Below are 288,358 nucleotides of genomic sequence, written 5' to 3' on the forward strand. Positions count from 1 at the left end.
GGAAATCAGTAGATGTAGTATACTGGGATTTCCAAAAGGCTTTCGACAAGGTGCCACGCAAACGACTAATACACAAGATAAGGGCTCATGAGTTGGGGGTAATATATTAGCACAGATAAAGGGTTGGTTAATGGATGGAAGCAGACAGTAGACATAAATGGGCATTTTCAAGTTGGCAGGCTGTGACTAGTGGAGTGCCATCAGGATCAGTGCTGGGGCCTCAGCTATTTACAACCTCATTAATGACTTAGATGAAGAGACCAAGAGTAATGTATCCAAGTTTGCTGATGATACATAGCTAGATGGGAATGTAAGCCGTGAGGAGGACACAAAGAGGCTGCAAAGAAATATAGACAGGTTAAATGAGTGGGCAACAAGGTGGAAGATGGATTATAATGTGGTAAAATGTGAGGTTATTTACTTTGGTAGTAAGAATAGAAAAGCAGAATATTCTCTAAAAGGCGTGAAACTTGTAAATGTTGATGTTCAGAGAGGCTTGGCTATACTCGTACAAGGAACACAAAAAGTCAGCTTGCAGATACAGCAAGCAATTAGGAAGGCAAGTGGAATGTTGGTTCAAAGGTACATGAATAAGGGAGTATTGCTATAATTGTAGAGGGCTTTGGTGAGACCACACCTGGAGTACTGTGTGCAGTTTTGGTCTCCATATTTAAGGAAGGATATGATTGCATGTAGGCAGTTCAGCGAAGATTCACTGAATTGGTTCCAGAGATGAGTGGCTGAGTAAATTGGGCCTATACTCGCTGGATTTTAGAAGAATGAGAGATGATCTAATTGAAACATACAAGATTCTGAAGGAGCTTGACAGGGTAGACACTGAGAGGTTGTTTTCCCTGGCTGGGGAATCTAGAACACAGGATAAGAGGTCGATCATTAAGCATGGAGATAAGGAGATGGGCGGCACAGCGGTGCAGTGGTTAGCACCGCAGCCTCACAGCTCCAGGGACCCGGGTTCGATTCTGGGTACTGCCTGTGCGGAGTTTGCAAGTCCTCCCTGTGACCGCGTGGGTTTTCGCCGGGTGCTCCGGTTTCCTCCCACAGCCAAAGACTTGCAGGTGATAGGTAAATTGGCCATTGTAAATTGCCCCTAGTGTAGGTGGGTGGTAGGGAATATGGGATTACTGTAGGGTTAGTATAAATGGGTGGTTGTTGGTCGGCACAGACTTGGTGGGCCGAAGGGCCTGTTTCAGTGCTGTATCTCTAAATAAAATAAAAATTAAAAAAAAATAAATTCCTTTACTCAAAGGGCTGTGAATCTTTAGAATTCTGTACCCAGAGGGCTGTAGATGCTCCATCGTTGAATATATTTAAGGCTGAGATAGATTTTTGATCTCTCAGGGAATCAAGGGATATGCAGAGTGGGTAGAAAAGTGGAGTTGAGGCAGAAGATCGGCCATGGTTATTTTGAATGGTGGGGTAGGTTTGAGGGGCCGAATGATCTGCTCCTGGTTGTATTTCTTATGCTCTTAATATAGACGTGGGCATGTTATTTAACCAGAAATGGAGCAGAGAACTGGACAACACAGATCTAAAATGAACAGGCCTCAAGCAAGATGAGAAATACAAAGGATTTTTTTTCTATTCACAGAGTGGTTGAAATGTGGAGTCGGAAGCCATAATGATACAGTCAGCACCTTGTCAATTAATAAAAACCAGAAAATGCTGGAAATACTCAGCAGGTTGGGGAGCATCAATGGAGAGAGAAACAGAGTTAATGTTTCAGATTGATGACCCTTCCTCAGAATTGTAACCTCATTAATTAACATCTTTTACAGAAAGGTTGGATGAACATTCAGAGTTAAAAAAAAATCAAACTGCAAATTCTAGAAATCTGAAATAAAAATCAAAAACACACAGCAGGTATGCTGGTAACTGAAAGAGAAAAATAGGTTAAAGTTTCAGATAGAGGTTCCTCATCAGAACACTAAGCCTAAGATTGACTGAAGTTATGTCAGGGATGGAAGATGTCAATTATGAAACAAGACAGGGTCTTTTCACTGGAACCGAAAATGTTAAGAAGTGCTCAAATTGTGAAGGGATTTGCAATTTGCGAAAAACTGTTTCCATTGGTCTGTAGGTCAGTAATTAGCAGAAATAAATTTGAAGACATCACCAAATGGACAAGGGGAGGAGTTAGCAGATTTTTTTATTATGCAGAGGAAGATGAAGCTCGATCAGAATTAATGCAGGAAGAAGAATTCAGAACAGCTTTAAATAGGGAAATGGAGAACTGTTTGAAAAATAAACATTCTAAAAGGTATGGGGATAGCTTTTACAGAGACCCAGCACTGGCTTGATGGGCTGAATGGACTTATGAAAGGAAATGAAAGACTTGTATTTATATAGCTCCTTTCCTGACCTCAGGATATGCCAAAGAAGTACAGTCACTGTTGTAACATAGGAAATGCAACAGACAATTTGCATACAGCAAGCTCCCACAAACTGCAACGTGACAATGAGCAAGTAATGTTATTGTGATATTGATTGAGGGATAAACATTGGGCAGGACACCAGGGATATCTACTCTCTTCCTCAAAATAATGCTATGAGATCACTTATGTCATTTGATGGTATTCTGATTTAATGCTATCCAAATGAAAGCACCTCTGAACATGCAGCACACCCTCAGTACTACATTAGATTATCAGCCTAGATTGTACACTCAAATCCTGGAGTTGGACTTGAACTCATAAACTTCTGACTCAGAGGCAAGAGCACACAGTGCAACAGCTGACACTTCTAGAACTCCACCCAAGCATGTCAACCTCAAGAGAGAGGGAGTGGAGGAAAAACTGGAAAAGATAAACAAAAATGTCTTGCTCTCTTCCTCCCCTTGTTTTCCATTTCCCACACGTGTCCTGGTTACTGACATCAGATCGCAGTTATTGGTGCCGTTAGCAATGCAATGGGTAGTGAGGCTATGGCTCTGATTGTTGTTGCATGGGGGTGGGAAGTTTACTGGCATTTTCTCTTGCAGTGAGGGGGCTGGTGGCTGAGGAGGTTGGGAAGGACGGAGAGACTTGCCTCCTACTAACACTGCCCTAGTGTGAACTACAGTGAGGCCTGTTTGTGGATCAAACATTCATCATTTACTTCCTGCCTCCATGAAACTAATGGGTAGTGAAGAAAGAAAATGTAAAGACCAGCCTGTATTTAACATATCTCTGAATAATTTCACTGCACCTCACGGATTATTAATTACAATGGCTATTATGTTGGCAAACACGCCACCAGTTAATTTGCAGCAAGATTTCCCAAGCTCCAGTGATGTGGATGACCAATTAATGCATTTTTGCAATGCTCAAGCAGTGCCATGGGAATTTCTTTAACATCCCATTGAACAGCCCTCTATTCAACATCACAGCGGACAATGGAGTATCCGCTGCCTCAGTGCTGCAGAAAGGATGATCCCAGATTGTGTGCTCAAGTCCTGGATTGGGGATTAAACCCACAAGAAACGATTGGGCTATTAGCCAAACAGACTGCTGGGGGTAAGAAATGAGCCCGTCACCTGGCACTCGGTTGCTTCAGAAAATTGACATAGTGCGTCAACAAATCACCCGAGAAGGGATTTCTCTCTCTTTGCTGCAAAACAGGATGAAAGGCAAACGCCAACTGAATATCAATGAGGCAGGCATGGCTGTCACACAAGCAGTAGGAGGCTAAGAAACTACTAGCTCTCATTTATAACCTGGTTTAGATCCAGCAAGCTAACCAGCTTTCTGCTGCTACTGGGCTTCCCTAAGGAGCTGAGTCGATGGGTTGGACATATGTAGGAGAAAAAGCCTGAAGTCTTTCCCTTCTAGCACAATCAAATCAATTCACTGCACTGAGCTGGAAGCGATTGCACTGTGTTCAAGTGTCTGTTTAGAAACATAAGCATTAGGCATAAAATCAGGATGTAATTCCACATTAATATTCAGCTGGAATTTCATTATTATTTTATTTATTTAGAATAAGGCTTGCTTCCTCCAGAATATGTTAGAATTCTTACCTCTACATGAGCTTCCTCTGTGACTCTGGACCTCCTGTTGTCATAATTTTGCAATGGCTTTTGCCTCAATATTTTTCATTCTATATTCTAATGACCTATTTATTCTGGGCTTTTCCTCTAATTCTGATTCTGTAATTTGCCCATATGCTTTTCTAAATTAATCTTGGAGAAAAAATATTCCTCAGTGACTAAAATTTCAAACATCCAAAATAAGAGTACAACTCAAATGGAAAAGAGCCAAGAAAATTCACAGTTACATCATTACATTTATCCATTTAACTGTCCTCTTTGTCTTTCATTAAAGTCTTTACTCCAAGGCTTCAGCCTTTCTCAGCAGCTTGAACTGATGTAATGATGTTGCCCAGATCTGTGGCTCTGTGAGATGAACGCAGATCATGCTGTTTGACACCGTGCATTGTATATAATTTTCCAAGGGGTGTCAGTAACGTTCAGCCAGGCTAACAGGGGTCGGGGGTGACAGGTTATGGGGGTAGGTGGGAATGTGGAGTTGACGTTACAATCAGATCAGCGGTGATCTTGTTGAATGGCGGAGCAGGCTCGAGGGGCCGAGTGGCCTACTCCTGCTCCTAATTCGTACGTTTGTATGATTAATACTTTCCATCCGGTCCTTCAATGTTCTGTTTAATGATGTTACCATTTCTCAAATAATTAAATAAAACACATCTCAAGATGTTAATTGAGGTAAAATTTATATCGAGTTTTTTAAGGAGAGTGTGACAGTGTTTGTGTGACAGTGACAAAAAAAATGACAATTATAATTCCACTGTTTCAGCTTTTATTTTGTTCCGTCAATCTAGAAAATGTATTAAGTTGATAGAGAGAGTGACGTAAGTGACCGAGATGGGAAGTAAAGAGAAAGAGGAATGCTTTTACTCATGCTAACGTCCAATTTTCAAACTAATTATCTCCATCTGCTTTTGTTGATAGAGTAAGGTCAATTCAAAAAAATTATACACCTGAGAGACACAAGGAAAAAGAGAGAGGAAGGCAGACAGGGAGTTTAATTCATCATTCTAATTTGAATTGTTTTAACTGAAATTTTAAAAGTAAGCAAAGCTTCTTAAGGGAAAAAGATAGTGAGGCAGGGTAGAAGGGGAGAAGAGTGGGAGCTGGAAGAGTTTGAAGGAGAGAGAGAGAGAGAGAGAGAGAGAATGATTTAATAGTAATGCATTTCCAATCTTACTTCTGTGTGTACGCCCTGTCAGCTTTTAATGTTGTAAATTCCTCTATTGGTATTTAAAATGGAAACTCCCTATGTAAACTTGCCCAGCTGCAATTACACTCTCCTGCCAGTGGAGATGCTGCAGCGAGAGGGATCTATCTTTATGTCCATTGCTTTCCCTCTGTCTCTTCCATTTTCCTTTTGTTATTCTGCTTTCCAAACGCTCATTTTATATTTCTCCTCCTGTACTTGTTTATTTTATCCCCTTCCTTCCTTGAACAGACTATGAGAAAAAGTACTTCTGTGACACTTGACACATTAAAAAGGAACTGGATCAATACCTGTCAACAATGAATGAATAAACTCGCATTTATAGAGCAACTTTTACGACCTCAGGACGTCCCAAAGCGCTTTAGAGCTAATAAAGCTCTTTTGAAGTGTAGTCACTGTTGCAACATAGGAAATTCAAACAGCCAATTTGGGAAAACTCCCATGCTCTTCTTCAAATAGTGGCACTGATTCTTTTTAATCCACCTGAGAGGGCAGATGGGGTCTCGGTTTACCTTCTGATCTGAAAGATGGCGGTCTGATTTTGACTGTGAGGCAGTGGCCCCCGCCCAGTGGCTGGAAAGCCAGGGGTGAGCCCACCTCCACCTGCCTGAAAGCCAGGCAGCTATTTTGCATGGCTCAGTCCCTTAATTGGCTGCAGTCGGGGCTTCTGCCCCAATGAGGCAGGAAGTCCCACCTCCAAGAGCTGCCGGACAATCAGAGAGGCCAGAAGCTCTTCAGTCCCAGCAGCTCCACTAGGAGCATTGGGCACTGCTGGTACTGCACCTAGCAAGAAGAGGACCATGGACTCTGACCTCCACAATGGTAAGTGGGAGTCAGGCCTCACTGCGGTCAATTGGCTAGACCATGGCGAGGGAGGTGGGTGGTCAGGGTGTCGGGCAGGGGGTGTTGTTTTAGCAGAGGTGGACCTAAAAGAGATAGCTGTAAAGATAATGGATGCACAAGCTATGATTTTTCAAAATTCCTTAGATTCGGGAATGGTCCCATCAAATTGGAAGTTGGCAAATGTTACACCACTTTTCAAGAAAGCAGGGAGAGAGAAAACAGGGAACTACAGGCCAGTTAGCCTGACATCAGTCATTGAGAAAATGCTGGAATCTATTAATAAGGAAGTCTTAACACTGTACTTAGTATAGCACAGTACGATTAGCACAAGTCGACATGGTTTTACTAAAGAGAAATTAAAGCAAAATACTGCAGATGTTGGAAATCTGAAATAAAAACAAGAAATGCTGGAAATACTCAGCAGGTCTGGCAGCATCTGTGGAGAGAGAAGCAGAGTTAACGTTTCAGATCAGTGACCCTTCTTCAGAACTGGCAAATATTAGAAATATGAAAGGTTATAAGCAAGTAAAGCGGGGGTGCGGCAAGAGATAACAAAGGAGGTGTAGATAGGACAAGGTCACAGAATAGCTGATCAGAAGGTCGTGGAGCAAAGGCAAACAATATGTTAATGGTGTGTTGAAAGACAAAGCACTAGTACAGATAGGGTGCCATTTACTTAAGGGAAATCCTGTTTGACAAATTTATTAGATTTTTTTGAGGATATAACCAGTAGCATAGATAAAGGGAAACCAGTAAATGTAGTATACCTGGATTTCCAAAAGGCATTCGATAAGGTGCCACACAAAAGGTTAATTGGCAAGACAAAGGGCTCATGGAGTTGGGGATAATATACTAGCAAGGATAGATGATTGGTTAACATACAGGAAACAAAGAGTGGGCATAAACAGGGCATTTTCAAGTTGGTAGTGGAGTGCCACGAGGATCAGTGCTGGGGCCTCAGCTATTTACAATCTATATCAATGACTTAGATAAAGAGACAGAGAGTAATGTATCTAAGTTTGCTGATGATACAAAGCTCGGTGGAAAGGTAAGCTGTGAGGAGGACATAGAGCGGCTGCAAAGAGATATAGACAGGTTAAATGAATGGGCAACAAGATGGCAGATGCAGTATAATGTGGGGAAGTGTGAAGTTATGCACTTTGGTCGTAAGAATAGGAAAGCAAAATATTTTTTAAAAGGTGTGCAACTTGTAAGTGTTGATTTTCAATGAGACTTGGGTGTACTTGTACAAGGAATACAGAAAGTGAATATGCATGTACAACAAAATTAGGAAGGCAAATGGCATGTTGACCTTTATTGCAAGGGGATTGGAGTACAAGAATAAGGAAATATTGCTACAATTGTACAGGGTTTTGGTGAGAGCACACCTGAAATACTGTGTGCAGTTTTGCTTTCCACGTTTAAGAAAGGATATACTCGCATTGGAGGCAGTGCAGTGAAGGTTCACTAGATTTGTCCCTGGGATGAGGGGGTTGTCCTAGGATAAGAGACTAAGTAAATAGGGTCTGTATTCTCTGGAGTTTAGAAGAATGAGAGGTGATCTCATTGGAACATTTAAGATTCTGAAGGGGCTGGATAGGGTAGTTACTAAGTGGTTGTTTCCGCTGGTGGGGGAATTTAAAACACGAGGGCACAGTCTCAGGATAAGGGACCGATCATTTAGAATTGAGATGAGGAGAAATTACTTCACTCAGAGGGTTGTGGATCTTTGAAATTCTCTTCCCCAGAGAGTTGTGGATGTTCCATCATTGAATACATTTAAGGCTGGGATAAACAGATTATTGGTCTCTCAGGGAATCAAGGGATATGGCGAGCGAGCAGGCGGGAAAGTGCAGTTGAATTCCAAGATCAGTCATGATCATATTGAATGGCGGAGCAAGCTCGCTGGGCCATATGGTCTACTCCTGCTCCTATTTCTTGTGTTCTTGTGTTGGCAGTGCTCTCCATGGAGTACAGGGTGCCAGATCAGGAAGGCCCCCACAATCCCGCAAGGAGGCTGCCAAGTATTACTAGGAAGCCTCCTAGGTGCCGAAATGCCCATCTGCCACTGGTAAAGTACCAATGGTGACGGGAAGAGGTCCCTAAGTGGCAATTAATTGGCCACTTAAGGGCCTCAATTGGCTTAAGGGTGGGTGGGCCATTTGCCACAGCCCCCGCCATTGGTAAAACAGCAGCAGGGGAAGGTAGGTGACAGGCACAGCAACCCCTGTCTCCCATATGATTTACACCCCACCCCTTAGCCCACTCCCAGAGGCAGCGGGGGTGAAATTCCAGCCGGTATGTCTGACAATGCAGCACTTCCTCAGTCCTGAACTGGGAGCATCAGACTGGATTATGTGCTTAGTCTATGGAGTGGGACATGAACCCACAACATTTGAACTAAGTGGTGAGAGTGTTATCCACTAAGCCAGAGCTGATGAGGAATAGTGTGGGTTATAGTGACATTCCATCTTCGCTGCCTCCGGAGAATACTTGGCATCAGGTGGCAGGACCGTATCTCCAACACAGAAGTCCTCGAGGTGGCCAACACCCCCAGCTTATACACCCTACTGAGTCAGCGGCGCTTGAGATGGCTTGGCCATGTGAGGCGCATGGAAGATGGCAGGATCCCCAAAGACACATTGTACAGCGAGCTCGCCACTGGTATCAGACCCATCGGCCATCCATGTCTCCGCTTTAAAGACGTCTGCAAACGCGACATGAAATCCTGTGACATTGATCACAAGTCGTGGGAGTCAGTTGCCAGCGTTCGCCAGAGCTGGCGGGCAGCCATAAAGACGGGGCTAAAGTGTGGCAAGTCGAAGAGACTTAGTAGTTGGCAGGAAAAAAGACAGAGGCGCAAGGGGAGAGCCAACTGTGCAACAGCCCCGACAAACAAATTTCTCTGCAGCACCTGTGGAACAGCCTGTCACTCTAGAATTGGCCTTTATAGCCACTCCAGGTGCTGCTTCACAAACCACTGACCACCTCCAGGCGCTTACCCATTGTCTCTCGAGATAAGGAGGCCAAAGAAGAGTGACATTAGTAGGCCTGTTGGTTTTTGAAAGAATCAAAGAGCAGATCCTGGAGGGAGCGGGGGGTGCTGATGCAAGTCCATGATTGAGGTAGTGATGTTTTGATTGTAAGTTGGAAAAAATGGCCTTAGCTTATTCCTTGTGTGTTTTGTTCCCATCTCTTGTCTGTCTCAGTGAAAACAGTCTGCTGCATATATCCATTCCCTTGTTCCATTTCCACAATCTGAAATATTGAGTCCATTTAAAGCAAGGCTTTGCATGACTTTGATCAATAAACTTGTAAAATTGAGCCTCCCTTGCGTGCAGTCTTGTTGCTGGTTTGTGCTGCTCAAACAGTCAAAAATGTTAGTTTATTGCTGAGCCATGAAAACCAAGCATGGCCCAGCTCTGTCTCTTGTCAATAACAAGAAGCTGATGTTGAGGATGTTTAACTTGATTGGAGAGTCAAGAAATAGGGGTCACAGTCTCAGGATAATGGGTTGGGCTTTTAGGACTGAGATGAGGAGAAATTTCTTCATTCAGAGGGTTGTGAAACAGAGAAAATAGGAGCAGGAGTAGGCCATTCGGCCCTTCAGACCTGCTCCTCCATTCAAAAAAGATCGTGGCTGATCGTCTAATTCAGTACCCTGTTCCCACTTTCTCCCCATATCCCTTGATCCCTTTGGCATTAAGAAATATATCTATCTCCTTCTTGGATATATTTAATGACTTAACCTCTACTGCCATTTATTTATTTATTTTTATGTAGCGCCTTTCATGCCCATCAGACATCTTAAAACACTTTAGCCAATTAAGTACTTTTGAAGTGTAGTCACTGTTTTAATGCAGGAAACACAGCAACCAATTGTGCACAAGCTCCCACAGACATCAATCTGATAATTATCAGGCAATTGGTTCTGTGATGTTGCTTGATGGATAAATATTGGCCCCACGTTTAACTCTCCTGCTCTTCTTTGAAATCGTGGCCATGGAATCTTTTAAGCGCACCAAAGAAGGCAGACACGACCTCAGCTTAACACCTGATCTGAAAGGCAGCACCTCCAAGAATGCAGCACTCCCTGAGTACTGCACTGGTGCATCAGGCTTGACCTTTGTGCTCAAGTCCTGGAGTGGAATTTAAACCCAGAATTTGCTGATTTGGGGGCAAGAATTCTACAAACGGAGCTGCAGCTGCTATATCAGAGGGTTGTGGATGATCAGTTGTTGAATGCATTCAAGGCTGGGCTCAATAGATTTTTGGACACTAAGGAAATCAAAGGATATGGGGATAGTGCAAGAAAGGGGAGTGGAGGTAGAAGAACAGCCATGATCTCATTGAATGGCAGAGCAGGCTCGAGGAGCTGAACGGCCTACTGTTGCTCCTATTTCTGTGTTCTTATGTGATTGAAATCACAAAAGTTGGTTTCAGGGCTTCTTGGGCTATGGGGAGGGGAGGGGAGCCATGGTTCCCAGACCTGATCACTGGTGAAAAGACATCCTGAGTGGATATCAGGTGAGGACAACTTTACCTGTGATACACTGACAGTCAAAACACATGAAGAACAAGCTTTTTGATGAGGTAACAGGACAGCAGTGGCTATGGAAGCTGAGCCTAGCATGAATCAGTGTTTTAGTTTTTTTTTTAGTTTTAGAGATACAACACTGAAACAGGCCCTTCAGCCCACCAAGTCTGTGCCGACCATCAACCACCTATTTATACTAATCCTACACTAAGTCCATATTCCTACCACATCCCCACCTGTCCCTATATTTCCCTACCACCTACCTATACTAGGGGCAATTTATAAAGGCCAATTAACCTATCAACCAGCAAGTCTTTGGCATGTGGGAGGAAACCGGAGCACCCGGAGGAAACCCACGCAGACACAGGGAGAACTTGTAAACTCCACACAGGCAGTACCCAGAATTGAACCCGGGTCGCTGGAACTGTGAGGCTGTGGTGCTAACCACTGCGCCACTGTGCTGCCCAGTGCTTTCAGGAGAGGGGAGAAAATATAATCAAAACTGCTGCTAATTCTTTCTAACATATTACTGTAAGGGAAACAATTCAGCTTTGAAATTCACGCCAAATTAGACTGCAATGCACGGTACAATAAAAGGTTTCACAACTTATTCGGGACTGCTGAGTGGTCACAACTAACTATTTTTGTTTTTCCAAAATGTCATTTGAATTCAAAGAATGTGCTTTGACTGGTTGTGTGAAGCTCCCACTCTCTGTTAATGAGGTCACTTTCATGTGTAAATTGGAGAGGATTAAACATAAGAAGTAAAATTACTAAAGCTGATTATGTAATATAAATCGAACGATAGCAGCCTCTAATTACTGACTATTCACAGGGGAATTCAGATTTGACCAACTTCATTACTCAAAGGTTCAAAGTCAGAATTATTGATAGCAATGTTGCTTTGAGAAGATAGAGACTTGAGTTAAAAGGTGCCTGGTGCATGTATTATGCCAGTGTATTTTAGATTTGTTTTAAAAATAATTACTTCACTGTGTGACTCCTTACTTAAAGAGCTCCTGGGAGAGAAGGCTGAGCCATGTGATGGCACAGCAAGACTGGAGCAAGGCACTGATGATTCCCAAGACTGCTTCCCACAGCAAGACAAGAAATGTCTAGCTCAGGTCCTACAGCTTTGATACAGTTGTGTCGTGGCTGTAAAATCAAAGAATATTGGAAATACTCAGCAGGTCAGGCAGCATCTGCGGAGAGAGAAACAGAATCAATGTTTCAGGCCGATAACCCTTCATCAGAGCCTTTTGTCAGATCTCACTTGTGCAGTGCTGGTACTACTAGATTATTATTCCAGAGAACATGTGTTTCAAACCCTCCACGGCACTTGGGAATTTCAATTCAGTTTTGCTTTTAAAAAAACTGGTGACCATGAAGTTGTTGGATTGTTGTAAAAGCTCATCTGGTTCACTAATGTCCTTTAGGGAAAGGAATCTGCTGTCCTCACCAGGTCTGGGCCTATATGTGACTCCAGATCCACACCACCAACGTGGTTGACTCTTAACTGCCCTCTGAAGTGGCCTAGCAAGGTATTCAGTTGTATCAAATCATGAGCAATTTGCGAAGGCTCCCCCACCGTCTTCTCAGAACAACTACGGTTCGGCAATAGCCAACCTCACCAGCGACGCACACATCCCAAAAAAAGGCATCACCCACATAAACTCTGAGATTGCAAACGGATGAAGGCTACCAGATCTGATGCAGTCAATCTGGTAATGTCACATCTTCCATCCCCTCTGAATGGAGGTCCAGAGGAATGCTGCAACAATTAGACATGCAGCCTTAAAGCAATCCACAAGTTACACACAGCTGCACCTCAGGCTGTGAACCATTGTGAACCACCTCCTGTAACACCCTATCCTCAGAAAGCAGTGTAACTTCTGAATGCACTTTTGGAATGTGCAGAGTTAAAGTATCTTCAATGACTATGGAGGTCATTTCAAACTTTAGCAAAGATGGAAAACTGGCGATGAGGGATCAACTTCCCATTATTATTCCCAGCCTGATTTTCCTGTTCATTAAAGTGAAAATTGCTGGTTTCTGGTTCCCACTAAAGGTGAAAATGAACCCCCACATGTTCTGTTTTATACCGTGAGCCAGAAGTGACACCTGCTGGGCTACGGCACATGTGCACTGTCCCCCAGTACCTCACCCAATCACCATGTATGAGTCTAGCTGATGAGTGTTGACAGAACATGTGGTGATGGCAGAGTTTGGGACAATGATCACTGCTTCATTTCATTCTCCCTAAACCAGTTTTTATTCTAAAATATTGACATTGTCTGTTTTTTAATCAAAGTATTTCAGCAAATTAGTTATCACTAATTTCCAAAATTGGCCAGAGATACTGACAGACTCCCTGACCTTGTTAAATCAGTATAAGCAGCCATTGTCTTCACACAGAGTAATCTCAGTGACACAGTCATTCAAACAAGACAAAACAATTAATGAACTCTTTAGCTCCAAATTTGTCCACCTAATGATTTTCTGTGAATTGCCTCAATGCGAATCATTGAAAAATCAATCAAAAGAAATCACAATATTAATGAAAAGTGGAGATTGGGAGTCGCAGTGGTTTGGAAGAGTGAATTTCAGTCCTTCCGGGTTGATGGGTTGGAGGGTTTCCTTTACTCGCTGTCCATAGGGCTCTTGTATGAAGTGAGACTGAAGTCTTAATCAAGTCACTTTGGATGCAAGTGACAAGCTCGAAACTATTCACAGCATAGCATGAATTGGCATTAAAGAGGCTGGTGATGAGAGGGACTGTGGGAATCTTAGTTGGAAGTGGAAATGTCACAGTGGTTGAGTCAGGGGAACTATTCCAAGGTTGGATGTAGTGATTGAGAATGATCCCACCGCAGTATTGTAAGTGAAGCAGGGAGGTTTCTTGGAATCCTGGTCAACACTGACCCCTCAGCCAACACCATCAAAAACAGATTAACTGGTCATTTATCTCATTACTGTTTGTGGTATCTTGCTGTGCATGAATTGGCTGCCATGTTTGCTCACAGAACGATAGTGACTACATTTCAGGAGTAATTCATTGGCTGTGAAGTGCTTTGGATTATCCTGAAGATGTGAAAGGTGCTATATGAATGCAAGTTCTTCCTTGATCGTGGCTTTTCCAAGGCTGTGCCATCACTGTTAAGTGATTTGAATACGATTTGCCCCATTCATAGCTGGATGACACTGAATAATGTGATATTGTCATGCCAGACATTTCCTCCAACATAAAGTCGGATGATATTTGAGTCTTTGAAGATTCCTACTCTTGAATGGTATGTAGTACTGGGAAATGTTTTGTTCAGAGATACAGCACTGAAACAGGCCCTTCAGCCCACCGAGCCTGTGCCGACCATCAACCACCTATTTATACTAATCCTACACTAATTCCATATTCCTACCACATCCCCACCTGTCCCTATATTTCCCTACCACCTACCTATACTAGGGGCAATTTATAATGGCCAATTAACCTATCAACCAGCAAGTCTTTGGCATGTGGGAGGAAACCGGAGCACCCGGAGGAAACCCACGCAGACACAGGGAGAACTTGCAAACTCCACACAGACAGTACCCAGTATTGAACCCGGGTCGCTGGAGCTGTGAGGCCGCGGTGCTAACCACTGCGCCACTGTGCCGCAGTGTGGATGTGGGAGAGCATTGGCCCAGACTCCACTGTAGTGCTTCCCAAGATAGAATTGCCTGCTGACAATTTCTCAACAACCAGAGGAGGGAACTTGCATTTCTACAGATGGCACCATGCCCTAGAAACTCTTCAGCATCTATTTTTAGGTGCTTCACCCGCAGAATGCTGACAGCCCATGCTCAAATCTGGAGCTCTGGGGAGCACGGGGCCCCATACCTCATTATCATGTGGAAGGGTCTACGGTAGCAGTCCGCACATGTTAGTGCGGTAATGTTCAGGGAAGATGGCGGGGGTCTGGAGGAGGAACGGCTGGATCTCGGAGTGTGATCAGCAGGAGGGGAGCTTGGAGGCCGAGAAAGAACATTGCAGGGTTTTACAGTGTTGTTGGTGGCCTTTAGGTTAAATGTCCTAAAGACCAGGGGAACTCCCATGGTCTTGTTCAAATAATTTGATGGGGTGATGCAAATGGGGTGGGGTCACTGTGAGGTCGGGACTAGGGCCACGGGGATATCGGGGAATGGGGTCAGGAGGTTGGAGTTGGTAGTGAGGGTGGACATCTCAGGACCAGGCGGTTATTAAGGTGAGTTTTAACCTTTTTTCCATTCTTCTCTGTTTATGGATGGTTTTCCCAGAGGCAATCAGCACTGGTCCTGCCTCAGGTGCAAACCAAAGTTGTGAGAGGGAGCAGAAACAGGCATTAGGCCTCTTATTTGCATGTTAATAGCCTAATGGCTGCTTCCTCCAGACCCCCATGACTGTAACCAATCACTTCCGTGAACGCTGGCACTTGAACTTGTGTGTGTGCTCCTATCGCTGATCTTTCTACGTGATAACGAGGTCTGAGGCCAAAGATCCTGGGCTCCTCGGATTCCACATATGAGCACAGGCTGTCAGCACTCTGCAGGTGATGTGTCTAAAAATGGACGCTGCCAGATTTCTCGGCCACAATCATTTATGTTAATTTGAACAGGTTTACTGTCTCATCCTCATTGCCTCCGCCTGCAGTGCAGGACTGATCTGTAGTGTGCTCAGATATTAGCGAAGACAATATGTTGAACCCACAACCTTCTGACTCTGAGGTAAGTTTCATTATCAAGTCAAAGCTGGTCACTTAGGCAAAGCTCCAGATGGTACCTGGCATCTGTGAAGTCCTATTGTGGCATCAGGAGCAAGCACTTGTCAAGTAGGGCAAAGCATGGGTCTGATGTGAAGTGAATTGCGCAACAATTCTGTACATTTCAGGAGAGCAGTGGAAAAGCAGAATGGTTCTGACTGCCTTTGATGTTCTGTAGAGATTGGCTTGTCTGCCTGAAACCTTGGCACTAATTGGTAATGCTTTATCCAACAGAAAGTCACTCCAACAAGGACTTTGTTTGTTTTCAAAGTTGAACATCATGCTATAAATGAACAATTAATTATTTATTGTGTTCTTGGTAAGCTTAGAATTGATGGCTAAAATTGGTGCCTGATAAACTTGTGTCAGCAATTTCATTCCATTTTCATTATTTGCAGTGTTTTAAAAATGTTGAAAGTGTTCTCACTGCATATATTTCAATGTCAGTAGTTTAATCAAATTCATTAATTTTATGTAAAAATACCTTCTCAACAGGATATAAATCAATTCCACAAAGTAATCTAAACTACACTTTAGAGAGCTGAAAACCTCAAGCTTTCATTCATTGTAAACGTTTGAAATCGACTACTCCATTCTAGCCTGTTCAGAACTATTTACTTCCTGGAGTTACATTTCCTCCTTCTCTCTTCGAAAAGCACTGGTGTTTCCTGAGATGTGATTGCAGCCATCTTATACCTTGTTCATGCAACAACAATGTGTATTTATATAGTGTCTTAAAAATAGTAAAACCTCCCAAGGAGTGCTTATCAAATAACATTTGACATCGCATGCAAGAGATATTAGGACAGGCGACGAAAAGCCTGGTCAAGGAGTTAGTTTTTAAGGAGCGTCTTAAAGGAGGAGAAAGAGGTGGAGTGGCAGAGAGGTTTAGGAAGGGAATTCCAGAGTTTGAGGCCCTGATAGGTGAAGGCATGGCAGCCAATGATGGAGGATGCTCAAGAGGCCAGAATTGAAGGAGCACAGAGATCTCGGACGTTTGTGGTACTGGAGGAGGTTACACACTTTCAGCTTTTCCAATTTTAGTCTATGGTGAGCCCTCCATTCGTTCTGATAAAGGGCCATCAATTTGAAATGTTAACTCTATTTCTCTCTCCACAGATGCTGCCAAACCTGCTGAGTATTTCCAGCACATTCTGTTTTTATTCCTCCATTCGCTCTGTTCTGCTATTCGTGGCAGAACCTCCAGCCATCCAGTCCCTACACTTTGTCATTCCCTCGCTTCCCACCTAGAAAACCCTCCTCAAATCTGAACTCTTCATGCTCTGGGTCACTTCCTGTTAGGGTTTCATCACATGACCTCCAACAGCCTCACCCAAACAGCCATTTTCACCCATCTCCAATATTTTTATAACTAAAAAGTGTAAAAAGTTGCTCAATTTTTTGAATGCTTCTATGACTTTTCTCCAATGTTAGCAATGAGCCACAGCTAACACATTTAAATGATCAAAGCCCAAACCCTTTAGTACCCTCGAACTACCATGTATCATCCAGCTCCAGTTTAAATGTCTCCAGTGGTTTTGTCTTTACCACCTTAATTGGCAGATCATGCCAAACATTTTGTAATATCTGCCTTTAATTTCCATTTCACTCATCTAAAGTCTGACCTGTGGCCCTACTTAACTTGTAGTAATAGTCTCGGTTTACCAAATTTACATAGGAACATAGGAAGATAGGAACAAGAGTAGGCCATTCAGCCCCTCGAGCCTGTCCTGCCATTCAATGAGATCATGGCTGATCCGCGGCTTAACTCCATATACCTGCCATTGGCCCATATCCCTTAATATCTTTGCTTAACAAAAATCTATCTATCTCAGACTTAAAATTAACAACTGTTCCACTTCAACTGCTGTTTGTGGGAGAGAATTCCAAACCTTTGCGTGAAGAAGTGCTTCCTAACATCTCTCCAGAACGGTCTGCTCCTAATTTTTAGACTATGCCCCCTGGTTTTAGAAATCTCTGCCGTATATACACAGTTGAAGGGTGATTTAATTGAGGTCTAGAAAATGATAAAGGTGCTTTATAGTGTAGATACAGAGAAACTATTTCCTATGGTGGGGGCATCCAGAACAAGGGGACATAATCTTAAAATTAGAGCTAAGCAGTTGAAGTGTGAAATCAGGAAGCACTTTTTCACACAAAGGATAATGAAAATCTGGAACTCTCTCCTCAAAAAGGCTGCAAATGTTGGTGGTCAATTGAAAATTTTCAAAGCTGAGACTGGTAAAGGATATCATGGGACATGGAGCAAAAGTGGGTAAATGGAGTTCAGGTGCAGATCAGCCATGATCTAATTGAATGTTAGAACAGGCTTGAGGGGCTGAATGGCCTCCTATTTCTATGCATGGATGTTCCAGTGCTCAGAAATGTAAGTGTGTTAATTTCAAGATTAAGAATGGTTGAACTGAAAGCAAGCAAGACTGTTTAACTCAAGGAGACAGAAATTAGTTCTGTCAACACTCTGAGATTTAATCTCATTATATATTTTGGGACACAGATAGCAAAGGAGCACCTGAATTAATAATTACTTGGATGACTATGCTTGTGGATTAGGAACTGACAGTAAAACAATGTAAGGCTCCCCATTATTGAAAGTGATACAGGCGGGGCAATTCATTAATGTTGACATCTTTCACATAATTTACTCTGTAAAATTTGCAGAAGAAAAATTTCCATTGACCTTTCAGGAGAATGCCTTCTTCTACCCCACCACATTTTACTTGTGTTTCACAAAGGAAAATCTATTAAGCGGCAATGCATTATGCATCAATAAAAACTGCTGCTCTTCATTAGAATGACGACCTCACGGAACAAACAGAAAGCAAAGATAGCTTGCCTTTTCTTCCACCTGATTTTTCCATTTTATTTCTAAGAATGACAGAATCGCACTTCACTCTGTCTGATGTACATCTTCGGATGTAGAAAAGCCAATACTTGAAAAGAAATGAAATGAAGACATAATCAAGCTATTTAATTTGAACCAGGAGCCCAGGACTAGAGAAGACAAGGAAAAAAATTCACAAACCATGAGCAAATTTAGAGATTGTAGTATAAAGAACTGAAAGGGTTAATGTTGGAGACAGTGAGAGCAACCCCTCCCACTGTAGTGATGATAATGTAATAGTCACGTGATAATGGGCTTTTTGGAAGAAGAGAGTAGCAGCATGAAGGACGCTAGCTGGAGAGGATTGTGGAGAGTGTAAATGGAAATGTATAAATAATAAGTTATTAGTTGACCTTATCCAGAATCTAAAACTTTATCAACAATGCCCACACTATGCTACAACTACAACAACACACAATATGGTGGCACTGGTTAAAACAACCAGAAAGTACTGAAAACACCTTACCTTGTGAAGTAGCACCAAGAGAACAGTAGATCAGGTCGAGGGACTGCAAAGAGCTCCAGAGCTACTCTGTAGCTGAAGAAGATGCAGACAGTCATTGAGTCAGCTTTGCAGATGTTCAGACTGCACCACAGAAGTGTGGTGGTCTGCAATGAAACATCTAGGTCCAGCGATCGTGTTCTGAGTCACAGTGCCAGGCGATGGTCCAGGATCGGGTGAGAGACTTTTAAAAGGAGACATTGTTGGATAACGATGCATTGGATTAGGAAAACGGGGAGAGGGGTCAATTGCTAGCGAAAAGGCGTCTCGGGAGTTGGGAGGAGTCGGCAGCCATTACTCGACCAGATCGCGGAGAGAAAGCACAGAAACTCCTGGAAAACAAGGGAAACCCCCAGAAAGAGCACAAACACCTCCATTAAAGCCAAAATAATTTAAAAAGAAAGGTGAACACCCTAAAAAGCCCAACAAAGCCTAGGAAAACAAAATGGATTCAAAATTTAGAATGCCTGAAAGCTTCCAGAACCAGGAAGGACTCAATCAGGTACAATATTGGTCCTTATGGAGAAAAAGATTCCTGTGATTTAGGATAGCTTCCCAGCTGCATACTAAATCAGAAACAGAACAAATAAATACCCTTTTATACTCGATAGGTGCAAATACCGATGATGTGATTGTGAGGCAAGAGATAAACAAGGCTTCTGATAAATTTGAGGATGTGGTACAAGCCTTCGACAAATATTTTCAACTTAAGCAGTAACAACATTCTGGAAAGAGCAAAATTTAATAAGCTTGTCCAGAAAATAGGCGAATCCCGTAGATTCTTTTATAAAATGATCTGTACAGATTGGCTGAGGGATGTGACTATGGAGAATTGAAGGCGAACTGATAAGGGACCGAATAGTTGTTGGAATAGCTGATGAGTTTTTATCAGATCTCTGACAGTCAAAAGATGACCTTTCACTCGCGAAGGCAATTCAGATAATCCAACAGCAGAATTCCGAAGACAAAATAGAGCCATTCTGCAGGCTGAGGAGAAGCCTTGGATTAGAAGAAATCCAATGACTGTACAGTTCTTGAAGTCAAGGACAGAGATGAAATCTGTAGGTGAGAAGGTACATGACACCAGGAAACCATGCCAGTGCTGTGGAGCCAAGAAGACCCACAGTTGGGAGCAGAGTCTTGCTAGTAGAGTGGAATGTTTCCACTGTAAAGAAACTGGGCATTAGGGGAAAATGTGCCAGAGCGAAACCTCTTCGCTCAAAATCGCAAAGCAAAAGGCTTTCACACAAAGAGCAGTGAATGAAGTGCATCAACTTTTAGCAGAAAAAGAACCAGGAGAATTCCTAGGATAAAATTAATAACACAGATCAAGGATTTGGGATGGCGAACATTTCTGTAAACGGACATCTAATGAATTTCAAATTGGACACAGGTGCTAGTGTCACAGTTCAGCCAGACCAGGAGCCACGGTTGATGAGACATTGCCTACAACCAGCAGACACACAGTTGCATGGTCCAGGTGAAATCTAACTGAAAGTGAAGGGTAAGCTTCAAGCAACTCGCCAATATAGAGGGAGACAAATTATGGAAACCCTATACATCTCGCAAAACCAATAATTTTCCCTCTTAAGCAGAAAAGCATGCTTAGACTTGCATCTGATCAAGAAGATTGATGAAGTCAAACAGCCAAAGGTAAACAGTCACTTTCATGCAGACTATCCAAAACGTTTCTCAGGACTAGGAAGACTGAAGACAGAGAAGACCAGTGTGTATCATTACACCCAGAAAGATAGCACACCCATTGATGAACCAAGCTGAAGACCAGTTGGAAGAGATGACCAGAATGGGAGTCAGTTCTCCTGTTACGCAACCAACAGAGTGTTGTTTGGCTGTGGTTCCATTCCCAAAACAAAATGGTATTCTTCATATCTGTGTGGACTTACTGCAGTTTAACAAAGCAGGGGTACGGGAAATTCACCCAATGTCCACAGTGGATGACAGCTTGGCAAAATTGTCTCAGAGCATCATGTTTACCAAACTCAACGCCAATAGTGGGTTTTGGCAGCTTCCCTTAGATGAGACCTCAAGATTACTAACCACATTTATAGCACAATTTGTTTCAATCAGTTACCAGCTGGCATAACTTCTGCACCAGAGATCTTCCAAAGATCTATGTCTAACATCTTAGAAGGGCTCAAGGGAGGTATTTGTCACATGATGAAAGGTCACTGACCTGAAACGCTAACTCTGCTTCTCCACGGATGCTGCCTGACCTGCTGAGTATTTCCAGCACTTCCAGTTTTTATTTCAGATTTCCAACATCAGCAGTATTTTGCTTTTATATTTGTCACATGATCGTGGTACATGGGCAGTCAGCAGAGGGGCGGCACAGTGGCGCAGTGGTTAGCACCGCAGCCTCACAGCTCCAGGGACCCAGGTTCGATTCTGGGTACTGCCTGTGTGGAGTTTGCAAGTTCTCCCTGTGTCTGCGTGGGTTTTCCCCGGGTGCTCCGGTTTCCTCCCAGAGCCAAAGACTTGCAGGTGATAGGTAAATTGGCCATTGTAAATTGCCCCTAGTGTAGGTAGGTGATAGGGAATATGGGATTACTGTAGGGTTAGTATAAATGGGTGGTTGTTGGTCGGCACAGACTCGGTGGGCCGAAGGGCCTGTTTCAGTGCTGTATCTCTAAATAAAAAAAAGAGGAACATAACCAAAGAGTTCAATTAGTTTTACAACGGCTTCAAGAAGCAGGGCTAACACTGAACCAGAAGTGCAAATTCTCCAAGGCATTGAATAGTTTCTTGGGACACATAGTAAGCAGTAAAGGTATAATGATAGAGCCACAGAAGACATGAGCTATTACAGAATTCCCTACTCCAATTTCCGTTCAACAACTCCAAAGATTCCTTGAATGGTGAATCAATTAGCCAATTTTCTACCTCATTTAGCACAGGTAACAGAACTGCTAAGAAAACTTCTTAAAAAAGATTAAGCATGGTGTTGGAGTTCACATCAAGAGCAACCATTCCAGAAGATTAAAGAAAGACTCATATCGCTAGGCATCTTGACACGCTATAACCCTACACCACCAACAACAATAGCTGCAGACGCCTCCTCCACAGGGTTAGGGGCAGTCCTTTTCCAGGAGCAACCTGTTGGTTCTTGCAGACCAATATACTACACATCTGGAGCTTTGTCCGAGATAGAGACAAGGTATGCGGTAATTGAAAAAGAAGCACTTGCCGTCACATGGGCACGTGAGAAGTTTTCTGATTATATTGTTGGACTGAGAGTTGTCATCAGGACAGATCATAAACCTTTGGTATCTTTGTTGGAAGAGAAAGAGATCGCTAAATGCCTCCAAGAATCCAAAGATTTCTTTTTTCTTTTAAGATTAATGAGATATATCTCGCTGTATATGTCCAGGGAAAGATGCAAACGTCCACTGATGTGCTATCAAGAGCAACAGTAAACAATTCGACACAACAAGGTGTGAATTTTGTGGACGAGATAGAGTCATATTCATAATATACTGCACAACAATGGCCCGCAAGTATACAGAAACTACAAGAAATTCATCACGCCCAAAAAAGCGATGATGAATATATCCGTGTAAGGCAGTACTGCACACAAGGGTCCTAGTGGGAAGACAATGAAAATGTTCCATGAATATAGAAAATATTCGCAGTCATCGATGATTTACTAGTTTATAATGACAGACTAGTCATTCCCAGTTCACTTAGGATATCTTGGAACATCTACATCAAGGCCACATGGGAATAACAAAGTGCAGAGCAAGGGCACAATCATCAGTGTGGTGGCCAGGAATATCCAAATACATCAAAAATGTGGTCCAGAACTTCCACGTCTGCAATACAAAGAGCAGAACAGCATGAACCTCTGTTAACTACTCAATTTCCGATCAGATCATGATTTATTCATGTTCAACGGAAAGTCCTACATAATCATCATTGATTATTTCTCAGGATGGATAGAAGTGAGAAGGTTGTAATCAAAAACAACAGAAGCAGTTATCAGAGTTCTGCAAGATATCTTTGTGACACATGGTCACATGATGAAGTATTGTCAGACAACAGACCACAGTTTGTGAATGAATATTTCATACAGTTTGCAACAAGAATGGGATTTCAACATCTCACAAGTTCATCAGGTTATCCACAGTCGAAAGGTGAATTGGAAAGAGGTGTAAGAATCATAAAGTCCTTATTGAAGAAGAATGAAGATCTTCCAATCTCACTTCTAATTTATCAATCAGCACCATTGATGTGTGGAATATCACCTGCAGAGTGATTGATGGGCAAGAAGATAAGAATGCAATTTCCTATGTTACATAAAAAAATTGCTTCCAGGATTGGATGTCCAGGACTACGAGACAGTAGGAGACTGGGAAAACCCTTATAGAAGGCAACAAACTCGAAATTACAACAAAAAATGTCATGCCAGAGACTTACCAAAACTGAATGAAGGACAAAGAATAGGGATACAAGACCTAGAAAGGAAAGGTACTGTAATCCACAGAGATGAAAACTACCAGAGATCATATGTGGTACATGTTGTATGACCACCTTAAGAGTGATGTCGCTTTAAGAACTCAGTATGCTAATGAGGTAAATACCAGGATGTAGTCATTGTGACTAGAATCCATAGTCACTCTACAACTAACACTCTAAACAAAGGTTCTGCATATAGTTTGCTCTGTATTGTATGCATTAGTTTAGCTGTTAATAAACCTGTTAGAGATCTTCAAGAAAGTTAAAAGCACGTACCTCATTGTGTTGCTTAAGGTAACACAAAGAACACATGACAGTACACCAAGGGAATATACATAGAACTAGGAGAAACATTATCCCTATTCCCCAGAAGCAATAGTCAATCATTTATTTAGAACGACCAGATGATGATGAAGAAATCCAGAGCAAACAGAATACTACAATCCTTAAGAAAAATCAACCAAGTCAGCCCAGAGCCCAGTCAAACTAGAATAAGATCAAGAAGAGCTGTGAAACTTCCTAATAGTCTAAATCTGTGAAGTCAGAAACCTGGGGGGAGAAAGGGTAGTAGGTAAAGTCAAGAATGTATATATGTTAAAGAAAATGTATGGATAAAGACGTGGGGGAGATGTAGTATAAGGACTTGAAAGGGTTAATGTTGGAGACAGTGAGAGCAACCCCTCCCACTGTTGTGCTGATGATGTAATAGTCACATGGTAATGGGCTTTTGGGATGAAGAGAGTAGCAGCACAAAGAATGCTAGCTAGAGAGGTTTGCAGAGAGTGTAAATAGACATAATAAGAGTTATTAGTTGACCTTATCCAGACTCCAAGACTTTATCAACAACATCGTAGCTATGCTACAACAAGAAGAACACACACAGAGATTAGAAAGAAACATTATTTTCTCCACAAGATGGTTAACCATGCAACATATTCCCAGAACTCCTCGGCTCCAGAATTCCATCCCTAAACCTTTCCAACTCTCTATCCCTCTCTCTTCCTGTAAGGTACTTCCTAAAATCAACCTCTTTGACCGAGCTCTGGTCACCTGTCCTAATATATCTGTATGTGGTTCGGTGTCAAACTTAGTTGATTACATTCCTGTAAAGTACCTTCGGCCATTTTTACTATGGTAAAGGTGCTATATAAATGCAAATTGTTGTTGTTTCAAGTTCTGTTGACACCTTTAAAAGGAGCTGTGTCGATATCTGTGGTGAGGGATGATTGAGGGTTAGAAAGAGATTAACAGCATCAATTGATATTTGCTTTAAGTGAGGGAGGAGGGCAAAATTTAACTAACCTACACGTAGGTTTCCACTTTGTTGTGTAAAGTGATAGTCATTCCACATGGTGGGGGCAGTGACTGGTTCATGGAAGACACTGTGATACCACATCCTGCTCACTCGATGGATGTCACCACACTCTAGGTCTAGGACTTGTGGGCAAATTAGCAATTATGACTTCTCAAACAAAACATTCCTTTAATATATTCTTCAAAGTAACTTGATCTTGCAGGCATGGACTTGTAGCATTAACGTGTAGAGACGCACAACAAAAACAATCCCAAATCAAAGAGCTATGAAGAAAGATTGAAGACGCTCAAGTTTATTAGATGTTGAGGAGAGGCCTTAACAAGGGATATAAAACATTAAATAATGTAGATGAAGTGAAGCCAAACTGTACGACATGAGTGAAAAATGAATTTAAATCAGATATTCAAAGGAATGTAAAATAGAGACATGAAATGCTGGAAATATTTAGCAGGTCTAGCAACATCTGTGGATAGAAAAACAGAGTTAACAGGGTGAATTTTATCCTGGCACCAGGGGTCTCAACGTCGAGAGAAACTGTCAAGATCCCTGCGTCACCTCTTTTCCGGAAGGCCTGCCGGATTTAGTGCCAATCAGGCACTTAAGTGGACAGCGGAAGGCCTTCTATAGGGTCTAGGACCCCATCGCTGGACGTCCTGCCCTTGGAGAGCTGCCGGCCAATCAGAAGAGGCGGTGGCTGCTGCTGGAGATGACCATCTAGAGGCCGAGGAGAGTTGTTGGAGCCAGGCCTTAGATAGGTGAGGGCGGGAGAGGTCTCACGGGGTGACGGTCACGGGGCAGAGAGATCGACAGCAAGGGCAGGGGGATGTCCATCAGCGGACCTCCCTTCTTCCTGATGCCTGGTCCCTCATTCAGGCACTGTGCCCTTTAATGAGGACGCCCCCCCACCTCCCCCTCCCCCCCCCCCCACTCCCCACCCCCTGCCCCCCATGCCAGGAAGCAGCTTGCACAGTTTTACTGGAACGTGCTTCCTGTGTGGCATCAGGGCCGCCCATCACAGGGGTAATTGCGGATGCAGCAAGAACCCTCCTTTAACTGGGGGTTAATTTCCCAGTTGTGAGGTGAGAGTGACTGCCCTTGATATCAGGGGAGAGCATAAAATTCCACCCCAGAAACTGGAATGAGAACATTCGAAAAGAATGTTCTTTACTCAAAGAATTATATAAATATGGCAAGTATGGCGATGGGCACTGTTCTCACACCAACACTCATTCCAGTTTCAATGCTGTGTCACTTCAACGTGATGCTAACACATTGAGAACACATTGATTTTAGTCTCTACCCTAATGTTCGAAAATTGCTGCTTGTGATTAGGAACATTCAGATGACAGTTGGATGCCTAAATGGGATACCAGATGGAAGGGGTCAGCGGGGTAAATGGTCCTTTCTTGTTCTATTTTAATTAGTAAATCTTTAGTTCAGTTTCATGTTCCATATTCAAACTCCAATTACTCTTGAGAGCCATCATTTCCATTGCAGCTTAATTTTCCTTTGCCAGTTGAATTTTAAGTCCGAAAGCACAGTTGTGTTTCCTTCCTGTAGTTGGTGCGTGTTCTGTGCTGCAGTTGATGATGATGCAGAACTGTATGGTGTGGCAGTTATACACTGGGTAGTCTTGTACTGTCTGTGGAGGAGAGTCACTCTGTACCCTGTGAGTACTGAAACTGTAAACAGATTTACAATTTGGTACATGTGGCAGACAGGAATTATCCTTGAGTCTACGAGGCACAGCTGATAGATCACAGCTTTGTGCAACTGGTGAAAGACATGACAGATGTTTTAAGAGCTGATTAGAAGACTGAACCTTTGCTGAACGCAGGCATGAGTCCGCTGAAATTGGACTGTCCAAATATTAGTGTATAAATATGTAGCGCATTTATATCAAGTTCTTCTGTCTGCTGTTTTAACAAAGATGGTTCATCCCTTTATTTTAGGAGGGTTAGCATCACCATGACATCGATACAAACTCATTAAGGGTAAATATAGGAGGAAACCAATTTTCAGGCAAAGAAATGGAATTGTTTGTATACAGTCATAATGAGCAAAACTGTTGAAGCAATGAGCTGATTAGGGATCTGATTAAAGACTGGATTTGTATGAAAGGTGTAGAGGATACAAGGGTAATTTGGAAAAGAACTTTGACCTTTGCTGGGACATGCTCAAACAAGTGTTTTAGGTAGATTTAGGACATGAAAATCAGTGACAAAGAAGGTTCATGGTAAAACTCAGCCTCACCATTTGGTCATGGTTTACTGGCTAAGTAGCTTTAGCATAATCACCGTTCATCACAAAGGTTACTAAACCCATCTTTCACTTGCCACCAAGATCAATCATCAAAACTTTGATAGAATAAAACAGCTGCAAAGAGTTATTATTGTTTAAAATATTTTTTCAATGCTCTGCAGATCTTTTGTGTCTAAATTTCATGCTAATTGTGGAAAATATAATACAATGCATTTGGTGTCACAGTTGAGCACTCCTAGGTCAGGTAGAGACTGGATCTCCCTCTATCCTGCCCTGACAATGTGCCTCAGCTCTCACTGTCCCCATTACACCAGTTTCCATTATTCACACAGTCTACTCTAAGGCCTCTTTGACTGAGGTTGTTAAATTAATGCCGAATGCCGATTAATGAGAATTAGAAACAGCTGTGTGCTTTAGGCCTCTCCAACCTGGGAACTGCATTGGAATTTCCCAAACTCATTTTGTGTCGGACTCTTTTGTGGACAGCTGAAACTTTCTATCAGTTGTCAGGCATTAAGCACTCAGTTGGTTGTACCCTCACATCTGAGTCCGAAGGTTATGAGTTTAAGTCCCGCTCTGGACATTTGAGTCCATAATCCAGACTGACACTCATAGAACATAGAACATAGAACATACAGCACAGAACAGGCCCTTCGGCCCACAATGTTGTGCCGATCCTTTGTCCTCTGTCAAGGACAATTTAATCTATACCCCATCATTCTCCTTTATCCATATACCTATCCAAAAGCCTTTTGAAAGTCCCTAAAGTTTCTGACTCAACAACTTCCCCGGGCAAGGCATTCCATGCCTCGACCACTCTCTGGGTAAAGAACCTTCCCCTGACATCCCCCTTATATCTCCCACCCTTCACCTTAAATTTATGACCCCTTGTAACGCTTTGCTCCACCCGGGGAAAAAGTTTCTGACTGTCTACCCTATCTATTCCCCTGATCATCTTATAAACCTCTATCATGTCACCCCTCATCCTTCTCCTTTCTAATGAGAAGAGGCCTAGAATGTTCAGCCTTTCCTCGTAAGACTTATTCTCCATTCCAGGCAACATCCTGGTAAATCTCCTCTGCACCCTCTCCAAGGCTTCCACATCCTTCCTAAAATGAGGCGACCAGAACTGCACACAGTACTCCAAATGAGGCCTTACCAAGGTCCTGTACAGCTGCATCATCACCTCACGGCTCTTAAATTCAATCCCTCTGCTAATGAACGCTAACACCCCATATGCCTTCTTCACAGCCCTATCCACTTGAGTTGCAACTTTCAACGATCTATGCACATAGACCCCAAGGTCTCTCTGCTCCTCCACATGCCCAAGAACCCTACCGTTAACCCAGTATTTTGCATTCATGTTTGTCCTTCCAAAATGGACGACCTCACACTTTTCAGGGTTAAACTCCATCTGCCACTTTTCAGCCCAGCACTGCAACCTATCCAAGTCCCTTTGCAGACGACAATAGCCCTCCTCGGTATCCACAACTCCACCAACCTTTGTATCATCTGCAAATTTACTGACCCACCCTTCGACTTCCTCATCCAAGTCGTTAATAAAAATCACAAACAGGAGAGGACCCAGAACTGATCCCTGCGGCACGCCACTGGTAACTGGGCTCCAGGCTGAGTATTTACCATCTAAGACCACTCTCTGCCTTCTATCAGTTAGCCAATTCTTAATCCAACTGGCCACATTCCCCACTATCCCATGCCTCCTGACTTTCTCCATAAGTCTACCATGGGGGACCTTATCAAATGCCTTACTAAAATCCATGTACACCACATCCACTGGTTTACCCTCATCCACTTGCTTGGTCACCTGCTCAAAGAATTCAATCAGGCTTGTGAGGCAAGACCTACCCCTCACAAAACCGTGCTGACTGTCCCGAATCAAGCAGTGTCTTTCCAGATGCTCAGAAATCCTATCCCTCAGCACCTTTTCCATCAACTTGCCTACCACCGAAGTAAGACTAACTGGCCTGTAATTCCCAGGGTTGTTCCTATTCCCTTTCTTGAACAGGGGCACAACATTTGCCACCCTCCAATCACCTGGTACCACCCCCGTCAGCAGAGAAGATGAAAAGATCATTGCCAGCGGCTCTGCAATTTCATCCCTTGCTTCCCATAACATCCTTGGATATACCCCGTCAGGCCCGGGAGACTTGTCTATCTTCAAGTTATTCAAAAACCCCAACACATCTTCCCTCCTAACGAGCACTTCCTCGAGCTTACACTCCTAGTGTAGGACTGAGGGAGTGCTGCTCTGTCAGAGGTGCTGGCTTTTGAATGGGATGTTGAGCCAAGGCCCCATCTGCCTTCCCATGGATGTAAAAGAAAGACAGGGGAGTTCTTCCTAGTGTCTGATCGAATATTTATCCCTCAATAAACATCACTTTTAAAAGAAATTACTGTTCATTATCACATTGCTGTGGGATCTTGTTAGCATAAATGGCACAACAGGACAAATGTGACGACACTTCAAATTTACCTGATTGGCTGTAAAGCATTTTAGGAAGTCCTGAGGTCATGAAAGGTGCTAAATGAATACAGATCTTTCTTTTCAGTCTTTTATTATCACAGCTGTACCATGGGGCCCTACTTCATATTTATACCCTAATTCTCGTATCGTTCAAGTTGTTAATACTTGGATTGGGGTGTTTGGACTGAAAATTCGGTAAAAGCAACTCTTTGTGAATCTCCAGGTCTGCGCAGTTAAACAAGGCACACCAGTGAGATAGAAATAATTGTTTAAGTAAAAACTGTGGTGTCTGGAGTGTGTGGGTGGCAGGTTTGAAACACTGAAGTACCCATCAGCGCACTAGAAGAGGCTCATATGTGAAGAGTGGGTCCTGGTCCTCGTTCCACACAAGGTTGTATAACTTACCAACTGAGCCAAAGCAGAGGTAAAGCTACATAGACTGTGCTTCCCTGACAGAATGCATTATGCATGAACAGATTGAAGTGTAGAGAAATTACAGAGCATTAAGTCATAATTGATCACGACATTTACACCATTGTTCTTTATAACGATATTACTCTACAATATCAGGATGGTCTACGGCACTTCCCAAGCAATGAAATGTTACATCTTTATAATATAGGCAAACATGGCAGCCAATTCATGCACAGCAAGATCCCAAAATGACTAATTAATCAAGTTTTGTTAGGTTTATTGAGGAAGAAATATTAGTTCAGAAAATGGGAGAATTCTGCTGCCTTCAGGGCAGGCAGCTCCTCGGTTTAACATCGGAACCAAAAGACAGCATCTCAGACAATGCGGCTGTCCCTGATGTGTCAGCCGAGTTTATGTACTGAACCCATGACCCTCTGGCTCAGAGGTTATAAGTGCTACCTACTGACATACATAGCAGCAATTCTCGATAGTTTATACAAAACCTTGTATATTTTAAAGACCGTATTTAGGACTCAGAATTGAACCAGCTCTGCCCAGTCAACATGCAATAAACACCTGCCTAATTCAGTTGAGACTCTTGTACAAATATGAAACTTCAATGGGACCTAACCCTTTGCCATTCAGTTCCATCGTGTAACATTACTGATAGTCATAAATCCATTGTTAAATATTTGCGAGATATTTAATCCAATTCGTGTAAAATAGGGGCCGGAATTTTACGCCCCCCCCATCTCCCAGGAGTGGGCTACAAGGTGCGTCAAGTCAAGTGGATGGCTGGGGTACCATTCCTGTTACCTACCCGCTCCTGGTGCTATTTTACCAGCGGTGGGGAGATGGCAAATGGCCCTCCAGCCCCTGGCCAGTTGAGGCCCTTAAGTGGCCAATTAATTGCCACTTAAAGGCCTCCTCCCACCACTGCTGTAATACTTGCAGCCTCCTTGTGGGCTAGTGCAGGATGCTCCTGATCGGGCACCCTGTGCCCCACGGAGGGCCCACCCAGCAGCGTGGGCCACCCCCACTAAAACTACACCTCCCAGCCCTAGACTTTGATTCCCCCCACCCCCCACACCTCGCTGAGGCCCAAACCCCATTTACCTTTTGAACTGTGATATCCATCATTCTCCACTTGCTGGGCGCAATCCCAGCAGTGGCCACTGCTCCAAGTGGCACTAGTGGGACTGAGGAGCTGGCAGGCCCCTGATTGGCTGATAGCTCTTGGAGGCAGGATTTTCTGCCTCAGAGGGTTGGAACTCCTGACCGAGGCCGATGAAGGGCCTGAACCAGGCAAAATAGCAGCATGGTTTCCAGGCTTGGCCGAGGCAGGCTCTATTATTCCTAATCAAATGAAGGGGTGGAATAAACATCTAAATGTGACAGACTGACCTACAGACAGGGTGTTAATATCCTATAGAAACTTTAGTTGGAGGATGGAATGTCCTGGCAAATTAGCTGGAAATTTATTAAGCTATGGAGAGTTGCTGAGAGTACCACCTCTTATAAATCTGCCCATTTATTGTATATTTATGTCTTAGAAATTAGTTTTATATGTTGGTATAAATGTACTGGTTAATAATGTGACTCAAGTGGCTGTTTAATAGCTCAGCAACTGTTGGGAAAGGTAATAGCTGATTATATGGCTGAAGTAGTTAACTGCTACTCAAATGGCTGCACTTTATCACTGCACTGGGTTTCTTCTGCTTTACTCTTCCATTTTATTTTTCCCTTTATTTCTCCTTCCCTCTCCTGAAGACGCTGACTCTTGCTGGATGTTAATCCATTGGCAAACCCTTCCATGCTTCATGCAAGGAACCATACTTCTAGAAGTCAAAGCCTAGGCTACTGCCAGCAGGCTATGGAACTGTGGGCAGAATCACAGCTAACACCAAACCAACATCCAGAGACCAACACTTCCTGCCAATGGTCATTGCATAGTGAACAAGAAGGGAAATCAGGCTGATCTTCTGTTTCCAAGCCCAAGGGTACTGAAACCAATTGTACAACGATTGATAGCCTGACTCAGAAGAGATAACTCAGTTCATAGCAGGGCTTGATCCTGGGACTTTGTTTCTCTGTATACCTCACCAGGAAGGAGACTTAACCACATCTCTTTGGAGAACTCATATAATATTTCCCAATATTGCCTCCCGTTTAAGATTCTCAACCTTGAGTTTAAATCACTTCATAGCCTCACACTCTCCCTATATCTGTAGCTTTCTTCAAGTACAACCTTCCCATGAACTCTTCCTCTGTCTGGCCTTTTGTGCGTATTCCTCTTTTCTCCCCCACCATTGGAGGTTGTGTCTTCAGCTTCTAGGCCCCGTGCTCTGGAATTCTCTCTCTGAACATCTGCATCTCTCCACTACTGTCTCTCCCTTTAAAGCCCTCCCAATACTCAATTCTTTGCCCAAACTTTTGGTTCTTTGTGCTAATATCTCTTCCCTTAGGCTTGGCATCTATTTTTGTGTCTTGGGACTTTTTTTAAGGTTAATGATGCAGTATAAATGCAAGCTATTGTTGCTTGACTCTTTTTATTAAAAGTCAAACTCGCTATCCCAATGCAACCACTTCTTCAAGGTCATTGTGAGAGACAGGAGCTGTTTGCCACCATTTGTTCTCTGACAGTCTATTGTGCTGGCTCTGATGTTATAATGCTGGCTCAAAGACAATCTGTTCTTAATACCCAAAGGATGTGTTCTCTCTAGGACCCCTTCTAAATTCAACTCACCCGTATTACAGTATTGTTTCAGAAATAACAGTAGCTGAGTGGCATTGAAGACTAACGGGGTGCAGCTGGCTGTTATAAAGTGCTTGTGGTTCACTCAATTAGATTACAGCCTGTAAGCTCACTCTCAGGTATCTATTTATCTCTATATGACATGCAGCACTGTACCATCTGGTGTGTGCAAGTCAGGGAGATGAGATGTTCTCTGTTGGTGTACAATTACTATTAATTACTTCTGTGCATGTGTAATGCTCTCACAAATTTAATATGCTTGAAGTTCAAAAGATAAATTTATACACACCAAACTTTTAAAAAATTAATCATACAAACTAATTAATAATTAAAAGCAGTTAAGAAAGAAAATATACTCGCCAAAACAATGAGCAGCTTTACTGAGAATTTCCTTCAGGGCAACATTCGCATTTTCAATGGTAAGGATACAGAAGATCTGCAGAAGCTGAAATCTCAAGGGAAAGCACGAGGCAGCTACCATAATCAATACATGGTCTTGAGGGTAAAATTGGTTGTTGCTAATATTGGCACGTCGAGGACATTGTCCTGTTCTACTTAGTTGCTGATTTGCTTATTTTAAAATGCTGGACATAAAAAGAAGCATGGAACATTTCTTTGTGAATATCTCTGCTGATTTTGAATCTTTTCTCTTCAAAGTCCTATTGGTTCCCTGTGCTTTCCCACCACTTTCTCTTTGTGTTCCCAGTTTTCACTGAGGTGTACAGGAGAAAGCAGGCAGGAAGTTGAGATCAGGAATCTAAAAGGGAGAGATTGTATCAGGGTAGGGAGTGTGACGAGGGGCTGAGAACTAGGGGACACAATCCAAGGCAAGGGGTGGAATCAGGAGCAGGGAAGGGGATGGGATCCAGGGCACAGATGGGATTGGGGCAAAGTAGCGAATGAGAGTAGCAGCTAGTAAAGGGATGTGATCAGGATTGAAGTTCTGATGTTCGCTTTGGTCATGATCAAAATTTATTAAAAAGCTTATTAGCCAAAGTCTCCACAATATGAAAAGTAGCTGTAAGTAAAACAATTGGGCTTTTATTTCAAAAATCACAAATTTTTTTGTGTCTGACATAGTTCTTTGAAATTTGGACAGTGCCAACCATTGTGATTCACCATAGTCAACCCGTAATGCCCATCGTCACACACTGGCAGGTTGGCATGTAGAGGCTTGGCACTTTCACAGAGGCAGTGAATCAGCACCTCCAGTAAATCTGTAGGTTTTATAGTTTCAGCAGGGCTTTCTCTTACTGAATGGGAACTGGGATAATACTGCCTTCAATCAGCATTCCTTCGTGGGAAAAAGAGAGGGAACAGCACTGAATCCCAGCTCAGTTAATATCCCAACACCAGACAGGCTGTGGGTGACCTCCAGGCCTTGTCATCAGTGCCAGCGGAAGAGGCACTCATGCTGATTTTAGTCCACCCATTTCCCTTACACATTCAAACTCAAAAATTTGGCAGACAAAAGGATGGCACAGGTTTTTAATATAAAAACATGTTCATCACCAGCATCTTTAAAAAAATCATGGGTGGTACAACTCTTTACTATATATATAAATGTAGAATACAGATACATATATCCATATAAATATCTGTATATTTATATAAAGACAGATATATAGATATAATTCAATACACTTACACAGAAATGTATCCAGGCCAGCCAGATAGAACAAATATCAAACATGAAATCATTTTGAATTGGAAAGCTGTCCAATATATTTCAATCTTTGCTCCCCTGTCCTTCCATAAGTTTCTGCTTATGTACTTCTTATTTTCTGGTTCCAAAAAACATCAAAGCCTTGTCATCTTTGAGATGAGTGTTAATGACAGTAGTTGTTCCAGTGACTGATCCTCCCTGGTGTGACATGAAGTATCCAGAATGCACCATTATTGAACGCAAATCCCTTCATATTGCAAAAACTTGCAACACTGGAGGGAGAGATGAAATAATAACAACGAGAAAGCATCTAACTCCTTCTGTGAATGTGGTGATGGGCCTCTCCTTGGGCACACACATTGGCAGTGGTCAACCTTTCCATTCCATGGTCCCAGTATTGTGGCAGTTTAAGGCACCGCTGCAGATGCAAAGGGACACATCCCAAGGTTTCCTGCCCACTTGCTCCTTTGAAAGGTTTACCTCCATGCAAATGATTGCCCTGTGTTAATGACGGACTCTTGATGCTGTCCTGTGAGTGAGGTTAAACTCACACTGTGCTTTCCAACATCCATTCCGTGCTGCTGAATGTTGTTCTCTTGCTCTCCAGAGCAGTGTCATCACAGTTCAAATTCTGCCCACTGCCAGTCAGATTTGCCTTAGTCCGTGCTCTCCTTGGGTAACTGTGGCTCTGGAACAGAGAATAGTCTCCATCAAACGAATGTCTATGGTGTGCTCTCGAGATTTCGCAGGGCAGAACAGATACATTGCTTAGTTTAGTTTGTTTCTCCCTTCGAGGTAGAGTGCCCCTGTTTGGCCTAATCAAGCAAACTGACATGCTGGAGTCAGTTGTGCTCTCTTCTGTCTGTCCCTCTTCAGAAGACAAATGAGCTTCTTTCTGGAGGTCTATGCTTGGCTTTGTCCTCCTGCTTTTTGTGTGAGACAAAATGTCTGTTGTCATCACAGCGGTAGTTTGAGGAATATTGCCCTTTTCCCTAGACACGTTTAACAGCACAGTCACTGAGCCCTTGGAGGATTCACCAAAAATCTCTTGAATAGACTCACCTGAACCCTCAGCTAGCTTTGAGGTGGACCGCGTCATGCCTCCGTTCTGGCCCCCATTAGTCTGTGAGCACATGTTGCTCACGACAGTCTTGTGTTCTCCAGTGTTATTGTAGACCTTATACCTGATCATAAGGATGATGATAAAGACCAACACAGAGGCCACAATGATCCCACCAATGATGATGATCATGGTCCCACCAAGGAACTGGGTATGTACTGAATGACATTGGGTATATTCTTGCTCCGTAGTGAATTGGACACAACCCACCACTCTAGTACCAGTCATTGAAGTGATTCCATCATCATAGACTGCCAAAATGCACAGGTCATAGTCCCTCCCTGGTGCCAGATCATTCACCAAGAAGGTTTTGCTTGCAGATGGAATCATTCTAAAAGATACAAGACTTTCTGTTAGTAATAATACATCACTTACAAAATCGCATTTCCCATAATAATGCTATCAAGGCATTTTTAAAATCATTTTGTGTTTAGGGTTAATCTTAACAGAATTTCCTTGGGTTTCTCTTTCAATATTGAAAATTGTGGGGAGCTCCCAATTGGCTGGCTACATGAAACTGGACTAAGTTAGCTGATGTCAGTCAGGGTGGTGGCAGAGGGGTTACAACTGGTCTGAACACTCCCTGGGCTAGGAAAATGAAAAAAGCAAACAGGGTTCCCAACTGCTGGTCCCCATCCAACAATAACAGTGCATGTTGGGGGTTCATATCAGGTCAGTTCGCCTTTGCTGTGCTGCTCCCTATGATGAAGCAGTTTCCTGGAATGGTGACTTACACCTGATATTGGAGGCTATCTGGGGTCCACGAGGCTGTGTACGGATCAGTTTCTTCAGGAGGAAATGGGAAAATGGAGAAAAAGATCGATGTGGAAACTATTTTGTGCAACATGATAGAAGTAGAGAGGTCAAAATTATAGAGAGGGTCTTACTAATTCCTCATATCAAGAGGAAAGTTACAATAAATTACTGTCAGAATTTGTGGATTTACTGAATAATTGACTAATTGATGCTGGTGACATTGTCAGGGGAACTGTTTGGGAGAGTTAGGAACCCCAAGATGACATTGTGCAGTAGATGGAAAAGTTATAAACATATTATAATCTGTATGTTGCATTTAAATATGGTAGTTGGTAGCGATTTTCAAATTTATCTGCGTGGGAGATCCCTACAAATGCTGACACATTCCAGGAGCTCCTTACATTATCGACATAACCATTGGACATGTTGAAAATATTGACGCTCTGCTGGGATCCCTTATAAATAGTGGCACATTGTGGGATTCCCTGTGATAATTGTCACACTCCTGGGGAGAACCGATTGTAACATGATTAACCATTTAAAGGATACCAGCACCATTGTTACAGAAAACTAACTTCATCTGAGCTTGAGAACTGAAGAACTGTGCCAGCAAGTCAACAATCATTCTCACGACACTGTGCTTACATTGCATGCCATGCCTGCATCAGTTAGAAAGAAATCTGACCAAATGGACTACCCAGACACCCGTTTCCAAAATCTACATTAACTGTACAGGCCTTGGCTCTTGTATAGTACAAGCACATGGTTCTAACTTCATTGCTCTGGTGAGCGTAGTCTCATGATTGAAGTTTTGTATGTGATGGGTGTAAACTTCTTTAAGCTTCACTCAACATTTGCAATAGGGCCTGAACCCTTCTTTGAGCACATTGTTCTCACCAGGGGTTTAATATGAAACAGGGGTTCAAGGCAGTAAAATCAATGCTGAGGCTTCTCAATGGATCTCTTCATTGTCTGAGTTGAATTATTGTTTTGGAATTAATTCACTGCAAAATATCTGAGCATAGAATTTCTGATCGGCCCTTCCTTCCTTCCTCCTTTCCATTCTTCATCCCTTCCTCTCCTTCCTGCTTGCTTCAGATTGCTAGTATCTCAGTGAATGCAGGACAGCACAATAGTTCCATATTGCAGAAGATGCATTTGTCATTCGTCCCACTAAATCACTGGAGCCCAAGTTAGTGTATTGTCCCAGTACTGAAAACCATTCTAATTGATGTTATAAAATGATGTGTAGCTGCACCCTTGGCCTACTGGGTAATGGCACTTGCCAGTGTAATGGGGAGGTACACAAACCAGGAGCATCTCAGGATCAATCCCTGGTCTGATCTGAGCTAATGGATCTCAAACAAGGTGATTTCTGCTCACCCTGTCACCCCCACTGGTAAATATGTCTGAGTGAATTTTGTGTGAGCACAGGATCTAGCCTCACCTGGTCGAATGACATTCACTGCTGCGGTTTATCTTTGGCCACATGGTTGAGGTACAGGAGTGTGTCTGGCACAGTCAAACTGTGGTTTTTGATGTAGCTACAACATCCGCTCTTGTCCAATCACTCCTCATGGCTCACCTCTTTATGCAATCATTTCAGTCAGGAGCATTGCATGACTTACACATGTTAGCTTAACATTGTGACCATGTTGAAAACTGACTGGAGTTAGGCTGAAGTTGGTCAATTCTATAAATTAATTGGAAAATCACATCAACTACCTGAATCCATGCAACAGGCTAGAATACAATTAGGTTTAAAAAAAAATCTTGTTCCTCGTGATTGCACCTCTTTTGGGGATTATTTATTTCTCTGAGTTAGTCTGACAGTATTTTCCTAGATATTTCAAATTTTGATGAATGTGATGTTTATGTTATACAACCAAGACTGCAAACTCCCAAGCATCAAGCAACATAAGTAGGATTAAAGACTAGAGAAATGCACCGACAACCAACTGAAGATATAATTTGCATATCGCAAGAGAGCTGGTGCAAGGTGCACATATACAAAGTAATAAAAGCCAGACTATATTTAAATTACCAGGGCTTCAATGAGAGCCATTTTGCTTGTAAATCACTTGACTGCCATGTTATGGAACTGCTGGGAGAGAATAGCTGCCCAGAAATTGTGCAATTTATGCCATAAAGGGAGGCCGTTCAGCCCATTTTGCCTGTACCGGTGGTAGCCCTTCAATCGGAGCTGCCTGCTCAGTACTGACAGACCAAAAAAGGGGCATCACAAAGAAGCAAAGGCAAATGATTTTAATGCTGTCAGTTCAGGGCAAGTCCATGCTCCACCTAATATCTTTACTTTGCTTGTCATTTAATTTCTTTTTGCTGAATGTCACCTTAACTCAGCGACAGTGAGATGTATCAGCTTGTAAATGTAAGTGGGCTGTATGGGAGAAACACAGTTAGAAAATGCTGAAAGCATCATTCAGTCACGATGAGTCGCCATGAAATGATTTACCAGGATGATAACTGAATCGTCCGCGAGACAGAATCTGACATTCATGAAGGTAAGAAATGTTAACACTGGGGAATGGAATATTTTACACTTCAGACGCCCCAGCTGAATTTTAGTTTCAGGGTCTTGCTTCCGACACCGGAATGAATTCTGGCTCGGGACCTTGGAGGGGATTTTCAAGGAGGAGGTCAATTAAGATGCCACCTCCGGGAGCCCCATCCAATTATCGATGGTGAGAGGGTTCCCCAGCTGGGAGGGACAATGTGAGTTCCTGGGCATGTGGGCAGACGGCAGCCCCACCGGGAAAGGGGAGAGGGCGCTGGGAAAGGGGAGAGGGAGCTGGGAAAGGGGAGAGGGCGCCGGGAAAGGGGAGAGGGAGCTGGGAAAGGGGAGAGGGAGCCGGGAAAGGGGAGGGGGAGACGGGAAAGGGGAGAGGGCGCTGGGAAAGGGGAGAGCGCACTGGGAAAGGGGAGAGGGTGCTGGGAAAGGGGAGAGGGCGCTGGGAAAGGGGAGAGGGTGCTGGGAAAGGGGAGAGGGCGCTGGGAAAGGGGAGAGGGCGCTGGGAAAGGGGAGAGGGTGCTGGGAAAGGGGAGAGGGAGCTGGGAAAGGGTAGAGGGAGCTGGGAAAGGGGAGAGGGTGCTGGGAAAGGGGAGAGGGAGCTGGGAAAGGGGAGAGGGAGCTGGTAAAGGGGAGAGGGTGCTGGGAAAGGGGAGAGGGTGCTGGGAAAGGGGAGAGGGAGCTGGGAAAGGGTAGAGGGAGCTGGGAAAGGGGAGAGGGAGCTGGAAAAGGGTAGAGGGAGCAGGGAAAGGGGAGAGGGCACTGGGAAAGGGGAGAGGGAGCTGGGAAAGGGTAGAGGGAGCTGGGAAAGGGGAGAGGGTGCTGGGAAAGGGGAGAGGGTGCTGGGAAAGGGGAGAGGGTGCTGGGAAAGGGGAGAGGGAGCTGGGAAAGGGGAGAGGGAGCTGCTGCTGTAAGTGGGCGACCACTCGAGCACCTCACGATGGAAGACCTCTGAAGACTTGTAAATGGTTGAATACACTGTGGCTGCTGCTGCCAGGCTATCATATCAGGAGGGGAGAACCTCCACACAGCTGTGGCCATTGCAGCCCCGTGGATTCTTGCTGGCCTGCTTTGCAGGACATGCCTCTGGTGCCCCCACCCGTTGCCCCAGCTTGCCGCAGGCAGGGTCCAGCCACATTGAGGGGAAAACTCTAGATGGCATGTGAAGAGTGCCCTCGATTGGAAATTTAATTGGCCTAAACCACCTCCCAGAAACCACCTCCTGGGAATATCCCCGAGGAGGGAACATGTCGGAAGACCGGCAGAGCGGCTCGTAGTGAGAAACTGCCACCTCACCTGCCTCAGAATGAAAATTCAGCCCCCACTGACTGCATCAAACACTCCCAGGACAGGTATAGCACAGGGTTAGATATAGAGTAAAGCTCCCTCTACACTGTCCCCATCAAACTCTCCCAGGACAGGTACAGCACAGGGTTAGATACACAGCCCTGTCTATATTGAATTTGGACAGTTTTCTCCTGTGGGTCTATGTGCTTTGGGAATTGGTTTGGGAGTTGTACAAGTTAACTTCAAGTAGGACAGAGATGAAGTTTCTAAAGGAGAGTTAGGGCATCAGCAGTAATGCAGTGAATTCTGCTTCACTACACATCTGATCAATGCACCTTTCCATTTTATATCAAAAGCAAAATTGAAAATTCCAAATCACTATTTATCTTTCAATTGGAATCACTTTTTTGTGTTTGAATTTGCTCTCCTTCCCTTCAGGATGGCTCTCTCTCCCGTTGTTTGGGTAAAGGGTCGGTGACAGATCTCCAGTACCTCACCCAAGCTTTGTGTTTGAGGCTAGACGCCATGTGTTGGCAGGTTCATCATCCACTGGTTGCTTCCTACTGCAGCCCAGCTCTGACTCTACCCAGCAACCACGTACTGGACTTTCTAGTAAGGGATCACTAACTGATCAATGGTCAGAAGCAGGAACCCTGACTGATTTCTCTTTTCCCTAACCAAAAATGAGGTTGGTGGAAAGAGATGGCAATCAGTTAATGACTGAAGGAGACCTCAGTGGGTAACACCTTTGAGTCGGAAGGTTGTGGGGTCAAGTCCCACTCCAGAGGTTTGAGCACAAAGATCTAAGCTGACTTTCCCAGTCCAGTATTAAGGGAGGTGTTGCCCATTTGGATGAGACATTAAACTGAGGTCCTTTAATGGAGAGGCAGTACAGATGAATTGGTGCATTGTTAGATGATTTAACAGATTGTTTCTACAGGTCAGTGTGTAGATGGGATGATCCCTAGGTGACATAATACAAATAGATTGGTGTTACTTAAGAACATACGAAATAGGATCAGGAGTAGGCCATTCAGCCCCTCGAACCTATCCACTAAAGACCATGGCTGATTTTCGACCTCAACTCCACTTTTCCACCCGATCCCCACATTACAACTAAATAAATAACTTATATAACAGTAGATATATTTAAAGATAAATTCTCAGCTATATATAAATTCTATAGGAAATAAGACAGGCACAAGGCTCTTATAGACAAACACTACAGAACAACAGCTAAATACCTTCTGTTGATGGGGGAATGTTTTATGCAGACTGCATATCTATGTTGATAAATTGCTTGACAGAAACTAACAATGAGATGGACATGTAGATACTGTAAGCTCATTGTGTCTATAGGTGTGGTATAGAGTCATAGAGTCATAGAGAGATACAGCACTGAAACAGGCCCTTCGACCCACTGAGTCTGTGCCGGCCATCAACCACCCATTTATACTAATCCTACATTAATCCCATATTCCCTACCACATACCCTCCTACATTAATCCCATATTCCCTACCATTCTCCTACCACCTACCTACACTTGGGACAATTTAGTAATACTATAGCTGAATGCACTCTTGCTGCTGTTGCTGCACATAGTCTAAGCTGGTTGAAGGACTTTGTGAAAACATGTTGAGAGTCAGGACACTGGTAAAAGTCCCTGCTCTTCATTGGGAAGATACCATGGGACCTTTTGCACCCACTGAAACAGATAGATGCTGCTCCAGTTAGTGTGTCCACCAGAAGGTTTCTCTAATCCTGCAGCACTCCCCTGCTGGGTGTAAAAACCCAAAGACACTTCTCCAACAAAAAGCAGGGAACATTTCCTCATGTCCTGGTTGACAGTCATTCCCCAATCAACAACAATAAAAATTAACTGATCATTCAAGGGACTAGCGAGAATGGGGAACTGAAAGAAATTAGTATGAGTAAAAAAAAATGCTGGAGAAATGAATGAGACTAAAAGTTGGTAAATCCCCTGGACCTGATGATCTACATCCCAGAGTGTTGAAAGAGGTGGTTATAGAGCTAATGGATGCATTGGTGATCATCTTCCAAAATTCTATAGATTCTGGAACGTTTCCTGCAGATTGGAAGGTAGCAAATGTAACCCCACCATTTTAGAAAGGAGGGAGAGAGAAAACGGGGAACTACAGACCTGTTAGCCTGACATCAGTAGTAGGGAAAATGCTAAAATCTATTATAAAGGATGTGATAACTGGACACTTAGAAAATAATAGTAGGATTGGGCAGAGTCAACATGAATTTATTAAAGAGAAATCTGATTGACAAACCTTTTGAAGTTTTTTGAGGATGTAACGAGCAGAATAGATAAGGGGCAACTACTGGATGTGGTGTATTTGGATTTTCAGAAGGCTTTCGATAAGGTCCCGCACAAGAGGTTAGTAAACAAAATTAGAGTACATGGGATTGGGGGATAATGTACTGACATGGACTGAGAATTGGTTAACGGAAAGTAGGAATAAATGGGTCATTCTCAGGTTGGCGGGCTGTGACTAGTGGGGTACCGCAAGGATCAGTACTTGGGCCACAGCTGTTCACAATCTATATAAATAATTTGAATGTCGGGATTAAATGTAATATTTCTAAATTTGCTGATGACACAAAAGTAGGTGGGAATGTGAGTTGTGAGGAGGATGCAAAGAGGCTTCAAGGGGATTTAGACAGGCTAAGTGAGTGGGCAAGAATATGGCAGATGGAATATAATGTGGAAAAATATGAAGTTATTAACTTTGGTAGAAAAAACAAATGCAGAGTATTTCTTAAATGGTGAGAGATTGGGAAGTGTTGAAGTCCAAAGGGACCTGGGTGTCCTTGTTCATGAGTCACTGAAAGTTAGCAAACAGGTGCAGCAAGCAATCGGGAAGGCAAATGGTATGTTGGCCTTTATTGGAAGAGGATTTGAGGACAGGAGTAAAGATGTCTTGCTGCATTTGTATAGAGCCTTGGTGAGACCGCACCTGGAGTATTGTGTACAGTTTTGGTCTCCTTACCTGAGGAAGATATACTTTCCATAGAGGGAGTGCAACAAAGGTTCACCAGACTAATCCCTGGAAGGTGGGATTGTTCAATGAGCAGAGATTAAGGACACTGGGTCTGTATTCTCTAGAGATTCGAAGAATGAGAGGTGATCTCATTGAAGATTACAAAATTCTAACAGGGCTCGACAGGGTAGATGCAGGAAGGATGCTTCCCCTGGCTGGGGGGCCTAGAACCAGGGGACAGAGTCTCAGAATAAGGGGCAGGCCATTTAGGACTGAGATGAGGAGGAATTTCTTCACTCAGAGTGTGGTAAATCTTTGGAATTTTCTACCCCAGAGGGCTGTGGAAATTCAGTCATTGAGTAAATTCAAGACAAAGAACAGTAGATTTCTAGATATTAAAGGCATCAAGAGATATGCAGGAAAATGGTGTTGAGGTTGAAGATCGGCTATCATCTAGTTGAATGGCATTGCAGGCTCGAGGGGCCGAATGGCCTACTCCTGCTCCTATTTTCCATGCTCCTATGTTCAACATATTGTTGTTTGTGGGACCTTGTGTGCAAATTGGCTGCCAAATTTACAACATAACAACAGTGGCTCCCTTCAAAAGTACTTAATTTGTTAAAAGGTTTTAGGATGCCCAGAGAATGTGAAGGGTGCTATATAAATGCAAGTCCTTTCTTTGACCATCAGTCAGTCAACCCTTAGTTAGTTACAAACATGTGACCAGGTGTTATGTAGGAATATTGGGCTGGATTTTAAGAGCCGTCACGATCTCCTGCGCGTTGACACATTTAATCACATGGAGGGGGAGGGGCTGTCTGTCTCCAGCAATGGCGTCAGCTGCTTGTGCGCTGGTGCTGTCGCCTATTTTAAAGGGCAGCCAGCCCTGCTGGCATATTTAAATTTTAAAGATATACCCCCAAAATTTATCAAATAAATTTCTAATGCTCCTTTCCCACCGTCAGTAACAATTACATTAAGTATTTGCCCTATCCCCCGATCTGACCTTCCACCCCGCCACAGACTGCACAAAGTTTAACGTTCACCCCCTTCCCACCATCCTCTACACCCAGTACATTTATTTGACGCCCCCCCCCCCACCTGCACTAAAAATCTTAACTCCTCTCCCCTCCCCACCAGTGTCACGCCGGCTTTCACCGGACGGGGAATTGAAGGTATGGGAGTGACAGCCGTCGCACCAAACATCGCAGAGGGCCCAGAAGATTTCAGGTAAGTTTATTATTAAATCGGTGGGGGAGTGGGGGAGGGGGTGCCTGCCACGGTGCCTCGCAGCTGCCAGGAAGATCGGGCTGGCTCTCCCAGAATCGGGCCTCTGTGGCGGGCCGCTGTCAGACCCGTATTCCGGCCTCCCCTGCCACGGAGCCTGACGTTCATGGGCTTGGTCAAATCCAGCCCATTCATTCTGCGAGGGATATGAACTGGAGCAACCGAAGCACATTGTCAGCACTAAAAATAACAAAATCATTTAATCTGATAAATTTCCTTTGTTTATAATTTAAATGTTTATTCAAAAAGGGGGCACTTTTGTTAGATTAAATTTTATTTTGATTAATGGCACTGGGGCAGTCCGGAGCTATCCTGACTGGTTCAATCAGAGAGTAAAGGGATAATCCATAAATCACATCTATTTCAATGTTTGGATTCTCAAGAGCAAATTGGATTCTGGATTTGACTATTGACATTGATCATTCTCACTGGAATCACAACTAGGCCAAACTCAGACTGAAAGGTAGCTGATTGGTTGTTGCTCAGTTACCCATCAATCAGATGCAGTGCCCGATGTATGATAATTGATGGGGTGTGCAAGGGGGGGTTGCAAAGATCTATGTGTTCCGACGTTAGCTTTGGGCTATTAAATCCATTAAAAGTAGCATTGAATGTTTCCAACACAATTTCAATGTGGACAAAGCTTCCTCTGCTCTGTCTCCAATAATGAGTTTGCAGGTCACTACAGTGGTTGGATTCTGCTGTTAGTAACATCCAGGACTGAACCATGTTCATTGTGGATCTGGTTCTGCTCAAGTAAGAGAAAAAATTTGCAGAGTTTCAGGGAAAAGACGGAGAAGTGGAACTAGCTGACTTGCTCTTGCAGAGAGCTGGCACAGACATGATGGGCCAAATGGCCTCCTTCTGTGCTCGAACCATTCTATGATTCTATGAATATTGAAGCTTTAACATCATTTGACTAATCCATTAAATTTCCCACACACGGCTCTCTCTTTATGACTTCTCTACGTGAAGAAGCAATTGCATTGCAATTAGTGTTATATTGTAGGTAGATTTTACCTGAACACTCAATCTTTCTATGATCTGATGAAGAAAGATCCAAACTAGTTGCCCTTACTCACTTGTGCGAAAAGCAGTATGGAACCATTCATGGGGACACTCAGGAAATCTCTCAATTTCCTGCATGGATATTCCACCCCATCATGCTTGCATTTTCTAGGATTCTGCAATCTGTGCAGGAATTTGCTGCAAACATTCATATGATTTATTGCCTCTACAACCTGAAGTCATTATTTCCTTGTGTTATAATAGAAATTCTGTGTTTCTAAATGATATGAAGGTGTACTGAAGCATGATTTTTGCAAACATTTTTAAAGTAAATTTTCAGATTTTATTTATTACCAATTGCTTTACTTTGAGTGATTACAACATCTTACTTTAATTGTTTACACTGAGAATTCATTAAAAATTAACAGAAATGTATTTATTTTCCTCAGGACAGATGTTATGTCTTTGCTGAGAATAAAACAGTATTTCAGTTTGTCTTCCCAAATCATCTGAAAAATAAGCCAGCAGATATATTTAAGATTGTTTTTCTACTTAAGACTCCACCCAAAAATTATTTTCAGCTCACTTTATTTAAAACTTTAAATAAATCATCATGTAAACTGGAGTACTGTGTACAGTTCTTGGCACATCATGTTCGAAAGGATATACTGGCCTTTGAAGGAGTGCAGTGTAGATTCACCAGAATGATACCAGGGTTAGATGATAAGGAGAGATTATATAAACTCGGCTGGTATTCCCTGGAATATAGAAGGTTCAGGGGTGATTTGATCGACGTTTCTGGGATTTCGAAATACTTATTCTAGAATGAATTTTTTTTTAAGAAGATAGGAACAGAAGGAGACGATTTAGCCCCTCGGGCTGTTCCCTTCATTCAATGAGATCACGGCTGACTTGTGTCCCAACTCCATCCACCTGGCTTGGCTTCATTATCCCTTCATATGCTGGACTAGAAAAAAAACCCATCAATCTCTAATATTAAGTTATTAATTGAGTTAGTATCTACTGCTTTTTGTGGGAGAGAGTTCCACACGTCTAACACCCTTTGTGTGAAGAAGTGCTTCCTAACTTCCCTGAATTGCCTAGCTCTGATTTTAAGATTATGTCCCCTTATTCTAGACTCCCCCACCTGCGTAAAAAAGTTCTCTCCATCTACCCTATCAATTCTTTTCAAAATCCCCAAAATCTCAATCAAATCATCCCTTAACCTTCTATATTGCGGAGAATACAAGCTTAGTTTGTGTAATCTCTCCTCATAATCTAACCTTTGTGGCCCCGCTGACATTCTGGTGATCTGCGCTGCACTCCTTACGTGGCCAATATATCCTTTCTAGGGTGTGGTGCCCAGACCATTCACAGTTCTCCAGTTTATGGGAGGATTTAATTCTGCATCTGTGCTCCCAAACCCCAAAATCTATGATGTCATACCACTGGTAAACCCCAAATGTCAAAAACCTCATCTCATGTTGCCAAACCCTAGAATCTCTGGTCACATATATAGAGTCATAGAGTTTTACAGCACAGAAACAGGCCCTTCGGCCCAACGAGCCTGTGCTGACCATCAAGCACCTGTCCTAACTAATCCCATTTCCCCGCACTTAGCCCGTAGCCTTGTATGTTATGGCATTTCAAGTGCTCCTCTAAATATTTCTTAAATGTCGTGAGGGTTCCTGCCTCTACCACTTCTTCAGGCAGTGCGTTCCAGATTCCAACCACCCTCTGGGTGAAAAAATTCCTCCTCAAGTCCCCTCTAAACCTCCTGCCCCTTACCTTAAATCTATGCCCCCTGGTTATTGACCCCTCCGCTAAGGGAAAAAGTCTTTTCCTATCTATCCTATCAATGCCCCTCATAATTTTGTATACCTCAATTAGGTTCCCCCTCAGCCTTCTCCGCTCCAAGGAAAACAACCCCAGTCTATCTAGTCGGTCTTCATAACTGAAATGTTCCAGTCCAGGCAACATCCTGGTGAATCTCCTCTGCACCCTCTCCAGTGCAATCACATCCTTCCTATAGTGTGGTGACCAGAACTGTACACAGTACTCCAGCTGTGGCCTAACTAGCGTTTTATACAGCTCCATCATAACCTCCCTGCTCTTACATTCTATGCCTCGGCTAATAAAGGCAAGTATCCCATAAGCCTTCCTAACCACCTTATCTACCTGTGCTGCTGCCTTCAATGATCTATGGACAAGCACCCCAAGGTCTCTCTGACCCTCTGTACTCCCTAGGGTCCTACCATCCATTGTATATTCCATTGCTTTGTTAGACCTCCCAAAGTGCATCACCTCACACTTCTCAGGATTAAACTCCATTTGCCACTGCTCCGCCCATCTTACCAGCCCATCTATATCATCCTGTAGGCTTTCCTCCTCACTATTTACGACACCACCAATTTTCGTGTCGTCTGCGAACTTACTGATCATACCCCTTATATTCACGTCTAAATCATTAATGTACACTACAAACAGTAAGGGTTCCAGCACTGATCCCTGCGGTACACCACTGGTCACAGGCTTCCACTCGCAGAAACAACCCTCGACCATCACCCTCTGCCTCCTTCCACTAAGCCAATTTTGAATCCAATTTGCCAAATTACCCTGGATCCCATAGGCCTTTACTTTCTTAACCAATCTCCCATGGGGGACCTTATCAAAAGCCTTATTGAAGCCCATGTCGACTACATCAACTGCTTTACCCTCATCTACACCTCTAGACATATAGTGCTGCTAATTATCAAGATCTACCAATCCTAATATATCCTGGTATAGCACATCCCCCATCTCAACATGAGCAACACCATGGGAAAATCTATTAATATCCTACAATAATATTCCTATAGCTTTATTATATAACACAATCTTGGTGCTACATTCCAGTCTGTGATTCCTCTGGATATGTTATATCATTTGTCCTCTGTGTTTAAGTGATATATAACATTGTTTATGTTATGACCAGGTGAGAAAGGTGTCTCGGGGTCTTTTACTGTCTTCACCTGGTCTTACTGTAACAGGGTTTAATTTTAAACACACTGCGTTTTGAGCTCCCCCTTTGGTGAATCCTTGTTCACCATTTTCCAATTATAAGGCAAAGAAATGAGCATAACCAGGCTTTCTTAGGTTTAAAGAAGAAAAGTAAAATTTATTAAACCTTAAACTTTAACTCTAATACGGTTAATGCCTACGGATATACGTCGCGCCCACGCTAGCATGCAAACGCGATACACACATGCAAATAGGGACAGAAAAGAGCAGAAGAAAAATAAAATGGAGAGGTTTGAGGCAATATCAGAAGAGTTTCTTGTTTACTGTGCTTCAAGTTCACTGTAGTCCTTTTGTAAGTAGTCTTGCTTTTCGTTGGGGCCCAGTATTCTTCTTAAACCTTGTTCACTGTAGGAGACTTTTCTCTCTTGGGGTTCATGTATCTTCAATAGTTTCTGAAGCTGGTGAGAGTGAGATGAGTGTAGACAGGAGAGAGGTGTTCTCCGTTCAGGAGAATACAGCCTTCTGAGTTTCTTTCAGCAAGTTCAAATTAAAAAAACTCCGACAGTCAGTTATGTCATGTGACTAAAATTTGTCTGACCACTTCTTCTGTGTATTGGGGAAGCAGAGACTGGGTCCTTTGTTCCAACACTGTCTGCTAGCATGCAAATGTCTTTCCAGTCAGGGGCCTGGCAATTCCTTGTGATAGGCTCTCTTTTCTTCCCAGCTTTTAAGTTTTAATGTTTATGTGGCAAAATAATGTGTGCCTCAGTCTTAGCAGGTGGGGGCCTGCATGACACTTCGCTATTATACCTAGCACATGCTGTAGTAAAGGATAGAATGGCTGTGACTGCTGTATAAATAAGCTTGCTTCTGGGTTCAATAAACCTAACCCTTCTCTGAACCTGTACAATTAGTCTGAGGACATCTTCTAATGAGGCACACCAGTACTGGGAATTGGAAAAATATGGATTTCCACATCTATCATGTTTGGGATTCAGAGCCACACACCAGTTCCTGCAGGGGTTGGAGAAACAGAGAACAAATGAACCAGCAAGACTGATGAAAGGGATGACTGATTTTCCGGACATTAGGTCCTAGAAATGGGAACCATGGGAAGCCTGGAATGAAGCTGCAGTACAAAACAGCAGCAGGGTAGTTAGTGCTGGCTGTGATTACACCATGGGATTAACTGTCTGTTTTCTTCATTAACCCAATCTAGTTGCAGGCCCCAGTGTGTGAATAATCTGTATAGTGCACAGAGCAAGAGTTAACATTACTACAACATTCCGTGTATAGACGGCATCTTGGAGAAAGGGCTCAGAGGAGAAAGCGATGCACATTCAGGAATAGAGAATTCTCTTCCCCCACTCCTGTCCAGATTTCTTTCTTTGATACAATTACACGGCAGCCATTCTTCATGGGTTAGACTAAACAGTGAGGATTAGCAGGCCCCATAGGTTCCTGATCCTATCCTCATCCTGATTTTACAGGTGTGCTCTTCCCAGCAAATCATTTCATTTCATAAAAATATGATGCTGCAGGATATTTGTAACAAACATTCCCAACATGTCCCATTCCTCTTCCCCCTATTTAAACAAATATGTATTTTAGTCAGACCAAAGCCTTTTGTTAAAGTAGCAAGCAGGGGAATTGCACAAGAGTGTGTCAACACATTGAGTGAAATGTTGCACAGTAAGATCTCAAGCTATAAATCCAGCTATTTTTTAGTCACTTTAATATCAGTTTCTATTTCAGTCAATTGATACAGCTTTGAAAAAGAATGATGTCTATAGTATATACAGCATAGGAATGGGCCATTCACCCCATCTGCTCCATGCTGGTGTTTATTCTCCACACGAGCCTCCTCCCATCCTACTTCATCTCACCCTATCAGCATACCCTTCTATTCCTTTCTCCCTCATGTGTTTATCCAGCTTCCCATTAAATGTATCGATACTGTTCACCTCAACCACTCCCTGTGGTAGCGAGTCCCACATTCTCACCACTCTCTGGGTAAAGAACTTTCCCCCGAATTCCCAATTGGATTTATTCGTGACAATTGTATATTGATGGCTCCTAGTTCTGGTCTCCTCCAAAAGTGGAAACATCTTTGTTATGTCTAGCCTATCGAAACCTTTCAGAATTTTAAAGACCTTTATCAGGTCAGCATTCTCTGTTCTGGAATAACAAGCCCTTTCACACCACCAGAATGTTCCAATTAGCTTCAAAACCAATTAATTATTTTTGAAAGGCATCCTCCATTATTTTGTAGGCAAAAGCAGGGTCCTAAGAACAGCAGTGAGGTCGAGGATGAGGTGATCTATTTTAATGGTATTGGTTCAGGGATTAATATTGATAAGGACACCGGGAAGAACTCCACTGCTCTTCGAAATAGTGGCATGAGAGCTTTTACATTCACTTGAGAAGACAGATGGGGGCCTCAGTTTAACATCTCATTTAAGAGACAGCACCTCCAACAGTGCAGCACTCTCTCAGTGTTGCACTGGGATTGTCAGCCTACATTTTGCGCTCAAGTCTCTGGAGTGGGACTTCAACCCACAATCTTCTGACTTAGAGGTGAGAGTGTTAACATTTTAATAATAGATCTGTTTTTAGGGCATTAACAATTTCTTGTCTATGGTTTTGTAAAATACTAATTCTCTCTTTATTTACATTTTATATATAAAATATGAAAGAATAAACTCCTCACAATATTTTTTTGAGGTTACTAACCCATCTCAGGGTTCAGGTGACAGTGGACCTGAAGGTGCATTACATTCTTGTAACCGAATTGGAGGGTTCAAATGGTTAATAGACCAATAATAGAAACTGGGACTGGGATACAGATTAGAATCTAATAAAAAGGGCCGTATAAAGGGAATGGGAATTAGTGTGAAATTAATGCAGAATAAATAATAAAGGAATCTACATCATCCTGCCACTGATCATCCCCCATGAGAATTGCCTATCAGGATTTTGGGACACATCTTGTATATTATCTTCCTCAGAATATAGACTGCAGCATGTGGCCAAGTCTCAGATACAGGTGAGCAGGGTTACAGACTCCTCAGGAGTACAAAGTTGGCAAACCCTTTATGTCCAGATCCTATAGCGCTATTTCAAGATGACTTGGGAGTTGTGCTAGTTTTCTGGGTCAACGTTTATCCCTGAACCAACACTGACAAAAACAGATTAACACGTTGTTCCTCTTACTTCTGTTTGTAGATTGTCAGCTTAGATTTTTTGCTCAAGTCTCTGAAGTAGGTCTTGAACACATAACCTGCTGACTTAGTGGTGAGAGTGCTACAGCTGACAGTGTTAAAGAAAAATAGATTCTTCCCTAAGGTAGTATTTAAATTTCTATTTCTTTTTAAAGTCTTTTTAAAACTTTTTCCAACTTGCTGGGTGCCCATTTACTGTTTCACGTAAAGTTAATGAATTTAAGCATAAGAAATCTTGAAGGCCAGGATTTACCTGTAAACAAGTGTATCATCGGTGGAGCTGTTATACTGAATCTGGTACATGCGGATTCCAGGGATGGGGCGCTGAGAAGGCCAACGAATGAGGGCTGATGTTGTGCTCAGTTCTGTTGCCACGACCTTCTTATCTTGCAAACTCTTGGTGTCACTATTGTTGGAAGGAGATCCGGATTTGGTGGATGTGGTAATGTCTGAGGAACCCGGGGCAGGTTCCTTCACTTGGTTTGTAAGGTTGATGAGATGAGGGAGTGGAATGATCCCAATTGTGATGTTGGTAGTTGACTCTCCTGCTGCATTGGAAGCGATGCAAGTGAACATACCACTGTCTTTGAGTGTCGTGATCAGAATGTCCAAGGTTCCATTGTCATATATTATTGTCCTGGATGTGTTCGAAACTAGCTTCCCCTCTGGTGAGCTCCAGAGAATGGAGGGGTCTGGATCCCCAACTGCTTTGCATTTCAAGGTCACACCTTGCCCTTCCATGACAAATGCCTTGCTTGTTTGAAGCCGCGTTATGAGAGGAGGCTCACAGATAAACTCCTCCTCAGAGATTGACCAAAAATATTTTCCCATCAAGTGAGGTGGTGACGCACAGGTCTCCAAATCGTCTTTTATTGTCAGGCGCCTGAGCCAGAGCAGCTCACAGTTGCAGTGTAATGGGTTTCCACCAAAGCTGAGCACCAGTGAGAAGTAGTGAGAGCCTTTGGCGTTAACCAGTAGTTGAGTCCTTAAGAAAAGAGGATCAGGGGGAAGCTTATGCAGCCGATTGGATGTCATGTCCAATCGAGCCAACTTGTGAAGAACAGAAAACGTTCCTTCTTCAATGTTGTCAATCAGATTATGATCCAAAGTAAGTGTGTTCAAGTTGACCATTTTGGCAATAGCTTCCCAAGGGAATTGTTCTAAATTATTGTAGGACATGTCCAGATCTTCCAAGCATGTGATGAAGTCATTGAAGGAACCTTCAGTAATGTGGTTGAGCTGATTGTTGTTCAGGATTAAGTGGCGGAGGTTCACCAGACCTTTCAGGTGGTCATTTACAAGTTTAGTCAGCCTGTTACTGTCCAGGTGAAGGGCGCGAAGTCCACGTAGGTCACCAAATGTAAGAGGCATGATGTGGCTGATTGTATTCCTCGATAACGTGAGGTGGACAAGGCTCGTCATGTTGGCAAAGTCTTTCCTTCTGACCGTGGTAATGAAGTTGTCAGTCAGACGTAGCTCCACAGTCCTCCTGTCAATGAATGGAGGCACAAAGAGAAGTCCAGTTTTGGCACAGAGGATCGCGATGGAAGGGGACAGGTTTTGGCAGATGCAGCGCTTTGGGCAAAGCTGAGCCTTCACAGCCATGCTGAGCAGGAGCAGAGAGAAGAGAAGTCTTTCCATCATCAATCAGATTATCAGTTCTGGAGGAGGAAAAACAGTAAAGCCGTATTAGAAATATTTGAAGTAATTGAATTGTTTTTACAGAGAACAGTAATACTGTCCAACACCAGCTTATATTTTGATTGCTCATCTTGGTGTGTGTCACTAGGTTTTATAGTCTGACTCACACTTCTTTTCTTTGAGGATATATCAAACACTCTTTTCCTTCACATTGAACAGCTCTTCCTCTAAACCCTTAATCAGTTCCTTGTGCATTTTTATGTCTCGGACAAGGAAAATAGAACAGATTAAATTGTTCTGATGACTTTTCTGCTAAATAGAAATAAGTAATACAAGCTGATAAGCACCGTCCAATGATTTAAGCTATAACTTTATTGTTCACTTTCTTCTTCACCTTCCCTGAAGGTGTTGGCTCATTGCTTAGTTGCCACTTCATCAATGGTGTTTGCTCACAAAGCGTTTGCTCAAGTGACCAACCACAGTCAGACTCAGCAGGTTTTACAACGGAGGGGAATCACAGCCAAGTCCCATCCTGTCCTCCCATTCAATCACACACCCGCAGTTTCCAGCAAGAGTCAGTGAGTAGCAAACGGGACGAAGAAACCTAATTATTTTTCCCTCCTTCCTTAACCCAAGACCAGCAAGGCAAGTGTGGGATCAGATTTGGTTGTGATGTCAGTGACGAGCGGGTTGGATGCCCACATTCATTATCCGGATTGCCACAGGAAAAGGCCTCGGGAGAAATGTGGTAAATGGAGGAAAGCCAAATGTGGATCTCATCCTGACAGCAAGATTAGAAAGTTTACTTTACACGCTGCAAAGAAGGAGTGAGTCACAGTTAACTAACAACGGTCTTATAAGATACTGATATTTTTCACACCTTACTATTCCTGTCAAAGGGAAGTGTTAACCTTGGTGAAGAGACATGTGGTGTAAGAGTGTAAACAGACCTTTCAGCTCATTAATGCTGCTTTACTTTCTCACCTTCAGATTTAAGTGTCAGATTTTAAACAGGAGACTTGAACAAGTTATATTTTCTCATTTTCGTCTCATGCTTGTGCTATAGGTAATATGAAAAACTCATCAAACTTACCTTTGTTAATTTATTCATCTTCAGTATTAACTTCAGCTCATTCCATGACAATATGAAAGGCACAATTCAACATGGTGGCTCCTCATCAGAGCCCTTTCCTATCCTGAGTGGCGTGAAACAGGGCTGTGTTCTCGCACCCACACTTTTTGGGATTTTCTTCTCCCTGCTGCTTTCACATGCGTTCAAGTCCTCCACACAAGATCAGGGGGCAAGTTGTTCAACCTTGCCCGTCTAAGAGCGAAGTCCAAAGTACGGAAAGTCCTCATCAGGGAACTCCTCTTTGCTGACGATGCTGCTTTAACATCTCACACTGAAGAGTGCCTGCAGAGTCTCATCGACAGGTTTGCGGCTGCCTGCAATGAATTTGGCCTAACCATCAGCCTCAAGAAAACAAACATCATGGGGCAGGATGTCAGAAATGCTCCATCCATCAATATTGGCGACCACGCTCTGGAAGTGGTTCAAAAGTTCACCTACCTAGGCTCAACTATCACCAGTAACCTGTCTCTAGATGCAGAAATCAACAAGCGCATGGGAAAGGCTTCCACTGCTATGTCCAGACTGGCCAAGAGAGTGTGGGAAAATGGCGCACTGACACAGAACACAAAAGTCCGAGTGTATCAGGCCTGTGTCCTCAGTACCTTGCTCTATGGCAGCGAGGCCTGGACAACGTATGTCAGCCAAGAGCGACGTCTCAATTCATTCCATCTTCGCTGCCTCCGGAGAATACTTGGCATCAGGTGGCAGGACCGTATCTCCAACACAGAAGTCCTCGAGGTGGCCAACATCCCCAGCTTGTACACACTACTGAGTCAGCGGCGCTTGAGATGGCTTGGCCATGTGAGCCGCATGGAAGATGGCAGGATCCCCAAAGACACATTGTACAGCGAGCTCGCCACTGGTATCAGACCCACCGGCCGTCCATGTCTCCGCTATAAAGACGTCTGCAAACGCGACATGAAATCCTGTGACATTGATCACAACTCGTGGGAGTCAGTTGCCAGCGTTCGCCAGAGCTGGCGGGCAGCCATAAAGACGGGGCTAAAATGTGGCGAGTCGAAGAGACTTAGTAGTTGGCAGGAAAAAAGACAGAGGTGCAAGGGGAGAGCCGACTGTGCAACAGCCCCGACAAACAAATTTCTCTGCAGCACCTGTGGAAGAGCCTGTCACTGTAGAATTGGCCTTTATAGCCACTCCAGGCGCTGCTTCACAAACCACTGACCACCTCCAGGCGCGTATCCATTGTCTCTTGAGATAAGGAGGCCCAAAAGAAAGAAGAAAGAAAGAAAGAAGAAGAAGAATTTTGCTTCCCTCAGAACACTGTGCCATCCCCACTGACTGAAGTGGAGTATTGAAAGTCCCATGTCATCCTATCCTGAAGGTGTTGACTGCTTCCAGAGATACACGCCTCCGGTCACCACTCCCCATATCTGGGCCCAGACAGTGAGTATTGTCCACATGGATGTTGACGACACCCAGCTCTACCCTCACCACACAACCTCTATAACCTCTCCCGACCCTTCCGTCGCCTCTGATCTGTCTCGCTGCTTATACAACATCCATTGCTGGATGCGTAGAAATTTCCGCCAACCAAATATTGGAAAAGCCAAAGCCACTGTCTTCAGTCCCGGGCACAAATTCCAGTCTCTACCACTGATTCCATCCCTCTCCCTGGAAACTGTCTGAGGCTGAACCAAACTGCTTACAGCCTTACTGCTCTGTTTGATCCCGAGAAGAGCTTCAAACCACATATCCACACCATCACTAAGACCTACTTCCACCTCCATAGCATCACCCACCTCCATCCCTGCCTCAGCTCATCTGCTGCTGAAACCCTCATCCATGCCTTTATTACCTCCAGACTTGACTATTCGTATGCACTCCCACACTCTACCCTCTGTAAACTTGAAGTCACCCAAAACTGCGGCCAATGTCCTAACTCACACCAAGTCCCATTCACCCATCATCCCTGTGCGCGCTGATCAAAATTGGCTCCCAGTCCGGCAACCCCTCAATTTAAAAATTCTCATCCATGTTCTCAAGTCCCTCCATGGCCTCGCACCTCCCTATCTCTGTAATCTCCTCCAGCCTCACGACCCTCTGCGATCTCTGCGCTATTCCAATTCTGGCCTCTTGAACAACCCTGATTTTAATCACTCCACCATTGGTGGCCATGTCTTCTGCTGCCTGGGCCCTAAACTCTGGAATTCCCTCCCTAAACCTCTCCACCTCTCCACCTCTCTGCCCTCCTTTAAGACAGTCCATAAAACCTTCTTTGACCAAGCTTTTGGTCATCTGCCCTAATATCTCCTTATGTGATCCGGTGTGGTATTTTGTGAAGCACCTTGGGTCGTCTAATTCTGTTAAAGGTGCTGTATAAATACAATACCTCACTCAATGAGGCAGTCAACACACTGAACGTGGGCAAGCTATTTGCACCTGGGGAGCATCACATTCGAGCGTGCACACTTCCAGTTTCCATCAGAGCCACTGGCTAATGATCACAAGCAAGACCGCTGGTTGAATATTTTCTACATCCAGGAGCACTAAGACCCATTGTAGCACCCTCACTAATGTCGTAACTTAGTACAGGTGATCTTCCTGGCAAGTAAGCCCCAGCTACACACCACCTTAATCAGCTGAACCACATTGGTCAGCAGCTGCTAAATGCAACACCCAGTGTAGTATTGATCGCCCTGGTGTATATCCATGTATCAGCCCCAGTATAACCCAGAATTAAGTTTGATTCAAGTGAGTAATGTAGAACAATAACATTAATGCTTGGAAGATTATAACTGCTGTAAACACTGATTATTAATTATTCATCTGACAAGTGAAACTAATCATTGAAGTATTAAACATTATGCTCTTTAAACTGTGCTAGTAGGATGAATATAAAATCACATGTTCACTGATAATTGAGCGTCTGTGGACGCTGTATCACATGCACCACTCTTACAGTCACAGCCTCATTTACAACACAGAAGGAGGCCATTTGGCCAATCGAGTCCATGCTGGCTCTCCACAGGGCATTCCAGTCAATCCCACTCTCTCAATCGATACCCTTAGCCCAGCAACTTGACACACACCAGCCTGGGTATCACCCTGGAATATAACATACTCCAGCCTGGGTATCACCCTGTATATAACACACTCCAGCCTGGGTATTACCCTGTATATAACACACTCCAGTCTGGGTATCACCCTGTATATAACACACTCCAGCCTGGGTATCACCCTGTATATAACACACTCCAGCCTGGGTATCACCCTGTATATAACACACTCCAGCCTGGGTATCACCCTGTATATAACACACTCCGGCCTGGGTATCACCCTGTATATAACACACTCCGGCCTGGGTATCACCCTGTATATAACACACTCCGGCCTGGGTATCACCCTGTATATAACACACTCCAGCCTGGGTATCACCCTGTATATAACACACTCCAGCCTGGGTATCACCCTGTATATAACACACTCCAGTCTGGGTATCACCCTGTATATAACACACTCCGGCCTGGGTATCACCCTGTATATAACACACTCCAGCCTGGGTATCACCCTGTAGATAACACACTCCAGCCTGGGTATCACCCTGTATATAACACACTCCGGCCTGGGTATCACCCTGTATATAACACACTCCGGCCTGGGTATCACCCTGTATATAACACACTCCAGCCTGGGTATCACCCTGTAATATAACACACTCCGGTCTGGGTATCACCCTGTATATAACACACTCCGGCCTGGGTATCACCCTGTATATAACACACTCCAGCCTGGGTATCACGCTGTATATAACACACTCCAGTCTGGGTATCACCCTGTATATAACACACTCCAGCCTGGGTATCACCCTGTATATAACACACTCCAGTCTGGGTATCACCCTGTATATAACACACTCCAGCCTGGGTATCACCCTGTATATAACACACTCCAGCCTGGGTATCACCCTGTATATAACACACTCTGGCCTGGGTATCACCCTGTATATAACACACTCCAATCTGGGTATCACCCTGTATATAACACACTCCAGCCTGGGTATCACGCTGTATATAACACACTCCAATCTGGGTATCACCCTGTATATAACACACTCCAGCCTGGGTATCACCCTGTATATAACACACTCCAGCCTGGGTATCACCCTGTATATAACACACTCCAGCCTGGGTATCACCCTGTATATAACACACTCCAGTCTGGGTATCACCCTGTATATAACACACTCCAGCCTGGGTATCACCCTGTATATAACACACTCCAGCCTGGGTATCACCCTGTATATAACACACTCCAGTCTGGGTATCACCCTGTATATAACACACTCCAGTCTGGGTATCACCCTGTATATAACACACTCCGGCCTGGGTATCACGCTGTATATAACACACTCCAGCCTGGGTATCACCCTGTATATAACACACTCCAGTCTGGGTATCACCCTGTATATAACACACTCCAGCCTGGGTATCACCCTGTATATAACACACTCCAGCCTGGGTATCACCCTGTATATAACACACTCCAGTCTGGGTATCACCCTGTATATAACACACTCCAGTCTGGGTATCACCCTGTATATAACACACTCCATTCTCCTCATACCTGTAAAAGATACACAGTGTGAAATTACTAAGTGCTAATTAATTGATGATATTGTTCACAGAGTAAGTCAATCCACAGCTGCCCTGCTCACCCCAGAGCCCAGCTCTAATATCCATTGGAGAAACTCAGTAACACGGCTAATATGTGCCCAAACACCTGGCGAATAAAAAAATCTTTTCACAGAGTGATTAAATCATCCATCAATCAGCATCAACATAATAACTAATTCATTTTGTGATCACTGCCCTTCCCCATTGAAAACCTGATTTTCACTCTGCTAGCACATTCATCACATTCTGTTCCTTCCCCACCGTCACATCTAAAAATGAACCTGTCTTAAGATCCAAGCCAATTCCTGAAGATAGAGTTCTAGTGAAAAGGCGATCGTGTTTACATTCACTCAACTCCGGTATTTTCAATCTCAAGGTACCAACACCGAGCATTAATAAAGCGCCTTAACATGGGCACTTTGCAAAAATTGGCAGAGAGTCTAAAAAGGAGAAATTGAGAGCTGTGATCAAAAGCTTGGTTTAAGCAATGGCTTTTAAGGAAGGTCTTAAAGGAGGAGAAAGAGGGTTGGAGAAGTCTGGGAGTTTAAGGAGGGGATTCCAGAGTGTAGGGCTTAGACTGCTGAAGATATGGCCATGTTATCATCTAGAAAGAAGCTCCTGCATTACCCTCTTAATGTTCCAATCTGGAGGACAAGCTACTATTGAAGGTCCTGCTTCCTGTACAGAGCAGAAATTATTATTGCTCAGCCAGTAATCTCTCCTCTCCAGCTCTGCTGGGGTTTAGTTCCACACAACCCGAAAGCCCCTACTATAATTCACTCAAACAGCCACCCTTCACGTCGGAGCTGGATACTGAGTGACGGTGGGTGATTTAACCATGATATGGATCACAGAGGGACCTCTCCGGAATGATCTCATTTGGGGCTACAGATGGGGCCTAGCATGAGCCCTGTGCTAGGTGCATGAGATGACAGAGATGGGAGGCAGGAAGGAGGGGGTGCAATTGGGAGTGCGATGGGGAGGATTATTCTGGTACTAGAGAGCTGCCGATACCTATGGAAGTGCATCACAGGTAGACTCCTTATACTCAGCCAATCATTAGGGATCTGGGTAGACATCCCACATCCACTTCATGCCAAGTCCGTCTGCAATCCCACCACCATGGCATCCTGAGCAGAGCAGAGCAGAAGGGAAAGAGCTACATTCAGCTGCCCTTTCATGTGTTTTCTTAAAAACTATTCAACGTATTGAAGCTGAACCCTCTGGTATCCAAAGCTTTTCTAGTGTGCTGTCCATCCCTGTTTTGAATGCTCTTAAATTTGGTTTCCTGCCCGGAAGAACATTACGGACCTTTATTGTGAAGGGGTTCTTTCTGGTGTCTCATCTCAATTTATTTTTCACTGGTTTGTATTTGTGATCACTGCACATGGTACCCTGCAATATAGTGAAATAACATTCAGGAATGACCTTACCTAAACAAGGGCTGCCTCTGTTCACTGTCTTTTCCTAACTTCATGGCCAGATTCCTATGTTCAAATTGTACCCGCTTGCAGTCAGGAGTCCATGTCCTTTCTTGTGCCAATGGGGCAGCAACTCACAGTGCCAACAGAGACACCGATAATGACTCGTTCCTCTCACCCAGTTTTTGGTCAGTTTGGAGCTTGTCAAGGTGAGGAGCGATGCTGATGCTGGGAAAAATGGAGTACTCTGTATTTCAGCACTTATTGTCAGGCTCAAGCTCTCTCAGGTCAGGTACAAACAGGCAGAACTAGAGTGACACTCTCTCTGCTCTGCCCCCACTAAGAAGACTTCTATAAAGTGAGATTGCCACTTTAACCAAGTAATCCAAACTCAGAATCCAGAAAAACAAGAGAGAGAGGAGATCCCGTGGTTTCAGTTCAACCTTTGTAAGGATCAGACCCATATTTAGGGTGAAAGGTTAATGTGCTGCCCATTGTGTGCACAGTCCAGGTCTTTCCCTGCACTTCCCTCGCAAAAATCTAGAAATTTCTACAAATTCCAGAGGGAAGGTACCAACAATAAATAGAATCTATTATTTTACTCTAGCAGATTAAATTCAGAAGGAAACGAGATAGAAGGCGACAGATTGTCAGCTGTGCCTTAAGCTGTCGAGGTTAGAACAGTGAGCATTGAAATAATTAGATAAAAATTACAGGTTACGGAACAGTCTGGTAATATCAATAAATTAGGAGAGCTCTGATAGGCCATTGTCTGTTTTGGCAGTTTAAATATGATGCCTGATGTTTGGATGCACAGATTAAATGGTTTCTGAATTCTGTAACTGATTACAGCTGATTGTCATCTTGCATCATCAAAGCTGAAATTTTGTTTAAGTTTCTCTTATTTTTCCACCCCCCCCAAGTTTTCTCCCTTACTCTGCTGACTAAGTGTTTGTTTTCTACATTACAACAGCGACTACACTTTGTAAGTACTTCATTGTAAAGTGCTTGGCCTGATGCTCAGGAAAGGTGCTATGCAAATGCAAATCTTTCTTTTTTTTCTGAAGGTGCAGGTTTATGCTGGAGTTTGATTCTTGCCCAGCCCTTGGCCTCTCACCTGAGAGACTAATTTTCACATTTAGGCCTCTACCTTCATCACAGCCGAGGATAAGCAATCCTCACTCAGGGACCATGTTAACACACAGAGGGTACTGTACAGCATTCAAAAGAAGTATCCTGAATGACTTTTGTCCTCCATTGCTCAGAGGCTGCTGAAAATGATTGTAGTATTCAATCAATGTCCCAGATTAGCTCAATCAGCTCAGCAGAGCCTGGAGGTCGGACCTGGGACCTGCCTAGTCTCTTCTGTCCAGTTCCTTTACCACTCAAACCATTAGGACATTTGATTTATGCATTAAAGGAATAATTTATTCTTCACACTGCTGCTGACCTTTCAGACAAATAGGCGTGGTGTTTTTCCTGATGATGGAAATGGGAATGTTCTGCATACATTAACTCAGAGGAGACACTCACAGTCAAGAGGTAGGGCAGAGATCCTTGGTGTGAGAAGGTGGAATTATGAAGAGAAATTCGAGAAACTGGAGCTCTTATTGCTTCAGAAAAGATTTCTGAGATGGGATTTTATGGAAGCATGCAAGATATGATATGGTCAATCTGAGATTCATCCCGGTGTGACTTCAAAAACAAGGTTGAACAGGGTAAAACTAGGGCAGATACAAGATCAATACAGATTAAGAAAGTCATGCAGCCCATCTTAATTCATCCATCCAAAAAGGCCACACATTGCAGCATATAAATCATTAACCAAGTGCCGTCTTCACACTGAGGATACCCTGCATCATGTTGTGTGGCATTACCACCGTGCAAAATGGGATAGATTCAGAACAGATCTGGCAACTCAAAACTGGGCTTGCTGATGTGCTGGGGACATCAGCAGCAGAATTGTATTCAACCACAATCTGTAACCTCATGGCCCAGCATATCCCCCACTCTATCATTACTATCAAGCCAAGGGATCAGCCCTGGTTCAATGAAGAGTGCATAAAGGCATGCCAGGAACAGCACCAGACATACCTAAAAATGATGTGTCAACTTGGTGAAGCTACAACATAGGATTACTTGCATGCAAAACAGTGGAAGCAGCATGCAATAGACAGAGCTAAGCAATCCCACAACCAATGGATCAGATCAAAGCTCTCTAGTCCTGCCACATTCCGTTGTGAATGGTGGTGAACAATTGGTTGTGATTGTTGGAGAAGGACACTCCACAAATATCCTCAATGGGACTGGTTCAGGATGAGTTGGAGCCCAGCTCATCAGTCTAAAAGAAAAGGCTGAAGCATTTGTGACCATCTTTAGCCAAAAGTGCCGAGTGGATGATTCATCGCAGCCTCCTTTTTAGGTTCCCAGCATCACAGTTGCCAGTCTTCAGCCAATTCAAGTCAATCCATGTGATATCAAGAAACAGCTAAAGCCACTGAATACTGCGAAGGATATGGGTCCTGAAAACACCCCAGTTATAGTACTGAAGATCTGTGTGGCAGAACTAGCCGCACCCCTAACCAAGCTGTTCCAGTACAACTACAACACAGGCATTTACACGACAATGCAGAAAATTGCCCAGGTATGCCCCGTCCACAAAAAGCAGGACAAATCTAACCTGGCCAATTACCGCCCCATCAGTCTACTCTGAATCATCAGCAAAGTGATGAAAGGTGAGGTGTCATCAACAGTGCTATCAAGCAGCATGTAAACAGCAACAGTCTGCTCACAAATGCTCAGTTTGGGTTCCACCAGGGCCACTCGGCTCCAGACCTCATTACAGCCTTGGTCCAAACATGGGCAAAAGAACTGAACTTAAGAGGTGAGGTGAGAGTGACTGCCCTTGACATCAAGGCAGCATTTGACCAAGTGTGGCATCAAGGAGCCCTAATAAAAACGGAAGTCAATGGGAATCAGGGGGAAAACTCTTTGCTGGCTGGAGTCATACCTAGTGCAAAGGAAGATGGTTGTGGTTGTTGGAGGCCAATCATCTGAGCTCCACGACATCACTGCAGGAGTTCCTCAGGGTTGTGTCCTAGGCCCAACCACCTTCAGCTGCTTCATCAATGACTTTCCCTCCATCATAAGGTCAGAAGTGGGGATGTTCACTGTTGATTGCACAATGTTCAGCACCATTCGCAACTCTTCAGATACTGAAGCAGTTTGTGTCTATATGCAGCACGACCTGGACAAAACCTGGGCTGATAAGTGGCAAGTAACATTCACGCCACACAAGTGCCAGACAATGACCATCTCCAACAAGACAGAATCTAACCATCTCCCCTTGACATTCAACAGCATTACCATCGCTGAATCCCCCATTATCAACATCCTGGGGGTTACCATTGACCAGAAACTGAACTAGACCAGCCACATAAACACTGTGGCTACAAGAGCAGGTCAGAGGCTGGGAATTCTATGGCGAGTAACTCACCTCCTGACCCCTCAAAGCCTGTCCACCATCGACAAGGCACAAGTCAGGAATGTGACGGAATACTCTCCACTTCCCTGGATGAGTACAGCTCCAACAACACTCAGAAAGCTTGAGACCATGCAGGACAAAGCAGCCCAGTTGATCAGCACCCCATCCACCACAATAAATATAAACTCCCTCCACCACCAATGCACATTGGCAGCAGTGTGTACCAGATAAGATGCACTGCAGCAACTCACCAAGCCTCCTTCGACAGCACCTTCGAAACCCGCGACCTCTTCCACCTAGAAGGACAAGGAACGCACATGCATGGGAACACTACCATTTGCAAGTTCCCCTCCAAGTCACACACCATCCTGACTTGGAAATATATTGCTGTTCCTTTAGTGTCGCTGGGTCAAAATCCTGGAACTATCTCCTTAATAACACTGTGGGTGTACGGTACTCTCAAGGGCAATTAGGGATGGGCAATAAATGCTGGCCTTGCCAGTGATGCCCACATCCCTTGAAACAAGAAAAAATTCCAGTGTTTTCTCTTCCACAGCTGTGTCTGGGAGTTCTTATCACTTACTGTTTGTGTGAAGAAGAATTTCCTGATATCAGTTCTTACTCACTGCTTTGAACCTGTATCCCCTTCTCCAACTCTCCCTATTTACTTTTCCATTCCCTAAAGAACCTTCTGTTTCTTCAGGATTACCTCCCTTTCCAGGTTAAGGAAATTCAGTCTTTCCTCAAAACCCTCATACTAGGGATTATCCCAGTGACTCCTCTCTGCACTACTCAAAGGTACCCTTTGTGTCTCGGTGGCTTGGAGGAAGAAACTGTTCACAAGAAGAATGATTTGGGTTTGGAATCGAGTCGGATAATGAGAGCAATAAATTTAGAATCATTCAAGAAGTATTCTCGAATCATTCAGTATCCAGTTAGATAATGTGGTTAGATGTGAAGGAACAGTAAGATTTTCCCCAGATGAATGAGCTAAATTGGACTGAACAACCTTCCTCACTTTCCCATATGATCTTGTGTATTCGAGGTGTGTCTTTATCTCTGTAACCTTCTCAACTCCTCCAGCACTACAACCCTCCAAGAACTCTGCATTCCTCCAATTCTAGCCTCCTGAGCGTCCTGAATTTTAATCGCTCTACCATTAGTGGCCATGTCTTCAGCTGCTTAGGCTCTGAGCGCTTTGGAATTCACTCCCTAAGCCTCTCCAACTCTTTCCTTTTAAGATGCTCCTTAAAACTTATCCCTTTGGCCAAGCTTTTAGTCACCTGTCCTAATATCTCCTTCTGTGGCTTGTTACATGTCAGATTTCTTTTGATAACGCTCCTGTGCAGTGCCTTGGGACATTTTACTACATTAAAGGCGCTATTGAAATGCAAGTTGTTCTTGATATGTGGCATTTCCCAGCTTTATTCCCACAGTGCTGGTGATTGGATGCAGAATGTTAGTGGGAATTTGTGGGAAATCCTGGAATCTTGAGGAATGTTGAGGGCTCTTGGTTAAGGAAGAGTGCTGATGCAGTAATACCTGCCTGTGTTGAAATGTGATTTTACTCTAGTAAATTGCAATAGGTATAATCTCCACAGAGAAGAGCCTTGCTTTCAGACAGAGTTGGGACAGAGCCCATGAACTTCCCACAGGGTGGAATGGAAAGTCCCATGGATCATGGATAAAGGATATACTGTTAGAGACAGTGTGAAGTGAATTAGTACACTCACCTTTCATCTCTGGTAAGTGGCCTTGAACTCAGCCCAGACTGATGAAGTGAAAGTTTTCTCTCTGTGGTGGCAATTAGAGTCTAAATGTTAAGTAAGGTCATTTAATTCAATTCCTGATACCCCGAGAACATAAACTTGTTTCCAGATTAAACTCAGTTAACACTAAATTGTTAATCTCACTCACAGATGAAATGAAATTTGTACCAGTGGTGACACAGGTGACAGACACATTGTAATGACAAAGTAGAGAGAGCTTCACGTTCCAGCCAACCAACATACTCGAACACAAATTCAAACTACTGCAGATGCTGGAAATCTGAAATATAAACAGAGAATACTGGAAACACTCAGCAAGTTTGGCAGTATCTGTGGAGGGAGAAACCGAGTTAACGTTTCAGGTCGAGTTCTGACGAAAGGTCATTGACCTGCAACATTAGCTCTGTTTCTCTATCCACAGATACTGCCAGACCTGCTGAGAATTTCCTGCATTTTCTGTTTATATTTCAACCTATGCTGACACTGGGTGTTGAAACTGGGAAATGTTCCTATTCTCCAGCACGAACATCCTTTGCATTGTTAAAACAAACAAAAAATAATAGATATATAGAGAGAGGTGCAGGAACATAGGGCTTAACATTTTATCTATTGCACCAAAAACACTTACTCACCCTCTCCATATCCCTCATCCCTACCTACCACCCTCTCCATATCCCTCACCCCTACCTACCCACCCTGTCCATATTCCTCACCCCTACCTACCCACCCTCTCCATATCCCTCATCCCTACCTACCACCCTCTCCATATCCCTCATCCCTACCTACCCACCCTCTCCATATCCCTCACCCCTACCTACCACCCTCTCCATATCCCTCACCCCTACCTACCCACCCTCTCCATATTCCTCACCCCTACCTTCCACCCTCTCCATATCCCTCACCCCTACCTACCACCCTCTCCATATCCCTCACCCCTACCTACCACCCTCTCCATATCCCTCACCCCTACCTACCCACCCTCTCCATATCCCTCACCCCTACCTACCCACCCTCTCCATATTCCTCACCCCTACCTACCCACCCTCTCCATATCCCTCACCCCTACCTACCCACCCTCTCCATATCCCTCACCCCTACCTACCACCCTCTCCATATCCCTCACCCCTACCTACCACCCTCTCCATATCCCTCACCCCTACCTACCACCCTCTCCATATCCCTCACCCCTACCTACCACCCTCTCCATATCCCTCACCCCTACCTACCCACCCTCTCCATATCCCTCAACCCTTTCTCTCTCTGGAAACAGATCTGATTGTGTTTTTCCTGTTCAGTCCCCTTCGAGATAACTCACTCCACAACTGGATAACCCTCAGAGTGAGAACTCCCCACGGACCTCTCTTCCTACACTCCTATATTCCTAATTCATAGTCTGTGTTATCTCAATGTGACCACAGTGAATGATTTTCCCGGATTAATTTGTCAAATCCCATCAGAATCTGAAAGTATGGGGTTGGGTGATTTGTCAAAGGTGAGATGCCTCCTTGGACAACAGCTTGGGTCCGAAATGTGGCTGATTCCACAATCTATTCTCCCCTATGACAGGATTCTGTACCGGGACAGAGTGACCTCTGACACGTATGGACACAGGCAGAGTGGAGTGGGTAATTCAGGGTAGATTCGGCACTGGGTTACAGTGATGCTCGAGTGAACTGTGCTCCTCCCCATGGGTGCAGGGACCTCACCCAGTGCATATTGTTCATGCCATCCCACTAATGCCACTCATAATAAGAGTTCAATTCAAAAAATAGGAATTTAAATAAGTATTTTTACAGACAAGAAAACCAGGTAAAGCTGGTCTTTGGTTTAATTTTGTTGTTTATGATGTTCTTGAGAAAATATAATGATATCCAGCACAAGCATAATATCTGTTTGTGGTGTGAGTGTGAGTAAAACATTAATCAGGAGCAAAGCATCGAGACATCAGCCTAGAAATGACACCTCTTGTGAATGGTCAGTGCATCATGTGGCTGCATCGAGCACATATTTTAACTGCTCCAATAGCCCAGTTAAGGTAAGTGGGTGAAGAGAAATATCATATTAAAATGGTTAAGCAATTTATCACTGTCAGTTCCACAATAACCACTGCAGGAACCCCAGGCAGTAATAGAATTGCCAACCCTCCAGTTGTGGCCTGGAGTCTCCAGGAATGACAGACTATTCCAGGGCACTGATGCAAGCAAAACCTGGACAAAAATCCTAAAGGCAGCATTAGAAAAGATTGTGCATAATTTCATTTCCATTTGTTAGAAAAATATTGGAGAAGGATTTTAAAAGCTGTTTGACTGGATGGGGCAGTTGGAGATGTAAAATCATGTGATGAAACCTCCAGGAATATGTCCGACCAGAGTTGGCAACCCTAGTCAGTACTCAGTTTACCGACCTCAGGCAGACTCCAACAACTGGCCTCACTACCCTCACAAAGATGGGTGGTGGGGGGGGGGGGGGGGGGGAAGGGGCGGCGTGAGGGGGAAGGGGGAAGGGGAAACATCAGCCTTGGCTCCTGCAGCCCAGTGGCCGTGGTTGCACAACCATTAGACAGGAAAGGGGCCAAGCTCAGCTGTGACTCCGAGGGTCGCAGACAGCGAAAGGAAGACTTGGCTGGGATGTTAAACCGAGGCCCCGTCTGCTCTCTCAGGAGGATGTAAAATTTTCCATGGTACTATTTCAAGGAAGAGCAGGGAAGTTTTCCTCAGTATCCTGAGGCTAATATTTATCCCTCAATCAACATCATAAAAACCAATGATCCAGTTATTATCACAAAGCTGTTTGTAGGAGCTTACTGGGCTGGATTTTATGGGCCTTCCCACCCAGAGACCAATTGAGGCCTTTAAGAGACCTATTAGGAGCCACCCAGGGGCCTCTACCCCAGCCACTGGCGTTAAGCCAGCTCCAGGGTGGAACTCGCTATGTGGAGAGATCGCCCAATAAAACGAGGCAACTTCACTGTGGGATTGTGGGGGGGAGGAGCCCTCCTCCATTGGCAATCTGTGGCCTATGGAGAGCCCTCGCCAGCAAAGGAAACACCTCCCAGTCACCCACCCCCCCTCCCCTATACTCAATGCTCACCCTCTCCCCCTCATCACCAGGGCCTTCTGAATTGGCACTGGCAACCCCGCCTCACTTCCCTGAGGTCCAGTTCTCCAGCACTGGGCCTGTCTCCAAGGCCTCTGCAGTACCCGCAGGTGCAGCCGATACAACTGAGCTGCCAGCCCTGTGATTGGCTGCCAGCTCTTGGAAACAGGATCCCCATTGTAATGAGTTCTTTATGTTGGCTGATGCAACATAAATGAGATGTGTGGAGTCCAGTGATGCTGAAGATCTCAAACAGCAGTATTAACAGCTGAACAATTATATACAGTACAGAGCAAACTATTTGCAGAACCTTCCTCTAAGTGTTACAGTTGCAGAGTGACTATGATCCTCGAGTCACATAACTACATCCTGGTACTTAGCTCATTAGCATACTAAGATCTTAAAGGGACATCACTCTTAAGGGAATCATACAACATCCCCTTTCTTTCCAAAGATAAGTCTTGTGTGCTAGAAGTAAAAACACATAAAATTAGATATCAAATCTAGTTAAATAGAATATAGATTATAAAATTTACATGTACAGAAGCTTAAGAGTCCATATATTGTTTCGGTGGTTTGACAACTCTTGCTCGAGGAATTTGCGTCTCATCTGTTGCTGCTTTTTCTGAAGTTTTTCCCTCTCTGCATTCAGTTTCTGTTGCTCTGCCTTCAGCCTGCTAATAGATTCTGTTGCTTCTATCAGGATGACTATTTTTGAGGCCTTGTCATTCTTGGAACATTCTGGCACCTCATCTCAAAGAGCCAACAGACAATGCTTCAATTCATTCCTCCTCTGCCTTTCCAGGACAATGTGCATCCTTTGCCTCTCCTCATCCTCTGCATCCAAAGGCCTGGGGCTCAAGGACGAGGACTTGTTGGGGGAGGAGGTCTGATGGAGGTACCTGTCTGTTCTGGTTCGTTGTGGTGCTGGCGGTTCTCTAGAGAGCAGAAGTGAAGGCGCAGCATAGTTGTGCTGTTGCTGGATTTCCAGACTGCACCATCTGATGCTGGCTAGAGTCAGCAAGCAAGTTCCGGTCCTTGGAGATTTCCCCTTGGCAATGCTCCCCGCTGCCAGCCTTTGCTTCTCAGTGGTTCCAACGTCAATCTCTTCTTCTGAGTCACTGGAGCATGAAGAAACACTGTCTGTTGACAAAGAACTTTCACCATCTGAATTTGGATCTTCATTCTCTTATTGTGGCATTTCTGAGAAGAGGCGGATACTCTCCAAACCAGAACCACTGAGATCCTGCAAGGACTGTGACTCAATGCATGTACCCTTGGTCTCTTCTGCTGTAATGGGTACCTTCGTGAACTCATGGATAGTTGTGATGTTGAGGTCCTTACGTGCTGGTAGTCCTGCCACTGCTGGTCCGCCCGTGTCTCCCAAGTAAAATATTTGTGGTTTCCATGCCGACTTGCCATAGCTGCATTGCATTGTTAGTGTGTCACTGCATGGGATGGGTGACCCATTGTATGCAGATAACTTTGCAGTTGTTGGCTGTATCATTGATTTCCAATGACTCCAGTACATATCCTTCAGGATTCACACTGGTAGGATATTTGCACTGGCTCCAGTGTCAATCTTAACCCTGAGTGTATGTTTGTCAGTTTTCTTTGGGCACATGATTTTAATAGTGGTGAAAGCTTCCAGTTGTTCGACTTCATCAACGCAATGTGTCAGGTTCACCATATGAAACACCTTCACGACTGTTTCAGCCTCTTCTCAAAGACACCACACCAAAAGACTGAAAATCCAAATGCAGGTGGTGAAAGTTCTTTGTCAACAGCCAGTGTTTCTTCACACGCGAGTGGTTTAATGGGGTTTTTAAAACTGTGGCTTCATGAATTGAAGCTCTTCTTCACGCTCGAGTGGTTTAGTGATTTTTTTAAAACTTTGGCTGTGTGGATGGGGACTTTGCAGTGATTGGGGTTTTCTGCATTTTGCTATCAGATGCTTCCTGTAAGGATGCCAACATCGATCAGCCAGGGAGAGGAGTTGGCTCTTCCCTGTTTTTTTTTTTACAGAGTCTTTAGAAAAAAAATCTATATTTTAAGCACTTCAAAGCTTTTTTTTAAACCAGTATCCCTCGACTGTCAGCACAATGACTCACCTGAGTAACTTGCAATATGTCATTCTGAGCTCCGTTTTCTGCAGCTGGAGGTAAGTCCTTTCTTCTGTCCACTGCTTGGGACAGTATTTCACTAGTGGCTGTAGGAATGGTTGTCTTCAGCACTGTTTTACCTGTGGTCTTCAACTTAGACTTTGTCTTCTCACCACAGCTGCCACCATGTAATATTATGTTTTCTGATGCAATATAAATGAGATGCGTGGAGTCCAGTTATGCTGAAGATCTCAAACAGGTTTATTACAGGTAAACAATTATATACAGAACCTTCCTCTAGGTGTTACAGTTGCAGAGTGACTATGGTCTTCTAGTCACATGACTACATCCTGGTACTTAGCTCATTAGCATACTCAGATCTTAAAGGGACATCACTCTTAAAGGCAATCATACAACACCCATCTTTAAAGAGATGGGCTCCTGGCATCGGGCTGTTAATTGTCCTTACGCCGTAGAGCCGCTCCGAGGGCTGGCCGAGGTGGGATTCCCCCTGCCTTTTCGGCATGGTACTGGGAGACCCACCGTGGGCAAAAAAATATCACCCACTGTGTGCAGGTTAGCTGCTGTGTTTCCTATATTACAACAATGCCTATAATTCAAAAGTACTTCATTGGCTGTAAAGCACTTTGGGACATCCTATGGTCATGAAAGGCGCTATAGAAATGCAAGTCTTTTTTTTTTTACAAGATGCTGGAAATTGTAGCCCAGCAAGAGGAGGAAAGGAAAGAAAAGCACATGCACAGCATTAAAATTCCCCACCTCCTCCTCTCAGCCCACCATCAGATGGCTGGTGCAAATAATAGAGCTTCGAAAGTGTCAGTTCAGAACATGATAGTAACAGAAATGCAGTTACTACACAGTAATGAGTGGAATACACTCAGACTTCAATTAACGTAATTACTTCATCTCAGGCCAAAGTGATAGAATTTATGCAACAAAAATCATTTCTGTGCCACACACAGCAAATCTATATTTATCCATATTTCAGAACATTAATATCTTTTTGGTCTTGTGAATGACTTAATTAATTTGAAAATGGAATGGCAATGTTTCATAGACAGCAGGTACTCCACTACCAATTCTGTGAGGACAGTATCCTCTGCTGAGGGAAGTGAATTGAAGCAGGAAACGAGCATCTGTTTTACGATGACCAAGTTTGGACCAAGGTAGCTGAGTCAGATTGCAGCAGAGCAACAATTAATTAAAGAGTCAGTTTCACCATCGCTGTCCCTTCATTTTAAATTAAAACAGCTGCTAAAGATTTTTCCCTGTAATTGTCTTCCATTTTCTGCTGGGAAGAGGCTTGGAGTGCAAAATCAAGGAAGTTATTCTAAATCTTTATAAAATACTGGTTCAGCCCCAGCTGGAGTCCTGAGTACAATTCTGGGGACCACACTTTAGAAAGGATGGCAAGGCCTTGGAGAGGCTTTTTTTCATTCTTTCATGGAATCTGGCCATCGCTGGCAAGGCCAGTATATGTTGCCCATCCCTCATTACCTTTGAACTGAGTAGATTGCTCGGCTATTTCAGAGGGCAGTTAAGAGTTGACCACATTGCTGTGGGACTGGAGTCCCATGGAGGCCAGACCAGGTAAGGACAGCAGATTTCCTTCCCTAAAGGACATTAGTGAACCAGACGGGTTTGTCTGACAATCGGTAATAGTTTCATGGCACTATTACTGAGACTAGTTTTCAATTCCAAATTTTTTTAATGAATAAATTAAATTTAAATTCCACCAGATGCCAAGGTTGGATTTGAAACTGTGTTATGTGAATTAGGAGCAGGAGTAGGCCACTCGGTCCCTCGAGTCTGCTCCGCTATTCAATAAGTTCATGGCTGAACTGATTACTCCACATTCCCACCTACCCCCGATAACCTTCCACCCCCTTGCTTATCAAGAATCTATCTACCTCTGCCTTAAAAATATTCAAAGACTCTGCTTCCACTGCCTTTTGAGGAAGAGAATTCCAAAGACTCACGAACTGAGAGAAAAAAAATTCTTCTCATCTCTGTCTTAAATGGATGACCCTTTATTTTTAAACAGTGACCCCCTAGTTTTAGATTCTCCCACAAGAGGAAACATCCTTTCCACATCCACCCCATTTCCCCAGGGCATTACCTGGGCCTCTGGATTACTAGTCTAGTGACATTACCACCAAGCCACTGTCTCACCAGGTGCAGAGGAATTTACTAGGATGATTCCAGGGATGAGGGATTTCAATTATTTGGAGAGACTGGAGAAGCTGGGATTGGTCTCCTTAGAGCAGAGAAGGTTAAGAGAAGATTTAATAGAGGTGTTCAAAAGCATGAATGGCTTTGATAGTTTCTCCATGTTTACTCTGATTCCAGTGACAGGACGGTTGGTAACAGAGGAAACATTTTTATTCAGGGAGTTATGATGATCTGGAATGCACTGCCTGCAAGGGCAGTGGAAGCAGATTCAAAGAACAAAGAACAGTACAGCACAGGAACAGGCCATTCGGCCCTCCAAGCCTGTATCGATCTTGATGCCTGTCTAAACTAAAATCTTCTGCACTTCCGGGGACCGTATCCCTCTATTCCCATCCTATTCATGTATTTGTCAAGATGCCTCTTAAACATTGCTATAGTACCTGCTTCCACCACCTCCCCCGGCAGCAAGTTCCAGGCACTCACCACCCTCTGTGTAAAGAACTTGCCTCGCACATCCCCTCTAAACTTTGCCCCTCTCACCTTAAACCTATGTCCCCTAGTAACTGACTCTTCCACCCTGGGAAAAAGCTTCTGACTATCCACTCTGTCCATGCCGCTCATAACTTTGTAAACATCTATCATGTCGCCCCTCCACCTCCGTCGTTCCAGTGAAAACAATCCGAGTTTATCCAACCTCTCCTCATAGCTAATGCCCTCCAGACCAGGCAACATCCTGGTAAACCTCTTCTGTACCCTCTCCAAAGCCTCCACATCCTTCTGGTAGTGTGGCGACCAGAATTGCACGCAATATTCCAAGTGTGGCCTAACTAAGGTTCTGTACAGCTGCAGCATGACTCGCCAATTTTTATACTCTATGCCCCGACCAGTGAAGGCAAGCATGCCGTATGTCTTCTTCACTACCTTATCCACCTGCGTTGCCACTTTCAGTGACCTGTGGACCTGTACGCCCAGATCTCTCTGCCTGTCAATACTCCTAAGGGTTCTGCCATTTACTGTATACTTCCCACCTGTATTAGACCTTCCAAAATGCATTACCTCAAATTTGTCCGGATTAAACTCCATCTGCCATTTCTTCGCCCAAGTCTCCAACCGATCTATATCCTGCTGTATCCTCTGACAAGTCGTGGGAGTCAGTTGCCAGCGTTCGCCAGAGCTGGCGGGCAGCCATAAAGGCGGGGCTAAAGTGTGGCGAGTCGAAGAGACTTAGCAGTTGGCAGGAAAAAAAGACAGAGGCGCAAGGAGAGAGCCAACTGTGTAACAGCCCCGACAAACAAATTTTTCTGCAGCACCTGTGGAAGAGCCTGTCACTCTAGAATTGGCCTTTATGGCCACTCCAGGTGCTGCTCCACACACCACTGACCACCTCCAGGCGCTTACCCATTGTCTCTCGAGATAAGGAGGCCAAAGAAGGATCCTCTGACAATCCTCATCACTATCCGCAACTCCACCAACCTTTGTGTCATCCGCAAATTTACTAATCAGACCAGCTACATTTTCCTCCAAATCATTTATATATAATACAAACAGCAAAGGTCCCAACACTGATCCCTGTGGAACACCACTAGTCACATCCCTCCATTCAGAAAAGCACCCTTCTACTGCTACCCTCTGTCTTCTATGACCGAGCCAGTTCTGTATCCAAATTGCCAGCTCACCTCTGATCCCGTGTGACTTCACCTTTTGTACCAGTCTGCCATGAGGGACCTTGTCAAAAGCTTTACTGAAGTCCAGATAGACAACATCCACTGCCCCTCCTTCATCAATCATCTTTGTCACTTCCTCAAAAATCTCAATCAAATTAGTGAGACATGACCTCCCGTTCACAAAACCATGCTGCTTCTCGCTAATAAGTCCATTTGTTTCCAAATGGGAGTAAATCCTGTCCCGAATTATCCTCTCTAATAATTTCCCTACCACTGACGTAAGGCTCACCGGCCTGTAATTTCCTGGATTATCCTTGCTACCCTTCTTAAACAAAGGAACAACATTGGCTATTCAATAGTAACTTTCAAAAGAGAATTGGATAAATATTTGAAGGTTAAGATTTTCTGGTCTTTGGGGAAAGAGCAGGGGAGTGGGACTAATTGGATGTCTGTCAGGGCAGGTATGATGAGCCGACGGCCTCCTTCTGTGCTCTGTCATATGGTACTATGATATAGCTCCTTTCACATCCTCATGGTGTTCTACTCTCAATAAATTACTTTTGAAGTACAGTTACTGTTTGTAGGGAATTGCGTCAGCCAATTAGCACAAAGCAAGATTCCACAAGCAGTAGTGAGATATACGGCTGCTAATCTATTTATCTGGTAATGGACGGCCCCAGAACATCAGGAGAACTCTTCTGCTCGTCTTCGAATGGTGTCACAGGATCTTTTACATCCACTTGAACTGGCAAATGGGGTCTTGGTTTAACATTTCATGCAAAAGCTGGCGCCTCCACCAGTACAACTGTTGGTAAAATGTCTTTTGCATCCTATTTAGGTCTTTCCCGAAATCTGTCAGCTGCCATTCAGTGGATAACACTCAGACCTCCGGGTCAGAAGGCAGTGGGTTTAAGCGCCACTCCGTAGACTTTAGCATATAATCCAGGCTGACACTCCCAGTGCAGCGCTGAGGGAGTTCTGTGTTATATGATCACTTCAAGAGTGATGTCCCTTTAAGAACTCCGTATGCTAATGAGCTAAGTGCAAAGGTGTAGTCATGTGACAAGAAGCCATAGTCACTCTGCAACTGTAACTTCCTAGACAAAGGTTCTGTACATAGTTTGCTCTATTGTATATAATAGTTTAGCTGTTAATAAGCCTGTTTGAGCTCTTCAAGGAATTGGAATCCACGTATCTCATTGTGTTACTTCAGGCAACATGATATGGTGGCAGCAGTGGTGAGAAGACAAGCCATAACCTTGGAGACCGCAGGCGAAAACAGAAAACCAGTGAAGAAACTTTAAAAAGTACCTGAAAAGAGTGAAAGAAATATTGGCCCAAACAATGGAAAGCAGAAAAACATACCTCCAGCTGCTGGAGACAAAGCACTGAACAACAGGGTGCACGTACATTCCTGTGATTGGGTGAGTCATTGTGCTGATGGGCGAAGGATCCTGGTTTTAAAGAAAGCTTTGATTTTTTAAAGGCTCCATCGGAGAGAGAAATAAAAATGGGGAAAACCTGATTCCTCTCTCAGGCTGATTGAGGTCAGTGTCATTATAGGAAGCATCCAGAAAAAAAAAAGCACAGAAAGCCCCAAAAACTGCAGAGCCTCTATTCATGCAGCCAAAGCTGAAAAAAAACCATTAAACCAGTCAACCATGAAGAAGATAACCAAACTCAAGCAGCCAAAGCTAAAAAAAAATCATTAAACCATGCAGGTGTAAAGAACCTCTACACCCTCACAAGATTCCGTCAGTCTCTTGATCCAAAATAGCCACTGATCTACTTACTGTGAATGGAGATGACTGTATCTCAGTCACCGATTATTTCTCTAAATTTCCAGTTGTCAGACAGGTAAAAGACATTTCAAGCTCGGTCGTCGCAGACACAGTGAGTGCCATATTCAGTCTATTTGGCACACCTGAAGAAACTATTTCTGACAATGAGCCACAGTATTATGGGCAGACCTTTCAGGGATATGTGTGCCAAATGGAATGTTAACCATGTGACGTCCACACTACATTACCCTAGATCTAATGGTCTTGCCGAGCAAATGGTTCACAGTTAAATCAATTATCCTGAAGTGTAGGACAACGAAACAAGATTTCCATGTTGCCATGTTACACCTCAGAGATACATCTACGGATATCGGCTTACCGTCACCAGCAGAGATCATGTTTGACACACAAGTGCGGACGACTCTGCCAAGCCATCATCTGACCAAATTCTCCGAGATGCAGGAGACAGTGCTTGAAAAACAGGGGAGAATGAAGATGGTGCAAGACCGACACGCAGGGGCGGAACTACCTCAACTAAACGTAGGATAAAAGTCAGGGTCATACACTTCACAAAGAGAACATGGTTACCCACAGAGATATCTAACGTATGCAGTGAGCCTAGGTCTTACGAGGTTACAACATCTAGCGGAGCGGTGTTGAGGAGGAACTGAAGGCAAGGAAAGAGGCGTGTAGAATACTCCAACTATGCTCAGCAGACTCAAAGGAACACATTCCGACGATGAGGGTATGACGGATCAACAGGACAACAACCAACACATTGACAGGACGTATGCAAATCAAAAACAGCCAAGGATGAAATCCACATCCCCAGAAGGTGAGACCATAACAAGATCTGGAAGACTCTTCAAACCACCGGAAGGATAGATGAACTCTTCAGCTTCTGCACGTGTAAATTTCATGATCTCTATCCCTGTGTAAATAATTTTGATGTTATCCAACTTTATATCTTTTTACTTAAAGCATATGAGACTTACCTTTGGATGAAAAGGGGATGTTGTATGATCGCTTCAAGAGAGATGTGCCTTTAAGAACTCAGTATGTTAATGAGCTAAGTGACAGAATGTAGTCATGTGACTAGAAGCCATAGTCACTGCAATTGTAACTACCTAGACAAAGGTTCTGTACATAGTTTGCTCTGTATTGTATATAATAGCTGTTAATAAACCTGTTTGAGATCTTCAAGGAATTGGAATCCATGAAACTCATCGGAAGGCCATGGATTCAGTCCCACTCCAAAGGCTAACACTCCCAATGCAGCGCTGAAAAAATTCCGCACTGGCAGAGGAGCAATACTGAGAGAGGGCTGCATTGTAAGAGGGTCAATACTGGGGGACATCTGCACTGTTGGAGGACCAATACTGAGGGAGCTCTGCATTGCAGGAGAGTCAGTACTGGGGGAGCTCTGCATTGTCAGAGGGTCAGTACTGGGGGAGCTCTGCATTATAGGAGAGTCAGTACTGGGGGAGCTCTGCATTGTCGGAGGGTCAGTACTGGGGGAGCTCTGCATTGTCGGAGAGTCAGTACTGGGGGAGCTCTGCATTGTAGGAGAGTCGGTACTGGGGGACATCTGCACTGTTGGAGGACCAATACTGAGGGAGCTCTGCATTGCAGGAGAGTCAGTACTGGGGGAGCTCTGCATTGTCAGAGGGTCAGTACTGAGCGAGCTCTGCATTGTCAGAGGGTCAGTGCTGGGGGAGCTCTGCATTGTAGGAGAGTCAGTACTGGGGGTGCTCTGCATTGTCAGAGGGGCTGCATTGTGGGAGGGGCCGTGTTGAGGGAGAGCTGCACTGTGGGCGATGATATATTTCAGATGAGACTTTAAACTGTGTTCCCCTCTGCCTTCTCGGGCTCGATTCAAAGAAGAGCAAAGGAGTTCTCCCAATGTCCTGACAATATTTATCTCTTAACTGGAATGTAAAGCAGATTATCTGGTCATTGTCTCATTGGTGTTTCTGGGATCTTGCTGTGCCTGCTGGTGGCATTATCTGAGGAAACTAAGAGCCCAACATATTAAAACAAAATAATTAATAACTGAAAGGTGAATAGGCAGTTGTGTTATAATCATTCTGGTGTTATTTCAACGCCTTCACATTTTTTGTCAGATATGTCTTTGCCTTTTCTCAGTTTGGTGATTTGTACAGTCTGTTATAGGGACAAGGTCTTCATAACAGTGTCCCAGTTGGTAAATGAATTGTGTGGTGTGATACTGAGCCATACAGACTGAGAATGATCTTAACGTTTGTGCTGATTTTGTGTGGATGGGAATGACGGAGCAAAAATTAACCACAGCGTCTCTGCAATAGGGAAGCAGAAGATCAGACTTCCCAATCCTGTTTAAGAAGTTATCTTTGTACCCCTGCACAGACATCAGGTGTTAGAATAGGCTACTGATGTTCTGCGATCACATGTGAACACCAGCTGCTTGAGTGTCTTATCAGAGGGTGACAGATCCCTAATCCCCAGTCTAAGCATCTTCAAATAACAGGCAAGAGCATGTGTGGAGGAGTGGGACACAAGCCTTGCTTTACTGGGAGACAGAGAGAGAGAGAGAGAGAGAGAGACAAGCGGAATGTTGATATTGTGACATCAACCTGCAATTTCCATGGCAATTTCAGTAGAATTGTGGCATAAAGGGGGCTTTGTACAGGACTTTTCCTGTGAAAATTCATGTGCAACTGATTTATGCCAGTTTTGCACCAAAACGTTTCAAATTTCCAAACCATTTGCATCACTTCTGAAATACGTTCCTTACCTAAGGAGTGACACACTTGCATTAGCAAAAGTGCAATGACGATTCAGTAGACTGCTTCCTGTGATAACTGTTCTATGAATATAGATTGAATAGACGAGGCTTATATTCCCAGGCATTTAGAAGAATGAGAGATGATCTCATTAAAACTTAAATTTCTAAGGGGCTTGACAAGGTAGATGCTGAGAAAATGTTTCCCTGTTCAGGGAATCTAGAACACGGGGTCAGAGTCTCAGAATAAGGGGTTAGACATTTAGGACTGAGATGGGAAATTTCTTCATTTAAAGAGTTGTGAATCTTTGGAATTCTGTTCCCCAGAGAGCTGTGGATACTCACTCATTGAGTATATTCAGGACAGAGGTGGATAGATTTTTGGGTACAAAGGGAATTAAGGGATATGGGGATAGTGCAGGAAGGTGGAGTTGAGGTAGGAAATCAGCCACGATCTTGTTGAATGGTGGAGCAGACTCGAAGGGCCGAATGGCCGACTCCAGCTCCGATTTCTTATGTTCTTATATGTCCGCTGAAACCTTCCGCTGCTCATTTACGTAGCTCCACCCCCAGCTCACATGAGTTTCCTGGATTTACACGAGTACTGCACTGGTGCAGATTTACCCCCATTTCTGAAGAATTTGGATAAACTCCTAGAATTTAGCTGCTCCTTAAAATTGTTTCCCAGCAGCCAATGCCTTTAGGTGAGAAGGAGACACAGGTAAAGAAAATTGATGTAACCGATTGTTAAGTCAAGCACAGTCAAGCATTAAGTAACCCTAGCTACCTAACTCTAAATCTGGACGTACTAGTACATGCAAGGATGTAACAGCACTTATTTCCAACTCTGTTCTGTTTCTTTTAATTGGGCAGTAACTACATTCCACTGTGCCTGGGCACTAACAGGCTTCATTACAGGGTGATTGACACTTGTGTGGAATGTCCCTTGTTGCTTAAGTTTGGTCAGGTATCGGAACAGTGTCCTCATTAAACAGTGATGAGCCAGAGCAACAGTGCCTTTTCCTCATTATGTTAAGTAGCTCAATAGTTCTGCAGCTTAAAGATATGAATAAATGATATTTCTCATAAAGGTTCTCCCCAGTACATTAATCAAAATGTATACAGCTGGACAAGTTTACAATTTCCCAACTCAGAGGCAAATATCTTTGCACTTGGCAATAGATTTGTAAAGCTGTCCCTAAGCAACTTTTCAAAAGTGGGGGCCATGATAGATTTTCACTCTGGGAGCTGTACGGATCATCAGTTTAAGCTTCGCTGGAGGAATAGGGCACTGATGGCACCTAACCATCAAAGCAGGAAGATCCCAGGTTTGATCAGTGGCCTGTGTTCAGTTAGTGGCTCCCAGTTGTGTAGTGGTAGGTGTTCCAGAATTGTTTCATTGGCCCTATGCTACCACTAGAGTTTAACTAGTTAAACCCCCCTAGCCTTCAGAATGAAGGATGTCACCATGCATGTACCTGGAGCCGGTACAGTGGAGGAATTTTAAATAAAAGGGTTATGGTCAGGTGGGATCTGAACTCTGACCCTAAACCACCTCTAACCCATTCACTTGCTGCTTGAACAGACATGGGACAAGGGATGGTCAGCCAATCCACTCCCCAGGAGGCAGGTTGTCTATTGAAATATTTCAATGAGGCTAGCAGCCTCGCATTTAACCTGTTCTGCAGGTTTTACATTGGCTGGTTGTGTTTCTCAGGCCTCGAGGGAATCTGGCAGCTGACAGGAGGTGAAGAAAGCTTCGGGAGAAGTAATTCCTTTCCAGCACTGCTTGTGGGCCAGGAGGAACAGGAGTACTAATGCCTTGGGGACATGGGTTCAAATCCCACCACAGCAAGGGGTGGAATTTAAACAATTAATTAATAAAAATTTGGAATTGAAAGCTTGTCTCAGTAATGGTACCATGAAACTATCAATTGTTGTAAAAACCCATCTGGTTCACTAATGTCCTTTCGGAAAGGAAATCTGCCATCTTACCTGGTCTGGCCAACGTGTGACTCCAGACCCACAGCACTGCGTTGACTCTTAACTGCCCTCTGAAATGGCTTAGCAAGCCACTCAGTTGTCAAGGGCAATTAGGGATGGGCAACAAATGCTGGCCTTGCCAGTAATCTCATGAAAGAATTAAAAAAAAACTCCTCTTCATCAACCATCTCCCACACCATACAAAGGCCCCATGGGTTTGGGGAACAAATACAGGTTTGGATTGGACACCCCCCCATGCAGGATCGGATCCCCTCCCTTCGGAATTGTGGATCAGACCTAACTGGTCTTGCACCTTCTCTGGGTCTTCACCGACCGACAGGAAGCCAAGCCTGTCAATCAGGCTGACCTCCAGGTGGCAAACTTGTCAAGACCAAAAGAGACATGACCTGGAGTCTGAAACTCTGTACCCCCATTCTCCACCCCCCCCCCCCCCTAATGTTACCTGCCCCTGTTAATATCCAGGCCAGGCCAGTGTATTCAAACCTGGTGCTTTTAATTGGACTAAGAGTTCCACTATTGATTGGTTAGGCTTACGATCTTGTTCACAATGACAACACGAGTAACCATCACGGCTGTGATAGAGTGAAGGACACATCTGGACCTTAGAGGAGAATGAGCCTTAGGTAACCTGATCTTTCTGATGGGGATTTGTATCGTTAGAAAATGAATCTAAGCTTGTTCTCATCCTTGAAATTTCCTACAAGAACAATCCCGAGATTTTCACTGTAAGCTCGAGTAACTAATGGGTTGTTCTGGTCAAGGGTTCACAAGTTAAATGGTTTTCTCCCTCTCCCTTTTGTGATATCGTGAGTTAGGTACAGCACTGACTCACTTTCCAATGCTGAGTTGAAAAGGTGATGGAAGGAATATTGTCCAAAATCCAGCCCATTGGTAAAATGGCCTATTAAAATCAGGGGAAGCTTGTGTTGATTTGACAGTGGGATGCAGGACATTTATTCATGAGGTTAAACTGCTGGTCTTTGGTAATATTAATAAGAGATGCAATGCACATCAGAATTTTTAATAGATTTCCATTAATAATTCAATTTAGGGATTACCACTACTCCCTTCTCTTCAAAACTTTCATGTTCAGAGATAAGATGCATATTAATGGGAATACAGATTTGACAGGCATAAACCAACATCTCGTAATGAGAAAATACTTACTGAACAACAGTAATTTTTATTTCTGTCCATTTCTTGGTGAACAATTCACATAACAGACTGGGAAATTGGAAGTTCTGCTCTGTCACTTCATTGCTTTCAATGGTAAAACCAACACAGTTGATCAAATATTCCACTAAATACCTTGTCAGCCTTCTGAAATATTTATGTATCAGACTGCAATGTTTGAGAGAACTGGAACCTGTGGACTTAATAGTACAGCTTGAATTAGCATTTTGAGTCTCAAACAAATGGATTGTAAAGTCAATACATTTTAACTTTTACAGGATGAGGGAGATAGATACATCTGTTTCTCTGGTCTTATATTTGCTTAGATTATGTCAAGAATACAGAAAATGGAATAGTCGATTACTGTACTCAAGATTCCCACAAAATGGGTGGATATAAGGTCCTATCTGATTCTTCATCCACCTGTTTCTACATGTCATCCAGAGACAGATAAAAGGTGGAAGATTAGTAATTGTTGGTGTTCAGAGGGGTTTGGGTGTCCTTGTACACAAATCGCAATGTTGACATGCAGGTACAGTCACCTGCTCTTAATGACAGAGAATTACCTTATCATCTCCAGACTTCACTATTCCAATTCTCTCCTTGCTGGTCTCACATCTTCCACCCACAGGAGGTTTTCAGCAACTATCCTGTTTCAGACTGACTGGAAATGGATTCATTGTCCATTGCCCCCAATTACATTGGGCATGAGATCATCTCTGAGCAGAGATGCCATCAGTCATCAATCTGCTGGGCTGTGATGAAGAATTCACAGTGTAAAGCACTCTGTTCCCTCCCTTACCTCACTCCTGCATGGTGTAGCAAGTCGCATTCCAACATTGGAACGGGGACAATTCTCAATGTTTATTTCAAATAATCACCATCACGAGAGAAAAAGTACTGGGAATACGAATGGGACTAAAGGTTGACAGGTTGACAAGTCCCCTGGACCTGATGGCCTGCATCCTAGGGTCTTAAAAGAATTGGTTGCAGAGATGGTGGATGCACTGGTTGTAATCTTCCAAAATTTCCGAAATTCTGGAAATGTCCCAGCAGATTGGAAAACTGCAAACGTAGCACTTCTTATTCAAGAAAGGAAGGAGACGAAAAGCTGGAAACTAAAGGTCAGTTAGCCGAATGTCTGTCCTTGGGAAAATGCTAGAACCCATTATTAAAGAGGCAGTAGCAGGACATCTAGAAAATCACAATACAATCAGGCAGAGTCAACATGGTTTTGTGAAAGGGAAATTGTGTTTGGCAAATTTATTCGAGTTCTTTGAGGATGTAACAAGCCAGGTGGATAAAGGGAAACCAGTAGATGCAGTGGATTTGGATTTCCAATAGGCATCCTATAAGGATAAGGTGCTACATAAAGGGCACATTATGCACTGTTGGAAGGTGGGTTTTCTGGCAGCGGGATGGGATGGGGTGGTGGTGAGGGCTGGGGGGGAGTGCGGAGAATCGGTGCAGATTCATCCATTACAGAACCCGATGCCATAATATCGATTTCCAAAATCTCGGAGGCAGTGAAGTTTCGTGGTGGCACCTCCGCTACAGAGCGACATGATTGTAGTTTAAATATGTTAAATACCGTTTTGCATTAATATTATAATTCGCTGTGGTCCAACCAGGTGTTCGAGATCTTCTGAATGATGCGGCACTCAAGGGTCTACACTTTCCCGTAAGGGGGGAAGGGGGATCTCTGCATGTGGGTACAGTAGGGGGAAGGGGGAATCTCTGCATGTGGGTACTGTAGGGGGAAGGGAGAATCTCTGCATGTGGGTACTGTAGGGGGGGGGGGGTAGGGGGGATCTCTGCATGTGGGTACTGTAGGGGGGGGAAGGGGGGATCTCTGCATGTGGGTACTGTAGGGGGAAGGGGGAATCTCTGCATATGGGTACAGTAGGGGGGGGGTAGGGGGGATCTCTGCATGTGGGTACTGCAGGGGGGGGAAATAGGGGGAGATCTCTGCATGTGGGTACTGTAGGGGGGGGGAAGAGGGGGAGATCTTTGCATGTGGGTACTGTTGGGGGGGGGGGGAAGAGGGGGAGATCTCTGCATATGGGCACAGTAGGGGGAAGGGGGAATCTCTGCATGTGGGTACTGTGGGGGGGGGGAAGGGGGGATCTCTGCATGTGGGTACAGTAGGGGGAAGGGGGAATCTCTGCATGTGGGTACAGTAGGGGGAAGGGGGAATCTGCATGTGGGTACTGTGGGGGGGGGATCTCTGCATGTGGGTACAGTAGGGGGAAGGGGGAATTGCATGTGGGTACTGTAGGGGGGGGAAGGGGGGATCTCTGCATGTGGGTACTGTAGGGAGGGGAAGAGGGGATCTCTGCAGGTGGGTACTGTAAGGGGAGGGGGGGGGGAGATCTCTGCATATGGGTACTGTATGGGGGGGAAGGTGGGATCTCTGTATGTGGGTACTGTAGAGGGGGGGAAGAGGTGGAGATCTTTGCATGTGGGTACTGTTGGGGGGGGGAAGAGGAGGAGATCTCTGCATGTGGGTACTGTAGGGGGGGAAGGGGGGATCTCTGCATGTGGGTACAGTAGGGGGGGGGGAAGGGGGGATCTCTGCATGTGGGTACTGTAGGGGGGGGAAGGGGGGATCTCTGCATGTGGGTACTGTAGGGGGGGGAAGAGGGGGAGATCTTTGCATGTGCGTACTGTTGGGGGGGATAAAGAGGAGGAGATCTCTGCATGTGGGTACTGTAGAGGGGGGGATCTTTGCATGTGGGTACTGTTGGGGGGGGGAAGAGGTGGAGATCTCTGCATGTGGGTACTGTAGGGGGGGAAGGGGGGATCTCTGCATGTGTGTACTGTAGGGAGGGGGAAGGGGGAATCTCTGCATGTGGGTAATGTAGGGGGGGGAAGGGGGGATCTCTGCATGTGGGTACTGTAGGGGGGGGGAAGGGGGGATCTCTGCATGTTGGGTACTATGGGGGGGAAGGGGGGATCTCTGCATGTGGGTACTGTAGGGGGGGCAAGGGGGGATCTCTGCATGTGGGGACTGTAGGGGGGGGAAGGGGGGATCTCTGCATGTGGGTACAGTAGGGGGGGGAAGGGGGGGATCGCTGCATGTTGGGTACTGTGGGGGGGGAAGGGGGATCTCAGCATGTTGGGTACTGTAGGGGGGGGGAAGGGGGGATCTCTGCATGTGGGTACTGTAGGGGGGGGGGAAGGGGGGATCTCTGCATGTGGGTACTGTAGGGGGGGGAAGGGGGGATCTCTGCATGTGGGTACTGTAGAGGGGGGGAAGAGGTGATCTTTGCATGTGGGTACTGTTGGGGGGGGGAACAGGAGGAGATCTCTGCATGTGGGTACTGTAGGGGGGGAAGGGGGGATCTCTGCATGTGGGTACAGTAAGGGGGGAAGGGGGGATCTCTGCATGTGGGTACTGTAGGGGGGGGAAGGGGGGATCTCTGCACGTGGGTACTTTAGGGGGGGGGAAGAGGGGGTGATCTTTGCATGTGGGTACTGTTGGGGGGGATAAAGAGGAGGAGATCTCTGCATGTGGGTACTGTAGGGGGGGAAGGGGGGATCTCTGCATGTGGGTACTGTAGAGGGGGGGGAAGGGGGGATCTCTGCTTGTGGGTACTAGGGGGGGCAAGGGGGGATCTCTGCATGTGGGTACTGTAGAGGGGGGGATCTTTGCATGTGGGTACTGTTGGGGGGGGGAAGAGGTGGAGATCTCTGCATGTGGGTACTGTAAGGGGGAAGGGGGGATCTCTGCATGTGTGTACTGTAGGGGGGGGGGAAGGGGGAATCTCTGCATGTGGGTACTGTAGGGGGGGGGAAGGGGGGATCTCTGCATGTGGGTACTGTAGGGGGGGAAAGGGGGGATCTCTGCATGTTGGGTACTATGGGGGGGGGGAAGGGGGGATCTCTGCATGTGGGTACTGTAGGGGGGGCAAGGGGGGATCTCTGCATGTGGGGACTGTAGGGGGGGGAAGGGGGGATCTCTGCATGTGGGTACAGTAGGGGGGGGAAGGGGGGGATCGCTGCATGTTGGGTACTGTGGGGGGGGGGAAGGGGGGATCTCAGCATGTTGGGTACTGTAGGGGGGGGGAAGGGGGACCTCTGCATGTGGGTACTGTAGGGGGGGGGAAGGGGGGATCTCTGCATGTGGGTACTGTAGGGGGGGGGGAAGGGGGGATCTCTGCATGTGGGTACTGTAGGGGGGGGAAGGGGGGATCTCTGCATGTTGGGTACTATAGGGGGGGAAGGGGGGATCTCTGCACGTGGGTACTGTAGGGGGGGGGGAAGGGGGATCTCTGCATGTGGGGACTGTAGGGGGCGGAAGGGGGGATCTCTGCATGTTGGGTACTGTGGGGGGGGGGAAGGGGGGATCTCTGCATGTGGGTACTGTAGGGGGGGGGAAGGGGGGATCTCTGCATGTGGGTAAAGTGGGGGGGGGGAAGGGGGGATCTCTGCATGTGGGTACTGGAGGGAGGGGAAGAGGGGATCTCTGCATGTGGGTACTGTAGAGGGGGGGGGAAGGGGGGATCTCTGCATGTGGGTACTGTAGGGGGGGGAAGGGGGGATCTCTGCATGTGGGTAAAGTAGGGGGGGGGAAGGGGGGATCTCTGCATGTGGGTACTGTAGGGGGGGAAGAGGGGATCTCTGCATGTGGGTACTGTAGAGGGGGGGGAAGGGGGGATCTCTGCATGTGGGTACTGTAGGGGGGGGAAGAGGGGATCTCTGCATGTGGGTAAAGTGGGGGGGGGGAAGGGGGGATCTCTGCATGTGGGTACTGTAGGGAGGGAAGGGGGCTATCTCTGCATGTTGGGTACTGTAGGGGGGGAAGAGGGGATCTCTGCATGTGGGTACTGTAGGGGGGGGGGAAGGGGGGATCTCTGCATATGGGTACTGTAGGGAGGGGAAGAGGGGATCTCTGCAGGTAGGTACTGTAAGGGGGGGGGGAGAGATCTCTGCATGTGGGTACTGTAGAGGGGGGGAAGAGGGGGAGATCTTTGCATGTGGGTACTGTTGGGGGGGGGGGGGAAGAGGAGGAGATCTCTGCAATTGGGTACTGTAGGGGGGGAAGGGGGGATCTCTGCATGTGGGTACAGTAGGGGGGGGAAGGGGGGATCTCTGCATGTGGGTACTGTAGGGGGGGGGAAGGGGGGATCTCTGCATGTGGGTACTGTAGGGGGGGGAAGAGGGGGAGATCTTTGCATGTGGGTACTGTTGGGGGGGATAAAGAGGAGGAGATCTCTGCATGTGGGTACTGTAGGGGGGGAAGGGGGGATCTCTGCATGTGCGTACTGTAGGGAGGGGGAAGGGGGGATCTCTGCATGTGGGTACTGTAGGGGGGGGAAGGGGGGATCTCTGCATGTGGGTACTGTAGGGGGGGGAAGGGGGGATCTCTGCATGTGGGTACTGTAGGGGGGGCAAGGGGGGATCTCTGCATGTGGGTACTGTAGGGGGGGGGGAAGGGGGGATCTCTGCATGTTGGGTACTATGGGGGGGGAAGGGGGGATCTCTGCATGTGGGTACTGTAGGGGGGGCAAGGGGGGATCTCTGCATGTGGGGACTGTAGGGGGGGAAGGGGGATCTCTGCATGTGGGTACAGTAGGGGGGGGAAGGGGGGGATCGCTGCATGTTGGGTACTGTGGGGGGTGGGAAGGGGGGATCTCAGCATGTGGGTACTGTAGGGGGGGGAAGGGGGGATCTCTGCATGTGGGTACTGTAGGGGGGGGAAGAGGGGGAGATCTTTGCATGTGCGTACTGTTGGGGGGGATAAAGAGGAGGAGATCTCTGCATGTGGGTACTGTAGAGGGGGGGATCTTTGCATGTGGGTACTGTTGGGGGGGGGAAGAGGTGGAGATCTCTGCATGTGGGTACTGTAGGGGGGGAAGGGGGGATCTCTGCATGTGTGTACTGTAGGGAGGGGGAAGGGGGAATCTCTGCATGTGGGTAATGTAGGGGGGGGAAGGGGGGATCTCTGCATGTGGGTACTGTAGGGGGGGGAAGGGGGGATCTCTGCATGTTGGGTACTATGGGGGGGAAGGGGGGATCTCTGCATGTGGGTACTGTAGGGGGGGCAAGGGGGGATCTCTGCATGTGGGGACTGTAGGGGGGGGAAGGGGGGATCTCTGCATGTGGGTACAGTAGGGGGGGGAAGGGGGGGATCGCTGCATGTTGGGTACTGTGGGGGGGGAAGGGGGATCTCAGCATGTTGGGTACTGTAGGGGGGGGGAAGGGGGGATCTCTGCATGTGGGCACTGTAGGGGGGGGGGAAGGGGGGATCTCTGCATGTGGGTACTGTAGGGGGGGGAAGGGGGGATCTCTGCATGTGGGTACTGTAGAGGGGGGGAAGAGGTGATCTTTGCATGTGGGTACTGTTGGGGGGGGGAACAGGAGGAGTTCTCTGCATGTGGGTACTGTAGGGGGGGAAGGGGGGATCTCTGCATGTGGGTACAGTAAGGGGGGAAGGGGGGATCTCTGCATGTGGGTACTGTAGGGGGGGGAAGGGGGGATCTCTGCACGTGGGTACTTTAGGGGGGGGAAGAGGGGGTGATCTTTGCATGTGGGTACTGTTGGGGGGGATAAAGAGGAGGAGATCTCTGCATGTGGGTACTGTAGGGGGGGAAGGGGGGATCTCTGCATGTGCGTACTGTAGGGAGGGGGAAGGGGGGATCTCTGCATGTGGGGACTGTAGGGGGGGGAAGGGGGGATCTCTGCATGTTGGGTACTGTGGGGGGGGGAAGGGGGGATCTCTGCATGTGGGTACTGTAGGGGGGGGGGGAAGGGGGGATCTCTGCATGTGGGTAAAGTGGGGGGGGGGGAAGGGGGGATCTCTGCATGTGGGTACTGGAGGGAGGGGAAGAGGGGATCTCTGCATGTGGGTACTGTAGAGGGGGGGAAGGGGGGATCTCTGCATGTGGGTACTGTAGGGGGGGGAAGGGGGGATCTCTGCATGTGGGTAAAGTAGGGGGGGGAAGGGGGGATCTCTGCATGTGGGTACTGTAGGGGGGGAAGAGGGGATCTCTGCATGTGGGTACTGTAGAGGGGGGGGAAGGGGGGATCTCTGCATGTGGGTACTGTAGGGGGGGGAAGAGGGGATCTCTGCATGTGGGTAAAGTGGGGGGGGGGAAGGGGGGATCTCTGCATGTGGGTACTGTAGGGAGGGAAGGGGGCTATCTCTGCATGTTGGGTACTGTAGGGGGGGAAGAGGGGATCTCTGCATGTGGGTACTGTAGGGGGGGGGGAAGGGGGGATCTCTGCATATGGGTACTGTAGGGAGGGGAAGAGGGGATCTCTGCAGGTAGGTACTGTAAGGGGGGGGGGAGAGATCTCTGCATGTGGGTACTGTAGAGGGGGGGAAGAGGGGGAGATCTTTGCATGTGGGTACTGTTGGGGGGGGGGGGAAGAGGAGGAGATCTCTGCAATTGGGTACTGTAGGGGGGGAAGGGGGGATCTCTGCATGTGGGTACAGTAGGGGGGGGAAGGGGGGATCTCTGCATGTGGGTACTGTAGGGGGGGGAAGGGGGGATCTCTGCATGTGGGTACTGTAGGGGGGGGAAGAGGGGGAGATCTTTGCATGTGGGTACTGTTGGGGGGGATAAAGAGGAGGAGATCTCTGCATGTGGGTACTGTAGGGGGGGAAGGGGGGATCTCTGCATGTGCGTACTGTAGGGAGGGGGAAGGGGGGATCTCTGCATGTGGGTACTGTAGGGGGGGGAAGGGGGGATCTCTGCATGTGGGTACTGTAGGGGGGGGAAGGGGGGATCTCTGCATGTGGGTACTGTAGGGGGGGCAAGGGGGGATCTCTGCATGTGGGTACTGTAGGGGGGGGGGAAGGGGGGATCTCTGCATGTGGGTACTGTAGGGGGGGGAAGGGGGGATCTCTGCATGTTGGGTACTATGGGGGGGGAAGGGGGGATCTCTGCATGTGGGTACTGTAGGGGGGGCAAGGGGGGATCTCTGCATGTGGGGACTGTAGGGGGGGAAGGGGGATCTCTGCATGTGGGTACAGTAGGGGGGGGAAGGGGGGGATCGCTGCATGTTGGGTACTGTGGGGGGTGGGAAGGGGGGATCTCAGCATGTTGGGTACTGTAGGGGGGGGGAAGGGGGGATCTCTGCATGTGGGTACTGTAGGGGGGGGGGAAGGGGGGATCTCTGCATGTGGGTACAGTAGGGGGGGGAAGGGGGGATCTCTGCATGTTGGGTACTATAGGGGGGGAAGGGGGGATCTCTGCACGTGGGTACTGTAGGGTGGGGGAAGGGGGATCTCTGCATGTGGGGACTGTAGGGGGGGGAAGGGGGGATCTCTGCATGTTGGGTACTGTGGGGGGGGGGGAAGGGGGATCTCTGCATGTGGGTACTGTAGGGGGGGGGGAAGGGGGGATCTCTGCATGTGGGTAAAGTGGGGGGGGGGAAGAGGGGATCTCTGCATGTGGGTACTGGAGGGAGGGGAAGAGGGGATCTCTGCATGTGGGTACTGTAGAGGGGGGGGGAAGGGGGGATCTCTGCATGTGGGTACTGTAGGGGGGGGAAGGGGGGATCTCTGCATGTGGGTAAAGTAGTGGGGGGAAGGGGGGATCTCTGCATGTGGGTACTGTAGGGGGGGAAGAGGGGATCTCTGCATGTGGGTACTGTAGAGGGGGGGAAAGGGGGGATCTCTGCATGTGGGTACTGTAGGGGGGGGAAGAGGGGATCTCTGCATGTGGGTAAAGTGGGGGGGGGGAAGGGGGGATCTCTGCATGTGGGTACTGTAGGGAGGGAAGGGGGCTATCTCTGCATGTTGGGTACTGTAGGGGGGGAAGAGGGGATCTCTGCATGTGGGTACTGTAGGGGGGGGTGAAGGGGGGATCTCTGCATATGGGTACAGTAGTGGGGGGAAGGGGGGATCTCTGCATGTGGGTACTGTAGGGAGGGGAAGAGGGGATCTCTGCAGGTAGGTACTGTAAGGGGGGAGGGGGGGGGAGATCTCTGCATATGGGTACTGTATGGGGGGGAAGGGGGGATCTCTGCATGTGGGTACTGTAGAGGGGGGGAAGAGGGGGAGATCTTTGCGTGTGGGTACTGTTGGGGGGGGGGGGAAGAGGAGGAGATCTCTGCAATTGGGTACTGTAGGGGGGGAAGGGGGGATCTCTGCATGTGGGTACAGTAGGGGGGGGAAGGGGGGATCTCTGCATGTGGGGACTGTAGGGGGGGGAATGGGGGATCTCTGCATGTGGGTACTGTAGGGGGGGAAGAGGGGGAGATCTTTGCATGTGGGTACTGTTGGGGGGGATAAAGAGGAGGAGATCTCTGCATGTGGGTACTGTAGGGGGGGAAGGGGGGAACTCTGCATGTGCGTACTGTAGGGAGGGGGAAGGGGGGATCTCTGCATGTGGGTACTGTAGGGGGGGGAAGGGGGGATCTCTGCATGTGGGTACTGTAGGGGGGGGAAGGGGGGATCTCTGCATGTGGGTACTGTAGGGGGGGCAAGGGGGGATCTCTGCATGTGGGTACTGTAGAGGGGGGGAAGAGGGGGAGATCTTTGCATGTGGGTACTGTTGGGGGGGGGAAGAGGTGGAGATCTCTGCATGTGGGTACTGTAGGGGGGGAAGGGGGGATCTCTGCATGTGTGTACTGTAGGCAGGGGGAAGGGGGAATCTCTGCATGTGGGTACTGTAGGGGGGGGAAGGGGGGATCTCTGCATGTGGGTACTGTAGGGGGGGGGGAAGGGGGGATCTCTGCATGTTGGGTACTATGGGGGGGGGAGGGGGGATCTCTGCATGTGGGCACTGTAGGGGGGGCAAGGGGGGATCTCTGCATGTTGGGTACTGTAGGGGGGGAAGAGGGGATCTCTGCATATGGGTACAGTAGTGGGGGGAAGGGGGGATCTCTGCATGTGGGTACTGTAGGGAGGGGAAGAGGGGATCTCTGCAGGTAGGTACTGTAAGGGGGAGGGGGGTGGAGATCTCTGCATATGGGTACTGTATGGGGGGGAAGGGGGGATCTCTGCATGTGGGTACTGTAGAGGGGGGGAAGAGGGGGAGATCTTTGCATGTGGGTACTGTTGGGGGGGGGGAAGAGGAGGAGATCTCTGCAATTGGGTACTGTAGGGGGGGGAAGGGGGGATCTCTGCATGTGGGTACTGTAGGGGGGGGAAGGGGGGATCTCTGCATGTGGGTACTGTAGGGGGGGGAAGAGGGGGAGATCTCTGCATGTGGGTACTGTTGGGGGGGATAAAGAGGAGGAGATCTCTGCATGTGGGTACTGTAGGGGGGGGGAAGGGGGGATCTCTGCATGTGGGTACTGTAGGGGGGGCAAGGGGGGATCTCTGCATGTGGGTACTGTAGAGGGGGGGAAGAGGGGGAGATCTTTGCATGTGGGTACTGTTGGGGGGGGAAGAGGTGGAGATCTCTGCATGTGGGTACTGTAGGGGGGGAAGGGGGGATCTCTGCATGTGTGTACTGTAGGCAGGGGGAAGGGGGAATCTCTGCATGTGGGTACTGTAGCGGGGGGAAGGGGGGATCTCTGCATGTGGGTACTGTAGGGGGGGGAAGGGGGGATCTCTGCATGTTGGGTACTATGTGGGGGGGAGGGGGGATCTCTGCATGTGGGTACTGTAGGGGGGGCAAGGGGGGATCTCTGCATGTGGGGACTGTAGGGGGGGAAGGGGGGATCTCTGCATGTGGGTACAGTAGGGGGGGGAAGGGGGGGATCGCTGCATGTTGGGTACAGTAGGGGGGGGGGAAGGGGGGATCTCAGCATGTTGGGTACTGTAGGGGGGGGGAAGGGGGATCTCTGCATGTGGGTACTGTAGGGGGGGGGAAGGGGGATCTCTGCATGTGGGTACTGTAGGGGGGGGGAAGGGGGATCTCTGCATGTGGGTACTGTAGGGGGGGGAAGGGGGGATCTCTGCATGTTGGGTACTATAGGGGGGGAAAGGGGGGATCTCTGCACGTGGGTACTGTAGGGGGGGAAAGGGGGGATCTCTGCATGTGGGGACTGTAGGGGGGGGAAGGGGGGATCTCTGCATGTTGGGTACTGTGGGGGGGGGGGAAGGGGGGATCTCTGCATGTGGGTAATGTAGGGGGGGAAGGGGGGATCTCTGCATGTGGGTAAAGTGGGGGGGGGGTAAGGGGGGATCTCTGCATGTGGGTACTGGAGGGAGGGGAAGAGGGGATCTCTGCATGTGGGTAAAGTAGGGGGGGAAGGGGGGATCTCTGCATGTGGGTACTGTAGGGGGGGAAGAGGGGATCTCTGCATGTGGGTACTGTAGAGGGGGGGGAAGGGGGGATCTCTGCATGTGGGTACTGTAGGGGGGGGAAGAGGGGATCTCTGCATGTGGGTAAAGTAGGGGGGGGGGAAGGGGGGATCTCTGCATGTGGGTACTGTAGGGAGGGAAGGGGGCTATCTCTGCATGTTGGGTACTGTAGGGGGGGAAGAGGGGATCTCTGCATGTGGGTACTGTAGGGGGGGGGGGAAGGGGGGATCTCTGCATGTGGGTACAGTAGTGGGGGGAAGGGGGGATCTCTGCATGTGGGTACTGTAGTGGGGGGAAGGGGGGATCTCTGCATGTGGGTACTGTAGGGAGGGAAGGGGGGGATCTCTGCATGTTGGGTACTGCAGGGGGGGTAGAGGGGATCTCTGCATGTGGGTACTGTAGGGGGGGGAGGGGGGATCTCTGCATGTTGGGTACTATGGGGGGGGGTAGGGGGATCTCTGCATGTGGGTACTTTAGTGGGGGGAAGGGGGGATCTCTGCATGTGGGTAATGTCGGGGCTGGGGAGAGGGGGTGATCTCTGCATGTGGGTACTGTAGGGGGGTGCAAGAGGGGGATCTCTGCATGTGGGTACTGTAGGCGGGTAAGGGGGATCTCTGCATGTGGGTACTGTAGGGAGGGGAAGGGGGAATCTCTGCTTGTGGGTACTGTACGGGGGTGGGGGGGAAGGGGGGATCTCTGCATGTGGGTACTGTTGTGGGGGTAAAGGGGAAACACTGCAATGTAACATCAGGAGAGGCCATAAACGGCGTTGCCAATGCCATGTGATTGCGGGGCACAGTTGCCGTCATTCTGCTAAGTCACCGCCTGCCGCATTATTGTGGCAGCACAGCCGAAAACATCACATGTGTGACTGCAGCCATTTAGCACATCCACAGCCAGAATAACAAAATCCAGCCTGTAAGGTTACTACACAACGTAAGAGCTCACGGTGTTGGGGGTGATATATTAGCATGGATACAGGATTGGCTAAGCTACAGAAAACAGTGAGTCAGGATAAATGGGTCATTTTCAGGATGACAAACTGTAACTAGTGAAGTGCCACAGGGATTAGTGCCGAGGCCTCAACTGTTTCCCATCTCTATTAATGGCTTAGATGAAGAGACTGAGTGTATTGTAGCCAAATTTGCTGACGATACAAAGATAGGTGGGAAAGCAAGTTGTGAGGAGGGCACAATGTGTCTGCAAAGAGATACAGATAAGTTAAGTGAGTGGGAAAAAATTTGGCAGATGGAATATAATGTGGGAAAATGTGAGCTTGTCCACTTTGGCAGGAATAGAAAAGCAGAATATTATTTAAATGGAGAGAGAGTACAGATTAGTTTCGGTGACTGCAGCTTTGATAGTAACGGAGGTGCGTGAGCGGGCTTACAGCTGTGAAGTCAATTTCTGTGTAAGTTTAAAAGTGAATCCCTTTTGTTTTCGGAGGACCAGGGGACTGCTGGGTAAGTAAAAAGTATATATTTGTGTGGTTTAAAATCTCTTTCTTTTAGTTTCGGTGACTGCAGCTTTGATAGTAACGGAGGTGCGTGAGCGGGCTTACAGCTGTGAAGTCAATTTCAGTGTAAGTTTAAAAATTGTAGTGCCAGTGTACAGGATGTTGAGAGTAGTGAGGTCAGGGATATGGTTACAAGGACGCAAGAGGGCACTGGCAAGCAAGAACCTGGTTTAAAGTGTGTCTACTTCAACGCCAGGAGCATTCGGAATAAGGTGGGTGAGCTTGCAGCATGGGTTGGTACCTGGGATCTCGATGTAGTGGCCATTTCGGAGACATGGGTAGAGCAGGGGCAGGAATGGATGTTGCAGATTCCGGGATTTAGATGTTTCAGTAAGAACAGAGAAGATGGTAAAAGAGGGGGGGGGTGTGGCATTGTTAATCAAGGAGAGTAAGGACAGAAAGGACGTTTGAGGACTCGTCTACTGAGGCAGTATGGGCTGAGGTTAGAAACAGGAGAGGTGAGGTTACCCTGTTGGGAGTCTTTTATAGACCTCCGATTAGTTCCAGAGATGTAGAGGAAAGGATAGCGAAGATGATTCTCGACAGGGGCAAGAGTAACTTGGTAGTTGTTATGGGGGACTTTAACTTTCCAAATATCGACTGGAAATACTATAGTTCGAGTACTTTAGATGTGTCAGTTTTTGTCCAGTGCGTGCAGGAGGGTTTTCTGACACAGTATGTAGACAGGCCAACCAGGGGCGATGCCACATTGGATTTGGTACTGGGTAATGAACCCGGCCAGGTGTTAGATTTAGATGTAGGTGAGCACTTTGGTGATAGTGATCACAATTCGGTTAGGTTTACCTTAGCGATGGGCAGGGACAGGTATATACCGCAGGGCAAGAATTATAGCTGGGGGAAAGGAAATTATGACGCGATTAGGCAAGATTTAGGATGCGTAGGATGGGGAAGGAAACTGCAGGGGATGGGAACAATCGAAATGTGGAGCTTATTCAAGGAGCAGCTACTGTGTGTCCTTGATAAGTATGTACCTGTGAGGCAGGGAGGAAGTTGTAGAGCGAGGGAGCCATGGTTTACTAAAGAAGTTGAAGCGCTTGTCAAGAGGAAGAAGGCGGCTTATGTTAGGATGAGATGTGAAGGCTCAGTTAGGGCGCTTGAGAGCTACAAGCTAGCCAGGAAGGATCTAAAGGGAGAGCTAAGAAGAGCAAGGAGAGGACACGAGAAGTCATTGGCAGATAGGATCAGGGAAAACCCTAAGGCTTTCTATAGGTATATCAGGAATAAAAGAATGACTAGAGTTAGATTAGGGCCAATCAAGGATAGTAGTGGGAAGTTGTGTGTGGAATCAGAGGAGATAGGGGAAGTGTTAAATGAATATTTTGCGTCAGTATTTACAGTAGAGAAAGAAAATGTTGAGAATACTGAGATTCAGGCTACTAGGCTAGATGGGATTGAGGTTCACAAGGAGGAGGTGTTATCAATTTTGGAAAGTGTGAAAATAGATAATTCCCCTGGGCCAGATGGGATTTATCCTAGGATTCTCTGGGAAGCTAGGGAGGAGATTGCAGAGCCTTTGTCCTTGATCTTTATGTCGTCATTGTCGACAGGAATCGTGCCGGAAGACTGGAGGATAGCAAATGTTGTCCCCTTGTTCAAGAAGGGGAGTAGAGACAGCCCTGGTAATTATAGACCTGTGAGCCTTACTTCGGTTGTGGGTAAAATGTTGGAAAAGGTTATAAGAGACAGGATTTATAATCATCTTGAAAAGAATAAGTTCATTAGCGATAGTCAGCACGGTTTTGTGACGGGTAGGTCGTGCCTCACAAACCTTATTGAGTTTTTCGAGAAGGTGACCAAACAGGTGGATGAGGGTAAAGCAGTGGATGTGGTGTATATGGATTTCAGTAAGGCGTTTGATAAGGTTCCCCACGGTAGGCTATTGCAGAAAATACGGACGTATGGGGTTGAAGGTGATTTAGAGCTTTGGATCAGAAATTGGCTAGCTGAAAGAAGACAGAGGGTGGTGGTTGATGGCAAATGTTCATCCTGGAGTTCAGTTACTAGTGGTGTACCGCAAGGATCTGTTTTGGGGCCACTGCTGTTTGTCATTTTTATAAATGACCTGGAAGAGGGTGTAGAAGGGTGGGTTAGTAAATTTGCGGATGACACGAAGGTCGGTGGAGTTGTGGATAGTGCCGAAGGATGTTGTAGGGTACAGAGGGACATAGATAGGCTGCAGAGCTGGGCTGAGAGATGGCAAATGGAGTTTAATGCGGAAAAGTGCGAGGTGATTCACTTTGGAAGGAGTAACAGGAATGCAGAGTACTGGGCTAATGGGAAGATTCTTGGTAGTGTAGATGAACAGAGAGATCTTGGTGTCCAGGTGCATAAATCCCTGAAGGTTGCTACCCAGGTTAATAGGGCTGTTAAGAAGGCATATGGTGTGTTAGCTTTTATTAGTAGGGGGATCGAGTTTCGGAGCCACGAGGTCATGCTGCAGCTGTCCAAAACTCTGGTGAGACCGCACTTGGAGTATTGCGTGCAGTTCTGGTCACCGCATTATAGGAAGGATGTGGAAGCTTTGGAAAGGGTGCAGAGGAGATTTACTAGGATGTTGCCTGGTATGGAGGGAAGGTCTTACGAGGAAAGGCTGAGGGACTTGAGGTTGTTTTCATTGGAGAGAAGGAGGAGGAGAGGTGACTTAATAGAGACATATAAGATAATCTGAGGGTTAGATAGGGTGGATAGTGAGCGTCATTTTCCTCGGATGGTGATGGCAAACACGAGGGGACATAGCTTTAAGTTGAGGGGTGATAGAAATAGGACAGATGTGAGAGGTAGTTTCTTTACTCAGAGAGTAGTAAGGGCGTGGAACGCCCTGCCTGCAGCAGTAGTAGATTCGCCAACTTCAAGGGCATTTAAGTGGTCATTGGATAGACATATGGATGAAAATGGAATAGTGTAGGTCAGATGGTCGGCGCAACATCGAGGGCCGAAGGGCCTGTACTGCGCTGTAATGTTCTAATTCTAATTCTAATTCTAATTCTAATACTGCAGTACAGAGGGACCTGGGTGTTCTTGTACATGAATCACATAAAGTTAGCTTGCAGGCACAGCAAATGATTAAGTAGCCAAATGGAATGTTGGCATTTATTGTAAGGGGTTTGGAGAATAAAAGTAAGGAAATCTTGCTAAAACTGTACAGGGTATTGGCGAGACTGCACCGAGAGAACTGTGTACAGTTTTGATCACCTTATTTAAGGAAGGATATACTTGTATTGGAAGCAGTTCAAAGAAGGTTCACTAGGCTGATTCCTGGGATGAGGGGTTTGTGTTATGAGGAAAGATTGAGCAGCTTGGGTCTCTACTCATTGGAGTTTCGAAGATTGAGAGGTGATCTTATTGAAATGTATAAGATTCTGAGGGGGCTAGACAGGGTAGATGCAAAGTGGATGCTTCCCCTCGTGGGGGAATCTAGAACGAGGGGGCACAGTTTCAGATTAAAGGGTTTCCCATTTAAGGTGGGGATGAGGAGGAATTTCTCCTCTCAGAGGGAAGTTAGTGTTTGAAATTCTCCTCCCCAGTGAGCAGTGGGTCACTGAATATATTCAAGACTGAGTTAGACAGATTTTTGATCTACAAGTGAGTCTAGTGTTATGGGGGGCAGGCAGGAAAGGGGAGTTAAGGCCACAATTAGATCAGCCATGATGTTATTGAATGGCGGAGCAGGCTCGAGAGGCTGAACGGCCTACTCCTGCTCCTATTTCTTATGTTATGTTTCTACGTTGACTGATGTCTCGACAAAACAATTCATCGCTTCACCTTAGTTGGGAATGAGGCCTGATTGGGCCGAGTGGAGTCAGCATTGACTGCTGCGGAGCTGCTACACTTAACCTCAGCTTTTCAGCACTGGGAAGGGGTTAAAGATCATTGAGGAGTCTGATTACAAATCACTAAAGTCTGCTGGAAAATGTCTGGTATTGGGCACCAGGTGAAGGAAGGCAGGGGCTGCCTCCAGGTCACTGTCAAAAGCAACAGCAATTTTCACTTGCATCATATAAATATAGACAACAACCCAAAGGGCAAAAGGAGAAAGAAAGAAATGAAAGGAACAAATGTCAAACCAAGGTGGGAAGATTAAGAGGTGACCGAAAGGTTAGTTGGAAAGATGGGTTTGTAAGAATGATTTGAAATTCGGGAGAGAAGAGATGAATAGGTTTAGGGAGGGAGTTCCAGAGTTTACAGGACTGTCAGCTGAAGGCAGAGTCACTATTGGTGGAGCGAAGAAAGAAAAAAGACTTGCATTTTATAGAACATCATCAGGACATATCAAAATGTTTTATAGTCAATGAGATACTTTCTGAAGTGTAGCCACTGTTGTAATGTAGGAAACATGCCAGCCAATTTGTGCACAGCAAGATCCCACAAAGAGCAATGAGATAATTAGAATTAGAATTAGAATTAGAATATTACAGCGCAGTACAGGCCCTTCGGCCCTCGATGTTGCGCCGACCATCTGACCTACACTATTCCATTTTCATCCATATGTCTATCCAATGACCACTTAAATGCCCTTAAAGTTGGCGAGTCTACTACTGTTGCAGGCAGGGCGTTCCACGCCCCTACTACTCTCTGCATAAAGAAACTACCTCCGACATCTGTCCTATATCTTTCACCCCTCAACTTAAAGCTATGTCCCCTCGTGTTTGCCATCCTCATCCGAAGAAAAAGACTCTCACTATCCACCCTATCTAACCCTCTGATTATCTTGTATGTCTCTATTAAGTCACCTCTCCTCCTCCTTCTCTCTAACGAAAACAACCCCAAGTCCCTCAGCTTTTCCTCGTAAGACCTTCCTTCCATACCAGGCAACATCCTAGTAAATCTCCTCTGCACCCTTTCCAAAGCTTCCACATCCTTCCTATAATGCGGTGACCAGAACTGCACGCAATACTCAAGGTGCGGCCTCACCAGAGTTTTGTACAGCTGCATCATGACCTCGTGGCTCCGAAACTCGATCCCCCTACTAATAAAAGCTAACACACCATATGCCTTCTTAACAGCCCTATTAACCTGGGTAGCAACTTTCAGGGATTTATGTACCTGGACACCAAGATCTCTCTGTTCATCTACACTACCAAGAATCTTCCCATTAGCCCAGTACTCTGCATTGCTGTTACTCCTTCCAAATTGAAACACCTCACACTTCTCCGCATTAAACTCCATTTGCCATCTCTCAGCCCAGCTCTGCAGCCTATCTATGTCCCTCTGTACCCTACAACACCCTTCGACACTATCCACAACTCCACCGACCTTCGTGTCATCCGCAAATTTACTAACCCACCCTTCTACACCCTCATCCAGGTCATTTATAAAAATGACAAACAGCAGTGGCCCCAAAACAGAACCTTGCGGTACACCACTAGTAACTAAACTCCAGGATGAACATTTGCCATCAACCACCACCCTCTGTCTTCTTTCAGCTAGCCAATTTCTGATCCAAAGCTCTAAATCACCTTCAACCCCATACTTCCGTATTTTCTGCAATAGCCTACCGTGGGGAACCTTATCAAACGCCTTACTGAAATCCATACACACCACATCCACGGCTTTACCCTCATCCACCTGTTTGGTCACCTTCTCGAAAAACTCAATAAGGTTTGTGAGGCACGACCTACCCGTCACAAAACCGTGCTGACTATCGCAAATGAACTTATTCTTTTCAAGATGATTATAAATCCTATCTCTTATAACCTTTTCCAACATTTTACCCACAACCGAAGTAAGGCTCACAGGTCTATAATTACCAGGGCTGTCTCTACTCACCTTCTTGAACAAGGGGACAACATTTGCTATCCTCCAGTCTTCCGGCACTACTCCTGTCGACAATGACGACATAAAGATCAACAACAACGGCTCTGCAATCTCCTCCCTGGCTTCCCAGAGAATCCTAGGATAAATCCCATCTGGCCCAGGGGACTTATCTATTTTCACTCTTTCCAAAATTGCTAACACCTCCTCCTTGTGAATCTCAATCCCATCTAGCCTAGTAGGCTGGATCTCAGTAATCTCCTCGGCAACATTTTCTTTCTCTACTGTAAATACTGACGAAAAATATTCATTTAACGCTTCCCCTATCTCCTCTGATTCCGCACACAACTTCCCACTACTATCCTTGATTGGCCCTGTTCTAACTCTTATCATTCTTTTATTCCTGATATACCTATAGAAAGCCTTTGGGTTTTCTTTGATCCTATCCGCCAATGACTTCTCGTGTCCTCTCCTTGCTCTTCTTAGTCCTCCCTTTAGATCCTTCCTGGCTAGCTTGTAACTCTCAAGCGCCCTAACTGAGCCTTCACGTCTCATCCTAATATAAGCCGCCCTCTTCCTCTTGACTAGCGCTTCAACTTCTTGAGTAAACCACGGCTCCCTCGCTCGACAACTTCCTCCCTGCCTGACAGGTACATACTTATCAAGGACACGCATTAGCTGCTCCTTGAATAAGCTCCACATTTCATTTGTGCCCATCCCCTGCAGTTTCCTTCCCCATCCTACACATCCTAAATCTTACCTAATCGCGTCATAATTTCCTTTCCCCCAGCTATAATTCTTGCCCTGCGGTATATACCTGTCCCTGCCCATCGCTAAGGTAAACCTAACCGAATTGTGATCACTATCGCCAAAGTGCTCACCTACATCTAAATCGAACATCTGGCCAGGTTCATTACCCAGTATCAAATCCAATGTGGCATCGCCCCTGGTTGGCCTGTCTACATACTGTGTCAGAAAACCCTCCTGCACACATTGGACAAAAACAGACCCATCTAAAGTACTCGAACTATAGTATTTCCAGTCAATATTTGGAAAGTTAAAGTCCCCCATAACCACTACCCTGTTACTCTCGCTCCTGTCGAGAATCATCTTCGCTATCCTTTCCTCTACATCTCTGGAACTATTCGGAGGTCTATAGAAAACTCCCAACAGGGTGACCTCTCCTCTCCTGTTTCTAACCTCGGCCCATACTACCTCAGTAGACGAGTCCTCAAACGTCCTTTCTGCCGCTGTAATACTTTCCTTGATTAACAATGCCACACCCCCCCCCCTCTTTTACCCTCTTCTCTGTTCTTACTGAAACATCTAAATCCCGGAACCTGCAACATCCATTCCTGCCCCTGCTCTACCCATGTCTCTGAAATGGCCACAACATCAGGATCCCAGGTACCAACCCATGCTGCAAGCTCACCCACCTTATTCCGGATGCTCCTGGCGTTGAAGTAGACACACTTTAAACCAAGTTCTTGCTTGCCAGTGCCCTCTTGCGTCCCTGTAACCTTATCCCCCTACCTCACTACTCTCAACAGCCTGTACACTGGAACTACAATTTAGGTTCCCATTCCCCTGCTGATTTAGTTTAAACCCCCCCGAAGAGCACTAACAAATCTCCCCCCCAGGATATTGGTACCCCTCTGGTTCAGGTGAAGACCATCCTGTTTGTAGAGGTCCCACCTACCCCAGAAAGAGCCCCAATTATCCAGGAAACCAAAGCCCTCCCTCCTACACCATCCCTGCAGCCACGTGTTCAACTCCTCTCTCTCCCTATTCCTCTCTTCGCTAGCACGTGGCACGGGCAACAACCCAGAGATAACAACTCTGGTTGTTCTCGCTCTAAGCTTCCACCCTAGCTCCCTGAATTTCTGCCTTAAATCCCCATCTCTCTTCCTACCTATGTCGTTGGTGCCTATGTGGACCACGACTTGGGGGTGCTCCCCCTCCCCCTTAAGGATCCCAAAAACATGATCAGACAATATGTTTTTTGATATGTTGATTGAGGGATAAATATTGGTCAGGATACCAGGGAGAATTCCCCTGCTCTTCTTCAGAAATAGTGCAATGGGATCTTTCGTCCACTTGAGGGGACTGACAGGGCCTTGGTTTAAAGTCTCATCTGAAAGACGGCCCCACTTCCAGAACAGCACCCAGTCGGTACTGCCCCTCCGACAGTGCAGCGCTCCCTCAGTACTGACCCTCACTTAGTACTGCCCCTCCGACAGTGCAGCACTCCCTCAGTACTGACCCTCACTTAGTACTGCCCCTCCGACAGTGCAGCGCTCCCTCAGTACTGACCCTCACTTAGTACTGCCCCTCCGACAGTGCAGCACTCCCTCAGTACTGACCCTCACTTAGTACTGCCCCTCCGACAGTGCAGCGCTCCCTCAGTACTGACCCTCACTTAGTACTGTCCCTCCGACAGTGCAGCACTCCCTTAGTACTGACCCTCACTTAGTACTGCCCCTCCGACAGTGCAGCGCTCCCTCAGTACTGACCCTCACTTAGTACTGTCCCTCCGACAGTGCAGCACTCCCTTAGTACTGACCCTCACTTAGTACTGCCCCTCCGACAGTGCAGCGCTCCCTCAGTACTGACCCTCACTTAGTACTGCCCCTCCGACAGTGCAGCACTCCCTCAGTACTGACCCCCACTTAGTACTGCCCCTCCGACAGTGCAGCGCTCCCTCAGTACTGACCCTCACTTAGTACTGTCCCTCCGACAGTGCAGCACTCCCTCAGTACTGACCCTCACTTAGTACTGCCCCTCCGACAGTGCAGCGCTCCCTCAGTACTGCCCCTCCGACAGTGCAGCGCTCCCTCAGTACTGCACCTCCGACAGTGCAGCGCTCTCTCAGTACTGACCCTCACTCAGTATTGCATCTCCGACAGTGCAATGGTCCCTCAGTACTGACCCTCACTTAGTACTGTCCCTCCGACAGTGCAACGCTTATTCAGTACTGCCATTCACTCAGTACTACCCCTCTGACAGTGCAGTGCTCCCGCAGTATTGAGGGAGAGCTGCAATTTCAGAGGTGGAATAAACGCCTCTCACTCAGTACAGCACTCCCTCAGTACTGCACTTGGAATGTCGGCCTCAAGGACAGGCTGACATGCAAAGAATGATCCCTTGGTTTGGGGATGTTAGCATCAACATGAACCCCAGTAACAATCAGCACCTCAATACATCCTAGATTTTCCCATATGACCTTGAGCTTGGTCTGTAGTTACAGGTCAGAACAGAATGACCCTTGATCCCATACTATAGAATGATGCCCATCCCACTCAGAGATATTCAGTATTTGACAAACTTTTGAACATTTACATTAATTTCTTATGAAATAATTAATCCTATTTTTGGATTCTTATTTCCCTCTGGTCCCTGATGACTTTTTAACACTTCTGTTCCTATGTTAGAATCTGAAAGTGCTGGTCTGAATAATTTTAATTCATTTTGCACTTTTTTGGAATTATCTGATGAAACTTTTGTCAATCTACCTTAATAAAAAATTCACTTATGTTCAGATAAATGAATTAGAATTATATCAAAAGATGTGCAGTTGATGAAAGAAAATGGTTGTCATTGTCATTATTGAATCATAAAATCATCAAATGATACAGAACAGAATGAGGCCATTTGGCCCATCATGCCTATGCTAGCTCATTAAAAGAGCTATCCAATTTAATCCCATTACCCATTGTGGCTTCCCCTGTAATATGTTTATGTGGGGTTGCTGGATATATTATGTACATCTGATTTATCTCAGAGCTATGCAGATATCATACTTGTATTAAATACCCAACTGGTTTATTTACAGCACTTTAAAATATATCAGTTCTTAAAAGATCTCAGTACAATGTCTTCTCAGAGTCAGTGTGTTTTCTGTAGAAGATTCTAATTCTGTCTTTTAGTTTCGGTTTTAACTCTTAAGCTCCACCCATAGTCTTAAGCAATCAAACATAGTGAGCACAGATAAGTGGACAGACTAATACAAATCAAACCCAGATCAATCTAACACTACACCCCGAGCCTGCAATTTTTTCTTTTACAAGGATGTATTCAATTCCCTTTTGAAAGATACTATTGAATCTGCTTCCACCGGACTTTCAGGTAGCGCATTCCAGATCACAACAACTCACTGCGTAAAAAAATTCTGCTCATCTCCCCTCGGGTTATTTTGCCACTGGGTGCCACTTAGAATAGTGACACTGGAATAGCCAAAGCACTCCAGGAGAGTAAGTTATGACTGGCAAAATTCAACCAGGACAGGCAAACGTTCCTGAAAGAATCACTGGATAGGGACTAGACCTGACTCTTGGCTGATTATAATCCACTCCCTAGCACTGTAGCCAATCCTAGCTCCCAGCTGAAACCTCTATTCAAATCTGTTGCTTTTGGTATCAGCCGTTGCTCAGTGGGTTGCATTCTTGCCTCTGAGTCAGACGGTTGTGGGCTTGCATCCCAATCCAGAGGTTTGAGTACAAAAATCTAGACTTCTATTCCAGTGCAGTACAGAGTGAGTGCTGCACTGTCAGAGATGCCATCTCTCAGATGAGATGTAAAACCGAGCCCTGTCTGCCCTCTCAGGTGGACAAAGAAGATTCCATAGCACTACTTTGAAGAATTGCAGGGGAGTTCTCCCTGCTGTCCTGGCTAATATTTATCCCTGAACCAACATCAATAAAGCATTGGTCTTTATCACATTGCTGTTTGTGGGAGCTTGCTGTGCTTCTGTGTTTCTTACATTACATCAGTGATTACACTTCAAAAATAAACATACTTCATTGGCTGTTAGACGTTTTGGGATATCCTGAGGTTGTGAAAGGTGATTAGTTATCCTGTATATACCTTATTTGGTATTCAGGCCCGTCTAAGAGCGAAGTCCAAAGTACGGAAAGTCCTCATCAGAGAACTCCTCTTTGCTGACGATGCTGCTTTAACATCTTACACTGAAGAGTGCCTGCAGAGTCTCATCGACAGGTTTGCGGCTGCCTGCAATGAATTTGGCCTAACCATCAGCCTCAAGAAAACGAACATCATGGGGCAGGACGTCAGAAATGCTCCATCCATCAATATTGGCGACCACGCTCTGGAAGTGGTTCAAGAGTTCACCTACCTGGGCTCAACTATCACCAGTAACCTGTCTCTGGATACAGAAATCAACAAGCGCATGGGAAAGGCTTCCACTGCTATGTCCAGACTGGCCAAGAGAGTGTGGGAAAATGGCGCACTGACACGGAACACAAAAGTCCGAGTGTATCAGGCCTGTGTCCTCAGTACCTTGCTCTATGGCAGCAAGGCCTGGACAACGTATGTCAGCCAAGAGCGACGTCTCAATTCATTCCATCTTCGCTGCCTCCGGAGAATACTTGGCATCAGGTGGCAGGACTATATCTCCAACACAGAAGTCCTTGAAGCGGCCAACACCCCCAGCTTATACACACTACTGAGTCAGCGGCGCTTGAGATGGCTTGGCCGTGTGAGCCGTATGGAAGATGGCAGGATCCCCAAAGACACATTGTACAGCGAGCTCGCCACTGGTATCAGACCCACCGGCCATCCATGTCTCCGCTATAAAGACGTCTGCAAACGCGACATGAAATCGTGTGACATTGATCACAAGTCGTGGGAGTCAGTTGCCAGCATTCGCCAGAGCTGGCGGGCAGCCATAAAGACAGGGCTAAATTGTGGCGAGTCGAAGAGACTTAGTAGTTGGCAGGAAAAAAGACAGAGGCGCAAGGGGAGAGCCAACTGTGTAACAGCCCCGACAAACAAATTTCTCTGCAGCACCTGTGGAAGAGCCTGTCACTCTAGAATTGGCCTTTATAGCCACTCCAGGCGCTGCTTCACAAACCACTGACCACCTCCAGGCACGTATCCATTGTCTCTCAAGATAAGGAGGCCCAAAAGAACCTGGTATTCAAGTGACCTACTGAGAAATCAGGGTGTAATGTGGGGTAGGGAGGAAATCTGAAGAGGAAATAACCCAGCAGGTAGATTCATCTGGTCAAGGGCACTGATCAACTGCAGATTGACAGAAGAAGGTGGGACAAGCGAGAATAGCAAGGATTAAATAATTCCACCTCTCTCTCAAATGATTTTTCTCCTTCTCTCTGCCATGGGTCAACCAGTGGGTAGATTGCTGCAAAATTATAATTAATCTGTGCATCATAAATATTTCTTCTTTTTAGATTTCATAGCAATTTAGGGAAAAACGAGTGCAGCTCCTGGTGGTAATTCTGCAATAGATATCTCCGATTCATCTTCCGGGGCCACATCCCAAATGTGCACATTCCAACTGCCCATGCATTCCGCCTGCCCGGCCTTCATCCTGCCGCCAGGCATGGGCACCTCTGTTGTGCTAAGTCATTGAACAGCAGCTCTATTAGATTGACTATGCTATAATGGCCATTTAACAGGGATCAGTCTAACAGTGACTGTCATGTTAGCGTTTGCTTGTTACATTAATGACTCAGATTGATTCCTCAGAATGAGATTGGTGGAGGCTGAGTGAGGAGAGCTGTCATTAGCCTGCAATGCTGTTGTCCTGGTAAACTTGTAAGCAGCTAGTGCCACACAGCTGGCAGATCTCCCGTGACATTGCTCACAGGATACACTTGTTTTCTAAAAACAGGAGAGTTATGACTAGTAACACACAGCGCACTGTTTCACTGCTGACATGGATCTATGCCAAAACGAGCTTATACCTTTAATACCTCCAGCTCCCATTCCTGGATTCAGACACATCCTGAGGCCAATTAGAGACTGCAACAACTGCTTATATTTTTATAGCACTTTTTACAGTCCCAAGGGAGTTTACAGGGAGGGTTATAAAGCAAAATTAGACACTATGAGCTGCATTTTATTATGGCAATGGGGGTCCCGGTGACAGGCCAGAAGGCAGAGAGAGATAACGCTTCGGCCTTCTGTCAAACCCCTGAAGCTATTTAACAGCAGGCGGCCAATTAACTGTCCAATGGTGGGGATGCTGCCTCTTTAAGGGACGAGCTCTCGCCTCCAGAACTGCCAGCCAATTGGACGACCGGCAGCTCTGCAGTACCGGCAGCATCACTGGGAGCAGTGGCTACTGTTGGTACTGCAGGAGACCCTGCAGCACCGCAACCCCGGGAAAGAGGAACGGGGTTAGGGTCGCCAGGGCTATTCAGGTAGGCCCCAGCATCGAGGCTGGGGTGGGGTGGCTGGTTAGGATGGGTGTGCCTTCCCGAGTAGGGGGATGACGATCACCACTGGGGGGCCCTCTGAGACACTGGATTTCCACGAACAGAGGCCCCCCCGACCTTGCTAGGAGGCCACCAGGCTTTATCTGTTGGCATCTTCCCATGGTGGTAGGCCCCCCGCATTCCTCAAAAATAAGGTGGAGGCAGGAAGACGCCCTTAAGTGGCCACTAGCCTGGGGCAGGAAGGCTGTCCAAGGGCTTCCCCATTGTGGACAAAATGGCAGGGGACCCGGGCAACATCAGGAACAGTGCCCCGTGCCATTTTGTTTGGCCCCCTGCCTCTGTGCTTGCCTCCAAGAGCAGCACAAAATTCTGCCCGAAGTCACATAAGGCAATATATTCGGTCAGATAACCAAAAGCTTAGTCAAACAGGGAAGTTGTAAGGAGCATCTTAAAGGACGTAAGAGAGATAGAGAGGCAAAGAGGTTTAGGGAGGGAAATCCAGAGCTGAGGGCCTCGGTAACTGACGGCACGGCTGCCAATGGTGGAATGATTAAAGTCAAAGATGCTCAGAGGTCAGAATTAGAAGATGGCAGAGATCTCAGAGGGTTTTAGGGCTGGAGGAGATTACAGAGATGGGGAGGGGTGAGACCATGGAGGGAATTGAAAACAAGGATGAGAATTTTAAAAATCAAGACCTTCCTTGACCAGGAGCCAGTGTAAATCAGTGGCACAGAAGTGATGGGTGAACGAGACTAGGATATGGGCAGCAGAACTTTGGATGACCTCAAGATTACAGAGGGTGGAATGTGAGAGGCTGGTCAGGAGTGGTTTCAGATAGTCAAGTCTAGAGGTAATTAAGGCATGAATTAGAAACTGGTGCCTGTCTCTCTCTCCCTCTCTATTTTTTTAAGCTGGTTCAATTGTGATTTGTTGATATTTTGTGCAGAGTGTGACAGCCTCAATATGTTTATGTATACTAGCAGACCTTCTGTGGCATTGCTTGCGGAGAGATATGCTATTTTATAATAAGGGCATTGATGACTCATAAGGCATAGCATCAGGTTCACTGGCTCATTCAGTCACTGTATGCCCAAGTCCATTCCTATTACCCCTTATTCCTGGGATTAAGATCCATGATTGTCTATTTTCTGTGTAAACCATTTATGAGTAACCTTGATTTCATTTGATGACCTCCAGGATATTGGTCACTGGGATTCCTGGGTTTACAGTAATATGAGTGTTAGCAACAAAGAATCAGACAAGGGGAGAATGGTGTTAGAATTTTAAGCTCAAGATCTGATAACTGCTCTGCGGCTGATGGGAACTCATTGGAAAGCGGAAAAATTAATAAATTTATATCATGAGGACAGGGGCAAGGAGGGGAAAGTGAACTTCCGGTTAAAAAAAATCAGACTTTCGGAGCTTTAGCTTCCTCTGGTAACACATAAGACAAACACATGAGCAATCTTATACCAATGTGTTAAACAATGCCCTATCAGAACATATTAAAACCTCTTAATACACAGTTTTCATTTTAGAAATTTCTGAAGAAACTGGAAAATCAGATGGGAATATCACTGTTTGAGGTTAGACACACAGGAGCTATATCAGGTGGCACAAACAATCCACATGACCTTTCTTCACCCTTGTCATCCCCTAGCTAATGGGACTTCTGATTGGTAAAACATGTGTGTTTCCATGACAATGACATTATATGTAAAAGCTATGCCTGGCCTCAATGAAAACCTTATCCCATCGCACTTTACAGTCAAAAACTTCCTCCAATGGAATAGATTAAAGACATTTGCTCCATGATCACAATCTTCTTTCTCTCGTGAGGAAACTGGGTGAAGACCATGGACGGCCGCAGGCTCAGCAGAATCGAAGAAAAGTTGAAGGTAATTCAACAAGTCGGTGAAGCATTGGATTTAAAAGCCCATGGCTATTAGGTGGAAGGGAAGACTAGATGATGTGAGTGGTCCCACTGTGTTAAGATCCTAAGGTAGAATGAGTCTGAAGAAGGAAAAGTGAGTGATAACTCAGGTCAGTGAGGTTGCACCAAACTGCTACAACTCAAAGTCTGACTGCGCAACAGGACATTATGAAGAATTCTTCCACCCTCTCAAAGAAATCACTTGATGTTTAAATTTTATTTTCCACATCAGAAAACTGGAGCTTTATTTCAAATCGGATGTGTTGTAAATAGCCTGCCATATGTTAATGACAAGAAGGAGTATTTTCTTTCATGAACAGTAAGCATTTCTCCCCCACAATGTAATCATTGATAAATTACAAAGTTTTCACTCATGAAATACCTTTCACATCCTCCTCACATACAATGAAGAGGTTTCCACATGCTCCATTAATGAATAATGGTCCATTGCTTCATTTCTAATGTGTAACTTCCTCCTCCATTACAAAGTCTAACATCTCTATTTTATCAAAGCTACAACCGTAGCTCCTCTTAACCTTTTTTGTTCCTCTAAGGGCCCAATGCCCCAAGTGTTCCTCAGGACATATATCTCACTGGCATCTACTCTAACTCACGCTATCCCAGGCTTTCAAAACTATGGAAGGCCTTTCTCTCTCAATCTGCCTCCTCCTCACAGAAGCATTTAAAACCCAATCTTGATATGAGCCTAATCATTACTTATGGAATCATAGAATAATACAACACAGAAGGAGGCCATTTGGCCCATCGTGTCATTGCTGGCCCTTTGAAAGAGCTATCAGATCATGAAAGCCTACGACACAGTGGTTGCCACGGGCTGGAAGCTGAGATTTATCTCCCTGCTAATACCACCAGAGCTGCAGTCTGTGTTCTAGTGGATGTGGGTACTACATGAACCCTGGTGATCTGAAGGTTGCAAAGAACATGTCTGCTGCTCCATAGTGCCCACAAGGAAGAGAAAGCCTCCAAGATATCAGCTGGGAGAATTAGGTAGTGGAAGTGAGGATGGGGGATTGGTTGAGGCACAGAGCATGAGGGAACTGGAGGAAAGGGTGACAGAGTTTCACTGTCAGTTGCTGTACATCCTCAGGCATTTACCTAAAGGCCTGCAGGGTAGGTACAATGTCCCTCAAACATCCTCAAGTTCAGGCGAGAACTATGAATTCCACACCATGGTCAGCTTTCTCTGATCTCCCCTCGGAAGGTGTCGGATTCTCATCTACTCCTCTAGTTTCCCCGTGCTCTGTAAATCACCTGGTCCACATCCTCACCACCACTATCTCATTTCCCCATGTGAATGAATCGGAGCTGCTGTCTGGGAATGAGGAACCAAGGGTTGGTGAAGGTGAGAGGGTGGGGATGAGTTGCTGGGGGTGAGTTATCAGGGTTGTTGGAAAGGTGAGTTGGCAGGGGTGAGTTGGGGTACATTGGCAGGGGTTAATTGGTGGGGGTTGGGACAGAGGAAGTCTGGGCAGGAGGAGGTGTCTCAATTTCCTACTCCTCTGCCTTAGAATTATCATCATCACATGTGAAGAGGAATAAATATCTTCCAGTCTCTCCTGTTCATCATAATTTCCCTCCTCCTGTGCTCCCCCCTCCCCCACCATGTGGTGGATCTGCAGGACAGGTGGGTAGAAGATAAGAACGTGTGAAAATTATCCCCTTGCAATCAAAATGGCAGAGCAAGAGGTCAGGAGGTTGTGTTTGTTGCCTCACATGGATGCCAGGGTGACAGCGCAGGTGGTCACTAACCTGATGCTGGTAAGATGCCACAACCTTTATCATCTCCTAATGCAAGAGCTAAGTACCCACAAGGTGTGTGCCTTCTCCTCAAAGGGAGTGAGGGGATTAAAAGTGAAGATAACCGCTCAAGCGGCCAGCTTTTGGTGGACAGTTCATGTCAATATTTTGCGTAACAAGACAGAGTAAATGATGTAAGGCCAGCAGCTGATTGCATACCATGTGGCAGAGGACAGGTGAAGTGAGATTTGTGGTGATGTTAAAGTGGTGGAAGGAGTTATCAGGTTTTTTAATACCAATTCTTGGCGTTAAGGGAGCAAAGTGTCTTAACCAGCCTTAACCAGTGTGCAGTGCGACGGGTTAGTAGTAGCAATGTTATTTGAAGAGGTTATAGAGTGTCGAGGGTAGGCATGGAAGAAAATGACCTCGATGAGGTCATTGAACTTTTTGTAATGCAGTTCTGCAGACCTCCAGGCAAAGGTATTGGCAGCCAGTTCCAGTGCCAACCCCCTCGAGGCAGCATGGGTTACATTCCTTAGAACCCTCACCCAGGAATCTACACCTCCTGCCTTCACTTTCCTTGAGAAGGATTCCGAGGTGTAAATCAGCCCGAATCAGTATGTCCACATTCTCAATCTCACACTCCGGCCATCATGTTCATCGCAGATGCAAAACAACCGCCAAGGACAACCTGAAGCTGATAAGCACATTTTAGTTCCCTCACTGAAGAACAATTAAACTCTGTGATCTTTGAGCCTGTGTTTACTTAACTGGTAGACTTTTATTTTAAGTCACTGAGCTGTAACTCACCCTGTCATTCAATTCAAGATTGTCAAGAAATTGAACCATGTAGTTTAAAGAGAAACACGCCTACACTTTAACAGTAGAATAATACACTATACATCACATAAGGTGTTCTCGTCCTCCAAAAAACAATAAATCCTGTGGTGTTTGTACATTTTCAACATATTGTAGGTAGCTGTAAAAGTTTGTATCTACTGCACATCGAGCACACCACTTCAGGCAGTAGTCTTTCAAGCTGTCACGCATCAACCATAGCTTAGTTGGTCCTGATAAAGGGTCATCGACCTGAAACGTTAACTCTGTTTCTCTCTCCACAGATGCTGCCTGATCTGCTGAGTATTTCCAGCATTGTCTGTTTTTCCTTCAGATTTCCAGTATCTGCAGTATTTTGTTTTTGTATAGCTCGGTTGGTAGCATGTTTGCCTCTGACTCAGATGGCTGTGGGTTCAAGTCCAAATCTAGAACTACAGCACAAAAATCAAAGCTGACACTCCAGTGCAGTAACCAAGGAAGTGCTACACTGTTGGAGGTGCTGCCTTTCGGATGAGAACATTTAACCAAGGCCATGTCTGTCCTTTAGGGTGAATGTAAAAGATCCCATGATATTATTTCAAAGAAGAGCCGTGGAGTTCTCTCCAGTGTCCTGGCCAATATTTACCCCTCAATCAACATCACAAAAACAGTTTTTCCTGTCATTATCACACTGCTGTTTGTGGGCTCTTGCTGTGCACAATTTGTCTGCTGTGTTTCCTACTTCACAACAGTGACTACACTTCAAAAGTGTTTCTTTGGCTGTAAAGAGCTTTATGACGTCCTGAGGACATGAAAGGTGCTATATAAATGCAAGTCTTCCTTCCTTCCTGTCGTGCGTACTAGAGAAAGATATTTATTTCATGATGGTTTCTTTTGACCCAGAACCAGGTGCTTCCAAACCCACCGATCTGCAAACTTCCCTCACTAACAGCCTTTCCAGTATAATTGTCAGCAGGTTGTGCCTATTTATATCAGTCAAAGGGACTGTAGTTCACTTTAATAGCAGAATAATACATTATATCATATAATGTTCTTGTCATTATAAAACAGCGTATCTCTCAACTCACTACAATCAGTATCGAGTGCTTGCCAGTAATAAATTGTGTTTCTGGAATCTGTTACCAAAAACAACATCACTTCAGACCATGAAATGGTAAAACCCAGTCTTGGGCGTCAAATGACCTTAAAAACTCCTTGACTTTAACAGCGCTTGTGGTGTGCAGCCATTGATTAGATTACAGTCTTATAACTCCTTCCAAACTATCACTTGTTATCTCGTGATGCCTCTGGCATACACAGTGAGGAAGATTACTGTCAGGAGACCCAGAACTGAAATGTCTTTGAAAAGATTTAGCGTTCAAGTATTTCTCTGATGTAGAGAGGTTCTGAAGCGCCTCTCACTTGGAGTACCTGATAAATTTTGTCACCCTCGGTGGCAATCAGTCAATATAAGTCTTACAAGGAGCTGATAAAAAGTAGATAATTAGCATGGGGATGTGATGGCAGATTGGGCTACTGACTATGATTTTTCAATTGGGTTTAAACCTTTTGATGTTTCAAATGGCATTCATGTAAGTTACCTCCCTTCACCCCACCCAAAAATTCAACTGTCCAATATAGATCTAAAATGTAACATAAAAGGAATTAGGTTCCATCCCTGATCTGTGTGAACATAGTGGGACCATAGGACATGGCCAACTAAGAACAGTTAGTGTAGAACATTGTAATCATATGTAGCCTAATTGTTCTGTGATATGTGTACCATCCACTGTGGAAATATCACTGGAAAGTGAAACTGGTAGAATATGCATGTATAAAATGGATATATAAGAACACATCTTATCACATTCATGACTTCCTATACAATGAACTACATTTGAAGTGCTGTACCTGTTGAGTGAGTAAATGTCGCGCCCATTTTGCTCTCCAAGTACTGCCAATGGAATGATTATGGGATCATAGAGGATTATACCACAGAATGAGCCAATAGGTCCATTCTGTCTGTACTAGCTCTTTACTACAGCAAATCTAATCCCACTGTCCCACTCTATCCCCATAGCCCTGTATCAATCCCAAACTAATCCCATTGCCCCACTCTCTCACCATAGCCCTGTATCAATCCCAAACTAATCCCATTGCCCCACTCTCTCACCATAGCCCTGTATCAATCCCAAACTAATCCCACTGCCTCGCTCTCTCGCCATAGCCCTGTATCAATCCCAAACTAACCCCACTGCCTCGCTCTCTCGCCATAGCCCTGTATCAATCCCAAAATAATGTTCCACTCTAGATAGCCAGGCAGTGACGAATAGAACTGGAAACTAACCTTTACACACTTATACACTTTTATTTATAGAGACACACATTACAGTGGCGCAGTGGTTAGCACCGCAGCCTCACAGCTCCAGCGACCCGGGTTCAATTCTGGGTACTGCCTGTGTGGAGTTTGCAAGTTCTCCCTGTGTCTGCGTGGGTTTCCTCCGGGTGCTCCGGTTTCCTCCAACAGCCAAAAAGACTTGTAGGTTGGTAGGTAAATTGGCCATTATAAATTGTCCCTAGTATAGGTAGGTGGTAGGGAAATATAGGGACAGGTGGGTATGTGGTAGGAATATGGGATTAGTGTCAGATTAGGATAAATGGGTGGTTGATGGTCGGCACAGCCTCGGTGGGCTGAAGGGCCTGTTACAGTGCTGTATCACTAAACTAAACTAAAAACATGCACCTCCAAACCCAACACACAGTTTCTGTCTGCTCTTATTTGCGGGAGTACAAGTGAATCCACAGTTAATGCCCACCACCTGAATACAATTAAACAGCAATATACAATTACAACTAATCCCACTGCTCTGTGCTCTCCTTATAGCCCTGTATCTTCCTCAGCTTCAAATATTATCGATTCTTCTCTTAATAGATGCAAGGTCTCTGCTATTCCCAGTGGCAAAGAATTCCATGCTCCAACTCTCCACATAAAGACATTTCCCGTAGCCTCTGTCCTCACGCAGTAAAAATTGCAAATTGATGACCCCTTGTAATTGACTCCCCAATGAGTACATAGTCTTTCCAAGGAGGGAGCTTGGGTGCATAGTCTCAGCCCATAGATAGGATTTCTAACAATGTGGCACTCCCTTGGAGCTGTACTGAAGTGTCAGCCTAGATTACACAATCAAGTCTGGACGTAAGGTTTGAAGGCAAAATGTTCTAACTGAGGTGAAAGTGCTACTTACTGAGCCAAGCTGACAGCTCAAATTTCAAGGGTTTTGAAAACTGCGCAAACAGAGCTGCTATACTGAGGTAATTGGTTTAACAGAAGCATCAGGTTCCTATGAAGAGACTCTGTGCTGAGTCTAGAACTAGTCCATGAACCATCCCTTAATTGTTTTAACATTGTTTCAACATTGTCTATATATAATAATCAAAATGATGATGAGTATTAGCTCCATAAAGCTCCAGTCTGAAAGTGATCTATTGTATAAAAAAGACATTTGCATCCTATTTGTATTGAGTTATTAGCTTCATTAAAATTAGAATATTCTTTATGGAATCACATAAGACTCGTAAGAATAGTTTTGCATGTCATAATCACCAGCTTTAGTAAACCCTTATCAAATAGGCCAGTTTCGATTCAGAGATTCAGCACAACAAACTACAAGGATGATACTGAGTGCCTTTCACTGAATCCATTTCATAAAAGGTTCTTAATCTTTTTGAAGGTTTAAACACCTGGCTCTGTGATTTGTCACAATAAACAAACCTATTTTGAAGCAAAGGATTAATTTTAATGTGTGTGTTGTGAAGGGTTTTAGATAAAGGAACCAGAAATGGCTGTGCATTTGGGAGCTGATAATTGAGTATCTGTGGCACTGGAACTGAACCCAAGAGCTCCGAGCCTGAATCTTGCGTAAAGCAATGAGAAATAAAGAAGTAAAAACAAAATACCGCGGATGCTGGAAATCTGAAATAAAAACAAGAAATGCTGGAACCACTCAGCAGGTCTGGCAGCATCTGTGAAAAGAGAAGCAGAGTTAACGTTTCGGGTCAGTGACCAGAAGATAAATAAAGAAGGCCTATCTATGCAGACAAATCTAGCAGATCACCGAATCATAGAATGATACAGCACAAAAGGAGGCCATTCAGTGCATTGCACCTGTGCCAGCAGGTCCATTACACTGCAAAGTGTGTCATTCTTACAGCTGATTGGCTAAAATAACCAGTGTGTCATTCTTACAGCTGATTGGCTCAAATAACCATTTACACCAGCAAGAACTCGCAACTGAACAATCTTTTTAAATAAAAAGCAAGAAAGCCAATCATATCCTACTGGATTTTCAGAACAAGGAGAGAAGCTAATCTAGAAATTTAACATCTCTCAGCAATTAGCCCATGACTTTAAGATCTCCCGACTTACTTTCCACAAGTTGCACAAGGCCAAGTTAAACACAGCTCCTTCACAAATTAACATCACAGCCAGACTCCAAAACCCAAAACACCTGAGCAACTGATTGAGACATGAGCTAATGCAAATAAATAATGGGTTTTGGCTGAGAGTTTAGGATTAGAAGTAGAAACAAGGATGAAAGAGAGTGGGAAAAAAAAATCCTCTCTTCATTAATGGAGATCTTGAGATTGCAGGGGACAGAGTCTCTCTACATTATTTGTAGCCAAAAAGAGGTTTATAAAATGCATGTTGAGTTGCTAAGGTAGAGAGAGAGACAGAAACCATTTTGTCTGGTGGGAGGGGTCCAGAACAAGGGGGAATAATCTTAAAATTAGAGCCAGGTCGTTGGGGTGATGTCAGGAAGAACTTCCTCACACAAAGAGGAGTGGAAATCTGGAACTCTCTCCCCCAAAAAGCTGTTGATGCTGGGGGTCAATTGAAAATTTCAAGACTGAGGTTGATAGATTTTTTTTTGTTGGGTGAGGGGATTAAGGGTTATGGAAACAAGGAGGTTAAATGGTGTTAAGATACAGATGAATCGTGATTTTAGGCTCAAGGGGGAAGAATGGCCCTCTACTATTCCTATGTTGAGGAGGAAATCTTTTCCTTCTATCTCAGTGACTGGTCTGGGAGAATTCCTAAATGGTTTAACGTGTAAATGCACTGTCTGGTGTAACACTACATCGTGCAAACCAACAGGACCCTTGGTGTAAACTCCAACCTGTGCTGAATTAACTGATCTCAATGGGGCAGGGGGCAAATACAGTTCACCTTAGCATCTATGGTCTAAGGAGGGGAAATTAGCTATCCAATGATTTCTGTTTGGAAGTGTATGATGTGCGGACAGAAATCAGGATTGGCTGTGAATCCTCCCATGGTCGCATTGCCTGCTTGCGCTCACAGGTAAAGAATGGTCTCTTAAGGATGTAGGATGTAGGGAAAGGCTGCTGGCACTTGAGGAGGCTGTAACCAGAACATGTCAGTGACAAGAGAGGAGGGGGCAAATTGTCATCTTATTGGATGCAATTATAGACAAATCTGTATTTGTCAGTTGACTTTATTTGTTTTTGTAAAAAGTGAGGCAAGCACGTCATTCTTGTGTTATGGTCACAACCTGTGTTGTTAATTTTGCTTCCTGTTGTAAGTATCGTGAGTATATGTGTGAATGTCACCATACCCATGTGTGAACACTGCTCTCCCACACATTCGCTGTTCATCCCACAGACAACTAATGTGGGAACATGACACCACATCACACAGCTGTCTGCTGGCAAGTCTCAATAAGGTCAGAAGTCTATGATAGCAAAATACAGCAGATGTTGGAAATATGAAATTAAATTTGCAAGTGCTGGAAATATCTAGCAGGTCTGTCAGCATCTGTGGAGAGAAAAACAGAGTTGGTGACCTTTCATCAAAACCTACAAGAACGTCTACAATGTTGTAAACATCCCAGTGTCAGACTGAGGGCACGTCCTCCCAGTCAGCACTTGTCACTGGGTGACTGCAGGTACAATTGTCGGCACGAGGAAGGTCATTCAAACTGTATGCAGCAATCGTGGAAGGAGAAATACAGAATAATTATCTAGTGAGGAACAGAGAGGAGTGTGGAAGGAGAAGTCGGTAAATGTGAAGGGAAGAGAAACTGTGACTGTTTTTCACTTGGGAGGTGGCAAGAGGCTAAACGTGGGTGTCAGTCGCCTTATCCCCATGGTAACCCTAACGATCGTACACTGCTATTTTGAAAGGGGCTGACGCAGGTTGGGCAAAACATTTGCCTGTTTCACGCTCTAAGTCCCTTTAAACATGCAACTGGTTGTAGGATCTCAATTTCCATTTTGGGAGAGAACTAATTGGTGAGTGCATGGTCCAATCATTTCCAGAAAGGGGAGAGAAAGGGGAACTGTGGAGAAGGGATTGTAAGATAGAATAGAATCATAAAATAATCCATCACAGAAGGAGGCCATTCAGCCTATTGTGCCTGTGCTGGCTTTTTGAAAGAGCGATCCAGTTACAGCCACTCATGTGTTCTTCCCCATAGCGCTGCAAAATTTTCCCCTTCAAGTATTTGTCCAATTCCTTTTTGAAAGACAAAGATCAAGACTTGATCTGGGATCCAGTTTTAGAGATACAGCACTGAAACAGTCCCTTCGGCCCACCGAGTCTGTGCTGACCATCAACCACCCATTTATACTAATCCTACACTAATTCCATATTCCTACCACATCCCCACATGTCCCTATATTTCCTTCTTTTGGGCCTCCTTATCTCGAGAGACAATGGATACGCGCCTGGAGGTGGTCAGTGGTTTGTGAAGCAGCGCCTGGAGTGGCTATAAAGGCCAATTCTGGAGTGACAGGCTCTTCCACAGGTGCTGCAGAGAAATTTGTTTGTTGGGGCTGTTGCACAGTTGGCTCTCCCCTTGCGCCTCTGTCTTTTTTCCTGCCAACTACTAAGTCTCTTCGACTACCACCTACCTATACTAGGGGCTGTGTAGCAATGATGTAAAGACACTCAGAAAGAAAGGTAGAAATATTATTGCCCCAATAACATCGAAAAAAGAGATGAGTGAAAGAAGGAATAGAAAGTTTGGAAAGCAGAGAGGTGTAAAACAAGAGAGAGGTTGTGAGTGCTACTAACTGGCAAACATTAAGAAGAAGGTAAATCCTTTGGCAGTGTTAATGTCGTGTTGTGACTTGTTTAAAATGCTTTAGTTTCTCTGCCATTGCTGTGTCTGTGAGTAGGCAATACAGGGACTGGCTTGGCTGTGTTGATTATGTACCCAGAGTCTAAGGATATTGGAAGTGTGAAAGGTCTAATTCTTCTTCAAAATGGGATTTCAAATTGGAAAATGTGCCAACCTGCCAAGGGGACAGGGTTTCTGGAGAAAAGCGTAATATTTGGAGGGTATAGATTCACAATATATTAGGATTAAAGGAGCCAGTTTCAATTCATTGAGAGCTAGAGGATTGGTTTACAAAATGACTAAAAATCAGATTTACATAGTGTTCAAGATTTACTTTTTAATTCTAACCCACAAAAGCACTCTCTCAGCATCTTTTAGTATTACCAGAGCTCTGAAATCCTTCATTACCCTTTCTCTCACATATCTCCAATGGTGCGAAAACAGCTAGTACCGAGGTGTTGGAATAAGTTATACACTGGCCTCTCGCCTTTGTAATTTGGTTTGGCATTCAGCCAAGATCAATGGCAAGAGAATCTCTTCTGTCTACCGTTGTAAGGCTCCTGGGTGATGTCAATCCACCTCCTGAGAGAATTGGGGTTGCCAACTCTCCAGGATTGCCCTCGATTCTCCAGGAATTGAAGATTAATATCCAGGAGACAATCCAGGGGAACAATCATAGCGACAACAATCAAAAATTATTTTTTGCAACATATTGTTTGTTCGTTATAAGATTGTTTGACTGACGGACAAGAACTATTCAATTGGGTAACAAAGAGTTTGCTCACTTTCCAATTGGCTGCACGAAAGCAATGTGCATTGAAAATGGGTCTGGCAGGTGACCAATGGCAGCAGTTTGGGGGCGGGGCAAGTGGAGGGAGGTAGTCATGTGATGCAACCTCCAGGAATATGTTCACCCAGAACTGGCAAACTTAGACACAGGACATATGGCATTAAACTCTAGTCTAATTGGCACTAAATTCACAAACATACTTAGTGACCCAGTTCCACTGGTGCAATCAAGGGACCTTTTATTCGACATATGTTATACATGACCTGGGACATGCCACCCTTCATCTTGATCAGTACAACGCAAAGTAGATGCTCAGCTATATGGCCAGCTCAGTAGAGATTGAATCTGAGGCCATCATTCTGAAGATCTATCCTGCTCTAATGCGGATTACACCTTCAGAACTACATTCATCTTTGGTGCAGTTAGAAGACATGGACTCTTCGCCCTTAAGCATGCATGAGAAGAGTTCAGACAAGTAGTTTGTTATGTAATTGGACAAGGAAAGACCCATATGCATTCATCCCTTTGTTTGCTGGTCTCATCCTCATGAACTCACTCTTCCTCTATCCTGGGTGAGCCAAAGAAAATACAGGGACCCATACTAAGTGAAGTAGAAAAGTTAATCCACAGTGGCTGCAGGATAAGTGAATACAGGTACAAACTGGGAAAAAGACAAGTTCAAGAGCCATGTATGAAATGCAAAGAGTAATCTGTAGCTGAATAGTCTCACCAGCACTGGAGGCAAAACTATCATTTATAAGAGGGGGAGATACTGTGATGGGGACAGTAGCTTTCTACAAAAGGATGAACCAGTTTGGCTAAATGATCTCCCTTACCTGTATTTCATATGGAAAAGCTTTATGTACAAAACAAGCTGACATCCAAGAGCTCATCAGTGAACATTCTCATTGTACAAAATTCCCAAGGAATAAACCTCTTACAATTCACACACTTTTTTGAATGGAATTCTAAAGGACATTTACCAAATCACTTACCTTTCAGATCTATCCAATCGTAAACATTAATAGATAACTCTGAAATATAAAACACTCTTTGCTCTTAATGTGACAGGGAGCACACAGTGCAACAACACTCCTGTGCATTGTCCCCTAATAGTCTGGCACATGGAGTTATATGCAGAAACTAGAGAAGCTGAGACTGTTTTGCTTAGAGCAGAGAAGATTAAGGGAATAAAACAACATGAGAAATTATAGATGTAAAAGTATTTTCAAGAGTCAGTGCAGGACCACTGTTTTTTTGCTATATATAAAAATGACTTGCATCTCAGATTACAGGGTAAAATTTCAAAATTTGCCGATGAAACCAAACTTGGAGTAATGGCAAACAGTGAGGATGATACGAACCGCCTGCAACAGATACAGATAGGCTAGCAGAATGGGCAGACAAGTGGCAGATGGAATTTAATACAGACATGTGTGAAGTGATGCATTTTGGCAGAAGGGTTAGGGTGAGGCAATATAGATGTATTGGTGCAGTTCTAAAGAGTGTGCAGGAACAGAGGGACCCGGAGGTATGTGTGCATCAATCCTTGAAGGTGGCAGGATATAGTGAGAGTGATTAGCAAAGCATATGGGATCTTGGGCTTCATAAATAGAGGCATTGATTACAAAAGGAAGGAAGTTATGCTAAAACTTTATAAAACTCTGGTTAGCCCCAACTAGAGTATTGCATCCAGTTCTAGTCACCACACCTTAGGAAGGATGTGGGGGTCCTTGAGAGGGTGCAGAGGAGATTTACCAGAATGGATTCAGGGATGGGGGATTTTAGTTACAAGGTTAGGTTGGAACAGCTGGGGTTGTTCTCCCTGGAGCAAAGGAGATTGAGGGGCAATTTGATAGAGGTGTATAACATGCTGACAGGCTTAGATAAGTTAGACAAGGAAAAACTATTCCTAGTAACTGATGGTGTTGTATGATCACCTTAAGATCACTTTAAGAACTCAGTATGCTAATGGGCTAAGTACCAGGATGTAGTCATGTGACTAGAAGCCATAGTCACTCTGCAACTGTAACACCCAGACAAAGGTTCTGTAAATAGTTTGCTCTGTAGTGTATATACTAGTTTAGCTGTTAATAAATCTGTTAGAGATCTTCAACAAACTGGAATCCATGTACCTCATTGTGTTGCATAAGACAACATAAAGAACTCACTATATGGTGACATGTGTGGTGAAAAGACAAAATCTAAGCTTGAAGATCACAGGTAAAACAGCTGTAAAAATGACCTTTCCTGCAGCCAAAAGAGAGAAAGTTAAAAAGAAATACTGGCTCACCAGTGGAAAGAAAAAAATCTTATGTCCAACAGTGGCAGACAGAGCACTGAACAGGCTGCAAATAAATTCCTGCAATTGGGTGAGTCATTGTGCCAAAGGTCAAGGAATCCCAGTTCTAAAAAAAGCTTTACGTGCTTAAAAAATTGATTTTTTAAAAAAGGCTCCATGAAAATAAATTAGGGTAACCCAATTCCTCTCTCAGGCTGATCGAGGTCAGTACCATTACAGGAGGCATCCAAAAACAAAGCACAGGAAGCCCTCGAACACTGCACATTAGTGTGCCAAAGCCAATAAAAAATCATTAAAGCACTCGAGCTTGAAGAACATATACAAACTCTTTTAAAAAAAAAGCAAAAGTGAAAACCCTTGTACTGCCAATTGAACTGCTGTGTAAACATACAAGTTGAAGTGCTGAAAGCAAAATAAACAGAAAACACCTGTTACTCTCCATCAAAGCAGTCAGTCTAAATAAAAGAGAATTTCTTCAAGGAGGAACAGCACAGAGTCAATAGAATAAGGTCTAAAACCAGTCTCAAACCACAAATAGAGCAATCATAATAAATACAGTGCTGAAGTCACACACAAAGCTGAACAAGGTTAAATATAGAGCAGAAAGCAAAAGAACAGCAGAGAGATGGATATCAAATTTTCCAGCATGAACTGGAAGGCCATTGATATCCTATCCGAGTTCAAACTTTCTAAACAAAGAATGCAGTTATGCTTTGCAGACCAAGTGATTCCAGAACCAGAGAAACAGGCTGTGAAAATATTGATAGCAGTTGGAAATGAGGGATTATACAGAATCAATACCTCTGGCTTATCTGAAGAGGACCAGAAAGATCCTGCAAAGATATGGAAAGTGCGAGAAGATCAGCTCCGATTAAGAGTGAATTTTAGAATTCACCACCTGAATTGATGTCCTACAGGCAAGAACCAGGAATCAATAGATCATTTCATCAGTAGATGCCACAGTAAGGGTAACGAATGCGATTTTTTGGAAACTGAGCTGTTGGAGCAAATAATGGAGCTGGTGATTGTCTCAACATCTATTGGATCATTTCAGAAAGTCCTCTTGGGGAAAAAGAAAGGTCACAGGATTGATGTGTTGCTAGAAGAAGGCAGGAAATACGAAGCAATTGTAGCTGGACAACAGCATTTGCAAGCACTAGGTGCAACCGCAGTATCGGTACAATAACCAGGTCACAAAAAGCAAGCAAGCTGTGTGGTAAGTATAGTTTGTCTCACTCACCACAAAGTTGTCCTGCATTTCAAGACCTGTGCAAGGCGTGCAGTGCAAAAGGGCACTGGGCCCACCAATGCAAGAAATCTGGCTCCAAAGATGCAGCAATAAGTCACAATAGAGCACAAACAAACAGAAGACAGGCATAGCAATGGGGCAAAAGCAGCAAGAAAAGCACCAGAAACCTGCGTAAATGCAAGCCGATACATTAAGTCCACAGCGAAACAGACCTGAGACAAGACTCAGTGTGGAGCGATTCTCAGCCAGAACACGAGCAGGCGTTTCACATTGTGTACCTGACACATTGTGTTGATGAAGTCAAACAACTGGAAGTTTTTGCTACTATTAACATCATGTGCCCAGAGAAAGTTGGCAAACACATATTCAGGATTAAGATTGATACCGGAGCTAGTGTAAATATCCTACTAGTCCAAATCCTGAAGGATAGGTACCGGAGTTGTTGGAAATTAATGACACAAACGACAACTGCAAGTTAACTGCATTCAATGGGTCACCCATCCCTCGCAGTGGCACACTAACAGTGCAATGCAGCTATGCAAGCAGGCCTGGAAACCACAAATATTTTACCTGATCAACATGAACGGACCAACAATGGCAGGACTACCAGTGTGTAAGGACCTCAACATTGTGACTATCCACGAGGTTACCAAGGTACCCATTACAGCAGAAGAGACCAAGGGTACTCGCACTGAGTCAGTCCAGGGCTTAAAACAAATGTATCCGGACAGGTTTGATGCCATGGGAGACTTCAAAGGTGATGCTGTATTGTACCTCAGAGAAGATGCACTCCCTGTGTCCAGTCCCCTGAGGTCTGAGATTGAGTCACAGATCTTCCAGGATCCCAGTGGTTCTGGTTTGGAGAGTATCAGCCTCTTCTCAGAGAGGCCACACCAAGAGAATGATGATCCAAATTCAGATGGTGAAAGTTCTTTGTCAACAGGCACTGTTTCCTCGTGCTCCAGTGACTCAGAAGAAGAGATTGACGTTGTAACCACTGAGAAGCAAAGGCTGGCAGTGTGGAACATTCCCAAGGGGAAATCTCCAAGGACCGGAACCCGCTCGCAGACTCTGGCCAGCAGCAAACAGTGCAGTCTGGAAATCCAGCAACAGCACAACTATGCCATGCCCTCACCTCTGCTCTCTAGAGAACTGCCAGCACCACAACGAGCCAGAACAGACAGGTACCTCCATGAGGCCAAGTACTCCTCTCCCAACAAGTCCTCGACCTGAGTCCCAGGCCTTCAGATGCAGAGGATGAGGAGAGGCGAAGGGCACACAACCGCCTGAGGAGGCAGAGGAGGAATGAGTTGAAGCATTGTCTGTTGACTCTTCAAGATGAGGAGCCGGAACTTTCCAAGAATGACAAGGCTTCATAAGTGGTCATCCTGAGAAAAGCAACAGAGTATATTAGCAGGCTGAAGGCAAAGAGACAGAAACTGAATGCAGAGAGGGAGAAACTGCAGAGAAAACAGAAACAGATGAGACACAACCTCCCCGAGCAAGAGTTGTCAAACCACCGAAACGATATATGGTCTTTTAAGCTTCTGTACGTGTAAATTTCACAATCTCTATCCTCATACTTGTAAATTTTATAATCTCTATTCCTGTACAACTAATTTTGATATTATCCAATTTTATGTGTGTTTTACTTGCAGCATACGAGACTTATCTTTGTAAAGAAAGGGGATGTTATATGATCGCCTTAAGAGTAATGTATGTCCCTTTAAGAACTCAGTATGCTAATGAGCTAAGTACCAGGGTGTAGTCATGTGACTAGAAGCCATAGCAACTCTGCAACTGTAACACCCTAGACAAAGGTACTGTAAATAGTTTGCTCTGTATTGCACATACTAGTTTAGCTGTTAATAAACATGTCAGAGATCTTCAATGAACTGAAACCCACGTACCTCATTCTTTTGCATAAGACAACGTAAAGAACCCATTACAGATGGTACAAGGACTAGGGGACACAGATTGAAGGTTTTGGGCTAGAGATGCAGGGAGAATGTGATTGCTAGTTAAAGAGGAAATTAACGCAATAGTGAGGAAGGATATTAGCTCTGACGATGTGGAATGGATAGAGCTGAGAAACACTAAGGGGCAAAAAACGATAGTGGGGGTTGTTTATAGACCCCCAAACTGTAGTGGTGATGTTGGGAATGGCATTAAATAGGAAATTAGAGACGCATGCGATAAAGGAACATCTGTAATTATGGGTGTCTTTAATCTGCACATAGAGTGGGCAAATCAGATTAGTCACAATACCATAGAGGAGGAATTCTTGGAGTGTATGCGGGATGGTTTTCAGGACCAATACATTGAGGAACCAACCAGAGAACAGACCATCCGAGTATTGTGTAATGAGAGAGGAATAATTGAAAATTGAGTTGTGCGAGACCCCTTGGGGATGAGTGACCATAATATGATAGAATTCTTCATCAAGATGGAGAGTGATGTAGTTGATTCTGAGACTAGGGTCCTGAATCTTAGTAACGGAAACTACGAAGGTATGAGGCACAAGTTGGCTATGATAGATTGGGAAACGTTACTTAAAAGGGACGATGCTGGATAGGCAATGGCAAACATTTAGAGAGTGCATGGATGAACTGCAACAATAGTTTATCCCTGTCTGGCGCAAAAGTAAAATGGGAAAGATAGCCAAACCATGGCTTACAAGGGAAATTAGATTTAGCATTAGATCCAAGGAAGAGGCATATAAATTTGCCAGAAAAGAAAACAGACCTGAGGATTGGGAGCAGTTTAGAATTCAGCAAAGGAGGACCAAGGGATTGATTAAGAAGGGAAAAACAGAGTCCGAGAGTAAGCTTGCGGGGAACATAAAAACTGACTGTAAAAGTTTCTATAGGTATGTGAAGAGAAAAAGATTGGTGAAGACAAATGTAGGTCCCTTAGTGTCAGAAACAGAGGAATTTATTATGGGGAACAAAGAAATGGCTGACCAACTAAATGCATACTTTGGTTCTGTCTTCACAAAGGAGGACACAAATATCATACCAGAAATGTTGGGGAACACAGGGCTTAGTGAGAGAGAAGAACTTAAGGAAATCAGTATTAGTAGAAAAATGGTGTTGGGGAAATTGATGGGATTGAAGGCTGATAAATCCCAGGGCCTGATGGTATGCATCCCAGAGTACTTAAGGAAGTAGCCCTAGAAATAGTGGTGGTCATCTTCCAAGATTCTATAGACTCTGGAACAGTTCCTACAGATTAGAGTGTAGCTAATGTAACCTCACTATTTAAAAAGGGAGGTAGAGAGAAAGCAGGGAATTATAGACCAGTCAGCCTGACGTCGGTAGTGGGGAAAATTCTAGAGTCCATTATCAAAGATTTTATCGCAGAGCACTTAGAGAACAGTGGTAGAATCGGGCAGAGTCAGCATGGATTTACGAAAGGGTAATCATGCTTGACAAATCTACTCGAATTCTTCGAGGATGTAACTAGTAGAGTTGATGAGGGGGAGCCAGTGGATGTTGTTTATTTGGACTTTCAGAAGGCTTTCGACAAAGTCCCACATAAGAGATTAGTGTGTAAAATTAAAGCGCATGGGATTGGGGGTAGTGTATTGTGATGGATAGAAAACTGGTTGGCAGACAGGAAACAAAGAGTAGGGATAAATGGGTCTTTTTCTGAATGGCAGGCAGTGACTAGTGGGGTACTGCAGGGATTGGTGCTAGGACCCCAGCTATTCACAATATATGTAAATGATAATGATTTAGATGAGGGAACTAAATGTAATATCTCCAAAGTTGCAGATGACACAAAACTGGGTGGGAGGGTGAGTTGTGAGGAGGATGAAGAGAGGCTTCAGGGTGATTTGGACAAGTTGAGTAAGTGGGCTAATGCATGGCAGATGCAGTATAATGTGGATAAATGTGAGGTTATCCACTTTGGTAGCAAAAACAGGAAGGCAGATTATTATCTGAACGGCTGTAAACTGAGAGAGGGGAATATGCAGCAAGACCTGGGTGTTCTTGTACACCAGTCGCTGAAGGTAAGCATGCAGGTGCAACAGGCAGTAAAAAAGGCAAATGGTATGTTGGCCTTCATAGTGAGAGGATTCGAGTACAGGGGCAGGGATGTCTTGCTGCAATTATACAGGGCCTTGGTGAGGCCACACCTGGAATATTGTGTGCAGTTTTGGTCTCCTTATCTGAGGAAGGATGTTCTTGCTATAGAGGGAGTTCAGTGAAGGTTTACCAGACTGATTCCTGGGATGGCGGGACTGATGTATGAGGAGAGATTGAGTCGGTTAGGATTATATTTGCTGGAGTTCAGAAGAGTGAGAGGGGATCTCATAGAAACCTATAAAATTCTAACAGGACTTGACAGGGTAGATGCAGGAAGGATGTTCCTGATGGTGGGGGAGTCCAGAACCAGGGGTCATAGTCTAAGGATACGGGGTAAACCTTTCAGGACTGAGATGAGGAGAAACTTCTTCACCCAGAGAGTGGTGAGCCTGAGGAATTGGCTACCACAGAAAGCAGTTGAGGCCAAAACATTGTATGTTTTCAAGAAGGAGTTAGATATAGCTCTTGGGTCTATAGGGATCAAAGGGTATGGGGAGAAAGTCGGAACAGGCTACTGAGTTGGATGATCAGCCATGATCATAATGAATGGCGGAGCAGGCTCGAATGGCCTATTCCTGCTCCTGTTTTCTATGTTTCTATGTGAGGAAGTACTTTTTTATGCAGTGAGTGGTAATGCCAGGGACCCGCTGCCCACGAGGGTGGTGGAAGCGGAGACATCAATGATTTCAAAAGGACATTGGACAGACTCTTGAAGGAAATAATCTGGCAGGGCCACGGGAATTGAGCAGCGGAGGTGGGACTGGCTGGATTGCTCCACAGAGAGTGAGCATGGACTCAATGCACTGAATGACCTCCTTCTATGCTGTAAATGACTCTATGACTTTAGATCTTCTGTCACACTTGAAAGTGTGACCCTTGCTAAGTCTGTCACCCATGAATCTGATTGTTTCTTATGATTAAACAGAACACATCATAATTAGTTTGTCCTCTGATGTACTCTGAGCAATGCCATGGGCGAGCTCCTAGCACCATTTTAAGAAATGCTTAGTACACTAAATGCAGTCGCACGATTGCCAAATTTCATCTTCACTGCTGCACATTTGTAAAAGTCTAATCACTTTTGTGGAAAGCATATGGTGTGTGATCTGATTTCTGCTGTCTTTACGTCTAGATTGAATTTCCCGAGTGATTAAGCAGATGTCAGCATCGAGGTGGGAGCAGACTCTGACTGGTTTCAGTTTCCCAATGTAAGCAGTGTTTTGGCAGGGGTTGGGTTTTCAGTCAGTGTGAACTTTGCCCTTTCACCTTGGGTTCACATTTTGGGCTGGATATTCAATTTTTCTGTCAGATATCCAAAATGTAAAAACAGACGTCGATTTTAACTGCCCCATCCAATGGAAACCAGGTCTGGGTGTGGCGGGGATCAAATACAATAAGACAGCACTTACCCCCTCTGATACAACTGCCTTCCCAATGTGCCCATATTAACCTGCTCCAGGCAAGCAGGAAACCCTCAGGAAGACACCAAGATCCTTCTTAAAATATGTATCAGCGCCTGAGCTGCAATTTCAACCCGAGGCCTGAAACAGGATGAGACAGGGAGAGGGAGGAGGAAGAGGAGAGGGAGGAGGAAGAGGGAGCAGGGAGGGCGAGGGAGATGAGTGAGTGAAAAGGGGAGGGGGAATGTATTGAGTGTGAGGACTGTTAGCTTCCCCCATCAGGCAAAACCTCCTGGAAGGCAGATCATGGTTCAGTAGGTAAGTTTTAAAGTTGTATTTTGGTGTCTGTTGTGGGCCAGAGATGGAAGAATGTTCCTCCCAGTCTCACCAGGAAGCCTTGGGCTATAGCCTTTCTGCTCATCACCACAGCTTCACCTACCCACCCTGCCCCCACATGAACCCCATTACTTACTGCCAGATCCATCCTGATGGGTCCCCAGTTGCAGCCTCCAGAAGCCCCCAACCCCTATTCCCCACTAACCAGGTAGTCAATCTGGCCAGGACTCGGCAGAGATTTATTCAAATGAAGTTCTGCCATTAATGTCAGCAGGATCTCCTGGAACTCGACCTCCGCAGGTTCATCGCCAAACTGTACTCTCCCCCTCCATCCCCGCATGCCCCTCCACTCGCATCCTGTACAAACCGAGGCCCCGGTGTCTTTTCCATTTCACTGCTTGATGATATCAAAACAGCAGGTCAGAGAACTTTAGTAAATTCCCATCATCGGTGAAGCAAACAATGAAACCCAATCCTCTCCTGAACTCCAACCCAACCCTAGCCTACTCTCTCATTAACCAAATCCTGCTCACTGCCCCCATTTCTGTCCTGCTCCAACATCCCAACTTTACCCTGTAATCTAATCCCATTGGCTGTCAGCAGTGGCTCAGTGGGTAGTGCTCACACCCTTGAATTAGAAGGTTGTGGGCTCAAGATCCACTCCATAGTCTTAAGCATGTAATCCAGACAGACAGTCCCAGTGTAGTAATGAAGAGTGCTACACTGTCAGAGGTGCTCTATTTTGGATGAGACGTGAAACCAAGGCCCCATCTGCCCTCTCAACCCTCTCCTCCAGCACTATTTCAAAGAAGAGCAGGGTAGTTCTCCCAGATTCCTGCTCTTTCCCCAATCTTATCCAACACTTTGCCTAAGCAATGTATGAGTGGATATATGTTATTTTAAAATTCAGAACACCAACGCCTCAATCAAAAATTTTTCAGAGTTTGCCAAAGATTTCATGAACTGTACGAAATGCTTCTTAGGCCAGAAACTAATAGGCACCATGAGTAGATGCTAGTTTATCCTCAGAAACAGTTCAGTGTACCCCTGTACTTCCAGAGTTTGACAAATACCTCTTCCTGTAATCACCTCAAAGTACATGAATAACTTAGGAGACTAAATCTCAATATTTCATTCACAAGTAAGGTGAGATGAGGCAACATCTGGGTCCACATATGTACCAGTGTGATTCCCATTATATCTCTCTTGCTCCCCTGAGCAACATTGAATGAAGTGCAGTGCAAATTACTTGCAGGGAGAAAGCTGTTGATGTACTGTTTGTTGTCTATAAAAGAATGACTCTCCAAGGAGAAAACATTGCTGGGAAATGGGGAAAGATAGGAGAGTGGGACTAATTGGACTTGCTCTTCAATAGAGCTGGTGCAGACTCGATGGGCTGAATGGCCTTCTCTATACTCTACTATTCTATGATTCTAACCAGCCAACACAGCAGATTTTGGATTTACAATGTACCATGGAGATTCTGTACAACAATTAGTGAAGATTATGTAACACCAGCGCTTCTGGCATGTGATCTCTCTGTTACAGGAGCTCCTTCATTTTTCAACTTTTTTTTCCACAGAGCTATCATTAACATTTTGTTCTTTTCAATGTAGAGTATTTAATTTTTCTTGCTGTATTTGTTTTACCAAAGTTTATTTAATACTTGTTCAATACGAAGCAATTCTAATATCCAGCGGCCTGCTTGGGTTTTGCTGGCTGCTTTTGGTTTACAGCTCGGGTTATATTCCCTGGAATTTAGAAGATTATGTGGTGATTCGATCAAAGTTTCAAGATATCAAGGGGAACAGATAGGGTAGAGAGAGAAACTACTTCTTCTGGTTGGGAAGTCGAGGACTTAGCAGGTATAGTCTAAAAATTATAGCCAGATCTTTCAAGATTGATATTAGGAAACACTCTACATACGGGGTGGTAGTAGTTTGGAACTCTTTCACAAATGGCAATTGATGCGAGATCAATTGTAAATTTTAAATAATAAATTGATAGATTTTTATTATCCAAAGGTATTAAGGGGTACAGGGCAATATAGAGGGTATATAGAGTTAGGCCGCAGATCAATCATGATCTCATTGAATGGTGGAACAGGCTCGAGGGGCTAATTGGCCTCCTCCTGTTCCTGTGTTCCAATGTGTTTGGTTGGGTTTGGTTTGGTTTGGTTAGGATTGGGTTGGATTTGGTTTGGGGGTGATGTGTTTGATTGGGTCTGGTTGGGTTGGGTTGTGTTTGATTGGGTTTCATTGGATTTGGTTTGGTAGTGATGTGTTTGATTGGGTTTCATTGGATTTGGTTTGGGGGTGATGTGTTTGATTGGGTTTGGTTGGGTTGGGTTGTGTTTGATTGGGTTTCATTGGATTTGGTTTGGTAGTGATGTGTTTGGTTTGGATTTGGTTTGGGGGTGATGTGTTTGGTTTGGATTTGGTTTGGGGGTGATGTGTTTGATTGGGTTTGGTTGGGTTGGGTTGTGTTTGATTGGGTTTCATTGGATTTGGTTTGGTGGTGATGTGTTTGATTGGGTCTGGTTGGGTTGGGTTGTGCTTGATTGGGTTTCATTGGATTTGGTTTGGGGGTGATGTGTTTGGTTTGGATTTGGCTTGGTAGTGATGTGTTTGATTGGGTTTGGTGTGGTGTCGATGTGTTTGATTGGGTCTGGTGTGGTGTCGATGTGTATGGTTGGACTTGTTATGCTTTATTTAGGATTATTGGTGGTTTTGCACAATATGGATAGAAATCTCACCCAAGTGGTGAAGATGGAAATTACTCCCGTGACTTACTTCCCAACTCTCTGAGCTCCCAAAGAGGCAGAAACTCACTGCTTTATCAAAATTAGACTGTGCCCAGGAGTTTGTGTCAGGAACCAGTCAAGTGGCTGTAACTCTTACCTCAGCCACTTGGAAAATCAGAGCCAATATATCAACTGCATTTGAAAAGTACAGTTTGTTCCCTCCATATGAAAGTGTCCTTTTGAAGGAAAAAGGCAACTCGAGGATATCAAAGTGCCTGGATGTTCTGCATATGTCATTCCAAGTTGACTTGAAGAAGCAAACCTTAGTCTAACTCCAGATACTATGGTCTGAGACAGAGTCCTCAGCATTGCAAGAAACTAAGGCTTTGCCTTTGCAGTTCACCAGAAGAGGCTTTACATGAGTGCACAGAGCATAGACATTGGGTAGCTTGAGATCAATGGGTGAATGAACAAACCTTTTGTGTGCCTGAATGTTAGTTAAGGGTTGCCAACCCTCCAGCATTGCCCCGGATTCTTCAGCAATGAAAGATTAATCTCCCAGACAGTACTGCAAACAACCCAAGAGGACAATCATCGGGGCATTAAAAAATATTGTACCTTGTTTTCATTTTCTTCATTTATTCATTTTAAAATATTGGCAATGGGAATAAAGGGCTGTTTGACCTGCAGAAGATCATATAATGAAATCTCCAGGACTATGTCCAACTGTAATTAGCATCCGTAATGCCAAGTTATCCCTGGCTCCACTGAGAGGAGGTAACTATTCTGTGGGCAAGATTATAGAGTGAGAAAGTCTGCAAACTACCTAACTTTTCAACGTTTGTTGGAAACGATGAAGGAATTGTGGTTGGTAGCAGTCAGCCAGTGCAATTGTTGCTCAGTGAGCTTGTTAAGAGTTAAGTTGTGAGTTCAACAGCTCTCCGTATGTTGCTTTCTGGCTTTATTTCCAAGTCTCCAACAAATGTTTCTTTTGATTGGTGATGGAGAGAACTTAGACAGTGTTTGATTAAAGCAGTGTGCTATTTGTGGCCGGATGCAGGTGCAGTGAGATGTCTGCTCATTCTAAGTGTTGTTTTCTTTCACACTGAAGGAACTTGGTACGCTGGAATGAATTCACCACCAGTGGCATGTTAAAGGAGAAACTCCAGTCAATCTTTGTCACTTCATCTTACAGTTAAGAGGGATGTCTGCCTTCGATGGTGTTGCTGGCTACAGAATACTTCAAAAGGTTGAAGACTAAAAGGGCACAAGGGTAAAACTCATCATTTTTCCAAGAAATTGCAAGAAACTGTTGCAATTAGCCGAAAAAGTAGGGCGACTACATCAGCAATAGATGTAATAGTGTACAGACTGATTAAATTTTTCCTTTTTTGCTTCTGTTTTCTAAAATAAACTGTAATCAATAGTATGTGGCTTGTTATCCATCTTGCTTTAAAACAATATCTCCATAGAGATGTCTTTAAAGAATTAACTTAAGGTACATTAATGTATGTTTGTTATACTGGGCTAGCAAGCCAGGGATCATGAGTTCAAGTCCTACACTAGAAAATTGTGAAGTTATATTCAGTACATTTAGTAATATGTGCATTGACACCAGAACAGAATAATGATAACTGATGGGTTGTAGTAAAACTATCCCACAAATCCTTTTGCCACTCCTACCAGCTTTGGCCATCATGTCACTGCAGTTATTTTATGAATGGCCATCTAAAGTTAGTATCATTCGAATAAAGGGGTTAAGCAGAATTATGCAATGTATTAGAAAGGTAACTCAACAGAATATAATGAAGTCAGGATGAGAAAGAAATAGACAAGCTGTTAGGGCAAAGGCAGCATTAGGGAGTGAAGGTTGATAGCTGGGATCTGTACAGACTTCACAATCCACGAACTGTGGAATGTTGTTTAGTGTAAAACAAAGAGATAATGGAGCCAGGTTAGAGACATCTGGAGTGGACACTGATAAAGCCTAAGAACGGTGTATTCATTAGAGTGCATGATCAATTAACCATATTACATGAGAAAAACAGTATACAAGTTTGTATTCTTGTGTGTAAATCAGAGCATTATCTTGGACTGCCCGAGGTGCACTCTCCTTGCATATGCTCAAATAAATGATCATTTACCTGTACCTGAGTCACCTCGTGTGGTGATTGGGTTGTCCCACAACACTAATAAAGCTTGTTCATGGGCTCGCAACTTTCCTTTGTGCTGGTCACTCACACATTGGGGATTTCGAACCAACATGCCTGATCTTATGGTTCAGCTCACCAGCTGATCCCCCTCCAATCGTGAGCCCAATGGTTATCAAAATATTAACTGAACTGCTGTGGGATTCCTGGTCAAGAAACCATCACCTCCACACCACCCCCCCCCCCCCCCCCACCCTGCCCCCGACCAACAGCTCTAAAATCAGATGACCTGGCCATTCATCTTCTTGCACTTTGTGTAATCCTGCTACATAGAAAATGGCTGCCTTATAACAAGGCACCACATTTGACATTAGTTTATTCTATCTGAAGTGCTTTGAGATCTTTTCAAGGCGTGTGATGAGGCACTATGTAAATACCAATATTTCTAGCACTGCAATTTGTTGTAGAAACTTCTCTCTCTGTCTGTCTTTTGATCTCTAGCTCCCTGTGTTCATCTATCTCTGTCTGACTATGTGTCTCTGCTCTAATTCTACGTCATTGCCTTTCCTTTGTCTGTTTCTATTGCTATCTGTCTCTTTGCCTCTCTGCCTCTCTCTCTCTGTTTGTCTCCCTATCTTTGGTTTGGTCTCTCTATCTCTGTCTCTTTGTCTGCCTGCCTCTCTCTATCTCTGTCTGTCTCCCTATCGTTGTCTCAGTCTCTATTTCTGTCCCTCTCTACTTCATGCTCTGTGCTTTCGTCTTTCCGTCCATCTCCCTCTCCCTTTGTCTGTTACTCTCTGTGTCTCTCTCTCTTGCTCACATTCTGTCTTTCCTCTGAGTCCCTCTCTCTCTCTTTATCATCCTATCTCCATTTGTCTCTGTAATTCCATTTGACAACAGTTTCTCGCTTCCTTGCAGGTTCAGCTCCAATCATTTCCCCTTCATCATTGACCAAAGCAAACCATTTATCTTGCACGTAACAGTCTTTGAGGTAAATGGCTGCAGAATGACTTGTATGATGCAATGTTTCATTAGCAGCTGCCTCTATTCCGAGTGTTAACTGTGACTACAATTGGACTCAGATTTCAAACATTGCTTTTTAAAACATATTTTATAGAAAACTGGAAACTTAGAAAATGGCCTTTGTATTGCATTCCCTGTCAAATTATATAATTATTTTGCATCAGCTAGTTATTCAGTCTGATTAAAAACACTTTGATTTGCAGGCAGATAAATAGGGCCAAACCCTCCCAGGCCTCATACAATATAAAGCAACATGAGTGAGTGTGAAAACATTTGAATTGATGCATTTTGATCTTTCTAAAGCCAGAGATGATTATTTTCTCCTCTAGACTTCCCTCGCTCCTGCCTGTCACTGGGCGAAGCTTCCCAGTTGCTGCTAACCACTACAAGACTCAAATTTACTTTGTAATTCGGATCCTTACAGCGTTTGGTGGCGTAAGTTGTAGTTGTAGCACGGAACAGCAGCTGATCTCTGTATACTCTGCAACCCATCCTCCAATACAATACCGTTAATCCTGGCAGCAAAAAGGGCTGATCATCCCAATGCACTACTGGACAGAGAGTTGGGGGAGACAACCAAAGACACTGTCGAAAAGGGAGATTTTGAGGAGGTATTTGAAGAAAGCACTTGCAAGCTGCCAAGGCACAATGGCTGAAGTCTGCCAGAAATGGTGTTGTGGAAGTCGGGTAGAGAGCAATCCAAGAGAATAGAGTCTACCAGTGAGGCATAGGGCTGGACGATATTGGAGCAGGAGGCTGGGGAGAGGACTGGAGGGATATGAGCACATGATCTATCATTGCCTTGGGAGTTGATCTTGTTTGCTATGTCCATGTATGATACGTGTAGCTTGCTGGCGCTCCATTCTGTGTCTCAGATTGAGAGTAAGTTTAGCTGAGATGATGACTGACAATTCCCACTGGAGAAATGAAGGGGCAAATTAGACAAATTCTTGATGGCTTATGAAAATGAAATGTTTTACCACAAGGAACCATTGAGGCAGTGATGGTAAAATCATTTAAAATTTTAAAAAGAAAAATATAAATGGTAGTGGGAAAGGCTACGTAATAGATAAAGAAAGCTAGCACCAGTAAAGGCAGGATAGGCCAAATAGCCTCCTTCTATAAAGTGGTAAACACATTAAGGCCACAAGGATAGATAGACCTCATGCAGTCAGTCCCAATAAAATATGAGTGGATCCAACTTCAACCAATATTCTGAGTTTGTACAGAATGGTTACAATTAGTCTAGCGAGAGAACAGAGAGACCTGGGGGTATTTGTGCAAAAACCATTGAACATGGCAGGACAGGTTGAGAAAGTGGTTTAAAAGGCCCATGGGATCCTAGGCTTTATAAATAGAGGCATAAAATGCAATAACAAGGAAATATTGGTGAACCTTTATGATACACTGGTTCGGCTTCAACTGGAGTATTGTGTCCAGTTCTGGGCTCTTTAGGAAGGAAATGAAAGCTTTACAGAGGGTGAAGAAAAGATTTACAAGAATGGTTACAGGGATGAGGGACTTCAGTTACAGGGATAAATTGGAGAAACTGCGGTTGTTCTGAGAGAAGGTTGGGAGGAGTTTTGATAGCGTTGTTCAAAACCATGAGGGGTCTGGACAAAGTAGATAGAGATAAACTGTTCCCATTAGTGAAAGGATTGAAAACCAGAGGACACTGATTGAAAGTGATTGGTAAAAAAGCCAAAAGGCAGATGAGGAAAAACTTTACACAGCAAGTGGTTAGGCTCTGGATGCACTGCCTGAGAGTGTAGTGGAAACAGATTCAATCATGGCTTTCAGAAGGGAATTGGATACACACCTGGATAGAAAAGATTTGCAGGGCCATGGGGAAAGGGCAGGGGAGTGGGACCAGCTGAACTGCTCTTGCAGAGAGCTGACATGAGCTCAACAGGCTGAATGGCCTCCTCTGTGCAGTAATCCTTTTATGATTCTAAAAGAAACTCATTATGAACAGGCATCAATACCGTGTGAACAACTTTCCTCTTAGACACAAGATAGTTGATTTGTTACATCTCTTTTCTCAGCCATGACCAGCTAAGCAATGGGAAGACCCTCCCCATGTAGTTTCATTTCTTCTTCACTCATGCAGGCAATTCTTGCTCGCCCTGCCTACTTCTGTGACAAATTTAATCCAGGCAGAGGTATGAACAGTTTTAGCTTCATCTTACCAATGCTACAGGATCAGGTTTCATAGCCAATAACCATCCCAGGGAAAGCAGCATCAATTTCTCCGCATGTCTGGTCACCTTGAAGTCTCTATCCTGAAGACCTTGTCCTTTCTTTTCCCTCAATGTTAGTCGATTTCTGTCAAATGGTGTTTGTTTCCTCTCTGGACTTTGTCTTTCTGTGCATGAAGGTAAATCTTCCTCACCAGAACATGTCACATCATCAATATCCTCTCGTTCTTAAAGTGAGCTCTTGGCAAAACTGGATCCATTGCTGCTTTTAATCACCCATCCCAATATCTCCCTCGGTGGCTCGATGTTAAATTTTGTCTGATTAGATTCCTGTGAAGCGTTTTGGGATTTTTTTAACTGTGCTAAATACATTATATAAATTCAGGTTGTTGTTGCTCAGTCACTTTCCCAGTAAGTGAAAGAAAAGAGAAAGCTACAAGGAAATTGCATCCTTATTAAAATTCTAACAAAGCTTGTTTAGGATTTTCTTGCCTATTCCCCTTCCCCCACCCACCCCCAGAGGTACTGATTCCTTGATGTGTATGGTTCCCTGTGTCAAAGTAGCTGCTATTTAAGTGTGAACCTTGACAGTGAGGGTCACCAGAGTGTTTAACAATGGAGGGAGCCAAACCCCATCCTGATCTATCCTCATTCAATAGCCACACGTGAACAGCTTTGTATCAGGAACCAGTGTGTAGCAATTGAGAGGCAGGTCAGGTTAATTTTCTCTTCCTTACCATGGGTCACTGAGACCTGTTGTGCTCTTCAGACAGGAGAACTTATTCAGCACGGACTATCTCCTGGTCTGTATTGTTGAGTACTGACTGGAAAAACTCACTGGGCCACGGGATGGAGGAAACTCTGGCTCTATAGTTTGAATAAACTTGTCAATCATGCTATTTTCTACTCCCTTTCCTAACTTTGGGAAGATCTTGGGCTGAAATTGGCAATGGCTCATTTGAAATCAGGAGATTATTTGTCGGTCTATAGTGCAGACCCACATCCCACCCCTTCCTGGTACAACATTGTTGGAGCTTTCCTGAGAATACCCTTGAACAAAGCATTGCCTGGCCTTCCATGCCTTGAAGGAGAGTCAGCAACAGAATACACCAACTAACTTCTTCATGGCCTGCACAAGGGGTGTGGAAGAGGGAGCAAAGAATCATGTTCACTTACAAAATGATACAACTATTCATCATCCTAAAGTTTGGAAGGAGATATTTGCACTGAACAAAAATACAGCCCAATACATTAATCAGCAGAACCTTCATTATTTTGTGAGACATCATATAGGCAAAAACTATCAGTTTCCACACCCTATTTCAAAACAGAATAATGGTGACTCTCTTGTTGATTAATGTAGAACTTTCTAAACATTTATTAAATTCTGACAGTCCAATATTCCTCCACTTGGAGCAGGCAGTATGAATGATTTAAAAACGTTATCAACTTTTCATGAGAATCAAGAATGCATTAGTTCCTTTCACAAGAAGCAGTAAAACGTCATGACTGTCAGACAGACGCAGAGTGAGAGCAATGTGCTTGAAGTAAATATAAATGAGTTTGGGAAGCTTTAACCCAGTTTCTACCAGAAATATAGGAATTGCAAGATGAAAGAAGACTGCAGTCCATCAAATTCACCATCTATCATCCTGTTAGTCACAAGATACAATGATAATAGAATTGTTGACAAATTATCGCAATCAATCTCTATCAATGAGTCTTCAACAGACCTAGACATGAGATGAGGAAAACCCCCGTGGTTGAGAACTTTGGGAACCATAGGTTCAGTCACCTGCTCCTCCTGCACTCTCTCAACTCACCACACATCATGTCTCAAATAGCTTAAATACAGTGCCCCAAAGTGTTACTTCCTGAAAGAAATCTACCTATATTCTAGAACATGGACCCACAACAGGGAAGAGGGAGCTGTCTTCTGCATGAAGTTGTGCGAGGATTATCATGGGAGTGCTTGATGCAGGCATGGCTTCAATTTCCTAGGAGTAGTATCCCTCACCTTTGATGAGCACAAAAATGGTTCTGGGCAAAAAAAAGTTTGTAAAATAAATATAAACTTGGCAACATATTTTGGGGATTTTCCTGCAATGCAGGCTGGGAAGTAAGTCCAGGCAAAGGGAATGACTTTATTACCAACAGTTGATGTTAGGTTCAGAGTGGTTAGTCTCATCACACTGCTCCTTTTATCCTTGTTGCTCCTTTGCAGTCTTATCTCCCTGATTCACCCACTGTCTTCCTATTATGTTGCCAAGCCACTTGCTAAGAATATTAGACATACGATGATACTAACTATACCATTTCAACATATTGGCACCATGGAGGCATCTAAATGTAGATTCACTGGGATGTTAGCCAGGATGAAAGAATTTAGTTCTGATGGGAGACTTTACAAATTAGGGCTGTACTGATGGAAGCAAGGATGGTTAAGGAAGGACCAAACAGAAAGGTCCACAGTTTTGAAAGGGTAAATAATGGAAGATTATTTCTACTGGTCTGTCAATTGGTAACAAGGAGTCAGCAACAGCATAAATAGAGAGCAGGAATGTTTTAAGACAAAAAGATATTAGGATAAGAAATCATCATCATAAAGGGCTGTTGAAACTGTCAGTCATGGAATTTAATTATTGGATCAGATAAAAACTTGAAAAGGCAAAGTTTTTAAGGTTACAGAGAAAGAGCCTGGGAAAAGGATTATAGATAAGTCAGAGAGCTAGCATTGGTATAATGGGCCAAATGGCCACCTTCTGTGTCAGAATTTCTAAGAAGAGGTAGCAAGCAGTGTATTTGTGTGGAGATGAGGCCATTCAGAGACTGCACCGCCAGGGCTAGGAGGGCAAGGAGCAGAAGTAGAGGAAGGAAGATGAAGTGTTCCAGAACTGCAGTTTCACTCTGTCTCCCAGCTAAATAACCCTGGGTCGATGTAATTAAACACATTGAAAATGGGAACCCAGCCATTTTTAACTTTTATAAAAAATCAAAATGACAGCAATCTATTTTTAGTCTTCCAATTCTGATAATTTTTTGAATACAAATTACATACTCAGGGAGCGAAACTGGAGCAATTCCTGCTGTAACAGTGCACGGGTGCTAAGATTAACATAACATGGCTCAAAACTGAGACACTGGGTAGAGTGATCTAGAGAATCTCTTATCTGCACAGACAGTGTCTACTCCACTTAGATAATTGGGGTTTTTATTGTCCATTTGTCATGTTTTCTTCCAATGATAAACAGCAATTGACAACTGATCCCCCCTTCTGTACCTTTTCGATATCACTCTGATCACTTGGTAATGTTCTCAAGGCTAAGCTGTGGATTGAGAGAGTGCTGCATTGTTGGCTGTCTGGTGGTTCAAGTGGTGTTTAAAGATCCCACAACACTGGTTACCATTCCCATCTCAGCCACTTCCACTGAAGGTCCTTCATCTCATATTGTTTGTAGGACGTTGATGCTGTGTGTAACTATATAACAAGTCATCTTACCATAGAATCTTACAGCACAGAAGGAGGCCATTCAGCCCATCGTGCCTGTACCAGCTCTTGGAAAGAACTATCAAATTCGTCCCACTGTTCTTCCCCATTAGCCCTGCAAATTTGTCCCCTTCAAATATTTCTCCAATTCCCCTTCTGAAAGTTACTATTGAATCTGCTTCCACCGCCCTTTCAGGCAACACATTCCAGATCACAACAACTCGCTGTGTAAAATTCTGCTCATCTTCCCCTGATTCTTTTAGCAATTATCTTAAATCTGTGTCTGCCACTGATCGATGCTCCTGTCAATAGATATAATTTCTCTTTATTTACTTGATCACAACCTCCATAATTTTGAATATCTCCATCAAATCTCCCCTTAACCTCTTTTGCTCCAAGGAAAACAATCCCAGTTTCTCTGGTCTCTCCATATAACTGAAGACCCTCATCACATTCTAGTAAATTTCCACTGCACCCTCTTCAGGGCCCTGCTATCATTCCTAATTTGTGGTGCCCAGATCTAGACACAATACTCTAACTGAGGCCTAACCAGTGATTTGTAAAGGGTTACCTTTTACTCCAAACAGTAACTGACTGTGTGAAGCACAAAGACATGATTTGCAGAATTGAGGCACTTCAGAAATATTTCATTCAGAGGTACAGAGTGTTGAGCTCCATTGACAGCTGTTTATAGGGAAATAATGCACCTTTCCTTTAGGTGTTTTGTGACTTCCCTAGACACAGCAGACTTGGGAAAGCATCACCGTTGAAATCTGCACCTGGGAAATCTTCACCTGGAAAAGCTTCCAACTATGTTTGAGATGCTGCAAGCACTAAGTGGCTGAAGCAATCTTTCCCTGAGGGATGGATCAGCATATTCTATCTTAGATGTTCATAACACATTTTAAAAATAGATCCGTAAATGTAATTGCAGAGCTCTGGTCACTTTTTGAAACCCAAGTCATGTTGACATCTAACAGATGTTATATTGGGAACAGAAACAATTATTGGCAACTGCACTTTTCAGCAGAGAGAGAGAGAGACTGGCTGATCTAAAACCGAGGGGCATTGGAAGAGCTGAGCAGAGCTTTGATGTATCATATTAATGTTCCCTGACACAGCTACTTTCCTGAAAAATGGCTTTTAGTTCAATCATTACATTTATTTTGCAATCTAATACAATCTGTTTGACCGTATCCCATAATCAGCACAGATCCAAAGTTCGAGCAATGGGAAGGCACATTTTTCAGATAGCTCCTCAGAGCCTGGGCACAGGGATCTGATTAAAGTTATGACAATGCAAAGCAAATGTCTTTTTGCAATAAAATAATTCCATTTTTCTTTGAGCTCAATAGTCTGTTTTGCATTCAGCAAGCAAATCAAATCACAGCTCAGAATTCTGTACGTTATTAGTGTTTGCAGAGAGAGAGTGACACCAAGAGAAAAAGGAAGAAATGATGGCTGGCAGTGTGTCAGAGAGCACCTTCTATAATGTTAGCTGAGTTTGTGGTCCTTGCTTTGAGTAGAAAGAGAGAATGGCCATTTACATTCGAGACCTTAAAACATCCCCAGGAGTTCCGCAACTGGTGTATGTACTGACAAAACAAAACTGATTAGACTTTGTGAAGACCACTTGGTGTTAATTTGAAGGTAACACAGCTGCCAATCCAGTAACATCCCTCAAACAACCATAGGATGGATGATGTGTTAATCTGTTTATGGGACAGCTTGCATAGACTGGACTTGTATTCCCTTGAGTTTAGAAGATTAAGGGATGATCTAATTGAGGTGTTTAAGATGATTAAAGGAGTTGACAGAGCGAAACTATCTACCCTGTTTCCTCTGCAAAAGTGCGGGTAACCTACCTACAGCATATAGTATGGCAAGGACAAGCGTTGCCAAGAACAGCAAAGGTACAAGCATTGATGGAGTTCCCTGCCCCCAAGACTAAAAGAGAAACCATGAGGTTTTTGGGATATGTGGTTTCTACTGCAAGTTTGTACCAAATTTTAAGTCTATAGCTGCTCCACTGACAGATTTGCTGAAAGAAAAGAAAGCCAAGCTGGTGTGGTCAGAAGAGTGCCAAGCATCTTTTGAGAGGCTGAAAGCCATTTTAATCAATGAACGAGTGTTGGCTGTCCCAAATTTCACTAAGTTCTTCAAGCAATTGATGCAAGTGACCTGGAGGTCGGTGCAGTCCTGTTACAAGACGATGAATCAGGCACAGAAAGGCCAGTGGGATACCTTTCTGAAAAGCTAAATCAAAAGAGATACTCAACAGTGGAAAAAGAAGCCCTGGGCTTATTACTAGCTCTGAAGCATTTTTGAGTATATGTCCGCCATGACTACAGAGAGACTCTGGTATGCACTGCTCATAACCCCCTAGCCTTTGTGGAAAAATTCAAAAACCAGAATGCCAAGCTATTTTGATGGAGTTTACTATTGCAAGCCTATCACTTAAAGATTATCCACATTGCAGGGAAAAGCAATGTAATTGCTGATGCTTTGTCTAGAATTTAACTTTGCTTTGAGTTATCTGAGTACAAAGATGATACAAAGCAGAACTGTATTAGTTACAGGTCAACGAGTGAGCGTGTAAATGAAATGCATTTAAAAATGGTGTTTCCCTCCTCCAAGGATGGCAGTGTGATGAAATATTTTTTTAAATATTTTTTTGAGGACTCATGTTTGAAGATTGTTGAGATGGATTCATTTCGAACTGAAGTGATTCCATAGATGCTGGACTTTGTAATTTTTTTAAAAGGTCGCTGGAAGGTCTTGAGCTTTCTGTTTAAAAACATTTACTGGATGTCACATGTCTTAAGCTAAATAAACAACAGAAGCCTTGATGACTAGGGGGAGTTGTTTACAGAGAAATGACATGTCAAGATTTATGGTGGTCAAGAGTTGATTTTGTTTTGGAATATTGTTTTGAGTCATTTGGGTTTATAGCCTGCTGAGTGGAGCACCCAGCCCATCTTTTCTCCACCTCTCTGAGAAACACTGTAAAATCCAGTGTGTGATAGCTGAAACCTCTGATGCCACATTTCTCCTGGAAAGCCTTCCAGACTAATCCTCGAAGCTGCCTGATGAAAACTGCTGCAGCAAGATCCCAGTGACAGCCTATATGCAGTGACATGCATATTTGGGAATCCAGAATAATGGGACAACTGATATTATTTCATATCTTCTCCTTTTCCTTCAAGAATTAACAAGTATCTGGCCAAAGCTTTTTTTTTGTCTTTTTTTGTAAAAAGATCTCCACAGAGAAAATTTATTTTTTCTTTAACCGGTATGTGCATGTGTGGCTAATTTTAAAAGGGAACTTTCATATTTCAATCAGTGTGTTAATGCTTTGCATCTTTACTAGATAAATTAATCATTTTATTGTTTATTAAAGAAACCTGGTTGGTGTATTTTATTCTGAAATAAAAAGAGTATGTAATTGGCCGTATCAGTAACTGGGTAAATATTTAAATATATGTTGTGACCTGTGGAGAAGTGGAACTAAAGAAAGACAGTGCACTCCTCCCATCTCGGTTGTAAGAACATACATCAATTCTAAATGCAGACTCCAACTCTGCCCTCTGCTGAGGGAAAGTGCTGATAAAGACTTGATGGCAGGTTGAGTTGTTTACTTTCAGTGAGATTGTACTGCGAAGTTCTATCAGTGAGATGGTTCATCGGGATTTAGCTCCTCCTACATAATTTCCCCACAAGTACGTCAGTTTGATCCACTGGTTCTCTAATGTAATCCGATCAAATTTCCATAAAGTCGAAATTAATTGGTACGAGAAAAAAATAGCTTTTTAGCCAATTGGAGACAGATTTTTAAACAAATTTTGGGTGCATTTTCCATTGGGTTGTTACAGGACCACATGTTATTCCAAAGCATAAAGTGTTTTTTGATGTGTAGTCACTGTTGCAATGTAGGAAACACTGCAGCAAATTTGCACAAATAGTAATGGGATAAGTGATAAGATAATCTGTTTTGTGATGTTGGTTGACCGATAAATATTGGCCAAGACACCAGGGAGAACTTGCCCATCCACCTTCAGAATAGTGGCCATGGGATCTTTTCACCCACCTGAAAGGAAAGACAGTGCCTTAGTTGCGTTAAAAAAATGTTAAACAGCTCATCAAAAATCAGCACCCCCCAGCAGTACAGCACTCTTTCAGTACTGCACTGGAAGTACCAGCCTGAATTATTTGTTCAAGTCCTGCAGTGGGACTTGAACCCACAACGTTCTGTCTCAGAAACAAGAGTGCTTATCCACTGAGCCACAAAAGGAAAGTAAGAGGTTTTACACATAATGAAACACTCAAAAGTAAGTTGTAAATTAGACAAGAAAAACTTGAGTTTACATAATGTTTAATCACCTATCTCAGAAACAGATCAAAAAGCAGCAATTACTTTTTCAAACACAGTGAATTGTTCTGTGGACAATCATGTTAGCTATCTTATACCAGTATTGTCCTTTAAACAACCATTAACTGGATGATCTGTTCATCTGGTTTTTTTTGTGATGTTGACTGAGGGCTGACTGTCAGCTCAGTACACAGGGAGAGTGCTCCTGCTCTACTTCGAAACAGGGGCCATGGGTACTTTAACATCCACCCAAGATAAAGCCTTGGTTTAACATCTTATCCAAAAATAATTGCTGAAGTACTGATTTTGTAACTTTTGATTTATGATTTTTCATGACATCTTAGTATCCTTCTCACCTATCATTTTTAAATGGCTAGCACTGAAGGGAAAAACTAGAGAACATTTTGAATGTGCCAGCAGTCTTAAGAATTAACATGGTTGCTTTCCATTCGAAAGATTAGGATTTATATATTTCAAAGATATGTAATGAAATGTCATACCTGCCTGTTCCCGTTATCAAAGAATATGGAGGAAATTACTTACAGACTGAATCCAAATACACAAGGCAGGACAGGAATGGATTCAGTGCTAAATAAAACCAAGTGAACAAATTAACACTATTTATTACAAGAATAACAGATACCCTGAAGTGATTTGAAGGCCGTAATCTAATTGTTGCCTCCAGATGTTATTAGTCGCTCAACCTCAGTTCTGATGTCACACGGAAAGCCTCAGTTTGATTGCCATCTTGTAACCACTAGCTGGAGATCCTCTGTCAAAGAGATAGCCAATCTTCACTATCATTAACTGTACCTTATATTTTTAATTCTCTCTAAATGCTCCCCTCTTGAGGCTACAATTCCACACATGTGGACAGCTCTCCCGGCACCTCACTCAATTCAACTCTGTTTGTAAGTTCAAATCCCACTGAGTTGTGGAGCGAATTCAATAAATCGGATAATTTGTGGGCTAGAAGTAGGAAACATTGATAATAAAATCTGCTGGATTGCTATTTAAAACCCAGCTAGTTACAAGTGTCCCTCAGGGACACTTGTACAAATGGGAATCTGAGACTCACTTTGCTCAGTACCAATGAGAATCTGAGACTCACCTTGCTCAGTACCAATGGGAATCTGAGACTCACCTTGCTCAGTACCACTTTCATAGCTCCTAATAAGCCAAAGGAAAATGTGTCATTAAAATCTCAGCAACAAGCCCCTAAGTGTCCATCAACTTGGACTATACAGCTCAAACTCTGATGTTCCACTTGAGATTATGAATGATGCTATATAAATGCAAGTCATTCTTTTCTTCTCGACTATCTCACACTGGGACACCAAGGGAAATCATAATTTTCAACTAAAATGCACACACATGGACTTTCTCAGTGCAATCAGGATCAGAATTCCCCCTCCCTTGTACTGAGCACTGAGGCCAATTATAATAACTGCTTTCAGCCCTAAAAGGGGTGGGGGATCAGCATGGACTAGGACTCAGGCTTAGGATCTTCTAGTCTGCATGTCTCAGTTGTACGCCCCTCAAATAGCCCACATTTACTGAGACACCATGCATTTCCAAGGTGGAAACTACAGTTTCCCAATTGCAGAAAGACCCATAATTAGGGTTTGTCAACTCTTTGTTGAACACATTCCTCGAGGAGTCATCACATGACCACCTGCCTCTGACTGCCCCTCCCCCACATTCCCGCCATGGGTTTTTTTTTATTATTCATTCATGGGATGTGGGCTCGGCCAGCATTTATTGCCCATCCCTAATTGCCCTTGAGAAGGTGGTGGTGAGTGTTTTTGGAGCTGCACCCATCCAGGCAAGTGGAGAGTATTCCATCACACTCCTGACTTGTGCCTTGTAGATGGTGGACAGGCTTTGGGGAGTCAGGAGGTGAGTTACTCACCTCAGGATTCCTAACCTCTGACCTGCTCTTGTAGCCATGGTATTTATATGGCTACTCCAGTTCAGTTTCTGGTCAATGGTAGCCCCTAGGATGTTGATAGTGGGGGATTCAGCGATGGTAATGCCATTAAATGTCAAGGGGAGATGGTTAGATTCTCTCTTGTTGGAGATGGTCATTGCCTGGCACTTGTGTGGCGTGAATGTCACTTCCCCAGTGCAACTCCTTTGGATGGCTAATTGAAATGCAGGCTCTTTGTTACCTCATTAGATAATTCTTGACTGTCCCTTCTGCAGCCATTTTTCCCAATCTCTGATATTTTTATTACTAATAAACAAAGGTGTTCAAAGAAAATTAAAAGAAGCACAATTGTTAATGCTTCTGTGGGTTTCCTCCAGGGATTTGTTGGCAGGAGTGACCTGGAGATTAATCTTTATTTCCTAGAGCCTCCAGAGCAGTCCTCGAAGTTTGGCAACTCTGTTCATAATGGTCCTGTGTTTCAAACTACAGTGGGAACATTTCAGCTAAGGCCTGTGACAAGCAGCTCCCAGTAGTCCAGCATGGGACATACGTGCTGGAGGAAGCTTGGCTTTGGCCTCATCCCCTCTTCTCTCTAAATGGTGACCTCCCCCAGACAGCTTCAACTCTCCTATTGGATGTATGCCACTGTCAATCATTCTACCTCTGGGTTTCTGGGCACATCATGGAGCAGTACAGTGAGGGTAATGAGTGACACTGATAGATATTTAACAGGTGATGGCTGCTAGGAACAGACAGCTTCATTCTATGTATTTCTCTAGCGGGGGTGGGGGTGTGAAAGAAGGTCCTTGTAACTTGTGGCAGATTGAGCAGTTTGAGGATTTATATAAATAAGTACTTTGCAACAAGTCATTTGATTAAAATATCCTATTCATGGCAAGCGAGATGAGTGTAGATTAGCGTAAAATGTGTAGAGGAACGGCACAAATACTGTTAAATTTTATGCCGTTGCAGAATGCTAATGCCTCTTTTATTTATGGTAAATTGGTGAAGAAAATGGATTCAGGACATTATTCTATTCTGTTCAATTTACAGGCTAACTCAATACTTATTGCACTGATATGTGGGGTGAAAATATGCAACAGAAACAGAAAACATTTTCCATCTCCTCCTTCCACATTCAGTCATGGTGCTGACTGGAGGGAAACAGCCTTTAAAAATCTGATAAAGAATGACAGAATCATAATCACAGTGTAAATTATAATAAAACACAGCATTACAAAGTAATGACATTGTAAAAGTGCCATTGTTCTATATTTGAGGGATGGGGTTGAGGCCTGTACAATATTTAAGTAACAGCTGGATGCTGTATTGGGGAGACAGTAGAGGCAGTTTAATGGGAGGATGTGATGAAATGGGCTGAAGGGTCATTATCATTCCACCCTGTGTTTTAATGAAAGGGCTAGTGTTTCACTTTAGATAAGCTAATTTTAACAGAAGTGCTGCAGATTTTTCTACATCTTAAGGGACGAACTTATTTTTCTTCATTCCTAAAGGAGTGATTTTCTATCTCAGTAGAAGTTTTCTGCAGGCAATTCTCACCCCTAGAGGCTTGAGATGTTCTATAAAATGTGTTATGTATTGTGTTTCGAAGAGAACGCTTCGAGCTAAATGCTTTCTTTCATTTTCTTAATGCGTATTTTTATTTCAAATAAAAGTCAATAGTGATTAATGGAGACAGATCATCTGTGTGAGGAGAGGGAGTTATATCCTGGTTAACGACAGGGTTAAGGCATAAATGCAATATAGTTTCACATATTATATTCCATTTCATGCATGAAAAATTGTCAGGTTAAGTCCAGTGCAGGTTTGATGCAGAGTTAACTGCAATAACAAAGTGATTTTTTTTGTCTATAGATCACGGCACTGCTTTCTTTCTGTCTCAATGGGCTAGATTTTAGGACGGTGAGCTTCATTTGCATATGGTGATTGTGCTCCCATCGCCGAGCCGCCAGGGTGGGGGGGAGGAGGGGGGGGTGCAGGGACCACCCCGCCACCGCCAGGAGGATCAGGCCAGGCCCTGCTCACGTCAGGATCCGTGGAGGGCCTCATCCAGGGCCATCTTCGGGCCCTCCCGCCACGGATCCCGACGTCACGGGCTCCTTAAAATCCAGCCCAATATATCATGGGGCCACTCACAGAACATGGTGCAGCTTTTTTTGCAGTACAATCCTGAGGCAACCAGATGTTACAAAGAGTCAGGAATCAAAAAGAAGGGTCCAGCCATCCGATAGTTGAATGGCAAATCTTGATGAACTTTGATGACACGCTTTTAAATTTGTTTTGTGTCGGTCATTTTTTAAAATCAAAATGTTTCTCAGACAGCCTCATTCTGGTCCATCTGGAGACATGAGAGAGAGGTGGACAGATCAGAGATGGATGGTCGACTGCAATGTGTCAAAGTCTGATTCATATTGCAGTTTTTTGCAGCAGTCATTACTGTTCCTTTCTATTTTCTGAAGAACATGTAACTATTGTCAATCTCCAGCGTGTTGCTCTTTAATCAAACATTTACTGTGTAATAAATCACTTTGCAACAATCTCCAGCCTGAGCCACCGTCTAGTTGAACTTTATTTTGCCACCAAGTTGAAGATCATGTCTGAGCACCTGATATAATGAGGAAGCCAGCCTGACCTCAGGATTCTCTACAACTTACACGGATATTGAGCAGGTAACTGCACCGACTGGGTCATGAACAACAATGGCTCCATTACAACAGTGTGAGATGCTGAACTAGAGGAAAACATCGACAGTAAAAACCCAAAATGCAACATAAACCTCCCATTACCCAGTGATATCTATGAACCCCCTACTTACAGAAGAGCATTCTCTCCAACAACAATAGGACATTCTGTTTTCCCATGGCAACATTCCCATGGCTGTTCTGTTGGAGAGATGTCAGTGGAGAGTTCCATCTTTACACATTCATTCTCCTCACTCTGTCCTCGTTGGAGTGGCACTGCATCTTCTCTTACTCAAATCTATTATTTTCAAGGAATTACATAAAAATTCTCACTTCCCTCAGTTTTCAATTTGTCTGACAATCCGGTGGAATTTAAGCCCCAGGCTCAGTATCAAGTCATTACTTGTTAAATTGATTTATATTCCCTCCTACTTTTTCCAACCTTGGTGCTGTCCTTCACTGCGGATGTTGGATGTTGAATTCTCAATTAAAATCAAATATGAAACGGAGGTTAGATTCTTTGGGAAAAAAAGGCGATTAACTTTAGCATCTTTTAACATTATTGTATTGAAGACATCAGAAGGAATTAACTGGACAAGTTAGTATGACTGACAATGTGAGGGAGCTAAAGTAACAGCTGCAAGCATCATTAGCCCAGAGTACCTCTGTGAGCATGTCAAATTTAACTGTGCGTTAATCTTGTTCCTTTAACTGTTGAGCTCAGTATTGCCTTGCAGACAGACAGTTATCTCTGATATCATCAACACTCATCCTTCAGAAAACAACACTGAGTGGAAGAGAAGCAATAGATTATTAAAGTTACTGCTGATTTTTACATCTTTGCTCAGATCTGGATAAGAGAAGCCACTTGGTCTATCTCATTTTATCCAATCATAAAGGACCCATTGTGTCCATCATGGGATCCAAGTGTCTCTTAAATACATCTGAACCATTTGTCTCCACTAACCCACTTGGATGCATATTCCAATTATTGATCACTTGATTAAAATTCCAAACGGGGCTTCACCAAAGCTATTATTTCCTGATTTATCTTGTCTTCTCTCCAGACAGAGTCTTAAATTTATCTTTTCTGTTAAGATGAACAATGTTAATGTTTGGTAATGAACCCCTTCCTGCAGGGTTAAGATCAAGAGATTGGAAGTTAGAGTGGGGTAAGAGAACCGTCTTACCTCTCAAACAAAGTGCCTTAACCTCAATCGTGAAGAAGCCTCAAAACGCCAGTGCAACACATTACCCCTCCTCTATGAACTACTGTTAGAGCATTTCCGAGCCAGCCAACTCGGTACAAGGATTGAAACCAAATGAAAGCATTTTACACGGGTCACTCACTAGAGCAGGACCATCATTATCCATGAAAGCCCCTCAATCTTGACTCTTACAATTCCTTCTAACTATTTAATTTTCAAAAGTAGAACTAATGGTAAGGCATCCCCTTCAAAATAAGAGTCAAAATGGTGTGATTTTCCCCTTTAAAAGGGGCCTCCTCTGATGAGATTACCTCTTTAAGAAAGCTGCAGCCTGCCCACATAAATGCAGTGCTCATTTTGATCGTGATTGTCTCAGTTAGAGAAACTCCTCACTTCATTAAAATACCCAGTGAGAGCCTGCAGCTGTTTCATTCCACTAAACATTACCTTCATTTTCACACATTCTTCAAAGGAGTTATTATTAGAAGCAAAAGTGATAAGACATTAAAACTCTGAAGTATGGCATAGTTACGAACATATGAATATACGAATTAGGAGCAGGAGTAGGCCACTTGGCCCTTCAAGCCTGCTCCACCATTCAATAAGTTCATGGCTGAACTGATTACTCCACATTCCCGCCTACCCCCGATAACCTTCCACCCCTTTGATTATCAAGAATCTATCGACCTCTGCCTGAAAAATATTCAAAGGCTCTGCTTCCACCGCCTTTTGAGGAAGAGAGTTCCAAAGACTCATGACTCTCAGGGAAAACATTTCTCCTTATTGCTGTCTTAAATGGGCGACCCCTTATTTTTAAACAGTGACCCCTAGTTCTAGATTCTCCCACAAGGGGAAACATCCTTTCCACATCCACCCTGTCAAGACCCCTCAGGATCTTATATATTTCAATCAAGTCACCTCTTACTCTTCTAAATTCCAGTGGATACAAGCCTAGCCTGTCCAATGTTTCCTCGTAAGACAACCAGCCCATTCCAGGTATTAGTCTAGTAAACCTTCTCTGAACTGCTCCCAAAGCATTTACATCCTTCCTTCAATAAGGAGACCAGTACTGTACACAGTACTCCAGATGTGGTCTCGCCAATGCCCTGTATAGCTGAAGCATAACCTCCCTACTTTTGTATTCAATTCCCCTCACGATAAACAATAACATTCTATTAGCTTTCCTAATTACTTGCTGTACCTGCAGGCTAACCTTTTGCGATTCATGCACTAGGACACCCAGATCCCTCTGCATCTCAGAGCTCTGCAATCTCTCACCATTTAGATAATATGCTTCTTTTTTATTCTTCCTGCCAAAGTGGACAATTTCACACTTTCCCACATCGTACTCCATTTGCTAGGTCTTTGCCCACTCACTTAACCTTCCTATATCCCTTTGTAACCCCCTTCTGTCCTCTTCACAAGTTACTTTCCTACCTATCTTTGTGTTGTCTGAAACTTTAGCAACCATACCTTTGGTCCCTTCATCTAAATCATTTATATAAATTGTTAGAAGTTGAGGCCTCAGCACAGATCCCTGTGGCACACCACTTGTTACACCATCTTGCCAACCAGAAAATGACCCATTTATGCCTACTCTCTGTTTCTGTTAGCTAGCCACTCTTCTATCCATGCCAATATGTTACCTCCTACACCATAAGCTTTTATTTTCTGCAATAACCTTTGAAGTGGCACCTTATCAAATGCCTTCTTGAAATCTAAATACAGTACATCCACTGGTTCCCCCTTATCCACAGCACATGTAACTCCCTCAAAGAACTCCAATAAATTGGTTAAACATGATTTCCCTTTCACAAAATCGTGTTGACTCTGCCTGATTACCTTGAATTTTTCTAAATGCCCTGCTATAACGTCTTTAATAATAGCTTCTAACATTTTCCCTAAGACAGATGTTAAGCTAACTGGCCTGGAATTTCCTGCTTTCTGTCTCCCTCCCTTTTTGAATAAAGGAGTTACATTCGCTATTTTCCAATCTAACGGAATCTTCCCGAATCTAGGGAATTTTGAAAAATTAAACTGAACACTATCTCACTAGCCACTTCTTTTAACACCCTAGGATGAAGTCCATCAGGACCCGGGGACTTGTCAACCCGCAGCTCCAACAATTTGTTCAGGACCACTTCCCTGGCAATTGTAATTTTCTTGAGTTCCTCCCACCCTTCCATTTCCTGACTTACAGTTAATGCTGAGATGTCAGTTGTATCCTCAATAGTGAAGACCAATGAAAAATATCTGTTCAATTCATCTGCCATCTCCTTATTAGCCATTATTAATTCCCCAGACTCATTTTCTATAGGACCAACACTCACTTTGTTAACTCTTTTTTAAATAACTAGAAAAATTCTTACCATCTGTCTTTATATTTCTAGCTAGCTTTCTGTCATACTCTAATTTTACCTTCCTTATCAATCTTTTGGTCATTCTTTGCTTTTTTTATATTCTGTCCAATCTTCTGACCTGCCTCCCATCTTTATGCAATTATAGGCTTTTTCATTAAGTTTAATACTACCTTTAACTGTTTTAGTTTACCACAGATGGCAGGTCCCACCCTTGGAATTTTTCTTTCTTGTTGAAATGTATCTATTCTGTGTATCCTGAAATATCCCCTTAAATGCCTGCCACTGCATCTCTATTAATCTATTCGTTCACCTGCTTTCATGCCCTTATAATTGCCCTTATCTAAGTTTATAATACTAGTCTTGGACCCACTTTTACTCAAACTAAATGTAAAATTCAATCATATTATGATCGCTGCTACCTAGGGGCGCCTTAACTATGAAGTCATTAATTAATCCTATCTCCTTGCACAATTCCAGGTCTAGTATAGCCTGCTCTCTGGTTTGCTCCAGAATGTATTGCTCCAAGAAATTATCCTAAAAACATCTAAGTACTGCTCATCTAGGCTACCTCTGCCCATCTGATTTTTCCAGTCTATATATAGGTTAAAATCCCCCATAATTATTGCTGTACCTTTCTGACAAGCTGCTATTATTTCTTCTTTTATACCCCGTCCTACAGTGTGGTTAATGTTAGGTGGCCTGTACACCACTCCCACAAGTGACTTCTTGCCTTTATGGTTTCTCATCTCTACCCAAACTGCTTCTACATCCTGGTCTCCTGAACTTAGGTCATCCCTCATTTGAGCTATTACCATTATTAATTAACAGAGCTACCCCTCCACCTTTTCCTAGCCTCCTGTCCTTCCTAAAAGCCATGTACCCTTCAATATTCATGTCCCAGTTTGTGTGTCCTGCAGCCATTACAGAGAGATGGCTATCAGATTGTACTTATTTATTTCTATTTGCACTCAGTTCATCTGTTTTGTTTCGAATACGATGTTTAATTCAGACACAGAGCCTTTACATTTTGTCCTTTTATTATTTTTGTAACCTCTAGCCTTATCTGTTGATTTACTCGTAGATTTGTACTCTCTGTCCCTTCCTGTCACAGTCTGTTCATCATTTCCCATATTAATACCTTTCTCTCTTGCCTTGTCTCTTCTTTGATTTACTATATCTCCCCAAATTTGATCTCTTGCCCCCACTATTCAGTTTAAAACCCTCTCCACGTCCCTAGTTATGCGGTTCACTAAAACACCGGCTCCAGTACAGTTCAGGTATAGACTGTTCCAACGGTACAGCCCCCACTTCCCCCAGTACTGGTGCCAGTGCCCCACGAACCGGAACCCACTTCTACCAGACCAGTCTTTGAGCCACGCATTAATTTCTCTAATCTTATTTGCCCTATAACAATTTTCACGTGGCTCAGGTAATAATCCAGTGGTTATTACCTTTGAGGTTCTGCTTCTTAATTTGGGAAACATTTGAAACAAAACTGAGCCTTTCAATATATGTTTGGATTTAATTTATAATTAATACAAGTTTAAAATTTCCTTTTATGTGGAAAGCAACATTCTGTTAATTTATCTATCTGTTTGTCCCTTCATGTGTCACTATCTGTGTTTCTGTCTCTATCACTAATGTACATATGCGTCTGTTTTTCCATCTGCCTCTCTATAATTAGTGGCCGATCTGCTTGGCTTTTTCTGTTGTAATTCCAGATCGCACAGACACTGCGAAACTCTACAAATGCCTTTAAATGTTGCCAGACACTTTTCCTCCTTTGTCTCTTTAGATCTCTCTGACTCATTCTTGCCGTTATTCTCATGGAAGAACACAAGTTCCTGTGTTATCTAAGGGAGTGCTGCACTGAAGGTAACTGAGGCCCCCGTCTGCCCCCTCAGGTGGACAATAAAGATCCCATATTTCGAAGAAGGGCAGATGAGTTCTCCCCAGTGTCCTGGGGCCAATATTTATCCCTTAATCAACTTCACTAAACCAGATTTTCTGGTCATTATCACATTGCTGTTTGTTGGATCTTGCCATGTGCAAATTGGCTGCCGCGTTTCCTGCACTACAATAGTTATTACAGTTCAAAAAGTATTTCATTGGCTGTATAGTGTGTTGGGATGTCCTGAGGTCATGAAAGGCACTATATAAACGGGAGTTCTGTCTTCTTAATTGATCTGTTCCAGGCTGTAATGAGCCTAGATGTTCATAGGTTAGGGAGAGAAATGGGGCTGGGGTTCCATTTCCTGCTTGTTATCTTAAGATCCCTGCTGCTAGGGCACTTGTGAGAACAAGACTGAGCTCTACAATAATAACTCAATTGGACAAATCGCCTGCCGCTTACAAAGTTGACCTTTAAATACTGGTTTCTTGGATAAGGTACTGAAAGCTGACCAGGACTTGTGGAAATACAGAGCATCAAGGACGGAACTCAATCGATTCAGAAATGTAAAGGAAGGGATAAAGTTAAGATAAAAAGGGAAGCTTACGTAAATCTAGCGATACAGGCACATAGTGGAACAATGGGTAATGGTTATGTTGCTCGACTAATAATCCAGAGAATTTATGCTTACATACCACCATCACAGTTTGAGAATACAAATGCTCTTTAATGAAATTTGGAAACAATAAAAAACTGGTGTCAGTGGAAATAATAGTGAAACTGTTGAATTGTAGTAAAAACCCAACTGATTCATTATTGTCCTATTGGGAAGGAAATCTGCCATCCTTGCCCAGTCTGGACTATATGTGACTTCAGTCACATGAACCGGAGTAGCCATATAAATAATGTGGCTACAAGAGCAGGTCAGAGGCTGGGAATTCTGCACCAAGTAACTCACCTCCCGACTCCCCAAAGCCTGTCCACCATCTACAAGGCACAAGTCAGGGGTGTGATGGAATACTCTCCACTTTCCTGGATGGTACAGCTCCAACAACACTCAGGGAGCTTGATATCATCCAGGACAAAGCAGCCCGCTTGATTGGCACCCCATCCACCATCTTCAACATTCACTCCCTTCACCACGACGCACAGTGGCAGCAGTGTGTACCATCTACAAGATGCACTGCAGCAAAGCACCAAGGCCTCTCCGACAGCACCTTCCAAACCCGTGACCTTTATCAACTAGAAGGACAAGGGCAGATGCATGAGAACACCACCACCCGCAAGATCCCCTCCAAGCCACACACCATCCTGACTTGGAATTATATTGCCATTCCTTTACTGTCGCTGGGTCAAAATCCTGGAACTCCCTTCCTAACAACACTGTGGGCGTACCTGCACCACATGGACTGCAGCAGTTCAAGGCAGCTCACCACCACCTTCTCAAGGGCAAATAGGAATGGGCAATAAATGCTGTCCTAGCCAGCGATGCCCACATCCCGTGAAAGAATAACAAAAAAGTCTTCACATCAGTGTGGCTGATACTTAATTGCAGGTTGATGTGGCAAAGCAAGCCATTCAGTTGTATCAAAACCTAATTAGCAATTCAGGAATGGTCCCTGTAGTATAAGGATGTAAAGGGTTAATACTGAAGACAGTGCGGGAGACCCCTCCCACTGTACGAGCGATGGTCAATCACATGAGATAGGCTTAAGAAGGTATAGCAGCACGAAGGATGCTAGCTTAGGTGGCTTGAGGAGAGTGTATATAGTAACTGTAAATAATAGAGTTGTTCGTTAACCTTTACCAGAGTCTAAGACTTTCTCCAGAACACCCTCAATGCTATAGCACTGGTCTAGTAATCCAGAGGCCTAGGCTAATGCCCTGGGGACATGAGTTCAAATCCCACCAAGGCAGCTGGTGGAATTTAAATTTAAGTAATGAATAAAAATCTGGAATTGAAAGCTAGTCTGAGTAATGGTGCCATGAAACTATTGTCGTAAAAACCCATCTGGTTCACTAATGTCCTTCAGGGAACAAAATCTACCATCCTTACCTGGTCTGGCCTACATGTGACTCCAGACCCACAGCAATGCAGCTGACTCTAAACTGCCCTCTGAAATGGCCTAGCAAGCCACTCAGTTCAAGGGCAATTAGGGATGGGCAACAAATGCTGGCCTTGCCAGCGACGCCCACATCCCATGAATGAGTAAAAAAAAAAGTCACCACCAACTTCTCAGAGAAACTAGAAACTGGTGGGCAACTTGCACCATGCTTATCCTGGAAATTAATTAAAAATAATCTCCATTATGCAGTCATTCACTGGAACTTTCCTGAGACCCTAAATAAGATAGCAATCATTGAGCAGCTGTTAATAACAATCCTCTGTCTGATATTAAATCAATCTAATAGTACAGAAACAATTATATTCAATTATATAATTGTATTGTACCTGTCTTTATTCATGTGCTGAGGAGATTCCTGTAGACTGAATATATTTGGGAATTCTTAATTATCTAACAATTTCAACTATCCTCGAGGATGCCCAACTTCCCCACCCCCTACTCCCATTGGGTTGTCCCTTCAATTATTACTAAATACCATGGGACAAGATCAAAATGAGGAAACTAATAAGAAGGGAGGCCAGGGTTTTTTTTTCGTTCAATGGTTAGACTCAAAATGTTCCAGCATAGGGACTGACCATTCAGCCCATCACGTCTATGCTGGTGCATTTCCCCAAATGAACCACCCAATCTAATTCTACTCTCCTCTCACTCCCCAGACCCTATAATATGCCTTTCAAGCAACGACCTGATTCACATCTAAACTAATTATGCACTCTACTTTCAGAAAGGTTTGTGACAGAAAATTCCACATTCTAACCACCCTCTGTGCACAATAATTTATTTTGACTTCCCATTTTAATTATTTTCTGATCCTCTTCCTCTTCTTTGGCCTTCTTGTCTCGGGAGACAATGGGTAAGCGCCTGGAGGTGGTCAGTGGTTTGTGGAGCAGCGCCTGGAGTGGCTATAAAGGCCAATTCTAGAGTGACAGGCTCTTCCACAGGTGCTGCAGATAAAATTGGTTGTCAGGGCTGTTTCGCAGTTGGCTCTCCCCTTGCGCTTCTGTCTTTTTTCCTGCCAACTGCTAAGTCTCTTAAATGTGTGTTTTCTCATTATCACACCAACCAGTTACTTTTATTATAAACCCTTCAGGAAGACCGCTATTACATCTTCAGTCAAACTTCTCAGCTGTAGTGTGAAAAATCTGATCAGAAGTCTCTACATAGGAACATAGGAACAGGAGTAGGCCATTCAGCCATTGAGCCTACTCTGCCTTTCAATACGACCAGGGCTGATCATCCACTTCAATGCCTTTTTCCCACACTATCCCCATATTCCTTCATGTCATTGGTATTTAGAAATCTGTCAATCTCTGCTTTAAACATACTCAATGACTGAGCTACCACAGCCCTCTGGGGTAGAGAATTCCAAATATTCACAACCCTATGAGTAAAGAAATTTCTCCTCATCTCTGTCCTAAGTGGCTTTCCCCTTATTTTGAAAGAGTGCCCCCGGTTCTAGACTCTTCAACTAGGGAAACATCTTCCCCTAATCGACCCTGTCCATCCCTTTAAGTATTTTGTAGGTTTCAATAAGACCCCCTCTCATTCTGTGAAACTCTAGAGAATACAGGCCCAGTTTCCCCAATCTCTCTTCATAGGACAGTCCCGCCATCCCAGGAACAAGCCTGGTGTGAACCTTCGTTGCCCTCCCTCTATGGCAATACAAGAATACTACAAGAATAGGCCCTCAACTTTGGTACAACCCCAGTAAATCTACATTGTACCTATAATGGATGCCTAAGTCTGTACCCCATAGTCCAAATCCAGTGTAACCAAAGCTTGTACAAATCCAACATTACATCCTGCTTTTCTAGCCCGTGCCTCTAGATACCAAACTAAGGACTCCACATGCCCTTAGACAGCCCTATCTACTGGAACTGCCACCTATAATGACCTATACACCTGCTCCTGTACTATTACCATTTGAAATGTCTTTCTTGTTTCTATTCTTACCTCTAAAATACATTACTTCATTTTTTTACATTGAACTGCATCTGCCACATAGTTGCCCTCCTCACGAGCCTATCTATGTCCTGATGCCGTTTTTCCCAGTTCATCTCATAATTTGTCATGCCTTCTAAATTTGGTGTCATCAGCAAATTTCTAGATTCTTCCCTCAGTTCCCAAGTTTGATTCACTTATGTCAACAATGAGTGGCTCCAACACAGACCCCTGTAAACTACATCTTCCCAATCCGTGAAGCTTCTTTCACCCCTGCCCTTTGCTTTCTGCACTGCAACTATCTCTGTCCACATGGCAGAACTCCTCTTGTTCCCAGGGCCATACCTTGGTCATAAATCTTTTACGTGATGCCATAGAAAAATACTTCTTTAAGATCCATATAAACTACATCTGCCACATTTACTTTATCTACCCTATTATTTCTTCAAAGAATCCCAAGCACAGCTTGCCTTTTAGAAACTCTGCTGAGATTAGCTTCTGTTTCTCCAATGCTTTGTCACTTAATTTCGTGTTATACCATAAATTGTACCAACATTCATTAACTGTGAGGAACATCGCCAATCAACTGTGCCGTTTGGAAATTAGCAAGTGCAATGCTCAAGGTTCTTCGCCCATCAATTCTAATGGTGAGGGTCCCCATTAGTCGTGTCCATTCGTAACATCAGCCCTTTGCCATTTATCAACATCTGGAGTAAGACTAACCAGTTTATTATTCTCTGGCTTGTTCCTGTCCCCTTCTCTGAAAAGCGGAGTCACATATCCCTTCTTCCAATCCTCTAACATGATTTACCTTTCCCTTTTGGAAAATTATTGTCAAAGTCTCTGGTGTTTCTGCCCTCAGTATCCTTGGGTGTAAACCATCAAGTCGTGGTTTAAAGAATTTCTTTATTCCTGTTTATCTTTGAATGGACAGGCTGTTAATTGGCCCAGCACCTTACAACCACTCTGAGCGGGGCTGCAGCTTGCTGAGGCGGGATTCCCCCTGTCTTTTCATCCCAGCACTGGGAGCCTTGCCCTGAGCACAAAATCCAGCTCTGTGTATCTGTGAGGATTCTTCAGTCTGATTGGTTGAAGGGACATGCTGTTGCTTGCCCTGTTCACACATGCCAGAGGTCCCCTGTATAGGGAGCCACACTGAACTGGCTCGCTAATTACCATAAATTACCACTCAAAATCCTGCAAAAAGTCTGTTGGCAGCTGCAAGTGTCATGAATAGTGAGCGCTATTAGTTCACCACTGACCACAAAATCCAGGCTACTGTGTTTCAGCTGATCCTGTAACAAACCTTTCCTTGTGTCATAATCTTATCAAAGCGTCATTTTCCTGTCATGCAATAAGAACCAGCTTGGTAGCTGTGATAGTGAAGTTTGCTGTTACTAATTCCCCAACCTTAATCCTTCCTAGATAGTCCGTAGGGCCGGAATGAAGTGATACCATCTATTTCTATCCTGGGCCATTCTTAGAATTGTCTATGTCTCTCAAGATTGCTTTCATCCAGTCTTCTTCCTTGGGATTGACAGACTGGGCACATCAGATAGATGTCCATCACTCACTTTCAGAATTGTCTAGAACAAATAGTTTCATCTTCTCCCTCATGGAAGGTTGGCTGTTTAGACTGACTCCTGAATGATAAGCTCTCCGGAAGACAGAGGCCAGAATCGTTAACCAAACTCACCCTCTCATCACAGTTACTGTCTATTTTTATCAGATTTCCAGCATCTGCAGTATTTTTGGTTCTTCATGGGGCAGCTGACACCAGCACAGCCATGACGGGCTGAACATACGAACTTATGAACAGACGAACTAGGAGCAGGAGTAGGCTATTCGGCCCCTCGAGCCTGCTCCACCATTCTATAAGATCATGGCTGATCTGTTTGTGGTCACAACTCCACTTTCCTGTCTACCCCCGATACCCTTTGATTCCTTTATTTGTCAAGAATCTGTCAATCGCTGCCTTAAAAATATTCAATGACCCTGCCGCCACCGCTCTCCGGGGAAGAAAGTTCCACAGACTCACATACCTCAGAGAAAAAATTTCTCATCAGTCTTAAATGGGAGACCCTTATTTTTAAACTAGTGCCCCCTAGTTTTAGTCTCTCCCACAAGGGGAAACATCCTTTCAACATCCACCCTGTCAAGTCCCCTGTGCTCCTTCTGTGCTGGAAAATTGCCTTAGTTTCGCAATTCAACAGAAGAACTTTAAATTCGGAGTGACTAGATGGAATGAAATGATTCCAGACTTCTAAAGCATTCAAAGATATATCTTTACAGCTTTTAAGCCAATGTAAATTTCTCCCTAATGCAGCAACTGCAAACATGATTTTTCATTAATTTTTTATGATGAACATGATAAAGGAGAATTCGAGAGGTGCAAAGTGGTACACAACATTTTTAATTCACATTTATGTATAAATTTTAAAAATGTAATCTTTTTACTTTTCCTATGAACGAGACTGAGTTCTACGATTTCAAGGTTTGTGAGCTTGGCTTTCTGTGCTTGCTTGCTGCTTGCAAGAGGTTAAGGGTATTATATCACTGGCATTTGATTTGAAAGAAGCAAAATGGGCTGACCCAGGTTATACCCCTGGCTCTGTAATACCAGTGTCCCCAGTAACAATCGAACTCTGCATGTAACTACTCCTCCCATCTACTGCCTCTCCTGAAAGTGCTAACTTGTACAGTTTCAGCTTGCCATACGTCTGTGCAAGACATCAGCACAAGGCCCACGGTGTGCTCGTGCGATGCCTGCACAAGTGTAGGAGTCGCTGAATTCCCAACAGAGCCTCTAGATTCTGCCTAGGAGAACTGAAAGAAAGACCTTGCATTTCTATAGCGCCTTTCACAACCTCAGAACATCCCAAAGCACTTTAGAGCCAATGAAGTACTTTAAGTGTTGTCACTGTCGTATTGTAGGAAACGTGGCAGCCAATTTGTGCACAGCAAGCTCCCACAAACAACTATGTGATAATGACAAAATAATCTGTTTTATTGATGTTTGTTGAGGGATAAATATTGGCCAGGACACTGGGGAGAACCGCCCCTGCTCTTCTTTGATAGTGCCATGGGATCTTTGACTTCTACCTGAGAGGGCAGACAGAAAGTCAGTTCAACATCTCTTCAGAAAGACAAAAGGGGAAAATTGGACAAAAACAAAATAAAAGTGATGGGAAGGCCCACGACTGAGCGTGACTGATTCTCTAGCTTTGTAAACTTAACTGGGCTTTCTATCAAAACTATGGTGGATCACAGGGCAATATAACAAGTATTGACCAAGAATCGATAACTAGAGTGTACAATGCATACCTCAAATTCAAAGAATTAACACTCGGAACCTCAAATGGAGGAGGCCATTCAACCTCTTGAGCCTGTTCTGTCGCTCAATGAGATTATGGCTGATCTGTATCTTAATTCCATCCACAGGAGCAAGAACCTGATGAAGTGTCTGCATCAGAATCATAAGTCTTTGTATCTTCCTGATGCTGATGGTGTATTTGCAATGCTTTGGGCTTTTTTTCAGATTTTGTTGTTTATTGACCCCTGTGATGCAGTTTACATGTTAAACAATTCAAGACACACGCTGGATTAAAAATCTAATCGGAATGACAATTCGCTGTTGCTTCCAAATTCTATCACTGTTTGTGTGACCTTTAAAATAATGCTTGATCAAACCTGCAAAACCTACATCTTGTTGACTTCTTCACCTCATTAACTAACTTTTGAAGCAGTCAGCAAGACTGACGTTAAGCAATGTACATTGTGACTGAGGTTTTAAGTTGTCCTCCATTTCTGGCATGTAAACAATGTAGACAGTTCTGTAGATAACATTAAAGCTTACTCTATATGTGAGAGGACTACACTTAAACAGTCTATGTTATCATTAATGACAATTTAAACACAAGCAAGTGTGGAGTTTCCCCATCAGGACCCCAGTTTAAAGGAGCAAACCGCCCTTAACAATCAATCTGTTACAGCAGATCATTATTTATTTATTTATCCCTCTCCCCACCCCCCCCCACCCCCCCCCACTTTCTGTCCCCTCATAAGATGCAGGTTAAACATGCTGGGTTAATAACTGTACCCCATTCCCTGATGGCAAACAGGTACAGACATCACAAGGACTAAAGTCTCACCCTCCACTCTCTCTAAATTATCAGACTGCTTATCCAACATCCAGTACTGGATGAGTAAAAATTTCCTCCAATTAAATTTTGGGAAGACTGAAGCCATTGTCTTTGGTGTCTGTCACAAACTCTGTTCCCTAGTTACCGACTCTCCCTCTCCCTGTCAACTGTCTGAGGCTGAACCAGACTGTTCACAATGGCGCAGTGATTAGCACTGCAGCCTCACAGCTCCAGTGACCCTGGTTCAATTCTGGGTACTGCCTGTGTGGAGTTTGCAAGCTCTCCCTGTGAACATGTGGGTTTTCTCCTGGTGCTCCGGTTTCCTCCCACAGCCAAAGACTTGCAGGTTGATAGGTAAATTGGCCATTATAAATTGCCCCTAGTATAGGTAGGTGGTGTGGGGATGTGGTATGAATATGGGATTAATATAGGATTAGTATAAATGGGGGGTTGATGGTCGGCACAGACTTGGTGGGCTGAAGGGCCTGTTTCAGTGCTGTATCTCTAAATAAATGTTGGTGTCATTTTAAACACTGAGATGAGCTCTCGACCACATAGTCATGCCATCACTAAGACCACCTACTTCCACCTGTGTAACATCCCCGACTCTGCCCCACCTCAGTTCCATCTGTTGCTAAAACCCTCATCCTTGCCTTTGGTACCTCTAGACTTGACTGCTCCAACATTCTCCAGGCTGGTCTCTCACATTTTACCCTGTGTAAACTTGACGTCATCCAAAATTGTGTCCTTACTCGCACCAAGTCCCACTTACCCATCACCCCTTCGCTCACTGGTCTGCATTGACTCTCTGTTGAGCAATGCCTCAATTTTAAACTTCTCATCCTTGTTTTCAAATCCCTCCATGACCTCGCCTCATCCCAGTCTTTGTGACCTCCTCCAGCCCCACAACCCTCTGAAATCTCTGCTCTCTTCCAATTCTGGCCTCTCACACATCTCCATGTTTCATCGTTCCACCATTGGTGGTCGTGCCTTCAGCTGCCTGGGCCCTAAACTCTGGAATTCCATCCCTAAACCTCTCCGCCTCTTTCTCCTCCTCTGTTCCTCTTTGACTAAGCTTTTGGTCACCTGTCCTAATGTCTGCTTATATAGCTCGGTGTCAAATGTTGTTTGATAAGGCTCCTATGAAGTGCCTTGTGAACTTTTATTACACAAAAGGTACCCTATAAATACAAGTTATTGTTGTACAGTATTTCAGTGATAAAATGCAGGTATTACTGCTAATCCAATGAGTTTGATGGAAACTTGCTTCTGTTTTTAGCATTATGAGACATAGCAGAAAACTACAAATAATTTGACACTAATTGGCAGTTACACATGGAAAGGTCACAGTATGGCTGGAATTCAAAAGGGAAATATCACATTGATGCAGCAGGGATTAAGGTGTATTATTAGAGGCAGGAGAGGGCTTTATACTGCTTCAAACTGAAAGGCACTGGAAGAGCTCATTATTGGCCACTGGCCACTAAAAATGGGATGATGTTCCATTCCCAACTCCTCCACCTTTATCTTACTGAGCACTCAAAATTCAGAATGGATAAAAACTGCCTGCAGATGCAAATAGTGTAAAAGTGTATACCTTGCTTTTTATCTAACTTATGGGACCTCTTCATAATCTAGACATGTGGGCTAAATGGTCCCTGCTCTGCTTAAAGATGTAAAAGCCAGATATCAGCACTAAATATAGGATGCCCCAGGCACACAGCCTAAGGAATAGAACGGAATAGCAATGAGAAATGCATTAGCATGGCAATTTCTAGAATTAATACTGCTTGTAACCTCTCATTAATTCGATGACCCTAACAAACAGCCCCTCCCACACTTTATTATCAATTTTCAGTTCCTAATGAGGCAATAGACATCAGTATTGCAGGCGTGAGTATGGAATCCCAAGTACCTTCTCTAGTCAAATGCTTCATTTACCCTGTGCAAAATAGAAAATCTGAAATTGAACAAAGATGTGTCTACCCACTGAATAGTTTAACACATTTATTAGAATAGGTTTTGTGGAACAGTGTGTGCAAAAGAAGGGAATTAGTTTGGGATGCATTGATGCCTTTAGAAAGGAACTAGGTCCATATTCATTTCAGAATGGGGGCTGAGGATGGGAGGGAGATTACTAAGACTGCTTTTTTCCAAGGATGGTCAAAGAAAAGAAAAAATAATCTGTTTAAAGAACACCGTTCACATCTGCTGCAAAGGGCTTGACTCCCTTGTGCAATCTCTCACCAGAGACTGAATAGTAAATTAATGAGAAGTACATTTCGAACAGATCCGAGGAAGAACCTTCTCAAATGTAGGCTGATGTGTCTGGAATAATCTGCAGGGCAGTGATGTCAGGAGACATACAGACAGAGTTTAGCAACATTTAAAATTCAGTTGGATCCCAAACTGAGAATATTGGAAGGACTGTGTCCTGGTGGCATAGCTGGGTGGCAGTGAGGGGCACAGGGAGGCGGAGGTGGGTGTGATAGACTCCTGTAGAATGGTGGAGGACAGGAGAGATGGGGTTCAGTGTTTGAAAGGCCCTTTCTCATCGAACACTTGGAAAGATCAATGCAGTGTAAATGCAACCTTGGTTTAACAGTGAATGCTGTTGCGGTAAACTGCAGGAACAAGCCTGGTACCTTAGGAAAACACACAATTAATTTTTCTTTCAAACAAACCAATTTAGTGCCTCATTATTGACTGATCATTCTCATTCCAGGATGTATGACTTTGAGGCATTTTAAACTACTCCATTATTGCAAATATACATCTGTAATTTTTCAAACTAAAGCAGTTTGTTTAAAGCTGGGTAGTTAATGAGATGTGTTTTCTGGATGTTGGAGAGAAAATAATGGCATGGATTTCAGAGGAACAATAATATCTGCGCTCGGCAAAATCATGAGTAGCAACTTCACTGTCGCTGGGTAAAAATGCTGGAACTTCCTCCCTAACAGCACAGTGGGTTCAAGAAAGTGGCTCACCAGCATCTCCTGAAGGGCAATAAGGGATGGACAATTCATGCTGGCCTTGCCAGCAACGCTCATATCCCATGAACAGGTATGAAAAATATGGTAAAACTAGCTGCTGCTGATCACTTGTTTCCACCAGCACTTCTATTAATTTCATTCTTCACCATGGATGAGGGACTTCAACCAGGTGGAGAGACTGGAGAAGCTGGGATTGTTCTCCTTAGAGCAGAGAAGGTTAAGGGGAGATTTAATAGAGGTGTTCAGAATTATGACTGGTTTGATAGAGCAGGTAAGGAGAAACTGTTTCCACTGCCAAGGGGATCAGTGACCACAGGGACACATAATTAAAGTGATTGGCATAAAGAATCAGAGGAGGAGATGAGAACAAATGTTTTTACGCAGCGAGTTGTTGTGATCTGGAATGCACTACCTGAAAGAGCGGTGGAAGCAGATTTAATAACTTCAAAAGGAAATTCAATAAATACTTGAAAAGGAAATATCAGCAGGGTGGGAAAAGGGCAGGGAAAGTGGGACTAATTAGATAGCTCTTTCAACGAGCTGGCACAGGCACGATGGGCCAAATGGCCTCCTCTGTGCTGTATCATTTCATCATTCTGTGATAATACTACAGTACCAGTGCTGTGGCCTCTAAATGCTCTCTATAACCTTTCTCCTCAGCTCCCAAAAGGTAGAATGGGGCCCGATGATGTTGTCTGCATGGCCAAGATTACATGTAAACCCGACATCTTCAAACTAAACTAAAATCCCTCATGTTTTTTATCCTTTGTGTTTTTATTTTACAGGTTATTCCTAAAGGAACACAGCATAGATTGAGTGGCCAAGTCACTTTGACCATTTAAACCCTACATTGCCTGCTTACGTTTTGCTGCAGTGTTCCGAAGTTCATTCTAGTGGGAACTTGTGGCTCTCTGAGTGTCTCATGAATTTCAATCACGGATAATTGGAATTTCTTCCAAATGTCAAGTGAGAAGTAGGAGAATTATATCAGCTGTCCTATTATAGGCTAGTATTTAGGAGATTGCTGTTGTCTGTTGCCTAAAATCTCTGAACAAACATTTCTTTAACCCTTTGAGTGCTGGTTTCTCCCGATTACAGGACTCAAAACATCATTTTTTCACTTGTTTTCTCTCAGCTAAAGGCACTGACTCACGCTGGATGCAGTTTTGAAGACTCTAATCGCATTCTTGTACCTAAACCCCCAAGTAGCCATCTTCCGGTATGAACCCAGACAGTGAGTGTACTTGACTGTGAAGCATGTTGGAACCAAGTGCGATCCTGTTCTCACCTGATCTCCACATAGTTTGCTCGCCTTGTGCATTTGAAGACACTAAATACTGCCCTAATTAACTTTAGTTCAAAGCTGGGGCCTTCCTGATGAGTTAGTTGGACACCAGTCAACACCTGTACACAGCAGGCTATTGGAAGCTCAGTTACAGCTATATGTGGCACATAAAGAAAGGCAGACTGAACTTGCATTTATACAACATCTCATCATGTCCTATGACATTTCAAAGTACTTTATAACCAATCGATTACTCTTGAAGTCTAGTTGCTGTGTTATCCTGGCAAATGCAGCATCTAATTAGTACAAAGCAAGCTCCCACCATGAGCAATAAGATGAATGACGACACAATCTGTTTTTGGTGATATTAGTTGAGGGTGGAATGTTCACTGAAACACCTGAAAGAGCTCTCTACTCATCTTCCAGATGTTCTCAGCTGGAGTAGGCAGGTAGGACCTCAGTTTCATGTCTTACCCAAAACTACAGTAGCTACCTGTTGATTCTATTGGATTCAATTCTATTTGTGAATATATTTTTACTTAAGATCAACATTTCTGGATCACTATCCCTTAGATAAACAATTTATTTAATCAATGAGTAAACATGCGCTTCAAAGCTGCACAATATCACATATCAGTCTTTAACAGAACAGGAAAGCTCCCTCCCTGTTGAAGATTTACCCCAATATGACCAGATGACCATCTGCATATCTAAATTTTACATAACAAATATTACAAGAAAACCCAAATATATAGCAATCATTTCAAAGCTGTTAGTTATCATAGGGCTTCATTTGACCTTAAGGTGAGGGCGGAGCAATATCTTCCTGGAATATTTTCGGAGTGCGATGTTTTGTTTCCATGACGTTATTGTTGAGTTAGGGAAGCATCTGTTGGTTATCATACAACATAGTTCAGATCCTCAAGTGTTCAAATCTCACTCACTTTACCCATGAACGTTTGATATAATTGGATGCTCCCCATAAATAAGAGGGGTGCAAACTTAGAGATAAGGAGGCCCCTGATCCAATAGAAAGAAATTATAGAATCATTGAGTCTTACAGCATAGAATGAGGCCATTTGGCCCATCTTGCCTGTATCAGCTCATTGTAAGAGCTATCCAATTAGTCCCACTCCCTGCTTTTTCCCCATAGCCCTGCAAATTTTTGCTTTCAAATATTTATCCAATTTCCTTTTGCAAGTTATTATTAAATCTGCTTCCACCGCCCTCTAAGGCAGGGCATTCCAGATCACAACAACTCACTGCATAGAAAAAGCTTCCCATCTCCCTCTCTGGCTCGTTTGTCAATTTGCTTAAATCTGTGTCCTTGGTTACTGACCCTCCTGCTAGTGGAAACAGTTTCTTCTTATTTACTCTACAAAACCCTTCATGATTGTATCTATAAAATTTATTTTTAAAATTAACAATGAAAAATGTGAATGTTTTCCCTTTGCCACTGAAGTCTCCCTGTTCCCCTTACAATTTGAACTTGTGGGAGGGTCGGTTACCAGAGCTCCACGAGCTAGTGGACCTCTTGGACAATTCACAAGGTCAGTTTAGGTGAAGAAGGCTCTTCAGTGCCAGTGGACCCCAGCCTACCAGGCTCCTAACCCAACCATCTCTCCATTACCAAATCCAGCTGTTTTGAAAGGGCTCCATTGTCCTGGACTCACCCACCTTCCCTAGCAACAACTTCCAGCTGTAGATCACCCACTGTCTAAAGAAAGACATTTTCCCTGAGTTTGCTCAACCCTGACCCTTGCCCTCTCATTCTGGAATTGTATCCAAGAGTATTGTTCCTTGTATCACTCTTGTCATGAAAACCCACATGCCAAATGGGAAAATATTAATTTCATTGGTTGGAACCTTGCCTTAGACTTTTGCTGAAATTTCTTCCAAATAATTTATTTTAAAAAGAGTAACCTGGCAGCCAAAATAACCACAGAAATTTACATTTGAAACACCAAAGGATTAGGTGGGAAACAACATGACTGATTCAACCTAAACAGAACATGGGATGCTCTCTGATTAAATTACCTGAAATGGCTTTGTCAACATGGTCATCAAGAGCCATTGACACCCATTGACTTTTAAAGAGCCAACCCCCTCCAAGTTGGACTGAACAGCTTAAGGTGTGGAGCTTTGAATCTCAGGATTTTCCAGAAGGGTCTCATTAGCCCAAAAAAGAGGTTTTGGGAATGTCATGCGACTGCTGTGCAGCTCTGGAGAGGAAAAGCTTTGTCAGTCAAAAAGCAGGACAGTAACTGAGAAGCCATCAAGGAGGCAGCTTGCTCTCTCTCTCTCCCCCCAGTACAGATCCAGAGAAGCCTCAGCTGCAACTGGTAACGCCAAATCTACAGACCACCACAACCAACAACTCGGGGACAAGGGTCAAAACCCCCTCTTCTGCCTTCTGAAGCCCTGAGAAGCAAATCTGTACCGTGCACGTGACCCAGTGAGGACTTCAGGACTACAATTTCAACTAAGGTCTCTGGGACTGATAAACTGTATTTAAATTCCATTTATTACATACTCTACTCCAACTACCCCACTTTGTTTTTTCCCTCTGTAATCTATTTGTGTGTGTGTGACTTTTGTGTGAATGTGTACGTGGATGCGTAGCATATTTTAGTAATTTTAACCGGTTTAGAGTGTTAAGGATAATAAACTTATATCTTTCTTGTTTAAACTCAAGAGAACCTGTCTGATTGGTTCATTTGCAATTATATTAGAGGAACAGGAGCAGGTTCTCACTGAGTTGCTAAGTTCAATCACTGTGTTAAAAAAGGATAAACCCTGTTGCGGTCAAACCAGAGAAGGGATGAAAGGGGAGCCTGAGACCCCTTCCTCATCTGGTCGTAACACTCTCCACACATATCCTCCTTCTACATCCCAACCCGACCATTTTCTGTATTCACCCCCGGAAAAAAACCATCCCCCAATTCACTTACAACTGCATTTCAAAATCCCAACTGTCTAGCTTTTGGCCCTCTGTTCACCACAACAATTCTGTAGCTACTGATTTGCTCAACCACACCCTCACCTCCACCTTTGATGCTCTAGTCCCCAACAAAACCATTACTTTCTTTCACTCTGACTGTTCTCCCGATACGGCCCTTATCGCCACTCCTTAAGTCCAAGGGTACAGATCTGAGTTTTGCTTTATTACACTCCTGGGAAGCATCTTGAGACATTTTGTCGCATTAAAGGCGCTATACTAATACAAGTTGATATTGTTGTTTACTCTCTGTATCCTTGAAGCTTCGCAGACACGTCTTTCAAGTCCCCACCCAGAGGTATCTTTTTGAAGCCAAAGTGGTCGACTCTGAGAATCCAAAGAGCTTCATGTTTAGAGGATGGGGACTGGAATACCTGTGTGGTGACTAATTCAATGTGAAAGAGATTCTAGGTCCAAGTTCTACAGAAATTAAAAAACAAAGAGGCTTCAAAAATTCTCACTGCCTGTTTTAAAATAAACTACTTATCTTGAAATGTAAATCAGTCCAAAATACGAATGGTTGCACCAATCCATTCAGAGGATAAGCATCCTTCACTGAAACAAGAGGTGACTGAGACTGGTACAGAATATACATCAATAGTCTGACCTATTATAAATTCATCATCATCTATGGAGGTACTTGTGTCTCACTGGAGAGACTCAGCTTTGAGATTCTATTCTCATGTCAGGGCTGAAATGCATCAGCAATGCAAGGATTGTAATGTGGGAGCTTGTTGAGAGATCATTCTCCAAATACCAGAAGCACATAATTGCTCTCAACAGTCAGTAGAATTTTCTGACATTTTCTGATCGAGGATTCACATTTCACACAGCTCAGTTGGTAATTGTCCTGCCCAGTGTAGAACTGAGCCATACTGAGCTGAACATCTCGACATCTGATCCTGTGCCTGTGCTGAGTCAGGCTGATCTCAGCTGGGAACAAAAGAGTTTTCTCTGGAACAGCAAGTGAGGGGAGTTGATGAGCATTGTTAAAGTGGTGATTGTTTTGATGGGTTGATCACACACCACAAACAGCAACTGATTCCTCTCTATACTGCTGCCCTCTGTGCCTGTGTAACCTTTATGCGCTTTCTGCTCCTTCACGCAATGTCCAATCCAGCCTTATTTGATCCTTACTTCAAGGCAGGGCAGCACATTGAAGCAGAGTCAATTTAGGGTGATGTCAGGGAGAAGTCCTTCAAACGAGGAGTGATCAACACTTGGATCAGTCATCCAGTTAGAGCAGTGGACATTCAATCATTCAAGGCCAGTTGGACCGTTGGGGGAGTGACTAAGTTGTGTCCAAGATAATGGTCCAAATGCTCTGTTTTGTTTGTATCTACCTCTGCCGCCTCACTCGGTGAAAGCTGCTCTGAAGACTGAAGAGGCAACAAAAGTTAAACTTTTTTTTTAGTGCTTCTCCATCCATTCTAAAACTGCTCCCAGTTAAAATCTGGTAATCAAAGGACTGGCCAAACGTAAATCCTTAGCATGAGCCTGCCCCTTTAAGTGATCAGTGCAATGCAGAAGAGAAGTTTATCAACACAAGGCTCACTGTAAGTGCAAATGCAGCAAAGTAATCAAACCTGCACCCGGACGGATGTCTTATTCCTTGTTTTTGCAACTGCTATTTCATGGTAGATTTGACAAGCGCAGTGGCTAAATGGGAATGTATCAATGGGTTTTTGAAGTAAAATAAGATTAACTAGTTGAAAGGCACAAAGCAGAGATACAGAGAATGGACTTGAGCCAAATGCAAAGTAGCTATAATTCAGTGCAAACTGCAATCTCTCTCTCCTGTGGGCCACTTGTGGAGGGGCTGGGAATCTCAGCTCGTGCAACTTAAATCCTATTACATAGAGAAAGCACTGAGTGCAACAACTAATCTCTCAAGGATCACAGAACCATGTCTGCGGCAGAATTTAAAAAGTAAATTTCACAAGATTACAGTTATTACCATCAATAACATCTGCTGATTGTACAGTTCTATATTGGCTGCCTTTACTATGTAACATATTGTGCAGATCTCATTAGGCAAGAAAACCTCTGTCTGATGTTTCTAGTGAAATTATTAACAAATTACAACCAAGATCCTAAATGGTGTCCTGGCCAATATTTATCCCTCAACCAACTTCACTGAAAAAACAGTTGATCCGATCCTTATCACCTTGCTGTTTGTGGGATCTTGCTGTGTGCAAATTGGCTGCCAGGATTTCTACATTACAACAGTGCCTGCGCTGCAAAAGTTCTTCATTGGCTGGGAAGCACTTTGAGACACTCTGAGGTTGTGAAAGGCACTATAAAAATGCAGGTTCTTTCTTTTTCATGACGTCCCCAGAAACTGTGGAAATCTTCGGTAATGTGTTTACAGGGATGGGGAAATACCTCGGACTTGTTCTCACTCCGCTGATGTTACTTCCCTGGAGATATGTTACTCTCGGTCACAAACTTTAAAATGGACTGAATTACATCTGTGAGCCCTGGTGCAATTATCCCTCAACCTGAACCCCATTTCACCCGAGTTAATCAGCAATAAATTAATCATACTGGACACAATATTATTTACCAACTAAATCCCATTATTTCTTTCAAATAAATTTCAGCTTTTTAATGGAGCTAATCATTAAGTATCAGTTTCAGATTTAACAATCATCCAATGACAGATGATAAAAGCCAGTGATATGATCCAGTAATTGATTAATGGCCCCAAGCTTTGGTGGAACTACTCACTAAGATAGAGAACCACCTCGTGAGGGGATTTTTTTCCTTAGCTGTTGAGTGCCTTTATTAAAGACCTAACGTTCATGTTCTAACTAAATCTCTTCTTCAGCAGGCTTCAGCTGAAGATGGAGAGATTGCTTTTTCCTTGCTAATCAGCAGTTTGAAGATCTACGAGTGGATCAAAGGAACACGATCGTTCTCGAACAAACCTCTTCATTCAGCAAAGATAAAAACTGCAATTCACCGTCAGGAGCCCACGCTGCACAGGATGGTATCCATGTCCGTCAGGAACCCACGCTGCACAGGATGGTATCCATGTCCGTCAGGAACCCACGCTGCACAGGATGGTATCCATGTCCGTCAGGAACCCACGCTGCACAGGATGGTATCCATGTCCGTCAGGAACCCACACTGGACAAGATGGTATCCACGTCCGTCAGGAACCCACACTGCACAGGATGGTATCCATGTCCGTCAGGAACCCACGCTGCACAGGATGGTATCCATGTCCGTCAGGAACCCACACTGGACAGGATGGTATCCATGTCCGTCAGGAACCCACACTGCACAGGATGGTATCCATGTCCGTCAGGAACCCACACTGGACAGGATGGTATCCATGTCTTCAAATGCCAGAACCTTCCTTGTCAAATCCATTGGAATTAGCCTCAATTTGAACACTCTACAGTGTAAAGGAGACCATGTGTTCCCAGTCTAAAGAGAGATTTATGGAATGACTGACCTCCGTGGTTGCTGGTTGATCACCCTGTTCTGAAGATGAAGAGATGGCCCCAACACTGAGGCTCTGGCAGCAAGGTAAGATGGAGAAGCAGGGATTCTCAGGATGGCAGCAGAGTGTGCAGCCCAGAGGAGCACACCTGCTCTGAGAGTGTACGACCCAGACTCTGACTAGTTCGCCCCTTAACCGCTCCAGCCTACACATGACTCCAGTCCCACACCAAGGTGGTTGACTCTTAACTGCCCTCTGAAGTGGCCTAACAAGGCACTCAGTTGTTTCAAACCTCTACCATCACCTTCTCAGGGAAACTAGGGTTGGGTAATAAATGTTCGACGTGCCAGTGGCTCCCATAAGCCAAAAATTAATTTTTAACAAGTGTTGGATGAAAATAAGGACACAATATGAAACTTTAAAATGCAGACTTTGTATCCATCCTCACTTGCTCATTGATTCCTGCGTCCACCCCTGCTTTACCTGACAACTATACTTCCCACTGTCACAATTTCTGGTCAGACTCTTATGTCAACATTTATCATTTCTAAAGAATATATGGTCTCCTTATTCTTCCTACCAAAATCTACCACCTCTCATTTATCCATATTGAAATACATACAGTCATTCTGCATGATTCTTGTATTTTGTTGCAGTCTTTCTCAATATTAACTACAACCCCTCGATTCATTGTCACAGTGCAGTGAGGAGTTCTTTTCTGAACTTGAGATCAGGACTTATTTTTGCCCAGAGAATAATTCATCTCCGTGTAATCCCTACTGACACTGGGTCAAATCTCACTGGTCAGGCAATGCCATCTTTGACCTCAGGTGAGTAGAAAAATTCTCCCAGCCCTAAAAACACAGCAATATCCACCGAGGGAAAAGGAGATAAACACACAGGTGGAATGGGCTGGTGTGGAAGGTCAGTGCGAGTTGAGAACACTCATCATTCCTCTCCACAAGCAGTGTCTTAAACCTTTGACTGCTCGGCCATTGTATCTGTTTGTGGAGTCTTGCAGTGCATCACTTCTGCAAATATTCCAACAACCTTAGCAAGTGTAAACAATCATTGAGAATGGAGTACACATATGTGTATTAACTGCACCTTCTGACAGGCAGCACACACACACACACACACACACACACACAGACCGACCCTCACTCTAATGCACAGTACACATACTCCATCACATGCTGTGTATGTGCTACTCTGCCTGTGTGTTACTCCCTGTGTCAGTGTGTTACTCCCTGTGTCTGTGTGTTACTCCCTGTGTCAGTGTGTCACTCCCTGTGTCAGTGTGTTACTCCCTGTGTCTATTACTCCCTGTGTCTGTTACTCCCTGTGTCAGTGTGTTACTCCCTGTGTCTATTACTCCCTGTGTCTGTTACTCCCTGTGTCTGTTACTCCCTGTGTCTATTACTCCCTGTGTCTGTTACTCCCTGTGTCTGTTACTCCCTGTGTCTATTACTCCCTGTGTCTGTTACTCCCTGTGTCTATTACTCCCTGTGTCTATTACTCCCTGTGTCTGTTACTCCCTGTGTCTATTACTCCCTGTGTCTGTTACTCCCTGTGTCTGTTACTCCCTGTGTCTATTACTCCCTGTGTCTGTTACTCCCTGTGTCTATTACTCCCTGTGTCTGTTACTCCCTGTGTCTGTTACTCCCTGTGTCTGTTACTCCCTGTGTCTATTACTCCCTGTGTCTGTTACTCCCTGTGTCTATTACTCCCTGTGTCTATTACTCCCTGTGTCTGTTACTCCATGGTAGCTGCGCAGAATCGACCCATTAAAGTACTCTGCAGTGTCCTGTTTTAGAAATATTGACGTAAGGCTTTTTATTTTAGCCAAATTTCTGCCTGTGTTTCTGATTGGTTTGAGAAATAACTGTGCAAAGCAGCAAAGTGCAGATAAGAATCTAATTGGCTAGTATTTTGTTGGAGGTCTGTTAAATCTTTAATGTGAATTTTGCTTCTGGGCAGCTGTTAAACATTCCCACCTCTGCAGGAGCTTTCTGATTGGCCTGGTGGATTTATTTGAGAGTCTGTCTGTCAGTTGTTGGACAGGAAATCAATGGTGGTGATTTTTCTGCTGTGTGATATTAGCAACAGACCCTGCGGCCTTGTGAAATTCCTCTGTTCATTATCTGAATAGGATGTTAACTCACTTACAGGTTAATCTTTCATTAACATCGCAGATGATGGAGTTTTATGCAAATGCACTGACACAATTGTTGCATGATTTCAAGGTCAGTATTTCTCAATTTGAGAATTTGCGTGGGATGGTTTGGTTCCCATAGAAACTACAGCAAGCCAGTCCTACCTTCCTGAGGCAAGAGGGCTGTGCCTCTGAGGGGAGGAGGGAAAGTGTAGGGTGACTGAGACCCACATGTGTATGTGAGAGAGTGTGGAAGTGAGTGTTTTCAAATCACTCCCTATCTCTGTAATCTCCTCCAGCCCTACAACTCTCCTAGTTTTCTGCACTCCTCTAGTTCTGGCCTATTGCACATACCTGATTTTAATCACTCCACCATCCACCTCTCTCCTCCTTAAAACCAACCTGTTTAATGTCTCCATACATGTCCCAGTGTCAATTTCTTTTTATAACACACCTGTGGATGTTTTACTGTTAAACACAATATTTGTTGTTGAGTGTGAGAGAGAGTCTGCGAATTTGTGCATGAGTATGAGACTGTACTTGTGCGTGTGTACAAGAATGTTTCGGAGTGTGTGTTTCTGAGTATGCGTTCTTATTTTGTTTGTAGGTCAGACCAGGTAAGTACAGCAGATTTCCTTCCCTAAAGGGCATTAGTGAACCAGATGGGTTTTTACAACAATCGACAATGGTTTCATAGCCATCATTAGACTATCTTTTAATTCCAGATCTATTAATGAAACTCAAATTTCACCATCTGCCATGGTGGGATTTGAACCCATGGCCCCAGAGCATTAGCCTGGGCCTCTGGATTACTAGCCCAGTGTCATTACCACTACGCTACCGCCTCCCCACTGTGTGACTGTGTGAGTGTGTTAGTATGGTGTGTGCATGAGTGTGTTCCTGTGTGCGTATGTTTCTGAGTGAGTGTGTGTGTGTGTGTGTGTGTGTGTGTGTGAGTGTTTGTGAATGTGTGTGTATGTATTCCTGTATGCATATGTTTCTGAGCGAGTGTGTGTGTGTGTGTGTGTGTGTGAGTGTTTGTGAATGTATGTGTATGTGTGTGTGTGAGTTTGTGTTTGTGGTGTGTGTGTATGTATTCCTGTTTGCATATGTTTCTGAGCGAGTGTGTGTGTATGAATGTGAGTATTTGAGCGTTTGTGTGTGTGAATGTGTGAGTGTGTGAATATGTGTGTGTGAGTATCAGTGTGTTAGTTTGTGTACCTGTCTTCCTTTAAAATGGCAAATGTGACTCCTGAGGAATAAAGATGCTTTTTCTCTGGTTTTGAAATGCAAATGAATGTTGTGATGCTGTATATTTCATCGTGACAGCAAAGGGGCAGATTGAAAGTAGCCAGGATTCTGTTTATTGAGGTTTTGTACAGCTATTGAATAGTGATTAGAAATTTAAACTGACTACATTGGTAATGATGAGGCTGTGGGTGAACCTGCTGTCAGCCTTTTACAACACGCTGCCTTTAGAAGTTGCTGAGTCAGCACTCCCACTTCATTCGTGATCTAGTTTCTAAGGAATTGCAATATACTAATCTCAGCAATTGCACCCATCCTTCTCCCTTCCCTTCTCCCCAGTTAATCCAGCTCCCTCCCCTCAATTTCCAGCCAGCTCCCTTGTCTCCGTACTTTATCTGCACTGGCAGTGCTTGATGTTGACCCTGGATTAGGGAAGCAGAATTATCCAGTGCCCTTCCTTGTGACTAGAGACTCCAGTTTGAGGACACAGGTGTGTTACTGCTGGACAAGAACAAACTGGGTTCAGCTGTGAAACCTCATGCAAACAAATAGCCCATTGGTGTAGGAGACATACACTAGTGAGGAACTAGTGGGAGACTGAACCCTGTGGAACCGCACCCTGGAATGAGGAAAGCATAAAAGCAGTTAAAAAATCCTAGTGGGAATGATGATATATGGCGGGGACAGCACAGAAACAGGCCATTCGGCCCAACTGCTCTATGTCGGTGTTTATGCTCCCCAGGTACCTCCTCCCACCCCTCTTCATCTAATCCTTGAGGAAAGAAATTGAGTAAAGAGTGTTAAAAAATATTTGCTGACTCGGTGAATGTGCCTGTCATTATTCTGAAATCACGTTGTGAGTTTAACTTCAACACTGAAAGCTAAATGAAGTTCTTGACATTAGTCTCAGTCATCGTTAATTACTACTCCAATTAATTATTAATTATGCTGTCGAGGTTTATGGTATCAACTGCTAATTTGTTTTTTTTATATATTTGTAGCCATTAAATCACATTATTATTTTTACAATTTGAACTGTGAATCAATGAGACTGAGAGTAAATGTATATAGGTTTTGGTTGTTAGAGGAGTCAGTGGGCACAGTACATTGTGGTTGTGTTACTGAACTTTCTTTCTTTGGCCTCCTTGTCTCGAGAGACAATGGGTAAGCGCCTAGAGGTGGTCAGTGGTTTGTGATGCAGCGCCTGGAGTGGCTATAAAGGCCAATTCTAGAGTGACAGACTCTTCCACAGGTGCTGCAGAAAAATTTGGTTGTCGGGGCTGTTACACAGTTGGCTCTCCCCTTGCGCTTCTGTCTTTTTTCCTGCCAGCTGCTAAGTCTCTTCGACTCGCCGACTCGACTAGTTACTGAACGAGTAATCCAGATTCAAGTCCCATCAGGGATTAAATTATAAGGAGAGATGATACAAACTAGGGTTGTATTCCCTGGAATTTAGAAGGTTAGGGAGTGATTTGATCAAAGACATAGAGTTGTACAGCACAGTAACAGACCCTTTGGCCCATTGTGTCTGTGCTGGCTATCAAGCACCCATCTATTCTAATCCCATTTTCCAGCACTTGGCCCGTAGCCTTGTATGCTATGGCATTTCATGTGCTCATCTAAATACTTCTTAAATGTTGTGAGGGTTCCTGCCTCTACCAGCTCTCAGGCAGTGTGTTCCAGATTCCAACCACCCTCTGGGTGAATCTTTTTTTCCTCAAATCCCCTCTAAACCTCATCCCCCTTACCTTCAATCTATGCCCCCTGATTATTGAGGGAAAAAGTGTCTTCCTATCTAACCTATCTATGCCCCTTATAATTTTGTATGTACTCAAGATATTAAGGGAAACAGAGGGGTAGATAGAGAGAAACTATTTCTGCTGGTTGGAGTAGGGTGCAGAGACTGAAAATTAAAGCCAGACCTTTCAGGAGTGAAATGAGGAAACACTCCTACACACAGGGTGGTAGAAGTTTGGAAATCTCTTCTGCAAATGGAAATTGTTGCTCGATCAATTGCTAATATTAAATTTGAGATTTATAGATTTTTGTTCACCAAAGGTATTAAGGGATATGGGGCAAAGGTAGGTATATGGAGTTAGGTCACAGATCTGCAATGATCTCATTGAATGGCAGAACAGGTTCAAGGGGCTGAATGGCCTCCTCCTGTTCCTATATTCCATGCCAGTTTCAGAATGTGGATTCGGAACAGAGGAACAGGAGGAGGCCATTCAGCCCCTTGAGCCTGTTCTGCCATTGAATCAGATCATGGCTGATGTGCATCTCAATCCCATCTAATAATCTCAGTCTTGAAAGTACCAATTGCTCTCGCAGCCTCCACAGCCTCTTGGGGGAGAGAGTTCAAAATTTCTAAAATTTAAAAAGATTTTAAAAATTCAGTTTCAAACAATCTTGAAAAAAAGGCTGTTTGTAAAAGTAACCACAAAGCTAATGGATTGTTGGAACAACCCACCCCAAGTTGATGGCCTTTTAGTTGCCCTCTACATAAAAATATTGTGTATTGCTCTGGGTCCCACCTTTTCACAATTCAAATGGCACCAAAGGGCAGGGTTTGTGCGTTTGGGATCGGGAGACCTACATCAGGACCATTTCCGGTCCCGACTACCCACCGGGGTGGTGAGGGGGCAGGGGAAGGTAGTCACAGCCCATGAATTTCCCCAAGGATGGGTTTAGCAGCCAGTGACGCAGGTGTGCGATGGAGGCAGGACTTGTAAAGTGTGGGCCTGATGTAAAGGCATGACGGCAGCCATTACTGTGGCAACCGTTCTGCACTGCAATGGAAGCCTGAGGTCAGCAGGAGGAGAGGCAGAGACCTGGCACCTGGGGCAGGGCTGTCACATGGTCTTCTGATGCAGTTCTTGGGGTCTTCCTCAACGAGGACACAAATCTCAGATACCATGTGCCGAGATAGGTACAGTCTCCTGTGGCACTGATCCTCCGACATGTTCAGGTAGTTTCTTCTTTGATGGTACACTCATTGCTGAAGGTATGACCTCCATTGCCTTCCTGCCCCTCATTCCTCTCCTCTGCCCTCCTTCTGCCCAGGGCTCTTCATCTGCTTCTGAGGATGTTGATCCTCATCACGACTCGTCCCTATCTCTGAGTACCTCAATTCCATGTCCAGCTATTATCTTGCTTGTGGTCAGTTGCACTCAATGCTTATTGGACCCCCTCTGATGACTCCATGCTCCCTGGAGGGTCACCGCCTCCTCCAATGACCAAGTGCATACAGACCACTTGCTCCGCAAACTCTGTTCACCCCAAGGCACTTGTATGCCAATGGATGATGTTCCTCTCAACTGTGCACCCTTTTATGATCCTAGCTAATTACATGGCACGGCCATGACTGGCTCCCCACTGTGTTGCTGCCTCCTTCCACTTGGGCTGTTTCGAATCCATCATGTAACCTGTGCACCCCCATAAAAATTCCAAACTGGCCCTTGACAAGCTGACAACAAGCTCAGTAAAAAGATCAATTGGCCAATTATCTGAATCGGGCAGGTTGCCAGTTCTTGCCTTTTGTCCGCCTGAGTTAAATCAGCAAAAGATGACGACAGCAAACTGGCATGATGACCAGCAGTGCTAATTGCTGAGCCTGCCCTCCTCCGTACTCGTTCCCAGATCGGGCAGAAAATACAGCCCAGTGTCTGACAATAACAAACCATGCAGGTTTTCCCCGACACTGTCCTTCATCATGAGTTACTGATTTCAGAATGTTTCAGAAAGGTTGAGGGAGGGTTCGGAGCAGAGAGGAGCTGATTCCACAGTACAGTGGCGATCATGGTCGCAGAACAGCTCCACGAACCAATAACTGAGGCAGCGGTCAGACAGATTTCCTGGTCAATCCTATGGCCAGAGAAAATATGAAATGTGCGGAGAGTTCTGCAGAAGAAAAGGGAGAGAAGATAAATAATCTACTTTTTAAAAGACATCCTGGTGTCACATTGTTAACCTGTGCTCCATCAAAGAGTCAGTCAAGGGGGGAACATGAGAGGAAGCTCATACCTTGTACATGAGGGAGCTGTTAGAGCTCTGAACGGATTACATAGAGATTTCCCTCACGACTTGTAAACTGCCTGGGATTGGAAAAGTTGGATTGACCTAGTAGCTGCCAAAGAACAGCGAAGCTAGTTTGTTCATCAATGTTTAGGTCATTGTTTGGATCACATTGACAGTCAAAGGTGATTTTCATCCTGAGATCAGATGCCAGAAATGAAAAAGAGAATAATTTAGGATGCTGTATGTTAAATGCTGACCACATTCCTGTACATGACAGCAAATATTACACTTCAAATAAATTCATTTGTTTACTGTATAGGAATGCTTTAAGATTATTCTGAAGGGTGTGATCGGGTGCTATATAATATTGGATCCTTTCTTTTGTGCCTTGGTGTGATGTTATGATTTGGAGGAAAGTATAGGTGGTCTGATTAGCAAGTTTGCAGACGACACTAAGATTGGTGGAGTAGCAGATAGTGAAGGGGACTGTCAGAGAATACAGCAGAATATAGATAGATTGGAGAGTTGGGCAGAGAAATGGCAGATGGAATTCAATCAGGGTAAATGTGAGGTGATGCATTTTGGAAGATCCAATTCAAGAGTGAACTATACTGTAAATGGAAAAGTCCTGGGGAAAATTGATGTACAGAGAGATTTGGGTGTTCAGGTCCATTGTTCCCTGAAGGTGGCAACGCAGGTCAATAGAGTGGTCAAGAAGGCATACGGCATGCTTTCCTTCATCGGACGAGGTATTGAGTACAAGAGTTGGCAGGTCATGTTACAGTTGTATAGGACTTTGGTTCGGCCACATTTGGAATACTGTGTGCAGTTCTGGTCGCCACATTACCAAAAGGATGTGGATACTTTGGAGAGGGTGCAGAGGAGGTTCACCAGGATGTTGCCTGGTATGGAGGGCGCTAGCTATGAAGAGAGGTTGCGTAGATTAGGATTATTTTCATTAGAAAGGCGGAGGTTGAGGGGGGATCTGATTGAGGTGTACAAAATCATGAGAGGTATAGACAGGGTGGATAGCAAGAAGCTTTTTCCCAGAGTGGGGGATTCAAATACTAGGGGTCACGAGTTCAAAGTGAGAGGGGAAAAGTTTAGGGGGGATATGCGTGGAAAGTTCTTTACGCAGAGGGTGGTGGGTGCCTGGAACGCGTTGCCAGCGGAGGTGGTAGATGCGAACACGATAGCGTCTTTTAAGATGTATCTAGACAGATACATGAATGGGCAGGAAGCAAAGAGATACAGAACCTTAGAAAATAGGCGACATGTTTAGGTAGAGGATGTGGATCGGCGCAGGCTTGGAGGGCCGAAGGGCCTGTTCCTGTGCTGTAATTTTCTTTGTTCTTTGTTCTTTATACAGGGCTCATTGTTCAGTCATTCAGACTGCCAACAGCAGAGTGGAGGTGAAGTGGTTTCCCTGTGGTTAATGGCCTCAATTCCTTGGTCAGACATGCCAGGTGCTGGACAATGCTCAAGAAATGTTGGCCAAGAATGGGTCCACAGTGACAAACGTTCAGCAACCATCGCTCCCCATGACAATGACTACAGACCACAGAATCAGCCCGAGTCTCAATGCCAGAATCAGCGTGTGAACTAGACCCAAGTGAAACTGGAAAAGTGCATCAGGGGAAACGGATGTGTTGGTCAAGGGAGGGGAGGAGAGAGATCCATGTCAGGAGAGGTCCGAGGTTTATCTGTAGAGGATGGAGGTTCAGTTGCATTCCTCCTGGCACACAACGAAACCTTAAAAAAAGGAAACTAACTAATCTAATCAGTCCTCTTGTCACCCGGTGTTGCTGGCAGGCCCGAAGTGTGTATCACATGCATGTAAAAATGACATCAGGGTGTGAACAATGTCATCAGACCCTAGCTCTAAATTTCAGTGAGCCTGGAGCAAGGGTCTTTGATGTTACCCCTAACATGCCTGTTAAAATGGTACAAGAGTGGCAAGTACCCAGCAGCTGATATTTTAATTCACTCGTTGTCACGAACACAGGGGGTTAAAATTGGCTTGTTAATCTTTTGTTACGTTCTTAATTCATTCTGTCTCCGTTTTCTTCAATTGACGGCAAAAGCCCAACTGAGTTAGAAATCCTGGTAATGAGGACAAACTCAAGGGCAAGTATAGAAAACTGAGGAGTGTAGGAAGCTCCGCAGTTGGCTAAACTTCAGTTAGCTGGGCTTCAAACTCTTCCAATTGCTCAACCACTTTCTGAGTAACAGCCTTGACTTGGCTAACTGGCCCAGACTGCTAGACGTGTCCAGAATTCTCAGTTAAGATCCAACATTATCCAACAGTTTTCACAACACTGTACACAACAGATTTCAGCATTGGTGCAACATATTACAGGGTGCTTTGTGAATCTTGCCAGAACAGACTCTTCCTGTCAGTGGTAATGACTGTGTTCCCTGGCTGCTTCAAGCGTGAGACCCATGAGTGCTTTGAGCAATAGTTACGGGGAGGCGGTGGCGTACTGGTATTATCACTGGACTAGTAACCCAGAGACCCAGGGTATTTCTCTGGGGACATGGGTTCGAATCCCACCACAGCAGAGGGTGGAATTTGAATTTAATTAATAAATCTGGAATTAAAAGCTAGTCTAATGATGACCATGAAACCATTGTCGATTGTTGTAAAAACCCATCTGGTTCACTAATGTCCTTTAAGGAAGGAAATCTGCTGTCCTTACCTGGTCTGGCCTACATGTGACTCCAGACCCACAGCAAAGTGGTTGACTCTTACATGCCCTTGAAATGGCCTAGCAAGACACTCAGTTCAAAGCTAATTAGGGATGGGCAATAAATGCTGGCCTGGCCTGCGACGCCCACATCCCATGAAAGAATAAAAGAAATAGTGAAAACTATCGATGGGCTGCTGAACATTACTTCAAGCTGCCATTTGTTTGTTTTCTGGAGAATAGTAGATGAGTTGGGTGCGTCACAAGGCTGGAATTGGGGTTCTGGTGACAACACAGACTGTGACCACACTCGTAGTAGGTATAAGGTTGTGCCTTCGCTTGGCACACGCTTTCAAGTATCTGTGGAAAAAGTTGAACTTTATAATTGAAAGTGAAAGAAAATAAAGACTTGCAAAGCAAAATATCCCAAGTTGCTTCACAGGAGCGTAATCAGACAAAATTTGACACTGAGCCACATAAGGAGATATTAGGAGAGGTGAAAGAGGTAAGTTTTAAGATGCATCTTAAAGAAGGAGGAGAGAGGTGGAGAGGTTTAGAGAGGGAATTCCAGAGCTTAGGGCCCAGGCAGCTGAAAGCACGGTCACCAATGGTAGAGCGAAATGAATTGGAGATACGCAAGAGGCCAGAGTTGGGGGAGACAGTGGCGTAGTGGTAATGTCACTGGACTAGAAAGCTAGAGGCTCAGGCAAATGCCCTGGGGACATGGGTTCAAATCCCACCACAGCAGCTGGTGGAATTTAAATCCAAGTAATCAAAAATCTGGAATTGAACGATAGTGTCATGAAAACTATCAATTGTCGTAAAAATCCATTTGGTTCACCAATGTCCTTTCGGGAAGGAAATCTGCCTTCCTTACCTGGTCTGGCCTACATGTGACTCCAGACCCACAGCAATGCAGTCAATTCTTAACTGCCTCTGAAATGGCCTAGCAAGCTACTCAGTTCAAGAGTAATTAGGGATGGGCAACAAATGCTGGCCTTGTCATCGACACCCACATCCCATGAAAGAATAAAAAAAAGAATTGGAGAATCACAGAGGGTTGAGGGGCTGGAGAAGAGTACAGAGATAGGGAGGGACAAGGATATGGAGATGTTCGGGACTGGGAACAAATGTAGGTCAGTGATGGGCAATAATATAAATGTTATTATTACTTTCCTGCACTATCTTGCCTTGTTCCTTCTAAGCTTCAGATTCACCATTCCAAAGACTTTTCCTGCTCCCTGCACTCTCACTATGTCGAAATCAAGCTTATCTCAACATCACACCAATCAGGAGTGTTTGTCTCAGCTCTCCCATCTCCCCAGCAAAAGTGTGTTTGGCCTGGATTCAGCTCTAATGTGCTCAATCCCAGAGCTGCCTTTGAGGTGTCCCTCAGTTCGGTTTACCTGTGGCCATACCCTACGTACAGTACTGAGGAAAGACTCTGCCTGAGACAGCAATCACCCAGTTCTCACACTAATACCACCGAAACAACCTGGTATTTCCTAGAGGTGGAAATGATGCTACTTGTGGAATGCATTATTGGCGTGACTTCTAATTTACTTATTTAAGGGCAGTGTTGTCTGCCGATCAGTCCCTGCCGAATTCCCTCCATGGCTTCACCTCTCCCTATCCCTGTAACCTCCTCCAGCCATACAACCTTCCCAGATCTCTATGCTCCTCCAATTCTAGCCTCTTGAGCATCCCCAATTTTAATTGCCCCACCATTGGCGGCCCTGCTTTCAGTTGCCTGGGCCCTAAGCTCTGGAACTTCCTCCTTGACCCTCTCCTCCTCTTTACCTCTCTCTCCTCCTTTAATATGCTCCTTAAAACCTCCCTTTTTGACTAAGATTTGGGTCACCTGTCTTAATATTTCCCTGTATGGCTCAGTGTCAACTTTTGTCTGGTAATCGTTCCTGTGAAGTGCCTTGGGATGTTTTATTATCTTACAGTTGCTATATAAATGCAAGTTGTTGTTGTTTACCTCTAACACAATGGCCCTGGACCTGTGTGATGAGCGTTGACTAGGGTAGTTGCTTATTGTACTGGCATAAAGCTATGATATTTATAACATGTTTGATTTAGTTGTACTGCTGCAGGCAAAATGCATTTATGTTGTTTTGACCTGGGTTTTTTTTTCTTCCTGTTTTAATAAATTGCTTTTCTCTCAGTAAACCATGTCCAGCACAGCAAACCAAGCTGTGGCAAAATGAACAAGGGTTTGGTGGGTACTCACAGACAGAGGTGAACACTGGTTCCCCAGTTCCATTAAGACTCTATCCCAGTATGGCCCTGTGGGTGGACACATGATTCACGCAAAGCAGCAAGATCCCAGCCGTGCTTTGGGTTTAACAACTGACTCCAGCTTTGACCCTTAGCCTCAGCTCCCTGAGCAAGGGAGGGAAAGAGTTGGCCAGCTTCCAATCACTAAGCAGCAATTCATACCAGAAAGCATCTTTGTGTCGCCTTCAGCCAAGGATATGATTGGCCAGAGAGCTGTGCTGCCTCACACGGTCAAATATCCAGCAGCCACTCAGTGTCTGGGCTCACACATGGAGAGTGGGACTTGGAGACTCTGGAGAATCGTGATTGTGGGAATGTATTTTGTGCTTTGGGAGGTGTGCAGAGAATACCTAATGTAAAACAAATGCTTCCCAGGGGCCCAGGGTGGCCTTTCACTCCTTATCTTGTCGGCCAGCTGATTCATTTATCTTTAGTGGACAGATCATTTGCTCAGATAAGCAGCACAGCAGTCACAAACATTCCACACTCGTTTGTGCATTTGAAACGCATCGTTTAGATTTGGAAGCTGTACATCAGGCAGACTGCATGCTGTTTACTGTCTACTGGTTCCTGCGCAGATGTAAGGACCTTGAACTGACCTGAAGTTTCAGCATCGCAACTCTCTCTCCATACTACAAGAACCAGAGGAACTCAGAGAGAACCTCACCCTACAATGAGTCTTTTCAGTAGCGAGTTTCACAATGAGAGATATATATATATATAACCTCAGCTAAGGAGGTGATTAATTTAAAAAACTGGAATTGAAAGCTAGTTTCATGGCACCATTACTGAAACTATCGATTGTCATAAAACCCATCTGGTTCACTAATGTCCTTTAGGGAAGGAAATCTGCCGTCCTTACCTGGTCTGGCCTACACATGACTCCAGACCCACAGCAATGCGATTGACTCTTAACTGCCCTCTGACATGGCCGAGCAAGACATTCAGTTTTCAAGGGCAATTAGGGATGGGCAACAAATGCTGCCCACATCCCATGAAAGAATAAAAAAAAGCCTACCTGAATAGGCTAGGTTTTGGAATCCTCCTGTGTCCAGTTTCTTTCGGCAGGCCAGTCCCCACAGTTGTGAAATCCACCGTGAGATCAATTTCAGATTTATTTACGTGCTGGTTTTGGTTTTTGGTTCTGAATCATTAATGGGACAATCAGGAGCTTAATAGGTCAGAGATCCTGGGCCAATGCCAGAGTCTCACAAAATTGGGATTTAGATGCTGTTGTTTATATGAAGCAATATTGACATGCCATTTGTTTTTGTAGTTTTGCTGTTTTGATTTAATATTTAATTTGAGAAAGTCCAATAAACATCTGGTTAGGAAGAAGATTGAGGGTTTGGAGGGTAAGGACAGATAGAGATGGCTGAACTCTGGGTAACTATGAACAGACAAGTTCACCGATTGGCCCATGCCCACAGTGAGCAGTTTGGTTCAAAGGCAGTCTTTCAAAGAGCCAACTCAGATGATGGACTGGATGACCTCCACCTGTGCCATATGATTCTATGATCTCACATAATTACAAATGTTCAGTATTCTGGAGTTTACTTGATCCATTGGGAACATGGATGAAGTTTGCAGGCAATTTATTACATGAAATGGGTTGGAGTTGGTACGTGATAGAGTTGGTTATGCATGGATTATGCAAGGTTTGGTTTTACTTCAGTGCATTTATTTGTGCTGAATATAGCATATAAATAATCTACAGTTTGAGGATAATGTCCAGGGCTCTAAAGTATATCTGGAAATTAATACCGTTGCACATCACTGGAAACTCCCACTGCCATTCAGACTGTTCACTACCTTGAACCTGCTGAATGCATTGACTTATGCTGATTCTATAGATAGACTCAGATCCCTGATAGTTCACGGAGTACATATGTGAGCTTTGAGGGTGATCATTGGAAAGTTATTCAATAGTGCATGCCTTCACAACCTGTGCTGCACAATATTGACAGAGACACACACAAATCTATAAAATTCTAACAGGACTTGACAGGGGAGATGCAGGAAGGATGTTCCCGATGGTGGGGGAGTCCAGAACCAGGGGTCAAAGTCTAAGGATACGGGGTAAACCTTTCAGGACTGAGATGAGGAGAAATTTCTTCACCCAGAGAGTGGTGAGCTTGTGGAATTCGCTACCACAGAAAGCAGTTGAGGCCAAAACATTGTATGTTTTCAAGAAGGAGTTAGATATAGCTCTTGGGTCTAAAGAGATCAAAGGGTATGGGGCGAAAGCGGGAGCAGGTTACTGAGTTGGATGATCAGCCATGATCATAATGAATGGCGGAGCAGGCTCAAAGGGCCGAATGGCCTACTCCTGCTCCTATTTTCTATGTTTCTATGTAACACACACACACACACACACAAAGACACACACTCTCATGTATGCAGACATTTTATGAGTTACTGAATGGAGATCGGGAGTGGGAACTCTGGCAGATATTTCCTATTGCTAAATCACGATGCTCCGTGCACCCCTCCCCCATCACCCCTCCCTGCCAATTTACTCAACACAGACCAGAAATTAAACTACATAAAGGTATGACAGCCCTGAATTTCTGGGGAACTACAATCCAGAGACTGTGTGAGTTTAAATCCCACCAGGCCATGTTGTGAAATTGAGTTCAATAAATCTGGTCCCTACTGGGCTGTGAGCAGAGAAGCCCCTGGATTGTTGTGAAAAACCCAACTGGGTTCACTCATGTCCTTCAAGGAGGCCAAGCTGCCACCTTTACCCGGATTGGACTACACGTGACTCCAATTTGCACGCTTTGTGATTGACTCAATACCTCCAGGGCAAAAAGGATGGCCAATAAATATTGCCTTACCAGTATTGTCATGTTATCAGAAAATTTTTTTAAAGTGCATCTCCCTTCTGAGTAATCTGAGCAATTGTGTAGATCCCGCTTGCTGATGAGGGAAACTCCTCATTAGATTTCTTTTAATGAGGAAAACCATTTAATTTTTGGAATCCTTCTCGTAACTCTACAGTCCAATCCTGTGAGACTTCTTCAGCTAACCAACTTAACAGTGCTCGTACACAGAGCAGTTTTATGAGACTTAAATAAAACCAATTACACACACAAATGCATTGCGTAAAAATCAGAACATTTATTCTAATAAAAGTATGGTAATTTATTCAGAGTATCTCTTCCATCAGGCACACCACAACAGATTAACATCACTGCCACACTCCCTGATTTTGCAATGACAGCCTCATAAAATTCAACCACTCCCGATACTGTGAAAGATAAGATTCTCAGCAATATCATAACACTTTATAACTGTGTAATTTTAGATTTATGATGTTCCTTAGCTTTAAATGATGTGTCTCACAGTGATAAACATCATTAAATAACCAGCCTGTCGTTGCACAGAACCAAGATACTGCAGATGCTGGAAATCTGAAATAAAAGCAGAAAATGCTGGAAATACTCAGCAGGTCTGGCAGTGTCTGTGGAGAGAGAAACAGAGTTCACGTTTCACGTGGATGACCTATCACCAGCAAAGTTAACTTTTTCTCTCTCCGCAGATGCTGCCAGGGCTGCTGAGTATTTCCAGCATTTTCTATTTGCATTAACCTGTCCCTTGCTGCACTGTAAGAGGTGGAGTGTAATCTTGTTCATTAATAGGGTTAATGACACAGGTCCTCGTGTAGCTGTCACACCTGGCGTGGAAACAAGCTACATTTAGCTGTAAGACCCTAGGTTCCTGCCCCACTCTTCTTGAGTGAATTGATTTGAGCAGTAAAATTTAATTCAGCACCCTGGGATGAGGAGCAGAAAAGTTACCACAGTTTTATCTCACTTACACAGTTGGCAAAAATGCATGTATGTGTGAGTGGGTCTGTGTGAGTGTGTGCGTCTGTATGTGGTTTTTGTTATTCTTTCATAGGACTTGGGCGTTGTTGGTTTGTTGACCATCCCTAATTGCCCTTGAGAAGGTGGTGTTGAGCTGCCTTCTTGAACCGCTGTAGTGTATCTGGGGTAGGTACACCCACAGTGCAGTTAGGAAGGGAGCTCCAGGATTTTGACCCAGTGACAGTGAAGGAACGGTGATATAGTTCCAAGTCAAGATGGTGTGTGACTTGGAGGGGAACTTGCAGGTGGTGGTGTTCCCATGCATTTGCTGCCCTTGTCCTTCTAGGTGATAGAGGTCGCGGGTTTGGAAGGTGCTGTCGAAGGAGCCTTGGTGAGTTGCTGCAGTACATTTTGTAAATGGTACACACTGCTGCCACTGTGCGCCGGTGGTGGAGGGAGTGAACGTTTAAGGTAGTCAATGGGGTGCCGATCAAGCAGACTGCTTTGTCTGGGTGGTGTCGAGCTTCTTGAGTGTTGTTGGAGCCACACTCATCAGGCAAGTGGAGACTATTCCATCACACTCCTGACTTGTGCCTTGTAGATGGTGGACAAGCATTGGGGAGTCAGGAGGTAAGTTACACTCTGCAGAATTCCCAGCCTCTGACCTGCTCTTGTATCCACAGTATTTATATGGTTGGTCCAGTTAATTTTCTGATCAATGGTAACCCTCAGGATGTTTATAGTGAGGGATTCAGTGATGGTTACGTCAAAGGGAGATAGTTAGATTCTTTCTTACTGGAGATCGTCATTCTTCTTTCTTCTTCTTTCTTTCTTTGGGCCTCCTTATCTCGAGAGACAATGGATATGCGCCTGGAGGTGGTCAGTGGTTTGTGAAGCAGCGCCTGGAGTGGCTATAAAGGCCAATTCTGGAGTGACAGGCTCTTCCACAGGTGCTGCAGAGAAATTTGTTTGTCGGGGCTGTTGCACAGTTGGCTCTCCCCTTGCGCCTCTGTCTTTTTTCCTGCCAACTACTAAGTCTCTTCGACTCGCCACAATTTAGCCCTGTCTTTATGGCTGCCCGCCAGCTCTGACGAATGTTGGCAACTGACTCCCACGACTTGTGATCAATGTCACACGATTTCATGTCGCATTTGCAGACGTCTTTGTAGCGGAGACATGGACGGCCAGTGGGTCTGATACCAGTGGCGAGCTCGCTGTACAATGTGTCTTTGGGGATCCTGCCATCTTCCATGCGGCTCACATGGCCAAGCCATCGCAAGCGCCGCTGACTCAGTAGTGTGTATAAGCTGGGGGTGTTGGCCGCTTCAAGGACTTCTGTGTTGGAGATATAGTCCTGCCACCTGATGCCAAGTATTCTCCGAAGGCAGCGAAGATGGAATGAATTGAGACGTCGCTCTTGGCTGGCATACGTTGTCCAGGCCTCGCTGCCGTAGAGCAAGGTACTGAGGACACAGGCTTGATACACTCGGACTTTTGTGTTCCGTGTCAGTGCGCCATTTTCCCACACTCTCTTGGCCAGTCTGGACATAGCAGTGGAAGCCTTACCCATGCGCTTGTTGATTTCTGCATCTAGAGACAGGTTACTGGTGATAGTTGAGCCCAGGTAGGTGAACTCTTGAACCACTTCCAGAGCGTGGTCGCCAATATTGATGGATGGAGCATTTCTGACGTCCTGCCCCATGATGTTCGTTTTCTTGAGGCTGATGGTTAGGCCAAATTCATTGCAGGCAGACGCAAACCTGTCGATGAGACTCTGCAGGCACTCTTCAGTGTGAGATGTTAAAGCAGCATCGTCAACAAAGAGGAGTTCTCTGATGAGGACTTACCGTACTTTGGACTTCGCTCTTAGATGGGCAAGGTTGAACAACCTGCCCCCTGATCTTGTGTGGAGGAAAATTCCTTCTTCAGAGGATTTGAACGCATGTGAAAGCAGCAGGGAGAAGAAAATCCCAAAAAGTGTGGGTGCGAGAACACAGCCCTGTTTCACACCACTCAGGATAGGAAAGGGCTCTGATGAGGAGCCACCATGTTGAATTGTGCCTTTCATATTGTCATGGAATGAGGTGATGATACTTAGTAGCTTTGGTGAACATCCGATCTTTTCTAGTAGTCTGAAGAGACCACGTCTGCTGACGAGGTCAAAGGCTTTGGTGAGATCAATGAAAGCAATGTAGAGTGGCATCTGTTGTTCACGGCATTTCTCCTGTATCTGACGAAGGGAGAACAGCATGTCAATGGTCGATATCTCTGCACGAAAGCCACACTGTGCCTCAGGGTAGACGCGCTCGGCCAGCTTCTGGAGCCTGTTCAGAGCGACTGCACAAGTACTGCACAAAGAACAGCTAGGCGTTGCGCAAACGACTACTGGCAACACCTATGCAGTCATATTCAGCTGGCCTCAGACACCGGAAACATCAGAGGAATGTATGATGGCATGAAGAGAGCTCTTGGGCCAACCATCAAGAAGATCGCCCCCCCTCAAATCTAAATCGGGGGACATAATCACTGACCAACGCAAACAGATGGACCGCTGGGTTGAGCACTACCTGGAACTGTACTCCAGGGAGAATGCTGTCACTGAGACTGCCCTCAATGCAGCCCAGCCTCTACCAGTCATGGATGAGCTGGACATACAGCCAACAAAATCGGAACTCAGTGATGCCATTGATTCTCTAGCCAGCGGAAAAGCCCCTGGGAAGGACAGCATTACCCCTGAAATAATCAAGAGTGCCAAGCCTGCTATACTCTCAGCACTACATGAACTGCTTTGCCTGTGCTGGGACGAGGGAGCAGTACCCCAGGACATGCGCGATGCCAACATCATCACCCTCTATAAAAAAAGGTGACCGCGGTGACTGCAACAACTACCGTGGAATCTCCCTGCTCAGCATAGTGGGGAAAGTCTTTGCTCGAGTCGCTCTGAACAGATCGTCATTACCTGCCACTTATGTGGTGCAATTGGTGTGTGTGTGTGTGTGTGTGTGTGTGTGTGTGTGTGTGTGTGTGTGTGTGTGTGTGTGTGTGTGTGTGTGTGTGTGTGTAGGGCGAAGTGGGGATGGGGGTGTTTGAGTGTGTGAAGTGTGTGTGAATGTGAGTGTGAAGTGTGAGTGTATAGTGTGCGTGTGTGAAGTGTGCGTGCGTGAAGTGTGTGTGTGAGTGTGTGAAAGTGTGTGTGTGAAGTGTGAGTGCATAGTGTGCGTGTGTGAAGTGTGCGTGTGTGAAGTGTGTGAAGTGTGTGTGTGTGAAGTGTGTGAAGTGTGTGAAGTGTGTGTGTGTGTGTGTGTGTGAAGCGTGTGTGTGTAGCGTGTGTGAAGTGTATGACTGTATGTGAAATGTGTGTATGTGAAGTGTGTGGAGTGTGTGATTGTGTGTGAAGTGTGTGATTGTATGTGAAGTGTGTGTGTGTGTGTGTGTGTGTCTGTGTGTGTGTGTGTGTGTGAAGTGTGTGTGTGCGCGAAGTGTGTGTGTGCGCGAAGTGTGTGTGTGCGCGAAGTGTGTGTGCGCATCGAGTGAGGCTAAGGTTGGAATCAGGTGTGATCTCTCCACAGTCATTGTCTGAGCTGACTTGCCCAGCGGGCTGCTGGTGTGTGTGTGAAAGTGGAGCCCAATAATCAGGACTGGGAACCCTAGTTGATTTTCAGCTTCTTAGCCCAAGGGCACAGAGTCCAATCATTGGGTCCCAATGTACTGAGATAAAATCAGTTCACTAGCACAGACAAGGACCACACCTGGGCCCTCTGAGTCTGTGTAGCTCAGTAGCACCTCAGGGAGCAGACAAATCACTGTTTTAATGGGATTGATATTTGACCCTCTGTGCAAATATAAAAGGAACTGTCAAAAGTTCACCACCATTTCAATCCAATTGTTATTCTTTAATCTTTGTTGAGTTATAGAATCTTTCCCAGCTGTACAGCCAATAGAAACCAACCCAGAAGGATCTGACCTTTAAAACTTGCTCATGCTTCCAAGGAATAAAGCATTTAGTATTGAAGGTTATTGCAATCATAAATAGGCTGTCAAGTGACAATTGCAATACCTGATAAATGTCGGCAAAATGCAAGAGAAATGTGTTTTTTTTAAAGGAACATAATGCATAATTAAAGGGATCTCAATTCAGGGACTTGTACTATCTTGTAATTCTCCCCACTGCTCTGAAAGTATTGATTCGTGCTGAGGTCGAGATTGACAGTTAGTACAATCTTCCCTCAGTTGCTAGCTTACCCGATGTGAGACATCTTATTGCTGGTGAATGGAACGTTTTCCATTTTCACACAAAGACAGAAAGGATTTCCATTTTTGTGGAGACTTTCACAACCTCGGGGTATCCCAAAGCAGTTTACAGCCAGTGAATTACTTATGAAGTGCGGTCACGGTAACGTAGGAAACCAAGCAGCCGATTTGTGCACAGAAAGGGCTGGATTTTAACAAGCCCTCGACATTGTGATCCGACGATACGGGGGCCTGAAGATGGTTCCGGATCAGACCTGCCACAGATCTCGACGCCGGCAGGACCTGGCCCAATCGTCCCGGCAGTGGTGAGGCTCTGTGGGGGCTCCCCGCCCCCACCGCTGGGCAACAGGACCACAATTTTAATATTCAAATGAATAAAATTAATACATTTACATGGACTTACCTGCGATCTTGAGGGCCTGCCGTGATCTTCAGTCCGGCGGCCGGCACTCCCACACCTTCAGCTCCCCGTCCGGGGTAACGCAGCGCCACACTGGTGGGGAGTGGGGAGGAGGTAAGTTTATCAGTGCTGGAGGGTGGGGGTGGTGAAACAGGGTCAAATACACGTAATGTGTAGGGGATGGTGGGAAAGGTTGAACCTTAAACTTTGTACAGTTTGTGGTGGGGCAGGGGAAGGTCAGATTTAAAAGCTAAGTGTTTTGTGGAGGGGAAGGGCAAATAGTTATTGTAATTATTATTGGGGGGTAGGAAAGGGGTGTTAGAAATTTACTTATTTACTTTTGGAGGATCTGTCTTTAAAAATTAAATTAGGTGGCAGTGCTGGCTCCAGCGCCTGCTCACAGACAGCCGGACAGAAACCGGATTGCACTGTTCCAATTTCCAGCCTCCTTTTCGGAATGTTGAGGGCTGATCACCCAGTGTTGGTTTGATTACAGAAATCATTTCAAGTTTACTTTCTTGTCTCATCTTCCTAAAAAGTTTAGTTCTAATTTTAATCTTTTTGACAAATATCAACAACTGTGGGGAGGATAGTGATGGACTTCAAGAGGTTGGTGGAATGGGCAGACACGTGGCAGATGAAATGGACCTGTGTAAAGCACGGGTTTGGCCTCAGCTGGAGTATTGTGTCCAATTCTGGGCACCACACTTTAGAGAGGCTGTGAAGGCATTGGGGAGGGTGCAGAGAAGAGTTTTGAGAATAGTTCCAGGGATGAGGAACTTCAGTTACATGGATAGATTGGAGAAGCTGGGGCTGTTCTCCTTAGAAGAGAGAAGGTTGAGAGAGGATTTGATAGAGGTGTTCAAAATCATGAGGGATCTAGACAGAGTAGATAGAGAGAAACTGTTCCCATTGGCAGAAGGGTTGAGAACCAGAGGACACTGATTTAAGGTGAATGGCAAAAGAAGCAACAACAAAATGAGGGAAAACTTCTTCAGCTGGTGAGTGGTTAGAATCTGGAATGCACTTCCTGAGAGTGTGATGGAGGCAGCTTCAATCATGCCTTTCAAAAAGGAATTAGATAAAAACTTGGAGAAAAAATTTGCAGGGCTACAGAGAAAGGGCAGGAGAGTGCAATTAGCAGAGTCGCTCTTGCAGGGAACTGTCATGGTCAGTGGGCCAAGTGGCCTCCTTCTCTGCTGTAACCATTCCAAGATTCTACAATTCTATAACTATTTTCCTTCCCATTAACTGTAGGAGCAGCTTGCAGTTTGTTTCTTTCTGGCGGAAGCTTTGAACAGGAGTTTGATTATATGGGCCGGGCTGAGTGTTGCTCATGATTAACACACTCAGTAGAGGCTGCAGAATCTGCGAGTGAGAGGAAGGGATCCTATGCTCTTCCAAACACTTCATTTTCTCCCCAGTAACTCTTGGCCCTCTTCAAGGTCCAGGTGCACCTGAGTAGACCAGAGTGACAGGGTCCAGTGATCAAAATGCAGCTGGATGTTCTAGTGCCAGAATTAGTTTACTGGCAGGTGAGGCTAGGAGGGTAGTGGGGGAGGGGCGGGGGTTGGGGGGGTGGGGGGGAAGGTGGGGGGGTTGGGGAGGGGAACGGGGGTTTGGTTGCTAAGACCAAATAACATTTTGAGGTTAAATAGTCTTTTCTCAGCTTTGACTGCATGTTCTACATGCTTCCTCATTGCTCTAACACTGAGCTTCTTCCTTACATCTGCATTTCCTTCATTCTATTACCTCTGTTCCTGTAACACTGGGTTCTTCTCATTCTCTATTCCATTGCTCACTCTTGTCAGTGTTCCATTCACTCTAGTCAATGATCAGTCCCTCTCGTCAATGATGCAGTGAATCTGGTCAATGACTGCTCACTCCGGTCAACAACCTTTGGAGGCCACTGAGTTGGCGGCTAAGCTTTGTCCTCTAGAACTTCCTGCCTAGTTTGCTCCCTGTCTGCTTTTAAAAACCTGCTCAATGCTTTCACTGTGATTGTGCCACAGACACACCAGCTCTCTGCACGGTTTCCTTCTCCCTTTCTGCTCAGTGAATACTGCTCTGTCCTAACGTACACCCTGACCTTTCGTCCTGAAGATAAAGAGCTCGGTTAAACAAATTCTGAGTGATTGTTGTTATTATGCTTCATGAGGAACATTTATGATTCCAAACATTGGCGCAAGTCACTACCTTCAGGAGAGGAAGGGAGAAAATCAGCCGTGGATACAAGAGGCTCATTTTGAGTTCAAGATCATTTTATGGTCATGCCATTGTAGCAAATGTTTATGGCATGAAGTTTAAATCATGGCTGATTTCTGATTCCAGGAGTGTTATACTGTGTAATGCACACTGTATCATTTTACTGATCTGTCCATTTAAGGACATCTGGAGTGTGAGTGGCACTGTCAGAATTCTGGTATATATAGACAGTGAGATGAAAGGATAAATAGATAGGTATGACACTACAGTGTTAAAACAAAACAAATAATGCCACTGCAACAGCAACTGAACTGTCCATATGGAGACGAGTGTATAATTCGTGCCTGTGACTGGAAATGTATTAAGTCAGCAAAAAAACACAGCCAGATTTTAGATTCTGCATCTCTGCTATTTTAAAAACCTCAATGTCAGAGTCTCCAGATAGGAAGAGAGCATCCAAGGATATTTAAATACATGTGTGCACCATCATCTTTCTGAGCGTTTTCAGGAGTCAGCTCCTCAATGGCTATTACTGTTGGATTAACAAATGCAAAGCAGAGGCAAGACTGTGTGTGTTGCTGAGGCTGGCTGTGCTGCATCAAGGGGAATCAACGCAGTCAGAGAAACCAGCTGTATGAAGTCATAAAAGAGAAGACAAAAAAATAGCAAATGCTGAGGAGGTGGTGGGGTGTGGTGGGGGGGGGGGGGGGGGGAGGGGGTGGGGGGCTGGTGGGGGAAGGCATGGGAGAATAAGTAGATGGTTCATGAAATTCACTGCAGTAGCGCAAATGTTACTGAGGTTTTGCAGGGGTCTGAGCTGCACAGGAGGTTATTAATCTGTTATATTGATCTGTAACAGTGTGTTGTGCAATCTAGTGTCACATGGATGTAGAACTATTTGTTGCACTCCACAATATCATATTGATCTCAACCAGTGGATTAGTGGATGGAAAATCATATCAAGTGAAAATTCTGACTGTTGAATGGACGCAAGTGTGGGCACCTAGACTGAAACAATCACGCATGAATCTTCAGTGTTGTATTGTACCGTATTACCCGATCTAGCAAAGTGTGAATTATTATCGTGCCATATTGATTTGCAACAGTGCCTTATATTGTACATTCATATTAACGGGTCCTGAGACTGTTGAATACCTGAGCGTACTCACACTGGTGGAGTTGGGAACTTAATTTGTCCGGTTCAGTGAAGTCAGCTCAATCAAAACATTTCAATGCACTCCACATGCAGATTGAGTCTTATTTAGACCTGGTTTCTCTGAAAACAGGTAGACCAGCACAGGCCGGGTTCAGGGCAACCCAATTTTGCACAGGGGGCCTCAAATAGGCATTAGGCCCCTTACTTGACTATCTGTTTGCCTACACCATATGGTGGAGAGGCACATATCCAGCTTGGAATGAGTGAGCATTTTCTGGCTGTCATATTGGAGGTTTTAACTGCTATTTAGCGCCTGAAAATAGTCATGGTGGCAACCAAATTTCTAGGCCATGAATTCTAACCATCATAGAGAGAATTTTCCAGCAGGTACCTGAAGAGGAAACCTCCAGTTGTTTGTTTTCAAAGTTAGTTGGTATATTGTTTAACCTGAAAAACATACTGTATTAGATTTTAGTCTATGGACTGGTGACATCTTGACGTACAGTGCACAGAAAGTACACCAGCTGTAGAGGGAGATGTCACTGGAATCAATCAGTTCATGGCCCTGCAGTGTTGGTTCAAGCTTGACATGATTAACAATGAAACAGAAGAGTTTTCTCCAAATCCACTGAAGGGCAGGAGCAATGTCTTGAATTTGGTGGAAAGAATGAGGTGCTTTTACAATTGACAATTGGAATTTTTTCCCATTTCTGTTCTGTCTTTTTCTGTTACTATAGTGACAAGATGTAACTGTATTTGAGGCATTTGTTTTTTGCTCTAGAGTTATGTCAATAGAACCTCAAGGTACAATGTGAAGCATGACTATGAGGAATGTTTGATTTGTGACTCAAGACCTTGATTTTGGAAGTAAAACCACTCAGTTTCACAAGCTTTACTGGTCAAGTGCTATATCAATGCAAGTTGCTTTTAATGATGCGTTTGAGCAGAACATCTTTGTATATAGGCTCTACTGTGGGAAGAAATTGGGCTTCTTATTCCATTATCAGTGCAAACAGGAATGTAGAATCTTTGAAGGTCAATCCTTTAGAGCATTGGGATTGGAAATTCCAGTCTGAAAAAAAACTGCGTTAATCCCACAAGCAGAGACGATTCTCAAAATCTGTTTGGGGTGTAAGCATATTGAATGAGAATATCCCTGTTCACTGGACCATTCACTATGGATTGAAGAATGACAAGGGGTGAACTTTTTATGATGGACAACTGTGATGGAAAAGTGTCTCTTGGCCATAACAAACAAAGCACTGCCTGAAGAGTTGATCATAAAGTAAACTTGACAATGAACATGTGCTGTGGCCTCAGGAAGGTGGCAGACAAAGAGAAAGCTTTTCTTCTGCAGGGAGAGATTAAGAATTGGAAAGCAAGTCAAAGCCTGTATTTACTAGTGGTTGGTTACGTATGGAATAATAGAAACTGGTCATTAAACAGCCTTTTTGTGAGAAAATTAAAAAGAACAAGTAGATTTTAAAAAATGCAGATTGACTATTGGCACACTTTGTCAGCCTTCGAGGCAGTGTGGAACTCACAGATAACAGTCTACTTACTCAGCGTTCAGGGATTTTAAACAGCAAACAGTCTACAGAGTTATTTAAAAAGACTACAATATTTGGTCAGTAAAAGCAAGGCGATTTCTCCAGAAAAATGTAGTGAGTGGCAGATAGCTATATATTGCAAATTGAATTTGGTAGGAAAAATGAGGAGAGGCAATATGAATTAAATGGTACAATTTTAAATGGGGTGTAAGAATAGAGTGTGCATGTACACAAATCTTTGAACATGACAGGACAAGTTGAGAAGGCCTTTTTTAAAAAAAAATATGGGATCCTTGGTTTTATTCCTAGAGGAATAGAGTACAAAAGCAAGGAACTTATGCTAAACCTTGATAAAATGCTGGTTCAGTCTCAGCATGAGCATTGTATCCAATTCTGGGCACCACACTTTAGAAAAGATGTCAAGGCCTTGCAGAGGATACAGAGGAGATTTACTACAATGGTACCAGGCATGAGGAACTTTAGTTATGTGGAGAGACTGCAGAAACTGGGATTGTTCTCAGCAGAGGTTAAGAGGCGGTTTGATAGAGGTGTTCAAAATCATAAATAAGGAGAAACTGTTTCCAGTGGCAGGAGGGTCAGTACCGTAAGAAGCAGATTTAAAGTAATTGGCAAAAGAGCACAAGGTGACATGAGGAAACATTTTTCACAGTGAATTGTTGTGATTTGGAATGCGCTGCCTGAGAGGGCGGTGAATGCAGATTTAATAGTAACTTTCAAAAGAGAATCGGATAAATACTTGAAGGGGAAAAAAATTACAGAGCTATGGCGAAGGAGCAGGGGAGTGGGAAGGACTAATTGGATCGCTCAAATGAAAGAGCTGGCACAGCTATGATGGGCCGAATGTCCTCCTTCTGTGATGTATCGTTCAAATGACTCTGTGATTATTTCTGCAGCAAAATGAAGTGGGTGGAGGTTAGTTACATAACACAAATTATGTCTGTAAAATCAACCCCAGCTACTTAGAGCAGTGCAGTCTCCAGGCATGATTAACTGGGAGTTACCCGATCATCTCCATTCTAGCTTGCAATAGAGGCGTCACTCAATGCAGTTGTAAAAATGGTACCAAAGGGGACCTCAACGGGTCAGTTTCAAATATTTTCAATGTCCTCACGGCCAGTAAGTGAGCTCAGTTCGATCACATTACATATTGTGACGTAAGCTGTCTAAACACGGGGCTTTGATGAGTTTGTTTTGGTGCCAAAATTTGAGACTTGCCAGTTGATACAATGAGGAGCATTAGAAATATTCCCTTAATGTTTGGGGCAGTCATTGTGAGTCTGATTGCAGAGGTAACAGATAGGAAACCTTTGTGTGAAGGTGAGAAGCAATTATCTCTTCCCAGCAGCATGTCAGTGAATATATATAAATATCAGCATAAGAGTATAAGATGTTTTGAGGCAGTATGTGATTACAGTGATTATTTTAATGGTCCTCCACATCCCTTATATTATTGGAATACATGAATGTCCAATATTGAAAGTGACATTGGACGACAGCCGCAGGGTGGGCAATGTGTGATTGAGATGTGCAGGACTGGTGAAGAGATTCAGCTCAAAATCACATTTCTTTAACCAGTTACTGACCATCCAATGGCCAGTGTTGATGGGACACCCAGTTTCCTGCATGGATCAAGAAAAGCATCGTGGGGGTGAAGGAAGCGTCTTTCATGTGTATCTCGATCTGTGAACTTGTGCAGAAATCTTGCCTAATTGGGATTCCACCGTGTAATCTACATATCAAATCATAGAATATTACAGTACATTTGGCCCATCAAGTCTCTGCCAGCTCCTTCGAAGAGTGTCCAGTTAGTGCCACTCCCCTACTCATTCCCCATAACCTGCAACTTTTCTCCTTCAAGTATTTATCCAATTCCGTTTGGAAGGGAAATACCGGATCTGTATCCATCCATCCATCCATCCATTAGGCAGAGCATTTCAAATCCTAACCACTCATGTAAAGTTTTTCCTCATGTCACCACTGATTCTTTTCTCAATTACCTTAAATCTGTGCCATCTGTTTATCAACACTTCAGCCACTGAAAACTATTTCTCTTTATTTACTCTATCTAAACCCTTCATGATTTTAAACACCTCTATCAAATCTCCTCTTTTCCCTTCTCTGTAGCAAGGAGAGCAATCTCAGCTTCTGCAGTCTATCCATGTAACTATAATCCTTCATCCCTGGAATCATTCTAGTAAATCTTCTCTATCCCCTTTCCAAAGCCTTCATGTCCTTCCTAAAGTGTGGTGCCCAGAATTGGACACAGTGCTTGGCTGGGATTAAGCTAGTGTTTTATAAAGGTTCAGCATAACTTCCTAGCTTTTGTACTCTATCCTCTATTTATGAAGCCCAGGGTCCCATATGCTTTATTAACTGTTTTATTAATCTTCAAAGATTTGCACACTAACACCTCCAACGTTCTCTGTTCTTGCATCCCCTTTAAAACTGTACCAGTTAACTTCTGTTGTCTCTCCCCGTTCTTCCAACCAAAATGGATCACATTTTTTTGCATTGAATACCATCTACCATGTGTTGACATATTCCATCAACCTGCCTATGTCCCGTTGAAGTCTATTACTGTCTTCCTCACTGTTTACTATACTGCAAAGTTTTCGGTCATCTGCAAATTTCAAAATTGTGTCCCATACCCCCAAGTCCAAGTCGTTTATACTTGAGTTGGCTCCCCCCAGTACTAGACTTCATTGGAATTGTGAACATCTTTAATCCTTGAACAATATCACCCTTCCCTTCTCCAGAGTGAAAAATCCAGAGCTCTTCACCACCTCCCAAGAGGTGCAGGGTCCCTAAGATTAAAACCTGTTTGGTCGCTCTTTTCTGCGCTGTTTCTAGTAACTGGATATCCTGTCGTATGGTGACCTGAATTGAACTGGGTCCTCCAGAAGTGTTCCTACCAGAGCCTTGTACAGTCTCACCTTCTGTGATCTGTGCTCTGTGAAATCCCAGGGCCATGATCCAGTTAACATTCTGTAATATGGCCTCACACTGTAGCAGCAGGTTCCAGCGAGTAATCCATTCGTGACCCCAGATCTCAGTCCTGCATTGTGCTCTGAATTTATTTTATATTATATTCCTGTCATTTATACAGTGACATACTTAGGATCAATCACTTTGAAGTACAGTGGCTGTTATCTAACGTAGCCACCAGTCATTTTATAATAGTGCGGTGGAATCTCTAACAAGATTCACCTCAGATAATACAACCCTTTAAAATTTTCATTTAGATTCTGCACTCTGAACTCTGAGCGTTAGGATTCTAAGGTAAAATCTACCAATGGAGTCAAGCTGACATCAATATCACTGGCTGTCTGCTGACTAACATCTCGTATTGATCACTGGTTGCTGTTTAATGGTTTTGCTATCATTCTTTCCCAGATGTCTAGTAGTCTGTGTGCTTAATACTCTGCATACAGTTTTCTGTCTAATGCTCTGCTCCAACTCCCTGTCTGATTGCCTCCCATCCATGTTTAATTAGATTTATTCACTCCTACACAAATGTAACACTAACACACATTATTTTTCAGGAAAGCTAAAATCTGTGAGAGACTGACTACCAAAATATTGACTGGGATCTGCTTAGTAACTCGTGCTAAACTGTGTTAACTCATTTTTCTTTTGTCATTTCGGGCCCCAGTCTAGTGGTTTTGTTTGAGAAGTGATGCCTGTCACTCCAGAATTGGCCTTTATAGCCACTCCAGGCGCTGCTTCACAAACCACTGACCACCTCCAGGCGCGTATCCATTGTCTCTCGAGATAAGGAGGCCCAAAAGAAGATGTAATCAGGTGGAGAAAGATATTGGCCGTAACGGAAGCTCTGCAGGGTGGATGGTCAGGGTGCTGGTTTCAGTGTGATCCGGAATACACTGTCTGAAAGAGCAGTGGAATGGGATTCAACACTAACTTTCAAAATGGAATTCGATAACGACTTGAAGTGCTCTTGTATGCAGGGCTATGGAAACCAGCAGGGGAGTGAGACTATTTGGATTGCTCAGTATGATGGGTTGAATGGCATCCTTGTGTAACTTTCTATGCTACCCACCGTGTTTGGGTACAGGAGGAGGGTGGTGGGGGATGGTGTGGTCTCTGCATATTCGGAAGAAGGTTGAGCAGGCTGAGCTGACGGATCATTTCTGCATCTTTAAAGACTGACTAAATATCACAGGGCTTGCACCCTAAGGTCAATACATCACAAGATAATTATGGACATGGAAGGCCATTCAGTCCATCTTAATTAACCAGCCAGTGAGAACCTGGTGTTCCCTCCATTGTGGCATCTAATTGGATCTCCAGGTTTTTGGCTCCACTAGTCTATTTTATGTCCCTCTCTTGAGATTCTCTGTCAGACGCCTTCTTTCCAGGCTGAAAGCCCAGGTTTCTCCACACTTGCTTCATATCTTCGACCCTGAACCTGGAGATCAAACCGTGACCCCTCTCTGCACTGCCCCCCATTGTTTGAAAGCCTTTTTCGTATAGTCATGATCAGAACTGGGCACATAGGAACAGGAGAGTCCATTCAACCCCTTGACCCTGTTTAGCTATTCAATTAGATCATGGCTGATCTGTTACTTACCTCCATGTACCACCTTGGCTCCGTAACCTTTAATACCCTTGCCAAACAAAAATCTATCAATCCCAGTTTCAAAATTTTATGGCAGCTTTGTGACCAGACAGTGAGCCAAAAAGGGAAACATTAGCACCAAAAGCTTGGTCAAAGAGGTAGATTTTAAGGAGCATCTTTAAAGGAGGAGATGGAGATGTTTACAGAATGAATTCCAGAGCTTAGGGCCTAGATGGCTAAGCTCAGCTAGTAGGTGATTGGGTGATTGCCTGATTTGCAAATGAAGTCTTCATTTAGTTTTATTCATCAAAAACATCCAGGTCCCACCAGCTTCCATTTTCCAGTTGATTAAACTGGAGCTGAATATCCCAGTCATTTATTCTTTAACACATTGAAATCCTGGGAGATTTTTAACTTGCTTGGAGGGATAGATAGGAGTTTGTGAGGGTTTTATGTATCCGTATTTTGCTTACTACAACAGCACCTTCCAATTCTCCAGGGTCTTTCATATAACAAGGTAACCCACAAGACAGCATGAAAGATCCAAGTGAAGATGGGGCTCTTAAAGGAGGTTAAAGATGGCACAGTAAAGAAGAATCAGGAGAGAATTCCAGAGTCCAGGGACTTTGGCAGAACCTCTGCTTCAATGCAGTCTGAGTTTTTCCAAAATGTTTGTGCACTCAACCTACTATTTTGTTGCTGAATTATTGTGTTGACCGTGACAGATGTTAGTGCAGAGGAATGGAACACTTCCCCAGTTTTAACAACTAGAGTCAGCATCAAACATTCCCAGGACAGGTACAGCACAGATTCAATGCAGAATAAAGCTCCCTCTACACTGTCCACATCAAACACTCCCAGGACAGGTACAGCACGGGGTTAGATACAGAGTAAAGCTCCCTCTACACTGTCCCCATCAAACACTCCCAGGACAGGTACAGCACGGGGAGGAGAACGCCTCGGCTGTCCGGGCGGCCGACTCCGGGGATGGTCTGGTGGGCGGAGGAGTAGCCGAAACCCCCGGGACGCCCCTCACTGCGGGTGGCGAGGGGGCTCGGGAGTGCGGAGCTGACCCCTGCTCGGCCGGAACTGCTCATCGGGCCCTGGCCCCGAAACCCTCCTCGGGAGCCGGTCCCGCACAACCCGAGCCGCCTCTCGGAAATGCCCTCTGTACCATTCCAATCGGCGCAGAGGGGTTTTCTGTACGGGCTGCTCCTGCACACTCTCCACTTCCTCGCCCTCGTCAGCCGGCTGGACACGCCCTGGCGGTCCGCGTTGCCATCTGGCGGTGAGGCGAAACCCCAATGGAGGTCTCTCTACGCGGGAGTCTTCCACCTTTACATCGGGGACCTGGGGTGGAGGGTGCTGCACAGAGCAGTCCCGTGCAATAGACTTTTAAGTAGGTTCACGGACTCCCAGGCCGCCTGTACTTTCTGCGGCCTGGACGAGTCCGTGTTCCATGTTTATACGGAGTGTGCGAGGTTGCAGCCCCTTTTTGAGTATTTGAAGGGGCTGCTCCTCAAATTCTGGCTGCACTTCAGTTCCACGCTCCTGATCTTTGGGCACCCAGTGCGGAGGGGCTTGGGCCGGGAGGAGGATCTCCTTGTTGGTCTGCTCCTGGGCCTGGCCAAGGTGGCAATTCACAGGTCCAGGTTGCGAGCCGTCGGGGGGTCCGTCCTCCCCGATTGCCTGCCCTTCTTCCGTGGTTACGTTCGCGCCCGGGTGTCCCTGGAGAAGGAGCATGCGGTGTCCGCCGGTACGCTTGAGGCCTTCCGCAACCGGTGGGCACCGCAAGGACTGGAGTGCATCGTCGACGCCGAGAATGGCATTTTAATTTGAGTTTTGTTTATTTATCTGGTTTTAATAAAGTTATTTTAAAATTATGTATCTAAAAGGGGCCTGAGGAATAAAGGCCCCCCTCGACGTGAAAAATATAAAAGGGGCCTGGGGTATAAAGGCCACCTTAAAAAATAAGAAAAAAAAACGGGGTTAATACAGAGTAAAGCTCCCTCTACACTGTCCCCATCAAACACTCCCAGGACAGGTACAACACAGATTTGTTGCAGAGTAAAGATCTTTCTGCTGTTCTCTATTGAGCACTCTCTGATCAGACCAAATTGGTTGCTTCAGTCTGAGAGGCAATAGGAATGGTGTGGGTAATGAGATGATGATAGGTTCTGCTCCTGGGAGACTATTATAATTCCTGAGCAGAGTCAATGGATTTCTCATCAGATGGGTTATGCTGTCCTTGCGTGGGGTTGTTTGATGTTCACAGTGAACATCGGTGAATAAGATATGTATTATTTCCCTATCTTGACACATTCATCTCTTTCAAGCTCAACATCAACCACAACAACACAGTAATAGAAAACTTCTGATCCAAGTAGTCACTTATCCAAACGTACAATGTTCAGTAATACTCATCTTCCATCACTCATACAGTGACTGATGTCAATGCTATTCAACGAGACCCTGTATGAGGGAATGTTTAATCAAATAAAAGTATGCTCTTGGGGAAGCCTAGTTACGGTCATTGAGCTGACCAATGTACTTCAGCATTTGCACAATGCAGATCACTTGTGGCTTCATCCCACCTCAGGGTGACAGGATACAATGACCGTTCTATAACATGCTCCCAGAAAAGATGCCTGTTCTTCAGTACCACTTGTTAATCATCCATCCTGAGCCTCCAAAAAGGTTCTCCCCATTGTCCTATTCTCCTTTTCAAATTTTCTTTTTCAGATATTATAGGGACCCATTTTTTTCTGCCAAATGAGACCAGCTAACCAGCTCAGACTGGGATTCATAACGAGGATCCCCTGATCTATAATCATAAAGGAAGGTATGATAAACCTTTATAAAATACTGGCTAAACCCCATTGCTTGTGGCATTGTAGCCATTTCTGGGCACATTAGGAAGGATGACAAGGCCTGAGAGAGGGTGCAGAGGAGATTTACTAGAATGGTACCACAGTGAACGACTTCAGTTATGTGGATAGATATTTTAAGAAGTATTTAGATGAGCATTTGAAACGCCATAGCTTACAAGGCCAAGGGCCAAGTGCTGGAAAATGGGACTAGAATAGATAGGTGTTTGATGGCCGGCACGGACACAATGGGCCGAAGGACCTGTTTCAGTACTGTATAACTATGGAAAGATGTGATTAAGCTAGAGAGGGTGCAGAAAAGATTCACAAAGATGTTGACTGGTTTGGAGGGCTTGAGTTATAAAGAGAGATTGGATAAGCTGGGTCTGTTTTCCTGGAGCGAAGGAGGCTGAGAGGGGACATGATAGAGGTATATAAAATTATGAGAGGCATAGACAGGGTAGATAGCCAGAGTCTGTTTCCTGTGATATGGGTGACTAAAACCAGAGGGCATAGATTTAAGGTGAGAGGGAGGAGGATTAAAGGGGATCAAAGGGGTAAATTTTTCACACAAAGAATACTGGGTATCTGGAATGAGCTGCCTGAGGAGGTGATGGAGGCAGGAACAGTAGCGACATTTAAGAGGCATCTGGACAGGTACTTGAATGAGCAAGGCATAGAGGGATATGGAATTAATGCAGGCAGGTGGGATTAGTATAGATAGGCATTATGGTCGGCATGGACGCGGTGGGCCGAAGAGCCTGTTTCTATGCTGTACAACTCTATGACTCTATGAGAAATTGGGATTGTTGACTTTACAGCATGGATGGTTAAGGGGAGATTTGATGGAGGTGTTAAAAGTGATGAAGGGTTTTGATAGAGTAAACAAGGAGAATCTGTTTTCAGTGGCAGGAGGGTCAGTAACCAGAGGACACAGATTTAAGGTAATTGACAAAAGAACCAGAGGGTGAGTTGGAGCGGAGATGATATAAGCAGCAAAGTTGGAATCTGGAATGTGCTGCCTGAAAGTGGAAGTAGATTTAATAATAACTTTCAAAAGAGAATTGGATAAATACTTGAAAGGGGAATATTGGCAGTGTTGTGGGATTAATTGGAGAGGTCTTTCAAACTTCCAGCACAAGCATGATGGGCTGAATGGCCTCCTTCTGTTCTGTAAGATTCTACTAAGCACTGTATTGGTGGACCCATTACCAATTGGTCTCTAGGAAGCAGTTTGAGATTAAAAATTATTTCATAAACATATTCACATTCTCTGTAACTGTAAATTTGCTGGTTTTATGTGCCATCGAGAGGTGGGATGCAGTTTGTGAACACAGAGCTGAGGCTGTTAATTCCACAGAGTCAGAGGAGCAGGTCCACTCTTGCTCAACTATTCACACCAACTCAAAACTGGCCTTGACAGAGGCTTGGGAACAGGAATCTAACCTGTCCCCTTGATCAACGGCAGAGGCAAGATCAGATTGAGGAGGGAATGCAAAATAATTGGAAAGACACAGGAACAGGAGAAGGCCATTCAGCCCCTCAAGCTTGTTCTGCCATTCAATTAGATCATGACTGATCCGTACCTCAACTCCCATCTACCCACTTTGGTTCCATATCGCATAATTCCCTTACCCAACAAACCTCTATCAATCTCAATTTAATTTTTTAATTGACCCCCACCCAGCCTCAACAGCTTTTTGTGTGGGGGCCAGGTCAGGAAGTTCCAGGTTCCCACTCCCCTTAGTGTGAAAAAGTGCTTCCTGGCATCACCCCTGGCTCTAATTTTAAGGTTATGCCTTTGTTCTGGACTCTTCCACCAGAGGAAATAGTTTCTCTCTATTGACCCCCATCAACTCCTTTAATCATCTTAAATGCTTCAATTAGATCACTCCTTAATCTTCAATACTCAAAGGAATACAAGCCAAGTCTATTCAACCTGTCCTCATAATTTAAACCTTTTAGCTCAGGCATCATTTAAAACATTATTAGCTTTAAGGAAGACAATTTTATGGTTTTGCACCATATTAATTTTCTCAGAAAGAACAGTTGTTCCCTGGAAAAAGGAGTTCTTAAAAGAACTGGCAAGCCTCGATAGCATACTCTGCCTATCATCTGGAGAAATAACTGGCACTGGTGAAAACAGTGGGTTTATATAGGGTGGAGGATGGGCATGTGGGCGGGATCTTATTGCTGATAGGTCATACATGTTCTTATTCTTGCTGCAATTGGTGGGCTAAGTATGTTCTGTGATAGGTCGGTATATGCTACTGTTCTTGCTGCTGATTGGTCAGCTATTGTGTCTTGTGGTCAGTCGGTACATAAGATTATTCTGGTCAGTGTATGTTGGCTGCAGAGCAAGTGGTGATGTGTTTCTTGAGTAGGAGTAACTAGATATCACTGATGAGTAGGCCACTGTCTTGGGAGACGGTGTGGGGTTGATAGATCTCCATGGCCTCTCTGACATGTCTTGTATACCATGCGTAATGGATGAGATGAGTTTGGAATTGGACCATTCAATGTGATGGTTGTTGAGTTGAGCGCGCTTGACGATGGCCCATTCACTGTGTTTGAAGCAGGCATGGTGTTCCTTCAGTCTGGTGTGTAAGCTGCTGCCTGTTTCTCCAATGTAGATGAGTGCGCAATCGTATGGTATGCTGTCAATTCCTGGTTTGTTGTGAGATGATTTCTTGTCTTTGTGGATATGAAGGATGGAGTGGAGCTTCTTGGTCGACTTCTCCATCCGCAGACTTGAGTATGCATCGTAGTCTGTGCGAGGTGGAGCTGATTGTCGGGAGGCTGACTCTTGTCTTGGTTGAGGTAGTTGTGGCAGTGTCACTGACCAGGAGTTGCAATAGCTGACCAATCAGCAGCAAGAACAATAGCATGTACCAACCTATCACAGAACACAATTAGCTAACCAATTGCAGCAAGAATAAGAACATGTATGACCTATCAGCAATAAGATCCCACCCACATTTCCATTCTCCACCACATATTAACCCATTGTTTACACCAGTACCAGTTATGACTCCAGATGATAGGTAGAGTATGCTGTCTGAAATACTGAGGCCTGCTAGTTTTTCAAGGAGACAAATGCTCTTTTCAGAGCAAATTCACATGGTGTAAAACTGTTTTACTCAATAATACTGCTCTTCACCATGAAAACCTTCAAACGTTTATTAGTTTTTTTAAAAAATCTATAGGGGGAAATTTTGAAACATCTGCCAGTAGCAATTGAATGGTCATCTCTAGAAATGGTGACTAACTATCCAGTGCTAACTATCCAGTGTGTCCCTCTGGTACTACGCTAAGGAGGCCAAGACTTCAAATTGAACTGGATGCTCCGCTGTTGCAGATTCACTGAGAAGCTTAATCACTAAAGTTGTTCACGAGGCAGGGGCAGTCAAAGACAAAGAAAAGTTGCTGCTAGCTGTGTCTTCATATGTTTAAAAAAATTCCAATCTACTCCAAATTAGAGGCCGTCTGTTTGGAGCAGAAACCAGATTGTGCGCAAGCCCTAGAATCAACATTAAATGGAAAAAATGCTAGAAATGCTCAGTAAGTCTGGCAGTATCTGTGGAGAAAGAGAGAAACAAGAATTAATGTTTCAGTTCTGACCAAATGTCACTGACCTGAAACGTTAACTCTGCTTGTCTCCTCACAGATGCTGCCGTACCTGCTGAGTATTTCCAGCATTTTTTATTTCCATTTCAGATTTCCAGTATCCACAATAATTTCCTTTACTATTAACTGGAGTATGCTGAAATCCTTAAATAGAATCTGAACTGTATTGTTTAATGGGAAGTCTGTGTTACAGAACTGGTGGATGTTCCTTACTGAGTATAAAAGGATGATCAGAGCATTTAAGCCTTTCCCAGCTGCTTCCCCTTAACATGTTTTATGAGTTTAAACCACAGGTTAGCAGTAGCTTGGGAGCAGCCATTTTGTACAGAGCTCCCTAAGGTCACATCGTGAAGGTGGATTAGTATCTGAAGGGCACTATTTGCAGCAAGGGATCTCTGTGTAAAATGTTTGTTCTCAAACTGACTACAACCAGCTGTTTTGAAATGCAATGCCAAGGAGAAAACGCCATTAAATTGAGATTCCGTGTTTACGATTATCTGACAATTCTGTCTAACTGCACTTCACTCTTTTAATTAGAAAGACTGTAGCCTTCAGTTTAACATAATTAAAAGCTGGAACGTTAATTCAAAGTGTGAAGCTTTGCTCCATGTTGTGTGAATATGGCTGAGTGCGGAGGCTTTAAATAAATGGCAATTTCACATAGCACAGAGAGGATGAGGATAGCTACCTCCTGGTAATAAGCAAAGAATAGAGAAGACAATGGGGAGTCCAAAGTTGAAGTCTAAGGTCCTGTGATGGGATAAATTTGAAACAGTTATGGTGGAATGAGCTTGAAGCATCGGTAAATTGATGTCCAGGTTTGGAGACAGTGGAGGACAAGTGAGACTAGAAGCTAGTTGAAGCGCAGAGTAGAATTGATCCTGGGCACCAATCTCATTGGCCAAGTTGCCTGTTTCCATGTTGTAACTTTGTATGCTTCTGTGATCACCCTGTACAATGGTACACTGATCTCTAGTGTTACCTGGAAACAAGTAGATCAAATCCCAGATCCCAGTTCAACCCCCCCAAATTGCCTTATAGACATTGGGACTGGCTGGTTACTCATTAATACAGGGAGCCCAGCGCACGGTGTCAGTTTTCCATGTTCCACAATTTGTGGGCCATGTCCTGGTTCAGAGATCGGGTCTCTCCAAGTTCACAGGTGAGGAATGACCTGAGCACAGAACGATGGGAATGCCTGACAGTGAAGATATTGCCTGGCCAGAGTGAACACCTTGAGGAGAAGCGAAGAGAGAACAACAAACAGGGAAAAGAAACCGAGTCCTGATATCGGAGGAGTTACTCCGGCTCGGAATTTACAGTGAAATTCTCCAATTACTGAATCAGTAATGATGGCTGGAATTGCTCTCCTTGTTGAAATCTATTTCTGGTTTCCGTTACATTCCGTGTGAGATTGATGTAAGCACTTCAGGAATAGTAATCTCAGTAAAGGAGCCAAATGCTACAGTCAAGTCATCACTCACTCACTCACTTTCATCTGCTCAGCCTTTCCCCTCACCCTCCATCCCTCCACCCATCACCCTCCACCCCCCCACCATCACCATCTACCCATGGCCCTACCACCCCCCCCCCCCACCCTCACCCTCATTTTCCAGCCCCCAACCCTCCCAAACTCCCACTCCAGATCCTCACTCTCATTCTTCACCCCCACCCTCCCAAATGCCCACTCCAGATCCTCACTCTCACTCTCTCCTCACGTCCCATCCCTACCTCAACTCCCAACTCCCCACCCCATCCGATTCCCCCACTCTCCCTCACCTCCACTCCCTTCCCCCAACTCCCTCACTCTCCACTCCTCACCCCTTCTCCATCTCAGTTTCTGCTAAGCAGTGACTCCACTTAAAATTATCCGCAGTTGTTAGCTGGTCACGAGTGGGAGGCAGGTTTATAATAGATTTTTCCCTCGAACAGCGCCAGATTCAGACAGTGTGTTTCATCAAGTGAGTAATGTTTTGTGCAGCAAACTGAAGAATTCACTCTGAAAATGGGAAACCAAGTTCAGCCATGAGCTTGATTCCAACCCAGAGATTATTATCTGATTAGTAGCTGCTCGTACTAGCCCGTACCGAAAGGTCAGTAAATCTCTGCTCTGTACACGAGCTTCATCATGTTTTCTGAAAGTGCTGACCTCTTTGGGTGTTTCTGCATTCTCTGGGTAACAGAAATTTCTGGAGAATTGTGTGCACTTTACAGTGAGAAATGTTGGTGCTGGTGAATAGAAACCTACACATTTCAGACACCCAGTGTTAGCATCAACCTTTTCAATTTGGGTGCTGAGTAAAGCACCTTCTACTCTGCCCAGACCATAGAATCATAGAAGAGTACAGCACAGAAGGAGGCCATTCAGCCCATCAAGTCTGTGCCAACTCCTTCAAAGAGCAATCCAGTTAGTCCCACTCCCCTCCTCTTTCCCCAAAGCCCTGCAGTTTTTTTCACCTTCAAGTTTTTATCCAATTCCCTTTTGAAAGTTACTATTGATTCTATATCCATAACCATACCAGGCAGCGCATTCCAAATCCGCACCACTCATTACAGGAAAAAGCTTTTCCTCATGCTAGCTTGGGTGCTTTTACCAATCACCCTAAATCTGTGCCCTTTGGTTAGGGACCCCACAGCCATTGGAAACGTTCTTTTTATTCACTCTATCTAAACATTTTAAACATACCAGTCCACCTGTGACCTGTTTCACTGAGATTGGCGTTTTTCTGCGATGGGACTATGTCTATAGTGAATTAGTTTGAGACCACCAAACTCATTCCAGGCAGTTCCCTCCAATCCAGCAGCTGAAGCGAACTTTCACCCCATCACTCTGGGCAAGAATTCAGCCCTTAGTCCCAGAGGTGAAAGGTTGGTGTCTGACCAGTCATCATCCAGTATCTATAATGGAGACATGTGTAACAGTCTGTAAAGTGACTTCCATTTCTCTCATGCTTTGACTGGAGTTGGAGTCAAAATAATTCCCCAACCTAAATTACTAAAAACAACCTTAGAAAATTCTGACAAACCATGGATCTATTCTTAAAATTAAGCTGTTAGCAAGTTGAAAATGTTGAATATATGCCTTCAATTGTACGAACAAGTTTCTTTAACCTCTCCCTGTTTCCAATACTAACTGGGCCCCTCTGGTGATTCTGCAGTGAATTAGAAAAATGAGGAGGGAGGGCAACATAGTTGTTAACATTTCCTACAGTGACTACACCTCAAATGTACTTCATTCGCTGTAAAGTGCTTCGGGACATCCAGAGGTTATGAAATGCAAGTCTTTCTTTCCTTCCTTCTTTCTATCTGTACCATCATTGAGTGATGCTGTGCCAGAAATTTAAGTGCTATATCATTAATTATATTAATTTTTAATTATGCAGTGGTTGCCTTAGTAACCCTGTTTTTGGAATGAAATTCTCCGTCAAGTTTTTCGGCTCTGACTCTGTAGAGTTCTTGTGTATAATGCAGTGTTCTCCTATGTAGTGCCCTGTTCTGCTCACTTAGCTCCTCTGTGTAAAATAGTATGGTGTTGAATTATTCAACATATTGTGTGCCAGCCATGGGTCAATATTGTCTACATCCCCAAGGTCTTTAATTACTTTATTTTTATGTTTCTCCTCTGTGCTCTTTTGGGGCACACACACTGTAATGGGTTTAGCCAACTTCTGCCAATGGTGCTGAGGGACCCCATTCCGTGCCCACACCAAACACCCCCAGAGTAGGTATAGCGTGGAGTTGGCTGCCTGGTAAGAATTTCTCTTGGTCTGTTCTTTCATCACAACGTCAGAGAACATCTCCCTACTCTGCCAGTGCCTTGCCTTCTATTTCCTGTAGCTGTCTTTATTTCTCTGTAAGGGTGATTGCCAATATTTGTATCATATTATTCATTCATTCAGAACTGGATTTAGATTGTCTCAAACTTTTAAAGGTCTGAAGGTAAAGAGAAAAGGAAACTACCTCAGTCTCAATGTGGGCTGAGTTAATGCCCAAGACCCAGAGGTGAGGCCATTGTTACATGGAGCTGTGCAACACCATTCCTGAGCTTTCCAATTGAAAAGGAAAGACTTGCATTTCTATAGCACCTTCCACGACCTCAGGATGACACAAAGCGCCTTACAGCCAATGAATTACTTTTGATGTGTAGTCACTGTTGTAATGTCAGGAACACAGAAGCCAATTTGCACACAGCAAGCTCCCACAAACAGCAATATGATAATGACCAGATAATGTTTTCAGTGATGTGGGTTTAGAGATAAATATTGGCCAGGACACCAGGAAGAACTCCCCTGCTCTTCTTCAAATAGTGCCACAGGATCTTTTAACATCCACCTGAGAGGGCAGATGGGGCCTCAGTTTAATGTCACATCTGAAATTAGCACCTCTGACAGTGCAGCACTCCCTCAGTACTGCACTGCAACATCAGACTGGATTATGTGCTCAAGTTCTGGAGTAGGAATTGCACCCATGACCCTCTAACTCAGAGATGAGAGTGTTACCCAGTGAGCCACCTCTCTGCCTTGTGTGTAGTGCCATGTAGAAGCCTTCAGTTGAGCTTTTGTAGATTCTGCCTGACTGCGTGTGTCCAAGTGATTTTCAAATAAATTACAATGAGAACATGGTGTAAATATCTGGGTGGATCCAGAATCTGTACATTTGCTAACCTTTTCAACTGAATATCACACTGTGCTGAAAGCAATGTCATGTTTGTTTCAAACTTGTTTTGAAGGATTAACATGATTATTCTAGTGGTTGCCGGGTGCGGAAGTATCAAAACACAACTGAAAAGGTCACATATCATTTTGATCACAGTTTTATACTGAGCTGTTACTCTAGTCTAATCAAGGATCTGGCTGAATATAATTAAGAAGCCCTGTTAAAAACAACTTTCACTTATATAGCAGCTTTTGTGTGGTAAAACATCCCAAGGCACTTCACAGGAGCGTTATCAAACCAAATTTGGCACTGAGCCACATATAGAGAGAGATATTCGGGCCAATGACGAAATGTTTGGTCCAAGAGCTATGTTCGAAGGGTGTGTTAAAGGAGGAGAGGTTTAGGGAGGGAATTCCAGAGCTTAGGCCCAGGCAGCTGACGGCACGACCGCCAATGGAAGAGCAATGGCAATTGGGGCTGCACAAAAGGCCAGAATTGGGCGAGCACAGAGATCTCTGAGGCTTGTAGGGCTGGAGAAGGTTACAGAGCAAATCCCATCATCTGTGGCCAGTTCTTGTTTCCTGTCAATTTTGTGCTGATCTGGTGAAGAATACTGGGAATGGACCATCTGCCCATTTCAGGCGCCCTGTGTCAGCATCAAATATTCCTGACTCGTGCAGCATGAAGCTTCCTCTCTCCACAATCAGCATCATCCCCAACATAGTCCTTACACAAGCAAGGTGAAGTTGTCCATTCCTCATACCAGTCACATTTGTGCGAGATTGCCATTGTTTGGCCTGTGGTGTCATGGTGATTAGGAACTAGGATCAGACAACCCAAAAACCTTTTACTTGGGTCCCAACAATGAACAAACTTTCAATGCTTCAGTCTGAGCTGGATTTAAACCCAGGTTCCTGTCACCCATTGTGCCACCTGTTTTCCAAACAGTATTTTTCTTTTTAAAGGAATGCTATTACCTTGAAAAGTTTTTGACAGATCTCTTATTTATTCAGGAGAAAGACTACATTTAAAGCACTTAACACACAATGGATTATTGTTGACTGCAGTGACTGAGGAAAGAAGGAACTTGTATTTATATAGCACTTTTCACAAACTATGCTAATACCACTACGACTAGAATCATAGAGTGGTAAAGCACAGTAGGAGCCCATTCAGCCCATCGCCCTTGTGCCGTCTCTTTGAAAGAACTATCCCCTGCTGTTTCTCCTTCAAGCCCCTTTTGAAAGTTACTATTGAATCTGCTTCCACCATCCTTTCAGGCAGCGCGTTCCAGATCACAACAACTCACTGTGTTTAAAAAAAAAATCTCCTCATCTCTCATCTGGTTCATTTGCCAATTACCTTAAATCCATTTCCTAAGTTTAATGATCCTTCTGCCACTGGAAACAGTTACTGTATCAAAAGCTTTCATTATTTTGAATCACTCTTTTTTAAATCTTCTCTTAACCTTTTCAGCTTTAAGAACAGTAATCCCAGCGTCTCTAGTCTCTCCACATAATTGAAGTCCCTCAGCCTTGGTATCATCCTGGTAATCCTCCTCTATGCCCGCTCCAGGATCTTGACATCTTTCCTAAAGTGTGGTGCCCAGAATTATACACAATACCCCAGTTGAGGTCTAACCAGAGATTTGTAAAGGTTTAGCACAACTTCATTGTTTTTGTATTCAATATTGCTGTTTTTTTTGTTTATTCTTCCATGGGATGTGGGTATCACTGGTAAGGCTAGCATTTGTTGCCCAGCCCTAATTTCCCTTGGGAAGGTGGTGGTGAAATGCTTGAACCACTGCAGTCCATGTGGGGTAGGTACACCCACAGTGCTGTTAGGAAGCGGATTCCAGGATTTTGACTCAGCGACAGTGAAGAAACGGCGATATAGTTCCAAGTCAGGATGATGTGTGGCTTGGACTGGAACTTGCAGGTGGTGGTGTTCCCATGCGTCCGCTGCCCTTGTCCTTCTAGATGGCAAAGGTTGTGGATTTGGAATGTACTGTGAAAGGAGCCTTGGTGAGTTGCTGCAGTACATCTTGTATATGGTACACTCTGCCGCCACTGTGCGCCAGTAGTGAAGGGAGTGAATGTTTGTTTAAGGTGGTGAATGGGGTGCCAATCAAGCGGGCTGCTTTGTCCTGAATGATGTCAAGCTTCTTGAGTGTTGGCAGAGGTGCACTCTTCCAGGCAAGTGGATAGTATTCCATCACACTTCTGACTTGTGACTTGTAAATGGTGGACAGTCTTTGGGGAGTCAGGGAGTGAGTTACTTGCTGCAGAATTCCCAGCCTCTGACCTGCTCTTGTAAGCACAGTATTTATATGGCTGCTCTAGTTCAGTTTCTGGTCAATGGCAGCCCCTAGGATGTTGATAGTGGGGGATTCGCCGATGGTAATTCTGTTGAATGACAAGGGGAGTTGGTTAGATTCTCTATTGTTGGAGATGGTCATTGCCTGGCATTTTTGTGGTGTTAATGTTACTTGCCACTTACCAAGCTTGAATGTTGTCCAGCTCTTGTTGCATATGGACATGGGCTGCTTCAGTATCTGAGGAGCTGTGATTGGTACTGAACATTGTACAATTATTAGCGAACATCCTCACTTCTGACCTTATGATGGAGGGAAGGTCATTGATGAAGCAGCTGAAGATGTTTGGGCCAGAACACTACCCTGAGGAACTCCTCCAGCGATGTCCTGGGACTGAGAGGATTGGCCTCCAACAACCACAACCATCACTCTTTGTGCTCAGTATGGCCTCACCCAGTGGAGAATTTTCCCCTGATTCTCATTGATTTCAATTTGTCTAGCACTTCTGATGCCACACTCGGTCAAATGCTGACTTGATATCAAGGGTAATCACACTCACCTTAATTGACTGGAAAGCACTTTGGAATGTCTTGAGATCATGAAGGCACTATAGAAATGTAAGTCTTTCTTTTGTTATGGATAGCAGAACCAAATGAGGCTTGATGATGCATCCATGTCAAAGTCCAGATCCAGTCTCAAGCAAGGCCTCAAGACGTCTCAAAGACATCACAGCCAATGAAGTACTTCAAAGTGCAAATCACTGTTGTAAAAAATGCAGCAGTCAATTCGAGTGCAGCAGGATCTCACAATCAAGGTGATCAAAATAAAGATGCAATAACTTTGGGATTCTGACAGTTGATGAAGTGTATGTTAACCCAGATACTTCACTCCACTGGGCTCAGTATCTCCTTCAAACCAGATCCCCTTATGATTTCACTGGGACTCATTCATTAAACTATATTTTTTCTGATAATACACAAATAAGTGAATCCGATGTCCAGGGGTCCTAAGGCTGTTGATAACTCATTTGATGAGTGTCCCTTCTAGTGAAGAACTGGGTCATGTGGCCAGGAACTGTTCCCTGTTGTTAGAGCATGGGGGGAGTGAAGGGTTGGGGAGGAAGATATCAGTTCCAGTTTCCCCTCCTAAACACTATCTGACGATAGTGAAGTACTACACAATTACTGGCCACCAAGGAGATGTACTTCAGAAGAAGCACCTTGGGATGTTTTACTAGCTTAAAGAAACTATATAAATGCAAGTTGTTGTTGAGTTCACTCCCAACTGCAATAAAGCAAGAAACTGCGAGACTTCATTTACAAAGATGCAAAGGATGATTGATAAATAATTTAAATAAATGTCCTGTGTAGAGGCCTTGACACCTGTTCCCTGCCTTTAAAAATCAATTTACAGGCTGTTAAAGCCATTAGCATCTCCTTTGTAAAGTTACTTTCTATGTTTGTATGGGGAGCTTGGATCAGTCTCACCATGAGAGCTTTTTTTCCACCCAACAATGATTCTGACAGAGTTTCGATTTCAAACTCTAATCTTTCAGACACTGACTGACCTGCTGTTTAATTCCTACATTTTCTGTCTCTATTTTAAGTGAATATATTCTCAACCCCACTGCAAGTGTTGATTTCTTGCTAGGTTTCAGTTCCATTGATGCTGATTGTCCTCCTTCAATTGGCTCTTGATTTTCTCGTTCTTTTACCAACCACAGTGAGTATTATAACCAAGCCTTATCCTGCCCTCAGCTGAAACCACTGACACAACGCACTGCATCGAATTATACAGCACACAAGGAGGCCATTGGGCCCAGCATACCTGTACTGCCTCTTTGGAAGATTAGTTCCGCTCTCATGTTCAGGAGTGGAAGCCTTGGCTGTGTTTTTGTTTCTGCAAGGCACTGAGATTAACTAAAGGACTGATGCTCACTGAGGCCAGCTAATGTAGCACAGAATCTAGGACCTGCCTGACCACATGGTTCAGCTCATCCTCCCAACTCACTGACTCCTTGTAAGTTTGAATAGCCTCATTTGACCCAAGATAATTGAAGGATTCCAGGTCCTAAAGATAAATCTCAATACTTTCCAGTTAGTCACAGAATCAACCAGAGAGCAAGGGGCCTCAAACGTAGAATGGTGGGGGTGAGAAAACAGCTCGGATACTTTACACAGAGGGGAATCAACCCTTCAAGGAGCAGAAATCTGATTGTGCACACAATTCAGAGCAGAATTAGTAAATACCTGGAGAAGATTTTGTTAGAGGGGTTTGACAGTGTGGGCTGTCCAGTGAACCAGAGGGACATTTCTCATTGCTGTTTCCCTCCCACATCAAGACCAGACGTAGGAACAGACAGAACAAAATGGATGCACTAGAGTTCTAACGTCAACACTTCTCAAACAGCTGACATTCGTCAAGGTCACAATTCAAGACATTATCTGTTAGAATCGCTCTAAGATATTGATGTCCAATAGGTGATGCCAGACTTAACATTTATTGGGGAAAGATCTATGTTGCAGACTTGGTACTGTCATTCTGCAACACCTGTGATTTATTTCTCTCATAACTCCGAAAATATATGCTCAAGTACGGCCATTATAACACTAGCTCAGGAGCAAACCGAACAGTCAATTCCAACTGCCTGCACTAACAGGAGTGGGTAAGAACAGACCCTTTAAAATGTGTTGATATCCATGACGAACAAGAGGAAATAGGGAACTGAGTTTTTCTCAAGTAAGGTTTTTTTAGAAAGTGAATTCAAATTAAATTTGAGAGTAATGCGGATTTAAAAGTTCAACACTTATTTCATGTAAAAACACTTCACCTAATTAATAAACGTCTATAATAACATATCGTTGCAGATGGCAGTTTGAGAAGATTAATCATTGCTAAGCAATCATGACCAGTAGGCATAAATTTGATTCCTTATTAAAGAAAATAATTTGGCACAAGCAGCTTTACAAAAGTATAATCTGCCAAAAAATATGGTTATACTTAGCAACAAAATGTAAGTGCAGACCTCAATTAACTAAAATTAATTTTCCTTTTTCCTATTCTCAGTAACATCTATGTTGGAAATTTCAGCACTCAATTGCTCATAGTTCCCTAGTAATCTGCTGACGACCTTTCCTCAGCTCATGTGAAGACTGGACAGCTCATGAAAGCATAATTTTTTCTTTAACTGATACAGTCTATTTTTATCGCCTCAAACATATTACAGATTTCCCAAAAATGAACGTAACGCTGAAAACAGCCCGTTGGATTAGGGAGGCCCAAGACATCATTACGTGTAAATTAAAATGTTCCAGATTCAGAGGTGAATGTCTTACATTTATGGATTTTCAGTACATTTTTGAAACAAAATAAGCCATTCACAGGGGAGCTTGGGAAATTCCCAGTTCTCTTTTGATGAGGGTAAGAAACCATGTCTGAAATCTCCCCTCTCTAACCAGAGATGCTGAGGTTAATCTGTTACTCCCAGTTTAAATCAGCAAAATGAGAACAGAATGGAAACTGAACCTGGAGCCTTCCTGCGTAGGCTCAAATAGTAGAACATATATTGGACACAATGCACATGAATTAAGTTATCTCTGTGCAAAGGGAGTGAATAGGAAGGGGTTTAATCCATTGGGATTCTATAGAATGGGAGTGAATAGGAAGGGGTTTAATCCATTGGGATTCTATAGAATGGGAGTGAATAGGAAGGGGTTTAATCCATTGGGATTCTATAGAATGGGAGTGAATAGGAAGGGGTTTAATCCATTGGGATTCTATAGAATGGGAGTGAATAGGAAGGGGTTTAATCCATTGGGATTCTATAGAATGGGAGTGAATAGGAAGGGGTTTAATCCATTGGGATTCTATAGAATGGGAGTGAATAGGAAGGGGTTTAATCCATTGGGATTCTATAGAATGGGAGTGAATAGGAAGGGGTTTAATCCATTGGGATTCTATAGAATGGGAGTGAATAGGAAGGGGTTTAATCCATTGGGATTCTATAGAATGGGAGTGAATAGGAAGGGGTTTAATCCATTGGGATTCTATAGAATGGGAGTGAATAGGAAGGGGTTTAATCGATTGAAGCTTTATCCAAAGGGAGTGAATGGAAATAGTTTGATTCATTCATCCTATAACTGATGGAACTGAGTGGAAACTGGATTTAAATTTGCAGATATAATGTTTACAGCTAGTGCTATTTTCATATCTGTTTCAAAGCAATGACCATACAATTCAAGTAAAATACAGTCTTCAACCATGGCATCATTACTTCAGGCAAACATTTCAGAGTTATTGATTTGCTTTGATCAAAAATCAATCCAGTTATACAGTCCAAGGCATACAGCAGATTGCATTATGCGTTTGGCACCACCACCAGCCATTAGGACTTAACAGAATTACGGAGCAATGTGTTTCTATTCTTATACCACTTTGGAAATGCAAGTCCCTTTAAAGCAGCATTTATTAGAATGATTCCATATTTAATACAATGTTGTAGCTGCTCTGAGGATTAGAAATGATTAACTGATTTTCGACCATATTCCTATCTGTGCTTCTATGTGTAAATTCTGTCAGTACATCTTGATTTCTTGATTCACTGCCTTGAGTCTTCCCGAAATTTTAATTGGATTTTTTTTCTCTCTATCTCCTGCTTCCTTGTGCTAATTTTCAACCTTTTCCTCCTCCTCGACTGAAGTTATTAACTCTTTGCTGCGATGATGTAGAGTTTCTCCAACTTGTACTGCTGTGCAGTTCCCTCACATACATCCCTCCAAAAACAAGTCTTCATTTCTGAATGCTTCAAATTTGTCTTCAATCCGAAATTTCTCAACATAAGCCTACGCAGAATGACAACACGTTGCATTTATATAGCAACTTTAATGTAGTAAAATGTCCCAAGGCACTCCACAGGGGTGTAAATCAGACAAAATTTGACACCAGATATTAGTGCGCTTGGCCAAAGAAATCATTTTTAAGGAGTGTCATAAAGGAGGAAAGAGAGGTACAGAGGAGGAGAGGTTCAGGGAGAGAATTGCAAAGCATCGTTCCAGGTAGCTGAAGGCACGGCTGCCGATGGAGCAGCCATGAAAATCAGAGATGCACAAGAGGACAGAATTGGAGATATGCAGAGATCTCAGAGGGTTTTAGGCCTGGAGGAGATTACAGAGGTTGGGGCTGGGGGTGTGGGTAGAGGTGGAGGGTGGAGGTGTTTAGGGCAAGACCATGGAGGGATTAGAAAATCCAATAAGGAAAATAAGGATGACCATTTTAAAATCGAATCATTGTCAATGTAGGTCAATGAGCACAGGGGTGATGGGTGAACAGGACTTGGTGTGAGTGAAGATATGGGCAGCAGAGTATTGGTTGAGCTTTTAAGTTTACGTCGAGTGGAAGATGGGAGGTAGGTGAGGAATAGTCTGGATGTAACAAAGGCATGAATTATGGTTTCAGCAGCAGATGAGCTGAGGCAGGCGATGTGGATGGAAGTAGGCTGCCTTGATAATGCAGCGGAGATGTGATTGGCAGTATTTTGGGTTCAAATATGATACCAAGGCTGCAAAAAGTCTGGTTCAGCTTCAGACAGTTGCCTGGGAGAGGGATGTAGTTGGTGGTGAGGGAATGGAGTTTGTGACAAGGCCTGAAGACAATGGCATCAGTTTTCCTAATATTTAGTTGGAAGAAATGCCTGTTCATCCAGTACTTAGTTTAGTTTAGAGATACAGCACTGAAACAGGCCCTTCGGCCCACCGAGTCTGTGCCGACCATCAACCACCCATTTATACTAATCCTACACTCATCCCATATTCCTACCACATCCCCACCTGTCCCTATATTTCCCTACCACCTACCTATACTGGGGGCAATTTATAATGGCCAATTTACCTACCAACCTGCAAGTCTTTTGGCTGTGGGAGGAAACCGAAGCACCCGGAGAAAACCCACGCAGACACAGGGAGAACTTGCAAACTCCACACAGGCAGTACCCAGAATTGAACCCGGGTCGCTGGAGCTGTGAGGCTGCAGTGCTAACTGCTGCGCCACTGTGCCGCCCAGTACTGATGTCAGACAAGCAGTCTGACAATTTAAAAATAGTGGGGAAGTCAAGAGAGGGTGTGGTGAGCTAGAGTTGCTTGTCATCCATGCACATGTGGAACCTGATGTTCTCAGATCATGTCACCAAGGGGCAGCATGTAGATGACAATTAGGAAGAGACCAAGGACAGATCCTTGGGGGATAATAATGCTGAAATGGGAAGAGAAGCTGTTGTATGTGATTCTGTGGCTACAACTAGGTCAGTGATTGTCATCCAGTGTGTGACACTGCCAAGGCTGCATTTCCTGGTCATCCCTGATGCTTGTTTTTACAATTGGGTGGTTTGTGAGATCACATCAGAGGGTGAAAATCATCAACTTTATAGTGTGCACTGGTCACGTTTAGGCAAGGACTTTCCCTTTCCCTAAAGGGCATCAGTGAATCACTTGGGATTTTAACAACAATCCAATAGCTTTTATTTTTTTTTCTGGTGCTTCCAGATTTACCAAGTTCAGTTTGATACATTGTCATTGTGGGATTTGAACACATGACCCCTGGATTGTTAGTCCAATACCATAATCACTATCCCCACCATACTGATACAGCAATCGTTCCCAGCCCAGCCAGTGATGTTAATTTTCTCTGCTCGTACACCAAGGTTAGCGTTTGATTGCAGGTCTCATGTTGTAATGAAATCTTGATCTTCAATTTACCAATTGAGTTGTCCATATTCCTGTCGGTGACCCTTACTCTGATGCTTACATCTCCTGACACAACAGCAGAGATATAAATGCCTTCTCTGTATGTTGGGCAGTCAAGTATGAATGGTATGTATTGTATGACAAGTCTAAATAATATGTTCCAAGAAAATCAAAGGTTGTCAAATGGAGACGTTTGTTAGTGGATGTAGAAGAGTGGAAGATTGAAAGTTCATTGTGAGGTTGTTACATATTACAAACTACAGAGTTACTACATTTAGAATAGTTGTTACATAGAAAATAAACCCCCAGCTCAGTGATGGAGACCAGAGGGTGGTGGTTGCTTGGTGTTAATCAGACAGGGTGGTGATTTGCAGTGGTGTTCAAGGGTCCAGTTTTGAGTCCATTACTATTTCAATTTTCATAAACAATCTGGACTCGGGTGTAAGAGCAGCTTTATAAAAATCACAAATGATACTAAACTTGACAACATAGTAGATAGTGATGAGGATAATTATAGACTTCAGGATGAGACAGGATGGTGAAATGGGGAGAAGAGTTCAATGCAGAGAATTGTGAAGTTTGGGAGACAGTATACTATAAATGACATGATTTTGAAAAGTCTAGATGAGCAGAGACCCTGGCATCAGATACAAAATCCTGAAAGGTGGCGAGGCAAGTTGATTAAGTGGTTTTATAAAAGCAACAAGATCATGTTTGAACTTTATAAATCACTGTTTAGACCTCAGCTGAAGTATTGTTGGCAATTCTGGGTATCCACACTGCAGGAAAGATATAAAGGCCTTCAAGGGAGTGCAGAAGGGTTTTACCAGGATGTTTACCAGGGATGATGGACTTCAGATGCAAGAAGAGATTGGAAAAGTTAGTACTATTCTTGGAACAGAGAAGGGTAAGAGGTGATCCAATGGAGGTTTTCAAGATATTGAGAGGTTTTGAAGAGTAGAGAGAGAAAAATATTCTCTCTGGTGAGTGGCTCAGTACTGGAGGTCATAGATTTAAAATCATTAGCAGAAGAAGTAGAGGGGAGTTGAGAGTTTCTTTTTCATCCAGAGGGTTGTGGAGGTCTGGAACTCATTGCCTGAAAGGATTGGATAGGCAGAAACCCTCATCACAAAAAAATAAGTACTTGGAAATGCTCTTGAAGTGCCGTAACCTATGAGGCTAGTTGATACTGAGGGTGGTTCATTAACTGATAAGATTTGGAAGGAAGTCAACTGACAACATACGGTACAGGCTGAGAAAGATTTCCTGGAGATTTACTTAATTTACTTTTTAGGAAGGCATGGAGCAGCTCAGTATTGGGCAGATTTTAGCTGGTCTGATAGATGTTCTCGACACCATCACTTGGTGACCACTTACTGCCCAACACCCTTGTAAAGTACAGAAAGATATTTTGAGATTTTCAATGAGTGCCATAGTAATTCAAACTGCTAGGTGTCACATGGGCATTATCTTCATATTCTATGTTTTATCTTATTTCTCAGGATATGAATGCTTTATTGGGTCTTTCACGGTCACCAGGAAACTGCTTTGATAGTGAGAAACCTGTAATAATGAGAGTAGTAGAAGAGACAGACATCGGTAATTAGGTAGAAAGATAAGTAGAAATCAATTTAGATGGAGAGGTTGGTGTATATAGGTGATAAAGGCAGAGATATTAGTTATGTTTCTTTTGATTTAATTATTAGGATTTTTATCCCATTATATGGAAGCAGATTGAAGTGAAACTTGGCTGTAGGAGAAAACAATGTCAGTTCAAGTCAGAATTCAGACAGAGAAGAAAGCATCAGTGGGGCCACTTGAAACAGTAACAAGAGGTAAAAGCTCATTAGTTCTGGAAGTTGGTGTGATGCTTCCCATACCGAGAGAGAGTTTTCATTTATGTTTGATTAACTCTTGTAAATTTCTTGTGTTAACATTAAGGATCTTCCCACTTTTGGATCTTAATCAATAATGACTGACATCAGTGCTAGGGAATAGGAACCCTTCACATTGAAATTAGTACTAAGAACTCATAATGTGTCAGTGATATTCCAACAGCACAACTAGGACCCTAGTAGTCCTCTTGGTTCCTCCGTTGATGGTCAACTGGATGTCTATTCATGCCATGTTTTTCTAATGTGGTAATGACTCGTACCAGAGTTTTAGGCTTTATTTCTTCTGTTTCCCACCAGTTGGAATTATCTCTTGAGGTTTAACAAATACAGTTGGCTGGAGGGGTATAGGCAGAACTAGTGAAGTGGGACTACTAACTCCACTAAGGGAGAACCTTGACATCACTCAATTACTGGCCCACGAAGGACTAGACCCCAAAGCCATGCAAGTGAAGATGGCTTCTGTTTCAATAAAAGTACCATATTAAGTTCTACCTTTCTTAAAACCACCAGGTTGCGTATAAAGATAAATTTGAGTGAATGCCAACTTTGTCCCTTAACCAACCCCCATTACATCACATTGGTGAGAGCCCATGACCGGCAAGATGACAGCAGCGGTATGTACTGCCCTATTGTTAGTTGATGTGTTTCTCAATGTGGAGCCGAGCAGTACGGAATGCTTAGTGCTGAAGAATCTGTTCCGTGATGGTGGATGCTATATGGGAGGCGTTGGCCTAGTGGTATTGTCACTAGACTAGTAACCCAGAGACCCAGAGTATTGCTTGGGGACATGGGTTCAAATCCCACCACGGCAGAAGGTGGAATTTGAATTCAATTAATAAATTTGGAATTAAAAGCTCGCCTAATGATGACCTTGAAGCCATTGTCGATTGTCATAAAAACCCATCTGGTTCACTAGTGGCCTACCATGTAGGTACCGAACATAGAGGTTCTGCTGAAGGGATATGAGCAGCTAAATTTAAAAAACTGAACCAAAAAGGTAATAATCTCCAGATTACTACCTGAGCCACAAGCTAATTGGCACAGGGTCAATAAGATTAAAGAGGTAAATGTGTGGCTCAAAGAGTGGTGTGGGAGAAATGGGTTGGAATTCATGGGGCATTGGCACCAGTACTGGGGAAGGAGGGAGCTGTTCCGATGGGATGGGCTCCACCTGCATAATGCTGGGACCAGAGTCCTGGCGAATCGCGTAACTAGGGCTGTAGATGGGGCTTTAAACTAAATAGTAGGGGGGAGTGTTCAGTTGCATGGAAAATTAGGAAGTTAAAGGAGAAGGTAGGAGTGCAGGGTAGTGATGAGGCTGATTGTTACCAGAAAATAAAAGGAAGGGACAGAACGTGTGAACGTCATATTGCACCAAGGAATCGTACAAGAGTAGGGAAATTTGATAATAGAACAAACTTAAAGGCTTTGTATCTGAATGCACAAAGCATTCGGAATAAAATTAATGAGTTAACAGTGCAAATAGAGACACATGGGAATGATTTAGTGGCGATTACTGAGACGTGGTTGCAGGGAAACTAGGTTTGGGAATTGAATATCCAAGGGTACTCAGTATTTCGGAAGGATAGGCAGGAAGGAAAAGGAGGTGGTGCAGCTTTGTTAGTGAAGGAAGAGATCAGTGCTGTAGTGAGAAACGATATAGGCACTGGAGATCAAGACATAGAATCAGTCTGGGTAGAAATGTGAAATAGCAAGGGAAAGAAGTACCTGGTGGGAGTAATCTATAGGTCCCCAAACAGTAGTTCTGCAATGGGGCACAGTATAAACCAGGAAATACTGGGGGCTTGTAATAAAGGTACGGCAATAATCATGGGTGATTGTAATATGCATATAGACTGGATTAATCAAATTGGCAAAGGTAGCCTTGAGGGAGAGTTCATTGGATGTATTAGAGATTGTTTTTTGGAACAATATGTTGTGGAACCAACCAGGGAGCAGGCTGTTCTAGAGTTGGTATTGTGTAATGATGTGGGATTAATTAATGATCTCATAGTTAAGGATCCTCCAGGGAAGAGTGATCATAGCATGCTAGAATTTCAAATTCAGTTTGAGGGCGAGAAACTGGAGTCCCACACTAGTGTTCTGGAGTTAAACAAAGGTAATTACATAGGCATGAGGACAGATTTGGCCCTAGTGGACTGGGCAGGAAGACTAAAAGGTAGGACAGTTGATGAGCAGTGGCAGATGTTTAAGGAGATATTCAATTTCTCCCAACTATAATATAGAGAAAGAAAGATTCGAAGAGGGGGAAAAACATTCATGGCTAAGCAAGTAAATTAAGGATAACATAAAGACCTAAACTAAGGCATACCATATTACAAAGGCCAGTGGCAGGCTGGAAGATTGGGAAACTTTTAAAGATCAACAAAGGGTTACTAAAAAAGTAATAAAAAGAGCAAAGGTAAATTATGAAAGAAAACTAGCGCAAAATATTAAAAAATGGATAGCGAAAGCTTCTATAAGTATATAAAAGGGAAGAGAGTAGCTAAAGTGAATGTTGGTCCCTTGGAGGATGAGACTGGGGAGTTAATAGAGGGTAACACATAATGGTGGAGACACTATATCAGTATTTTGCCTCAGTTTTCATGGTGGAGGACACTAGTACCATCCCAATAGTAACAGGTAATGCAGAGGTTATAGAAAGGGAGGAACTTGGAACAATCATCATCACTAGGGAAAAAGTACTAAGCAAACTATTGGGATTGAAGGCAGACAAGTCCCCAGGGCCTGATGGCCTACATCTTAGGGTCTTAAAGGAAGTGGCAGAGGAGATAATGGATCCATTGGTTAGAATATTCCAAAATTCCCTGGATGTGGGAGAGGTTCCAGTAGATTGGAAAAATGCTAATATAACACCCTTATTCAAAAAGGGAGGGAGGCAGAAAGTAGGAAACTGCAGACCAGTTAGTTTAACACCTGTCATTGGGAAATTGTTAGAATCCGTTATTAAGAAAGTAATAACGGAACATTTAGAAAGTCAAAATGCAATCCATCAGAGTCAGCATGGTTTTATGAAGGGTAAATCGTGTTTGACTAATTTGCTAGAGTTCTTCGAAGCTGTAACAAGCAAAGTGGATAATGGGGATCCTGTAGATGTAGTATATCTGGGCTTCCTGAAGGCATTTGATAAGGTGCCACACAAAAGGTTAATACGCAAGGTAAGATCACATGGTGTTAGGGGCAATTTATTAGCTTGGATAGAGGATTGGCTAACCAACAGAAAACAGAGTTAATGACTTGGATGCAGGGATAGAAGGTACTATAGCCAAATTTGCAGATGACACTAAAATAGGTGGGATAGTAAGTTGCAATAAAGAAATAAGAAATTTACAAATGTATATGGATAGGTTAGGTGAATGGGCCAACATTTGGCAGATGGAGTTTAATGTGGAAAAGTGTGAGGTTATCCATTTTGGTCAGAAGAATAGAAACGCAAATTATCTAAATGGAGAGAAACTTCAGAGTGCTTCAGTGCAGAGGGATCTGGGTGTCCTCGTGCATGAATCGCAGAAAACTAGTTTGCAGGTGCAGCAGGTAATAAGGAAGGCAAATGGAATTTTGGCATTTATTGCTAAAGGAATAGAGTATAAAAGTAGGGAAGTGTTGCTGCAACTGTACAAGGCATTAGTGAGACCACACCTGGAGTATTGCGTACAGTTCTGGTCGCCTTACTTGAGGAGGGATGTAGTTGCATTGGAGGCAGTTCAGAGCAGGTTCACTAGATTGATTCCAGAGATAAGGGGTTTGTCTTATTAGAGAGATTGAGCAGTTTAGGCCTTTACTCTCTAGAGTTTAGAAGAATGAGAAGAGATCTAATTGAGGTACATAAGATGATTAAGGGGATTGACAAAGTAGACATAGAGAGGATGTTTCCTCTGGTGGGGCAATCTAGAACAAGAGGTCATAGTTTTAGGATAAGGGGTAGCAGATTTAAAACAGAGATGAGGAGAAATTACTTCTCTCAAAGGGTCGTGAGTCTGTGGAATTCACTGCCCCAGAGTGCGGTGGATGCTGGGACATTGAGTAAAATTTAAGGAGGAGATAGACAGATTTTTACTTAGTAATGGGTTGAAGGGTTATGGAGAACGGGCAGGAAAATGGAGTTGAGGCCGAGATGAGATCAGCCATGATCGTATTGAATGGCGGAGCAGGCTGGAGGGGCTGAATTGCCTACTCCTGCTCCTAGTTCTTATGTTCTTATGTTCTTTAGAAAGGAAATCTGCTGTCCTTACCTGGTCTGGCCTGCAAGTGAATCCAGACCCACAGCAATGTGGTTGACTCTTACATGCCCTCTGAAATGGCCTAGCAAGCCACTCAATTGTATCTAACCGCTACAAAATCAATAACGAATGAAACCGGACAGATCACTCAGCATAGACCTAAGCACCAGAAACAACAACAGCAAACCCAGCCCTGTCGACCCTGCAAAGTCCTCCTTACTAACATCTGGGGGCCTGTGCCAAAGTTGGGAGAGCTGTCCCACAGACTAGTCAAGCAACAGCCTGATATAGTCATACTCACCAAATCATACCTTACAGACAATGTCCCTGACACCAACATCACCATCTCCGGGTACGTCCTGTCCCACCGACAGGACAGACCTAGCAGAAGTGGCAGCACAGCGGTATACAGTCGGGTGGGTGCTGCCCTGGGAGTCCTCAACATTGACTCCAGACCCCATGAACTCTCATGCCATCAGGTCCAACATGGGCAAGGAAGCCTCCTGCTGATTACCACCTACCGCCCTCCCTCAGCTGATGAATCAGTACTCCTCCATGTTGAACACCACTTGGTGGCAAGGGCGCAGAATGTACCCTGGGTGGGGGACTTCAATGTCTACCATCAAGAGTGGCTTGGTAGCACCATTACTGACTGAGCTGGCCGAGTCCTAAAGGTTACAGTTGTTTTTTAACTTCATTCATGGGATGTGGGCGTCACTGGCTATGCCAGCATTTATTGCCCATCCCTAATTGCCCTTGAGAAGGTGGTGGTGAGCTGCCTTCTTGAACCGCTGCAGTCCATGTGAGGTAGGTACACCCACAGTGCTGTTAGGAAGGGTGTTCCAGGATTTTGACCCGGCAACAGTGAAGGAACGGCGACATAGTTCCAAGTCAGGATGGTGTGTGACTTGGACAGGAACTTGCAGGTGGTGATTCTAGCAGTTGCTAGACTGGGTCTACAACAGGTGGTGAGGGAACCAACAAGAGGGAAAAGCATACTTGACCTTGTCCTCACCAATCTACCTGTTGCAGACGCATCTGTCCATGACTGTATTGGTAGGAGTCACCACAGCACAATCCTTGTGGAGACAAAGTCCCATTTTCACATCGAAGATACCCACCATCGTGTTGTGTGGCACTACCACCATTGTAAATGGGATAGATTTCAAACAGATCTAGCAACTCAAAGCTGGACAAGTGGTAGAAGTATCAGTGGGGGAGCATTTCGGGGATAGTGACCATAACTCTGTAAGATTTAAGGTAGTTATGGAAAAGGTCAAAGACAGGCCAGAAATAAAGGTACTGAATTGGGGGAAGGCCGATTTCAATTTGATAAAACAGGATCTGGCCAAAGTGGACTGGGAGCAGCTGGGAAAGTCTACATCAGGCCAGTGGGAGTTATTCAAAGAGGAAATAGTGAGAGTTCAGAGCCAACATGTACCCGTTAAGGTGAAGGATAGGACCATCAAGTCCAGGGAACCCTGGATGTCAAGGGATATAGAGTATTGGATCAGGAAAAAAAAGGAGGCTTATGGCAGATTCAGAGCACTGAAAACAGCGGAGGCACTAGAGGAATACAGAAAGTGTAGGGGGGGTACTTAAAAATGTAATTAGGAGAGTGAAGAGGGGACATGAAAAAACATTGGCGGTCAATATAAAGGAAAATCCTAAGGTGTTTTATAAGTATATTAAGAGCAAGAGAATAACCAGGGAGAGAGTAGGGCCCATTAGGGACCAAAGTGGCAATCTGTGTGTGGAGCCGGAGGACATAGGTGAGGTTTTAAATGATTACTTTTCATCTGTTTTCACTGTGGAGAACGATGATGTAGGTGTGGAGATCAGGGATGGGGATTGCGATATACTTGAACATATTAACATTGAAAGGGAGGAAGTATTAGATGTTTTAGTGGGCTTAAAAGTGGATAAATCCCCAGGCCCAGACGAGATGTATCCCAGGCTGTTGTGTGAGGCAAGGGAGGTGATAGCAGGGGCTCTGACACAAATTTTCAGATCCTCTCTGGACACGGGAGAGGTGCCAGAGGACTGGAGGACAGCGAATGTGGTACCATTATTCAAGAAGGATAGCAGGGATAGACCAGGTAATTACAGGCCAGTGAGTCTAACATCAGTGGTAGGGAAACTATTGGAAAAAATTCTGAGGGACAGGATTAATCTCGACTTGGAGAGGCAGGGAATAATCAGGGATAGTCAGCATGGCTTTGTCAGGGGGAGATCGTGTCTAACTAACTTGATTGAATTTTTCGAGGAGGTGACTAGATGTGTAGATGAGGGTAAAGCAGTTGATGTAGTCTACATGGACTTCAGTAAGGCTTTTGATAAGGTCCCGCATGGGAGATTGGTTAAGATTGCCCATGGGATCCAGGGCAAATTGGATCCAAAATTGACTTGGTGGCAGGAAACAGAGGGTAACGGTCGAGGGTTGTTTTAGCGAGTGGAAGCCTGTGACCAGTGGTGCACCACAGGGATCGATGCTGGGACCCTTACATTAATGTAAGTGTACATTAATGATTTAGACGTGAGTATAGGAGGTATGATAAGTAAGTTCGCAGATGACACGAAAATTGATGGTGTCGTAATCAGCGAGGAGGAAAGCCTTAGATTACAGGACGATATAGATGGGCTGGTAAGATGGGCAGAGCAGTGGCAAATGGAATTTAATCCTGAGAAGCGTGAGGTGATGCATTTTGGGAGGATTAACAAGGCAAGGGAATATACAATGGTTGGTAGGACCCTAGGAAGTACAGAAGGTCAGAGGGACCTTGGTGGACTTGTCCATAGATCACTGAAGGCAGCAGCACAGGTAGATAAGGTGGTTAAGAAGGCATGTGGGATACTTCCCTTTATTAGCTGAGGCATAGAATATAAGAGCAGGGAGGTTGTGATGGAGCTGTATAAAACGCTAGTTAGGCCACAACTGGAGTATTGTTTACAGTTCTGGGCCCCACACTATAGGATGGATGTGATTGCACTGGAGAGGGTGCAGAGGAGATTCACCAGGATGTTGCCTGGGCTGGAGCATTTCAGCTATGAAGAGAGACTGAAAAGGCTAGGGTTGTTTCCTTAGAGCAGAGAAGGCTGAGGGGGGACCTGATTGAGGTATACAAAATAATGAGGGGCATTGATAGGTTAGATAGGAAGAGACTTTTTCCATTAGCGGAGGGGTCAATGACCAGGGGGCATAGATAGGTAAGGGGCAGAATGTTCAGAGGGGATTTGAGGAAAAAATTTTCACCCAGAGGGTGGTTGGAATCTGGAATATACTGCCTGTAGTGGCGCTAGAGGCAGGAACCCTCACAACAGTTAAGAAGTATTTAGATGAGCACTTGAAATGCCATAACATACAAGGCTACGGGCCAAATGCTGGAAAATGGGACTAGAATAGTTAGGTGCTTGATGGCCAGCACAGACACAATGGGCTGAAGGGCCTGTTTCTGTGCTGTATAACTCTATGACTCTATGGTCATCAATGAGGCGCTGTGGACCATCAGCAGCAGCAGAATTGTATTCAACCACAATCTGTAACCTCATGGCCCAGTATATCCCCCACTCTACCCTTACCAGGGAGACTAGCCTTGATTCAATGAAGAGTGCAGGAGGGCATGCCAGGAACAGCACCAGGCATACCTCAAAATGAGGTGTCAACCTGGTAAAGCTATGACCCAGGGCTACCTGCATGCCAAACAGCATAAGCAGCATGCAATAGACAGGGCTGAGTGATCCTACAACCAACGGATCAGATTTAAGTTCTGCAGTCCTGCCACATCCAGTCATGAATGGTGGTGGACAATTAAACAACTAAGTGGAGGAGGAGGCTCCACAAATATCCTCATCCTCAATGATGGGGGAGCCCAGCACATCAGTGCAAAAGATCAGGCTGAAGCATTTGCAACAAGTTTCAGTCAGAAGTGCTCAATTGACGATCCATCTCAGCCTCCGTCTGAAGTCCCCATCATCACAGTAGCCAGTCTTCAGCCAATTCGATTCGCTCCAGGTGATATCAAGAAATGACTGAAGGCACTGGATACTGCAAAGGCTATGGATCTTGACAACATTCTGGCCATAGTACTGAAGACCTGTGCTCCAGAACTTGCCACACCTCTAGCCAAGCTGTTCCAGTACAGCTACAACACTGGCATCTACCCGGCAATGTGGAAAATTGCCCAGGTATGCATTGTACACAAAAAGCAGGACAAATCCAATCCGGCCAGTTATCACCCCAGCAGTTTACTCTGTCATCAGTAAAGTGACAGAAGGTGTCGTCGACAGTGCTATCAAACAGCACTTGCTCAGTTTGGGTTCTGCCAATGCCCTCAGCTCCTGACCTCATTACAGCTTTGGATCAAACATGGACAAAAGAGCTGAACTCAAGAGGTGAGGTGAGAGTGACTGCCCTTGACATCAAGGCAGCATTTGACCGAGTATGGCATCAAGGAGCCCTAGCAAAACTGGAGTCAATGGGAATCGGGGAAAACTCTCTGCTGGTTGGAGTCATACCTAGCGCAAAGAAAGATGGTTGTGGTTGTTGGAGGTCAATCATCTCAGCTCCAGGACATCACTGCAGGAGTTCCTCAGGGTAGTGTCCTAGGCCCAACCATCTTCAGCTGCTTCATCAATGACCTTCCTTCAATCAGAAGGTCAGAAGGGGGGATGTTCGCTGATGATCGCACAATGTCCAGCACCATTCGTGACTCCTCAGATACTGAAGAAGTCCATGTAGAAATGCAGCAAGACCTGGACAATATCCAAGCTTGGGCTGATAAGTGGCAAGTAACATTCGCACCACACAAGTGCCAGGCAATGACTATCTTAAGCAAGAGGGAATCTAACCTTCTCCCCTTGACATTGGCATTACGATCACTCAATCCCCCACTATCAACATTGCTGGGGGTACCCGCATGGGTCCTAGTTATGCCTGTCTTTTTGTGGGATATGTCGAGCATTCTTTGTTCCAGTCCTACTCAGGCCCCCTCCCCCAACTCTTTTTCCGGTACATTGATGACTGTATCGGTGCCGTTTCCTGCTCCCGTCCCGAACTGGAAAACTTTATCAACTTTGCTTTCAATTTCCACCCTGCTCTCACCTTAACATGGTCCATCTCTGACACTTCCCTTCCCTTCCTCGACTTCTCTGTCTCCATCTCTGGGGATAGGTTGTCTCCTAATATCCATTATAAGCCCACCGACTCCCACAGCTACCTCGACTACACTTCTTCACACCCTACCTCCTGTAAGGACTCCATTCCATTCTCCCAGTTTCTCCATCTCCAACGCATCTGCTCTGATGATGCTACCTGCCAACACAGCACTTCTGATATGTCTTCCTTATCCTCAACCGAGGATTCCCCCCCACTGTTGTTGACAGGGCCCTCAACCGTGTCCGGCCCATTTCCCGCACCTCTACCCTCACCCCTTCCCCTCCCTCCCAGAACCATGACAGAGTTCCCCTTGTCCTCACTTTCTGCCCCATCAGCCTCCATATCCAAAGGATCATCCTCCGCCATTTCCGCCAACTCCAGCGTGATGCCACTACCAAATGCATCTTCCCCTCCCTTCCCCTGTCAGCATTCCGAAGGGATCGTTCCCTCCGCGACACCCTGGTCCACTCCTCCATTACCCCCACCACCTCGTCCCCGTCCCATGGCACCTTCCCCTGCAATCGCAGGAGGTGTAATACCTGCCCATTTACCTCCTCTCTCCTCACTATCCCAGGCCGCAAACACTCCTTTCAGGTGAAGCAGCGATTTACTTGCACTTCTTTCAATGTAGTATACTGTATTCGCTGCTCACAATGTGGTCGTCTCTACATTGGGGAGACCAAACGCAGACTGGGTGACCGCTTTGCGGAACACCTCCGCTCAGTCCGCAAGCAGGACCCTGAGCTTCCGGTTGCTTGCCATTTCAACACTCCCCCCTGCTCTCATGCTCACATCTCTATACTGGGCTTGCTGCAGTGTTCCAGTGAACATCAACGCAAGCTCGAGGAACAGCATCTCATTTACCGATTAGGCACACTACAGCCTGCCGGACTGAACATTGAGTTCAATAATTTCAGAGCATGACGGGCCCCCCATTTTACTTTTATTTTTAGTTATTTTTTCTTCTTTTCTTTTTTACATTTTTTACAATTTTTTTTAATGTTTATTTCATTTCATCTTAGTTTGTTCAGTTTGCTTATCCACTGTTTTTTTTCATGTTTGTACTTGCTGCTGTTCAATCTTCAGTCCGGTAATACCCTATCTGTACTAATGTTTTGTCTTTCAACACACCATTAACATATTGTTTGCCTTTGCTCCATGACCTTTTGGTCAGCTATGTGGCCTTGTCCAATCTACACCTTCTCCTTTGTTATCTCTTGCCCCACCCCTGCCTCACTTGCTTATAACCTTTGACATTTCTAATATTTGCCGGTTCTGAATAAGGGTCACTGACCCGAAACGTTAACTCTGCTTCTCTTTCCACAGATGCTGCCAGACCTGCTGTGTGGTTCCAGCATTTCGTGTTTTTATTTCAGATTTCCAGCATCCGCAGTATTTTGCTTTTATTACCCCACTATCAACATCCTTGGGTTTACCATTAACCAGAAATTGAACTGGAGTACCCATATAAATACCGTGGCTACAAGAGCAAGTTAGAGGCTCGGAATCCTGCAGTGAGTAACTCACCTCCTGACTCCCCAAAGCCTGTCCACCATCTACAAGGCACAAGCCAGGAGTGTAATGGAATACTCTCCATTTGCCTGGATGGGTGCAGCTCCAACAACACTCAAGAAGCTCGACACCATCCAGGACAAAGCAGCCCGCTTGATTGGCACCCCATCTACAAACATTCACTCCCTGCACTACTGATACACAGTGGCAGCAGTGTGTAGCAACGCACCAAGGCTCCTTTGACAACACCTTCCAAACCCGCTACCTCTACCACTGAGAAGGACAAGGACAGCAGATGCATGGGAACACCACCACTTGCAAGTTCGTCTCCAAGCCACACACCGTCCTGACTTGGAACTATATCACTGTTCCTTCACTGTCCATGGGTCAAAATCCTGGAACTCCCTTCCTAACAGCACTGTGGGCATACCTACCCCACATGGACTGCAGCGGTTCAAGAAGGCAGCTCACCATCACCTTCTCAAGGGCAATTGGGGATGGGAAATAAATGCTGGCCAAGCCAGCGATGCCCATATCCCATGAGCAAATTAAAAAAAAACTAATCTCAGTGAGGTTGAGGCTTGGCACCCTGCTTCTGATTGCTATTCAGTAAAACCTGCTGGACAGTGGTTTTTGGCCATCAGTGGAGTCCTTCATGTATAAATGGCCTGCTTGCACTGTCTATCAAAGCCATTGATGAAGAACAGTTGGTGGGGAGAGGAATCGGGGACTGAGGATGAGGGATTGGAGGGCGAGGTGTGGGATTGGAGACTGCAGTGTGGGATTGGGGATTGGTGTGTGGCAGCAGGGGGTGAGCGAGGGATTGGGATCTGGGGGTGAGGGATCAGATCTCATCCACTCCCACCCATTCAGCATCCTTGAGTTGAATCAGTGTCATGGTTGGAACAGGTTCCAGGGTGGTGCTTAACCCTGTAAGATCTCTCTAGTACAATGTTGGCTCTTCACACTGCATTGGAAACATTTCAACATGCTGACTCCATTTCTCGAACATATTGATGACATCTGCTAATTCGCATAGAAATTTCCCCAAACTAACATCTCCCAAATGAACGTTGACTGGAGATTTTTCGATAAGTGTTTAGTGGCATTTAGTCGCTCCTGTCTTGCACTTTATGCCTTAGTGTGAGTCTCTGTGTCCTCCTGGATGCTGAAGAGGTGGCACACACACTCTTTCCGGATACAATGTTTGGAAATTGGGACAAGTTGTTTTGTTCAGCTAGAACCCAGTCTTGTCTTATTCTCTGGCATCGTCCATAAGGGCAGCTGTCATTTAAATGGTGTAGCACCCATGCAAACTGTACTAGCCATCGGTACAAATAGCACACAGCCCCTCCTAACATCTGTTCACAGAGTTGTCTCTTGTGGGTAAATCAAATGGAAAACTTGCATTTTTTAACACCTTTCATGACCTCAGGATGTTCCAAAACACTTTACAACCAATGAAGTACGGTTTTGAAGGGTAGCCATTGTTGTGATATAGGAAATGGGGCAGCCAATGTGCGCACAGCAAGATCCCACAAACTGCAATGTGATATTGATTAGATAATCAGTTAATAAGATGCTAGCTGAGGGTTAAATGTTGTCCAGGACACTGGGGCGAACTTTCCTGCTCTTCAAAATAATGCCATGAGATCTTATATGTCCACCTGAGAAAGTGGACAGGGGCAATTTATAATGGCCAATTTACCTATCAACATGCAAGTCTTTGGCATGTGGGAGGAAACCGGAGCAGACACAGGGAGAACTTGCAAACTCCACACAGGCAGTACCCAGAATTGAACCCGGGTCGCTGGAGCTGTGAAGCTGCGGTGCTAACCACTGCGCCACTGTGCCGCCCTTTTGGTCATCTGCCCTAATATCTCTTAATGTGACTGTGTCATATTTTGTTTTATAATACCCCTGTGAAGCACCTTGGGATGATTTTGTTAAAATAAAAACACTATATAAATGCAAGTTATTGTTGTCTACTGATACCAGCTTCCTATGTGAGAGGCGACCACCTGAGCAAGGTTTCATAGAGCTGCCAGTGAGTCATGCCCAAAGGAGAGGAGGTGGGGATCAAGAAGGGTGATTTCAGCTGTTGTTTGAGGCTCACTGAACACAATGATCAAATCACATGTTCGAGACAACAAGTTAAGTCCACTTCCTCCATCATCTTGATGCAGATTCTGTTCATGCCATTTAATGGGCTACAAACAATACAAATAGAGAGTCACAATTGAATTTCGGGCAAGTTTGATATCAAGAAATGGCCTAAATAAAATCATAAAATTGATCACGTGCTCACACTTTATTCATCCTCCATCTTGATCTCATTCAAACATCAAACTTTGTTTAAGGGGCCAGCTGTCCATACTCCATTAACCTATCAGCCAGGAATGGCAAATTGTGACATTATTTGCTTAACTGTGCAGAACAGCCTATTGTGATATCATCACCTTGGTAACTGTAATTGGCAAACTGAAGCTCACTGGTTTGGCAGGTGTCTACAGGCTTCTCTGAAGTAGGATTAGAGCAAGTTTATTGGTGTTTGGTGGGATTTGTTGGTGGTGAATTGTATAAGGGTTAAGTAAAACCACACATGACAGCAGTTGAAATTAAGCTGGGGACCAAAATTAGCCAGAAGAGTGTGTTAATATGCCTAGGGAAAATTGATACAGTATTGGACTAATCCAAGGAGAACTGGTGTATGTTTTGCAGAGTGGAGGGAGAGGGAGGTGAATCTTAAATCCTGTAGTGTTCTCTCCAATTGTAAAGTCCAATACTCATGCCATTTGTTTCATTGTAAAATTAAACAATTCCAAGGAGGTGACAGTGGTTCTGCTGGAGTTCATGACTGGATGCAGTAATAGCTGGAAATAGAACAACAACTTTCCATTGTTGAGGAACGTAGACAATGGGCTATGGCTCAGGTTGCAGGTCACAGTAAGGTTTACAAGAATGAGAAGATGAGTTAACTGTAAAGAAGTGGTACTTAGTCAATGTCAAGTTTGGTTTTTTTTAAGCCTATAGATAATAAGAGGAAAGGAAGGTTGGCAATTTCAATTCAACTTGTAGTCGTCTTAATTCCTTTTCTTAAACCATCTGTAGGTCAGCAAAATCTCAAAGCAACAGAACAGCATTCCCTATTGATGCTGGATATTTCCATCTCCTAAACCAGCCATCCTTGTAGCCTCTGAGTAAGATGAACAATTTAATACCAAAGTTGTTGAACCACAGATGGTTTGAGCAATGGAATTGAGACCACTACAAGCTGAATTGAGATTGCCCCAAGCTCACTTTGCTGTGAGCAAAGCGGGGGTTTTATCTCATCACCCTAGCCTGGATTCAATCCCAATTTCCTGAGAGGAAAGGACAGCCTGTTTTCTTAGCTTCTCAGTTCTGAATAACACTCTGCATTCACTTATTTAGCCTTCATTAATTACAGTTTTATCTATTTCATTCTGTGAAGGATTATTTTGTAGAAATGAGCATCAAGGTAAATTTAATCTTTAGATCATTGAATTCTGAAGCCCTCCCTGTCCAGTGCACACATGTGTGTGGGTAAGTAAGTGTATGTACATGAGTTTGTGCGTATATGTGTGCATGTGTGAATATGGGAGTGTATCTGTGCATGTGAGTGTGTTTGTATGTGTGTGCCAGTGTCTCTGTGTGTGCATTTGTGACAGTATATTTGTGCTTGGGAGTGTGTGTGTACACGTGTGTGAGTGTATCTGTGTGTGAGTGTGTGCACGTGTGTATGTCAGTGTATGAGTGCGTGCCTGTGTGTCTGTGCTTGTGTGCGAGTATGTGAATGTCTGTGTCTGTGACTGAGTTTGTGTGTGTTTGTGCATGCTTGTGACTGGAGATGAGGGACTGCATGTAACAGAATAAATATGATTTGTGAAAACCAGAGAGTTGACTCAATCAAGAAAAGAATAAACTTTCACGAATGTATACAGCCTTATCGTTACTTCAGGTCAGCCACAGTGCCTCAGTACCAATTAATTACTTCTGAAATTCAGTCACCTGCTAAAAGAAATGGAAGAGGAATTCTGTGTTAACTGGACAGTGTTGAGAAATGGAAGTAACATAAGAGTACAGGAAGTGATAGTCTTCGAAAGGGGAGAAATCTTGTTGGGATAGACTAGAAGGTATTCAGAATTGCCTGAATGGAGAAGTGTCAGACAAATAGAATTTCTATAAGTTAGGATTATACTTTTAAATTTGACACACATTCCAAAGATGGATGTGGCTAGGAATTCCTAAAATATCAGATTACTTTATAAGATGGACATGACATCATCGATTGCTGCTTTAAAATAATGATTCTTTATCAGCAATACTGCCCATAAATCATGACCATAAAAAGTTGTGACAACTAAGAAAGCTTATTTGAATGAGCACAGAACACAATGGTGAGAGAGTAAGAAACATTTGAGACAAAGTTATCATTATGAACATCTAAAATTGACAGGCAGGGAGGTCCAGCTTGTCCATTAAACCAAACAACTCTGTAGTGCAGGAATGGGCATTCCATTTGTTTTGGTTCTGGTGGTGGCAGGATTGCCTTTTCAAGATGTTTTTCTCTTTTATTCCTGCTTCCTTCAACATTCTGCCCAGAGAAAGCAACCAGGAGAAGTTACCCAGAGAATCTTGGGGATAATATGCCCTTCAGCGTCCTTAGCTACCCTGAAAGTAAGTACTTAATACCTCCCTTTGACTAGTCTGTTCATATAGCAAGTTCTGGTTGGGGGAGAGGACAATTTATACACAAAGAAATATTTCTTAATAGAGGTGGTACAACAGTGATATTCCAATATGCTGCACCATTCTACACAACGCATGCACTTTATAACACTGTTTATACCATGACCTTCAATATAACATAGATTACTTAAGATGGCTTCTCTCACTGACATCAAAGCATAGCAACCAATCTTCATTATTTCTGAAATACAACCCTTGCTAAGGCATAACTGGCTCCTGAAAACCAAGAATGGAGGGAGGGACTGCTATGATAGAATAAATATGATTTCTAAAAGCTACTGAGGTGTCTCAGAGTCAAGAATTCAAAGAATAAACTTGCATTAATGTATACAGCCTTATCACTACCTCAAGTTGGCCCAAAGTGCCTCACTGCCAATTAATTACATCTGAAATTCCGTCACCTGCATAAAGAAATGGAAGAGGATTATTGTGTCAACCCTAATATGGTATTCAGAGACTATAGAATCAAAGAACTGGATCCAACTCAGGCTAATGGTCCAAACATTACAAACCATGATAAAAGTTTTAATTCTGTGACCAAATTTATGTCAGAAGCAATGGATTGATCCAATGATTAAATCTTAGCCATATGCTGGGCTGTTCAGTCCAGTGGAAGAAGTCATAGATTAAAAAGGGGAGCCTCATACATTGCCAATAAAATGTCAATTTGGAGTTTTAAACTTTTGAGCACAAGGTTTTATAATGAACGTTTCCACTTAATATTTCTCAAACGAGATGCTGTTAAATCAGCAATTTTATATGGCACCATTACAAAGTGGTACTGGCTGGAATATTCCAAATCTACACTGTTATCTATGGCCAGATAAAATGGTCTTTGCTGCCCCTGGTCACATGTTCATTTATGAAAATGAGGGGAATAATAACTGCAAAGAAATGTAATAAATCATTTCAGTGACTGATCACTGACATTGCTTAACCCTATCGTGAAATTCTTCCATTAACATTGAAAAGCAGAACCAGATAAGAATGTTTTAATTCAATGCAGGACTATATAATGAGGTGTGAATTGATTATTGTGCACGTTTCACTAATACTTTATTTAAATCAGAAAAGTACTTGTGCATTTTGCCATGCTGGTTGCATAAGAACACTTCCCAAGTGAGAATAAATCACAGTGCAGAAATAACATTCTCCTGCATTGTTAAAGAACCTTCTCCTCGCATTCAGAACCACTCCCTTCCTAATCTTCAGAGTATATTTTCACGGTGCAGTGTATATGTGTGAAATTACGTTACACATCTTGCTGATGCTTGTCATATAGAACCAAGGGCACAAACACCCCGCAAAAGATGTCTCAAATTTTGAAAGTTTTAGTCCGTGGGAGGGTGGAAAAATCTAACTCCATTCCAGAAGATGTGAAGAGAAAATTGTCTGTCTGACTCTCACATACACACAATAAACTTGATGGGATAAAATGATGCAGGGAAGTACTTTCACTGCTGTGTATGGACAAGCTCTCCACTGCAATACTGCTCTTGAACAACAGGCACATTCCTGCATTTAATAATTGAAAACCCACACATTACTTAAGATTGCAACAACAAAAACAATGTCATTGCAGCAGAAATTCTCTTTATTTTTCTTGGACCCAGACATCCTAAGCAGTTTTTAAAAAATTTCCGAGATGATGCATTGGTCCTTATATTAAACCAATCGCGGCTAGTTAGTATTGAGAAGCTATAAATAGTGTTTCAGAAAAAAAAATCAAATCGAATCTATTAAATTAGGTGAAGGGGAATAAGACATATTGCAAGGTTTTGTGCATATATTATTCATGTAGTACAAGAATAATCCTGCCATATTGAAAAGTTGAATGCAAAAAAGGTTCTCATTACTGGGTAAGGGTCTCAACGCGTTTCTGGACAACACTGCAATGCTATCTCTGGAGTTAAACATTAACATTCGAGGCTGTACCGGTTCAAGCCCGAACAGGAATCGTGTATTTACATTTTTACATGTAATGAGGAAGAATATTCACTGCAACAGTCACAATCTCTCTGCAGATATGTCTTTATTATTTAAAGGATTCAACAAACACCGTGTCATTTAATGCAATGAGGAGAATTTGTGAAACATTTTACCTTTGCAAAGAAACATTAACCAGACTCACTCAGCGAAATGAGGCGACCGCTCTGCACCAGCTTCTCAGCTTCCTTTAATCTTTGCACCTCTCTCTCCTTCCCTGCTCCGTGTGTGTCTCTCTTTGCTCTGCTTTCGGGCGGTGCTGGAGGCGCTCAGCGCACAAACTGTCTTCAGTCTTCAGGCATTCAAAGGTTAAACACACAACCCAAGGGGCAGCTTCGCCTCAGTGAATAAAATTAAATTTGCACAACACAAAAAGACGCACAGAATTTTAAAAATGCAACTCCCATCCAAAAAAATCCTCAGTTCCTCGGTCCCACTTCCCGATATTGATGGTTTCAGCACCAAGGACAGCGCCACAGACCCGATCACAGTCACTCGCTGCAGCAGCACCTCCACTGGGAGGCACTGGCTCCTGAGAAAGGGCTAAAAACACAAGGATGAGGATTCTGATCGTTAATAATCCACAATTCTAGAAGGAACAGGCTCCAGTAACTGCCAGGAAAAGTCTCTCGCTCAGGAAGGCTATAGTGAGTTGGCGTGAATAGAGGTGCATCCTTCCTCTCTCTGCCCCCAGCACTGAGATCCTCAGCACAGCCCAGTAACAAGCACTGAGTATATCAGAGAGGATCCACAGTCTCTCACTCCTGCTAATACACAGACCACTCCGGATGTGGGAAGTCACTGAGCAGGGCTACACTTGCAGAGATTGCTGCCTATCCAGATGTGTGCGTTTCACAGAGCAGGTCACAAACCCTCAGGATCCCACAACTGCAACAACATCTGGTACAGCAGGTCTCCCCACGGTGATCGGCTCCCCTTAAACATATCCTGGTTACATCAGCTCCGAGCTGACAAGTGATTTTCTCCACATCATGTGCCCAAGTGGGGATTTACTTCTATGTCTCTATCTCAGATTTCTCTCTCTTCCTCAGTCTAGCAATTACTAACAGGGAACTAGAAAGCCATCCGATTGTTTCAATGCGTGCACACACAGATCCAGGCAGCCCGCTCAGCTGCAAGCCTGAAGAAAAAGGGCTTTAATGTGCAGAAGCAAATCACACAGACAGCGCACAGTGGGAGTGACTGAGCGCCTCATGCATATGTATCAGGGAGTACACGTGTATAAGACAGAGAGAGACAGAAAGATTGAGTGACAGTGAGACTGAGAGAGGGAGAGGAAGCAGCTTCAGTTTACAAAGTAAACCCGCCGTCTTTCACTTCATTTAAAAAAAATCTGGCCAGCTGTGTGCCTCATGTCAAACCCAAGTTTTCTGAAGGATGGTCAGCATTTGGGGCCGATCACCAGTTTTATAATCACAGCCATTAATGTCGCTGATTGAACACTTCAAATTCTGACGTATGGAATTCTAGGAATTTCACCAATGTTTTGCTGGCCGGATAACAAAATTCTATATTTTTTCTTGGACATCAATAGATGTGACCAAAACCCATTCCCGTTAACCAAATCCCAGCCCCATTGACCAAAACCCACCCCCATTGACCAAAACCCATCCCCATTGACCAGAAACCCCCCCCCCATTGACCAGAAACCACCCCCATTGACCAGAAACCACCCCCATTGACCAAAACCATCCCCATTGACCAGAAACCCCCCCCCCCCATTGACCAGAAACCACCCCCATTGACCAGAAACCCCCCCCCCATTGACCAGAAACCACCCCCATTGACCAGAAACCACCCCCATTGACCAAAACCCACCCCCATTGACCAGAAACCACCCCCATTGACCAAAACCCATCCCCATTGACCAGAAACCACCCCCATTGACCAAAACCATCCCCATTGACCAGAAACCCCCCCCCCCCATTGACCAGAAACCACCCCCATTGACCAGAAACCACCCCCATTGACCAAAACCATCCCTATTGACCAGAAACCACCCCCATTGACCAAAACCCACCCCCATTGACCAGAAACCCCCCCCATTGACCAGAAACCACCCCCATTGACCAAAACCCACCCCCATTGACCAAAACCATCCCCATTAACCAAAAGCTCATCCCCATTGATCGGAAACCATCCCCATTAACCAACCACCCCCCCCCCCCACCATTGACCGGAAACCATCCCCATTAAGCAAAAACCCATCCCCATTAATGATAAACTATCCCCAATGACCAAACACTGTCCCCATTGACTGGATACCGTTCCCATTGACCGGAAACTGTCCCCATTTATCATAATTTATCTCCATTGACCAAAATCAATGCTTCTAAAGTAAAAATTTGAAAACCAGTTTCTCACTATTAGATCAATATGAGGCACCATGAGGAAGTAAATCTGAATGGAAAAATTAAATGCTATTAATCACAGGATTTATGGATTGCTGAAGAGTTGTGTTGATCTAGTGGAATTTGCTGCAGAGGTTCCCAGTGGGAGGGTTTACCTGGCAGGAAGACACTCGGTTTCTGTATTCCTCAATCTGACAATTATTTGTTGTGGAGAAACTGAGGAGCCAAAGTAGTACCAATTCCTGCAATGTCTTGAGAGACAATACTGAGGGGAACCAATGATAGCATTCCAGTTGAGTCGAGCTCCCTTAGAACTGCCCCTCTGACAGTGCAGCACTTCCTCAGTACTGACCCTCCGACAATGTGGCACTCTCTCAATACTGACCCTCCGACAGTACGGCACTCCCTCAATACTGACCCTCCGACAATGTGGCACTCCCTCAGTACTGCAACATTGATAGTGCAGCACTCATTCAGTACAGCCCCTCGACAGTGCAGCCCCCCCCCCCCCCCGAGTACTGTCCTCTGATAGTGCAATGTTCCATCAGTGCTGCCCTCAGCCAACAGTGCAGTCCTCCCTTAGTACTGACCTTCTGACATTGTGGCACTCCCTCTGTACTGACCCTCCGACAGTGCGGCACTCCCTCAGCAGTGACCGTCTGACAGTGCGGCACTCCCTCAGCACTGACCGTCTGACTGTGCGGCACTCCCTCAGCACTGACCCTCCGACAGTGCGGCACTCCCTCAGCACTGACCCTCCGACGGTGCGGCACTCCCTCAGCACTGACCCTCTGACAGTGCGGCACTCCCTCAGCACTGACCCTCTAAGGAGTGGCACTTGACCATAAACAACACAGGTACCAGCAAGCAATGGCAGGGGAACAATACAGATTATTACAGTAATTATGAAGCTTTGCCCACTCCTCATAATAAAATAATAATTTGGACTCATGTAAATTATCCTCTGATTAATCTTAATTCATCGGAATTTTTTTTCATTTTTGCCACCAACTATGAAAGGTATCTGCTTAACAAGTATCTTTAAAAGTTCTTGACAGATTTCCTTCAAAGGTTCCAGATGGATCATTAGATTTGAAGGAGACTCACTGATACACACCTTCTAAATGATGATGGAGTTCCACAGACTTAAAGATTGGTCTGTGCAATACAAAAGAACTTGCTAATCACAGGTGCAGAATGTTTGCATTTGGAATAAGTTGGCTTAGCTTTTCCCCTGGAAACTGACTGACTATTGTAACATACTTCTCCCCTAATGCGCTGTGACAAAATTAAGCTGAATGTTAAACAAGCAATGCTTTAATTTTGTCACAGTCACCTCTAACAATGCAGCACTCCCACTTCTACCCTCTACTCTCAGCCTGGATTTAGTGTCCAAGCAGGGTTTAAGGCCACAACTTTCTGTTTCTGAGGTGAGTGCTGCAAGCTGATGAGACTAAACCACCTAGTGAGTAACCTACCATGTAACATATCTCAATCACTTCTTATCATCTAATGATCTATGCAGGATTCTTTATTCATTTTATGTCCTGTAGAAGAACCCAGCTAAATACCACAGAAGTTAAAATCACATGGTACAATCGGGCTTTGTCATGTTACATTACTTCAGTGAGGAATCTTCCATCAGTTACTGTCTCTCATGATATTTCTGTCACCTAAAGAAAGGGCGGCACAGTGGTTAGCACCACAACCTCACAGCTCCAGGGACCCGGGTTTGATTCTGGGTACTGCCTGTGCGGAGTTTGCAAGTTCTCTCTGTGACCATGTGGATTTTAGCCGGATGCTCTGGTTTCCTCCCACAGCCAAAGACTTGCAGGTGATAGGTAAATTGGCCGTTATAAATTGCCCCTAGTGTAGGTAGGTGGTAGGGAATATGGGATTAATGTAGGGTTAGTATAAATGGGTGGTCATTGGTCGGCACAGACTCGGTGGGCCGAAGGGCCTGTTTCAGTGCTGCATCACTAAATAAATAAAAGAAAAAGCTAACTCCGAAATCCACCTGTTCACTAATCGATCCCATTGCTCAGTTGGAGCACATAGTTTGCCTCTTCCCTGCCTTATTTATCTTTGTACTTCTCCTACTTTCTCCCCATCTGCTTCTCTTCACCTGCATTTCTCAGCTTATCTCTCTCTCCATTCTAAAGTGCACAAGCAGGATTGTATAGCTATTAACAGCTCTTAGAACTCTACACGTCAAAAGTTCTTCTTTGGCTGTAAAGCACTTTGGGACATTCTGAGGTTGTGAAGGGCAATATAGAGATGCAAGTTTGTCGTCTTTCTCTTTTCCCTCATTTGCAGTTTGAAATTCTCTTGTAAAACCATTCTCCCATTTTTCCCCTTCCACCTTCCTTCAAAGACGCCCTAAAAGCCAAATCTCGCCAACTGCGCATTTGGTTTCCTCCTCCTCCATCTAATTTTTCTTGCCTCTGTCCTCAACTTCTTTTTGTGATTTTACTCTAAGTGAAATCTCTATAAAAATGTAACTTGGTTAGTGCTGGTGGAAGCTTCTGGTCAAGAAGCATGGGAACAGGCTGAGGATGGACAATCTGATTGGTGAAGAAAGAAAAATAATTTGGTTAATCAATAACTAGCTTAACCTTCACACAAAGAAAGCTTCAGGCATAAAATCATTGTGTTCTGTGTCATAATCTTTTCATTAAAGTCAGTTTTGAATTAGAATTTTTCCTGTACCCTAAGGATTAGGTTTTGAAAACTCAAGGTTGTGGTAGTTTCAATAACCATCTGCTCTTGGGACAACTAAACACAAAACTAGAGGATCTGAGGATAAAATTAACAAGCCTTAAGCAAGATGTGAGATCAGAAGAATTTTTTCTCCTGCACAGGCTCATGGAAATGTACGACAGACTCCTAACTGAAGCCATAATGCTGTGCTAATTAACATCTTGCCGATGAGCTGCATGAATAACTGATTGTGAACAGCACTCATATAGAGGTACAGATGATCAAATGTTCGAAACGTGATAGGTTTGCAACAACTGGGAGCATGAGAGGAAGGCAGCTGGTCAAGGATGAATAATAGAAGATGTAGGTTAAATAAATGGTCTTGAATTTTGCTTGAGTTACATTTGGGAAAAGCAGGGGAATAAAGCCTTGCAGAACATTCTTCAGAAGATTAAATGGGTTCAATGGAGTCCAGAATAGAACATCTTAGAATCATAGAATCTTACAGCACAAAAGGAGGACATTTCACCTATTGTGCCTGTGACATCTCTTTGAAAGAGGTACCCAATTAGTCCCACTCTTTCCCCATAGCCCTACAAATTTCTCTCCTTCAAGTATTTATCCAATTCCCTTTTGAAAGTTACTATTGAATCTGCTTCCACCGCCCTTTCAGGCAGCGCGTTCCAGATCACAACAACTCTGCATAAAAAAATTCTCATCTCCCTCCCCCCCTCTGTCAGTGGAAACAGTTTCTCCCTATTTACTCTATCAAAACCCTCATAATTTTGAACATGTCTATTCAATCTTCCCCTAACCTTCTTTGCTCTAAGGGGAACAGGCACACTTTCTCCAGTCTCTCCACCTAACTGAAGTCCCTTGTCTCTGGTACCATTCTAGTAAATCTCCTCTGCACCTTCTCCAAGGCTTTGACATCCTTCCTTAAGTGTGGTGTTCAGAATTAAACACAATGAGGTCTAGCTAGTGATTTATAAAGGTTTAGCATAACTTCCTTGCTTTTGTACACTATTCCTCTGTTTATAAAGCCAAGAATGCCATATGCTATTTCATATTGTGTGAAGAATTGTGTATGATCTAGAATGAGCTGCGAGATGAGCTTGTTGCCATTTTCTCTTTCTGTGCTATTTCATGCTTAACTAAAGCATCCACATTACATAGAAATTTACTGCAGTAACAGGCCATTCAGTCCAATTGCTCCATGTTAGTATTTATGCTCCACATGATCTTCCTCCCACTTCATCTCACCCTTCATTCCTTTCTCCCTCATGCATTTATTTATCTTCTACTTCCATACAGCTATGATATTCACCTCAACTACTCCATGTGGCAGTGAGTGCCATATACCCACCACTCTCTGGAGAAGGAAGAGTCTCCTGAATTCCATATTGCATTTTTATTAATAACTATTATTTATTTTTGGCTCTAATTTTAGACTCACCCACAAGGGGAAGCATTTTCTCTACATCTACCCTATCAAACCCATTCATAATCTTAAAGCTTCTATCAGGTCACCCTTCAACCTTCTCTTTACTAGAGAAAAGAGCCTGATGCTATTATCCTTTTATCTCATTATCAAGTCTCAGAAAGTGCTCCTTTCCCAGCTACTAACATTATAGCTTACAGCTGATTAGTCTGCTCTGGATTCTCTTTCATGTCAGCTTGGCTCAATTGGGAGCACTCTCATCCTTAAATTAGAAGGTTGTGCGTTCATGCCCCACCAGGGGTGGGAGCACACAATCTTGGGTGATACTTCACTACACAACTAAGGGAGTAATGCATTGTTGGAGTTGCTATATTTTTGATGAGGTGCCTGTTCAGGTGGATGTTAAAGATTCCATGACACTATTCAGAATAACAGCATGGAATTCTGGTGTCTTGGACAATGATTCTCCATCAAATAACATCGCTAAAATAGACCATAAGGTTTTTGCTTTTTTGTAGGGCAGCTTATTGTGTGCAGATTGGCTGTCAAATTTCCTACTGTCATGCAGACTCCCACCTGCCAAGAATGAGGCACATTAATTTTGTCATGAACATTGATTTTAAACTGTTGCTGGAGCGAGGAAATGACTTGTTAAACAGATCAGCCGTGGCTGGAAAAAAACATTTGCATACTTACAGACAGTGTTTGGAAGGACAAAGGGACTATTCCCTGCTCCAATTTAACCCACAATGGACTTTGAGCATCAGGTATTGTGTGTAAGAAGAAAAATTCCAGGGTCGGCTAAGACAAGAGAATCCACAAACAGATGTGGTCAGACCAGCTAGTTACATGACTAACCTGCCTGGCAACCTGGGTTTTTCTGAATTGCACAAAGAGTTTGAGCTCACAGACTAGAGAATGCTCCTGGAGTGAGAAGACCTCTCCTGTCTGCTCCCATCTCTTTCTCACAAGCCTCTGGACCCACTGAGGACACATGAACTGCAAGAGAGAAAAGTCTCCTACATCAAACAAGGTTTAAGATGAATACTGGGCCCCAACAAAAAGCAAGATCTACCTACAATCAAGGACTTTACAGCGAGCTCAAAGAACAGTAACTAAAACCATCTTCAGATATTGCCTCAAATGTTTCCACTTTATTTCTTCTGCTCTTTTCTGTCTCTATCTGCATGTGTGTATCATGTATGCATGCTAGCGTGGGCATGTTGCGTATCCATCGGCATTAACCGAATTAGAGTTAAAGTTTAATGAAGTTCAACCTTTTTTCTTTAAACCTAAAAAAGAAACGCTGTATTTAAAATAAAACCCTGTTATGGTAAGCAGGTGAAGGCTGAGAGGAAACCCTAGACCCCTTTCTCACTTGGTCATAACACCTACATTATAACAATGACTAGAATTCAAAAATACGTTCTTAGCTGTGAAGTGTTTTGAGACACCCTAAAGGCATAATAAAGTGCTTTTGAAAGGCACATTCTGTCTTTTCCTCTTATATCTTCTTCTTTTTCTGTTCTCTGACCCATTGTTCTTTGATCTTTGCTCTTCGGCTACGTATGTTGGATAGGGACAAACTTATGATTTTCTTTTGTTGACAAACTTGGTTGATGGATCGACACAACCTGGGACCATAGTGGAGGACAGTACCAAGATTGCAAGTAAATAGAGGAGATTTGTAAAAGGCAGATTGTGTTTGACTAATTGATTTTTTTAAATGAAGTAATAGAAAAGGTTGTTAAAGGGAATGCAGTGGATGCTGTCTATATGGAATTTGAGAAAGGGTTTGGCAAATTAAAAGGCTGGTTAACAAAATTGAGGTTTATGGAATAGGAGTGTCAGCTTGGATAAAAAAAATTGTCTTACAGACAGAAAATAGCAAGTCGTGATAAATATTTTTCAGACTGGAGGACGATAAACAGTACTTTCCCCAAGGGTCAGTGCTAGGAAACATCTATATAAATGATTTAAATACTGGAATACAGAGTAGAATTTCAAAATTTGCCAATGATACCAAGCTTGGAGATATGGCAAACAGTGAGGATGATATCAATTGACTGCAACAGGACATAGATAGGCTAGCAGAATGGACAGACAAGTGGAAGATAGAATTATATAGATCGAAGTATGAGGTGATGCATTTTGGCAGAAGGGAAAGGGAGAGGTAATATAGACTCAATGGCACAGTTCTAAAGAGTGTTCGGGGACAGAGGGACCTGAGGCACCTAACTAGAGATATTGAGTACAAAAGCAGGGAAGTTATGCTGAAACTTTACAAAACTCTGGTTAAGCCACAACCAGAGTATTGTGTCCAATTCTGGTCACCACACTTTAGGAAGGATGTGAAAGTCTTTGAGAGGGTGAAGAGGAAATTTATCAGAATGGTTCCAGAGATGAGGGATTTTAGCTCCCACGTTAGACTAGAGAAGCTGGAGTTGTCCTTGGAGCAAAGGAGGTTGATGTGCAATCTGATAAAGGTGTACGAAATTATGACAGGTTTAGATAAAGTAAACAAAGAAAAACTGTTCCCATTAGTTGATGTTACAAGGACTAGGGGACACAGATTTAAGGTTTTGGGCAAGAGATTTGGGGGGGTTACCCGCTGCCTATGACGGTGGTGGAAGTGAAGATGACCAATGATTTCAAAAGGAAATTGATGGGCACTTGAGGGAAATAAACTTTCAGGGCTACGGGGAGAGAGTGGGGGAATAGGACTGACTGGATTGATCTACAGAGAGCTGGCAGGGACTCAGTGAGATGAATGGCCTCCTTGGTTGCTGCTGACTGCAGACTGCAGGACAGTTTCCATTGGACGGGAATTGGGAAGGGTTTGGCTATCACTCCCCATGTGAGAAGATCTGAGAAATGGGAGACAGACAAACAACAGATGCAACTGCTGAATGGAGATCTCTACATCCACGTTTTCTTATACACCAAAGTCACTCAGCTCTCAGTTTCATTGGTCACTAAGCAGCAAAGAATCAGCAACAAACAATGCTCCTAATTTGCATCCATGATGCAACTCCTAATCAGTGAGCCTGATTTTAACCGGTTCAAAACGCACCTACTTCCACAGATTTAAAATCAGGCACAAGGTATGGGTAGCTTGCAGCAGTGCCCAGGAGATGACAGTGCCCCATATTTGGCTGGGGTCTGTGCATGTATCCATCCTGAGTGTTGATGGACTTTCAGTCAGATCATCACCATCATTTCAGGAGAAGGGGATGAAGGCAATTTGCTGCATAATTATAATGTAGTCTATGACATATTAATACGCAGTTAATTTAATGAAACAGTGAAACAACATTGCAGCCTCCCAACTGTTATCGCCAAAGTGTTTACATAGTGTACTCCTGTTAAGTGTGAAACATATTCTGCAATTTTGCTAAACACTCCTCTTGAGTATCCACTTATAAATACCAGATCTGAAGCATCTCACTACACAAAAGCCAATTTGTGTTGGAAAACAGTCTTTTCTATTTACACTGATGTTTCAGGACTGTTTAAAGCACTGTTGTTGTTGTGAATAAGTGTTATTCAGAAATCTTTATTTGCCTCTGAGTCAAAAGGCTGTGGGTTTGAGTCACACTCCAGAGACTTGAGCACATAATTTAGGCTGACACTCCCAGTGTAGTACTTGTGGTATGATTGCCTTTAAGAGTGATATCCCTTTAAGATCTTAGTATATTAATGAGCTAAGTACCAGGACATAATGTGACTCAAAGCCAGAGTCACTCTGCAACTATAACACCCTGAGTAAGGTTTTGTAAATAGCTAGGTCTGTACTGTTTATAACAGTTTAGCTATAATAAACCTATTTGAGATCTTCAGCATAACTGGACTCCATGCATCTCAATAATGTTGCATCAGACAACATAAAGAACTCATTACATGGTGGCAGCTGTGGTGAAAAGTCTAAGTTTGAAGACTACAGGTAAAACAGCTTTAAAAACTACCCCTCCGACAGCCACTGGAGCGAAAGTTCAACAGAAATACTGGCTGAAAAAGTAGAAAGAAAAAAGGGACTTACCTCCAGTTGTAGAAGACAGAGCACAGAATGACAGGCTGCAAGTAATTCGGGTGAGTCATTGTGCCAATGGTCGAGGGATACTGTATAAAAAAACAAGCTTTAAAGTGCTTAAAAGATTGATTTTTTTCTAAAGACTGTGTGAAAAAAAATGGTTAAGACCCGACTCCTCTTCCAGGCTGATCAAGGTCGGCACCAATACAGGAGGCAACCGATTGCAAAAAGTGCGGGAAAACCCTGATCACTGTAGAGTCTCATTCACGCAGCCAACTTTTTAAAAAACAGCTCATTAAATCACTCGAGCATGAAGAAGAACTTCCGTTCATGCAGCCACAGCTATAAAAATGCCATTAAACCACTTGAGCGTGAAGAACATAAACAAACTCTAGCAAAACAAAAGCAATTGAACTGCCTAGTGAACAGCTATGTAGATAAACCAGCTTAAGTGCTGTAAAAAAACTCTGTCAAAAAAGTAATTGAACTGCATATTGCACAGGTGTGTAAACAGACAAACTTAAGTGCTGTAAGCAAGATAAACACAGAGCACTGTCAAACACCTTCTCCTCTCAATCAAAGCAGCTAGTCCAAATAACAGAGTTTCTTAAAGGGGAAACAGTGCAGATTCATAGAACAAGTCATAAAGCAAGTTTTAAGCAAAGGAACAGCAAGAATATGCATACCAAATTTCCCAGCATGAACTGGAAGGCCATGGATATCCTATCTGAGTTCCAAATTTTCAAACAAAGAATGCAGTTATGCTTCGCAGACCAAGTGATTGAAGAACCAGAAAAACAGGCTGTGAAAATACTAATAGCAGTTGGAAATGAGGGAGTACACAGAATCAATGCCTCTGGCTTATCTGTAGAGGACCAGAAAGATCCCACAAAGATATGGAAAGTGCTGGAAGATCAGCTCTAATTAAGAGTGAATTTTCAAATTCACTGCCTGGAATTGATGTCCGACAGGCAACAGCCACATGAATCAATAGATCAGTTCATCAGCAGATGCCGTAGTAAGGGCAACAAATGTGATTTTTCAAATACTGAGCTGTCGGAGTGAATAATGGAGTTGGTGATTGTCTCAACACCCATTGAAGCATTTCAGAAGGACCTCTTGGGGGGGAAAAGAAAGGTCACAGCATTGATGCACTTCTAAAAGATGGCAGGAAATACGAAGCCAATGTAACTGGACAAAAGCATCTGCAAGCATGAGTTGCAGCCAACAGTATCAACATGATAACCAGTTTGAAAAGAGCAGGCAAGCTGTGTGTTAAGTGTGGTTGCTCCCACTCACCACAAAGTTGTCCTGCCTTTCAAGATCTGTGCAAGGTGTGCAGTGCAAAAGAACTGGGCCCGCCTATGCACAGTGGCGCAGTGGTTAGCACCACAGCCTCACAGTTCCAGCGACCCGGGTTCAATTCTGGGTACTGCCTGTGTGGAGTTTGCAAGTTCTCCCTGTGTCTGCGTGGGTTTCCTCCGGGTGCTCCGGTTTCCTCCCACAGCCAAAAGACTTGCAGGTTGGTAGGTAAATTGGCCATTATAAATTGCCCCTAGTATAGGTAGGTGGGAGGGAAATATAAGGACAGGTGGGGATGTGGTAGGAATATGGGATTAGTGTCCTTCTTTGGCCTCCTTATCTCGAGAGACAATGGATACGCGCCTGGAGGTGGTCTGTGGTTTGTGGAGCAGCGCCTGGAGTGGCTATAAAGGCCAATTCTAGAGTGACAGGCTCTTCCACAGGTGCTGCAGAGAAATTTGTTTGTCGGGGCTGTTGCACAGTTGGCTCTCCCCTTGCGCCTCTGTCTTTTTTCCTGCCAACTGCTAAGTCTCTTCGACTCACCACATTTTAGCCCCGTCTTTATGGCTGCCCGCCAGCTCTGGCGAATGCTGGCAACTGACTCCCACGACTTGTGATCAATGTCACAGGATTTCATGTCGCGTTTGCAGACGTCTTTAAAGTGGAGACATGGACGGCCGGTGGGTCTGATACCAGTGGCAAGCTCACTGTACGATGTATCTTTGGGGATCCTGCCATCTTCCATGCGGCTCACATGGCCAAGCCATCTCATGCGCCGCTGACTTAGTAGTGTGTACAAGCTGGGGATGTTGGCCGCCTCGAGGACTTCTGTGTTGGAGATACGGTCCTGCCACCTGATGCCAAGTATTCTCCGGAGGCAGCGAAGATGGAATGAATTGAGACGTCGCACTTGGCTGACATACGTTATCCAGGCCTCGCTGCCACTGAGGACACAGGCCTGATACACTCGGACTTTTGTGTTCCGTGTCTGTGCGCCATTTTCCCACACTCTTTTGGCCAGTCTAGACATAGCAGTGGAAGCCTTTCCCATGCGCTTGTTGATTTCTGCATCTAGAGACAGATTACTGGTGATAGTTGAGCCTAGGTAGGTGAACTCTTGAACCACTTCCAGAGCGTGGTCGCCAATATCGATGGATGGAGCATTTCTGATGTCCTGCCCCATGATGTTCGTTTTCTTGAGGCTGATGGTTAGGCCAAATTCATTGCAGGCAGCCGCAAACCTGTCGATGAGACTCTGCAGGCACTCTTCAGTGTAAGATGTTAAAGCAGCATCGTCAGCAAAGAGGAGTTCCCTGATGAGGACTTTCCGTACTTTGGTCTTCGCTCTTAGATGGGCAAGGTTGAACAACCTGCCCCCTGATCTTGTGTGGAGGAAAATTCCTTCTTCAGAGGACTTGAATGCATGTGAAAGCAGCAGGGAGAAGAAAATCCCAAAAAGTGTGGGTGCGAGAACACAGCCCTGTTTCACGCCACTCAGGATAGGAAAGGGGTCTGATGAGGTGCCGCCATGTTGAATTGTGCCTTTCATATTTTCATGGAATGAGGTGATGATACTTAGTAGCTTTGGTGGACATCCAATCTTTTCTAGTAGTCTGAAGAGACCACGTCTGCTGACGAGGTCAAAGGCTTTGGTGAGATCAATGAAAGAAATGTAGAGGGGCAGCTGTTGTTCGCGGCATTTCTCCTGTATCTGACGAAGGGAGAACAGCATGTCAACGGTCGATCTCTCTGCACGAAAGCCACACTGTGCCTCAGGGTAGACGCGCTCGGCCAGCTTCTGGAGCCTGTTTAGAGTGACTCGAGCAAAGACTTTCCCCACTATGCTGAGCAGGGAGATTCCACGGTAGTTGTTGCAGTCACCGTGGTCACCTTTGTTTTTATAGAGGGTGATGATATTGGCATCGCGCATGTCCTGGGATACTGCTCCCTCGTCCCAGCACAGGCATAGCAGTTCATGTAGTGCTGAGAGTATAGCAGGCTTGGCACTCTTGATTATTTCAGAGGTAATGCTGTCCTTCCCAGGAGCTTTTCCGCTGGCTAGAGAATCAATGGCATCACTGAGTTCCGATTTGGTTGGCTGTATGTCCAGCTCATCCATGACTGGTCGAGGCTGGGCTGCATTGAGGGCAGTCTCAGTGACAACATTCTCCCTGGAGTACAGTTCTAGGTAGTGCTCAACCCAGCGGTCCATTTGCTTGCATTGGTCAGTGATTATGTCCCCTGATTTAGATTTGAGGGGGGCGATCTTCTTGATGGTTGGCCCAAGAGCTCTCTTCATGCCATCATACATTCCTCTGATGTTTCCGGTGTCTGAGGCCAGCTGAATATAACTGCATAGGTGTTGCCAATAGTCGTTTGCGCAGCGCCTGGCTGTTCTTTGTGCAGTGCTTCTGGCTGCTTTAAGTGCTGCGGATGTTAAATCGCTGGGGGCTTTCTTGTAGTTCATCAGTGCAATGTGCTTAGCGGCTATGACAGGTTCCAGCTCTTCATTATGAGATTGAAACCAGTCTGCATTTCTCTTCGCACTTTTGCCGTAGGTGGTCAAAGCTGACTTATAGATGGCGGCTCTGATGTGGGCCCATTTGGTCTCAGCATCCCCTGTGGGAGTGTTTTGAAGGGCTGTTACAAGTGAATTTAGAAATTTTTGTAACAGCTGTGGGTGAGAAATTCTGCTCGTGTTGATACGCGGGTAGCCCTTCTGCTTGGAATGATGCAACTTCTTTGGTCTGAGTCTAACCTTGCTGCACACCAGGGAGTGGTCGGTGTCGCAGTCCGCGCTGTGGAAGCTGCGTGTGATTTGAACACTGTTTAAGGCGGCTCGCCTTGTGACAATGAGGTCTAGCTGGTGCCAACGACGCAATCTTGGGTACCTCCATGAAACCTGGTGACAGGGTTTAGTGTGAAAGAACGAGTTGGTGATGCAGAGGTTATGATAGGTACACAACTCAAGCAGTCTCTGCCCGTTCTCATTCATCCTTCCAACGCCATAGCGCCCAAGGCAGGAGGGCCATGAATCATGGTCGGCCCCAACCCTATGGGATTAGTGTAGGATTAGTATAAATGGGTGGTTGATGGTCGGCACAGACTCGGTGGGCCGAAGGGCCTGTTTCAGTGCTGTATCTGTAAACTAAACTAAACTAAATCTGGCTCCAAAGATGCAAACAGAAGTCACAGTAGGGCACAAGCAAACAAACGACAGGCACAGCAGCATGGCAACAGCAGCATGTGTGCTCCCAAGACCTGCATAAACGTAAGCCGATACTAAAGGTCCACAGCAAAACAGACCTGAGACAAGACTCAGAGTGGAGTGATTCTCAGCCAGAAGAAGAGCAGGCATTTCACATTGTGATCCTGACACATCATGTTGATGATGTCAAACAATTGGAAGCTTTCGCCACTATTAACATCATGTGCCCAAAAAAAGCTGACAAGCATACACTCGGGGTTAAGACTGATACCAGAGCCAGTGCAAATATCCAACCAGTCCAAATTCTGACCAGAGACATTGGAAATCAATGATATAACTGACAACTGCAAAATTATCTGCATGCAATGGGTCCCCCATACCTTGTAGTGGCACACTGACAATACAATGCAGGTATGGCAAGTCAGCATGGTAACCACAAATATTTTACCTGGTAGACACAAGCGGACTATCAGTGGCAGGACTATCAGCATGTAAGGACCTCAACATCATAACTATCCATAAGATCACCAAGGTACCATTACAGCAGAAGAGACCAAGGGTACCCACATTGACTCACAGTCCTTCCAGAATCCCAGTGGTTCTAGTGTGGAGAGTATCAGCCTCTTCTCAGAGACACCATACCAAGAGAATGATGATCCAAATTCAGATGGTGAAAGTTCTTTGTCCACAGACAATGTTTCTTCACGCTTCAGTGACTCAGAAGAAGAGATTGACATTGTAACCACTGAGAAGCAAAGGCTGGCAGTGGGGAACATTCCCAAGGGAAAATCTCCAAGGACCAGAACCCGCTCACAGACTCTGACCAGCAGCAAAGGATGCAGACTGGAAATCCAGCAAGTGAGCAACTATGCTGCGCCTTCACTTTTGCTCTCTAGAGAACCGCCATCACCACGACGAGCCAGAACAGACAGGTATATCTATGAGGCCAAGACCTCCTCCCCCAACAAGTCCTCGACCTTGAGTCCCAGACTTTCAGTTGCAGAGGATGAGGAGAGGCAAAGGACATGCAATGTCCTGGAGAGGCAGAGGAGGAATGAGTTGAAGCATTGTCCGTTGGCGCTTCGAGATGAGGTGCCAGAACCTTCCAAGAATGACAAGACCTCAAAAATGGTCATCTTGAGAAAAGCAACAGTATATTAGCAGGCTGAAGGCAGAGCAACAGAAACTGAATGCAGAGAGGAAGAAACTTCAGAAAAAACAGCAACAGATGAGACACAAATTCCCCCAGCAAGAGTTGTCAAACCACCGAAACGATATATGGTCTTTTAAGCCTCTGCATTTGTAAATTTCACAATCTCTATCCCTGAGTAACTGGTTTTGATGTTATTGTAGCGTATGAGACTCATCTTGGAAAGAAAGGGGATGTTGTTTGATTGCCTTTAAGAGTGATCCCTTTAAGATCTTAGTACGCTAATGAGCTAAGTACCAGGATGTAATCATGTGACTCAAAGCCAAAGTCACTCTGCAACAGTAACATCCAGAGTAAGGTTCTGTAAATAGTTAGTTCTGTACTGTAGATAATAGTTTAACTGTTAATAAACCTGCTTGAGATCTTCAGCATAACTGGACTCCATGCATCTCATTTATATTGCATCAGACAACATAAAGAACTCAATACAGTACTGAGGGAATGATACACTGACTGAGGAACTGTCTTTTGAAAGTGGCCTTGCGAGAGCCCTTCTGCCCTCTCAGGTGAACAGAAACGATCCCGTGGCTACTATTTTGAAGAAAGTGTTCTTCCTGGTGCCCTGGCCAATATTTAACACTCAACCAACATAAAACAAACCCAAATTCTCTGGTCATTATCACATTGCTGTTTGTGGGAGCTTGCTGTGCACAAACCTTTTGCTGCATTTCCTACATTATAACAGTGACTACGCTTCAAAAATACTTCATTGGCTGTAAATTGCTTTGGGACCTCAAGGCTATAGAACCTCAAGTTTCTTTTCTTTGGGTTGGTGGAGATACAAGAAGTAGTTGGGATTGATGTTTTTGTTGGCTTCAGTGCCATTGGTGTTGACAAATTTCTGGCACTGCAACTAAATGCTAACTGTTTGTGTGATCCTAGACAGTGATTGTCAGCAGCCCATCAATCATGGGGGAAGAAGATATGCAAAGACAAACTCAGTCTTGTCCTCAACCAACGTCCATCTGCAAATGGGGCTAGCAGGGCTCAATGGACAGGGATCAGAAACAGGAACTCTGGTTGCTTCCCTTCCCGATCCCAAGGGTGCTGAGGTCAATTGGAGGACCCCAACAGGCCACCAAGCTCAGATCAGCTGACTCATCATAGAACAACGATTATTTTTTATTTATTTAGAGATACAGCACTGAAATAGGCCCTTCGGCCCACCGGGTCTGTGCCAACCAACAACCACCCATTTATACTCATCCTACATTAACCCTACATTCCCTACCACTCTCCTACCACCTACCTACACTAGGGGCAATTTACAATGGCCAATTTACCTATCAACCTACAAGTCTTTGGCTGTGGGAGGAAACCGGAGCACCCGGAGGAAACCCACGCAGACACAGGGAGAACTTGCAAACTCCGCACAGGCAGTACCCAGAACTGAACCCGGGCCGCTGGAGCTGTGTGGCTGCGGTGCTAACCACTGCGCCACCCTGGTTATCTGGTCATTTAGCTGCCTATGGGAGCTTGCTGTGCCCAAAATAGCTGACATGTTTCCCTCCATCACAACCATGACTACACAGCAAAAATGGAATTTATTTGTTATTGAGAATTTTGGAATTTCTGAGGATGTGAAGGGTGCTGATGTTATTTCCGGTTCCTTTTCCCCCCCGTTACTATAGCTCAACTCATGGCAGGCAATGCAATCAGTCACTTAAATGCACAACAATGAGATTCGATCAGCACAAGACCCATAGCAGTTGAGGGAGAAGGCTTAGCATCACTGACTCAGGATGAATAATGAAAAGGAACTTGACACAGATGTGTAACCAGCTCATTAAGGAAGGAATGAACTCCCCAGATGATATCCTGGTACTTAGCTCATTAGCCAATGAAGTACCTTTTTTGCAGTGTAATTACTGTAGGAAACACGGAAGCCAATTTGTGCACAGGAAGCTCCCACAAACAGCAATGTGAGAAATGACCAGATCATCTGTTTTTAGTGCTGGTGGCTGAGGGTTAAATTATGGTCGTACGGCACCACAAGAACTCCCCTGCTCTTTGCAAAGAGTCACATTCTGGCAACTAGGTGCAGGGTGTGGGGTGTGTGTGGAGGGAGCTGTGTTGGGGGGTTGTTGATGCCAGTCTTATTCACCTCCTTGTTTAGCAAAAGACATCAGGTTGGATCAATAAAGGAAAACCATACTCTAACAGCACTACATTAAAAAAGAGAATTTGCAGTTACATTTTTAATCTTTCTTTAAAAAGAGGGACTCATTGACAAGAACACTCACTATTCAGCTGCCTGGGACAGGTGAAGAGATTGACTCGGATATATGTGCTATTTATTTTTGAAACTGTTCAGACAGCACATACTTAAAGAAATGCTGTTACTGCAGTGTGTCAGAGAGAGTGAAATAGCTGTGATCTCAAGTGCAAGCCATGCCTTAAAATCACCTCATCTTGATGTGAACAGTAATTCTTTGAAGGCAGATCGAAGTCTGGAAGATTGCTGTTAAACTCGTTGGATGTGAATTTTGAGGTTGATGTGATTCGCATGAAAGACGTGATTTATCTGTTCGTTGAAAGTAAGATCCCCATTGTTATTTTGTCCCTCCAGTTCTCCCTCCGTCTCTACCAAAACCACCAGTGCTCTCTGGGATATCTTTCCAAGGGCACCAACTGGCTATTCCTCTTGCTCCAGCCTAGACAGGAATGTCTATAGATTATTCCACCATGTGAGGCATTGCAGCTCCTTCGAGTCCCCTCCCAACTGATACACAAACACACACACACACACACACAATCTCTCTCTCTCTCACACACACATGATCATGCTCACACATTCTCTCTCTCTCTCTCTCTTTCACTCACAAACACACGAACATGCTCACACACACACTTTTGATGGCTGGCACAGACACGATGGGGCCGAAGGGCCTGTTTCTGTTCTGTATAGCTCTATGACTCACACACACTCTCTCTCGCTCTCTCTCTCTCTCTCTCACACACAGACACACACACACACACAGACACTCTCTCTCACTCACACTAGCATACTCATATACACACACACTCACTCTCTCTCTCTCTCACTCCCTCTTACACACACACATTAACATACTCATACACACACGCACACACACACTCTCTCTCTCTCACACACACACACATGAACATGCTCACACACTCTTTTGATGGCCAGCACAGATACGATGGGCCAAAGGGCCTGTTTCTGTGCTGTATAACTCTATGACTCACACACAAACACACTCACTCTCTCTCTCTGTCTCTCTCACTCACACACACACACACACACACACACGAACATACTTATACACACACAGACTCACTCTCTCTTTTACACACGCACACGCACACACACGCAAACTTACTCATACACAGTCATTCACACACTCTCTCACACACATGAACATACTCATGTACACACACACACACTCACACTCTCTTACACACTCACACACATGAACATACTCATACACACACACTCTCACACTCGCATACTAACATACTCATAGACACACACACACATACACTCTGTCTCTCACACATACACACAAACATACTCACATACACACTCAGGTGCACACTCACACACACATGCACTTTCTAGATGGAATCACAAAATAAATTAGGGGTGGTTGGTTTTTCCCTTCCCTGTCCCAAGATCTCTCACACTAATTGTAGCATCCTAGCCGCACTTAGTTTGAACATGGGACCCTCTGGGTTTGTAGAACTCAGTCACACAATGGATAGACCCATTAATTAATCTCCGGAGCTCAGTCCCTGTGGTTTGGAAGATGTCTCCTTTTTGGGGTCTCATTTTAGCCTGAACCTGCATGTCACACAGTCCTTGCAATTCTGAAACCTCGTTTTGAATCCCACCTGTACTGGGAACAGATGACTTCATTTCAGAGTAAGGCTTCAATGTCAGCTGTGGCTCAGTGGCATTCTTAACTCTGAGTGAGGGAAATTGTAGGTTCAAGTCAAGACTCCAGAGACTTGAGCACAAAATCTCCAGTGATCCTCTAGTGCAGTAGGGAGGGAGGGCTGCACTGTCAGAGGTGCTGTTTTCTAGATGAGGTTGTGAAAGCTGCTGTTCAAGTCTGTCATGGCATTTGATGTCTGACTTCATGGATGGTGTATCAAAAAATAGATCAGCGAGTATATTTTTTATTTACTTTTTCTGAGTTGAAGAGTCAAGGCAGAGTTTGTCCTGTGTCTCAAGGCCATAATCAGGCTGGAATTACCTGTTTGGGCTCTCTCTTCTTGGTCTTCAGTCTGGTTTGATTTGGTTATACTAGCACAAGGAGCAGGTCCACCACCCGGGCAGACAGGGATGGGTGATAAATGCAGTCTCACCCACATCACCCACATCCCAAGGACAAATAATAAACAGGATATATAGGTTGCTGAGAGCCTATTGACAAGACCCAAACATGAAGAATAAGCACATGGATTGGGAAAGCAACTCCTCCAGGACAGCACAGAACAGTGTGGAATGCAGCTGAAGGCTAAATTGAATAAGCTTGGCATTGGGATCAGCTGTGAGGCTCGCTACAGCTGATCTCTCTCTGAGCACACATATATAAAAGGATGAATCTCTGGGAAAGTGCAGGCCCTCTTGGAAATGTACCCCATCAAGAGTCAGCAGTCAGCTGGGAATTGGCTAAACACATGAAGAGAAATCGTCTGCACAGCTCTGGGGAAAGGACGGGGAATAGAACTAGCTGAGTTTCCCTTACAGAACCAGCACAAACTTGATGGAACTAATGGCATCCTTCTGACTGTAACCATTCTGTGATCCAATGGAAAATGCAGAAGAAACGATGTACAATATCCCAGAATCATTTCTCCCGCACTCATTCCAAACAGGAAAACTAAGTAGCAATCCAATATGGTGTAAGTAGAATTAGAATACTGATGATAACCAATAAAGGTGCAAAGAGAGATCAGAACTACAGACAGACAGAAACATAGCCTTTTACCCTCACTGTATGCTGCTACTGATCTTCAATTAATGATCAGTTTCAACTGAGCAATGTCATTTATCAGTGTCGGAAGATTTGCAGTCACTTGGCACAGGGAGTGCAACAGCAGCAAGCACCATAGTACAAAACCCAACCAATACTTGAAGGGAAATCTTGTTCTGTGATTTACCTTCTCATCAGCTGCAGTGATGGAAATATGTTCTAGCTGTGCCGACCATTATCTCTGAGCTTCTCCATTCAAGCGTCAGTGTGGTTTCCTGATGGAATCTCCGAACGACCTAGTAGGGACAAGGGTTGGAAGGAACTGCACATGTCCAGTTGCTTGTGTGTTGCTCCAGTTATTACAGAACCTACCCAGAAATGTAAGCTCACAGTTTCAGAACTATTTCAAACTGACATTCCCAAGATACAAAATTTGATATTGATTCAAGCTGGACATGGCTCCATGGTTACTGACAATGCTTAAGGCAACAAATTAGCAGTGAGAAAAGAAGAAGAATGGAGATACAACTGGCATAGAAATGAGAGGTTATAACTATCAGGAAAGGCTGAATAGATTGGGGCTCTTTTCTCAAGAACAGAGAAGGCCAAGGGGCTACACAATAGATCTCTTTAAGACAATGAAAGGGTTTGATTGGGTAGACATAGAGAGGGGAGTCTAAAAATGGGGCCTATAAGTGTAAGATAGTCACTAATAAATACAATAAGGAATTCAGGAGAAACTTTTTTTATGCAGAGAATGGTGAGAATGTGGGACTCACTACCACAGGCAATGGTTGAGGTGAATAGGACAGACACATTTAAGGGGAAGCTGGATAAACACATGAGGGAGAAAGGAATAGAAGGAGATGCTGATAGGGTGAGATGAAGAGGGGTGGGAGGAGGCTCGTGTGAGTATCAACACCAGCACGGACCAGTTGGGCCGAATGGCCTCTGTGTTGTAAATTCCATGTAACCAAGCCGACATCTCCTTTTCTGAGCCTGGCTGTCAGTCGGTTAGTTAATTAATTTACTAAGGGATGGCAGTTGTACAAAGATGGATCTTGCATCACCAATGATGCACTTGGGCAGACAGCTTGATAAATGGGACCTACTCTGGAACCCAGAATAAAAGTGCCCTTTATGATTTTGGAAAGAAAGTGCTTGCATTTATATAGCATTAGGATGCCCCAAAGCACAGAATTACTTTTGTTCCATCACTATTGTTCTGTAGGTTAATGTAACACTCAATTTGTACACAACAAGCTCCCACAAGTAGCAATGAAATGAATGAGCATTTAATCTGATGATAGATTTGCTTGAGGGATAAATGGGAGAACTCCCTGATCATTTTCAAATAATGCTGTTAGATCTTTTGGACTAACCTTAGTTTAACAGCTCATCTGAAAGACGACACCACCAGCAGTACACTGCTGCCCCAGGTCCAACATTACAGTCTAGACAAGGTACTCAAATCTCTAGAAAGGGGTTTTTCTGACTCAGTGCTACCACTGAGCCAAGACTGTTAGTGAGGACCTCACATGCGATAAGTTTGCCAATTGTCATAGTAGTATAAGAATTTGTTCGTAACAGGAAGCCCTTTTGACTGATCCCAATCTTAAGGTTGGTCAGGTTGAGCCTGTTTCCATTGGAGTTTAGAAGAATGATTGAAACATACAAGATCCTGAGGGGACTTGCAGGGTGAATGCTGGAAGGATATTTCCACTTATGGGTGAGACTAGAACTAGAGGACACAGTTTAAAAATTAAAGATCTCCCATTTAAGACGGAGATGAGGAGAATTTTTTTCTTTGAGGGTTGTTAGTCTGTGGAATTACCTTCCCCAGACAGCAGCGGAATCAGGGTCATTGAATATCTTTCAGACTGAGTCGGATAGATTCTTGATTGACAAGGGAGTCAAAGATTATAGCAGGTAAACAGGAAAGTAGAGTTGAGGCCACAATCAGATCGGCCATGATCTTATCAAATGGCGGAGCAGACTAAAGGGCCGAATGGCCTACTCCTGCTTCTAATTTGTGTTCATACCGTCTTCCCACCATATCCCCTTTCTCGCTCCAGAAGTATATCTGACTATTTTTCACTCCATTTATATTATTGATGGCCTTTCACATAACTTGTTCTACAAGTCTATCATCCAACTGTTCCTCCTGACTTCCCTTCTTACTCAAGGCTTCCAAACTTTTATTTGTATCTCTATTTTAGAATTCTAAATCGTATGGAATTATGCTGAGATAAACCTTGTCAATTTGCTTCACAATCTTGAAATCTTCAACGAGACAGCCTGAGGTCCCCAGCTTTTGAAAACAAAACAACATTTCCACACAGTTTAAATTCCTGAAACTGAAAGTCATCTTCAATACTGTCATACGAGTTCCGTGGGAATGTGAAACTGCTGTGAAATTGGGGACTGGGCATTCCAAAGTGTTGAGCTTTCAAATCTGGCACCTAGTTTGAAATCGAATCCAGGTTCAGTCTGCTGGATGTTGTGAGTAGGAGTATTCAGTATTCTCAATTCTATTGACAATGGGCTTACAGCAAAAAACTGCCCTAAATTGGACACTAATTGGCAATATCACTCATCAACATTATGGGATATCTGGTGTGGGAAATGGAAAAAATATCTCAATGATTCAGTTTGGCGCACTCCTCTAAGGATGGGGTCGGGCACTTTGTTGGGACAGAGAAGAGGGAACTTTAGTCTGCATCTAACCTGTCACATAAGGCCCAATTTAAACCTAAAATGCCTGCTGGTAATAGGCAGATTCAGGTCAGATAACTCTTCTAAAATCATCCTGGTTTTAGTCTCCATTGGCATGAAAATTGGGCAGGATGTAAATCAGGTTAGATTACAATCAGAGTATTCCATTTGCCAGCACTAACCTCACTCACCTCGAGTTTAAGAACTGCACCGCAAAACGTATGACTGGCATCTCTGAGACAGAGAGGTTACAAGCCAAAGATGGTTGGGTGATGGAAACTCTGTCAAGCATCTAGTCTGGAATGAAGATTTCTGATGAGCTCGGTTGCACAGTCAGGGTAATGTAGGAATTCTATATTTGCTCTGAGTTTGGCAGGCTTGACCTGGGAGGTGATGCTGTTGTCAAAAAGTGCAATTGGAAGAGGATGAGTTGTGGCGCAGAGTGTAAGAATCGTAAGTCCTCAAGCTATTTTCCCTCACCCTGAACAACACAAGTTTCAAGAGAAAAAAATACACATGAAGGCATAGGCAGACTTCAGACTTCACATATCTGGCCATTGTAGCCCAGTCCCTAATTACTGCTCTACTGTCTGGCTCTGTGTTACAATTTGAGTGCAAATACTAAACGATGAAATCCTTCCCCACTGGTGCAATCCTTCACGTTAATCACCCAAACAAATTTTACACTATTCGAAAAAGGCTTGTAACCCTCAACGAAACACAGTATAATTTTTGTCTGTGATTGCCAACTTGTATGTCTGCTGATGGAAATTGATGTAATTAGAGCCAGCGGCAATAATCCGTTATAACAGGGAGAGGAATTGCAGTCTGCCAGATTCTTATCAGGGGCTGAGAAATAATAGTGCTGACATAGCAGAGACGGTCAGTCCAATTTACACTTGCAACAGATGACCATGCAGTTGAGGAGTTGTGACTGGGGGTGTGACCATGCAGTAAACAAGGGGAAACCACTCTCTTACCGTAATCTCTGGACACAAAGGCTCACCAAGACGATACACACCACTGAGAAAATAAAGTTACGAAATGTGCAGCCAGGGTGGCGCAATTAATTTAGATTTTGGTTGCAAAATGGGAAGGAGTTTTTGTGCAATTCGCTTAACTTTTTCTCGCCCATCTTCACACAACTCTGTGCAGGTTCTTGAACTGAAATGCACCATCAGGCCAACTGGTGCCAAACCAATGGCAAACTTGGCAAGGAAATGCCAAAAGTAATCCTTGCATTTATGCCGTGCCCCATCACCTCAAAATAGCTCAAAGCACTTCACACATTGAATTACTCTTAATCTAGCAATATCTGTCTTTTACCTTACCCACATTATTCTAAGGAATTTGGCAGATATCTGAACAAATTTTGGGTTCCATTTATAGAGCAGTAATATCCTCAGCATTGACCTGGGACAAATGCGACATAAGTTGAATTCAATTTTATCTTGGGTTGTGAGATGGAGTTTCTGTCAGATAGAGGTTTGTGGCAGGTGGACTGTGCCACATGTTGACATCTCACACAAGCAATGTCCTGTGGGACATCTTCGCTGAGAAGGAGATCAGTTCAAAGTCATCTGACACCTCGAAAGGAGTGAAAAAGGGGGTTGAGGTGGATTTTTTTCAGGGAAAGTCAGGGAAGGAACTTGCTTTAGAACAGTTGAGGCAGAGAGCAGGAGAGAGAGCCCATTATTGAATAATCATAGCTAGACTTTAGATGGAGTATGATTGATAGATCACATGACCTTTCCTTGCTCTACACTTCTTTAAGTTCTTAAGAATCTGCCAGATAACTGGAAGGTGGATAATGCAGCTTTCATTGCACCAGCCAGCGTATCAGTACTCTTGGCAAGGACATATCTTGTGGTTTAACTGATGTATAATTGACTTACAACATCTTCAAAACTCAAACGATTGTGAGTGCTCCTGTGGATATTTTTCAGAGATAATTAGACTTGGGCCAAATCCCAGAGAATTGGAAAATAGCAAATTTAGCTCCCATCTTCAAAAAAGGGCAAGGGATTAACCACCAGATTATGAAGCTATTATTCTTATTCTACCATTAATCTTTAGAATGCTCTACCCCAGAGGTTTTTGGATTCTCCATCATTGAGTATATTCAGGTCTGGGATAGATAAATGTTTGATCTATCAGAGAATCAAGGGATATTGGGAGCGACCGGGAAAGTGCAGTTGAGACAGAAGATCAGCCATGATCATATTGAATGGCGGAGCAGGCTCAAGGGGCCGAATAGTCATGCTCCTGTTTCTTATATTCTTAAAGTGTTTGAAAGTATCATGAGGGACAATATAATGGAGCATCTAGTGGGAATATGCTGGAAGATTTGGGCCAATTGAATCCAAGTAAATTTTTCTGCTGTGTGTTGAATTTAAACTTGAGGTATTAAAAAATTAAAGGCATGAAAAAAGTAGGAAATTCAGAAGGAAATTTTTTACTAATAGGGCAGTAATTATCTGGAGCAGATGACTGGCATAGGATTGGAACGAGGAACCTTGATGGGGTTGAAGAGGAAACTAGACAGGTTCTTGTTAACAAATGGGATTCAGGGTTCATAGAATCATAGGTCTGAATTTTACCACAGGTGTCAGGACCCCGACGTCCGAGTGAAAGGCAGGTCGCGAGCCCATACTTGCTGGCAGTGGGGCCGTCTCATTAATTTTACTGCAGGTGATATCTTAATTGGCTGCCTTTGTGCCCTGCGTCCAATTAAGGATGGAATGCGGGTTTCTGATACTGCTAGCCCAATCAGAGGGCCAACAGATCTGAAGTCTCAGCAGCCGTACCTGGAGAGGTGGTCGCTGCTGAGGGTGGGGAGGAGACCTTGGGAACTCATCACCCTCCCCCTCCCAGCCAACTCCCGGGGGCCGTAAAATCCTGGCCATAGAATCTTCCAGAACAGAAGGAGGCCCTTCATCATGCTCTTTTAAAGTCCAGTTTAGACCCACACCCCAGTTTTTTCCCCATAACTTTGCAAATTAATTCTCTTCAGGGTAATTAGAAATGCACCAAGGGAGTACTGTGGGTAGGAGGGTTAGATGGGCCAAAGATCTTCTCCTACCTGAGCCTGTTACTATGTTAACTAAGTATATGAATTCCTTGCCTGCTGTGCACTGTCTAGAAAACAGTAAGAATAAGGAATGCTTCCCAGGTGAGTGGGGAGGTCTTCCATTCGGAATCCAATGAAGAGTGAAGTCTTTTATTATGTGTTGCATCAATTTATAGTTTTAAAAAACTGATCTAGTCAGATTAGTAAAATAACTATGGGTTAATTAGGACTGCACAATAAAGTCACTCCGGAGTACAAATTGGAAACTTGGATTGTTACATTACCATTATGTGCACATCATAGCTTTATGTAATGGGGTGTCTGGGAGTAAAATGCTCCCAATTGCACAATTGCTTATAGTTTCATATTGTTGATTCTGAAACTACCGACAATTCCAGCAATGATTCCTGACATCCACATTTTGTTTATACCCCTGATTATTGCTTACAGAGGGTGACTACAACACTCATCCAGTGACATGGTTGTTTACAGTGACTGAATAAATCTACTTTAATTTCAATTACACAAGACTGGTAAGATTTTTGTCAATGATTTAAGGATCACATTCTATGGTTCCCTGATTTTTCTATGAGGTGTTGGACCTTGATCATGACCCATTTGGTGAGTTCAGCAGAAGGTCGGCAGTGGTGTCGTGGTATTATCACTGGACTAGTAACCCGGGGTATTTCTTTGCGGACATGGGTTCGAATCCCACCACAGCAGAAGGTGGAATTTGAATTTCATTAATAAATCTGGAATTAAAAGCTAGTCTAATGATGGCCATTAAACCATTGTCGATTGTAGTAAAAACCCATCTGGTTCACTAATGTCCTTTAGGGAAGGAAATCTGCCGTCCTTACCTGGTCTGGCCTACACGTGACTCCAGACCCACAGCAATGTGGTTAACTCTTACATGCCTTTGAAATGGCCTCGCAAGCCACTCAGTTCAAGGGCAATTAGGAATGGGCAATAAATGCTGGCCTGGCCTGCGATGCCCACATCCCATGAATGAATAAAAAGAAAAAGGTGGAGAGTGGGAATTATTGGGGCGTATGACTTGTGTGAAGAGTCAGAAAAATCAAGAAAATCGAGACATTACGTGGCTTCAGCTGTGGCTCAGTGGGTAGCCGTCACTGAGGTTCACTTCCCACTCCAGAGAGTTGAGCATGTAATCCAGGCTGACACACTCCCAACGGAGTACTGAGGGAGTGCTGCACTGTCTGAGATGCCACCTTTCAGATGTGGTGTGAAACTATGGTATCATCTGCTCTCTCAGGTGGATGTGAAAGATTCCATGAAAAAGGAGGGAAGATCTCCCAGAACTCTGGCCAATGTCTTAAAAATGTGATATTGTTGAATAAGTACTGGAAGTCTGATTCCTGCTGGTGTCAGGGGGCCTGGACTCTGGTTCCTGCTGGTGTCAGGGGCCTGGACTCTGGTTCCTGCTGGTGTCAGGGGCCTGGGCTCTGGTTCCTGTTGGTGTCAGGGGCCTGGGCTCTGGTTCCTGTTGGTGTCAGGGGCCTGGACTCTGATTCCTGCTGGTGTCAGGGGGCCTGGACTCTGGTTCCTGTTGGTGTCAGGGGCCTGGACTCTGGTCCCTGCCGGTGTCAGGGGGCCTGGACTCTGGTTCCTGCTGGTGTCAGGGGGCCTGGACTCTGGTTCCTGTTGGTGTCAGTGGGCCTGGACTCTGGTCCCTGCTGGTGTCAGGGGGCCTGGACTCTGGTTCCTGTTGGTGTCAGTGGGCCTGGACTCTGGTTCCTGCTGGTGTCAGTGGGCCTGGACTCTGGTTCCTGTTGGTGTCAGGGGCCTGGACTCTGGTCCCTGCCAGTGTCAGGGGGCCTGGACTCTGGTTCCTGTTGGTGTCAGGGGGCCTGGACTCTGGTTCCTGCTGGTGTCAGGGGGCCTGGACTCTGGTTCCTGTTGGAGTCAGGGGGCCTGGACTCTGGTTCCTGCTGGTGTCAGGGGGCCTGGACTCTGGTTCCTGCTGGTGTCAGGGGGCCTGGACTCTGGTTCCTGCCGGTGTCAGGGGGCCTGGACTCTGGTTCCTGCTGGTGTCAGGGGGCCTGGACTCTGGTTCCTGCCGGTGTCAGGGGGCCTGGACTCTGGTTCCTGCTGGTGTCAGGGGCCTGGACTCTGGTTCCTGCTGGTGTCAGGGGCCTGGACTCTGGTTCCTGCTGGTGTCAGGGGCCTGGACTCTGGTTCCTGCTGGTGTCAGGGGGCCTGGACTCTGGTTCCTGTTGTTGTCAGGGGGCCTGGACTCTGGTTCCTTCTGGTGTCAGGGGGCCTGAAGCCCGAGCTGATACATTATATAAGGAGCAGGAAAGTCAAAAATCAACTACTGATAGATTAGGAACCCAGAATCTGCAACTAAAATCACAAAATGCTGAACTATTCTAATTAGTTTATGTAAAACTTAACCTTGGCGGCCACAAAAACTCTACAATTAATCAAGGGTGTGAATAATGGAAGTGCAAATAATCAAGATAGTGTTGATAAAAGATTCTTTTTCTGCTCAGACAGAAGGCAGGCCTGCTCCGATATCAATTACATAGAACGTACAGCACGGAAACAGGCCATTCGGCCCATCTGGTCCATACTGGTGTTGATACTCCACACGAGCCTCCTCCCACCCCTCTTTATCTCATCCTATCAGCATCTCCTTCTATTCCTTTCTCCCTCATGTGTTTATCCAGCTTCCCCTTAAACGTATCGATACTATTCACCTCAACCACTCCCCGTGGTAGTGAGTTCCACATTCTCACCACTCTCTGGGTAAAGAGGTTTCTCCTGAATTCCCTATTGGATTTATTAGTGACTGTCTTCTATTGATGGCCCCTAGATCTGATCCCCCCGCAAGTGGAAAAATCTTTTCTATGTCTACCCGATTGAACCCTTTCATTATCTTAAAGAGCTCTATCAGCTCACCCACCAGCCTTCTCTTTTCTAGAGAAAAGAGACCCAGCCTGTTGAATCTTTCCTGATAACTTTAACCTTTCAGTTCTGGTTATCATCTTGAGAAATCTCTCTCTTGCACCTTCTCCAGTGCCTCTGTGTCCTTTTTATGATAAGGAGACTGGAACAGTATGCAGTACTCCAAGTGTGGTCTAACCAAGGTTCTATGCAAAGAGAAAATGCTGCAAATACTCAGCAGAACAGACAGCATCTGTGGAGAGAGAAACAGAGTTAACATTTCAGATTGCTGTTGAAAGGTCTGCACACAGCAAGCTCCCAGAAACAGCAATGTGATAATTACCATTTAATTTGTGTCCGTGATATTGGTTGAGGGATAAATATTGGCCAGGACACCAGGGAGAACTCCCCTGCTCTTCTTCAAAATAGTGTCATGGAATCTTTTACATCCACCCGAGAGGGCAAATGAGGCCTCAGTTTGATGTCTTACCTGAAAGCTGGCACCTTTAACAGTGTAGCACTCCCTCAGTGCTGCTCTGTGAATGTCAGCCTATATTATGTGCTCAAATCTCTGGGGTGGGACATCAACCCACAAATTTCTGACTTTGTCCTGCAGGGTTATTGGAGCAGAATGAGAAGGATTCCAGCCTCAGTAACATTGCTTGATCCTCCACAGCCCATTAATAAGGCCGAGCAGGTCAATCACTAAGAGTGCTGTGTAGTATAGTGAACTAGTCTCACTGAGCTACCAGCTCTGCGACAGACAAAGCACTTCATTCTACTCTCTCATCAGCAGGCAAGTCAAAATATATCCAACTTGATCCCAAATTGACCTTGCTTACATTCCCTTCCCTCCATGGAGAATAATCACCTGAAGAAAGAGATTGGAGACAGGAGATAATGGGAGGCGATGTTTCTGATTAATGTATAATATACAATGTGACATTGCTGCAGTCACACAGCACGAGGAACAGAAACTAAGTATGAAATTAAATGGGCCATCCCCATCAATTGACCACAGCTATAATTTAGGATTTGTTTTTTTTTGAGGCTGTTGATGTAGCGTAGTTTGAAAAATACTAGCTTCAGAGTACAAATATTTAGTGCTTCAGTAATCAATAGCAGAATCTATGATGGGTTAACATTATAGACGATTTGTTAATAGTCCAGCTCTTTGTAAAAATAGAAAGCTAATGGATATTGCTCCCACGTGAAGGATAGATATGCTGACTGATTGGGAAATGTGATCCTACAGACAGTATTTCGATTCATTTAACCAAGCAAATGGCTTCTCTTCCAACTCTATCTGAAACTTTGCTATTACATCGAGATTTGCCATTTAAATTCACTCAGAATTCAACGGCAATTTAGGCTGAAAGCCTTTATATAAACAATCCATTGTGGCCACACACAGCTGGAATAAGAATGAAGGAAATATATGTCTCTGAAGCTCGCCAAGAACAGATCAGTGAGGTATCTCATCCCATTTCACTCTGTCTTCTCTAAACATGAGCTCCTCTCTCTCTCAGGGGAGAGAAAACTGCTAATGATTTACATCTCGGCTGCACCCCCCAACTTAAAGCTTTTTTAAAACCTGCAGCTTAAATGCAAGTTAATTCTGCGGTGAGTAACTCACCTCCTGACTCCCCAAAGCCTGTCCACCATCTACAAGGCACAAATCAGGAGTGTGATGGAATACTCTCCACTTGCCTGGATGGGTGCAGCTCCAACAACACTCATGAAGCTCGACACTATCCAGGACAAAGCAGCCCGCTTGATCGGCACCCCATCTACAAACATTCACTCCCTCCACCACCGACGCACAGTGGTAGCAGTGTGTACCATCTACAGGATGCACTGCAGCAAAGCACCAAGGCTCCTTAGACAGCACCTTCCAAACCCACGACGTCTACCAACTAGAAAGACAAGGGCAGCAGATACATGGGAACACCACCACCTACAAGTTATCACCAAGTCACACACCATCCTGACTTGGAACTAATCGCCGTTCCTTCACTGTTGCTGGGTCAAAACCCTGGAACTCCCTTCCTAACAGCACTGTGGGTGCACCTACATCCCAAGGACTGCAGCAGTTCAAGAAGGCAGCTCACCACCACCTTCTCAAGTACAATTAGGGATGGGCAATAAATGCTGGCCTGGCCAGCGATGTCCACATCCCATGAATGAATTAAAAAAAATACTTTACATTCCAGAAAGGATTTCTGAAATAAAACAGGTCCAAAAAGGGCACAGAAATACTCCAAGAGCAGACTTGTAATGGATTGTGATTTCAAAGGTTCTGACCTAGTTTTACATTCAGTAATTACTACATGTACAAACTTAAAACCACATTAAATCCAAAGAGTTAATGTTTAACAATAAGATGCAATATCAGACACATTAAGCATTTAGTGATTTAATTGCCATTTATTCAGATATGCTTTGGGCATTACTGACTGAAAATAGAACTCTCAATCAAATTATTGGCTAGAAGTAAGTTAGGAGCTCCCAGTGTGTGCTCAGAGTCACAGAGAAAGCAGATCCCACATTCTCAGCAAAGCCAATCTGTGCTGTTACTGATCTCACTGATACAGCTGACAATAACATGGGTACAGGTGTATGTAGCAGCTCAGTGTCAGCCTGACCCAGCTGTTGAGCTGCTGTCATTGGCTTCAAGCCCTCTACGAAAGGGAGGAAATAAATCAGTCAGGGTTCCTACTTCCTCATGAGAGTTATGATTATCTAAAAGGAAACAGGTCCATCAAACCTATCCCATCCAGACATGTTACATCCACTCCAATCGCATCACCCAATCTCCTGACCACTATCGAGTGACCCAAGCTGGAAAGTGCAGCTGTGAACATTGGTGAAGACAGAATCAAGCTCGTTTGTGATTGTCATGGGTTTCGTTGTGTTATCTTAAGCAACACAATAAGTCACGTGGATTCCAATTCATTGAACATCTCTAGAGGGTTTAATAACAGTTAAACTAGTATATACGATACAGAGCAAACTATATACAGAAACTTTGTTTAGGGTGTTCCAGTGCAGAATGCTTCTAGTCACATCCTGGTACTTAGCTCATTAACATACTGTGTTCTTAAAGCAATCATACAACATCGCCTTTTTTTCCAAAGATAAGTCTTGTACACTACAAGTAAAAACACATAAAATTGTATAATATCAACATTAGTTATACAGGGATAGAGATTAAAAAAGTTTAAGGTATAAGAATAGGGATTGTGAAATTTATGAATGCAGAAGCTTAAGAGTCCAAAATTCATTTCGATGGTTTGACAACTCTTCCAGATCTTGTTATGGTAAAACCTTCTGGGGATGTGGATTTCACCCTTGGCTGTTTTTGATTTGCATACATGCTTTCAATGTGTTGGTTGTTGTCCTGTTGATCCATCACATTATTGGAGTGTATTCTTCTGAGTCTGCTGACCACAATTGGAGTATTGTACACGTCTCTTAATTGGCTTCAGTTCCTCCTGAATACCGCTCCATTAGATATTGTAACCTTGTAAGACCTATGCTGACTGCATAATTTGGATATCTCTGCGGGTAACCATGTTCCCATCGTGGGATGTATGGCCCTGACCTTTTGTCCTACATGTAGTTGAGGTAGTTCTGCCCCTGCATGTTAGTCATGAACCCTCTTCATTCTCCCTTGTTTTTCGAGCCGTGTCTCCCGCATCTCGGAGAATTTAGACAGATGATGACTTGGCAGAATCATTCTCTCTTGTCTGCCAAACATGATCTCTGCTGGTGACGGTAAGCCCATATCCATAGATGTATCTCTGAGGTGTAATATGGCAACACGAAAATCTTGTTTCGTTGTCCTACATTTCAGGATAATTGATTTAACTGTGTGAACCATTTGCTCGGCAAGACCATTAGATCTAGGGTAATGTGGTGTGGACGTCACATGGTTTACATTCCATTTGGCACACATATCCCTGAAAGGTCTGCCCATATACTGTGGCTCATTGTCAGAAATAATGTCTTCAGGTGTGCCAAATAGACTGAATATGGCACTCACTGTGTCTGCGACGACCGAGCTTGAAATGTCTTTTACCTGTCTGACAACTGGAAATTTGGAGAAATAATTGGTGACTGAGATACAGTCGTCTCCATTCACGGTAAATAGATCAGTGGCGATTTTGGACCAAGGGACTGATGGAATCTGGTGAGGGTGTAGAGGTTCTTTACGTTGTTGTGACTGGTGGCTCTGGCCTGCCTCGCACATGCTCACTAACCTTTCAATGTCACTGTTGCTCCCTGACCAATAAGCAGCGTCTCGTGCCAGTCGTCTTGTTCGTTCTATGCCCATATGGCCTTGGTGAAGTTGTGACAAGATGTCCTGTCGGAGAGCTATGTGCACAATCACTTGTTTTCGTTTGAAGGTTATGCTTCTCGAGATACTGAGTTCATCTCCATAGGCCAAAAGCATCCGAGGGTTTCTGGCATCGTTTATCGTAACAGGCCAGCCTTCTATGATGACTCTCCACAGTGCTTTCAGTTGTAGGTCATTGGCTGTTTCTGATTGCAGTTGGTCCCATTTGTGCTGACCAAAATGCAATAAATCGATTTTGAGCACATCTTCCACCTCGATGTCCATGCTGTCTACTTGTAGATCCAGTGGAACTTCTTCATTCTTGTTCAGATTTGGCAATCTGCTCAGCGTATCCGAGGTGACCATTTTAGTACCCGGTCTGTGCAGATGTCGAAGTTGTACCCCTGTACTTTCATTAACAGTCGCTGTAGTCGAGGTGGTGCACTTGTCAATGGTTTGCACCAGATCAATTACTCATGCAGACACTCATACTGACACACTCACACACACACACACACATATACACCTGCACTCTCCTCCACCCACACTCACTCACAAACATGCACATAATTACTCACACAGACACTCACACACTCACTCACACACTCACTCACACACTCCATACACCCATACACCGACGCACACCCACTCACGCAAACACATTCACTCACACACACACACACACACACACAAAGTCGTTCGTTCGCACTTTCTCTCACACACACACACACAAAGTCGTTCGCTCGCACTTTCACACACACACACACACACACACACACACAGTCGTTCGATCACACTTTCACACATACACACACACACAGTCGTTCGTTCGCACTTTCACACACACACACAGTCGTTCGATCACACTTTCACACATACACACACACACACACACACACACACAAAGTCACTCGCTCGCACTTTCACACACACACACACACACACACAGTCGTTCGCTCGCACTTTCACACACACACACACACACACACACACACAAAGTCGTTCGCTCGCACTTTCACACACACACACACACACACACACACACAGTCGTTCGATCACACTTTCACACATACACACACACACAGTCGTTCGTTCGCACTTTCACACACACACACAGTCGTTCGATCACACTTTCACACATACACACACACACACACACACACACACACAAAGTCACTCGCTCGCACTTTCACACACACATACACACACACACACACACACTCGTTCGATCACACATTCACACACACACACTCGCATGCACTTGCACTCCAACACATACAAACATAGTGACACATCCATGTATAATCACAGGTACCTATAAATATGACACGTGCACAGATATACGCTCACATGCAATCGCATGCACACACACTGATATGAACTCACACACACACAGCCTGAACAATCTGTCGGTACTCATCACCAGGTGTGCAGGTGATGAACGGTCAGTTTGATGAGATTGAGGTCTAAGGTCAACATCCATGGACCCATGAACCAATGTGAGGCAGGAGAGGGAGGGGTAAAATAGGAGGGACGGAAGGTAAACTGGAATTAATGACGAATTTCAATCAGATATTTTGGCAAGGGAATTTCCACAGAGACAAGCCAGGCCTCACCATGAAAACATCAATTAGAAACAGTAAAAAGACGTTGGCCATGGAGCTATTGAGATATCATGAGCATCGCAGCGAGTGTGAATGTAAAGGTGGTTTGGGGGAAGGGTGCAGGTTATGTGTGTGTGCTGCAGTGTTGTACTGTATAGAGCTATTGGTGAGCTGTGTTCCTACCAGCTTTATAAAGTGATATAATAAAATGGGGGCTGTGTAATCTGATACCACAGCTACAAGCTTATTCCTTTCTCCACAATATTTTAATATACAAATCATGCATACTGCATTGAAATCCTCAACCCATTTATATATGCACATTACTTATAAAAATGTAATTTATATTTCATTCAGGTCTTCCCAGAATTACAAAAGGGAGTAAGAGGATGTCACAGAATGGATGTGTCCCACAAGAGGGAGTGTGATCTGTACAATCACCAGTCCCCACTCACTGAATAGATATATTAAAAAAGCCTAGATAATTGAAAGACTGTAAACTCATTGAGAGCTTTACGAGAAGGTCGATTGTATATCGACTGGAGAAGGAGCAAGCTTGATGGGGCAAATGACCTTTTCCTGCTTTCATTCTTTCTAATGTTCATAGAATCAAAGAAATTGATGGCACAGAAGGAGGCCATTCAGCCCATTGTGTCCATGCTAACCTGCATGTAAACCAATCCCCATTCACACTCATCGTGCAGAATCCAGAACCATCAAAACCACTTGTGACTCGTTCCATTCTGTAGAATTCTAGCTGTTGCTTTGCTGCATCAGCAAAGCAGAAACCTCAACTTGAAAAATAATGTTAGGCTAACCTCTACCTGACTGATTTCAGCACAGTTTCATCTGAAGTCTCACTGTGATTCTGAACCAAACAATAGTTGTTACTGGGAGCAGTTCTGGGCACTGATCCTTAGAAAGGATATATTGGCCTTGGGAATGCAGATTTACCAGAATAATACCTGGACACCAAGGGTTAAATTATGAAGTGTGATTACACAAACTAGGGTTGCATTCTCTAGAATTTAGAAGGTAAGGGGTGCTTTAATCAAAGATTTCAAGATATCAAGATATTAATGGGAACAAATACAGTAGATGCGGAGAAACTATTTCTGTTTGTTGAGGAGTCTGGGTCTTGGGAAATAGACTAAAAATTAGAGCCAGACCTTTCAGGAGAAGTTAGGAAACACTTCTACCCACCCAGGGTGGGAGAAGTTTGGAACTCTCTTCCACAAACGACAATTGAGGCTCGATCAATTGTTAATTTTACATCTGAGATTGATAGATTTTTGTTAACCAAGATATTAAGGGATCTAGGCAAAGGCTGGTATATGGAGTTAGATCACAGATCAGCCATGATCTCATCGAGCGATGGAACAGGCTCGAGGGGCTGAATGGCCTCCTCTTGTTCCTATGTTCCCAAGGAGAAAATCCTTAGTCCTGAACAAAATGGCCCACTGTTCATTTGTTTGTCAGTACTCAGTACATCAATTGCAAAATTGTTCTTGGAGATTTCAGTGCTTTTTTGATAATGACATTAAATAAAGGATTTCCATTCCCCTTCTCTCCTGCAGCTTCAACGTCTTGTTACGAAATGAGGAATTACGGTGAGACCCTGCACGCCCAGAGGGGGAGCTATACCCACAGGGAGCACAGATCAGAGATTGGCTAGATTCTCCCACACATTTTCTCATTGAGCACTGGTCTGTCCTGGGAGCTCAGGGTCACAGGAAACCACCCTAGAATAACAGGATGACCTCCAATCACCTTTCCCCATGTGTCAATCCAGACAATGGGTGTCAGCAAGCTATTTGGCTGTGGGAAGCATTACAGTCCAGTCTGACACCATCACACCCAACATGCACCCAGTAGAGATCACTGGAACTCTTTTTTATTCCAGGAGGCACTAGAAGGCAGCTAATAAAGCCTTCCCACTGCAACACAGATGAGGAGAAGTCCTGGGATCTTGCTGGTCCACATAACTCACCACCACAGCAGCAAGTCCAGTCCATCCACTACCTGAGGCATTGGGTTAGCTGAATGTACTTGTTTGTTGCATGTTGTTTCCCTTTTATTTCAGTTGCTGACTCAGTCAGTTTGTACAGTGAGAAGGTTTGCAATTTTTTTCAATTGAACCCTGATGCAATGATTGCCTGTACTGCAGAGTACAGACTAATTAGGTCTTTAAGCTACAAAGGGATTGCTCGCAGTGTCCTGATACATCGAAGTCATTATCAGGTTTAAATCTGGCTGCATTTGTCTAGTCAGCACCAGATATCTCAGCTCAGGTTTATTAATTACAACACAAGCTGGGGGCCAATTTTTAATTTAGCTCCCTCCCTTGATGTCCCTTGGCAGACTTTCTTCCCTGAGCCTACATTCCCAGCAAGTAAGGGACAGGAATATTGACAGCAGGGATAGAAGAACATGAGAAATAACATCCAGGTAGGTCATTCAGCCCTTGGAGTCTGTTTCTCCATTCAATTAGATCCTGGCTGATCTCTGATCTCAACTCCATCTTTTCGCACTATTCCCTTATCCCTTAATTCCCTTAGAATCCAAAAATCTATCAATCTGTCTTGAATACACTCAATACCTGAGCTGCACAGCGCACTTGGTGAGAGAATTCCATAGATTCACAACCCTTTGAGTGAAGAAATTTCTCCTCATCTCAGTCCTGAATGATTGGCCCCTTATCCTGAGACTGTGACCCCCATGTTCTAGTCACCCCAGCCAGGGGAATCAGCCCCTCAGTATTTACCCTGTCAAACACTTTAAGGATTTTGTGTTTTAATGAGACTACCTCTCATTCTTCCAAATTCCAGGGAATGTAATCCCAGTTTACTTAATCTCTCCTCATTGGACGACCCTCCTCCTCCCAGGAATCAGTCTAGTGAACCTTTGTTGCACTGCCTCCAAGGCTAGTATAGCCTAACTTAGGTAACGAGACCAAAACTGTACACAATAGTCCAGGTGTGGTCTCACCGAGACTGTGTCTTTCTGATCCATCTCTTTTTGTTGCTGGAGGATCCCATCACTCTTCTCACTTGTACTCCACTGTTTTTTTTTTATTCATTCATGGGATGTAGGCGTCACTGGCCAGGCCAGCATTTATTGCCCATCCCTAATTGCCCTTCAGAAGGTGGTGGTGAGCTGCCTTCTTGAACTGCTGCAGTCCATGTGAAGCAGGTACACCCACAGTGCTGTTAGGAAGGGAGTTCCAGGACTTTGACCCAGCGACAGTGAAGGAACGGCGATATAGTTCCAAGTCAGGATGATGTGTGACTTGGAGGGGAACTTGCAGGTGGTGATGTTCCTATGTATTTGCTGCCCTTGTCCTTCTAGTTGGTAGAGGTCGTGGGTTTGGAAGGTGCTGTCTAAGGAGCCTTGGTGCATTGCTGCAGTGCATCTTGTAGATGGTACACACTGCTGCCACTGTGCGTCGGTGGTGGAGGGAGTGAATGTTTGTAGATGGGGTGCCAATCAAGCGGGCTGCTTTGTCCTGGATGGTGTCTAGCTTCTTGAGTGTTGTTGGAGCTGCATCCAACCAGGCAAGTAGAGAGTATTCCATCACACTCCTGACTTGTACCTTGTAGATGGTGGACAGGCTTTGGGGAGTCAGGAGGTGAGTTACTCGCCTCTGGATTCCTAGCCTCTAACCTGCTCTTGTAGCCACGGTATTTATATGGCTACTCCAGTTCAGATTCTGGTCAATGGTAGCCCCTAGGATGTTGATAGTGGGGGATTCAGCGATGGTAATGGCGTTGAATGTCAAGGGGAGATGGTTAGATTCTCTCTTGTTGGAGATGGTCATTGCCTGGCACTTGTGTGGTGCGAATGTTACTTGCCACTTATCAGCCCAAGCCTGGATATTGTCCAGGTCTTGCTGCATTTCTACACGGACTGCTTCATTATCTGAGGAGTCACGAATGGTGCTGAACATTGTGCAATCATCAGCGAACATCCCCACTTCTGACCTTATGATTGAAGGAAGGTCATTGATGAAGCAGCTGAAGATGGTTAGGCCTAGGACACTACCCTGAGGAACTCCTGCAGTGATGTCCTGGAGCTCAGATGATTGACCTCCAACAACCACAGCCATCTTCCTTTGCGCTAGGTATGACTCCAGCCAGTGGAGGGTTTTCCCCCTGATTCCCATTGACCTCAGTTTTGCTATGGCTCCTTGATGCCATACTCGGTCAAATGCTGCCTTGATGTCAAGGGCAGTCACTCTCATCTCACCTCTTGAGTTCAGCTCATTTGTCCATGTTTAAACCAAGGCTGTAATGAGGTCAGGAGCTGAGTGGCCCTGGCGGAACGCAAACTGAGCGTCACTGAGCAGGTTATTGCTAAGCAAGTGCCGCTTGATAGCACTGTTGATGACACCTTCCATCACTTTACTGATGATTGAGAGTAGGCTGATGGGGCTGTAATTGGCCGGGTTAGACTTGTGTTGCTTTTTGTGTACAGGACATACCTGGGCAATTTTCCACATTGCCGGGTAGTTGCCAGTGTTGTACCTGTACTGGAACAGCTTGGCTAGGGGTGCGGCAAGCTCTGGAGCACAGGTCTTCAGTACTATTGCCGGAATATTGTCAGGGCCCATAGCTTTTGCAGTATCCAGTGCCTTCAGTCGTTTCTTGATATCTCGCGGAGTGAATCGAATTGGCTGAAGTCTGGCATCTGTGATGCTGGGGACTTCAGGAGGAGGCCGAGATGGATCATCAACTCAGCACTTCTGGATGAAGATTGTTGCAAATGCTTCAGCCTTATCTTTCGCACTGATGTGCTGGGCTCCCCCATCATTGAGGATGGGGATATTTGTGGAGTCACCTCCTCCAGTTAGTTGTTTAATTGTCCACCACCATTCACGGCTGGATGTGGCAGGACTGCAGAGCTTAGATCTGATCCGTTGGTTATGGGATCGCTTAGCTCTGTCTATCACATGCTGCTTATGCAGTTTGTCATGCAAGTAGTCCTGGGTTGTAGCTTCACCAGGTTGACACCTCATTTTGAGGTATGCCTGGAGCTGCTCCTGGCATGCCCTCCTGCACTCTTCATTGAACCAGGGTTGGTCTCCTGGCTTGATGATAATGGTAGAGTGAGGGATATGCCGGGCCATGAGGTTACAGATTGTGGTTGAGTACAATTCTGCTGCTGCTGATGGCCCACAGCGCCTCATGGATGCCCAGTTTTGCATTGCTAGATCTGTTTGAAATCTATCCCATTTAGCACGGTGATAGTGCCACACAACACGATGGAGGGTATCCTCAATATGAAGGCATGACTTTGTCTCCACAGGACTGTGCGGTGGTCACTCCTCCCAATACTGTCATGGATAGAAGCATCTGCGGCAGGCAGATTGGTGAGGATGTGGTCAAGTATGTTTTTCCCTTGTGTTGGTTCCCCCACCACCTGCCGCAGACCCAGTCTAGCAGCTATGTCCTTTAGGACTCGGCCAGCTCGGTCAGTAGTGATGCTACCGAGCCACTCTTGGTGATGGACATTGAAGTCCCCACCCAGAATACATTTTGTGCCCTTGCCACCCTCAGTGCTTCCTCCAAGTGGTGTTCAACCTGGAGGAGTACTGAGTCATCAGCTGAGGGAGGGCGGTAGGTGATAATCAGTAGGAGGTTACCTTGCCCATGTTTGACCTGATGCCATGAAACTTCATGGGGTCCAAAGTCGATGTTAAGGACTTCCAGGGCAACTCCCTCCCTACTGTATACCACTGTGCCACCACCTCTGGTGGGTCTGTCCTGCCAGTGGGACAGGACATACCCGGGGATGGTGATGGCAGTGTCTGGGACATTGTCTGTAAGGTTTAGACAATAGTTCAGCATCTGAAGGTATCAGGACAAGTTAAGAAGACAGTTAACAAAGGATGCCAGGTCCTTGGCTTTTATAAATAGTGGTGTAGAGTACAGTAGTAAGGAAGCTACACTAAACCTTTAGAAATCACTGGTTAGGCCTCAACTGGTCTATTGCATCCAATTCTTGATAGTGCACTTTAGGAAGGATGTCAAGTCCTTGGACAGGGTGCAGAAGAAATTTACTAGAATGATACCAGGAATGCAGGACTTCAGTTACGAGAAGAGATGGGAGAAGCTGGGATTGTCTTCTTTAGAGCAGTGAAAGTTAAGGGCAGATTTAATAGAGATATTGAAAATTTTGACGGGCTTTGATAGAGTAAATAGGGAGAAACTGTTGCCACTGGCAGGAGGGCTAGCAACCTTCTTCTTCTTTGGCCTCCTTGTCACGGGAGACAATAGGTAAGCGCCTGGAGGTGGTCTGTGGTTTGTGGAGCAGCGCCTGGAGTGGCTATAAAGGCCAATTCTAGAGTGACAGACTCTTTCACAGATGCTGCAGAAAAAATTGGTTGTCGGGGCTGTTACACAGTTGGTTCTCTCCTTGTGCTTCTCTCTTTTTTCCTGTCAACTGCTAAGTCTCTTCGACTCGCCACACTTTAGCCCCGCCTTTATGGCTGCCCGCCAGCTCTGGCGATCGCTGGCAACTGACTCCCACGACTTGTGATCAATGTCACAGGACTTCATTAATATAAAAGCAAAATACTGCGGATGCTGGAAATCTGAAACAAAAACAAGAAATGCTGGATTCACTCAGCAGGTCTGGCAGCATCTGTGGAAAGAGAAGCAGAGTTAACGTTTCGGGTCAGTGACCCTTCTTCGGAACTTCATGTCGCGTTTGCAGATGTCTTTAAAGTGGAGACATGGACGGCCGGTAGGTCTGATACCAGTGGCGAGCTCGCTGTACAATGTGTCCTTGGGGATCCTGCCATTTTCCATGCGGCTCACATGGCCAAGCCATCTCAAGCGCCGCTGACTCAGTAGTGTGTATAAGCTGGGGATGTTGGCCGCCTCGAGGACTTCTGTGTTGGAGATACGGTCCTGCCACCTGATGCCAAGGATTCCCCGGAGGCAGCGAAGATGGAATGAATTGAGACGTCGCTCTTGGCTGACATACGTTGTCCAGGCCTCGTTGCCGTAGAGCAAGGTACTGAGGACACAGGCTTGATACACTCGGACTTTTGTGTTCCGTGTCAGTGCTCCATTTTCCCACACTCTCTTGGCCAGTCTGGACATAGCAGAGGAAGCCTTTCCCATGCGCTTGTTGATTTCTGCATCGAGAGACAGGTTACTGGTGATAGTTGAGCCGAAGTAGGTGAACTCTTGAACCACTTCCAGAGCGTGGTCGCCTATATTGATGGATGGAGCATTTCTGACGTCCTGTCCCATGATGTTTGTTTTCTTAAGGCTGATGGTTAGGACAAATTCGTTGCAGGCAGCCGCAAACCTGTCGATGAGACTCTGCAGATACTCTTCAGTGTGAAATGTTAAAGCAGCATCGTCAGCAAAGAGGAGTTCCCTGATGAGGACTTTCCGTATTTTGGTCTTCGCTCTTAGACGGGCAAGGTTGAACAACCTGCCCCCTGATCTTGTGTGGAGGAAAATTCCTTCTTCTGAAGACTTGAACGCGTGTGAGAGCAGCAGGGAGAAGAAAATCCCAAACAGTGTGGGTGCGAGAACACAGCCCTGTTTCACGCCACTCAGGATAGGAAAGGGGTCTGATGAGGAGCCGCCATGTTGAATTGTGCCTTTCATATTTTCATGGAATGAGGTG

At 44.3% G+C, this 288,358-nt stretch overlaps 1 protein-coding gene across 2 annotated transcripts; it reads right to left on the reverse strand.

Moving 5' to 3' along the window:
* Positions 1 to 34,195: 34,195 nt before the first annotated feature.
* LOC137353196 (leucine-rich repeat and fibronectin type III domain-containing protein 1-like protein) lies at positions 34,196 to 151,619 on the reverse strand. 2 transcript variants are annotated; one of them, XM_068019249.1, is made up of 4 exons: positions 151,545 to 151,619; positions 51,647 to 53,054; positions 35,363 to 35,629; positions 34,736 to 34,866 (listed from the first exon to the last, which is right to left on the reverse strand). In XM_068019249.1, exons 2-4 carry the CDS (start codon positions 53,035 to 53,037, stop codon positions 34,824 to 34,826), a joined length of 1,701 nt encoding a protein of 566 aa, XP_067875350.1. In that variant the 5' UTR covers positions 53,038 to 53,054; positions 151,545 to 151,619; the 3' UTR covers positions 34,736 to 34,823. The 2 variants fall into 2 exon arrangements, with proteins under 2 accessions (XP_067875349.1, XP_067875350.1); XM_068019248.1 differs by having other exon boundaries at positions 34,196 to 35,629.
* Positions 151,620 to 288,358: the final 136,739 nt, after the last annotated feature.

Source organism: Heterodontus francisci, chromosome 40 (assembly GCF_036365525.1).
Source record: "Heterodontus francisci isolate sHetFra1 chromosome 40, sHetFra1.hap1, whole genome shotgun sequence".
NCBI classification, from domain to species: Eukaryota; Metazoa; Chordata; class Chondrichthyes; order Heterodontiformes; family Heterodontidae; genus Heterodontus; species Heterodontus francisci.

What these genes read in the sequence shown, in the direction of transcription:
- LOC137353196 (XM_068019248.1), bottom strand. Translation starts at nt 53,037, where the DNA reads ATGATGGAAAGACTTCTCTTCTCTCTGCTCCTGCTCAGCATGGCTGTG. An exon ending in GATGATACACTTGTTTACAG is followed by an intron (nt 35,630 to 51,646) that starts GTAAATCCTGGC and finishes TGTATCTTTTAG; the next exon opens with AATGATTCCATCTGCAAGCA.